The sequence below is a fragment of the Oryzias latipes genome, chromosome 4, assembly GCF_002234675.1.
Source record: "Oryzias latipes chromosome 4, ASM223467v1".
Classification (NCBI taxonomy): Eukaryota; Metazoa; Chordata; class Actinopteri; order Beloniformes; family Adrianichthyidae; genus Oryzias; species Oryzias latipes.
The window spans coordinates 28248656-28533416 of NC_019862.2; the positions used below are offsets into that span (position 1 = coordinate 28248656).

A 284761-nucleotide genomic window follows, 5' to 3' on the forward strand; every position below is an offset into this window, starting at 1 on the left:
GATTTAATCTGGAACAAACAATAAAGGGTCCATAAACCATTGAAATGTAAAATCTGTTGTTAATATAAAGGGCAGAAACGCTGGAGGGAGGAAGTGGTCACGTCACAAACCTGACAGCTGGTGGAGTTCATTTACTTTGGTATAAGTATAACCAAGTCTACTATAGATCATGTATGCGTAGTGTAGCAAGTAATAACTGAATACTACTGAGTACCGAATTTTACAATACAAAGAAAGAATAAAAAATTCAACTCGAGGTTTACCACATTAATTTGAGTATGCCTTACTTACTCTACACTCAATATTAGTTTTTGCAAAGGGATTTTCCTTTTGCATCACAGCAAGTCTTTGTTTTTTTTAAAGTCCACCGACATAAATAAAGCCTATCACCACCTGTCAATCATATTAAATAAACAAACCGCATCTCTTTTTTTGCATAGATTTGATGTCCAAACTAAAACGAAGTGATATGGTAGATACAAAAAAACCTCCTGTGATTGGAAATATGCCTCTTCCCTGCCTGTTCCCGTGTGGCGTTGGGGGAATTCCGGCTGCCGCTGCTGCTGTGGCGGGGGTCTGGGTGTGGGGGTGGCTGGGCGCTCCTCCTCCTTCTTTTCACATTCCATCATCCATTTTAGAAGAACATAAACACTCACCTGAGCACAGGTGTTAGCTCACCTTTGCACTAATAGTTTGCATGATTGAATGAATGAAAGATTTCACACTAGTTGGTTTAAAGGCATAGGTATGCGTTCGTGAACACTATCTGTTTTGTGTGCATGTTGACATGTGGACATTTTTGCGGCTAGCAGGTGTGTTGATAATATTTGAGTGTGTGTGAACAGGCCCCGCCCTTTCTGTACTACATTTGAACCGTACCATAATGATTAACAACCAGTAAACCTGTCTGCTCTATGCTGCTTCATGGTCTTACCCCCCTTCCCCTCCTGTTATCACCCTCCTACCCCCCCCCCCCTCTCTCTAACGTCCCTCTCTCTTCTTCCCCTCTTTCCTTTTCCGTCCGGTCCAACACCAAAGATTTTCAGACATGATTGAAATTAATAAAGTTTGGCCTCAATTAAAAAAGGGGTTTATTCAGACATACCTTTGGTTTGTCTGAAGATGAATAACCCCTCTTGTTAAAATAAAATATGTCCAACACAAGAGGCCCTCAGCTCTCATCTGTTTGCCTAGCTGTTGGACAGGACAAGTTAAAAAAAAAAAAAAAAAAGGAAATATGCCTCTTTTCAAGTAAAGATGAAGGGAAAATGAGTGATTTGCTTTCTGGCTCCAAATGTTCATAGAAAATAAACGTCAGTCTTGCTTTCAAACACGTGACGACTTGTGATTTGGTTGAAGATACAACCTGAAGAAATCCGGAAGGAAACTTGTCCACGTGAAGTGAGCTTTAGGTTGAAGTGGTTGGGTAACGTGACGCGCGTGACGTGTGAACCATGTCAGCCTGAGACTAACTTCATTCCAGAGTAAAAACTGGTTTTCTGGTTTTGTCCACACAGCAGCTATGATTCCAGTTCCTTCCAGGAAGGGAGAAGCGCGTTCGTGTGACGCTGAAACCGGCTCCTCCGATCCAGATGCGAGTGCGCCTCCGCGGACGGACGGACGGACATGGACCCCCGCTTCCAGGACTGGATGTCAGCTTTGCCCGAGCAGCTGTGGGACATCCCGCTGAACCAGCTGGCCATACCCGGTAGTCCTTCCTCCTCCTCCTCACTCACTTCCTCATTGAGAAAATGAAAAAATCATTCAAAAAAAGAATTTGATGAAACTGGCTTCTAATTAAAACTAAGTAAATTGACATACTAATGTATACAAATTGTCTATTGTTAATTAAATAAAAAAAACAATTTCTATCCTTGGCAAAAAAAAGTAGTCTTAGGTGTACTACAAGTATCCTAATTTATTCCAAAAAGTGAGTCAGTGTAGCTAATTGAAGTTCACTTTATTCTATTAGGGGTGCAGTGATTAATCGATTCTATGCTGACGATCCAACCAAATCCATGTGTGTGGAAAGTCATTGAATTGAATCAACCTCAACCATTTAAAAACTCGATAATCAATATTGGAAAATACCATTTGGATTGACGCACAGTAGGTTCATTTTACTATAACGTAAAAACGACAGAGTGCATCACAGCATTCAACACATATGTGATGACAGCAAAAAGTGATGAATCCATCATTCCAGACCATCGTCTGGAAAAACGTAGTTTCCTAAAATGTGAATGGATTTGACATTAATTTTTGTTTACTTGTTTGATTGTACACATATTTATTTTGCATTTGATTATCTTGAAAGAAATCCAAGGAATGGGGAAAACTTTACCTGACCTGTTCAGTACCAGTCATTTCTCTCTGACTGGTTCAAGTTTTGGCTAAAGATTTTCTGGACTGATTTTAGTTGAATATTTGTGAATGAACCAAGCAATCGTATCGTCAACCACAAATTATGATATGATTCAAATTGTTGTTAAAAATCAATCATCACACCCCTACTATCTATATACCGCAATCTTAAAATGTTACAATTTAGTCTACAGTATTCAGTTTGTATACTTTTTACACTACATGTACATTGTCAATAGCAGGCATGTCCAAAGTCCGGGCCGTGGGCCAACTGCAGCCTGTATTCAAATTTTCCTGACATAAAATCAATGTTATGCACCCCAGCACTTTCTAAAAACTGTGTGCATGATTTCTTGGTTGTGATTGGCTAAATTCTGTCATAAAGTCTTGTAGGCCCGAGGCAACACTGTTGTGGGAGCCTTCGGTGACACGTTGTAGCTCATTTCTAATACAGCGTCACCTATAAACGACATGAATACATTGGTTTCTGTAATATATTCTATCGCAAAAAAAATAAATAAAACAAATTCACAGAAGCTGTCCCTCTTTGCAAAACGTTTAGACAACCCTGGTCTACAGTATACATATATGTATATAGTATACTATAGTACACTATAGACTATATACAATAGTATATTGTAGTATATAGTTTATACTATAGTATACTCAAACTGAAGTATATTAAATGAAAAAAAAAACTTCTGGTGAAATGTTTTTTGCTAAGGGTAATAGAAAAACAATGGAAATTCTTTATAGTTTATTAAAGTTTTATCAATTTTAATATATTTTGATAAGATTGATTAAGTCTCAAGTTTGTCAAAAACAGCCCGTTACATAAATATACTTGAGTAAAAGTACAGCAAATAGATCATGTATGCGTTGTGAATGCAGTCACAGAATACTATAAGTTTAAATTGTAACATTTTAAGTTTACAACATAGACAGTATATAAAAAGTAAACTTAAAGTATATTACCTTACATTTTATATGGAGTAACTATAGAAGTGGTAATAGACTTCTTTTTGCTAAGGGAGACATTAAAGACACAGACCTTCAAGTAACGAGGAAGAAGCATTTCTGTCTGACTGGAATTACATGTCGATTTCCTGGATTTGAATGTTTTTCATTCACATGTTTCTTTATGGTTCTTCTTGAACTCAGGCAGCCATGATGCTATGAGTTACTGTCTGGACATAACCTCTCCACTGGTCAGATCTGAGTCCGACTGCTTCCGGTTACTGGACAGACTTTTCTACTGCTTCACCAGGCCTTTCATCTTCAAATGGGCAACCACTCAGGTGTGGATCAAGCAACAGCCAAGCTTATTTTTGCAGCATAACAACAAACAGGCGCAGATTTTTCTGAACACATTTAACCCCATAAAGACCCAAACTCTTGTTTGATATGCCCTTTTTCTCTTTGACAGAACCCCAATTAAGCACAATGATATACTGTGGAGGCCAGGTCTTAAGAGGAAAAATATCTAAAGAAATTTAAATGATTTTTTTTTTTTTACAGTACAATGATACAGAACCTCCCTAACTGTTGGTTTGTTACCAAGACCATCAGTTAAAGATGCGCCTGAACACATCTTGAGTTTCTTATGAGACTTATCAAATTAAGAATTTTGCACTGAATTCAAGCAGAATAGAGTTAAAGATCCGTCTGACATCAGTCTCTGTTTCAGAGATTTTTTTAATGTAATTAAAAGCACAAAAATTAAAGGAGGGAAATTACATTAAAAAAAATAGAAAAAAATAACTTCACATGAATTGTGGATGAATGATAAAAAGGAAATAGAGCATAAAAACTTATATCTATACTTGAAATTTGAAGTTGTGTTCTGTAATGAGAGGAAGTATATAAAGTACTTTAAAGTACTTTTAAACTTGACAAAACTTGCTCTGCTTTGTGGCAGAGCTAGACCATTTTATATGGGGGGCGAGAGAGGGGCAGAAGACTTTGGAAGGGTGGCAAATGAGAATTGTTTCTTTTGGCAATTGGATTTCAAAGATAAAATGTGTTTTTGTGAGGGGAAGCAGCAGAGGTTTCCCCATTTGTGTCACGATAAACAGACTAAGTTCTGAGCGATTCTGTACTCTGACATCGAGGTCTGCAGGATGCCACTTTGACTGTGAACATGTAGATAAAACAGGAGATTTATTAGTCATCAAAAAAAGGATTTATTGCTCATCTCGCAGACAACTTACCCAGGTTTGTTCATATGGCCATTTGCGGAGAAAGCTCCCTCTGGGTTTGTTTCTGAACCCAGAAATCATGTGACACTGGAGCCGGATCAGCCCTGAAAGGGTCCAAAGTTTGAAGCAGTAACAAGACCCGAGACCCTCTTTGTTTACCCGACACCGTCTCACATGTGGAAAACAGGGGTGATAAATGGGAAATGAACCCACCTCTGAGCCTGAGAACCAAAATGAGAAAAAGTCCCATCTTGATGAAGATTAGAGGAAGTGCAGAGGTACAGAACTGAAGTCATGTGATCCACTGTGCAACAACAAAACCTCATAATTATAGCTTATAACGGAATAAAACTAAATTAATCATGAACTTAAATTCTTTCTATAATAAGTCTATTTGTTAAACAGAAAGATGTGCAGAAAAGGAGAAGTCAGTGTATAAATATAAACACACACATATATCATTTAGCGGTTGAATGAAGGTTTACTGTAAAGCAGCCCAAAGTTCCTGGAAGTGAAGATCTTCCTTATTGACATTGCATCAAATCTTCACTTTAAGATTTGCTTCATTTGGGTTCAGATTGCTGTTGAGGAGAACCATTCGATCTTCATTTGTGCTGTCTTCCGTCTCAACCCGTCCACTTTTCTTGTCAGGACAAAACCATTGAGGAACAGCTGTCGATGGGGATTCGGTACTTTGATCTCCGCATCGCGCACAAACCCCAGGACTCATCCAGTGACCTTTACTTCACACATGTCATTTACACACATGTAACCGTTTTGGTGAGTTTGGGGTCTCTCTCTGCAGCCTTCACTTCATTCCCCTGAGCGTCTGCAGCTCCTAACTGTGCTCTACTACAGGAGACACTTCAGTCTGTTGCTGCTTGGCTGAAGCTGCACCCCAAGGAGGTCGTCATCCTGGCGTGCAGCCACTTTGAGGGGATCGATGACCGATTTCACGAGTCGTTCATCGTCTGCTTGAAGAATCTGTTCGGGTCAAAGCTGTGTCCACGGGAGGTCAGCTACGCCCTCGTACAGGTAAAGAACTGATTGAAAGATGGGTGTTGCTGACTGTACTCCACCCCGCCACAGGAATCGGATCTGAGCCTGCGGAGTTTGTGGAAGTCCGGTTACCAGGTCATCCTGTCCTATGAGTCCCAGCTCATAGCCAGGCATCCAGAGCTGTGGCCTGCCATCCCTTATTGGTGGGCCAATAGTAACACAGCCCAAGGAGTCATCAGCTACCTGGAGTGGCACAAAGATCAGGGACGTCCAGGTAACACCGTCACAGGACTGCAGACGTTTTCCCCATGAAAATATACTAAATTTTCCTTTATTTTCTTCTTCAGAGAGCTTCTTCGTGTCCGGCCTTAACCTCACAGCTGCCAGGTCGTACATCACCAAGAACCCGAAGGAGTCCCTGCGGACACTAACCTTTAGAAACTGGAGCTGCGAGAGGAAATGGGTGCAGGAGCAGGTACCTGGATCAGGATCCACCAGCCTCAACATCATAGCAGGAGACTTTGTTGGGCCACTTCCACTCTGTTCGCTGGTGATTGAACTGAACCACAAACTGCTGAGGAAGATCAGCGGCCAAACCGAGACTCAGAAATAAAGCTTTTACCATCAAATTAATCCAGAATGTGCTCAGAGAGCTTCCAAAAGGGATTCCATTGCATATTCGCTTGTACAAAGCACAATAAAAACATCTTTTTATCAAGCTTGCTATAGTCCAGTCTTTAGTTTGCTACCAAACTGTTTGTTGTAGCGCCCATAAGCAGCATTGCTGATGATGACCTTGACAACAGCAGAGCCTTCGTCGGCGTTCACCTGCACATCCTGAACGGTGGCCTCTCTGTACAGCCAGCTGTGAAAGAGGACACACACACACAGAGTTACAGCTTCTCTACAGCCTGGTTTACACCGGTCCGTCTGCGGTCCCTCTCCCTTCTGTTACGTAAGGAGTCCGTCTCACGGCTGCCAGTTAGTTTACATTGGTTGAGTCCCAATTCCCACCCTAACCCCTAACTACTAAAAAACTAGATAGTGTGGCACTATGTAGTGCCCTGAATTTAAAAAAGCCATTCGGACACCGTGTTAACTACTTTTTTTTTTTTTTAATGGTGGATATGTCGTCATCGATTTCACAATGTTAAAATCTAATTTGATATTTGATATTGATGGCGTTTTGTAACGATTATTTATTAATCCACTGTCTTCTGAAGATAAAAACATTGATGATTTATTAAAAAACAACATTTAAATACATTTTTTTAGCAAAAATTGTTCCGATGCAATGCAATGTGGTCTAAATTTGTGGATCTAGTGAGCATCGATGCACACTGGTTTTTCGCAGAGACTTCTGGGTGATTTCCAGGGCACCTGAATTGGGAATTGTAGATTCGGACAGCACTACAAAATGGCGAACGCACTTTATAGTGCACTATACAGTGCTCTATGTAGCGCACTTTATAGGGGGTTAGGATGGGAATTGGGACATAGCCATCGTATCTGTTGTGTCTACGGTCCATCCCCCCACCCCCCACCAGGCCTCCAAAGTAGTGTTTTGTCCTGCCACCCCTGTGTGGTTTGTCCCTCTCTCTTCGCTCATGACCGTCCTGACTGAGTCCTTATAAAATGTTGTGTTTTTGTACTTCCAAAATTAAACATATGCCTAAACGGAAATCTGCAGTGGCGATGTGCGTTATCGCGTGGGCACGTCACCTTAAAAATATAATATAAAATGTAATAAAGTTTTATTTTAGGTAGAGCAAAATCTTTTATTTTGAAAAACATTTCTCCTGCTTTTTGATGCAAAATTGACACATCAACAGACCGGAACTGGAACTCCTGCCTAAGGCTTTCATTGCGGAGAGACGGACGTCAGACACTGACATGACAAAGGCGATGTAAACATTACGATTGATTAATGAACGTTCTACTTTTTTGTCAACACAACGAAGACGCACAGCAGACGGACCAATGTAGATCAGGCGTAACAGATAAAATATCTAGACAAGAAAGACATTCATATCATCACCTTAACTGATGTGAGCTGAGGTCCACCCTGAGAGCTAAAACCTGCTTTCCTGTGGACTTTAAGATCTCCTCTTCCACTGCTTTCCTCAGCTTGTCCAGTCCTCGCCCCTCCAGGGCAGATATAGGTATGACGTCTGGATTCACACACTCATAACTGTCGGACACATTTGATTTCATCAACAAAAAGGTTTTTAGTCGAGCTTGCTCTGCAGAAATCAAAATGGTACTTACAACCCCAAGGAGCAATGCAAGTTTTTATGCATCTCTTCAGAAAAGGTACACAAAAACTCACAAGTCAAACTTCAACTATATGAAATTTATGTGTCAAAATTAATGTTTAAAAAAAAAAACACACACAAAAAACATCTACTTCCCATAGTATTGAGGAAAAAGTTTTCATAGATGTTTAAACAAATAAATACAACATTTCATAATTGAGGCAGAGCTGGTAATGTCAATGAGATCACAGGAGGGAAACAACAATAAAAGATCAGGTGCTGCACATGAAGAACCGTCACCATTCTGATTATCCTTGGAGCTATTTTAACCCAAAAGAACTCAGACCCATTTTTCCTTAAAGGGAAAAAAAAGTGGGATATTCCAGACCCAGAGGCCCACATTACTCATGTTTGCTATACAGTAAACCTTTGTTTTTCGCGGGGGTTACGCTCCAAAAAGAACCTGTGATAGGCAAAATCCGTGAAGTAGAAACCTTTTTTTTTTTTTACAATTATTATTCAATTAAATACTCTATTATACATTGAAAAGAAAGAACAGACCATTTCACAGGCTCAAGCATTTGTTTCACAAATGAAAGTACTTTAGAAACAAATAACTTCTGTACTGTACTGTCAAATAATAATTTTAATCATCAATATGAAGCCTTCAAATTGCGGAGATTAGCCCCGCCCACCGCGACCCGAGTAATTGGATTAAACGGGAGAAAATTTAAAATGATTATGAAACAAAAATACAAAGTACAGTCGAACAAATAGTGACTCAGGTGTATTTCACTGCTCTTCAGACTGAGTCGCTGCATCCTGACTCCCCTCTGCAGTGTTTTCTTCTTTTGAATCCCGCGGTGCAGCTGTGTTTGTTCGGTAGAAGAACATAGTGATAGGCAGTTGTTGTCGTTCTTTTTTCAACGGGTTTTAGAGAAACTCGAAATTGCAAGAGAATTTGCACGTACATAATGTAAATTTGGCAAGCTGATTTACGTACGTGTAACATATTAAACTGCAACGTTATTGACGCACAGGTAGAGAAGAAGCGGAGTGACTTTTTAGCCAATCAGAATGCAGAACACAATGCACGATGCAAATCCGTGAAGTAGCGAAACCGTGAAAAGTAAACCGCGTTATAGTGAGGGATCACTGTATTTCTAATACACTGATGTCAACATGGAACCTATGGCACACATGATGGGTGAAAAGTGTTCCCAGTGGTATTTAATGTATGATTGTGGAGTTTTTAGCCAAAATAACAAAGAACGTGTTGTCTAGGACATAGTTTCTGCAGAGCGGCATCAGAAATTCACTTGTTGTTGGCGGGACCACTGGGGTGGAGCGACCCCCCCCCCCCCTCCCTCTCCTCGTTGCAGAGTGGAGCAGGGAGCTTTTGGCCCGCCCAGCGTATTTTCTATTTCACAAAAAAGCTCTTTTTCAAACTGCATTTTGGCTCCTGATCCACAACCATGTGAATAAAGAAATGCTCAGAAATGCAATTTTAGGATAATTTTCTTTAGATCTGCCCTCCATCATGAAAAAATGCCACTGGATTAGAACATGTTAAAAAGAAACCACCATTTTAATCAGAGTGGGTCTTTAAAGGGTGAATACAGCTAAAGTAGTCCATGTTAGGCTTCTTCACACACACTTTCAAAATCAACATTAAACAGCCATTCAAATCTTTTTTTTTATTGTTCACAGCCAGAAATTGAGCAAAAGACCAATGGTTTTAGTCCACAAGGGGGCAACAATTACAAACATGGACAAATTAGATTATACACGTTTAGTCATCTCAGAAATCAAATGTTTGTGACCTCAACAAAATTGGTTCAAGTAGAAAATCTAAGAAAATATTGCTGCAGCTTTTAAAAAATAAAAAATAAATTAGAGATAAAGCTGCAAGGCTTACCTGTCAATGAGGTCAATTTTATTGTGGACTTCTATCATGGAGCTCATCAGCCTGTCTGGAATCTGAAGGTTCTTTAGGACACGGAAAACGTTGACCCTCTGGTTCTCCGTCTCTGGATGACTGATGTCTCTGACATGAACCAGGAGATCCTGGAAGAAGAGAACAACCCTTGATTAATCCATTACGAAAATGGAAGAACAGTATTTATTCAAAGTGAGTCAATTTTCTCGGTTTGGAGCGTTCCAGAGAAAGTCTGTGAAAAAAACATGACTTGGCATCACACCGAGTGCTTGATGTCTTCCAAAGTGGCGGAGAAGGAGTCGATGAGCTGATGGGGGAGCTGCGATAAGAAGCCGATGGTGTCCACGTACAGCACCGTCATGTGACTGGGCAGCTGACCGGCATGCACGGTCACATCCAAGGTGGCAAAAAGCTGGTTTCTGGGTTGAAGGCCGCTGTCACCAGTCAGAGCTTTGATCAACGTCGTTTTTCCTGCACACACGACACGAAGACGTGGATCAGCTAAAACTCTCAGAATTTGTGTTGTGCTAGCAGATGCTCACCACAGTTGGTGTATCCCAGCACCGATACGACGGGGAACTCCCTGTGCTTCCTCTGGGACCGGAGGAGGAGCCTCTTTCTACGAAGTTTTTCCAGTGCCGAGCGAATCTTTGCCTCCCGCTCCTTCAGCAGCCTCTGCTGGACCTCGTACAGCGTTTCTCCTGGAGGACAAAAGCGAGCCGAGTCCCTTCTTTGTGCAGCAGCAGCAAGCAGCCTTTCCTCTGTAGAGGTGCCTCACCTGAACCGCTGATGTACCTCGATCCTCCACCCTGCTGATCCAAGTTGGCCATTTCGTTTTTCAGGCGGGATCTGTTGTGCAGGTGAAGCAGAGTGTGCAACACTGTCAGGGACTTATTGAAACTGGAACACATGCTGATGCAGTTGCCTCGACAAGGGGATCTCTTACCTCAACAAGGGGATCTCTGCCAGTGAGATCTGCAGCTTGGCCTCCTTGGTCTTGGCGTTGCAGCGAAAAATATGGAGGACCACTGAATACCTGTCAAAGACTTTGACCCCCCAGGCTTCCTCAAACTCTCTCTAAACCCAAACAAAGACCTGTCAACATTTGTGGCAGAGCACCGATGGACTTCCGAGGAGCTCACCTCAGACAAAGCAGACAGGCGCTCCACGTTCACAAACACAGCAGTGATCCCTCCTGTTTGCCTGATCTTCTCTGCAAGGGAACACATGATCACACACATGCACGTGTGTGAAACTTTTTTTTTTTTTTTTTTTTTTTTTTTTTTTTTTTTGCACGTGTGTGAAACTGCTGCACGGAACTGTGGAGATGTGACGTCACCTGTCAGATACTGGAAGTTGCCTTTTCCAAATATACGCTTCTTCTCTGGCGTCTTGGTGGAGAGGATGAGCTGGTCCACCACTGTCCAGTTGTCCAAAGTATTCACCAGCCCCACAGCTTCCGCCATCATCAGCTCAGCTGCAAAGGTACCGGGTCACTTCTAAAGGAACGGGGCTTGAATGTCGTGATCATGCCGGGCTCGTTACCGGTGGTCAGGTGCTGCTTCCTGCTGCCCCATTTCACGTCAGGGTGCACGATGAAGATCCTCTGACCCTCTCCGACCCCCGCAGGGACCTGCTGCTGGAAGATCTCATCCACCTCACTGTCCCCCGGGACGTCCTGATCCTCACCTGCGGCTACGCTGTTGCAGCTGAAGTCATCGGGGTTCATGAGTACACACGCAGAGAGGGAAAACGGTCGGAGCTGCGGCGGGGATCCTCTGGAAGCAGCGTGCACGAGCCCGGAGGTCGCTGCTGTTTTCTGGGTAAAGCAGGGTCGGTGCAGCAGCAGAGGGAGCCACGACTTTATCCTCCTTAGGAATATCATGATGCTTGAAGCTCTCCCACTGCGGCCATGAAAGTTTCAGTCTATATTTTGTCACGGAATCACAAAACAGGTGAGCCCCGCGCGAGCCCGCAGATCCTATGTCGTCCTCTGAATAAACGAAGCTGCCCAGCCGTACCCTGAAACGAAACGTATTTGTTTTCTATACAAAATATAGAAATTAAACATTACGCTATTAAAATATATTTTATTTAACGCTTAAACAATATCATGGTGGATGAAAACATCCCACACGCGGCCCTGCGAAGAGTTCTGTGGGATTTATTTGTACCTGAACGATGTTTTGCAGGCATAGCTTTTCTATAGTCACGACGTTGTACTAAAAGTTACTGTACATCAATCTTTTTCGTTCATTAAAGTACTTAATTTGATAATCACACATCCCATACAAATTTCACCTCTAATTTCAAAAAGCACTTTATCGACAGCCTAAAGAGAAGGATCCTCTAAGACAATACCCAGGAAAATGTGTCAGACTGGATTTCCGGTTACGTAATTTCCGTTGCTTTCATGTTTTTGAATAAAACTAAAAATGGGCACAATTGAAACAGCAAACAAATAAAGGAATAAAAATCACCAACATTTTCCAAGTTTAACATATGTACAATAACACGGTAGGAGTCATTAAACTGTAGCTAGTTTCAACCCGTGTTGCATTATGGGTAATGCACTTTGTTTAATTGTGCTGCAGACTCAAGTCACGACCATTGACTTCTCATGCAGTCAGTGCTCATGAGAAAATGTACAATGAAAATATTTCTCTAGAAGTTTCCAACACAAACATTTACACACTTTTATTCACAATCTTATATATATATATATATATATATATATATATATATATATATATATATATATATATATATATATATATATATATATATATATATATATATATATATATATATATATATATATATATATATATATATAAAATATAAATATATATAAATAAATAAAAACTTGCCCCTTTCACCCTTTCGTGGGTGGTTTCTCACTCAAGCTCGGGTCCTCTACCAGAGGCTTGGGAACTTGAGGGTTCTGCGCAGTATCTTAGCTGTTCCTAGCACTGCGCTTTTCTGGATTGAGATGTCTGAGATCTTTCCAGGTATCTGTTGTAGCCACTCCTCCAGCTTGGGGGTTACTGCCCCGAGTGCTCCAATTACCACAGGCACCACTGTCACCTTCATTTTCCAGGCTTTCTCCAGTTCTTCTCTGAGTCCCTGGTATTTCTCCAGTTTCTCATGTTCCTTCTTCCTGATGTTCCCATCGCTTGGCACTGCCACATCCACCACAACGGCTTTCCTCTGTTCTTTATCCACCACTACAATGTCTGGTTGGTTCGCCATTACCATCCTATCAGTCTGGATCTGGAAGTCCCACAGGATTTTTGCCCTTTCATTCTCTACCACCTTTGGGGGTGTTTCCCATTTTGACCTTGGGGTTTCCAGTTCATATTCTGCACACATGTTCCTGTATATTATTCCAGCCACTTGATTGTGGCGCTCCATGTATGCTTTACCTGCCAGCATCTTACATCCTGCAGTTATGTGCTGGATTGTTTCAGGGGCCTCTTTGCACAGCCTACACCTTGGGTCTTGTCTGGTGTGGTAGATCTGAGCCTCTATTGCTCTGGTGCTCAGGGCTTGTTCCTGAGCTGCCAGGATGAGTGCCTCAGTGCTGTCCTGTAGGCCAGCCCTCTCTAGCCATTGGTAGGACTTCTTGATATCAGCCACTTCAGTTATGGTCCGGTGGTACATCCCATGCAGGGGTTTGTCCTCCCATGAGGATCTGTCCTCCAGCACTGTATCCTCTGCTCTCCATTGCCTGAGACATTCACTGAGCACACTGTCAGTTGGGGCCTTGAGCTTGATGTACTCATGCATCTTGGATGTTTCATCCTGGATAGTGGCTTCTACGCTCACTAGTCCTCGGCCTCCTTCCTTGGCCTCATTAAACTATATATATATATATATATATATATATATATATATATATATATATAAATAAACAAACATTATGAATGTATTAGGTGACACATGAGGTCCTGGAAAAAGCAGATTAAAAAAAGTACAACATTGTTTAGTATCCAATTTGATATTCATTTTATTTACAGTACAGACCAAAAGTTTGGACACATCTTCCCATTCATTTGAACAAGAAGGTGTGTCCAAACCTTTGGTCTGTACTGTATACATTTGTAAAACCAACAACAAAAATCACAAAATAGGGATGTAACGTCTTATTTTAACAATTTACTTCATATCATAATTTGTGGTTGCCGAAACGATTCATAGTCGAGATTCTTTCATTTTGAACGATCCGATTTGATCCGATTCACTGACATAAATCGATCCAGGACACCTTGAGCCAAGACTTCAACCAGTGTACCTGGTAATGAACAGTGCAGCTTAAGTTTTCCACGTTCCTTGTATTTCTTCAAGATAAACAAGTGTAAATGAAATACGTGTACACACTAACAAGTAAACACGAATTAATGACAAATCCATTCACATTTTAGTTTCCTAAAGTTCAGTCCACTGTTGTTTTTCCACATCAAAAGAATCCAAATGTCTGTATGGTCACATGTCTTTGCTGAATTCAAAGTGTCTGGACTGGAATGATGGACCGATCATTTTGTGCTGTGGTCACATGTTTTTGAAAAAAAATAAACATAAACATTGGTCATTTTTACGATACAGTAAAATAAACCTACCATAACTTAATACAAATGGTATTTTCCAAAAAACAGCTATATTCAATTTATATAATTTTGAAATTATTTTATAGGATAATGGTATAGGCGGATTCAATCAACAACTTCCCTCAAACAGATCGATCTGGTTGGATCATAGGAATATAAATTAGTTCATTGATTACTTTGATTAATTGTTACACCCTTACTAAACCAGTATATAATTTTTTCAGAAGTTTTAATCAAATCAAACAAATTAAGGACAAGGGTAAGAGACAACATATTTCACAAGTAAAATGTAGAGTTCAATAAGTCTTAAATATCGCAGTGACTATATGTGAAATATAAGGTAAGCTACTTTTAAAATCCTAATAAATAGAATAACTTTTGTCTTTAAAATTAGATGATGGAATAAAGTTTGTGTCCATGTATTATGTGTGTGTTTCAATCACCAGGTGCGGGTTCCCTGAAGAAGAGTCCCATTTAACCACTTAACTGCCCGCCTGCTCTGTCTTTGCGCTTCCTTGATCCGAGGTGGGTGTGCGTCACCTGGAAAGAAGTCAAACAGGTTGAGCAGATTTGCGCAAAATGACACCAAACCGGATATCTGCACATATTACCGGTGACCCCCGTCAGGTTTGATGTCGCTCAGCACGTGTTTCAGTTTGTTTTTTCAGTGGTGTATGAGTTTATTTCAGTCATAAAGGCTTTGATGAAGACAGCAGGTATGGATCTGAGCCATCGATCGAGCGTGACTGATCATGATCTCCTACAGTTGAAGTAACTGCGTGCGCGCTGCCTTTCGTGGACGAGGAAGTTGGAACTAGAGCGGAGTCTCATATGTGTGCCTAACATATGTGAACAATGGACGAGTATTGGTTCGATTCAACATAAAACACCATCAACGTGTCTTCCGGTTTTCAGTGCGCCAATGTGCCTCCACAAACGCGCGCTATTGCGCGTAGGACTGCTGCTCTTCCTGCTCCATTTGGGCACATGTCTGGGTGAGTTGTAGATGTCCGAGCATTAAGAATTTAGCCAAACAAACACCAAAACATGACAATGATTTTTTTAAAATCTCTTCTCTGCAGAGGGCTGTGTACTCTGCATTGTGGGACAACCGGTGGCGCTGCCCTGCCTTTACCCTGAGCTGAATCCATTTGGGAATTTTTCTATTGAGTGGAGGAAAAATGACCAAAAGTTGCTGAGCTCACAGTGGAGGGACGATGGAAATGTGGAGATATGTAGCCTGAACTATGCCAGAATTCCTGATGATGCTGCACAGAATGGAAATTTTTCTCTGGAACTTCCAAAAGTTCATCCCAAGCAGGACAAGATGAATTTTAGCCTGTTTTTCTCTGCAGGAGAAAATGAAAGCACAGAACTTTGCACCCTGTGCCTCAGGGTAGCAGGTCTGTTCTTACCACACAATATTGTAATGTCATTCTGGAGGGGGGAAAAAACTACACAGTTAACTGTCTTTTTTAGAAAATTTGGAACAGACACAAAAATACATTTCTTAGGGCAAACAGCTTTTTTTTATTGTTCAAGTCTTTTTTTCTTTACTGATCAAGAAAATATTTTCTCATGCAGCCATCTTTGTGTTTCATTGGTCATTCAACAACTTCACTTCCAAAATTATGATTGCTTTTGGGGCAAACTCTTTAAGACAAAATAATTGTCCAATCAATTTTTTTCTTTTCATTTGCTCATGTGTTATTTTAAACTATGATTAAAATATTTAATACCTTAGGGATCACATGACTATAATCTAAAATGAAGCTGTGAAATTGTGTTTTATTCTTTAGGATAAACTACTTCTTAAAAAAAAAAAAACTTTTCTACCAAGCCCACCCACTAAAATAGTAATTCCTTAAACAGAAACTTAAAAACTGAAGCGCAGATGAGAAAACAAAGTTAGCAGCGTGTTTTAGTCTGAAAGACATATCTGAACCTGTGCAACGTCACAAAACTTTAGGAGCCCATGTGTGAAGACTCGTTTGAATCCAGGAAGGTTGCATGGCAGAAAAGGATTTTAAAAGGGTCATCTGGACGTAGTTTTTTAAGTTGAAGATGATTTAATTCGGATGGCCCTTTTGAAAAGTTTTGGGTATTATCCACATTTGATGAAAACAGTTGAGATCTTTCCCAGGAGGGAACTACCAACCAAAATGACTCTATGAACAAGGACTCATAAAAAGAAGCAGGTAAAAATTTAAAATGGTGTAGGTCTTTTTTTTTTTAAATTAAAGTCAGACTTTATTATTGAATTGAAAGACTTCTATAATGTTCCAGATGTTGCAGTATTTCTTTCCTGTGCTCCCAGAATCTGGTCACAGCATACCGTTGCCCTTTCTGAGCTGGAGGTTTCATATTTTTCTTCCATTTTGATGGTTTTTCTAAAACTACAACTCAATAATTTTCCACTCACAGGTGTTTCAGTGTTTTTTTTTTAATCCAGCCATTATTTTTAAACATTTATCTTTGTAAATACATAAAAGAAAATCAGGGGCAGGAGCCATTAGTTTTGTGTCAAATTTAACCAAAATCAGAACATTGAAATAAGCATCCTCCAAGGGTTGGGCTTGCACATTTGCTCTTAGGGTTTGTACGTCCGTGAACTAACTCTCATCTGATGTTGCAGCCAGTTTCAGCCCCCCAGAGCTGCAGAGCGAAGAGACAGCAGAAGGAAATGAGACAACCTTCCTGTGTCTCTCCGGCGGCGGTTACCCTGAACCTGTAGTTACTTGGCTCATCAGTGACAGCTTGAAGCCCCCCGAAGGCTCGGTTAGAACTTTGGCAGAACCACACCCTGAGTCCCAGCTCTACAACGTCACAAGTTACCTGACTGTCAACATTTCCAAAGACAGCAGTGTGACGTGCATCATAGAGAATCCGTCCATGAATGAAAGCCTGAGAGTCACAAGATGTGAGTCCCTCCTGAAAGGGCGCGGTTTAACCTGGGACACCTCAGTGCGTCGCTGATCTTTGGTTCTTGCTGCTGCGCAGATGGAGCGAGCAGCACCGCAATGGTGGGTCGAGCATCAGAAGCCATGTGGATCTTCAGCACGGTTCTGTGTGTGGTGGTCGGGATCATGGTGATGGCAGGAGTGGCGTACCAGATTCATCTGGACAGACTCACCAAGAGAAGGAAAAAAGAGAACAGAGAAGAGCAGAGAGGTGAGCAGATGATAAAAACGTTTACAAGTATTCTTACCGAAGCAGAGTTTTTACTTTTAGTTTGTGAGCATAACAGGGAAATTGGTCTATTTTTATTACCATTTACTCTCAGGAAAAGTCTTCGTGTCTCCAAAATAATAAACAAAAAAAGTTACATTTTGTCCGGTTTGCATATTTATTATAGTTTTTTGTCAGTCGGATTTGAATGGTTGTAGACCAAAAATCAGACATACAGTAACTTAAGCAGTTCTTTTCACCAGAAATCTTTTTAAAATTTGCACCATTAATGAATTTTAAGGAAATCTACAAAGTTACAAGCTTTTCAGGGAAGTTCTGTAAGGATAAAATTACATTTTAGAGAAAAAGGTTCCTATAACCTTTTAGGTCTTAAAATAATTCAAGAGTTAAGTTCTTAAGGGACAAAGGAGAAAGATCATGTTGACCCAAGAACAAGTTGATTTCCATGAATCTCTGAACCTTTATATAATATTTAGAAAATTATTATTGTTAAATAAAGACTAAATAATTGAGCACATTTGGCAGTTTTATCATGCATTGGATCATATTGGAAACACAATTTGATTATTTAGGTCTGAGTGTCTTGCCTAAGTTTTGTTGGGAGGAGCCTGTTTAACCTATTAGTGCACTAGAGTGCATAATTTCTTTATGCAATCATTTAAATAATACGGTTCAGTTCAAAGGTTTTTCCAAAATCAATTTTTCCAAAATCGATAATACAACAGTTCAAAAGTGATTTGTTTTTATTTGATCAAATGTTTTTCCATGTAAAAATGTTTAGTATTGAACCCTTCTTATATAAAGTTGCCCTTAAAACCTCTGCAATCAGTTGGGGCTTGAAGTGACAGCCACAATGTTTTAGATTAAACAGAAGAGCTTTGGTTTTATGTTCTTAAGATTCATAAATCTTTTTGCAGTTACTTTTACTTTTTTAATCAAACAGAAAATGGCTCTCTTATCTATAAAGCGATTTTTATTTTACTAGTCTGTTTGTGTATTTAAAAAAAGAACAACTGCATTTCTGCCTTTAAATGTTTGTGTTTTTTCCCATCATCAGGATATAAAAGAAAATTCCAGTTCATGGAGGAAACTGAAGCCATGACGGTGGACAAAAAGGAGACTGATGTTTAAACACATTTTTGTTTTTTTAAATCAAAATAAGCTGTTTGTCAACTGTGTAGTGATAATTTTAATTTAAGTTTGTTTTTAGCATCTAAAGACTCAGATTAAATGCTGTTTGTTATGCAGATGTAAGCACAGCTTTGGATTTCTGAGGTTTTTTCATCATGCTTTTTTATGGTTTAATGCTGTGTTTCAGATTAAATAAAGATTCATCAACTCCCACTTGAAGCTGTTTTATTTGCCACAGAGATCCACGCTTGGTTTAGTTTCCTGTAGCAGCACAGAAAACATTTCAATTTGCAATTTGGATGATACTCAGCACAACACATCTATTAAACCAACAGATGCCTCTTAATCCACAAGATTTCAAACACGTATTCAAGATTTAAAGACAATAATAGCTTCTATACTTGAAAAAAACAGAAGCTGTGGCCCTTGGACCAAATCATCTCTATTGGGCCCTGATTTTAACAGTTGATATGCTTCACATTTGACTCTCTGTAAACATAAGGGGTTTAATTAGTTACAATATAATCCCTTTGGAGGGCATTCATTCAGTGTCCCGTCCTGCTGTGCAAACCAGGTTTAAGACCCCTGGATACTTAAGTCTGGGAGTCTCTTATTAGTCTTCTATTCACACTTTTGATTCTTGTTATGGAAATAAAATGAAATAATAATTCTGTGGTATGAAACTAAAAGTGGGAATAGGGAAAATTAAAAATGTAAGAAAAATAAAACCATACAAATCCACCAATCCCCGTAACCCTTGTGTTATCGTAGGCACTTTAACGTTGGGAGTTGGGTCACCTAGACCCACTAGACAGTGCGCTGAACCTTTTTTCTTCAATGTTTTGTGATCTTCACTGGTGTCCATAGATTACATGAAATCCTCTTCACCTTTATCCACCTTTGTCATGGTAGGGAGAACACGCCAATGTAAGGGCGGGGTCATCTGGACCCCACAAGACAGCACAAGGGTTAGAATGAGGAATTAGTCTGCCCTATGGTTTGTAAATTAAAAGATGCCATGAAGAACAGAGAATTAAGCCATGGGATTGAGAGCTGCTGTAATAAAGAAAAAAGGTTTGCATTTAGGCTGAAACCTCATCCGCACGAGATGTGCGTCGTTTTCTGTCACATAGACACTGGGGCGGGACGGTCTGGCTGTTGCAGCGAACATTCAGACAGCCGATCCAAATGCATCAGCGCTGGTGATGGTCGAAAATGTCCTCCCGGCCTCAGGAAGAGGTAGACGCGGGAGTGCAGCTGCATCAGAGCGCAAGCGCATGGAGCTGACCTCACTCCACTCTATTCACTATTTTCTTCCTTTGCGACAATTCATAACCAGCAAATGAAAGCTCTCCTTCTAAAAGGGTTTAAGCTCACATAAATAAATGTCAGCTCTGTGCGTTTGTCTTTAAACCAGTCACATTTTGACAAATCACAAACTCTATTCCAAAGATGTCTCTCCCTTGTTGTTTTTTCTTGCTTCAGAGTTGTGGACAATTATGAGAATTCCTTTGGAAAAGCTATTTCATGTCAATGTTTTTATCACGCTGAAATTAAGTCTTGCAGCTCACAGCAGGGATAAAAGAACCACAGCAAAACATTTGGAAAAGTCGTCCATAGCAACCGGATAAATCCCTCACGAGATACAAGATTTAAACCCAAAAAACCAATGTAAACTGTCATGAAACCACACACAACAAAGGTTTGTTGCTTGATATTCAAATCCTTGAGCTGATGCGTTTGTTAGGGTCAGTAGTTTGCTGGTTTGTTCCAAGCAGGGGCTGCTGTGTTGCCGGTCAGTGTGTTTGATGTGATGGTGTTTAAAATGGACTTGGATTATTTGATGGGAGAAGGGCTCAGGTCCAAACAAAATTACTTAACTAAAATTACATAACTAAATGTGCGCTCAGGCTTTGATTTGTTTGCATGAGAATAAAATTGGAACAGAAATCAGTTATTTAAGAAGATTAACCTTCTGCTTTTTATTGTAAATTACACATTTTAAAATCAGTTTTATAAACAGTTACTTTCAAAAAAAGGTTTCGGATTCTTCAGGAGCTTATGAAGCTTCTCATTAAAGTGGTAACACTTCTTGAATAATCAGTGAGAGCTGCTGAGCACAAAACAGAGTAACTTCACTCAGATCCGGCGTTAAACTGGATCAGCTCATCCCGTTTCCAGATCAGAATCAGCTTTGATTTAAACCCTGGTGAAGCTGAAGCACGCTTGAGCAGCAGGATCAGCCCGATGCCTCCTGCACAGATGTCACAGAGTAGAGGTCGTCCCGCCGCTGGGCCGTGATCGGGATCTGCCGCCGGATGTCACTCAAATACTGCAGATCTGCGACACAGAGAGGCGGCGTCAGAGCTGCACTTCCTGATCTCTTTATCTATCTCCCGCAGAACTCCTCTTTTTCTGTTTCTATCAGAGTCTTTCCAACAGTGGCGTTCGATAAAAAGCCTTTCACGGCAGAGTTGCCATCTATGGCAACTGGCATTTGAATCAGCACAAGGACACCGGGAAACAATGCTCTCTGGAGCAACGACGGCCTCAGCCTGCAGACACTCACCGATATCTGCATAGATGACAGTTTCCTCCGCTCCCGCTTTGGAGATGACCTCCCCCCTGCAGGAACAAACACAGCTCACATTTTCACATTAGTGGACCAAAATCATGCTGTTAATTTGACGCAGTAATAAAAAAAAAGAAAAACTGTCGTTATGATTCACTCAGCCAGCCCACAGAGCTGGTGCTCAGGAGTTAAAGAAAAAAAAAAGTTCCATGTAGACCTGGTTATCCTCACACACGTGGTTTGTTTGGTTGGGGCTGAAGCTTTTAGAGTAATAATGGCTCAAAGTCCGGCGCAGTGCCTCAAAATGGTTCCTTTTTAACAGGAAACTGTGCTTCCATGAGTGTTTGTTCTGTGAATTGAACATAATCGCTGCCTGGTGCTCAAAAAGCAGTCCGGCGTCATACAGGTAATATATTACAATTGTAAATACTCGTTCAGCCTTAGCCGCCACATATTTAATTAAACCTTAAAATATTTAGCTGACATCAGATTGTGCAGTCCCGTCTCTGCTGGTTTCACCGTCACAAAAGGTGTCCGTTCTCTTACCACGGGTTTACAACAGTGCTGTGACCCCAGGCCACATAAGACGCCGCTTCGTCTCTGGCGGGTGAAGCTGTCGCAACGTACACCTGGTTATCCACGGCCCTGCATGGTACAGGAAAGAACGGACTCATGTCTGCCACACAGCACAGAACCAGAGTTTGAACTTTTCCATATACACAAGAAAACAATCACAAGCTGCTGACAGAAACAACTGGAAAACATTTAGAGCATCAATCACAAGTCATTGTTGTGCCCTTATGAGCTTTAAGGTTGGGGATGTCTATTTCCACTAGGTTTCCTCTATCTGTTCATCTAAAATTGGTTCAATTTTTATTCTTAGAAAAAGAAAAAAATTCCAAACTAGCTAAGAAGACTACAAGAAAGTCTGCTTTGTGAAAGTAAAACAAAAAAAAAGAAGAGGTGCCCGAGTAGTACAGTTGATAAAAAAGACGAATCCAAGATTTAAAATGAAATTAAGAAACTGAAATGGTGACTTGGTTTCATTATAGAGTAACCTATATCCATATATATGATAATATATTACCTTTGGCACACTAAAGAATGATTTTTAAATGAAATATTAGTCATTTTGGCGAGTCATTCACCTATCCTGAAGTAAGACGACTAGGAGCCGGCTTTCACTCCGCCCATTTCATGACGTCATCCTAGAGCAGAGTGTCTGTGTTTTGCCCACAAAAACAAATAACATCTGAACTTTTGCAAGGATGGATGTGCGTATTTTGGAGCTGATCACCGCTAGCTCCGAGGAGAAAGTGGGTGTGTCTGTTAGCCTGGGGGCGGTGCTGGAAGCACAAAGGGGCCGTTCTTCACTTTGTGATGTTGCAATGTGAGAACCCACTCGTGATAATGGATTAGGAGGGGCTGGTGCTGAGAGAATAGGTTTTTTAAAGGAATAATCAGAGATGCGTGAACAGTTTGAAAAAAAAACTGCTTTTGGGATGTTGTTTTTAAGAGGAATGAACATCACAATTCACTTAAAAGCTCAAAAAAGTTCATTTTGTTTGATTATAGGCCCTTTAAATCTGAAGTTGTAAGAGCTATCAGGATTTTTCACGGATGAAATGCTGTCATTGTCTATTTCTGTAGAATTACATGTTATTTTGTTATGTAACTGGAATATCTGCAGTCGATTATTAGTCTGAAGCTGGGAACTCACTTGTATTCTCCCAGAAAAAGGGAGACGTTGCAAAAGATCAGGCTGTGGTGTAATAAACCACTGAATTTAGGATGAGGTTGATGCTTTTTTTGACATGAAACACTGAAACGCAGACTGCCGACTGCTTAGTTATGGGTAGCAGGTCGTAGTGTTTTACCATTTAGAAAGATTGAACATGAATGCAGCGTATTTTAAAATTTGTGTTTGGCTCCTTTTCCATTAAAAAATTGGACATTAAAAAAACCTTTTTAATTATTTATTTTTTGGGTATTAAGGCTTTTTTTATTTATTGAAGCAAGTATTTAATAAACAATCATGGCATATCTGTCAATGACATCAATATGAATGATGAGATAATGGTAGACAAAAACAAATATAACTTAAAAATAAATAAATATATAAAATTTAAAAAATTAAAAATAAGGGGCTACTACAAAAGTTTAAATAGATTATTTCTTCTAGGTTGGCGGAAAAGACCCACCTCCCCCTCTGCAGAAGTTCCCAGTGGGCCGGACCAGTCGTCATGTTGAAAGCTCCTGGATAAACCAGCAGCTGACAGCCTGTTGACAAAAAAACTAAATCCATCCAGTGTTTAAGCCGAGCTAAATCAACAGTCTCAGACGCTGACCTTCTCTGCTGTAGACCTGAGCGAGCTCTGCAAACCTCATGTCATAGCAGATCCCCACCCCCACTTTGCAAAAAGCTGCATGAGAAGGACAGACAGGAGTCAGAGCCGACGGACGCTCGTGCACACGGCTGGAAACAAGACGGCAGGCAGAAAGCGTCACTCAACGTGTGTCAAACGTGGACAAACTGTTGCCAGGGCTCAGAGTCTCAGACTCCTGAAAGCAGATTTTTCCCGGAACGTTGATGTCAAACAGGTGAATCTGGGAGGAAACGGGACCGGATTAAATACAGAGGTAGCCCTGGCAGTGAAAAACAAAATATCCACGCACCTTTCTGTGCTTCAGAATCATCTCTCCTCCTGGCCCAAACACGGCACAGGTGTTATACAGCTTCCCCCCGTCCTCTTCAGGGATGGACCCTGTTTAAAGTAGAAATACAAAGCACACAGAAAAGAAATGCAGACATAAAACTACATGAAACAAGACAAAGCAAATGCTTATGACCTCTTCCCAGAAGGTCGGACCTTGATATTTTTGTGTTCTGTTTTCTAACGCTTAATTTTTATTTCTTTAAGTTACTTTTGCTATCCCTCATTTTTGTTTTTTGTTTTTCTACATAGTGGTTTCTGGAATTTTTAAAAATGCATCGCTGTTTTTTAATATATATTTTGCTTTTTAATTGTGGTTGTACGACTGATTATTCGGACCAATTTACAAAAAAAAAAATGTATGTATATATATTTTTCAATTCCGACTTTAAAGTCTTATATTTACAAGAATAAAGTCGCATATTTATGCCTTTAACAGGTAATAGGCTAAATTTAGGACTTTTTTCTCGTAAGGTGACGTGTTTCAAAGTTGTAAATTCATGACCTAATTCCTAAATATTTAATTTAATGGTTTACGTTTAAGTTTTGATCAAAAAGCAATCCTAATTTGTGCACTCTTTTAACAACATTCTTATGGCGCTAAAAGCTGGAACCGTCTCCCTGAGGTTGTGAGACAGGCCTCTACTGTGTTAAGGTTCAAATCTGCAATCAAAACATTCCTGTTCAGCCATGTAGATAACCGAAGGGTCCTTATCAAAACCTCTTTTATTTTCTCTTTCCTTTCTTTTAAAGTCCATTTTATAATGATTATGTATGTTTTTAATCGTTGCACTGTTATGTATTGTGATTTTAATGCATTTTCTGCTTAGTGAAGCACTTTGAATTACTTTGTGTACAAATAACTTGCCTTGCCTTAACAGTAGTTTGTTTTTTCACAGTCAGTGGATGCATCCCTACCTCCAACTAAATACACCTGATTCTCTTTAGCTGCCTCCGACAGCATCTGGGTGGACTCTCCAGGGATCTTCTCTGCATAATCGGAGAAAAAGCTGGTTCCATATGGCGAGTTGAAGCATTCCTGACACAGAAACACAAAGAAAGATTTTCTCAATAAACTTCTTTTAAAAATCCAGATCTCAAGATACAATTTTTCATTTACAACTGGTGATATAAATATTTAATGCAGGATTTATTTTGGTTAAACTCTCTAAAAAAGAGATCTATGCTTTAAAGCTATGTATTTTATGAAAAAAAGTTATTTTGACCTATACGATGACTGATTTTATATATTCATGTCTCTCTTTGCCTTTTTCCTTATATTTTCTGACTAAAATTTTGATATTGGTGTATATGCCACTGACAGCAGCAGGGGATGGGGAACTGGGTTTTGAATTTGTTTGTTTAAAACTGAAAACTCAATATAAAACACTAAAAATGACAAATTCTCTTTATTCTAACAGAGGAGCAAATGATAGAAACCGAAAAGTGGGGTTTGCAAAGAGTTTCTGAATGACAATGGGTGCAGATGTTGCTTGATGATCCAGCTCACCGGCAGCAGCACCACCTTGCTGCCCTGCCCCGCAGCCTGCAGCACCAGCCTCCGGGCTCTGCTCAGGTTGTCTGCCTTGACGCTCGTCACCTGCAGCTGGACCACGGCCAGACGAAACTCTGCGAAACACACCGTCACCGTTTGTTTACAGCTGATCACTACCCAGCTGGACATGCAAGCAAACCTGCGACCAAACCCGGAAATGTATGGTTAAAAAACACAGAGAAAAGAAAAACAGCGTAGTCTTACTGGACATGATTCTAGCTGCAGCGGTCATATGGACGTGGAGTCAGTGTTTACCTCCTCTAAAAGACAGACTGTGGGCAAGCGCTTCCGGAGACCCGCTTGGCTTTCAAAATAAAAGTCAGATTCAAATGTTGATCCCGCTTTATGACGACTGCACGCTAGTTTACACATTCCTGAGAAATCAAACAGTGTGTTCCAGAGAGAGGTGATTGTTTGGTTAACATTAGAAGCTCCTTAGCTTTACTTTTGAAGCTCGTTCCTTTTATTGTGAAGTTTAGAGGCGGTGTATATTCAGCCAATCCGGTTTCAGTTCGAGTTAAAGCGCCATCTCCTAAAAAACTCCATTATAGTAATATCCATTCTAATAAATTTAAGTATAGATTGTACATCAAAAATGTACTGCAGATGGTCTTAAACTGGTAAATCAATTCACATTATTTGAACTGGTAACACCTGTCATTATTATTGCAAAAAAGGCAGCAATACAAGCATAACTGGAATTAATTAAAGACATTCTTACCAAACATTGTAGAGAGAATAAAAACGAGAAATTCCTTTATATTATGTATTTAAGCTTTTTGTAATTTAGTTATTTTCTTGAGAAGCAAAGGAGTTCACTGGTTTAAGAAAAAAAGTGTTTCATTGTCAAAACTTGGGGGTGGTGGTAAATAAATGTAAATTATTAAATATGCAGACAATTACCGGTACATGATAAAAAAGTTATCTAACTGAGCACAAAGACAGCCTACGGAGTTGCAATAAATCTGTTTGTGTATGTCGACAACATTTCAAAAACTTCACAGATGCAGTCCAATCATTTCCATTTATTACAAACAGAAACACTTAGAAAACAAAAGCGGTACAGTAAGGTGCAGATTAATCAGTTTGTAATTCTGACCAACAGTAATCCAGAGATGTTCCAAACGTTAGTCAGGAATAATCCAGTAAATAAGAATACTGAAAATTATCACAAAATTACAAATTACAATACGATGCAAGAATTACACAGGAATGCTTTGAGGGGCGTTTCTGACCACTTTTCGTCCATGTGCCTTTTGTTTTGGTTAGTGTGACGCGTTAAACAGTAGTGCTGGAGGAACGCTGGACTGCAGCAGACACACAGGACTCTGGAACAAGCAAAGTGGGGCGAAACAAAGCCTTAAACGTTTAGAGTCAAAGGAGAAAGGGCGACGGTCTGATATGTTGCCACTGCTGGGGCCCAAAACCCACAGCAGGCATGAGGCCAAAGGCAACGATGGCGAGCCAAGTGAGGCTGAGCCATCTGAGAAAAAACACATCATGAATGCATTTCAACCTTTCAAGCGTAGAGAAAAATAAGTGCAGAGCACCATCCTCATAATTACTTTCATTTTATTAGAGTTGACAGGATTCAGAGAAGTGCATTTCCTCTGGATTATGCAGGGAAATTATTAACACAGCAGACTGAATGGCATGGAGAGAACGCAGCGCCCTCAGGGCTTTTTAAATGGAACACACTGGTGTGACGGATGATCTCTGAGAGCTTTGTCAAACCAAACGAAAGGAGCTTAAATGATCAGGAACACTTGAAAAAGACGCGTCTCTCCAGAAACACTGAAGAGCTTTATTCTTACTGCAGGAACAAGGTCATCTTAAAGTGCTCTGCATATCTACTCTATACGTTCAGTTAGATATTGCAGAGGTCTGTGCTGATATAGAGCCGCTTACATACTATGTACATTAAATATCTATAAACATTGTCAAATTCCTATTTAAGGCTGCCTGCTGGAAAAGAAAAGTTATCAAAACTATAACTGCGGTTGGAAACCTGCCTCATGTGCCAGCACTGCGACAAAAATGCAACTCAGATAAAGATGAGGGTTAAACTGCGATGCTCACGCGAGAAGGAAAAGGTCCGGTCCGTCCGTCCGTCACTGGTCGACCAGTTTGCTACGTTAAGGCCAGGGGAGACCAAAGCTACGATGACATCCCGTGTTTTTTTTGATGAAAGAAGCCAACATCTCACACACAATATGACCAATGTTTGGATAACTGCTGAGCACCCGAGGGGTTTGGAGTCGTGCAGACTGGCCCACGGGTCTGCTGTTGGCAGCGGCGTCCAAAATGAGAGAGATGGAGCGTCACAGTAAATACAGCACCGGGATCTGTCCAGGAGGAACGACGCTCAAGGGAGAGCAGGAGGACACCGTTACAGCTTTGCGTTGTAGGCAGTCACTGTGATCGCCACCTTTATGAACTCTCCAGAGCATCGAGAACCTTCATGATCTGCTGCTTAATGACCTTGGTGGCGTCGCCTGCATTGGGTATCAAATATCTGAGGGGAGAGGAGGCGTTCACAGACCATTAGGTTAGTTTTTCTCATACAATAAGAGGGGACTTTTAACATTTATTATACCATGGTCCGGTTGAATACTCGACTCTGATTGGCTGCTGGGTGTGCATTAAAACCTGATAACCGCACGGTGAAAAAAGAAGTTCCGGTCACCTATCTTAAATGTCTTATATCACTGCGCCGGCTTCTTTAAAACAACCTTTTTCTTCATCATTTGGACAAAAACAAGCGGTAAGAGGTGAACTTTCTCTCTGAACTGATGCTTCATTCAACCCATCGGGACGATCAGCATATATATATCGCCGAATCTTTACTGCAGTGGTGGTGCTGCGCGACCCGCCGCATCATGTAACATATAGTCCACTTTTTGTGAGAAAAGCGATCCAAATCGGAAAAAAAAACAAGAAGTAAGGACTACAAACTGGTTAATATGTATTGATTTTGTAAGTGACCATGGTATAAGCGGGTTAATGGTAGACGAAGTGTGCGTTATTACTTTTTAACGCACTTCACCGTCCTCCGCAGTTCAGGCTTCCACGGCGTGCGTTAAAAAGTAATAACGCACATTTCGTCGGCCATTAACCCTTTCGTAACAATGAAAAATGAATGACAAGATTCAGACAGATGTTTGTCACTTAAAGCAGCGTTCTTCAGAGAATGAATCAAAAAAACATTCTGGTACAGCTGTAAGTTCCCAAAAGAGGTTTCCACTGTCCAAATATAGGAGGAACAAACTGAAAGTCACCTCTCCACTGCGGATATCTCCACATTGCCTGGATTGTTGATCCCAAACTTGAAGGTGATGAGCTCTGGGTGCTTCTTCTTGGATGTGATCTTCACCACAGAGCTCAGAGCTTGTCTGGACTGGATGTACGCAAAGCCCTTCCTGGCTGCGATCTCCCTCAAGCAGTACATGTGAGTGGCCGTGATCAGCAAGTGACTGGAAAGACAAAACGGCACCAAACGGCTAAAATGGAAATGTCCAGACTTGAGTTTTATCACAGGCACAAGTTTGGGATGTTTCCCGTTTTACGTTTGGGTGTATTTTGTGAGAGTAAAATCGAGCTCACGGGGCCTGCAGGCTGTGGGGTGGTAGGGGAAGTGCTTATAAGGTAAGAGCTCGTTTACAGACATGTTTGTGTTGCCCTTTTATGAACAACCCGTTTGAGCTCATTTTATGACGTGTAGCATCTCCGTTTTATTGTAATATTTTAGGAAGAAAACATATTTATGTTGCATTTCGTGTTGAATTAATTTTGGGAAATATATATATATTGCTTTTACACATATTTAAATTCCCTAAGATGTCATTGTTGGAGGTCGCTTTTCCTTGATACCTTGTTCCTTGTTTTCTAACTGATCTGCTTTCACAGTGTTATTGAATTTTATTTTTAAGGAAGTGGGAAAGAATCACATTTAAATCCAACTTCCTTCATTTCTCAACTAATCTGAACATCTACAGTCGTGACAGGAAGGCCAGGCACGTGTCAAGCAGATTTCTTTTTCATGGCTCTATGAACATTTTCAGCTTACCTAGGGAACATGTGACCGGTTTCCTTCACCTCGTTACACGGAATGTGATGTTTAACGTCTGGTTTATTCATCCACGTCTGAATGTTGACTATTTCCTTCCGGTCGTCGTCCGACATGGATGAGCTGTCAATCTCATCTGAGGAGACAACCTGATGTCAGTTTGTCGCCATTTTCCCGTCAAAACTGCGGTTTCATTTGGATAAGCTTTAACCTGTGTCGTATTCCTCTTCATCACCTATGCTGAAGACAGGTTTCACCCCCCGGTAGGGTTTGCCGACACGGTCGCTGCTGCTTACATGCCTGTTTACAGAAGACAAGGAACATTACTGGTCAAATCATCCTGACTGATGGCGGAGAAGCTTTGCTGTGACTTCTGCTGCAAGTCTGAAGACATAAAGCTCCGAGACAAACACCTCCAAAGCTGCACTGAAAACCACAAGTATAAAGGGTTTAAATGGAAAGCTTTCAGCCGCTACCAGAGGTTTCTCTTGTATGATAACTGGGGCTACGCATCTTTTTTGTTATTCATATTTTCCCACAGCCCTGGCTATCATGCGAGATGATGAAATGGAAAAGAGACAGTGTCCAGTGTTGCTCATCAGCAAACAGAGGTGAAGCTGTGGCTCCTCCTCAGACAAAACGACGGCCTACATGGATGTGAAGCAGCTACACGTGTTGTTAGTGACGGCATGAAAACAAATATCCTCACAGGAAGCACAGAGGAAACGAGCTGTCCATACTGCATGAGAGTGGGAGCTTGTTAATGAGTGAGGGGAGAGGGCAGAGATGCTGCTACCGAGCATGCGTTAATGTGCCGCAGGCCCGGCCGGGCCGGGGCGGGTCGACAGCTGGTTGGCATGCTCGTGGAGAGACACATCTAGCTTCAACAGCTCTTACCGATCAGGAATCACCTTCTCTGGCCAGGGCAGATTGAAAGATATTCTAGTGCGAAATAAGGCACAAGGGACTTTATTTCAAATGTAAAATACAACATAAGCAAAATAGTCTAGATCAGTTTTAAAAAAACAAACAAAAAAAAGCTCCTGATAAACTATCATTTGTTTGGGATCTAATATTAAAAATTTGTAAAAATTGTAAGGTTTTCGCAAGAAAATAAGAGTAACAATAAGAAAACCCTTTTACAGACCAGTGTGTACATTCTTTTAACTACCATTACTCTTCAACTATTGATGGAATAATTCCAGCAGATTCTGTCCTGGAGAAAAGTGGCTGTGCGTCGTCATACAACCCTTTACGTTTTTGATGTGTTGCATTTTGGTGCAAAACTCATGTGAAAAGGGGCTTTTCTCTGCGTCAGAATCAGCTGATCGTGTCAACAGCAGAGTTCTGGTGTGTCAAAGAATGTGTCATCTGGGTGTCACATCTTGGGTGTTAAAGGGTTAAGAGGATTAGCAGAGGATTTCAAGGGAAGAAGCCTTCTCTCACCTGTCTACAGGAGTCGAAGTGTTCTCAATGAAGCTGATCATCTTTTCTTTCACATTCACAGACTTTGACTTGAGAGCGAACGTCATTTTGTTGACCAGAGACTTGACGCTTTTGTCTCCGGGGCTCAAAGACTCGCCCTGCCACAGACGAAAACAAGAAAAGCTTCAGTCGTGGGATTCCAAATGAATTTGGGATTGTGCGGTTGTTTGCATTTCCAATGCGTACATCAGGAGAGCTCAAGCTGCTGTGAGATCCAGATGTGCTGACAATCCAGCTGACGTAGGAGGAGTCAATGCCCTCGATGTTCATGTCGACCAGATGTTTTTGGAGAGCTGAAAAGACAGTTTTATATGTGACTGGTGCTGAACAAGCATAAGAACCAGAACCATGAATCAAGCACACACGACAAATCTGCAGGATCCAAAAGAACTGATACACCAAATGTGTTATTCAGATTCTAATTTGACCAGAAACACACTGTATTACCTTTCAGTTTATGTTTATCTCAATTATGAAATGTGATTTGTTTAATCTGAACCACTGAGGAAGATCAGCTAAATAAAAGCAGTGCCATTTAATACCTCCCATTAGAAAAATGATCCATCAATTCCCTTTCTAGAGCTCCTAATGGTTTCTACAAGTTAAATGACCTTCTGAAGGCCCCTCAAAACAGAACTGAAGGTCTATTTCACCAGAAGTGAAGTAGGTCTGCATTTCAACAAAAGTACTGTTATAATGTTGAAATATCGATTCTCAATTTCTAGACTACCCGTAAAGTCATGAGTTCCAATAGAATTTATTTGGACACTCGTTTATCAGAAAAAGTTAGCCTCTCCCTTTCAGAGGTCGCCACATTAAATCATCCCACAGTTTAAAACCGTGATTCAGTTTTACAACGGATGCCCTTCTTGACCCAACCCTCTGCATTTGGGGTTGGGTCAGGTGGTTGCGGTTATGTACAGCAACTGGTAGTTCAAGGCAGTCTTCCATCCAGGGATTAGCCAGACCCAACCCTGCCCAGCTTCTAAGATCTGACAAGTTTTGGAACACTGGGACCACTAATGACTTTTATCTGTGTAGTCAATATGACCTCAGCAACCTTCTTCATTTTGGTTGTTATTGTGGTAGAAACATACACTCACATACCTAAAGTGATACTCAATTTTAAATAACTTTACATTTTTTGTTTTAAAACGGCCTGAATGTGTTATTTTTTATAAATTTAACACATTAAATACCACCCTACGTAAAGGTTTTTAGACATGAAGCCCCTTTGGCTTTAGTGTTATACTACATACAGAACTGGGTGTGTGGTGCGTTCAAGAATGCGCTGAACGTGGATTTTTGCTTTAAGCATATGGCGTTTCACAGGACGGCTGCTACCCGATACTAGCGTATGTACTCGCAGTTAAAAAAGGGTTCATGTGAAATGTCAAAAAATCTCAAATCTTGCTCCAGGCTTTTTCTTTTCAAGCTCCATTCCGATAAATGAAAGACAACGTGTCATAATTCCAGCCAGGGACAAACCACAATTATTCATTTCAGTTGGCACTTCTGTCTTTGAGAAGGACGCTGCTCATATGTTCCTACCAAATCAGAGTCCCTGATTGGTCAAAGTTCAGCCTGGTTTAACTTTTGACGAGTGTTCAACACTACACGTTTTGTACGTAGAGCCAGAAAACTGACATAAATGTGACCAACGACGTGTAAACATGAGAGTTTTGAACACGGAAGTCCTAAAGGTGTATATATCTGCGTTTACAAAGACGCGTTGGTCTTTGGCTTGTGTTTAAATCCCTTTTCCAAAGATCTTTTACTTCGGAAACATCCAGACTTTTCTTATTTGACCCTTGTTTAGATCAAAGTTGTCAGCTGTCTTTTTGTTTTCCAGGTTGTTTTTGTACACCTAATAGATTACAGTTTTTAGTTAGTCTGTATAATAATTTAGCTGTGTTTGATCATTTACATCCACTCACCCATAAACCCTCCTTTAGCGATGCTCACGTATTCTTTATTTTTCTGTAAAAGAAGAAAAGGAAATCTTATGAGGAGAAAAACAACAATGTTCTCCCTCAGTTTGACTCACTTTAGGTACCACAATTTGTTTATCCGTGAAAGGCAGTCATAGCTGAAGTCAGGAACCATGTGACTGATGGTTTAACTCCATCAATTCAAGTATGACGCTTTAAAGAACTACTCCAATGAAAAATATGTTTTTAACATGCTCTTTTACTCATGATAGAGGACATATATACAGATAATTAAAATGGCATTTCTGAATAATTATTTTTACACATTGATGTGAATCCGTAGCAGACAAAAATACATACGGTAGTTTAAAAAAGCTTGTAGTTGTTAAGTAAAACTACAGTCCATGAAACAGTTCAGTGGCCTTGTGGTAGAGTGTCTGCCCTGAGACTGGAAGGTTGTGAGTTCAAATCAACAGCTGAGTCATACCAAAGGGTCTAAAAATGGCACCCAATGCCCCCCAGCATTAAAGGGTAAAACCACCTAATGGTGCCCGAGTGCAGCTGTGTCAAATGTAACTTTAACAAACTGCTCCGCTCCATTCTGATGCATCCACTTGCAGACAAAAAGATCGATGTACTTCTTTGTTTTCTTCGTCTGAGCTGGAATCTGGATCATAACTGTAAGGTGGATAGCTCAAGTATTGCTAGCCATTTTCGTTGCACCTCTAATGTTAGCTTGAGGTTGTAAGGGGCTGTAATCTAGAGGGAGGAAGTGTGTTGCTTCTGTGCAGCTGCCATGCTTTTACTTCATGTTTCCACATCTCACCTGAAGAAAATGAGCCAGCACCATGTTCATGTACATGTCCTCCTCTTCTCTGCCACTACCCATAAAGCACAGGTGCTCCCCGCTGGCGATGGAACCGGACTCCAAAGACTGCTTCTGAGTCTCCAGCAGGGATTTTACAGAAAGGGCAAACTCAGAGGGGTTCTGGAGCATCTGTGGGAACAAACCGACACTGTTTTATGCTGCACATGTATTAAATAAACAACAATCAACATTGCCCATGTGTCTCACCAGATCAGAGTCCAGGTGAAAGGCCGTGGATAGATGTCCAGCATTGTACTGCTCTGCCGGCCGACAGTCCACCACAAAGAAACGTACCCCATCCTGAAACACAACATCAAGCTCCATCTTATTGTATCTCTCTCCATGATTCTGAGGATGGTAGGAAAATGAAGAGTTAAATGGAGGAGCGGGGCTGACCTGCTGCAGCTGGTTCGCCTGCAGGATTTCTGGCACTGACACAGGAAGGCACATTGCCTGACTCAGATCTGTGTCTTCCTCTTTCAGAGCCACCAAACTGCTACCAAACAGGTTCTGATTCATCTACCAGAACACAGACAGGAAACAGAATGAGCTCCACTGATGACAGCTCTTCGCTGGCGTGAAAGTCTCGCTTTACCTTCCTGAGCGACAGGGGGGTTTTGCTCTGATAATACTGAGCCAGTGAAAACAAATCTTCAATGTCCTCAGACTCCAAAAGAGAAGGAGATGCTTCCAGCATTTCTACAACACAGATAAACCTTTTGAATTACGTATTCACCATCTCAAAATTCAATTTCAGCAAATTGAACTCACTGATGATGTCCTCCTTGCTGGCTCCTTCTTGTGTTAGAATGGTTTCTCTGAGGAGGGATAAACAGATCTTTAGTACAGATAAACCTGGGAGGTGGAACAATGTAGACAGTTACATACTTGGCATTGACGAGGATGATGAGCATGAGGAAGAAGATAAGGAAGGGGTCAGCCTGCTGGAGGTAAGAGTCCCAAAGGGTTTGGGTAACTTCAGGAAGGCAGTGACTGGAAAACAGACTACCCATCTGAGAAAAAAAAGGTTCTGATTATATCTGAAGCATTTCTGTTTGGACTAGGAGCAACAGAAGTGGACTCGTTTGTAAAAGTTGGTATAAAACATACCCAGCTCATAGAATAAGAGTCCGGTGTGATCTTTTTGGTGTCCAAATAGGAGCAGAGCTCTGGCTCGTGATACTGCAGCAGCAGTCTGAAGAGGTGGAAGGGCCGGCCTTTCTGCACACAATCCCTGGAATGACCACAAACATCTGGGTTGAGGTATTCTCATCACAGTGAAGATAAAGAAAAAAGCACAAGACTCACCTCGGTACGTATTTGTTCATGATGGCGTAGAAACAGTTGTAGAGATCGCTGCGTGGCAGCTGCAGCCCCAGCAGCGGTTTGAGCAGATGCGGCCAGCTGAGCTCCGGGCTGAAGGTAATGTTGCGAGACTTGCAGTAGAAAGTGATGACCGACTCCACATCCGATACCATTTCCTTTCTTTCTTCCTCCGGGATTCCCAGCTGATCTGAATGAGAAGAACAAGAAGGGGGCTCGGTTAACTTTTATTAGTGAAGCATCAACTCGACAAGCTCAAAGGCAGAAAAGAGATTTAAACCTCAAAAAGATATATTTTAAGGGCTACTATATAGTTAAGAAGGAATTTATTTGTGTGGATGAACATACAAGAGTATGTTCTGACAAATTACTGCTTAAAAACAACAACAACAAAGAATCTGGGAAAATATGACCTTTTAAAAGTAATCCAGTCATTGGGGGATTAAAATAAAAATACTACTACATTGTGACCTGTACAGTATTTACAGTATAATTATGGAGATCACTGGAAGACGACCAAGTGTTTAAAAGGGTGTTTGGAGAAGCCAAACATTTTTATGGCATGGAGTTCTGGCTCTGAAGGAGCAGACTGGTGTCAGAGAACAGTGCGGTGGAAAGTGTGCGTCTCTGCTCGGAGGGGGTCACAATCCAGACCACAAACGGGTGTAAACTGGCTGACAGCATCATATACAGGTCTGTTTGCCCTGGACATCACATGGATCCTGATAGGAGTCCATACTTTTGTGAGGTGCTTGAATGACTCCAAGACCAGAAGTCAAAGGTCAAAGGTAAGGTACACCGAAACTGGATTCTCTCTTTTTGTTTGTTTGCGTGTGTGGAGACCCGATAATTCTCTGAAACGGCACAAACAAGCTAATCTGTCACGAAAATCTAAAAAAATGAAAAATTCTCCAACCAAGGAAAAACTAAATGAATCAGTTAACTCTTGAACATGATGAACAGGCAGATGAAGGGCTTTTGTTAGTGAATGACCTACCGATCAGCTGTTCACTGCGGTTGTGAATGAGGGTCTGTTCTGGCAAATCATGGACACCATCCCAAGGAGACAAGCTGTCTCCTTTTCCAGAAACATTTAATGCGATCTGGCAAAAAAAAACAAAAAAACATTCAATGCTGAGAAATAAAGCTTATATTTAAATAAAATACGTCTTCATAATTTAACAATAAAACTTAATGGGCTATCTCTCTGAAACAACATGTTTTAGACAATAACACTTTATGTTCCATTCAAAAACCTGCCCAGAGCTTTATTTACAAATAGAAGTACCAAAATAAATCATCAAGCACAAGGACTCAAAGTGAATTCAGATTTTAGAAAGCAAAGCTTTGGTTTAACTCTCATTACCTGTAGAGAACAATCCAAAAGCAAAAATTCAAACAATGACAGGAGTGTTGCTTACGTCAGAGTGGGAGAAGTGTCATTATTAGACAGCGAAACTTCCTTTTAAACATGAAAGGCTGGTATTTCCAGTACTACTCCAAAGTTAGAGACAGACTCACTTTTGCATTCCAGCATATTTAACCTCAATAGAACACTTTAAGTGTCTTAACCTCTGCCAAAGCACTGAATGTTTCATTTTAGTCTTTTTTTTAACTTTTTATGTAGTTACACGAAATTATTGATGATTTGAAGTTCTAGCTTCCTGTTTGACCTTTGCTTATTTTAATAAAAATCCAGCATAACTGTCATTTCTAACTGGAGCCCTCCCTGGTTCACTCTCTGTCCTAATGAACATCCTGTAATTTGAGTAGTACAGTATTTTAATATTCAACAGCTGGTAAGTAAGCTGTAAAGAAATCATTATTTCTAATTCAAAGACCCACTCAGATAATTTTTTGATTTTTTTGTCTAAGCATTCCCAGTGGTCTTTTAAATCACGATTACGCCGTTGTTAGCCAAAATCAAAAAACCCCTGTGTTGCTTTTTGACATCGTTTCTGCAGAGCGGCAGGAGTTCATCAGAAATTCACTTCTCAGTAGTGGGCAGGACAGTTGGTGTGGTGCAACCCCGCCCCCACTTCCCATTACCAATCTGTTACCCATCTACACCGCCAATCTAACATTAGCGGTGCAACAAAAATGGTGAGCAATATTGGAGCTATCCAGCTGTACAGTTTTGATCCAGATACCAGCTCGGACGAGGAAAACAAAGATGTACATGGATCTGTTTGTCTACAAGTGGAGGCATCAGAATGGAGCAGAGAGCTTATAGCCAACTCAGCTTATTCTCCTAGCAACAAATACAATTTCTTTTTAAAACTGCATTTCTTTCTCTGATCCTAATAAACAACAATTAAATACTCAGAAATTCATTTTTGCTTTTTTTTATACATCCCCCCCTCAGCATCAGAAAAATACTAAAAACATGTTAAAAACATCAAAAACGCAATTTTCATTTGAGTGGGGTTTTAAATCTTTCACCTTTAGTGTTTTTGTTTTAGTGAACAGTTGAATTTCCTTTTACCGTTATTTTTCTGCACTTCTTTTTTGCTCAGAGGATTTTACTGGTGAACTAATTTGTGATTCGTCAGTAATCTGTATGGGCAGGAATTTAAACAAAACAATCCAAGATTTCCCCCTGACTAATAACCATTTTTCACAAAAATATAAAGCTATTTTCCCATCTGTTAAGAAGGACCTAACAAGTTTCTCACCGTCCACATCTTGACTCTGTGTTGTGCTGGTTGCTCTTGGACCTGAGCGATCCCTCTGTCCATCTCCATGTCAGAGCTCCCAGAGTCCAGAGCCTCAGCTAGCTCCTGATCCCTGATTAACAGACACAGCAATCCATTAATTCTGAGGACTTTTATACATTATGCAGCATATTAATGCTTTTTTTCCCCCTGAATGCATTAAAAACGATGTGTGATTGAAATGCTATCAAACATGAGATCATCTTGTTGATTTTTAGTAATTTTAAAATTAAAAAAGATTAAGAAACCAATAATATAGACTTTTTTTAAATAGGTACAGAGTGGCTTTCACATCAATTTGTTTCCAAGCAAATGCCTAACTAATATGGACTATTATGGATTATGACAAACAGGACCTCTATGTTATCACCACTTCCATTAACCCTTGTGCTATCCTAGGCACTTTAACATTGGGAGTTGGGTCATCTAGACCCACTAGACAGTGCTCTGAACCTTTTTTCTTCAATGATTTGTGATCCTCACTGGTGTCCATGGATTACATGAAATCTTTCCACCTTTATCCACCTTTGTCATGGTAGGAAGAAATAAGGGTGGGGTCATCTAAGATAGCACAAGGGTTAAATCAGTCCTTAAGCAGTGAGTTAACTTCACCGGCACTGACTGACAGAATGGCGTGGAGATTTTTACACTATATGTAATTATATGTTAGAACAGGTAAAAAATAAATCAAAACAAAAATGCTGGTCAGAAAATGACTTAAAAGAGGCAGTTAACAGAGAAACCGGTAACTGTCAAGTTACGAGAGCCAAAAGGCTGACTTAAGTTTTCCGCTGACTTAAGCAAAAGTATTCCACATTGTGTAAATACTTATTGGGAAAAAATATCTATTGCTTTTATTTTAGCACGTGCACTGTCAACCAAAACAAGAAATTGGATAAACAAGTCGCCACTGATTACTCTTTATTATTAGCAGGCTAGCATTCGCTAGCTAAACTACTAGCTGGCTTTAAAATTGACCGTTAAGGAAGCAGCTCACCTGCGTCGATTATTTACGCGTCAAATCAGTCGATAACAATTTGTCAAGACATGTTGACGCTTAGAATAACACAGAAGGGAAAATGCTAGAAGGAAAATTCTTACCAGCTTCCCTGAAGAGCTTCCTCTACAGCGTCCGCCATTGTTGTGTTCCAAGAGAGACACGTCACGCGTCAGCCGTACGTCAATGTGTCGTAAACGCGTACGCTTTATTTTATTCTATGCAAATATTCAAAGTAAGAATTCTGATTAAATAAAAGTTTATGCTGAGGTTTTTCATTATGTATTGTTATATATAGATATAAATATATATATATATTGATATAAATATAAATACAAATATATTCCACGGTGTGCGTTAATAATTGAAAATGCATACTTCGTCAACCACTAACCATTACACACACACAGACACACACACACACACACACACACACACACACACACACACACACACACATATATATATATATATATATATATATATATATATATATATATATATATATATATATATATATATATATATATATATCTCTCGATCGATCGATCGATAGATACTTAGATACTTAGATATATATATAAAGGGACTCTGTGTTTTCTTTTCAGTTTAAATTGTATGATAATAGAACCTTTTTAATATGACAAAGTAAAGGTCTATACCAAAGCCCTAAACGCACATAGAAAAATAAAAATAAAAATTAGGCACCATAGTTCCAATTATCAAGAAAATAAAAAAAATATATATTTTCGTTAAAATTTGTAAATATTGTTTTTCTCGGTATTCTATGAATTATTGATATAAAAATAAATAAAATCAATATTCAGTTTTAAGAAGCTACCATTCTTTAACACAACTCCTTCCTTTCTATCCAGGCTTGGATCCGGTATATGGACACTGGATATATGGACACTGAAAAGTGCCCCTACTTGGTCGCAGAGACTCGCAGAAATGCTGTGTCTCACAATAAAACTATAATATTCACAAGAATGTTGAGTGAAAGTCTTAAAATCTGGAATGAAACAAGAGAATATTGATTTAAATTGTAAATACATTGAACTGTTAAAATGTACCCTGCCTTCACCCACAAGTGGCCAGGATAGGCTCCAGCAGCCCAGTGACTCCGAAAGGGATAAAACAGCAGCAGAAGATGAATGAATGAATAATTATAATAAATGTAAAAGGAAACAAAAGTAGACAGTTGTTTTTTACAGATTATACTTTTCGAAAGTAGAAATTTATGTGAAAGTTAAAAAATGTAAATAAATGAAAATGTAAGCTGAAAGGAGTCATTTTTAAATGTTTTTCAAGTGACAAACAGCTTTTTTTAAACCCATTTTAAAGTATTTTTCCTCTAGAGCGAAGGAACAAAAGTTTTTAAAATTTGTGTTTTTTTTTTAAGTTTTGTATTAGTGAGGAATTATGTTTTGTGCATTTTTATAAAAGTAGATATGAATTGTTTTTAGAGGTGTTTCCAAAATTTCTTAGGAAAGGGGCCAAAGGTGCTCTTTTAAAATAGGATGAAACTTTTTTAGCCAACGTTTCCATTACAGTTGGAAAATATTTAAATCTTTTTTTGTTAATATAAAGAAAAAACAAGTTGAAACTGTCACTCTCCATGTTTGCTGCTTCAACCAGAAAAGGATGGAGGTCCGAGCTTTAACCAAGAGCTGCTTCTGTCCAAACATGCCTTTTTCCAGAAGTGCTGCAGAGATTTCTAGCCTCAGCTGATCAGCACCATAAGGGCAGCTGGTAAGAATTTGGAAGGAAGCAGAAGAGGCAATCTCCAAAAAAAGAAACAAAGCAAAGAGAAAACACCACAGGACCCAGACAGATATGAATTGATGTAATTGAAAAAAAAATCCTGTAAATGTACCTCAACATATCTTAGTTTGCATCTATTTTTGAGAAATGTATTAACACTTCTTTATAAAAAATTAGTTTATAAAGCACAATATCTCCTGTATAAAGTGTGATTTTAAAATTAAACAAGAACATTAAAGCTATAACAGATTTCCTGATTCAAGTGAAATGCTAACATAAAAAATATATATATTTGCAGATCAAAGTCACTGCAATGGAGATTCTGACAGATTAAATTTATATTTTTACCTATTGAGTATCTTTTAAAAAAATGCAGTTTCTCTTCTCAGCATGAAAATTGTTTTGAATTTTATGTATAAAGTATATTATAATTAACTAATAGATATTTGTTCTTTAATTAACCTTGCATGATCCAAAGTACAAATCATGTTAACTATTATTATATTATGGACTATTTTCTATCCCTTTTAGGGATTTTGACAATTTTACTTGAATCGAACGACAATAATTTTTCTGGTTTTGTTCATTCAAATTCTCTGTGACTAATAGGTAAGTCCAATGAACCATGGGAAAAAAGTTATCCCTAAACAAACAGAAATAGATTAATAATTTGTTAAACTCTGTAAATAATTGAAAACACTAGAAATGCCACACATCTGACATCTCAACATGCAACTACAAAACAAAACTTCTTCCTTACATTTGTTGAGCTGAACTCATTCCAAGAATTAGAACTTTATTAGAATCCATTTTTTGTTTTGCTTTGGTCACCATTCTCACCACTGAAGGACATTCTTCTAACAAACAGCCAGAAACAGAAGTCAGTTCTTTAACTCTGAAAGTCATCTCCTCTTTTGAGTTTGAGAATTACTCGAGCGCCGCTAAGCAGCGGCAGCAGGGAGGCATGCTACGCTTCCTCTGTGATTGTTCAACCATTACTGCCGAGGGGAGCATTTTCAGAGCGCTAAAAGAGAACAGCAACGTTCAGCAGAACAGCTACATCTTTAATTTAAAGAAAAACAAAAAAAAAAACAGAAAAATATGACAGTCAGATGCTGCAAAAGATCCACATCATGCATTTTACAAGAGCCTGCCGGGGTTGCATGGAGGCTGTAAATGGTAAGGCTAGCGTTTGGAAATATTACATCAACAGGAGGGTAAAGATTTCAACCACTTACTCAAGAATGCCAACTACATACAAACTCATATAACTGACTTTAAAAAAAAAAAAGAACTTACCCCAAAATATAAACCCTTAATTATAAGTCTATTGGAAGTGAGTTGGGGGGGCAAAATAACCAGATCCTAAAACTTGTTAACGGCTGACCATAAAAATGTGTTAAAATTGACTGTATTTCTCAAACTCAAAAGGATTTTAGGTTTCAAACATTAGCTAGTGTTCATTACAGCATTGCCTTTACATTTATAAAGTGAACATGCCGCACAAAGTTTATTAAAAAAAAAAAAGAAATGGCAAAAACAATAAAAAAAATGAAAGTACATCTGAACAGGCCCACAATCAAGAGATCCATTCCAGCACTGTAAATACAGACATGAAAGAGTTTGACAGGACGTTTTAGCTCGCATTCAGCAGACATTATTGTATGTTACAAAATGAAAGGAACCGAAAAAACGTCAAATTGAAGGAACATTCCAGTGAAACGATGTAAAGTTCCCACAGTATTTTCTTTAGATTTATGTGTTTATTTGAATATATTTCAAGATGTTTCTTCTTCTAAACATAAACAACGCCAGACAGTCGCACTTTCCAAACAGCCGGTTCCACAACGCCACAAGCGGAGTTACAATGTTGGAGGTTTCAGGCCGTACTTGCGGGCCACTTCTGTCTGGGCGTACGCTGCATCACAAAGGGAGTACAAATGGGCCATCTCCATCTCCGACTTGGCTAGGTTGATTGCTTTGTTGAACATTTCTATGGCCCTGTCCAGATTGCCCCTGAGGAGAACAACAATATGGTTTACACAAGTCCCAACAAGAGTGTATTAAGACCAGGAAAACCGTTTGCTCCTGACCCCGATCGCTTCATTTGTTCTGGATCCAACCTTTCATTTGGTCTGTATTCAGACTTCCTTGAAGCAGACTTTCCTGATTTGAACGAAAGCTTGTAAACAAAATCACGCGAAAGAAAGATCTCTTCACTCATTGGTCAGGAATTACGATGTTGGAGCAAAGCAACTAGTGACAGAAATTATGGAAGTCCTGTGCTTTGCAGTCCTTCTCGGGGTAGTTCATTGAAGCTTTATATTTTGCTGATGATTTTAAACGCCTCTATCAACACTTTTTACTTCTGCTTTGGTCTGGTAGAGTCGTGCTGGGCGGTTACTGGCAAGTAGACGTCTATGATGGTTGTTTAAATGAGCCTGCATTTATCCAACCACATTTCAACGAGTTGCTGTGTCTCATCGTTGTTGTGTTATGGCGTTTTTTTAAGAGAACCGGGGACCGGCAGCAGGTGAATTGCGCAGGGATTGTAAAAACGTAAAGCCGCTGCCCGTCACTCACTGCAGCGTGTGAGTTTGGCTCCTTGTCCACATCTAAAGAACATTCAGACCTAAGATCCCGTTTAAAGTCTCAACGCCTGCATGAAGCAGAAACTCACCACGTATCAACCAGACTAGACAATCAGCAAAACCACCACGAGAAATACTCATCATTTATCAGCAACAGCATAACAATGTTATTAAAAAGAATCCACAGACTTATTGTACTTTAAAAGTGTTGAAATTACATCAAATGCACACATTCACTTGTATATTTAGTTTTAAACATATTTTCGCGGACTGAGTTTAACTTTGCTGTTGGGCCGCGTTAAAAGTTCTGGAGTTCATGGAACGCATCGATCAAGCAGAGATCTGATTGGCTCTCAGTTCTGTCGCTCAGCTTGTTGTTAGGTAGTTTGGACCAATGGGGTTCAGCTATGGGCCGAATAAGGGAAATGGGGGGGGGGGGGGGGGGGGGGCTGGAGCGGGAGGGGGGAATATGAAGTTGGGAGAAGCGCTCTCGTGTCGGCGGGAGAGAATAAGGAGTTGCTGAATTAATTGAACGGCGTTTGTCGCGGTCTACAGTAACCAGAATAAAGAACCTTAAATGAGGTTAAGTCTCCGTGCCTCAGTGTGAGAAAAGGACATAACATTATTGTATGGCTCTTTGGAAATCACATTTAAAAATATGTGGCGTTTATGGCTCTCTTGGCCAAAAAGGTTCCCGACCCCTGCTATAAGGCCTTACATGGAATGGCCCCGTCCTATATTAAGGACCTCATAGTCCCTTACCATCCAATGAGAACACTTCGCTCGCAAAATGCAGGACTGCTTGTGGTTCCTAGAATTAGTAAAAGTACGGTTGGAGGTAGAGCGTTTAGCCACCAAGCCCCTGTCTTATGGAATAAACTCCCAGCTCATGTAAGAGAGGCCGACTCAGTTTCTACATTCAAAGTTAGACTGAAAACATTCCTCTTTGGACAGGCTTATTGTCAGACTAGTTAGTATTCAGAGATTATTTAACTTAATGTTAATTTGTTTAAATTAAACTTAATAATAACTATTTCTTTTAAAAGGCTGCTAGAAGTTGAAGCTGGGGTAACTATGGTGCACTGGGGTTCTGTCCTCTATTCTTTTCTACTTCTACGCTTCCTCTCCTTTATTCTTGATCATAATTTATCATTTAGTTCTCCATGCCTCTGTTTGGTGCAGTGCGATTCATGTATTGTCCCTCTTTTCCTCTCCCCTCCTGGGGAGTGGGAGTGCTTCCAGACTCCAGTTGGTTCATCCGTGCTCCAGTTCCTGACCGTTTACCTCGCCTTTGCTCCTGCTCCTACACCTGGCTGTGGATCCTGCCTCTGGCTCATCTCTGGCTCGTCTCTGCTCTGTACCTGACCGAGTACCTCGTCTCTGCTCCTGCTCCTACACCTGGCTGTGGTTCCTGTCTCCGGCTCGACTCGCGCCTTTGACTGTCCCCACAACCACGGCTGGATGAAGCTCGTCTGCTGGACTTTTATATATGTAGTTGTAGATTTAGATAAGTTAATTCTTCTCTAAGATTTCTGGTAAATCGCCTGTCCGTCCTGGGGGAGGATCCCTCCTTCATGTGGGCACCCCTGAGGTTTCTTCGTTTTTTCCGGAATCCGGTTTTTTTGGGAGTTTTTCCTTACCGCGAAGGGGGGTCTAAGGGCAGGGATGCCAGTATAGCTTAGTCAGTTTGTTAGTTCATTTTAGTATTTTTCTATTGAACTCTTTGTATTCGTGATCCTTTTGATTTCATGTTTTACTTCGAAGCCCATCGAGACGACTGTTGTTGTGATTTTGGGCTATACAAATAAAATTGAATTGAATTGAATTGAATCTGAGAGCAATTCCTGGTCCCAAAACCAGGATCCGCTTGGTTGTATTCAGACTGAGTGAACTCTGGTTCACTTTAAGAGAACCAAATGTGTCCAGTCTGAATACACCCCGAATGCTTGCATTGTTCTCCATCCTGGACCTTGGCATCTACCATCTGAAAACAGCAGATTTTGTTTTACAGATGACAAAGATTCAATGACACAAAGTTGTTGATTTGTCGAAGTTGTTTCTGATTTGTAAATAATTCAATAAAAGCAACATTACATTTTTATAGAACACCATTATAACACGGAGAACTCAATCCAGTCTCAGATCATCTTTCAGGTCAAAAAGTTTGATCATATTTTGCTTTTACCTAAATTATGCTTAACTGTGTATTTTCTTTAACAGAGGAACATTTTCTGTGCTCAGATTTCTTAACAGATGCCTGCCTAATTCACCCTTGCGGTTGGAAAAATCAACAATGTTATTTGATTGAACATTGATTCTCTGTAAAATGTTTGCAGCTGGATTAAACTTAGACTTTGTGATGAAGATTTTCCCTTTAACGTCAAAGTGGATGCCAACAACCGGACGGTCACTATACCGTATATCTTCCAATAGTCTCTAATAGACACCGATCTCCAATAAACGCCAAGTCTAACAGCTGCTATGCACTTTAAAAACTGGTTGCCAATGATGGCCGTGCCCCTTTAAAAAACAAAAAACATTTTCCCTCTATGGGCCTACTGATAGGTCTACAAGACCTTGACATTTTGTGCACGCCACCTTAAGATATAAAACTTTACAAATTCTTATTTTTATAAAACAATGGAAGTTCCTCTTTTGAAAATCAGACACGTTTCTCGTTTCTATTCCACAGACCAGTGGAAATCAAGCTTTAGATGTTTCCCTGTTCCGACTGACTGAGCACATCTGATCCAGGTGATTAGCAGCACGAAGTGCAGAGACAGCTGGAAATCAGGCTGGCTGGTAGATGGAGGGTCAGGATTAAGCGACTCTGCCCTTAAACGCTTTGGCTCACCTTTGAACTTCGATGGTTCCCATGGTCTCATAGGCAAAGTCACATTTGTTATCAATCTCTATTGCTTTGCTGATGAGGTCCAGACCCAAGTCGAGGTCTTGTTTCCACTGAAGCTGCAACAAACTGGAGAGGCATTCAGAAATGACTTCAGCTGGGCTGGTAAAGTACCAAAGGCCAAAGGCCCCCGCAGGACGGAGAAAACAGGCTCACCCTTTGTGTACGTATGTGGTCGCGTTGTCTGGCTCCAGTTCGATACACTTGTCATACATCTCATCGGCTTTTCCAAACTGCTGCTGGTCAGTCAGAGCCTGAGGGGAACAGACAACGGTTCATGTTTCTGGAGCAACATTTGAGGACGATTTTACGTGAAAATTTGAATCACACAAACTGCTTCAGACTCAATTACAAAAACGGGCTTGGGGGGGGGGGGGGGGGGGGGGGCAAACAAGGGTTCTTAGTGAATCAGTGACTGGAGCCAACTGCTCCCCAAGGATCAAGTCTGCAGGACTAAGTAGACATTGAGATAGATGTGTGACAAATTGAGTGATTTTGACTAAAAGATGATGCTTTTGTAATGAAAGCAACATGTGATTTATCATCAACATTCAGCTTTCTGTGACCTTTATCACAGAATCCAATGAAAGCAAAACTGAGCTCTTCAGTGCAGAACAAGCAGGTAATGAAACAAAAGTCAGGTTTGGGTTTGAAAAAATAAAGTACAACTTTTCACTTTTAAAAGTTATTTGACTCAAGCTTGAAAGAGTTTCTGGATCTTGTTCAAATATGGAGGAAAAAAAACTTTTTTTCTAAATCAAATTCATTTTTTTTTCCTTTCATCATTTCTAGATTTTTCCCCCGTGATTCTGCTTCAAGATACTGTTTTATATACTGTAAATGTAAACCATAAGCAACAAGAAGTTTCTTGTTTTTAGAACTGCAAACATTCATTTATATATTTTTGTTGCTCAAGTCAACATTTGAGATTTTTTGTTGCCCTAAAATTAAAGTAAAACCAAACAGTTTTATGATTTTAAACAAAGGGCGATCTAAAACCTTCATCAAAAATAAAGGAGAGACATGAAAAACATCAATGAGTAAATGTAACGACCTCTTGGTCTCTTTTATAAAGGTCCACTTGCAGAACTGTCTCAGTTGCACATCTTTTTTGCTTTTATACAGTCAATATGGAAGTAATGATTTTGTACCTGAGCATAAAGAGCGTAACCTTCAGCACATTTGGGAAATCTTCGGATCACGTCCTCGAATCCGTCCATGGCTGTCTGTACGCGTGTTGGGTTGTTTCCGGTATACGCTTGTCTGTACTGAACAACAAACAGACCCATACTCTTAAAGTCTAACAAATGTATACGACACACGTGTTACAAATTAGGAGAGAGAAGAAATTGTAGGAAAGAAAAATAATAACGGTGCTCTTGGATTCTTGATTTCCTTACAAGGGCAAAGCACTTCTGTGCTTGAGCCAGAGCGGAATCAGGTCTGAGGAGGATGCACTCGTCAAAATCTGCCACTGCATCGTCCACCTGATCCAACAGGATCTTCAGCTGGGAGGAAAGAGAGTTCTGGTTAAAAGCAGGCAAGCAACAACCCCAAAAAATATAAATAATAATAATAATTTAAAAAAAACCACACCACATCCAGCCCCCTCTCACCTGGCCCCTGTGGTGATAAACATCTGGGTTGCGCTTGTCGATCTCAGCTGCTGTGTTGAAGTCTTGTGTGGAGAGCACCGGCTGCTGCTGCTGCATGTACATGCTCCCACGCTTGATCAGAGCATTGGCTTGGAGCTGACAGATTTCAGAGGATACACAGTAAGAAGTCAGCCATTTTTAACACTGAAAACATTGGATCACATGAATATACTTTCAAAAAAGTACAAATGAGTCACAGGAGATTACATGCTCTGAATAAAAGCCGTGTTAACCTTCACGTTGGCATCTGGCAGGTTGATGACCCGGTCCAAGTCCGGTTGGGCAGCAGTAGCGTTACCGATCAGCAGGTAGAAAGTGGCTCGCAGCAGCAGCGCCTCTGCTGTGTATCGACCTCCTGACTCGATCTCCTTGGTGCACTCGCTGATGATTTTGTCGTAGTTTTCCTCCTCCATGTACTGTTTAGCTTTCAAGTAACCAGAACTGCAGAAGTAGTGAAACAGTTAAAGAGCTGCACAAAGAAGAAAAGAATTCATCGATAGAGCTGGTGTTCGAGGTGAAACGCTGCATCTGTAACAGAGCCTCAAGGTTTATAAATGACTGGAAAAACTAAAGTTTGGAGAGTTGTTTGTAAAGCATGTCGAGTGCTTCTGCAAAAACTATGCAACCCAGTTGAAAGTTTCTCAAACAGGGTTATGTGCTCAGTAAAAAGTAACACCTCCACTGACTCCCACACAAAGATGTTAAACGAACAAACGGCAGAATAACATGGTTTTGAAAACAAGATAATATTGGAGCTTCTTCAAATTCCAATGGATTGTGTTAAATAAAAAAAAGCATATGTTTAAGCACAAAGTTTTTAAATCTTCTTTGACAGCTCAAGAAAGATCAAGATTAAAAAAAAACAACATGAATCTGACCTTTCGGTGACTTGAGCCGCTTCCCCCTCGTTGTCCTTGTCCTCGTCTTTCTTCTCGCCCTTCTGCAGGGGCTGTGAGATGATGTCATCAGTGAAGGAGCTGAAGTATGACTTAATGAACTGAGGGGAGGGCATCATCGGCTCGCGATTCTGCAAAAGCAGTGAGGGGGTTTAACGGGCAACAAAAGACGGCGATAAGGAGCTAAGAGGTGCAGAGCTACCTTGTATTTCTCTTTGGCCTTCTCCTTTCCCAGCTGTTTCAGCACCTTGTCTGCCAACAGCATACTCTGCTGGTTCTGGAAGGCCTCCAGGATGCACACAGCTGTCACATCTGGAGCACACAGAACCAAAAATAAATAAATAAACCTGTCCAATGGAGTCCTGGGGCCTGTTGCACAAAAGTAGGATAAGGGATTAAGCCAGGATATCTTGGTGATCCTGGCTCAATTGATCCCCAATCCGGTTGCACTAAAGCTGGATAGGGGGCAGGAGGATATGTTATGGTATAAATTACCATGGAGATTTATTCTGTGGAGCTAGCCTGCTCCAGACCAGGCTAAATTCCAGGATCTATTTAATCTCATCCCTAACGTCAGTCAGCAGTCGCCACAAATGGAAACCAATAGTTATTTCACTGCTCACTATACATTGTTATCACATATAACTAGACCCGCTGTCATTATTTAAACGTTTGTGATCATTAATTTCAATCATTTTGGATAAATAATGAGTTTTAGATGATGTTGCTATCATTAGATAATTTACAGTTTCCCATAGACTATAAGGCTATATGTAAAATGATAGAATATTAGGGCCACAGAGGGGAAAAAAAGACAAGTCATAATATTGTAACCAGTTGTTTTAAAGGAGGACAGTTGTTAAAATGACAGATGTGGGGCATTTCGTGAAATTGTACTTCAGTATGGTTTCATAAACGAAGACATGCTGATGTGCCAGAATATGAAGGATCACATTGTCATAACTATCAAAACTGTAGAAAGAATATGTTGCTTTTCTGCAGAAAGAACCAGCCTCATAAATTAATGACTTTATCCTTTTTTCCTTAGTGGGCCCTAGTACTCTGTCATATAAAATAATACACATTCCATTAAAATATGAAAATGTGTAACATTATGTTCCTTTATTGAATAAGGATAAAACAAAGCAGGTAAACTACACTCAAAAAACGTTCACTTTGAATGAACATAAAAAATGATGGAAATGATTTCCACATGATTAGATAGGGTTACTTGAACAAAAATGAATCATATTGGTCCTACTCAATGTACTTAGGTTCAAACTAATAAATTTAAGTTGATTCAATCTAAATACTGCAGTTGGACCCAACTTTAAATGAATATTGTTGCTCACTCTCAAAAGATAAAAGTTGATCCAACTTAATTGAATCACTCCAATTGGTCACACCTCATTAAATTAAGTTTATTCAACTTAAATTTTGTATGACTACCCAACACAATTTATGTTGATATTACTTAATTTTTTGCTTTAATTTTATTTATACATCTGACAATGATAAGGGTTTTCCAAAGTTTCAACCAATGGGTCTTTTAATTTTCACATCAAAGACATGAAATGCGCAGTAATGTCCCTCATGACAAGACAGGAGTTCAAATAACGCGAATTCTATTTTAAGTTACATAAACAATTTACCGCACAAAGGGTTTGGTCATCATCCTCTCCCACACTCTAACTCATGGTGCAGAAAAGAAATAAACATATCAGTTTAAATCACTAGTTAAAACAGCTAGACAATAAAACCCATGGACAAAAACTCACACTTAGACCCCAATCTGCCCAGATAGACAAAGAAAATGGAATCCCACAATTCCTTGCGATTACTAATGTATCCAATTCAACGGTATCATGTTGGATCAACATGATTGAAATTAGTAACTTTTAAATGGATTATTTTTATGTACGATCGACATGATTCATTCACGGAAGATTTACAAACATAACATTTTCTGGTTGAAATGACAACTTACATTTTCATAAAATTAATTGGCTGGTAATTTAATTCAAAAAAATCTCGAGTGTGCTTTATCACTGTGGCGGTGTTGCCTTTCTTCTTAATTATATCTTTTACCTCCTCGTATGCCTCCATGAGGATTTGTGCTTCCGACGGGGAAAGGTACGCGGCTCTAGTTGCCATGGTAAATCAGTTTATCTGTGATCTTCGGCGGGGTCTGTTTGAGTGAGCCGTGAGCGCGCACCTATCCAGGATTGGTTACACCTGGCTTGATGAATCCGTGTCTGCTCATCCTGGCTTGGTCTTTGTGCAACCGATTAAGCCTGGACGCACATGTTTTGGATTCATTGAGCTCAGCTCAGTCATTTATCCCGGATGTCTTAATTCTACTTTTGTGCAACAGGCCCCTGGTTCCAACTAAGGCAAACAGAAAAAAGGTCTCACCTTCCAGGCACTCCTTCTTGTTGTCGAGCTTTTCCAGAGCTTTGGCCCGTCTGAACAGAGCCTTGATGTAACGCGGGTTCAGCTCCACGGCCTGAGTGCAGTCCTGCACCACTTCAGCCCATTTCATCTGCAACAAGCACCGTCATTTAGGACTTCTCCAATGATCCACAGACAGATCTACCACCACGTTTATTTTTTATATTTGGATCTGAACGAATCAAAGCACATCTTTCTGTCAGAGTGGGAAGACGTTTCAGTAAAGCGTCACCCATAATGCCAACCTGTTGTTCGTACGCAGCCGCTCTGTTCTGGTAAAACGTCGATAGATCCGCCTTCTGCTCTTTGGGGCAGAGACTGATGGCCTCTGTGTAGCACTGGATGGCATTCTCATACTTGGTAGCTTTGAAGTACTTGTTGCCCTTATTCTTGGCTGCTTGGGCTCGATCCAAAGGGCTCTGCACAACAGAGAGAGGCATTTTGTTTTAGTTAGACAGGCCTTTCTGCGACTCCATCAAAAGCAGAGAGTTTGCGGAAATCCAACATCAATTTCTGTGATGAAACTGAAAAGTAGGTCAGCATTTCAATTCCACATTTGAAAACATGTCTGAGTAAAAAGTCTGTCATTTCTTTGTCTAAATCTGGCAAAAACAGACATATCAGGCAGGGGATAAAAAAAGGCTCGTGGGAGAAAGACACTTTCTGTTTCAGAGAACCTTTTATCACAGAGCTACACTGAAAATAAACTTCTCTATTCTGTGGTAACCAGCAGCCTTTTTCGCACTAGAGTAACACGCAGGATTAAAAACACTTTGTTACACTACTTAACTCCCATTTCAAATGTGCTTACATTTTTCCCCCTTTCTATTAACTTGTACTTTGCTTTGTTTTTTTAAAAGAGATGGGCAATATATATCGGTGCTGGTAACAGTATCGGTCGATATTTGCAAAATTTGAGTTTATCCGTTTTGGTCTGATATTGAAAAATCTACCAATATTCTTCAAACTATTTTCAGAAACACTATTTTTGAAATATATTCTTGTTCCTGATAGATTGGGAAGTTTATCTTGACAGTCATAGCCAGTATTTGACTGTTTTTAGGTAAATGTTATTTTTTGGTGGGATCCATGTTGTTCCTAATAGATCCCTGGCAATAAGGATCTTATGGTTTACAGTTTGGTCCAATATTCAGTAAATAGTCTGAATGCTTTCAGATATATTTATAGGATACCTGTTCCTATGAGATCCTTTGTTGTATGTTAAGAAAAAGAAACAGAAAATACATCTAAACTTTCTGTTACTGTAGACACTTCAGTATCGGTATCAGCAAATATCGGCCATCGGCTACAGTTCACATTCTGTTCAGGCCTTTTGTAACCACAGAGAAAAATGTTTCAAGTTAAAAGATGCAGTCTGACTTAGTAAACGCCATAAAACACACCATAGGAAGGACTTTCACAGTAAATGTGCGTAAAACGAGCAGAAAGGGCTGCAGGTCAGATCAGATGCTGCACATGTGCAGAGGTTTTCAAAATAATGCACTACAAAATTAAAGCCAAGATCTTCTCCCAATTATTGTCACTTTTGCTTTTAAGTAAATGCTTGACATTTTACTTTTGATAATTTCTACTTAAATGTAATTATAATATGCTGTTTTCCAGGTAAGAATTTGCTTTTGGGTAATTTTTTACGTCACAATTTGCTAACTCCTCTACAAAATAATGCTTTCATGCACTTTTCGAGGCGCTCAAGGCGCTTACAATGTGTATTCCATTATGGGGCCGGCTGACGGGGGCGTGGCTGCCAGTACGCCTCCTCTGACCATCACCTGGACATTCACGGATCGCAGGGGCCACACTGGGGGCGGGGAGGGTGGGGACACGGCGTCGGTTTACTGGCGGGAGCGGGGACTAAACCATTGACCCTTCGGTCAACCACCTAAGCTACTGCTGCCCCAAAATAAAACAGGAACTCGGTAAGAACTGCAGGTAGATGAAGGAACATTTTTCATTCTTAAATTCTGGATAAGTGAGGTCACCCATACAAAATGAATCACTGTTGGTGGGGAAACAGTAGAGTCCTACCTTTGTTCTCATCTGTGGGTGATGGACTAAAATGTACAATGTAGAAAAATAAAAAAGACTTGAGGCCATGCTGTCTTAATGTAAGTGTACAGTAGTTAAGACAGCAACCATTACCTAGAGATGGCTCTAAACTAGCGGTTTCTCCATTTCATTGGCTGTTTATAGAGCTTTGCAAACAGCAGCAGCTAAACATTGATCAACAGAGATATTGCACGTATTCAAAGCTAATACTGATGGCGATTCATGTGGTCACAAGTCTTCTTCGTGTGAGAATGCAAACAAATGTGCAAACTTTGGAAATACACTCCAGTTTTGAATTAAACCTCTGGTGACTATTGGAAAAATGAAGAAAACATAATTTTCTGATGTTGCTACTGATGTTATTTATGGGGGTACAAAACTCTGTGTTAATCTAAGCTAAATTATCTATTTTTCCCCCTACAAAATTGAAGGAAAATGTGATATGATCTGCACTAACTTTTAAAAGGAAAAAATAAAATGATAATAAACTGCACGGTGGAACAGTGGTTAGCGCTTTTGCCTCACAGCAAGAAGGCCCCCGGTTCAAGTCCTGGCTTGGGGACCTGAAACAGAACATCAGTGGGGGACCGTTCTGTGTGGAGTTTGCATGTTCTCCCCGTGCATGCGTGGGTTCTCTCCGGGGACTCCAGCTTCCTCCCACTGTCCGTAGGTTAATTCATAGGTTATTGGTCACTCCAAAATGTCCAGAGGTGTGAATGTGAGTGTGTATGGCTGTGTGATATGTGTGACCCTGTGACAGACTGGCGACCTGTCCAGGGAGTCCCCTGCCTTCGCCCATAAGTGGCTGGGATAGGCTCCAGCAGCCCTGTGACCCCGAAAGGAACAAACTAAAGGAAATTAATGAATGAATAATAAACTAAAGAAATAAAATAAAAAATTGCTTTACATCTGTAGAAAAAGAAGAAGTGTACCCAGATTCTCCCTTTCTAAGGCCAAATCTTATCCTAAACTCTCCACCGGCTGCTGTTGAGAACGTGTAACAGTTATGAGTTAATACTGATTGTTTTACACGCGTCTTCGAAAGTTCATGGAGTCCTGCGTCTATGAGCAAAGCACTGAACCACATGATGCATTCAGCTGTTTGTCTGGTCCATGGTGTGTACTTATTTGAGCTTTAATACCTTGCTTTAAGGCACAGAGTGCTTTACAGTAACAGGGTTCAGCGTCTTGCCTAAAGACACGACAACACATGGCTGGATCTGAACCTGTAATCTACAGATCAGGGGTCGACCGCTCTGCACCAAGACCACTTCAATTACTATTTCAACTGAATATTTATATTATTCCCACTCTGATCATCTTTTGATCTGTTTTCAAAGCTTTTCCAGGGGTCTTTTATTTATGATGATGCCGCTTTTAGCCTAAATTAAAATAAATAAAAATAAACAGTCGTTTTCAAGGACATAGTTTCTACAGAGCGGCAGGAGTTCATTAGAAATTTACATCTGAGTTGTGGGCCGGACTGTTAGCCTTCCTCCATTTCCCATCATCCCTTTATTTTCCCGCTAGCTTACAGCCTCTCATACCGCTGACATTACCGCTGCAACAAAAATGGCGGGTTTTGAGCCAGACGTCAGCTCAGATGAGGGAAACGAAGACGTACACGGATCTACGTCAACAAGTGGACGCATCAGAATGAGGCGGAGCAGGAAGCTTGTGACCCGCCCACCGACTGTCACATGACGAGCTTTTCCCAATGGCATTTTTTGTGTGCTCCTGATTAACAACAACTTAAGAGAATTAGTCAGACATACAATTTTAATCTTAATTTTCTTTACATATGTCCTCCATAATGAGAAGAAACACCACAACAACATGTTAAAAACTCCAAAAACACACATTTTAATAGGAGTGTGTCTTAACATTAAAAAAAAAAAGATTTATTTTTTTGATAATCAAAGGAAGTTGTTTCATCATTTTAAGTATCTATTTTTTATTAGAACATCTATTTCATAGTTAGACACTTTTGTGGAAAGTTTAAATGAGCCTTTCCATCTGAAAAAACACTGGAACCCTGACTAAACTCTGCATGTGGCTTGAACAGCTTTAAACTCACATCAACCATATATCAAGTATTTAAAAAAACAACAACAGTAAAGTTGGCTTTGTTGTAATCATCTGCCCACGTTTAGAACAAATTCCTCTCAAACTTTAGTATATAGAATTCAAACTACAGTAGCATTACATTGAGTTAACTTTGGCATAAATAAACTGAATGAGGTGTAGGAAAAACATGAATAAGTAAATGTGGTTTTCAGCTTGTGTCTCTACAGGTAGAGATTCATTTATACTGATTTTATTTTATTGCATTTTTAATGAGGCTGACTGCCATCATAACAGGCGTTCCAGGTGTTGTGGTGTGGGTGGGAAGCCCTGATCGGACCATCAAAGTGGACGGACTCTGGTGAAAAGCAGCTGCTGTGGTAGAGAACAGCCACAGATGACAGCCATGCCGCCCATGATGGTGATTTTAAAGACTCCATTAGCGAGCTAGCAAGTCCAGAAAAGGTTGCAGAGCTTCACCAGCGTCACTTTAAGAGGATTTCCACCTGATTCTCGCTACTTATTGATCTCAACGTGCCGATACAGTTGGTGTGAATGCGAAGGTTTCTTGTATTTCGGATTAAAAAGGTCAAATTTAGATACATTAGCATGATAAAGCTAACTAGCACGGGCTAAGAGCCATCACCCGACCGACCGACACACAGACAGCCTTCACCGGAGACTCCTCGTTCTGTCTGACAGCGCCAGAACAGCTCTTCGTGTCCTTGACCGACCACACTCGTGCGGCAATGACACACCGACGGGCGCGCGCGGACATTAATCATTGCTAGCATTTTGTGTAAGGAGTTTCAGGAGTCCGGGAAGACTGCAGTAACCCTACCATGTTCTCCTGGTCTCGGTTAGTCCGGGCCTCGCCGTCTTTGCCCTGCACGGGACTGGCACTGCCTTCTGGGGTTTTTCGCTCCCCTGTCCGCTTCCTCTCCTTTGCCCTGCGATTCCAGAGATAAACGGCGCCCACTCCGAGCACGATGGGAGTCCCGACCAACAGTGCCAGCTGCCAGCGGGGGAGTCCACTCCCGGACTGAGGTTCGACTGGCTTCGAAGCAGCCATGATCAACAACCGAACCTAGCAAAGCCTAGCCAGCCAGAACAGAACCACGGCACCAGCACACCTCCTGACAGCGTGAGCCAGACTCTTCTTCTGCGGTTTCTTTCACTTCTTCTTTGGCGTTTAACTGCAACGTGTTTGCTAGATGGTGCGATACTGCCCCCTGCTGGACAGAACACATTTTTCAGTTAGACTAACCAAATGAGTTCATAATGGCAACACAATAGAAGACCACTGATAAAAAATAAGTGGTTAAAAAATGTTTTAAGAGGGAAAGAATATACCATGATGCTACAGTTTGACTAATTTTTTTTCTATCCCAAAAGAATGAATAAAAAAAGAAAATAAAAATCACTGGATGCTAAAAATTAAAATAAATTGAAATGTTGTTAGGAATCATTACATTTATGTATTTATTAATCAACAAAATGTGTGTATTTGTTTTTCCTAATTAACTTGTTTTCATTTTCTTTTCCAGGTGTGTATTAAAACATTTTTAAAATTAATCAAAACTCTTTGCATTTGAAAATCTTCTTTCTCTTTCGGCTTTTCCCATCAGGGGTCGCCACAGCGAATCATCGTTTTCCACCTCACTCTATCATGGACATCTTCTACCCTAACAATCCCTAAAACACACACAAAATTACATGATATCTGAAAATCTGCAAACTTGATTGTAAATGACATGTTGAGCAACGGGTGGGATGATCTAAACTCAAAATAACAACAACAATTCTTAAAAAGTTTAAATCATTTAAATAAGTTGGTAAGTCTGTTTAATTTCCAGATACAACTGGCTTCAAGAGCTGTTAAAATCACAAAGGCAGCCTTAAAAAACTTCAATGGTTGTGTATTGTGTTAAACAATAAAAATACAATTAAAAAAAGGACTAAGATTTTACAAACACACAAAAAAATCAGATCGATTTGTGGGTGGATGCTCAATGTTGGACTCTCAGCTATTTCACTGGTATCAGCATCTCCGGGTAGTTCTGTTAGTGTCATGCTCGTGTTTACATCAGTGTTGCATTGCTACTTCTAATAATTCTAATTTATTCTATTAATATTATATAGAAATGTTTTTGCATCTTATTGTTCAGTTAGGGAAGGGCTGTGCGTAGAAAAAAATGCATTTACAAATAGTGACAACAAGAGGGCACTTGTGATGTTCTTTTTTCTTTTAAAGTCCAACAATGTCTCAGAAATATTAAGCTTAAATATTTGCAAGTTTGTGGTTAGTTTCAGGGGTTTCTGCAATAAGAATAACTAGGTATATGATTGATCTAACTTCCTTAATTTTTCAAATAAACGTTTGTTATACATCATTTAGTCATAACTCAATACAATTGTATTTCGCTAATCTATGGGATTCTTAAAACCAAGGTGGTTCCTCTATGACATTTTATTTAGAATACTTCATGTCATTATTAAAGTTCAAAATTTAGTGTCATCAATCTCTGCGTTTGATTTTTGATGATCAGAATGTGCCAGAAAACATTTAAAACATAAACATTTCACAATTAAAAAAAAAAATTAAAATATATTCAGTTTTATATGCCCCTTTCTATTTTCCAGTACTGTGAAATAGACCTTTTTAAAAAGTATTTTGTTTTCCATTAAAACAAAATTGTCATAAATTCTGGTCTGAATGTGTGCTTTTAGTCTGCGACCAGCAGGTGGCAGTGCTGCTCCCTTTCCAGCCGATCCTGCTGGGCTCAAATTGAGGACAAACATGGGGGTACTTCTAATTATTTTTTTTTTTTAGGGACAAAAATAAACAATGTTCTGCAGTCTCTGTTGAATTTTTTGAAAAAGTAAAGTTAAATGGTGTATACTTATATAGCGCCTTTCTTCCTACAAGGACAAAGCGCTTTACAGTCACAGACCCATTCACACGTGCACACACTGGTGGCAGCTCCACTGCCAAACACAGGCGCCCGCCTACCACCAAAGGCAAGGTGGGGTTCAGTGTCTTGCCCAAGGACACTTCAACTCATGGGCGTGCAAGGCGGGAATCGAACCTGCAATCTTACGATCATGGGTCGACCGCCCTACCGCTGCACCACGGCCACCCCAAGTTAAACTAATTTCGCAGATTTTTCGTTTATAAAAAGGGTTAGACTACAGGTTTCTGCATTTTTAAGGTCCTGGTGTGGAGAGCCAAATATGAATTAAAAATAAGTGTATTTATAGTGTGCAAAAAATAATTACTCACATTGAGTTATTAAATCTGATTTTGAAAAAAAGTAACATGTCACAGTTTTGTGCTAAAACACTAAATATGTTTTGGATAGCTTTCCAAATAGTGATAAGCTGGTCCTCTGTGTGATTTGTGCTGCTACCTTTACCAAGGTGCCAGGGTAGAGAATATTTAACATGTTTTATCATTTAAATAGTTGCCCTGTTCTTTCACTGCTTGCTTTACTGTCAGCTTCTGCAAAGGCATGTTTGCCGAGCATCTCTGTTTTCTGCAGAGGCTTTTCAAAAGAAGTTAATCACCACAGAGAAAAGTCTGCATGAAAACAGAGCATTTTTACGCACAGACCTCTTTGCCATTTTGTTAATGTGTTGCACATTTTTTATGTGCTATTTTTAAAAATTATGTTTATTTGTTTGTAATATGCGTCCACTTTGAATTGAAGAGTTTCTGAATTTCCTTATACTATGTATAATGAAAATGAAGGCATTCTATTCTGTTCTATTCTATTCTATTCTATTCTATTTTATTCTGTCGACTCTCATCTTTCACATGACAGCAGATTAGCGTAATCTTGGCGCTGGCTGGACGTTACATGACATCTTGCATGAACTGTTTGGCCAAAATACTTCCCTTCAACTGTCAGGACAGTCATCAGCATTTAGATCTTTGCAGTTTCACGACAAGTGGAGTTGTTTTATCCAAGTCCTTTCTCTTTGGAGTGTCATTTTTTTTCCATAACTTTGTCTTCTGTAGTCATCAGTGTTGAAACAAACTCCGTTTTGTGCAACAGCTGAACTGAACTCTGTCAGTATTTGAGACAAAAAAGCCGACCATTAAACCAACACATTTATTAAAGAAATGTCCTTTTTTTAATTATTTATCTATTTATTTATTTATGAGTTCTGGTTACAAAACGTTTGATTGGATGTTGTACTATGTATGTCTATGAATGTGACAAATGGAATTTGAAGTGGAAATACCATCAGAATTGACATGAAAAAACTTGAATGCAGCTTAATACTCTCTGTTTTCCCTCTATTATATAAAGCCAAGCTCCCCCCCCCCCCAGACTGTGGGGGACAGAGCTGCCTTCACTCCATAATTATTGACATGTCTGATGCAGCCCGAGAGTGGAAAGTATGGGAAAATTGGAGTTTCAGTTGTCTGCCCCCAGGCCCGCGACTGTAATGGAAAGATTAAAAGCTGCTGCCACATCAGCCTCTGACTGCCAAAACACCGGTGGTTCCTCCATGACTCCCACCCCCCTGCCTGTTCCCACCAACTTGGTATTTACTCTTTAACAGCAGCCCTAAAAGGATTACAGAGGATTTTCTTATTTCAAGAGCTGAGAAAAAGCTCTGCTGTATTATTTTTGGATCATCCAAGAATAACGTCTACAACTCTTCTGGAGGGACTAACTGAGGAGAGTTACCTCTCTGGTGTGGGGGCGTAGCGTCTGGTGGAGCAGCCACAGGGATACTGGGTCAGCCGAGAGCTGCCTTTACCTTCTGCACCAGTGAGCTGGAATCACATCTGAGTCTGTTCCGCTGGGACTTGCCGAACACAGAGGCAGCCTGCACGACCCCTCAGCATGTCTCTCAGACTCCTGCCTGCCATCGTGATGGACAACGACGAGGACGACGATGGCAACTTCACCAATTGGATGAGCAGTTACTGGGGCCACGGGGCAGAAGCCGCGCACTCCAGAGACAGGAAGCGCAGCTTCCGGAGGCCCTCCAAGACGCACGTTGACCGGCGAGCATCCCTCCCCACTGTGGTAAGGAGCATCTGCTGAGGGTTCTGAGCACCGTCTGTCACCGTCTGTGGCCATGCATTCACTATAACTATACACCGTGTCTCTGATATTAAACATTTAACAAAAGCTTTGATGTATCTGATGAAGCAGAGCGGCTGACACTGTTCATGTTAAAAGGCGGAAGTTGACGTGTGTTTATTTCCAGAATCACTGCGGAAAAGACAGGAATTATCTGGTGCTTTATAAACATTTTATGTCAACAAATGATGGAAGAAATTTCTGCAAAACAACTAAAACTGCTCAATTCATTTAAACTTTGCAGACCTTTCGGAAACAAGAACTAAATACAAAACAGGTTTGAGATAGTCCCAAAACTGACAAAAAATAGATCAGGACAATAATAGATTTATGCAAAAGCTTTTTTACTTTTTTCTAACTGCATGTTCTACCTACAGTTTTGTTTAGTGAGTTAATGTGTGCAGGAGAATGAAGCTTTCCTCTGTTCATCATCTGTCAGCTCATGTTTATCTCTTCAGCTGCAATGCTTAAAATGAAGCAAACAAGTTGGATTCAAGTAGAACTGTGTTCCAATTGGAAAACATTTGACTAGATACTCTAAAACGGAGAGGTCAAAGGTGACTTGGACCCCTGACACAGTTTGCTGAAAAATACAGACAGCGTGAGAGCTGCAAATGATCTGGAGGAGGGAAAGAAAAGCTCACCAGGAATCAACATCTCAACAGGAATATCTTAAAAAAAAAAAGGCTTTGGAGGTCAAGTATAGATTTTTGTGGCCGATTGAAATAGTCAGGAGTTTAAAAAGGTCACCAAAGCTGATTCCTTCACAGTACATCTACTCAAGAGTATTTCCTGTTTGGAGAATTTTCCAACCCTCTAATCGGAGGAATGTTTTGTTTCCGGCCTTTCCTCCAGAATAACACCACACAAGTCAGAAATTCCAATTCTGCCATCAGACCAACACAAATGAAAGGAAACCATGACATGAAATCAGCTCATAACGCTCTGATTGGAAGTCATTTTAAAACACAACTGTAAGATTACTACCAGTCAACAGGCTGGTTTAGGTCAAGAGCTAGCTATAATTAAGGGGGGGATTTTTCTAACAAGTTATCAGAGGATATTGTGATTCTGTGCAGTTCACAGAAAAAAGATCATCTTTTTTTCATGCAGATCTTCTTGTCCAACAAAAACTTTCATTCTCACCCATGGTCATGAGGTCTGAGTCATGACCGAAACAACGAGGTCCCGAATGAATACAAGCTGCTAAAAGGAGCTTTCTCTGCGGGGTGGCTGGGCCCTCCCTTAGAGATAAGGTGAGAAGCTCAATCACCCACAGAGAGCTCAGAACAGAGCCGCTGCTCCTCTACAGCGAGAGGAGACAGTTGAGTATGAGTTGCCGTGTAGGACATTATTCAGAATTAGCATTCACATACACATGTGAAATCTCTCACACACACTAGTGAAATGCTTGTATACATACAACTGAAAATGTATTCATTCACATACACATGTGAAATCTCTCACATACACATGTGAAATCTCTCACATACACATGTGAAATGCTCTCACACACACTACTGAAAATGCTCTCACATACACATGTGAAATGCTCTCACACACACTACTGAAAATGCTCTCACACACACTACTGAAATCCTCTCACACACACTACTGAAATCCTCTCACACACACTACTGAAATCCTCTCACACACACTACTGAAATCCTCTCACACACACTACTGAAATCCTCTCACACACACTACTGAAATCCTCTCACACACACTACTGAAATCCTCTCACACACACTACTGAAATCCTCTCACACACACTACTGAAATCCTCTCACACACACTACTGAAATCCTCTCACACACACTACTGAAATCCTCTCACACACACTACTGAAATCCTCTCACACACACTACTGAAATCCTCTCACACACACTACTGAAATCCTCTCACATACACATGTGAAAATCCTCTCACATACACATGTGAAAATCCTCTCACATACACATTTGAAAATGCTCTCACACACACTATCCAAAATCCTCTCACATACACATGTGAAAATTTCAATAAAAACGGAAGGCATTTCAGTAGAAACAACGTTTTTTTTTTTTACTTTATTTTTAGAAACGAAGTTGCTCGACTGAAGGCATTTCAGTGGAAATGAACCTGTGTCCGAATTCCTGCCCTGATCCCTAACTACTAAAACCCTATATAGTGCAGAACTATATAGTTCTATATAGTTCTCTGAATTTAAAAGCAATTCAGACACCCGTGCTCAGTACTTTTTTCTTTTGGGTGTTGTTCATAAAGCGCTTGACACGGAAACAAAGTGGCGCATTACCGCCACCACCTGGTCTGGAGGCGAACTACTCCTATTTAACGCGGAGAATGACACTTATTTGTCAGAGTAAAAACATAATAAATATGAACATTTTACAGAGACTATTTATGAATCTGCTGTGTTCTGATCATGGAAAACGTGACTGATTTATAAATAATTAAATTACAAACACTTTGGTGTTGATTTAATGTATTTGTTCATAAATAAACCCCCAAGTTATTTTTTCATGCCAATATTTATTTTGTTTTTGTGCCACTGAACGATTAACGGGCTCTTGCAAGGAGGCATTTTTTTCTGTAGTTTTCTTACACCTTACTGAAAATGGCTTTGAAAATGAATCTGTCCGTGTTCCTGGCAATAATTCAACCGTTTTTCGTGAGATCAAACTGAAAACGAGCAGATATGCAGCATCACAGGACGGCAAGGAGAAGCAAACATCTCAGAAGATTTCCTCTGGATGCCCTGACCAGACAGAATAACTTGTGAGTTAAACTTAAAGCTTTTTTTTTAGTTAAACCTAAACTTTAACTTAAACTTTGTTACTAATCATGCTCAAGGTTACACAGTCTGCTGGGTAAGAGTTTAACATTCTTTTTCAAGTGAGTTGTGTAGTCCAATTACATGAAACACTTGTGAGTTCAAAGTTTAGAATTTTTTATTAAGAGTCAAACCATATCACTTGTTTTAAACAAAAACAAAACAAAAACTTTCATTTTTAAAAGTTTAAATGAAAATCCAAAAACCCAGCCAAATAAAAACCACGAGATTTTCCAGAATTAATAAATACTTCATAATCTAAAATGTAAGACATCAAAATAAATAGAAACATTAAAAAAATGTGATTTAATTTCCTCAATGAAATAATTAATGTTGCATTTTCCAGGGTCTTCCACGTCTCTACTGCTTTACCAACACAAAGGTGTCTGTCCTGGCCCTTTACGCTGACGGTCAGTCCGACACAAGACTGGATTTTCGGTTGACCCGCAGGACCATCGAGCATCTGGGTCGATGGTCCTGAAGCATCAGCTTCGGGTTCCTCACACTCTGGGGGGTCACAGGAGACTGACGTCCTGGTGTTTCTTTTCTGGCTGGCATGTGGCACATCTTACAGTGTGGTAGCCAGAGTCTTTGACATGACACGGTCCACCGTGAGCGATGTTGTCCACAGGACGGCAGACCGCATCCTCCAGCTGATGAGCAGGGTCACCCAGCTTCCCAGTGGGAATGAACTACCATAAGTCGCCTCTGGATTTTAGCAGCTCGCTTGGTCTTTCTCCTTCCAAAGGGTCACAAGGAGCATTGATGGCTGCCACATAAGAATAAAGGCCCTAAAAGAAAATGCAGCTTGTTATTTTAACAGGAAGCTTTTTTATTCCATTAAAATGCATGCTGTATGTGACTCTAATGCCAAATTTATAGATATTTTTGTTGAGAATCCAGGATCAATCCATGATTCACAGGTTCTACGTAAAAGCCCAATTTATGTAAATCAAACAAACCCACCTGAAGGATCCTTTTGGGTGATGGTGGGTATCCCTGCATTGCACATCCCATCATGCTGCTGACACCCTACAGGGAACCCATGAGGAATGCCATTGAGGCAGTTACAACCAGAACCACTCCAGAACACGCTCTGTTGTGAAGAGAGCATTTGGCATGATAAAGATGAGGAAGAGAGCAATATTTCTGGGGGCACTGGAAGTAAAACCAACCTTTGCAATGAAAATCATTGCCTGCAGCTCAATTCTGCACATTCTGTGCATCAGCAAAGGCGACTGCTTAGCCACAGATGTTGAGCCACAGCAGGACAACACCAGGAACATGCAGGACGAGCAGAGTCACGTCTGTCTGCAAGGACAAATCTTTGCTTTCCTTTCAGCTCCAACTGTGACACACATGACTCTAGAAGACCAGGATTATTGTTAACATGTATAAAAATAAATATTAACATATAAAACGAAATTCTAAATATGTACATCTGATATTTATATGAAAATCCTTTTAAGATTGTTAAAAATAGCTCAGATTTAAATAATACATGTAAATTATTCATTTTTGTTCATACATTTATTAAACAAATTGGAAAAACAATGGCTGCATTACATTTTAGAACAATAATTTCAACTCAAGTAAACTTAACAGACTCTCCTGTCGCTGTTCCTCCCTTCTAGCCCTTTCCCCCTCTCTCTTCTGGGTCTTTAACATAAACCTTTAACCCAGTACGACAACGATTAACCGTTTATTAAAATGAAGTCAAATCTGATCATGTGTCTCTACCCATCTGGCACGAGCTAGCTTGAAAACAAACAGGCTATCTTTCTCCATCCGCAAATGGATCGGATTTTCCTCATCCTCGTCTGTCCTTACATATATGAACACATTTAAAACATGTGTTAATAACTTGTGACTACGGTTAGAAGTCACTGCTTTTTGATGTAATATCTAGCGTTTGTTTTTAGCCTTCGGCGCTAATTCGCGTTAGCGTTAGCTTTAGCATTACTGAAATTGATGAGCTTCAAAACAATCTAGGTTGTTGATTGAGGAATATAACATATTAAACACATCATCCTAAGTATTTACAAATATATTTTACAACAGATACTGGATATTTTTTAATATACTTACACGTTTCGGTGGTTTTCCTTGCGCAACCGGCTGCCATTTTCGAATGATTCAGACGAATGATTATCTCGCGATAATCAGCCAACTTCCGTTTCTACTGAAATGCCTTCCGTTTCTGTCGAAAATTTCAGTAGTGTGTGTGAGAGCATTTTCACATGTGTATGTGAGAGGATTTTCACATGTGTATGTGAGAGGATTTCAGTAGTGTGTGTGAGAGGATTTCAGTAGTGTGTGTGAGAGGATTTCAGTAGTGTGTGTGAGAGGATTTCAGTAGTGTGTGTGAGAGGATTTCAGTAGTGTGTGTGAGAGGATTTCAGTAGTGTGTGTGAGAGGATTTCAGTAGTGTGTGTGAGAGGATTTCAGTAATGTGTGTGAGAGCATTTTCAGTAGTGTGTGTGAGAGCATTTCACATGTGTATGTGAGAGCATTTTCAGTAGTGTGTGTGAGAGCATTTCACATGTGTATGTGAGAGATTTCACATGTGTATGTGAGAGATTTCACATGTGTATGTGAATGAATACATTTTCAGTTGTATGTATACAAGCATTTCACTAGTGTGTGTGAGAGATTTCACATGTGTATGTGAATGCTAATTCTGAATAATGTCCTACACGGCACCTCATAGTTGAGGTCGCTCGGGCATCGGATCCAGATGCCTCCTGGCCGATATTCTGGTTATATCCCACTAGGTGTAGGGCCCTGGGAAAGACCCAGGACACACTGGAAAGACTACGTCTCTTGGCTGGCCTAGGAATGCCTTAGGGTCCCCCCAGAGGAGACGGAGGAAGTGGCTGGGGGGAGGGAAGTCTGGGCGTCTTAGCTTAGACTGCTGCCCCGTGACCCAATCCTAGAAGAGCGGAAGAAGATAGATGGATAGTGTTGGGATTAGGGTTCCGTATTCCTTAGTTCTGCTTCATGTTTTATTGTGAAGGGTTCTCCCTGCCTGTCGTAGTTTGACTTTGACTTCCCTTGTCTCAGTGTCCCCTGATCGTTTGCACCTGTGTCTTCTTGTCAGTCCTGTCACTATATAAGTCTTGTCACTGCCTTCCTCTATGGCTGGTCCATACTGTCTGCCTGGTTACCACGATAGTTGGTTCTTTGGTTTCTCTGCTCGGCAGCACCTTCTGTTATCCTAATGAATCCCTTGTTCTTGGAACTGTCTGCCTCACGTCTCTGCATTAGGGTCCCCCAACACAACAGATAGATGGCAAATCACCTGGACAAAATTTGTACGTGGTCAGTAAGGAGCCAGTACTTGCACTTTACTGAAGTCTAGAGTGCAGCGTAAAGGGACCGTATGACAGATTCACCCGTACATCATAGGTGCGAGCAACTTACCTATCCATACAGATACTTGATGATACACTTACCCCATGCATGACAAGGGTGGGTTTATTGTCCTTAAAGTGGCCACATGAGCCTTGAGGGAACTGCAAGACACACCTGTGCTCCCCTTAAGATGCAGCTGCACCTCTACAGGCCCGGAAACCCCAAAAACCTGCTGCACCCACACAGGGCAAACCCCCCCCATGGAGGTTCATATGACTATGGTGTTAGCAAACAATCTGTAAAATTATTATTATTGTTTAAAACAAATGTTTTTAAATCCCTACCCCGGATTTATCATGTTAGAATTGAGCATATTAGCTAATTATTAATAATACTTTTAAGATTCCCCAATCAAACTCTGAAATCTTCTGAGTTTCCATTCATGTTTGATCAATTGCAGTGAGGAAAACAGCTGAGCAAGAGAACGGTCAACCATACAAATGTGAATTTCTGTTTAAAAACTGCAGAAATATCCAGATGATCCTTTTTAAGTGGTTAGTGCTTGGTAAAATATTATGGTTTATTCTTTTCTGCTATCATCTGTTTTTCAAAATTCATACTTGGTGACAAAAATTAGTCCAAGGGCTTTTCACAGATTTTTTTAAAATCACAAATTAACCATGAAATCGCAAAAGATTTTACATATTTCTTATAAATACAGAATTCTTTTCATGAAAACAATGAACATGAAATGAAATGATCAGGCAAACCTTCCTACAGTTCAATAGAGAGAGATTTTGAAAGTGTCATTGAAAGATCCAACAGAGAAAAAGGAATTTGTGCGGGAAACAGTCCGTAGTCTTTGGCGGTCTGCCTCTGGGCTGGAGACATCTTGCGTGTTCGGGATTACCTGGGACCAGGTGAAGAACCCCCAGAACCCAGACACTGATGGGGATTGAGACGGGCTGGAGGTTGGCTGACGAAATGTCTGGGATACACAAACTTCTATGAACTCAAAGGAAGGAATTTGATTGTGATTGGCTGTGAAGAAAGGGAGCACTTTAGCTATTGGCTCGGAGGAAGACTAATTGATGAGTGAGCTGATTCTGGCAACAGTGACTGCAATGCAAACTCCCAGATCACTACCCTTTCACCTCCATGCTTGAAAGTTGGCATGCTGTGTTTTTGTCCAGTTGATTTTTGTCATAAATTTGAAATTCGGAATTTCCCAGGGTGTGCAGGGAGCTTCGTCTACTGTGGGTTCTTGGTCAAGAACCCTTCACGCTGCTGCCAATCTATGTAATTCAATTCAATTCAATTTCAGTTTTATGGCCCAAATTCACAACAACACTCGACTCGATGGGCTTCGTATCGGTAATTGAAAAAGTTAAACATAAAATCAAAAGGATCATGAATGCATAGAATTTAATAGGAAAATACTAAATTGAACTAACAAACTGACTAGACTAAACTGGACATCCCTGCCCTTCGCGGAAAGGAAAAATTCCTAAAAAAATGGATTCAGGAAAAAACGAAAAAACCTCTTTGGTGCCCACATGAAGGAGGGATCCTCCCCCAGGACGGACAGGTGATTTACCAGAACTCTTAGAGAAGAATTAACTTATCCAACCCTACAACTACATATTTAAAGTCCAGCAGACGAGCTTCATCCAGATGGAGCTGGGGGGGACAGTCGGCGGCGCGAATTGAGCCAGAGACAGGAACCACAGCCAGGTGGAGAAGCGGGAGCCACAAGGGGGCCCAAGTCTGGGTTCCCCTGTGCCGGTCCCCAGCCCGGATAAACTTACAGGGAGGGGCATTCGGGCATAAAACTCTGCCAAACATAACGTGCAGATCAGTGAACGCTGATTCTAGGTGGCGACCCCTGGTGCTGAAAAGGTGAACAACAACATCTTAACTGACACAAATGTAAAGACAGATGCAGCCATATTTGTTTCTCTTTACGTTTGCTGCTTTTCAGCTGCATTGTTGACCACCAGCCTACAAGAAACCTCCTGGAATCCTGAATGCTGATCATGGAGAACATTTGCACTGAGCTGCATTTGGCTACAGCTCATTTGTTTTTTGGGGAGTGGGATCAATGTTTTTGCTGCTTTACAACCACCCTTTTTTGATGTATGCTCTGCTTCATGAGATAATTCTAAGCCTAATACCACATCAGGTGTTGTTTTTTTCAGAACCTTAAACTATAAAAATAGGTGGGTTACTTTTTTATTATATGTGTAATGAGTTGTTGCTCCTCTCTGTTTTTAATCCACAGTGCCATCATTCGTGGCTCAAAACTCAACATTTTTTTGCATTCTTTCAAGGATGGAAGTAAAAATTAGACGGGAGAAATTTAAATATTATAAATAATATCAAAAAGATTAAAATTACATTTGTCATTAAAATGACAAATGTAAAGTCATACATTTTCTTTTAGGAAAGTTAAAGAACAAAATTATTTAATGTTAAGAGTAAGTAAAAATGTGTGTATCATGTTGAATAAAATTATTATTCAGTTTTAGGGGCTGAGTTTAATTTTTTTTGCAATTATTTTAGAACTACTACTAAAAAGATGGAAAAATCCAATAATAATTGAAAACAAAAACAAACAAAAAATGTTTCAATAAAACTGAAAAGACCACATGTTTGGAAAATTAAAGCAAAAATAATTAGTATAGACGAATACTTCTGGAATATGCCACAATGACTTGAGTAAAATCCTTCATATTTAGAGTAAAGCTGATGAAAAAATGTATTTGGATATATTACGCATTATTGTTTTTAAGACATAGGAATGCCCTCGTGGCTTGAACTGCATAGATCAAAAATACTCTTTCCTTTTAATGACATTATGTCATGTATTATGACATAATGACCCATGCTGCTCTCCCCGTGTAACCCTCTCTGCAGTCACAATTAGATGCAATGAAGTTAAACAAGCTTCATGCGGCAACAATGGCCCCTGCTCCCAGAACAAGAGATGAGAAGGCCGAGGTCAGGCCTCACCCCAGAGCTTCTCGCCGTCAGTCGTTGGAAGACAACCGGCCGAGGACCGCCAATCCAGAGAACCGCATCACCACCATCCCAGAGATCACAGAGTCCTTTGAGAAAAGACTTCAGCTCAGTGACAAGAGGACCATGTCTCTGGTGAGCATCACTGCCAGAACCAAATTCACAGATTTTTACTGCCTTTCTTTAACAGGTTGCCTTTAAAAATGTTGGATAAGTCAGTCTGCCTAGTGTGTAAACAGGCGGTTGAAGATTAGGGAACTTAATAGCAGCAGAGTATTTAAGGGCATTAAAGGTGTGCCACCTTAACCTGATTAGGCTTTTGCATTGTAAGAGCAGGGCTATGCCAATGCACTGAGGACACCTCAGGGTTCAATAGATTAATGTGCTGATAGGATTACATTCAGGAATTACCCACATGACAGGTGACATGCTCATCTCTTACGGAACAGTTACATTAACTCACACGTCCCTCAGATCTACACGTGTGTTTTAAAGAAATACTGACTGTCTTCGACTGGAGTTTTCTCTTAGAGAAAGAATTGTATCTGCTTTTACACGACCGGGCCAGGGATGTGTCAGGAACCCCAAACCCATTTATACAAAAACTGAAACATGACAAAAATCATAGGAGCAACAAAAAGAGTGACAGAGCAGAACAGAACAGAACAGGAGACCTGATGAGGTAGAAGTGAAAACAAGCCACTTCGGCTGAGAGAAATTGACAGAAATGAAAACAGCTGTGGATGATCAACATGAACCCGGAGTGACTGATAGGGAACAACTCAAAACATGACCGAAATCAAGACCACTGAAAAACCAAACTAAAGCAAAGAATCTTTACAGTACCCCTCCCCAAAAGGGCAGATACCAGATGCCCAAAAAACCTGATGGAAGAGGAACAAAATTATTATGCAAATGTTAAAACATGAACAACAGTACATTTTTTAACTTTAAAAATAATGTTTGCTTGGATCAAACAAAGTAAATAATAGAGAGATTTTTCTTAAAATCAACATTTTAATAATAGTTTGAAAGGAAAAAATAACATATAAAATGATGAGTGAAATTTAAAAAATGTAATATAACAAGAATGTCAAAATGGCATATTGACATTTTTGTGGATAAGGTTTAAAAAATAGAGAACGAGTACAAAAGTAGAAAAATTACAAAACAATTTGAATGAAGTCGGTCATGTGGACCTATCTGAAGTTCAAAAGCTTTGAAAGAAAAAGTTGAAACTTAAACTTGAATTTAAAATGAAAGTTGACATAATTTCAGAAGTAAAGTAAAACTGTCAAGAATAAAGTTGAAGTGAATAAGTCAAAAGAAAATTGAAATGACACAATTACATAATTATTGCAAATGGTAATGTAAAGTGAACATATTCTGGATTACTATTAACTATTGTCCAATTGTAAATGTGCATCAATTATCAAACATTTTAAAGTCCTGTTGATTATTTAAAAAATGCAGTTATAAAATATTACAAAGGTAAATTACAAACAAAGAATAAAAAAGGAAAACTGGACAAAACGGAAAACAACCTTTAAAGCCAAACACAAAAGCAGTTAAAGATGGAATGACAAACTTTAAAAACACCAAATTGCAAATGTTTATTCTTTTAATTTTTTTAAAGTAACCCTCATAATCAATCCTATTGTGGATGTAACTTCTTACAGGCACTAAATGAATCTGCATGGAGATCACATCTCATCAAAACATACCTGCTGCAGCAATAAGTGAGGAATTGGATGGCTGAAAAGTATTTTCCATTTAGTGCTGTAGAAATGTTCTTGTCTATCCAAACATTGAAAAAGTGATGTAAACAGAGCAGATGATCGACAAGCACCTTCAAGATCTTTTCTGAGAACAAAGCCAGCTTTATCTCATTTCGGAGCCTCATTGATTTCTGGAACACTCCATTCAGTTTTTCAAAACAGACTAAAGAGACTCAATGATTGCCCTTGATTTGATGCTTCAAAAGCAAAATGACTGGAGATACTAGATTAGGGTCTTTCTGTTAAAGAAAATGAAAATGTTTTCTGTGCCTTTTGCAGAGTGACGATAACAAGGTGTGCCTGATCTGCCATGAAGACATGTGCAAAAGTGGAGGAGGAGGAGTTCAACAGCTTCAGTGTACGCACCGCTTCCACAAAGAGGTAAGTCTGTCAGATTATGCTGCTGCACGCCTCAGGTCCGATGTGAAGGCAGCATCACAGACATCAGATCTGCAGAGCATGGCAGCAGCGCGTTCCCAGACATCCATGATGCTATCTGGCAAAAAACGACAGTATCTGTGCAGAAGCATGGAGCAACTGGAAGCCCCTGTAATGGAGCAATACTGATGTTTAAATCTTCCCTCTGGTATGTGCTGAAGGTAGCTCGGAAGTTAGAGCAGAGTCTGCAGCGCAGAGGCAGCGAAACAGCTGCCTGTCAGGTCAGGAGGCCTTGGGGTGAGAGGAGAAGGTCTGCAGATGAAGAAATGCCCTCAGAGAAGGAGCAGCGCATCTGGCACCGTCAGCTCTCCCTGCGCAGACACCGCTGATGTACAGAGAGTTTTATCTTTGGAAAGTTTGAAGGATTCCCCACCTCAGGCAAACATCAGAGTTGTGTCTGGAGCGTCCATGATGTCATGTTGTGTGGTTCATGCAAGGCTAGAGATAATTCTAAAGTTTGACTCAGGTTCTTTTATTGAAAGCTGGATGATAAATGTAATATCTGGGAAGAACGAAGATTTATTTTTGTGTGATTGCCCTTACTTTTTCTTTTCATTTTTTGTATTTGAGTACAAATTTTTAAGGTTTCCTGCTAGTGTTAGCTTGTATTTATCAATAATATGTGCATCTGCATATTTCCATTTTAATAAAAGATGTATTTTAAGTTTATTGTTTTTGTGTACAGGCATATTAAGCGAGTTTCTTAATCCTGGTCCTCTGCTGTTTTATGCTCTAGTGCATGATTCAAATGGCAGAGACATGATAAAGACTCACTTGTTGGAGCAGAGAAATGATATCCCTGTGTTAAGTTATAGTCCCTGGGAAGTAACCAAAAAACTGTGTTTCTTTAACGTGTTTCAGTGTTTGAGTGACTGAACACTAGAATCCAAATGTGCAGGAGGATCTCCACTCCTGCATCACACAGTGATCAGCAGACATGACACTGTTGTCCTTGCAGCTGAGTGTTGGGGTCAGTATTGAGCGCATCGTGCACGTGCTTACTGTATAACACCATGTGGGCAAATGACATCCTGGTGTCAGTATAGATAATCCATATCCACCAGAAGTGATGGCCTGTCTGAAAAATGGATCCGGTGCGGGTAATAACAAGTTTCATGGTGTGTTTCAGTGCATGGAGCAGTGGCTGTGGAAGAAACAGACGTGTCCCACATGCCGCGTCCATGTATCCATGATAAAACCCCTCCACTGGTCTTCATCCCGCACCACTGTCCCGTGATGATCCTGCGCTTGCAGTGCCTGCATGTTCATGTGACCTATTTTCCCAAAGACCTCCACTCCTTCTGCATGCCCCCAGGGGAAGATGGTGTCCCATCAGGGTTTATAATATGCTATTATTTGTTTGTTTGTATTTTCTTTAATTTGTTTTAGTAAAACATGAGCTGTGAACCAACCTGCATGTGCATGAAATGTGCAGTGAAGATGTTCCTGAGCGATTATCAGCCAGACTTTACCCACAGCTTTAAAATGTAGCACACCAACAGGAACATTTGACATTAGGGACAAAATGGACTCAAATTTCCCGTTTAGACTTTGAGCTGCAGTGAACACATAAACACCTTTGACGATCTTCACATTTTGCTGCAAGTTCTTCACACTTTGAGGAAAAAACCTACCTTAAAAACACAATAAAGTCCTTTTGAATCTAACATTTAAGGATTTGTTTGAATTCAGCACATTGCATTTGGAATAAATGGAATTTCTGTTCTGTGAGTTAAACTGTGAGTTAGACTATTTGGAATGATTTAACGAGTATGCATGGACAAAATATAATTGTCACATGATTCAGATATTTTTTTAGGCCTTCAGAGAAAGCCTTGAAGGCCCCGACGGCCCACCACTGGTGAGTTTCCACCCAAAACAATACTTAAGAGCTGAGACAGTTTTGTATTGAAGTTAGCAAATATACATTTCTGATTTAAAATATTCCAACACATCCACTGGACAGTTGCTCTGTTCTCTAAACAGACCCGTTTTGGAATCATTTATCTTTGTCTACTTGCATAGACTCCTTCAAATTTGCCTGTGAATTTGGCTCCGCCCAAGTAGCAACACTTTGATTCAGCACCATGGCTCATCAACGTAGTACCCAGAAGTTGTGTGTATTTGTATGATTTGTTGCCATAAGTGAACATTTGACTTTTCTCATAAACATACAATCCAACATGATGCCTTTACAGACTCCTATAAATACACGTCAGAGAGAAGGCGTCGCCAGAGCACACACAGGGTTTTTGTGGGTTGGAGACTTTCGCTTGTAAACCTGTCTGTATATTGTAAAGTTTTTCAACTTCTCTTTTATGTGTTTTTGTTGCCAAAAGAAAAGTTTACTGTCCGTTTTAACAGTAAAAAGAGATGAACTGCTGAAAACACAGTTTGTTGGTCTTTGCAGATAAGGAATAAAGCTTATTATAGCAAGACAAATGTTCTTTTCTTCCTGTGTATAAATGTAAAACTTTGTATTCTTTCGTAAACAAATAGTCAATTAGACTCTCCTTGGATTTGAAAATCTTCAGTCTGTTTTTCATGTGCTTAGTAGTATTCGAATGCTGAAATGCCACACAGAAACATTCCATTTAGGAACTTTAAAGGTTGTAGTGTGCGTGTGTCTGGTGTTGCTGTGCATGCCAGAATAAATACTGCAAAAATAACCCACACTTATTAAAAGTGCTTTGGTTTGTCTGTGTTCCAACATATCATTTTCTATAGCAACATTACTATTAAGGTAATAACACTGTAGCCAATAGAAAAAAAAGCCCATGTTAAATATTCAAAGGAAAGTAAATCCCTTTAAAGTGCTGGCGCGGCGCTCCTTTCAGATTGTTAGAACTTGCAGTCATAACAAAGGATAAAAAAATTCCCTTTGTTCAGTTGGTCAACATGTAGAGGGGAAGGACTCAAATGTACATATTAGAGGTGTGAAGATGTTTGTAATCATAGCTGTTGGAAAGACTCCTCCTCAGACATTGCTTCAAACTTTGCATATAACTAACCATACTGCGGCCAGAAAAGTTGTCATAGTTCCCCATTAAATGGTTGCAAGGCTGCCAAAACAATATTGCTACAGTTATTATGATATAATTATTTTTTTCTTTTTGTTTGCAATGTTTTTTGTGTGTGAAATAGACTGTAAATGTCCACCAATCCACCAACAAATGATTTTCATCTGTTACCTGACAACAAAACAAGCAAACAGATAAACATTAATGCAAAGTGCAGACAAATATTGCAAACCATCAATCTGTTTTAAACAACAAAAAAATAATAAAACAAAACAATAAAATGCTGACACGAATGGGCGTTTTGAACCTGATTACTGATAAACCATAAATTTCACTGGGAAACAGTTAAAGTGGTGCAATCTCTTGCTTATTTCCAGTGTTTCTGTGAGACACTCCATACTTAAAATGTGTTTTGACTAAACACTGTCTAAAAGGTGCAACCAGGTCTGGATCCCAATGCTCCTTGCAGACATTCACACTGCTGTCATGAAGACTACCCAACACTGCAAAATGTAAAATTCCACACACATCTAGAATCTTCTAGGTTTTTCTGACTAGAACAATGATTGTCTGCTGTTCAACATCTTAATAAGCATTAAATCTCATGAACTTTTTTTTTTACAAGTGTTTTTGTTTATTTTATTTTCTGTTTGTTGCTGTATTTGTTTAATTATGGATCTTGATGTTGTGGGTTTTGATTGTTTCCTTCTGTGATGTATCATTTGTAAACTATCTGTTTCATGCAAGAATAAAAAACTCAAAGCATATTTTTTGGATCATATTTCTGCTTTATCTTATTTCCTCAAGAAAGCTGATGTTGCATAATTCAGATAGTTCAGAGCAGTCACCCCAAAATAAAACCACATGTTAACAATTTCACCCAAACACACATTTACAAATGTATTATAATGAAAAATGTTATCTAGAATCTAAAACAAATAACATTAGCTTTAAAAAAAGCATGTATTATTACTACAAATAAGTCATACCTGAATATATTACTTATAACACAATTAAGATAAAAAAAAGGTATAGTCATTTCCTGTGGCGACTCCTGACGGGATGTGCCGAAAGGTGAACAACAAGATAAAATAACCTAACTTATTGAAATTATAGCAGTAATACTTTTCTAAATTTTATTCTACACATCAGTGAAAGTCTCAATGTTGCCATAAATACTCTGAACTCGTACTCTAAGTATATTCCAATTTTTTAAAATATCTACAAATATTAAAGTCCCACTCCAGCCATATTTCGATAATTTTCAAATTGTTCACAGCCGTCTTTTAATTATAAGTATGCTACTTTTAACCAAAAGAAAAAAAAACTGTGTCGTTTCCTAGGACATAGTTTCTGCAGAGTGAGAGGAGTTTATTCGAAATTTACCTGAGTTGTGACCTTTAACCCCATTCCCACATCCCATCATCCACCTGTTTGCAGACTCTACCGCTACCTTACAGCCACTTATAACCTCAAGTTTTCAGCCAGTTTTAATTTTTTTTAAAAGTAGGTTTAACACTTCTGCTATCCTAGGCACTTTAACGTTGGGAGTTGGGTCATCTAGACCCACTAGACAGTGTGCTAAACCTTTTTTCTTCAATGAGTTGTGAACCTCACTGGTGTCTATGGATTACATGAAATCTTTCCAGCTTTGTCATGGTAGGGAGAACACATCAAAGTATGGGTGGGGTCATCTAAGATAGTACAAGGGTTAAAAGTTTTAAACATCAAACTCTGGATAACATGAGTAGTATTTTCTCATCGGCTGGTATTTATTAGAATTGGTACGTGCTTTTCTACTTAAGTACTTTTATTTTGAAGTGTCATAAACTTATTTTTTATTTTATTTTATTAGAACTTCAAAAGATGACACATATTCACATAAGTAGAACAGAAAGAAATAAAAAAAGAAGAACATATTAAAATACAATAAAGTATAATTAGAAATGTGGGCCACAATACTTGGGATTGTCATACAATCTGTGATCTTCAATGAAAATGGAAAGTTTTATGGCATTTTTGTTTTTTCATAGATTTCAGTGATTTAAAATATAAACAGATCTCTTATAAAATGTGTTAAATAATGGTTTGATTTTTAAATAATATGAATGACGTTTTCCAGACATTAATAGAGCATTAAATGCCTAAATTAAATAAATTAACACCAGAAACTATTCCAATTAATATGAAGTGTTTTTATAACTGAATAGAAATAGGAAAAGGAGTAAGTTGATAATCTAAGTTGATAAGGAACTTTTGGCCGCGCGTCCAGAAACGCTCGTTTCATTTCCTCCGTTCCTGCCTCCTCCTCCGTCTGTGAGGCTGCAGGGATGGACGGGCTTTCTTGAGGAGGAGGTGCTCCAGCTGCAGCCTACGTGCAGCAGCTCTTGTCCCGGGGCGGACCGCGGTCTGGGAGGACGTAAAAACTAACGGTTTCCTGTGCAGAGACGGAGCAAGCCGAGCCGCGCGGGCGGAGTGAGAGTGCACACGTGGACACACCGGACTGACGCTCCGCCCTGCCAATCGCGGCGCGACTTGGGGACGTCATCACGCACCCAACAACCAATAGGATCGCTTATGGAAAAGTGCAAGTCTGGACGGTGTGGAGTCGGGAAAATTTAGGTGGAAAATGGGTCTGTCTGGAAGGCTGCAGATGTTTACTCTGTGAAGAACAAGAAAAGAAAGAAACAGCCCTGCAGTTTGCTAGGGTTAACAGATTTCTATGATGGGGAAAACAAAACATTTTTATTATTCTTTTTGAAAACCTTTTTTTTCTATCTCAGGAGGAAAACACACTCAGGTAAGATTGTTTTTTCCCCCTTTAACAGAAAGTCTTATCCGTGTGCTCTATTTATAATTAGGCAACATAAAATAAAAGTAATTAAAAACAAGACAGAGATCATAAATCTAATGGATGTAAATATAGACAAAAAGTTTTTTCCCCCAATCTTTTTCTTATAAAACATTTTAGAAATGTGGGAACTTTTAGACAAACTATCCGAAAACCTTTACTGTTCAAGTTAGGTTTATTTATGTCCAACATATTGGAATCTTACAAATATTTTTCTATACAGAACAGTTCAGTCCATGAGGCCTAACAGACGGCTAAACCAATACTTAAGTACTTGGCTTTCATAAAATCTCACATGTTTATGGTCCAAAGAAAGCTCTAAAATACACTGAACTGCTGATGTTGTTGATTTTGTGAGTATACTGTCAGGATTGAGATTGTTGCATGATGATGGCCTCGGCTCCAAAGCTTTCTGGGCCTGAGGATGCTGCTCCGGCCGAGGAGGCGTCTAGCACACAGCTGAGCTCTGTTTAACATCTCAGTCCACTTCAGCCGAGGGTCCTCCTTCAAACCGGTTCTGTTGGGTAGGACGTTCGCTCTCATTTCCATCCAAAAACAAGGGCTCAGCAAAGGGGGGGGAGGGGAGGGGGTACACCTTGTTCTCTCTTGTGCTCGCTTTTCATCTCACTCCTGCTTTATGATCTCGTTGTCATGGGCATTAAAAACCCCATTTTACTGGCTTCTCTGAGCTTTCAGCACACGTGGTTGATGGCACAAAAAGGGTTGAGGACGATCAACGCCACTGCTGATGCTCACATTCCAGTTTGCATCTGGTTGCTTTCCTTTAGTGAAACTGTAAACATTGACAGCAGGCAAAGGTCTTTAGCACCAGCAGCCCTCACAGTTTAATTGTCCCGGGAATGTTGGCTAATCATTATGAGAAAGTATCCACTGATGCTGTAAGCCTTTGTTTAACGGGGTAATGCTCATTTGTGCCGGAACTATATGGAAAAAAAGGCTTTATTCTTCCTGACACCAACACTAAATCTCTGCTGAGGTGAACCATGGCGCCCAACACACAATAATTATGCTTGATTGTACTCTTTAACTAAATTGCAGGCAATCCTTCATTTTGATGGAGCATTTCTCCCTTTTTTTAACTCATGCTGTGTGATAAGCGGAGGACTGTTTTATAAGTCTGTCGGTCTGCAAACAAATGAAAAATAATTGTCTTCAACTGAATTTTGGCTTTGGGAAACGGTTTGTTTCAAGCAGTCAAAACAAAAGTAAAACTAAACTAAACAATCAGCAGAAATATCCATCTATGCACAGATATATAAAAGTTAGGATAATTAGTTATGACATGGATTGGAAAATACATATACACATACATCCACACTTGTAAATAATTCACTTGTTACTCTTAATAGACACATTAACTCGTATGGGATGTGACACAATGAAACTATTGAAAATAAAGTTTGTCAAACGGAGTTTAAATTATTTCTTGAATGGGGAGAAAGCAAATTTTTATAATATGATGAAATTGTGATAATTACTTTCCTAGTTTAAAGTACCGGTAATACAAAATAAAAAACAATGTCCTCCATTAAAAATAAATGTAAAAAAATTACAGGAATTTCTTGTATTTTCTTAAGCAATAAAACAATTATAGTTATATATTAACATAAACCTCTACCTTCTCTCAGTTTGTAGAGAAAGTGTTCTCCTTAACCAGTTCAGATTAGTTTTAGATTTTTTTTTTTTTTTTTATTAGGGTAGTGAAAACAGTCAATTTCAGAATTTTTTTTTTTCAGAATGTTTTTCTTGCTACAAACAGAAGAATTTCAATGAGTGTTTTTACCCAGCGCTGTCCACTTTAGTGCCAAGAACACACTGAAAGGTTGAGAGTTCCACACTAAATCCCAACAGTTTTGTCACTTCCTCTTTTATTTCAGTCCAGTATTTTTGTATCCAACTAAATTTCCTCAACATGTGTGCATATGTACCTATTTCCCTGTTACATTTGCAGCAGTAGGGAGAGTCTAAGCCCAGCTTGCTCCTCAGCAGTGAGTTTTAGATAAGTTTTAAACAGTAATTGATATTTAATTTAATTTTTTTTTACTTGTAAATTGAATCAAAGCCAAATTGATTCAGTGTTCTGGCAGTGATAATTCACCGTAATCATTAAAAGAAGTTAAGCCGAGCTTTCCAAATGTACTGTATTTTATATTTACATAGCTTTATGGTGCAGCATGACTGTAACTATACCTTTAAGGTATAACAGTAACAGCAAAATTAGAAACAATCCTAAATGAACAATAAACAGATTTTCTAGCAATATCTGCAAATATTTTGGATCTTACAATTTCCAACACAACAATTTTAATTCCACAACAAAATACAGTTTTATGTCTGCCTTTTCTTTTAATGCCATAGGGTCACAATGCAAAACTGTCATACACAAATTGCTTTGTGGACAGATTATGCGTTTGCAGCAAAAATAAAGTGAGAATGTCTGTCTTTACTGGAATTCTGCTGTGATTTTTTTTAGCTTAAGTGTTATCATTAACGGCATCAATTATCTTCTTTTTAAGCCTTTTATTTGGTTCCTCTTTCATTTTTCTTCTCAATGAGTGTGGTGGTCACATGACAGCACTAGGCATGTTTTTTATTCTCAGTTCTATGTCTCAGTGTTTGTAGTGCATTTGGTTTTGGAACAAAGTTGCCTTTGGTTTCTTCTTCTTCATGTTCTCGTCTGTAACTAATCTAAATTTGTCTTTCACACGACTTGGAGTCATAAATTCTCCACTCAGTGATGGACCACAAACAGGATGTGTTTTAGTGATGTTTCTTGGTTTTACTGTTGCTTCTTTTATATTTTATGTCTTTGACCAGTTACAGTTTGAGCAAAAAAATAAACAAAAAGACACTGAATAAAAATTGCATGTTTTTCTGTGTCACTCCAAAAAAAGCAAAGAATGACTCCCCACATTAAGAATTGAAAGCTGGTTCACGCTATGGTTTCTGTCCCCTTTCAGGCGCTGTGAGTCATGGGCAGCTTCAAGGGTCACGCTCTTCCTGGCAGCTTCTTCCTTGTAGCAGGAATTTGGTGGACAGGAAAGTACTCGCTCTGGCACGCCACCCGCAGGAACAAGAGCATAGGTTCTACTCGGCTGGCTGGCAGGTCCTTGCAGCGCCGCTTGGAGATCATTGAGAACAGTGTTGTCCTCTTCTTCTCTTTAGTGGGTGGGTCCTCCTCGTCTTTATCAAACTCATAAAGGTTAATGAAGCAGAAACCCGACCAGCTGTTTGCTTTAGGGAGTGTGTCCTCCTCTGTGCCCCACAGGTATGCTAGCAGAGCAGTTTCTGGCAGATGGACCAAAGCTGCAGTTGTACAACTTTGCTGAGAAACACTGGGAAGACCTGATGAACTGGCAGCACGCCACCATGTACCTGTTCTTCGGCCTGGCGGCAACCGTGTCTCTGGTTCTCCACAGCACAGAGGCAGCGCCGCTCGCGCTGGACCGTCTGATGCTGGCTGTCGCTTTCTTCAACGAAGGTACCCAGAAGGGTTTTGTTGGTTACACTGATCTTTCTAAAGACTAACGTAAGTGTAGCACATCACGTTCATCAGTTAGAAATAAGAGGTTTGACATTTTATACAGTTTGACTTAACGAAACTTAAACTCAAACTTAAAAATAAGGCAGTAAAGGAAGCTTGGAGGGTGAAAATGGAAGAAAGAGAGCTTGAAAGTGGTAAAAACGTAGAAAAGGTTCATGATTAAAATCACAGAACAGATCCATGAGGGAGTTCAAGGACAATAAAAGAAGGTTTCATCTCAAATTTCATCAAAACATCTCAAGTTTTATTCAAGATCTCAATTAAAGAAGTCTGTGGATGTATAGGATATCATTTAAAGGTTTTCTAAAATGTGTATCTTGTTGCATGTAAAGCACATCTATAACAAAGTCTTTCATGAATAAAACACATCACGGGAACAGTCAAACATGGAGGTAGTAGTGTAATCATGGGGTTTTGCTTCCTGTAAAAAGAGCTCTTGAACTTCTCTTGGCACTGTTGATTTCATGTGATTGTTTTTTCACTGCGATTCATGTAATTTATGTGCAGCTAAAAGTTCCTCGGAAAGCCTTTTTTTTCTTGATTTAATGAGCACAAATTGTATGTCCATAGTTATTGCTGATGTTAAATACACTCTAAATAGATCACTTGCCTCACGACATGGGCAAACTGCCATAATTGATGCAACTGTGACTTCCATCCTCTTGTTTTTGGGTGTTTTCCAAGATTCATCTGGTTACTTTAAAGATCTGAGTTGTTAAAGCGTGACAAAAAATAGATTTCTTTTATCATAACTAAGTTATATTGTGTTGACAAATGTCATGCATGCCACCCAAGGAAAGTCTTCTTTTTTGTTTCTCCAGGATTTCTTTTCCTCTACCACCTCCATGGTCGGAGCATGCTGGATGTCCATGTGCATCAGCTCCTCCTCTACGCTGTTTTCGGTCAGGCTATTGCTGCCTTCCTAGAGGTTTTCCATCGAGGGAACATCATTCTGGAGCTGCTGCGCTGCACCCTCACCATCCTTCAGGGAAGCTGGTTCTGGGAGGTAAATGTGAGCCTGCGGGAGCTGAAGTTGGCTTTAACACGTGAACTAACTCCTTCACTCGTGCTTTGTGTTAGATCGGCTTTGTGCTGTACCCTCCCAGTGGCCCAGAATGGGACCTGACAGACCACAGCAACATGATGTTTGTGACCATGTGTTACTCCTGGCACCTGGCCTTCGCCATGCTCGTCGTGGGCGTGTTGTACTGTACAGTCAGCTGGTCAGTACTTCCTTCTCCGCAGCAGAAACGTGATGGTTCCTCCTGGAGGCCTCACATTTCACAGTACACAGATAAGAGCAGCTTAAGTCTGTCTGATCACGTTGCTGCATGACGAGTTACGTGCTTGTTTGTTGTTCTTTTCTGAAGTGTGGTGCGCTCCAGACTGAAGAGGACTCCTCCGATGGAAATGGGACTTTTGAAGACAACGGAGCGGGATGCAGAATCGGAAGACGACGTTTTATGAAGGAGACCGAACCATATGATGCACGGACATCACAGAGGAATCAGGGATGTGATGCTAGCAATTTGACTAAAAACAAGAGACCCGGACTTTATGTGACATTATTCACTCCAGTCCTGCCTCATTTCATCAGCTTCAGAGCATCTTTAAACCTCTATTTCTATTTTGTTTTATTCTTTTTATGCTTTTTCATGTCTGCCACTCATTTGCACACAAGTTTGACAAGATCTTTGACCTACTAAACTTTCCTTTGTAGAGTTAAGTTGGTGTTCACTAGCGCCATCTTCTGGTGAAATCTATCTCAATCGTCAGTGTTACTTGAAAGCATTTCTTTGCATACGTAAGGCAGCCATCTTTTGTCTCATTACATCAGAAGGTCAGAGGTCAAACACAAAAATATGCTCGTTTTCCGTAAATGAGATGGATTTTGAAAAAAATTCTAACATTTTTGCTCAAAAGAGTTGAAAGTTATCATAGTGTACATTTTTTTTGCCTCTTGAATTTGCACAACAGAATAGGTTTTCTAGATTAAATCATGTTGATGTAAATTATACAATGAAAGTATTGACTCTGTGACCCTAATTACCTACATTTGAAGCAAAATAACAATATATTCTAAACAGTTTTTCATAAATTTAAAGGCAAAACCAGCACCCACTGTGGCTTCTGTACACTAAAGACTTCTTTAGCAGATTATTTATTGCTGCTAAAGTGGAAAAATAAATAAAGGAGATAAGTCAGTCATGTTGTCTTTCATCATTAAATTTATTATTAAATTTTAGTATCATTCATGCATTTTCTAATTTAATTCTTACTTTATGTGCTAAAGGCATTACTACATTATTAGGAGGTGTTGTAAAACTTTCCAATGTGTTGCATTTAGTGGCACTAAGGTTTGTTGATAAAATGTTTACAAAAAATATCTCTGAACTTTAAAGATGTAAGAAAAAAAATCAAGTTTTAAAAGAAAAAGAATAATATGGCCTGTATAACAGCCTGATCTATTGAAGCTGGTTCTTCAAAGTTTTAGAAACCTTAAAGTGGTTAAAGTAGTTTTGTTCATAGAAATGGACAATCATGTTCTTTCTGTCCAGCATACTTTTTCTGTTTTTTCCCCAAATATAATATTTTTGTCAGGCCCAGTTACAGAGCAGGTTAGGTGAAATGGAAATAATATGTCTTGTCTCTTTTGATTCAAGCCATCCAACTTTACTTATCTATAATATATTTATCAATCTCAATATTTGATGATTACGGAGCCCGTGTCCTGACATTAAGATATAAAAATATATCTTGTTCCCACAGATTAATATCTTGTTCCCACAGGTTATTATGTCGTTCGCACGAAATACTATTCCGTTCCCACAAGATACTATTCCGTTCCCACAAGATACTATTCCGTTCCCTCAAAATACTATTCCGTTCCCTCGAAATGATTAACTCGTGCGAACGCAATAATTATGTCGTTCGAACGCAATAATTAATCCGTTCGAACGCAATAATTATTCACGTCATAAGTCATTCACGCGGATATGCTCTTTGTACGCCGGCAAAAGCCGCTTTCAGCTGTAACTTCCGTGTCTCTGTGACCCATATTCGTTCAAAAAAGGAACATGAAAAACAAAATTGATCACTTTGTTACCGTCTCAATGAATATAAGAAAAATATCAAAAGATTTATGATAACTAGGCTGCTTTGTCAAACGATAGCTCCTGCTAGGCTAGCTCCGCCGCAGAGCTCCCTGTTTGATCATGTATGCCGGCATTTGGGCAATTGGCTGGTCTGTTGTCAGACAGCTGATATTGTAGTTTAGGGTCGAATAGGAATAATAATATTCAGGACTTGTCTTTTATTAACTTTAGCAGTCAGTATCTTTACATTCGAAGGCTATTAGGCTACATGCTAACTGACTAGCCGATCATTTCCTGTTATTAATTTACGTCATAGATTTACAGCAGATACCTTCACATTTCTGTCTGTGTGTGTCTCATTACATTGCATTGAAGACACGGAGGATGTTTAGAGAACAGATTTATTTATTTCAAAAAGCACAAAGCATCCATCGTATTCACGTTCATTCACATGATGATCTGGTACGCCCTCAGTCATCTTGCTGCAAAAGCCGCTTCCTGCCGCTACTTCCGTGTCTCTGTGAGCATTTAATAGGGGTAAAAATAAAAGCAAGAATGGTCGATCTGTTATTGTCTCGATGACAATCTGAAAAATATCATATTAAGCTGGCTGCTTCGCCGAAAGCACTTACCTTTAGCTTGTAGCATAACAACAATGGCAGTACGTCACGTTTCCCAGAATGCTTTGCGGCCAACCATTGGTCTTGTTGTTAGACCTTGGTCACAGGGACACGGTGATTGGCCAATGATTGGCAGGAAAGCATTCTGGGAAACGTGACGTACTGCCATTGTTGTTATGCTACAAGCTAAAGGTAAGTGCTTTCGGCGAAGCAGCCAGCTTAATATGATATTTTTCAGATTGTCATCGAGACAATAACAGATCGACCATTCTTGCTTTTATTTTTACCCCTATTAAATGCTCACAGAGACACGGAAGTAGCGGCAGGAAGCGGCTTTTGCAGCAAGATGACTGAGGGCGTACCAGATCATCATGTGAATGAACGTGAATACGATGGATGCTTTGTGCTTTTTGAAATAAATAAATCTGTTCTCTAAACATCCTCCGTGTCTTCAATGCAATGTAATGAGACACACACAGACAGAAATGTGAAGGTATCTGCTGTAAATCTATGACGTAAATTAATAACAGGATCAATGATCGGCTAGTCAGTTAGCATGTATCCTTATAGCCTTCGAATGTAAAGCGACTGACTGCTAAAGTTAATAAAAGACAAGTCCTGAATATTATTATTCCTGTTCGACCCTAAACTACAATATCAGCTGTCTGACAACAGACCAGCCAGTTGCCCAAATGCCGGCATACATCAAAGAGCTCTGCGGCGGCGCTAGTAGTAGCCTAGCAGGAGCTATCTTATGACAAAGCAGCCTAGTTATCATAAATCTATTGATATTTTTCTTATATTCATTGAGACGGTAATAAAGTGATCATTTTTGTTTTTCATGTTCCTTTTTTGAACGAATATGGGTCACAGAGACACGGAAGTTACCGCTGAAAGCGGCTTTTGCCGGCGTACAGAGAGCATATCCGCGTGTATGACTTATGACGTGAATAATTATTGCGTTCGAACGACATAATTATTGCGTTCGCACGAGTTAATCATTTCGAGGGAACGGAATAGTATTTTGAGGGAACGGAATAGTATCTTGTGGGAACGGAATAGTATTTCGTGCGAACGACATAATAACCTGTGGGAACAAGATATTAATCTGTGGGAACAAGATATATTTTTATATCTTAATGTCAGGACACGGGCTCAGTAGATGATAACTAAGATTAAGTATGACCTTTTTACACATTATAACAGGAAGAATACGTAGGAAGAGTTTGACTAAAATCTGAAGTAATTTTCATTTAAGATCATATCCTGTCTCTAATTCAACATATGACTTCTGTAGCTGGAGCTCTGACAAGTATGAAAAAGCATAACTCAGCCCTGAAGAAATTAATCATTAATGAGAAATGTCTCATTAAGCAGATTTTTTCAATGTATTAGTTTGAATTGTTCAGAGGTGTTTCTGTGCAAAATTCTGGATGATCTGAGAGAATCTTTAGATACCAGTTTCCTTTTTTGCTCTTTTTAAAATCTAGTTTATTTATTTTTTACAATAAATAACCAGTGGTGGACAGTTTGTGTCACCGTGAAGCCTTCTTAAGGAAACAGCGCCACCTGTCTATCAGATGAGATACTAATTCTGTGACGGCATGATGAGTTTAAGCTGCTCAAAATATGACAAGGTGGGGAGCCCTTTTAGTTTCTACGACATATTTTGTCAGCATTTCTTAAAATTAATATTTGTTTTACATTTATCTAAAGTACATTATTTTTTTTAATATGGTATTTAAAATTTGCATTTAAACGTTAAGAACCTTAGTGCTAGAAGATGCATTCGTTATGTGTTTTAAATTTAGAAACTTCAAAGCACTTTCTTTTTTCAAGCACACCGAGAAAAAAGATCTTCTAGAAGAAGAGCACACACTCCTTCATCTAAATCTAAGCAACCGTTTCAAACCGTCAAAAGTTTATTTTTTGAAAGAATCGATTTTATTTGACTGTTTTTAATGTTATACCGTTTTCATTTAAATGTTATACTATTAATAATAGTAAAAAAAAAAGAAGACGTCTATAAAAAAGATCGGAGTTAAACATCTGTTCCGCCGCTGGTATCGTGAGTGGCGCATTCCACACCTGATCAGGTAAGACAGCTTTCTGACGTCTCCTCCCGTCTCAGCGTGACTCCTCCATCTGTGGAGGTTTCAGGAGTTTCTCTGTCAAGGAAAAGGCAGCAGTCTGTCGACCTGAGAGGATCTTCGGCGATGGATAAACTCAAATCAGTGCTGAGTGGCGAAGAGGCGCGCAATGACAGAACTGTTATGCAGGTAAAAAAACAACAACAAGAAGATTATCTTTTAGGAGACACAACTCGAGCTTAGATCATGTCTTTGTTCTCCTGCAGACCGTGAATGAAGCCTCAACACTGAGTTGGGCCACAAGAATAAAGGGGTTCATCGCCTGCTTCGTGGTGGGGGGTGCCTGCACAATTTTGGTAAATAGATGTGGGGTTTGATTGATTTCCACAGTAATAAAGTTTCTCCTCTGGTCTTTGAGGAAGGGCTGAGCAGGGCAGGATGTTGCCTTACAGGTTCTTCTTGCTCAGAGGAATGCTGATGTTTTTTCTTACCAAGCCGCAAAAGCTTCTTTTTGAAGAAATGCTGCTGAAAAATGACTGTTTATGGTCCCTTTTAACCTGTTTTGCAGGGAGTGTGTGTGCTGTTCCTTCCTAAGATCGGAATCACTCTCTTTATCATTTTCTACACCTTTGGAAATATCTGTGCTCTTGGCAGGTGAGTTCACCTAAAGCATCTCCTGATGGTTCAAATATAGATTTGGAGAGAAAAGTCTGTTTTGATCCATGGAAGAAGCCCGTTTCATGTATGTTTTCTCTCCCAGCACCATGTTTCTGATGGGGCCGGTCAAACAGCTGAAGAGGATGTGTGACAAAACAAGAGCACTGGCCACCACCATCATGATTGTAAGGAATCCCGGGATTTTTACTTCCTCTTTACCAGATTACCAGATGATTTTTTTAATTTAAATTTAAATTCTTAAATTTAAGAATTTAACAGGTCAAGTAGAGTAGAAAAAAATTTCACTTAAGTAATAGTAGCATCACTATAAATAGTACTAGTAAAAAAATAGTTCCAAGTGGCTTAAAATGACAAAAGAAGTATTTAGTTACCGTTGTAAAGAAAATGGTATTTATTCTTAAGAATTTATCAAACAAATTCAGGTTAACTTTCTTCTTCATCCAAATGATAAACATATTTGTCAGCACTCTTCCTGGAATATTATAGCTTTTCCTGATTAGTAGATTTTACTCAAAAGAATGTGACCTAATGAAGCCGAGTAAGAGTTGAAAGTAAAAGATTACTTCTGCATACATTTTTAAAATACTTTTCTTTAGGAAACCGTAGCTGATGAACACCCATCTCTGTATGTAAATTGTGGGGAATATTCAGAAAATCCAGATCCCAAAAATGAATTAAAAACAAATTATGAGACACAATCTTTCTTGTCTTTTAGAAAGAGTCAGTCAGTATTTATTGTTTTCTGAAATGCACAGCTTGATAGCCTAACATTTGGTTTCCTAAATGTTAGTCTCCTCACATTAGGTTTTTGCTAACCTCAGTCATAAATCTGTTCTCCTTTTGGACAAAAAGACTTTCTCCTCCCTCACAATTTCAGCTCGTTTGAATTTCTTTCAACGCCCACTCTGTTAAAAAAATGTCTTTTGGGTGTTTTTAACATTTCCTTATGGCATTTTTCTCATGATGGAGGTCATGTATAAGTAAATGTAACTTAAATTTACAATTTGGAGTATTTCTTTATTCAAATTGTTGTAAATCAAGAGCAGACAAAAAAAATGTTGTTTGTAAAAGCTTGTAGTTGTGAAGTAAAATCTACAATCGGTGGTCCACAAGCTCCCTGCTCTGCTCCATTCTGATGCATCCACTGTCAGACAAATGGATCCATCACGTCTTTGTTTTCCTCGTCTGAGCTGGAATCTGGATCTAAACTGTACGGATGGATTGCTCTGATATTGATTACTATTTTTGTTGCTCCGCTAATGTTAGGTTGGGGTTGAAAGGGGCTGTAAGCTAGTGGGAGAGTCTGTAAACAAAGAGATGAAACTCAAACTCACCAAACTTGTCTTTAATGGAGGTCTGGTCGAGCATTTATTAATCAGTCTGGGTAGGGCTGGGTATCACCAGTGATTTCCAGTATCGATTAGATTCAGTTCAACAGAGCCTGGATTGATACAATTCACGGTTCTTTCCATTCTGTTGATCCACTCGATTTGATTCAAATTTGAATTTATATGGTTTACACATTTAGACATATTTGTACAGAAATCTATTAATAATCTATCTATCTTTGTGTCTGTATCAGATTAAAAGTTATTAGTGAAATAATAAACCAGGAAGATTTTTAACACCATACAGTTACAGGATTTTTCATTAGAAGAAGCTCCAACAAAACCGTACAGATCATTAACACTGTAAAGGCTCTAATTTGGATGATATTACATAAATAAATGTTCTGCCTCTCCTGGAGGTGTTCCAGTTTGGCCACTAGGTGGAGCTCGTCCCATAGCATTACGGTCAATTCCAGGAGACTTGAGCAAAAAAAAAAAAAAACAGCAAAAAAAAAAAACCGGTGCTTTAAACCACAAATGGTTATTTAAAAAAAATGTTTCCTTAAAACAGTTTGGAAAATTCATGCCTGTGAGTTTATAAATCTGTTCATTTAATCAGTAAATGGTGGACTTCAGGTTTACGGCTTTAATGTGTTTGGTTACCGGAAAAGGAAAGGCATAAAAGCGATTTTATCAACCCAGCCCTAAGTCTGAAGACTTGCTGTTGAAAACTTCTTAATTCTGTCCTTTTCAACGTTGGCTTTATCTTTATTAATGAACTAATAACACAATGTAGTTATATGCTTACACTAGTCTGCCATTGTAGATTTTAAAAAAACAATCTAAAGCCTTGTTTGAGCAAAATAGATTCATTCTGTTTTATACCTGCGCGTCCTAGAAATATCAGAGGCTGCTCTAACATTTTATAAAGTATTCATGAAAAAATAAATTTTAAAATGTTCAGGAAAAATAAAAACAATAATTTCAGCTCAAGTATGTGAAAAAAAGTGTTTGTTTTTCTTCTAAAAACCAAAGTTAAAAATGATTATTTCATAGCATATAAAATGTTCAACATAAATTAAAATGTCAATGTGAACAGAAAGTTGTGTATTTTCCAAACAGGCACTTGATCCATTTGGTAAAACAGATCCACCTGTTGAATCTGTAGATGCTTCAAATAGTACTTTGGGATCATGGTGGATGCTGGACCTCCACTTTTGGAAGGAAGCTATTGAAACACATTTAGAATGAAAGAAAATATAGATTTTTAACATACGTAATGCTTTTTATGAGGACCAGATTTCTTTGTTGCTAATTTGGTTTAATATCTTTTCAGACGTGCCTTGTTTTGACTCTTTGTGCAGCGTTCTGGGTGAGTGATCTTCGTCGCAGCAGTTATAATGCCTTCTTCCTCATAATAATAATTAAAGTTTGTGCGCTTAAGGATTTGATGTCTGCCTTTTATAGAGTTTCTTCCTTTTTCTTTCAGTGGAAGAACTTCGGACTTGCTTTGCTATTTTGCATATTGCAGGTCTTGTCGTTTGCCTGGTGAGTCCAACCTTAAAAAAAATTCCAAAGCTGGAAGATTGTGCTCCCCTGTGACTTCAAATGTGTTTTTCTGTCTTCAGGTACAGTCTGTCATACATTCCATGTGTGAGGTTAGTCTTTCCTGTCATCATGTGTTCATATTAAACATGTATGTTTGCTATCAGCAGATTGAAGTTGACCAGTCTCTGATTTATTTTCCAGGGAGGCGCTCTTGAAGCTGGTTTCTCTCTTCCTAAAGTGACCTTTCCTTTGACGTGAAGGCTTGTGCTGCTTGAAGTGTCTTTGAAAGAAAAGGACCAGTCATTTGTTGAAGTTGACAATCTTCCTTTAGAAGACAAAAGTTGTTCTTTTATACACTGCAGAGTTTGTCCATTATTATTTAATTATTTCCTTTTTGTTAAAATACATTTTAAAAACCCTTACTTTTTTGTGCCATATGTGTAAATACGTGTAATAAATGTACATATTAAAGATTTTATAAATCGCCAGATAATAGCCTTAGTTTGATGACTGAGGGGACTTTCTGCATTCACAAAACCTAACTGTAAAAATTACATTTTTATTTTTTTGTTTCCACATTTTCTGAATATGTATTAACCTTTAGTCAGCCACTCATAAAAAGATTAATTCTGCAGTTTTACAGAGTTATGGGGCTGTGAAATATGCCTCTGCTTTTTATTTTTATTTTCATAGTTTAGTCATAAGTACAAGACGGTAATCCTTTACACAGGTTATTTAATGATTTAAGGTTTATTTATTTTGTTTGTCTCTAAGACACACTTGTATCTTACATGCGAGAAAAAAAGATTAGTTTTGCACGTAAAATGTGAGGCATCAAAATTCAAAACCTTGTCACAGTAAAGCTCATCAGGGATTTACTAAAAACAAATTCTGCTTAGGCGATGTCATAAAAAGGTGTTCCTTATAATAAACACCTCTGGTACTAAAAGAGTGGCTTGCTAAAAAAAACACAACAAAATATGAAACAAGTTAATGCAGCTGTAAAGAGCATTTAATTACAGTGGTGCAGGGTCAGATTCATGGTGAAATAATTGATTATGCTGTTTAACAGTCTGCAGCCTTTTCTCTTCCTGCCAATAACAAAAACAAAAGCGATACTAACTGTACAGCCACAGGATTTTTCCCTTGGGAACTAAAAAGACACTTTAATATTATCCCACGGGGTAATTTAGCCTTTTTTTTAACCTTGATGAGGAAAAAAATAGCATTTATCATGTGGCAGGACAGCAAATTTTACGCTATTAATAAAACAGAACATTTCAAGTGGGATTTGTTAATTTGTTTCGCAAGATGACCTGATGAGACCAGCCTGTGTAAATTATAAAGTGAACACCTTTCAACAAAACAATTTCAGCTTTTCAGTTAATATCCCAGATCAAAATGAGATTTATTAAATATACCTTTTCTGACATACTGACTGGATACACAACAGCACAGGTGTGCACTGCAACATAAATTCAATTTTACTATGATCTTTATTAAAACACAAATGGAAATATATTTATTTAGCCTGTATGTTAGAAAGAAAACGAAATAAACAAAAAAAACAAATTTAGATTTCACATGTACTACTGACAAATTTAAATATGTCATGTGTAAACGTATAATAAAAATAACGAATTTAACGAAATATAAAATATGAATTTAAATACAAAGAACGTTATTTAATGTAGTAAACAAATTTAAATGTCATCATTAATCTCTACACAGCATTACTTTAAAAACAACATCTTGCGTACACGTATACGCTGTTTTTTTCCCCACATTCAAAACGTAAATAATCTACAGCTGTTTGTGTGAGATCTGATACTGCGCAGACTCGTGGTCACGTGACCAACACCAGGCCCGCCCCCGAACCGAGTCTAGGCGCTGCAGATGACGCAGTCCGGTGAAGATGGCTCCCTTTCCAGAAGAGGTGGATGTTTTTACCGGCCCACACTGGCGGATGAAGCAGCTAGTGGGACTGTACTGCGAGAAGGTGCGTTTAGAAAACAAAAAACAACAACAAAAGAAGTGTTTTACGGGGTATTTTGATGGTTTGTGGTCAAATTAGGAGGGAACGGCTGCTAGCTTGTTTGCTAGCTTTGTGTTACGTGACCCGTCGCACGATTGTGTCACGTCTGCCTCGATTCTGTTTATTGTTACGTGGTGCTTACACTTAGATAAGTTCATCCTGGATCCTTACGGGTTTCAAAGTGATTTCCAGCAGATCTTCTATCAGTTGTTTTGTTAGCCGGAATCGCAGCAGGATTTGTTGTGCAACGTGTTGTTACGGGGCGGCCTCACATGCTTTAATTATCGGACACACATATTTTCACCCTTAAGCGTTAGTGCCTGTATTATCTCGCATCCAATGATATATATATATAATCTTCTTTATGTGATGTCGGCTGCGCTTACGTTAGCTGGTGTGGCTACATCAGTGTGTTCCTCCTCCCTTGTGGTAAAATCATGTGAAAAAGTTTGGGCTCCACAGTTTTTATTATTTCATTCGAGTCTGTTGTTTTTTCTTCCACAGCTGTCAAAAACTAACTTCTCCAACAACAATGATTTCCGCTCCTTCCTCAAGTCTCTGTGCGCGACCTTCAAGGAGTTCAAGATGCACGAGCAGATTGAGAATGAGTACATCATTGGCCAGCTGCAACAACGTTGCTGCACAGTTTATAACGTGCACTCTGATGACAAACTGTCAGAGATGCTGTCCCTGTTTGAAAAGGGGCTGCACAATGTCAAGGTAAATATGCCAAAAACCTACATTTCTTTCATGCACTCGATGCAACTAAATAACCCCTTCAGCAAATGCATGCATGCACCCGCTGATCCACAGTGTGTAGTAATCTGTTATTAGAGTAACTGTCAGGCTAACCACTAACAAGATACTAGAGCAACATCAGAGCTGTCATTTTGTTGGGATAATTATAATTTATTGAACAGACACGAACTTTAGCCTTTGAAGAACAGTAGATAAAAAGTTATTGTTTTGGCTCAAGCCTCCAGCAAACTCCAATCTCAGCTGCTTTCTTGGATTCGTGAATTTGTGTAAATTGGAACATCCGCTCTGCCAAACTCTCTAATATCTCTTTATTTAGTTTGGAGTGAGATCCTGCTTCCTGTCTGAAAGTTTCTACAGATATTAATTTGCAGCAGAGACTTATTTGTAAATTGTTGAAATATCTGTTTAAAAAAAAAGCACAAAACATTGAGTGTGGGAAGATTTGACTCGTATTCACAATCTCTGATCATCTAAAAGTCTAGCTCCTGTGGCAAACCATTGGGGAGAATAAATTCCAATTAAACTTTTCTTGTTGCAGTACACCTCAAAGAAAAAATAAAACAATAAAAATAATTGTAAAAATAGTGCGATAATAATAATAAAAGCCCCCAACACACATTCGCAGGATACAGAAACCAGCAGAGATACAGTCCATGAATCTGTATTAAAACATGTGGAAATGTAAAACTTACTTGTAAAACTTAAAAGCTAAGCTGAAAAGATTACTTAAGGTTTATCTTAAAAACCTCCACAGAGGATGCAGCCCTTGCATCAGTAGGCAGGCTGCTTCACTGGTGAGGCCCACAGTGCTGAAAATGTGGGCTTGCCATGGCTTTTTGTTCTGACCCTGGGGATCACCAGCAGACCTGCACCTGAGGGCTCTAGGATGGTTATAAACTAACAGTTCAAATTCTATTAGAGACCCAGCCCGATTATCCTTGGTCTATTTTGAAAGTGTTCCCGGTGGTCTTTTAACTATAGTTATGCAGGTTTTTTCTTTACAATATTGGAGCTGACCGGCTGTACAGTCGTGAGCCGGAAGCCAGCTCAGACGAGGAAAACAAAGAAGTTAAATTTTCCTTGCGCAACTTTTAGAATCATGCAAAATACCTAAAGCGTGGTAAACGTCTGCTTATGACTGTCCAAGAGCAGCTGATCTAAGATCTGGGATTTCTGTCTGTTCTGTGGTTTTAGAATGAATGTGAGCAGCTTAACTATGCTCGTCAGCTGAAGGAGAGACTTGAGGCGTTCACGCAGGACTTCCTGCCCCACATGAAGGAAGAGGAGGAGGTACAAGATAATCATGCGGGATAAGCAATAATCAAAAATGTCACCTGTTCATCCTTTTCAGCGTCAAGCTGTGTTTTAACGGAAATGTGTTGCAGGTGTTTCAGCCGATGCTCATGGAGTACTTCACCTACGAGGAGCTGAAAGACATCAAGAAAAAGGTGATAGCCCAGCACCACAGCCAACAGCACGGGGACTGTGCTGCCGGTGTGCTGAAGGGATTCCGTCTGTGGTCGCAGGCTGAGGAGCTGCAGAAAGCCTTTAAATATTCGGATCATGAGAAGACAGACTACGGTGAGTGTTTGTCCAAATGACTAAACTTGTTACAGGTTTCCAGTTAAGTGCATGACAAAGATGAGTCAAGCGTCTGTTGAAGGCCACACACTTCTTTTTTTGTCTTATCTTCAGTCATGTTTTAAAAAGGCTTTTTATGTAATCCAGCAGAGAAACAGTTTTTTTTTTAAATGAACAGCAACAGATAGATATTATGACCCGTTACCAAAATATGAGACTAGTTAAGGCTTTATTTGGGGTTAGTTGTGTTCAGCCCTCTAATGAACTGATAAACTGTCCAGAGTGGAGCCCAACCATAGCTGGACAGGCTCCAGCATCCCTGTGACCTATGACAGGATTAAGCAGACATAGAAAATGAATGAATGGATGGAGTTGTGTTCGTCTGTGATAGGAAACACAATTAGCAGGATACTTGAAGCCTTTTTTTTTTTGCTGTAAAATACCAACAATATTTGTACAGAACATGGATTATTTTGAGATAATTTTATCATTGTGGTATTTAAAACATTCACATGCTCTTCTTTTTTTCCCCCCTCCATCCTCAGACCTGGAGAAGAAGCAGAATATGTCAACCAACATCTCACACCTTCCTGCAGAAATAATGCTGAGGTTGTTCCATTATTTGGGCCCTAAGGATCTGTGTCGCTGCAGTCAGGTGTGCAGTTTGTGGTGGCAGCTGGCCAAGACCGGCTCTTTGTGGAGGCACCTTTACCCTGTTCGCTGGGCCCGAGGTAAACCTCAATTCATGGTTTTCATCTTTTCTTTTTGAACCAAGTAGTTGTTTTTCCTGGTAAAGATGATCTTGTAGATGCTTAGGCATCCTTGTTTCTAAAGTTTTTTTTAAAACACAGGCGATCATTATAATGGCCCTCCTGGGGATCTGGATCAGGAGCCAGATGAAGAGTGGGTGAGGAGTCGAGAGAATGAGGGTCGAGCTTATCAGAAGTGGGACGAGGACGCTGATATTGACGAGTCAGGTGAGGGCCAATAATCACTTCAAACATGCATGAGCTGAACGTTACCAGGGTCATGTGTGTGTGCTGTGAATAGTTTCATCATGACTATTGTTTTTTCCCCGGGTTTGAGTGGGGAAAAAAAAGTTCCAATGTTGAAGGTGGATGGACCTGCAGTGTGTGGTAGTTTATTGTGTTCATGAGGTAGTGACTAGATAGTGTTCTTCTCGTCAGATGTTTCGGGTCACACAGAGGGCTCGCTTGCTATCAATATGGTGCAGAGAGAGAAGAAGCTCCTGAATGGGATCATCCAGAACCTCCTCCCTGCTGTGGGTCCGTCAGTCAAATCCATTATTCTGGCCTACAGTTCAACAGTCTCAAGCAAAATGGTATGCGGCGCTTGTCCAGTCAGAGTTGCATTGCTGCCATGAGATTTGATGGATGTTAAGCTGAGCCTGAAAGCTTAAATGTCTTTTCCAGGTCCGTCAGATGGTCAGCCTCTGCCCCAACATCACTCATCTGGATCTGACTCAAACTGATGTGACAGACTCTGTGTTTGACAGGTACAAAATACTTCCTTTAAATTAGAATCTGGTTCTGTGGATTGAATGGCGACAGAATTGACTTCATTTGGTTGGAGCTGGAAATAAATCATTTTCTACGGATGACATCACAGTCAGTCGGACCACTTCTTCAGGGGTCATCATTACATCGATTGCGATAAAGGACATGTGGGTAGATCACGCGCCATCATAGATAAAAAAATCCCCCAAATTTAAATGTATATAATTAAATTAGCGAATCAAAATCCTCTCCAAGAAGTATATGACTTGATTGACATGCAGAAAGGCCAATAGAACACCCTCTGATACATGCATCACTCCACACGTGTGTTTAAATACACTGAGAACATTGTTTCTGCCCCACGGCGCGTCAAGTCCCCGGCAGAGGACCACTCTCGCCCACAGGAGTGTTAGTTGAGGCCCGGGTCGCCCCGCGTGCCTCTTCGATGGCGAGCGAGACCGTCTGACTAGGCTGTCCTGCCCCTGCAGCTGCTGCCGGCTCCGTGGTTCCCGTATTATTATGTATTACTACACAAATAATATTACACACAACAAAGCTATCTCTTCATGAAGATGTAGTTTTTGAATTTTCAACGATATGTACTAATAGTTCACAATACTATGTCATTAGATAGATATTAGAAATATACCGTACATGTATGTGGATCTGTGTCTGCGTGGAACTCAGAACACTGAGCTTTGTTCTCATTTTTCTCCAGCTGGTCATTCCTGGGAGCTTGTCGTTCTCTGGAGCACCTGGATTTGTCGGGATGCGAGAAGATCACCGATCTCACCCTGAAGAAGCTGTCTACCGGGTTAGGGGAACTCCCCTCCTCCTCCTCCTCCTGCTCTGACAAAACCTCACAGTTGAAAAGTTTCACCGCGCACATCGATGAGCGAAACCTGCACGCGTTGGAGCGAAAGAAGCAGGCCATCGTTTTCAAGTACGGGACTCGGCGCTGGGGGGGGCCCTGCATCCCAACGCCGGTGTGGGTTGTGGAGACCTCCGACCTGGCCGATATTGAGGACGCTGCAGCGTGGAGCCGGCGGGGCGGGATGCCCCTCCCTGAAAGCTTCGTAGAGACGCAGCTGATGGGCGGCTCTTGCTGTTGCAGGACGAGCAGAAGGCAAGGCCACCGGATGGGGTCGGACGCCTCATATTTGCATCAGCAGTACGCCATGTCGGGGGAAATATTCTGCGGTCACTCCACCTGCTGCTCAGGTGACATCGCCCTCAGGACGTTTACAGTGCGCGAAAGCGTGTCGGGCTGCGGCAGGAACGCCACTGCAGGATCTCGGACTAAATGCCCTCCACTGGGAGGACTGCAGTGTCTGCAGCCTGAAAACAGGACTGACTGCTCACCCGCTAAACGGGCGCTGAAATTTCTCAGTCTCTCTGGATGTTACCAAATCACCGACCTGGGCTTGAGGTAGTTATCCTCTATTTCTTTACACAAAGACTCACTAACACAGTAAAAAACGCTTCTATTTCAACACCTGAGGTGTTAACTAAGGTGGAGAAACCAGCATTATTATGCAAAGATTTAATCCCCAATGAGGGATCAGTTATCAGAAATCAATGGCCTCATTGACCAATGAGAGCCGTTATACTCTCCATAGCAGTTGCTATGGGAAACAGCGTCCTGATAAGGCTAAGTCTGGAGTAGCACCACTCACCTCCCCCTCCATCTGTGTTTCAGGACTTTGTCCCAGCATGGAGGGCTTCCCGTCATGGAGCATCTCAACTTGTCTGGTTGTCTCTCCATCACTGAGGTGGGGCTGCAGGAGCTGGTCTCAGCCTGCCCATCCCTCAATGATGAGCACTTCTATTACTGCGACAACATTAACGGTAACACAAGCGAAGCTGCTAGCAGCTCATCTTCACCCTGACACAAAGTCATGCTTGTTGTTGATGTTTAGTTCTTGATGAAGCTGCTTATAGATTCAGTAAAGGAAATGGGTATTTGATCCCCTAGTAACCATTAAGAGTTCTGGTTCACACAGACCAGTTAGACTATCCTGATCAACCTGTCACCTGAATTGAAGGCACCTGTTTGAAATAATCACCTGTAGAAAAGACACCTGTCCATAGAATCAGTCAGACTCCAAACTCTCCAACATGGGAAAGATTAAAGAGCTTTCAGTTGATTTTAAGCAGACCAGAATGGACTACAAAACCATTGGCATGAAGCTGGAGGTTAAGGTGACATCCGTTTGTGTAATTGTGCCAAAACACAAGAACATGACCATCAATCCACCTGTAGGTTTGAGGCTCCAGACACAGTCTCACCTGGGGGGGTTTCCACAGTTATGACAACAGTAAGGAACGGCCTAAAACAACACGGCAGGAATTAGTTGATGATCTCAAAGCAGCTGGAACCATAGTCACCATGGAAACCACATGAAACCACCATGGTTTAACATCTTCCAGTGCTGGCAAAGTAGCCCTGCTTAAGAAGGCACATGTGCAGACCCACCACATGTTTACCAATGAACACCTTCATGGTTTTAGAGTAGAGAGGGATTGGGACAAGGTGCTGTGATCAGCTGTTTGGCATCAACTTAACCCGATGAGTCTGGAGGGAAAAAAGTTGTTCAGCATGGAGGTGGAAACATAATGCTTTGGGGGTGTTTCTGGATTGACGGAGCCATATTCTGTCAAATCCTGAGTGACAACCAGCTTCTCTCCACCAGGAGGCTTAAATGGTTCGTGGATGGGTTCTCCAACAGGGTCATGACCCAAAACATACAAGGAACGGCTAAAGAAGCATATAATGGTCATGGAGTGGCTTCAGCCAGTCTCCAGAAAGAGAGCTGAAGCTCAGAAGACAAACTTGAATAATTTAGAAGTCATTTGCAAAGAAAAGTGGACCAAAATTCCTCCTATGTGCAGAAACTCCAAGAAACATCTGACCTCTGTGCTACTAATCAGGGTTTTGCCACAAAAGGACTACGTTTTCCAGGCTAGAGGGATCAAATACTTGTTTACCTCGATGAAACCCAAATAAAAGTAAAATGTCTAAAGTTAATTCATTGATTTTCTATCTCTCAATGTTCAAATGAACCTACCAATAAGAGAAAAGACTTCTTTTTAAGTGAACAAACCTACAATATCACCATGGGATCAAATAGTTATTTCCTCCGCTGCAGGCAGTAGGCCTGTGACGGTGGCAGTTCAGCTTCAACTAACCCCACACGCTCAGATTGTGTTGTAGAGTACATAACCACTGCTGCTGTGATGAGGTAAGGATTTCTCCCAGGAGCCACTCTGGTTTTTCCCGTTTCAAAAACATAGTTGGTGTGATAGGCGAGTTTTTTATTTTCCTTTTTTTCCCTGGTGAAGATGACCAACGCCAACGTGTTTTCTCTCCAGGTCCTCACGCCGACACCGCCAGCGGCTGCCAGAACCTGCAGTGTGGTTTCAGAGCCTGCTGTCGCTCCGGAGAGTGACCCGTGCCAGCTGGTCTCCAAAAGAACGAAGAAGCAGAGAAAGTCACTTCTCCTTACTCTTGCACTTTATCCTGGGAATACCATTTGCTGTATTTTGTGTCACTTCAAAATGTTTCTTGATGAAACTGTAATGTTGCTCCTTCTGTTTGTCTACATGCTAAGTGGAAATAATCCCCAAAAGAGGGAGATTCTTACAGGGTGATGGTAGAAAAAGACATTCTAGTGTCTTTGGAAAAAAAAAAAAACCTGAACACAGCGAGTGTTTCCTGTAGTTGAACCACTGTTTGTGTCACAAAAACTAGCCTTTTACATGAACCTGCTTTACTTCTTTAATCAGCGTAGTTCCCCTGACTATAGGATCAGAGCGACGCCCCAAAATGCCTATTTGACTGATCGGGGTATTTAAGGTCAAGGTGATACTTTCAATAGATAATGTTCCCAAATAGTGCCGACGATGAGCTGATCTTTGTTCAGTGACTTGTCCTCCGTAAATTGCTTTATTTACAAAAGAGGAACTTTCCATTTTTCCAACTTTTGCTTTTCCGTGCACTCCAAAGGGGAATAAAACGCTCCGATGGAGGCCCAACCCTCTCGATGATGACATACAGGGGGAACTTTCATCTTACGGTGGATGAGCGCTTCTGCTTTATCGTTATGCAGCTGTCGTTTTTTTTCTTTTGTTCTGAAGTTTTGCATGAAACTTAAAATTAAAGATTTCCACTCCGCAGTTGTTCCGTTTTGATGATTTTTGTTCTTGTGCCGGCACGTTTGTCTGTAAATGGAGCTCACGCAACAGTACAATATAAAAAGCTATTGTACCTTAGTGTGTGCCAGCCTTTGTCTCTTATGTTTTTGTATCAAGGTCAAGTCTCAAAAAGATTATTTTCTCTCATTTTGCTTCCCTATTTTTTTGTTTTTTAAAGGGGATCAACTAAAGCTAAAATTAAAAACAGATCAAGTAAAAATAGATTTACATTGGGATTTATATATAAAACATACAGGTAAAAACAGGATTTGAACAATGTTCTGTTTAAATGAAAGAAAATCCTTGTGTCTTCAAAGGCGGATGAGATCCTCTTAGCTGTCATGTGCGCACGAGTGACGCCAAGTAGACCCACACGGACAGAACGTTGTTGGGATAAGGGTGCACGTACACGGCCAGGGCAAACTCAACGTTGGATCCTTGAATGTTGTGGACGCCGGTGCTGTGCACGGCCTCTATGAGGGGCCGGATGTCAGAGAAGGGCATGTGCAGAGGGAATCCTGAGATCTGGAAAGAAAACGCGCCTGTTAGTGCTCCATTTTAGTGGTAACCGCTCTGTTCTCTTGAGTTCTTGTCTGTGCAGCAGTGACTCAGACCCTGTACTCTCCCAGCAGCCTTTGCAGCTCGTGGCGGTGGCCCTCAGCCACATCCTGCCCTCTGCTCTGCTCCAGCTTGGGCAGGAACTGCTTCAAGGTGGTGTTGCAGTAGCGGTTCCAGCGTGTTGGGTGTCGAGGGCGCCACTCCATAATCTTCTCCTTCAAAATTTTCTCAATTCTAGCAGGTGGGTGGATAAACACTTCAGGTAGGCTGTAGTTGTGGACAGGGTGACGCAGAGCGAGCTGCTGTGACTCACCTGTCCTGAAGTTCGGCTGCAGCTGCTGCGTCTGTGTGGCTATACACCAGCTCCTCCGGCTGCGAGGCAAATGCAATCAAAATGAAACAAAAGAAGTTTGTTTCCAAAAAAAATTACTTGACACACACCTGTACGCTGGACAACCCGGGGTGAGGAAAGGACCCAGAGAAAAAGGGTTTCCAAAGCTTCCTTTTTGAGACATCGAAACTCATCCTCATAGGGGAAGCATATTCTTGAATATTGAACCAAACCTGAGCAGCAAACCACAGACGTTAAAACAGTTTGAGTGGATAAAAGGAACTGACACCCAGCGGCTCCTCCTTCACTCACGTTGTCAGCATCGACCAGGCAACCGACCGCTTGCAGCGGACAGAAGGTGTCGTATTGTCCATAGAACTGACCGCTGCTGGGATTCCAGATGAGGTAGCGGCTCTGTTCGTGGGTCAGGACGTACGCCGTGGGTCCCTGAGAACAATCAACACGTCAGGAAGGAACCTTCCACGCCCTCGTGTAATGAGTCACAAAGGATTTTGTCGTAATTGAGTAAATGTCAGAGACCTCTGGTATGGCTGTGCCTATTACTAGCCAGGCTTTCTTTCCCAAAGACAGGAAGTAGTTGCACAGCAACACAGCGTGTTCTTCCTCGTCTCCTGCTAGAAGAGTGAAGAATTGCTAAAAAATAAAAAGATGTGCTTAAAGACAGTTTTCCCTCAGCTTTCTTTCACCTGTAAATAAAGAGCTTTGCTCACATTGCAGGTGGTCCACAGGTCACAGACGCCAGAAAAAGAAACTTGGTCTGGCAGAGAAGGGATGAGGGACACAAACCGGGCCACCAGCGTCTGTGGAGACACCCCAACGCTCAGCAACATGCTGATATCACCCCACATGTGGTAAAGATCACACCCACTGTGGCTTCCTGGGGGTTATTCGGGAAAGCATCCAGGAACTCCTGCGGGGGGTTGAGCGGTCGAATGTAACGCGTGACGAAGACCGTCTTTCCATTCAGGTCGATGACCGTGGTGATGCAGGGGCGGTCCGGGTGACGCTCGGCTGCTTTCCTCTCAAACTTCTCGGCTGCCTGCAGTAAGCGCTCCTGCTCCTGACTGTCAAACTGCAGCAAAGGGAGGAACGTGACTGCAGAGCAGTGGAAGGACAGTGCTACCAGGAACTGAGTGATGTTACCTTCAGATCCTTTATCTAGTGTGTGCAGGAGAGCCAAACCCAAAGCAAAAACCAAGAAAACCACATGGATAAATTCCTCAACAAAAAAACAAACAAACAAACAAAAAAGACACCAGCATACTGTGATTGAACAGGGAGGCTGATGTAGACTGGGAACTCAAAACACAATCCGTTCTGGACTCCCGGGAATGACGTACCTTCTCCCTAATGGACTCTCCGGGCACCAGCTGAGGCTCGATGGTGATGAAGAGTGTGATGAACGCACCTTCGCTCACACTCCGCGAGAAATCGTAGCCACTGTTGGCGCTGTGACTGCGTTCCTTGCTGTAACCCAGCAGCACCGCTGGGGTGTTCACCTTAAACGTTCCGTCGATCTGCCACATATGGAGGGAAAAGGGAAAAGTCAGCCGCAGCTTGTTTTCACAGGAGGAAAAACAGAACCCGTTGGTGCAAAATCTCACCCTGGACTGAGAGTAAATAGTGCTGAAAGGAATCCTGACGGAGCCTAACCAGTGCTTCTCCACCTGAGTGTGAATCGACGGCCCCCTCTCTTTGTCGTTCTGCAGAAAAAATGCATTTCAAAGAACAGATTTGCACGAGAATTTAAGAAGGGAAACCTGACATTTCTACTCACCACCCCGGTTTCGTGCACCATTTCATCAAATATGTTAATGAAAACGTCATCTTTGACCGACTGCAAGGTGGATGTGCTGTAGTCACAGTTTGGAGCGCTGAGGAGTCAAACCACAGTGTTTACGGCATGCTCCCACTTTCTATTGCGTGCTTTCATTCCAAAAGCTGTTGTTGTGCTGACGCAGTGACGAAGGCCAGCACCTGAACGGAAGCTGCAGCTCTTCGTTCCAGCTGGGGTTGGGTCCGTCGGCTGTGGTTGTCTGCAGGACTGTGCGCTGGAAGGAAACCTCCACGAATGGCCTCACCTGAACCTGCAATTGACAGAAAGACGCGTGCGTTACGGATCATGCTGTCGGAGCAGTTTCAGCTGAGGTGGCTTTACCTGGTGGAGGTACCAGTCGCTGCCGTGGATGGCAGGCTGAGAGGACTGTCCAGCATTCCTAAAAGAAATCAAATCAGAGGAAACAAGCGTCAGGTTCTATTTATGCTTTTCTGCTCGTCTACTTTGGCAGCACTCACTCGCCCTGAGGTCTGCGGACGGGGATGTCGTAGGCTCGGATGATGTTGACAAGCAGTTTGACGTCTCCGTCGGACAAATTCTGTGCCGTCACCTTCTTTCTTTCCTTCCTTTGAGGCTTCAGCGGCCTCTTGGGTTCAGCCAGCCTGAACAGGTTGATTCCCAGAATCCTGGTTGAGGGCACAAACGGGTCATGAGGAGAACACACACAGCACATTTCTTACGTATTCCATAAATGCACATCACAATGTGGGGAAACACTAACAGTACTCACTATCTCCAGTTATTCGCGCTTTATCAGCCACAGAATAAACTGCATGAGCTAACCTTTATAAAAGTGCAGAACTGCTGTACAAAAAGCCTTTTATCTGCTCTCATTCACATATTACTGTTGTCTGCTGGCATAAATATTATTAAAATCAGTTCACTACAATCTCATAGATGTTTTAGGACAGATCATATGCTTAGTTGAAGTTTGGTTGCTGCATTTTAGTGGGGCTTGTTTTTGGGGTTGTTTATTTTTAGCTTTGAAGCTTTTTTCTAGCAGGGGACTGTTTAAAATCTCCTCTATGACTTCCTGGTTGGTTGTTTGAGCAGACAAATGAAACCCTTCCTGTAGATTTTGTACTAACAGTCCCACAGATCACTGAGAAAATGCCACTATTGGCACTACAGCACTGGGTGTTTATGCTAGAAACACAGAGGGATGGGGTGGTGGGGGACTAAAGACATACCCAGAACCTGCACCACTGTGGAACAGCAGAAGACATGAGAAAAAAATATTATTATTTTTGATAATTAAGAGGAAAAGAAATGCTGTTTTTATGGGTAACAAATCAGAAATAAATACCACAGTTCATTGATGTTTTTCTATACGTCTCTGTGTGGAGAAACCCACTCATAGACACATTGTTGTCTACTTTCAGAGGATGGAGTACTCGCTGTTGGAACGGACGTCATTCAATTAAAGCAACACCAAACTCAGCGACTTACTTACTTCAGCCTGTGATTCATGTCGGCCCTGAATTTCTCCCTGACGTGCTGACATGGATGCTCAAGGTTTTCCCAGCTATCTAACCTCTCTGTCTTAAGTTGAGCTGGAAGTTTAGGCTTTTTGCTTCTTTCCGACAAGAAAAATAAGTGAAGTTCATGCAGGGGTGATCACTCAGAACGAAGAAAACAGCAGCATTTTGTGACTGTCGTGTAACAAACAAACAAACAGGAAACACAGTCTGCTGTCACGGACAGATGTCTTTTTTTGAGCCTGAATATATTTACCCGATGCTCGGTATCTCGTCTTCAACCACTAAATCAGACAGGATGAAGCGATGTCTGGCAAGAAGCAACCGATTCGTGATGGATTCTTGGATCTGTGGGGAACGGACAACGTGAAGGTGCTGCCCTGGCATAAAAGGTATAAATGATACTGGGGACTGATGCTCACCTTCTGCAGGTATTTGGCCACCAAAGCTCGATGCGAATCCAAGTGTTCTCGGGTGTCGACTGTCTCTCCATCTTTTAATCGTCTTTCATATTCCTGAAAAAATATTCAACCAAATAAAAGACAGAGTTTGTTGCAAGCAAATGCATTCCGCAGTGATCTTAAGTACTGCACTTTTTTTGAGTCCTGACCTGGAACACCTTATCTGAGATCTCATTCTCGAGAGCAGGGATAAATTTGTAGTTACGAAACTCTTTGACCCCCTGGTTCCTCAGCCTGAGCAGGCGGAACCTTCTGGATTTGTCCAGCTCTTCATCAGTTACAAAATTAAACTCCTCCTGAAGATGTTCCAGGCGGAAGTACTCCGGAGCTGTTACTTCTCCACTGACGGCTACCTGAGAGAAAAAAAAGAAAACTATTTTAGTGATCGTTTTCTAAAACAACAGCAGCAAAAATGCTTTGAAACTCACTTTCAGGAGCTGCATGATGGAGGCGTTTTTTGGGTCGTTTGGGTCCAGCCGGGACTGTTTGGCCCACTCGCCTATTCTTTTCATGTCATACAGTCCCGATGCTCCGATGCTCGTCACAGCATCCACGTGACCCAAGCCGCTACAACACAGAGATGAGCCCCCCGTCAACACTGCTGTAGGTGAAGCTCCAACTACAGGCTTCCAGCATGCAAGTGAGAAGTGAGATGTGTTGGAAAAGAAATACCTGTGCCTAACTCCAGGGTGCTGCGAAGCAGAGGGAGCAAGTGGCACATCGTCGTCCCCGATCCCCCAAGACACGCAGCACGTCAGCTTCCCAGAGGTCAACAGCAACACTTTGTTGCTGCCGTCGGCCTCAAAGGAGAGCGGCACGTCTGAGAGAGCAAGCCAATGGGAAAAAAAGACAGGTGGACGTGACTTTCAATCAAAAATATTCACTAAAAAAAGAATCCCAGAGTGAGGACATTTACCACTTCCAACTCCTTCGTGGTCAAACATCACTCGTTGGTCGCTGCTGAACTCAAAGTCTTCCAAGGAAGCGCTGCCCGTCACGACTGAGGGCTCAGGCACCGGGACAAAGACCTGAGCTAGGAGGGAACAGGAAGATCCGGTGTCCTCAAAGACCTACTCAGCACAGAAGACCCCGACACAAACGCAGGCAGGGAACGTTAAACCTCACAAGACTGCAGCCCTGCCATCAAACAAACGTGCAGCAGCTCCCCCTACCTGTAGGTTAATGCTCTGGGGACAGTTCATTATCTTCAGGTTGAAAATTTGACCAAAGTGCACCCTGAAGTCGGTGCCGAGCGGACGGCCGTCTGTTCTGGAAACCTTTTTGCCGTTGCACAGAATCTTGACGAAGAGGGAGTGTCTGAGAACTTCTTGTCTCCGGGCGAGTTCGACCCTAAATGCACAAGATGAGATTTTTAGGGTCATAAGAGAAAAGAGTCAAAAACGCTAGCTGTGCAAGAAGTTCAGTCATTACACTGTTGTCCAAACACAGAACAGGTGATCCTAAAAAAGAATGAAAAAGTGCACCTGGGGCAGAGTTCACTGTCGGTGATGTTTCCGGATGCAGACAGCACGGGGATCAGAATGGCCTCTCCTGGTTTCCTCCGGATCTTCGCTGCTTTTTCTCTTACTTGCTGCTCGATTGCATCAAAGTCTGGTCTTTCTGGAGGCTGTGGTTTTGGAGGGCCGTCTTCAGAGGGACCTTCCAGTTCACTCCCTTCCTGCTCTTCATCCTCTTCCTCTGTGGTGTCGCCCTGCTTCTTTTTCTTCTTCTTCTTTTTTCTTTTTGCTTTCTGCAAACAGGGAATAAGAGAATGCACTGCAAGAACAACGCCTTGACTGCCTTAAGAACAGACGCTACGCATTTGTTTTTATGCTTGCTAATAGCAGTATGGCTGTGGACCTTCTTCCTCCTCCAGAGCTTCCACTCCTCCAGCTGTTTTCTGTACTCCGCCAGGCTCTTCTGATAGTCCTCCTCCTTCTCTGCCTCCAGTTCCATCACTTCTGCTAAGATCTCCTCTTCATATTCTTGCTGATCTGATGCTCGATCCCCATTCTCTCTAAAACACATCAGATTTATGAAATGGATATAAAATGTGAAGACTCTGTCAGTGTTCAGATCTCATCCAGTCCAGAGAAGGTTTGATACAAAAGTGTCTGTGATCCATCTTCACGATCAAGTTAAGATGGAAAATGAGATAAATGTTGACCTCCGTGGTAGGTTTCTCTGGATGTAGCTTCTACGTACTTTCTGAGGAGGAGTTTATAAGGCGTGTTGGTGAACTTCTGAAACTCTCTCAGGGCCTTGATCTCCTTCCACACTTTAATGAGGGCCTTCAGCAAAGTCCTGTCTTTCTCTTGCTCGGAGTCTCGCAGCTGCCGAGTGTTCCTGCAGTGTTCAGGCAGCAAACAGTTTGTGAGGCTGCCGACACAACGGCAGGTGTTTCTGGACGGAGTGCGGGGAGAACTCACCTGACTTCCAGACTGTACTCGGATATTCTCTGCTGGAGACTCTGGGTGAGGCTTTCCTCTCTGTGGATCTTCATCATATTTCCAAGGGCATTCCTTAAGCCATTCAACTAGAATGGAGAGCAAACAAAAACAAGAAAAATTCTTAGAACAGAGGAGCGGCGGCTGACTGACCTTGTGAGAATGTCACGAGCAGTTTACCTTGTCAGTAAGATGCCTGGTGAGATTATTCTGCTGCCTAGTGAGGTACTGTTGATACAGCTGACATAGTCGGGATGCTAGGACATGTTCTCGACTGAAGAGTGGGTGATGGGAGAAGATCAAGCCAAAAACTTCCACATCAAGCTGATAATCTCCCTCGGGGTCTGCAGCATACTTGGACTTCTGTGCCTGGTTGAAGGAATTTCAAAGTCTGTAACTGTGACCTCAAAACGAGGATTAGATACCGCATGCGCACAGGGGAGCGTGGCCCAGCTTCAGTCAGGCATGAAATAGTTGGCATCGTTCATCTTTTCCTCAGAGAGTGCCGTGAAGTCATGCATGCCAGAGATTTGACATGAACAAGCATCAGCACAAGAGCGAGGACTCTATATTCTTTAAGGAGCGCAGAGAACATCTGCTTCTGTCCTTCAAAAGAAAAGAACCATCCCAAACATTTCACTGCAGATTGGTCGTGGGATGAATGGGACCGTGGTTCCAAAGTACATCTCTGACATGTTAGTGCCATATGAACCATCTCGTACTCTGAGGACCTCAGGGGCCGGCCTCCTGTTGATTCCCAGAGTCAGAACTAAACAAGGGGAATCAGCGTTTCAATATTCTGCAGCTAAAATCTGGAACAGCCTCCCTGAAGTCGTAAGACAGGCCTCTTCTGTGTTCATGTTCAAATCTAGACTTAAAACATTTCTGTTTAGCCGTGTATATGACTGAAAGGTCCTATCTGCACTTTTCTTTCCTTTCCTTCCTTTATTTTTAAATCAGTTTTCAAATTTTTTTTTTTTCTTCTTTTCTTTTAAAGTAAATTTTATGTTGATTATTTCTATGATGTATTGTGATTTTATTGCATTTTTCTGTTTTGTGAAGCACCTTGAATTACTTTATGTATGAATTGTGCTATACAAATAAACTTGCCTTGCCTTGCCTTACATATCAAGCTATTTTCACAGATCTGTTTATCATTGCACACCCCCACATATAAAGACTTTTTTGTAATATTTTTTGGGGTTTTGCTTAGACCATGGATTGGCAACCTGAGGCTCCAGAGCCACATGTGGCTCTTTTACCCCTCCACTGTGAGTAAAATAAAATTATTGTAGTTTTTAAAAGTAAGGATCATTAAATGAGCATTGATATAATTTCGGTTGGTTAAGTTTATAAATGTCAGACTGAGGTGCTCCTAGACGTGGGATAAACTATGAAAAGTTGTTTGCGTCCCTGCTAGCATTAAGCCGCCTTATTGGCTCTACGTTTCCTCCAGAATGCACAGATTTCCAAAACTAACCTAACCTTCCGTAAAAACGTCAGATCATTTCGAAATGTTCGGTTTATTTTAGGAATTTAAAGAAAATATGATCTTATGCTGTACAATTGTTAGTAGCTATCCAGAGGGGAGTCGCTAATATATTTGCATATTTTTTAAAATACTTTTTCTACTGGATCATAAACCAATGAAATCATGTTTATGTTCAGGTTAACAGCAATAGTTAGTAAGAAAAAGGATGATGACACAACTGAGTAGACCTAAGAAATAAAAAGGGCAAAGGTCATTTTTTCCCTGCGTTTGTTGAAAACCTCACTTTTGCTGCACCAGGATGATCCTGTTTGGCACTGGGCGTCTTTTATTTTGAAAGGAAGTCACACAAGCTTCTGACAAAAGTCAAACAAAATTTCACATTTTGAGAAAATGCTACTTTCTCTTTAGATTTCTGTTTCTATTCACGCAAACAAATTAAAGAAATATAAATCATAATTCGTCTAAACATAATAATATAACGAATACAAAGCAGTATCGAATTTTTCTGAAGATTAAAATAAGAATTTATGGCTCACACTAACATTTTGATGAGTAAAAAACAGATTTAAAGGCTACTGGACGATCAGTCTGTAGTTCAAAGCAAAGTCTCTAGACAAAAAAATATGAATCTCTTATTCAAAAGCATCTGAATGTCTTTAGACTTGAAGTTCTCATTTCATCATCCATTGTTGGACTTTTGTGGGATGAATGACTACCTCACTGGATGGTGAAGGAACCAGGTCAGAGGTCATTCAGGGGTCTGTTTGTGCAGCAAGAAGCTCAGAGATTTTTGATCGGTTTATCTTGTCATGTTTGATTTCCTGAATGCTTTAGGAATGTCTTTTTCTTCATGTGTTAATGTTAGTTGTTTGCACATCTGTTGAATTAGAAGATCTGTAAATTATCAATAAACAACAAATGTATCTACATTTTATTACACTTTATCACTTTTAAGTAAGAAATACATTAAATTAGACAGAAGTGAATCACATACTGAACTTTATAGTTTATTCTTATGAACTGAATAAAAAAAAAGGAATTTGGGAAATTTATCTTAAAGCTTAGAGAACTTTTTAAAAAATGGGTCAACAATAGGTTTGTATCTTCATGCAGAGAGTTGATGCTGTTTGAAAGCATAAATGACATCTTAAATGCCAGCTTCTCTTAAATACCACTGTGTTTTTATAACCATTGCAGTGAGATGCTGTCATAGTGAAAACGCATCACAGATGTGCTGACCTCCCCTGTGCCGTCTGATGACTTCCAGCTCTTTAGTACCAAACACCAAACTGCTTATTTCCAAACAGGTTAAAGAAAACGTTACCTGGGTGTTGCCCCATGAGTGCATGAAGTGTTTAGTGAGTGCATCGCTGACCTTCCAAAACACCGTCTGTATGGCAGGGTGCAGGTCCCCCTCCATGCTGAAGACAGGAGGTCTTGTGGATGATTCCTTTATAGGGTCAGGCAAAGCCAAAATCCTGCCGTCGTCACCAAACCACTTCAGCCCCTTATCAGGATTAAACAGAAAACCTTCAAGCAGCAACGTGTCTGGGTAATCCCCAAATGAAGCGGATCATACCTCCTCCATTTTTAACAGACGGTTCTCGAGGATGGTCTCATTGGTGAGGGACACAGAGGGCCTTTTCCCCACATAGAGGCCCTCATCCTCAATATAGCGAGGCTTTACTTTCTCAGGAAGTTTCACAGAAGTTGGAGCTGTACCAAAAGGAAGCTGCTTAGATCAGAGGGACATTAAAGTCCTGGATGAGGATCAGATGATCTGATGCTGGGTTTTCGTACCTTTTCGAAGGCTCGGTGTAAACAGGAGCTCTCTGTTCTGCTCAGCTCGCTTTCGGATCCCAACATATTCCGCCTTCGCCGTCTCCAGGAAATCCCGTGGCGACTGATCAACGATGAATAAATCCTCTTCGTGAGGAACGAGCCGAGTTTCTTCACTCTGCGTCATTAAATCTGTGTTATCAAACACAAAACAATGGATCCACACTCACCAACCCTCCCTGGCTGAGTGTTACCTGACGTTCATTGTGATCCTGACTATCTTCTTTATCATCTTCCTCCAGTTCCTCCCCTTCATCCTTATCTCTGTGCTCATCAGTCGCTTCTTTCTGTTTACGGTTTTTCCAGCTAAGTTCCTCTGTCTCCTCCGCTGGTTCGGACTCAAAATCAAACGTAAAGAAATCATAAGCCTCCTGTGCAGTTGGGAGGCCCTGCCCTACCTGGAGACAAACACACAGTTGATGAAACGGTTAGAACAATAAAGGATTTTTTTGATCCCAAAGCATAAGACTTACTCTTTTTGCAGCCTCTTTGAACTTCACCCTGGTGCTCAAAGATGCAGGAACATCCTCTTCTTCTGCTTTGACAGAATCGGTCTGTAAAATATCAGTGGTTAACCTTTACCGTGGGAATATGTTCAGACATTTCAGGCTAAAGGAGTTGCTCACCTCTCGGTCAAAGCGTGTTAACCTGTCTTTGCCTCTGAGGCTCTGGAGACGGCTGGTTGGATCTGCAGAGACCTCCTCCTCCTGCTGAAGATTCTCTACCTTAAACTGAAATTGCAACATCCGTATATGTTGTTTCAACAACGCATCCTACAGGTAAACTCGTTCTGGACATAATTAAAAAATTTGCGTTTGTGTTTACCCTCGCTGCCCTGAGTTTCTCCTCCAAGTGTCGTGTCACAAAACTGTCTAACTTTTGAGAGCTGGAGACATGCAGAGGTTTCAAAGAGTGGCCTGAAATAGAAAAGACCATGTAAAACAATGTGTTTTTACACCTGACGTCCCATCATGCTATCCTTTTCATTAATTCATCTACTAAGCTGTTAACATCCCTTTTGGGGTCAAGGGGCTGCTGGAGCCTATCCCAGCCACTTGTGGGCGAAGGCAGGGGACAACCTGGACAAGTTTCCAGCAGGGGCACAATCACATACACATGCACTCTCACATTCACACCGAGGGACGATTTGGAGTGACCAGTTAACCTATGTAGCATGTTTTTGGATGGTGGGAGGAAGCCGGATTCCCCGCAGAAAACCCACGCATTCACGGGGAGAACATGCAAACTCCATGTTCTGTTTCAGGAAGCAACCGGGACTTGAACCAGGGGCCTTCTTGCTGTGAGGCACCGTGCAGCCACAGATCCTCCTTTTCTTTTCGGCTTTTCCCTTCATGGGTCGCCACAGTGAATCGCTTTCCTCCATCTAGCCCTGTTTTCTGAATCCTCTGCTTTAACAGCAGCCACCTTCATGTCTTACTGCATCCATAAACTTCCTCTTTGGTCTCCTAGACCTTTTGCCTGGCAGCTCTAGACTCAAAAACCACACTAATTTCTCACATGTACTCATATCAATGCAACAGGAATCTTTAGGATTAAAACAGTTGCTTTAACAATTGCTTTCATACGTCTTTGTATGAATGTATAATTGTTGAATGTATTTTTTGTGCATTATTTTTGCTTTGATTGCTTGAAATAAACCATTTCAAATCAAATCAAATAAAAAGCTAAGATGTTTAAACTGTTTTTAACATTTTTTTTGTCTGTTTAGATGGAGACAAAACCAAAAAGATTTTGTGATGATCCCACCCTACGTTGGCAAGAATGCTCTCTGAAAGGGGGCTATTAACCTCCTCTGCACCCTGAAATACAATCATAACAAAAACATTCAAGTGACTATTTATGATTCAGCAAATATGTGCGTAAATCCACTTCATCTCGTGCAAAGATAAATGTGCAACAACATGCACATCTTTTGTATTTGGTGCATTAGAGAAGGTGTCTCTAAACTTAAGTTGAAATGCAAGCCAAGACGCGTGTCAGCGTACATATAAGTACTCCGATCCTCCACAAAATGTTATTAAAGAAGTTGCTCGACTTAGAAAAAGCCACAAACCTCTGAGAGAACCAGATGGAGGCCTTGAAACCACCGTCCTCTCAGCTGGTTCCTCGCTTACACTTAGGTGCTGAACAGCAGAAACCTCCTCTGCACCTTCATCATCATGTTGAGACTCTTTGACTGAAGATTCCTCAATCAGCTAATAAAACAAACAAACAGAGGAGCCATTAATTTTGTATCAAACAGGAATGACTGATGGTCGACTGAAAAAAGCCACAAAGGATGCACTTTTCTCCTCCGCCTCTGCCTCTGAGCCCTCAGTGCGCGTTTCAGAGTCTCTCCTGAGTCTTCCTCGCTGTCTTCAGCGTCCTGAAGAAACACGAGAAGAAGAAGAGAGGAACTTCATCATCCATGCAGCTATTTCACACGAGAGCCGGGGAAAAGTCAGCATTACACACACAGGATAGCAATAAAGTCAGTGGGCTAATATCAACCTTCATCATCATGGCAGTGTGCTTCTTCTTCACGCCCGACACCAAAGCCTGCAGAGAACAGTTTAGATAAGACTTAAGGGAAGTTCTTGGTTGTGTCTTATAAAGAAGCCTGACTCCCCCACGTCATGTTAAGACTTGTTCAAGATTGCGGGATTGAGTTAAACCGGTTTACTTCCAGTCTTGATGTTAATGTTTTTGTGGAAATAATGAATATTATATAACTGTACCTGGAGGTCATCTTTTTTGTTTCGTCCCAGCGTTTCCTGCAAATTCCGCCTTTTCTTTCCCAGTTTTTCTCGGAGTTCGCTTACACAAAACAGAAAAGATGTATTAATTCTAGTACGACTTATTGCGAATAGTTTAGCTACATCTTCTTGTATTAGCGAAAACGGTCAATTTACCTTGAGGAAGCCAGGGCGGCAATTTATGTATTTATTTATGGACAACTTTTGATCAGTTTTTATTGTTTAAAAAGCCACAGATCTCTGCGTAAACCGGTAAAATATAAAATCGCTAGGCTCCGTTAGCGCTGCCTAGTAACGATATAAACTACTGCTCAACCTACCATGGACGCCAACGAACCAAATGCAGGGTTTTCATTCGTCAAGGAAACTGTCAATCAGACGTGACACGGAAATCATGGACTACGGTGTCCGGAAAGCTACAAAATACCATAGAACACTTTGTTTGTCTGTATTTTTCTCCCAATTTGTTTCTGTATTAGTCTTTCTTAATGTAATTTCTAAATTAACTAGTCTAAATTAAGGCTGAGAATATTTAATTAACCACCTTTCACTATCATCAACTCAATCTTTTAACTTTAGATGGCACTGGAATATCCAATCTCCCACACCCAGCATCTTCTTAATGGGTTCTACCATTATGTCTTAATGTTTGTGAGAACATACAATATAAAACTTAATTCAATTGGGAATCAGAATGGCAAATACAGCTTATCATAAAATCTGAACAGATTTTCTTTTGCCAGTCAATAGGCAGTGGCAGCACCACTTCCAATTCATTTTGAAATTTTATTTCACATCCTTTTTTTTTTTTTTTTTTTTACAAAGGATGACAAATCCAACTCTGTTACACAACAATGATGCTAATAATAGCTTTAGCCATGTAGAAAAGGTAATGTTTAAATTTTTTACAGCTAAACTCTTGCTTTTTTATATTTGTATCAGGAATGTGTTTATAAACAGATGTGATTCTTAGAATATGCTTTTAGAATTTGTTGTACAAGGTTTAGCACACCCACAGTTTTAGTAAGAGCCATCACTTTATGGGTTGCATTTGTCACATTTTTATGAAAATATTGTTCTTGTGTGTGTTTAAACTTTTGTGATGCTGAACTGCAAGCTGGTAATTAAGGCGCCAATTCACTGCAGACACATGACATCATTTTAGTTTGATGCAAACGCCTTTAGAACTACCTGGAAATATTCCAACTTGCATTTTTTTCCCAATTTTTTCTTAAATTCATAACATAAATAACTTCCTTTATGCTCCTTTTTGCAGTCCTTGTAAACATAGAGCTCCCATAACTTGGTTGTTTGAAGCTTTTTCTCTCCAATGTGGTGAAACAAAGGTGTCCACAAGACTCCTAAGAAGAATTTGATCACTCGGAAAGAAATTTACAAACAAACTAAAAAAAACAGCAGTGATATAGTTTTTTTTTTATTCACGAGAGTCATTGCATTTTACAGCTGTTTTTACAGTTTGAGAAAGCTTTTTTCTCTTTCAGCTCTCTCTGACAGTCTCAACATTTCAGAATATTGACTCTTTCTAAATAACTTCAAAATTGCTGTTGAAACATTTGTATAAAAATATAATTTTACTATATATGCATTTTTTTAGAGAAATCAGCAGTTTGGGCTTTCCCAGGCTCTATGCATAGTCCTCTGCCAGCGTGTCAAGGTAGATGGTGTCTGCATAGAGCAGGAAGCCAGAGAAAAGGCTGTCCGCCCAGCCAGGGTCTGCAAATAAGCCATTCTGGTCCTGGAAAAAGATCTCCATCCATACCTCGTCTTCAGGGTTCAGGTACATGAGAGTGGATCCAGACGCCACATCATGGTTTCCCGTGTTGGCATCAAAGGTTTTGATGCGATACTGACCATTTTGCACAAGACCAACGGCCAAATGTTTGTTGGCCAGAGTAAGGTCATAGGAGAAGTAGTAGATGCCTGGGTACGCACAGATGAACTTGCCTGTCTGCGTGTTGTAGTGGCCGCCCTCGTTAAAGAGGACCTTGTTGAACTTGATGGGGGTTTTCTCAGCAGGGTAGCTGCTGGTGATTCCTACAGAGAAGGCAGATTTTGGTTGCAAGCTGCCACATTTGCAGATTCCTGGAGTCCCGGGTGGTCCTCGTTTGCCGTTGTCCCCTTTTTCTCCGTCAGATCCCAGCTGACCAGGCAGACCCACTTCTCCATTTTCACCAGGAGGACCGCGTTTGCCAGCCGGCCCACGTTCACCTCTCTCTCCTCTCTGACCTGTGGGGCCAAACTTACCCTTCAGCCCTGAAACACAGACATCACATTTCAATTTTACGTTCTAATTACAGTTCATATGTAACAAACACGAATTGGAAGGTTCAAACAATGGAAACACAACTCAACACTATGATGTAAGGCAGCCTCAAAACTTTCAAAGTTGCCTCTATGGAAGAATAATAAAAAACAACAATGGTCAAAACATCGTCCTCTAATGTTTTTTCATAATTGACATCTAATACAGAGAATGAAATTGGTGCACTATCCGTTTGGATGAAGAGCTGGAGGAAGTGGCTGGTGAGAGGAAAGTCACGTTTGATTGGATTGTTACCCCCTTGACTCAGTCCAGGATGAGTGGGAGATGGATAGATGAACGGATAGATGGCACAAGGAAAAAAAAAACTGCTTAATGCTGTTTATGCTGTAACAATGTGACTATATTTGAACTTCTACAATAAACACAACTGTGTCCACCTTTTGGCATAACCCTTTAGGGGTTGCCACAGCAAATCAGCTTTCAGTGATTCACAGAGGTGGTTTGGCAGAGCTTTGGTTTGCCCTTTTTGAAACAACCCCATTTTTTCTTCGGGCTGTCTGCACTGAACACAATCTCCGCTCTAAAGTAACACTAAAAACTGTGGTGCCAAACAGTTTCTCCATATGTCTTCTTTTCTGAAGTCTGACTGGAGACAATGCAGTTTAAGTCAAATCTAACAAACTTGGTTCATTTGTTGTTAAGCAGTGAATGTTGGTAATCTATGGCATTTGTGTACTCGAAAGCAGTGCTGACATGGAATTATAATCTTGCAAAAAAATACATAAAACAGACAAGAATGAAAGAAAAAAAAATCACATTTCTTTGGTCCTTGCAGTCCTAAACCGTGGCCAAGAACATGAACATAGACCTCATTATTGTGGGAAAAGGTCTTAATTTTGTGTTTTTAGTTGTTTTTTTAGTAAATATGGGCAGGGATAAAAAAGTAAAAGCATAAACATGATCGCCTTCAGTTTTAGAATGTTTCTGACCTCATAGCTAATAATCTCCAGAAGAATAACAGTAGTCTAAACAGTGCAGAGAGCAATGAGATGGTTAAAGTGGCAGTTTAAAGTGACAACAGTGCTGAGAACAGTAAGTGGATGAGTTAGTGATGGCAGTCTTTGGTGAAAGTGGTGATCTGAATGTTGTGAAAGTTTTCAGTGTGGGCTTGTAGGACGGAGTGGAGGGGCCAGAGGGGGGAGGGCAGGGAGGGAGTTGAGTGTCCTTATCGCCTGATGGAAGAAAAAGTCTTTTAGTCTGCTGGTTCTGGCCTGCAGACTTTGCAGCCTCCTCCCTGATGGCAGCAGGTTGAAGTGTCTCTGGGATGGGTGTGAGGGGTCCCCTGCAATCCTGATGGCTTTGCGGGTGAGGCGGGAGCGGTAAATGTCCGAGAGGCCAGTAAGAGGGACACCAACGATCTTCTCAGCTGTTCTCACAATGTGCTGCAGAGTCTTCCGGCAGGACGCGTTGCAGGCTCCGTACCACACGGTGATGCAGCTGGTCAGGATGCTCTCGATGGCCCCCCTGTAGAAGGTCTGCATGATGGCCCTCTTCAGTTTGCGGAGGAAGTACAGGCGTTGTTGGGCTTTCTTGGCGAGTGATGCAGTGTTTTGGTTCCAAGACAGGTCGTCGGAGATGTGCACCCCCAGGAACTTGGTGCAGCTCACCCTTTCCACAGCAGCCCCATTGATGATCAGTGGAGCGTGCTGGGTGGGAGTTCTCCGGAAGTCCACAACCATCTCCTTTGTCTTCTCCACATTCAGGTGGAGATTATTTTCTTTGCACCACAGAGCCAGCCTGCTCACCTCCCTCCTGTAGGGGGTCTCATCGTTGTTGTTGATGAGACCCACCACTGTTGTGTCATCCGCAAACTTGATGAAGAGGTTGGAGCTTGATGTTGGGGTGCAGTCGTGGGTCAGCAGAGTGAAGAGGAGGGGGCTCAGCACACATCCTTGGGGGACCCCTGTGTTAATTGTAATGGTGCTGGAGGTGTTGTTGCCGACACGAACTGCCTGTGGTCTCCCTGTCAGAAAGTCCAGAAGCCAGTTACACAGGGAGGTGTTGAGTCCTAGCTGGTCTAGCTTGTGGATGAGCTGCTGGGGGATGACTGTATTGAAGGCGGAGCTGAAGTCAATGAATAGCATTCTGACATGAGAGTCTTTTGTTTCCAGGTGAGTGAGGGCTGAGTGGCTACAATGACTACCGCCCGATCGCTCTCACCCCCATTCTCATGAAGTGCTTTGAGCGGCTGGTCATGCAGCACATCAAGTACTGTAAACACCCTGAAAAAATACAACTGGGTTTGTTTGGGCATGCTCAGGGCATGTGAAGGTGCGTGCAGGAAATCATGTTCCAGACATAATGGAAAACACAGGTGTGTGATGCTAATTTCCCCTGACAGATTTATTGTCTTCCTGACTGGACAATGTAGCTTGGCACAGAACTTCCAAATATTTTATGAACGTTTGCAGCCTTTTTTTCTTCCAAGGAAATCTAAAGAAAAACAAATCTGGTAAGAATCAGTGTTTCTTTTCTCTGTTGGGATTTAAAAAAAGACTTGGTGACAACCGTACTTGGAAAGACAGCTGGGCCTTAAAGGACCTTTAAGGATTAACTCCTGCACAGTACTATGAGCAGGCAGAGACCTCCAACAACACAATTTAAACTATTTAAGAAAATGTTCTCAATAGGAGAAAAAGTCATCATTTACTCAGTGTAATTGTAGAGTATCATTTCCAAACAATTTGGAGCTCATCAGTCTGTAGTGGTACAGATTATTCAGAAGAGGAAAACATTCAGGAGCGCTGCCAACCATCCCAGGGAATGATGTCAGACTGTGTTCAGCTCAGGATCAGACTGTTAAACGCTCAGAGAAATTCCATGCACAGAGCTACTGACCTCTTCCACATCTTTGTGTCTATTAAAGGCATCGGCACGGTTTCCGTGGAGCTGAATGGGGTCTGCGTTCAACAATGGATGATTTTATGCAGACTTTTGTTAGTGTTGTTGAACTGCGCTGGAGGGGCATCAAATTAAAATGTGTTCTTAATTCTGCTTTCACATTGCTGGGGTGAAAATGTTTGTCTTTGTTCTTTTAATTTCCTTTTTCTTTTTGGAAGTTCTTTCACATATTTTACACTTACTCTTGTAAACTTGCTGGGCAAAATACAATAAACCCTAAAAAACCCTGCAGAGTTGCAGTAGTTCATGGCTACAACATTGAGTTGTGGGCAGAACCATTGGCGCAGAGCAACCCCACCTCCACTTCCCCTCCCTGTTGCTGAAAGCCCTCTGTGACACTCTCTCAACACTCTCCTGCTAGCTTACAGCCACTCACAACCCCAACGTAACATCATCAGTCAGTGTGCAATAAAAATGGCGAGCAATATCTGAGCTGTCCAGCCATAACCCTTTGATCCAGATGCCAGCTTGGTTGAGAAAAATAAAGACATACATGGATCTATTTGTCTGCAAGTGGATCCATTAGAATGGAGCGGAGCAGGGAGCTTGTAGCTCACCCAGTGTATTTTCTACATCACAAAAATGATCTTTTTCCCGCTGGAAGTTTTTCATCTGTTTCTGATTCACAACGTTTTGAATAAAGGACTCAAAAATGCGATTTTAATCTCAACTTTCTTCATCTGTACATATAAATAAATATCTTCCATCATCAGGGAAATCCAACAGGAACACAGAACACAGAAAACACGATTTTCATCCGAGCCGGTCTTCATAGCAAAGGGTCCGCGTTAGTGCTGAGGGTCCATCATGATCATATTTGTGTGGGAAAATCAAACCAACACATACCGATGAACTCAACATGCATGTTTTTGTGATGGGTGTGGGACGAAGAGGGTCTGGAGAACGAGAGAACAAGCAAACTCTAGACAGACAAGCTTTGGCCTGGATTCAAACAGATTCCTCAAGCTGTAGTGTTCAACCTCATCGTTGAACCTATGATGAATCACATGAGCTTCTCTCTGTAGTTCCAGCTGTCAGATAAGATCAAGTTTTATCTTTCAACACAGACAGGGTCACACGTTTCAGCCACTGCTGTGTGTAATTATGGTTTTCATAATACCTGTGTCTCCTTTTTCTCCCTTTTCCCCTTTCCTGCCATCTCTGCCATCTCTTCCTGGAATACCCACATTCCCCTGTGCTCCAGGAGGCCCACTGAGACCAGGTTTGCCCGGTGGGCCGGGTGACCCTGGGATGCTGCAGATCAGTCTTGGTCCTCCTTTGAGCTTGGCGTCCAGCAGCTGCCCAAAGACACAGTGGATTACTCCCACCAGCGCCCACATCTTCAAATCTGAAGAAGCAAAGAAAGCTCAGCAAATGTTCGACTCCCTCTTTAGAACACAGCAGCATGGAAAAAGAAAATGTCTGCAGAAAAAAAACAGTCATTCAAAATACAGCATGAGGCCAGATGGGATGCTGTAATATGAAGCGATCACTGTTTCACATCCATCATGTTCTCATCCAATCACACGATCACATGAGAAACCTCAAAACAAATGTTCTTCTCACAAAACATTCCAAAGTGGTGACACAACACCTGAAATGCTTTCCAACCAGGAAGACGCCTCATCCGTGTGCTAGAAACCCGAGTACGTATGAAATTTCAAAAAGTGAAGCTTTCCTCTTCATTCTGGGGAATTAAACAGTCTTCTCTAATGAATCATATGGAAGGAGGGAAGACTGCTGTCCTCTGTGAAATGTTCCATGAGCTTCGCTATGGGAATTACAGATGTGATTAAGACACAGGCTTTTTTCTCAGCAGATTCAACAAAGTAGGCGTGAGAACCTGAGTGCTGCATCTGCTGCTTGTCTTTGTGCAGTGTTGGAAAATTAGTGTCAGAGTTGAATAAAAATACTTTTTTGTTTTCTGTGCAGCCATGTCACACACAAAGTTTCCGCGCGATGTCCTGAACAAGCCTCGCTTGTTAGTTTGTCGTGTTTTTTTTGACAAGCTGGATGGGGTTTGCAGCTAGGACACCCAGAACATCTAACACGAATCAGGGGAAGTGATTAAACACGACCAAAATCTTGAAACTATGATAACAGTTTTTGTTAATAACAGTTAAAGGGAGAAAGGGTTTCTGTCAAGTGCAGATCTCATGCTTGCAAAGAAAATCTGCATCCATAGGAGAATGTTTTGATTGTTTTGTTCTGACTTTCACACACTGCAAACAGGCCCCATAGACAAAAAGCAAAATTCTTAAAATTTGTACATTTTACATTACATAAACCAAACAAAATAATGCCAACAGGGTATAAAAATGGTCTTGCCAAAGAAATCTTATTTTAAGAAAAAAAATTCTAGTCACTGAGAAATGTTTTGCTTTTGAAAACGTTCTTGATAAGATTATTTTTCCTGCAATAAGATATTTTTTCTTGAAACAAGGGTCTTTTTACTTTATCAAGATTCAGTTTTTGGAGTGTGTCTGACGTAGAAAGTTAAAAAAAGAATCCCTTTTTAAAAAATACAATTACATTCTCCACAGTATAATGCAACACATACACACATACACACAGGATAAACAAAGGTGTTCATGAACAAAATGTTTTTCTGCAGCTTTCTGCATAACAACAAACAGCTCGGACAGATGTGTATGTTTGTGAGGGTTTGTGTTCTTACCCCACATTTGACAGCTGTTCATTTCCAGCCCAGATGAAGATTGCAGTTGTGTGCGTCTCTGCCGTCCTCTCCGCTCAGACTCCAGGGCGGAAAACAGGCGAGGCCACTCTGAACATGTTCTCCTCTCATATTTGCGTGCAGAGCTCAGCTGTTTGGCTCCTCGCAGCCCTGCAGCACTAACAGTGGCTTCATCCTGCTCTCCTCCGCCCACCCCCTCTCCACTCCCTTCACTCCTAAACGTCCCATGGTCAGCATACGAGTATCATTAAGGGTGTGCAGAATCTCTTTCAATCATCTTACAGCCTCAGTAAAGAAGTGAGCAGATTGGATTTTCATAGTGTGGATAGTTCATATATGCCTGTAGTCAGATGTGTGAACGCTTCTTCTCAGAAAATACTAGGTTCTATGTGTTTCTTCTTCAAGAAGTAAAATTGAATTTATTCTGTTCCAGCGGAAGCCAACATTGCTCTGGTGAAGGCCCTTCCCATTCTCTTTCCCCAGTGGCTCCTCCATCAAAGAAAATTGGGTGTGCTAGTGATATAGTGCCTTTCGGTAAATTTGTGACACAAATCTCAATTTGTGAGTAAAAAAAAGAGATTTATTTTTTGAATTTTAGTAGACGATACATTTGAATCATACGGAGCCCCTAAAAAACTAGGTTGAAATGTAGCTTCCCAGACATTTTATGATGTGATTGTTATTACAAAAATTCATTTTAAAATATGCACATTATCCATAAAGTTCTGGACTAGGTTTTAAATTTAAAACACATTTACTGTTTAATGATACCTCAGGTGTGCAAATATGAGTAGACATAAGTGTTTATTTTCTTAACCTCTTGAACTATAGCTCTCATTAGATATGCCTTTTTTATATCATGGTCACAGTGCCCTACTTAATCTAAACTAACTGTGGTAAAATGTGATGGTTATGTATTCTCTTAAGTCTTAAGAGATTAAACTAAGTATCAAATATTCATAGTTCAGCATGTGTATGATTGTTGATCAACCTCTGCAGCAAACAAGTTCTGACTCATTTTTTTTTATTTATAACTGTATTATTTAAGACACAGATTGTCCAGCCAATTTGGCAGCTGTTCCAAGAATAATAGCTTGAGTTATCAAACCATAGTCCACCATGAGTGTGATAATTATAGGTTTGTTTTCTCACTGCTTTTTATAAAATTTTATGGCAAACCTTTGTTATTTTAAACCTAATGTGAACAAAGCATAAAAGAGCTATAATGTGTGTTTTCTTCTCCAGAGACCTAATCTAGGACTAGATTTTTGAATCTAATCAAATCAAATTTTATACATAAAAAAAACGTTTATCATACCTTGTGCACCTCGAAGCGCTTTAACATTTAAAACAAAAACAAAGAAAACACAATAGTACAAAAAAGAAAAAAAACAACCCACGCCCCTCTGTTAACACACATGACCACACACACAATGAATACTTCTAAAAGTAACTTCTGAAATAAATTTAAACTACAATCCTGGTCTTGAAATGGATTTTTTAGTCTTGAAAGTTTGGTTTAAGGTGGTCCAAGAGCTTTTTAAATCCAAAAATAAGCACTATCAAATCACAGTTTTAGCCACATAAACCTCAGTGCTGGAACAAGTTCAAAACCTTTTGAGAAAAGGTTTTATTTCATCCAGGACCAGATGTTTCCAACCAAGCTTGTTTCAAAGCACAGCAAGAGATGTCCCTGAAAACTAAAGACTGCTTTATTGGAGAAATCACAAACTGTTGTGATTTCTCTAATTAGCCTAACTGTCACAAAATACTTTAATTTTTTATCGTAAAATTGGTTTAAACAAGTGACCAATAAATAAAAACTAACTTTTAAATGTGCTTATGAGGAAGATATAGAGTATAGAGTATAGTATAGTATAGAGTAAGTATAGAGTAAGCAGGAGATCAGATAAAGAAAGAAAACTTTTGCAGCCCAGTTGTGTCCAAACAAAATGGGTCTTTATTCAGGAAGTGAAAGAAAGAAAAAGATTGTAATCAACACCCCATTTAATACAAAACCAACCAAAATAAAAAGAAACATGATGTTCGTATTGCATATCAAAGAACCATTCAGTAATAATTACAATCCAAACACCTCATAACCACTTTAGTGAATCTATACACAAACTCTGATTTAGAAATTAGCCACTTCAACAGTAAAATCACAAATATGCAGCTTTAGAAATAATCAACTCAAAATAATATCTTAGCAATTAGCATCTTAAATAATATTCTGTGTTTCCACATAAAAATACAAAATAATACCAATGACAATAAAATGTGAAAAATTATTCCAAGAATTTTGCTACTATCAAACAAAATAAAAATACAGGATAAAACAAGATGAAAGGAAATAGAAATATGCATGAAAAAGTCTTTCCTTTTGTTAGCAAAACACTATCCAAAATAACTACAATCATTTATATCAGTACAAAGATATCTGGATTTAAAAATACTCGCAATGAAAAAACGGGGTTTCTTTTTTTCTGACAGTAAAAAATGACACTGTGGATCAGAAATCTGCAAAATATGCAATGAAAAAAATAAATCTGCATTAAAAAGGTTTACACTGTAGTTCTTACTTTTATACAAACATTAGAAACAGTATTGCACATCACAACACAGATTCGAGGTTAGTCAGCCTTTCAAAATGTGTTTTATTCAAGTTTCAGAGCATCTAGGAGGACAGGCAACCGGGGCCTCGATGCCACAGGGGAGAATCTCAAGTGTCTTCCCAGAATAAAGTAAAACCTTCATGTTTCTTTCCTTCTAACGTAGCGTGTCATGTGCATCAAAACGAGAATCAACTGTGAATGACATGACTCTTAGTCTCTGAACAGAACTTTTGGACATAATTAGGGGGAATTAAACAGTAATAATAGTCCTATTTAAATAGAAAAATACAATCAAAATCAAATAGCTTTTTTTGTCTATAAAAATAGTGAAATAAATATGATTTTTTTTACCAAAAAAACAAAACAAAAAACGGACACACGCAGCAAAACAACAGTGTTTAACACAGAAAATAGAACCTCACAGAAAACAGCACGAGTCAAGTGTTACAGGTGACGATATTAAAACAGCAGGTGACACCAGGGGTTTCGGGGGGGTGGGAGACACAGATAGGGGACCCATGAAGCCATTGTGAATCCAGGTCCTCGCAACGAGCAGATTACATTAGAAATATATTAAAAATATCTGACTCTACTCACACACAACAGATAACTTAAGACCACGGCTTCACGCTACATCTTAAATAATTATGAAAAAATAAAATCTAATTAATCCTCTGTACACTTTTAAATAAGTGGAGCCCACATTTGCACCAGAATCACTAAAGATAATGGGGGAGAATAGAAAAGTAGTGCATAATATATATATATATACAATATATATATATATATATATATATATATATATATATATATATATATATATATATATATATATATATATATATCATCCAAACGTATTGAAGGGCAGGTGATGGGTAAGTAGTCGACACAAACAGTTTAAGTTATTCGACCCAGATAAGAAAATAAGCTTTAAGTTTCTGTTCCATTAAAGTTTTGTAACAGTACACATTTGACGCTGTAACACTGATACTGAGGAGCACACACAGCGGCCAGGGGACACCAAAAGCACGACAACACACTTGATCAGTACCAAACAGACGGCCGCGCTGCCATCCTCACAGAAAGATTGTCCCTCAATATTTTCTAAAGAGTCTCTCGGGGGTCGAGGTGGAAATCAAACAAACAGCATATTGAGAACAGAGCTCCTTCTGTCGCACGCCAAGAAACCCTCTTCCTCAGTGTCAAAGCAGGGCGAGTGGATGAGGAGAGGCTTATCGTCCCCCAAAGATGTTCCTTCTTGGATTTGCGGAGTCACGCAGCAAGAAGGTGTGACGCCTCCTTTAAGAAACAAGCGGCCTAAAGGTGGTTTTTCAGACACCCAGCTCGGTCCTCCAAACGGAAACATCCGTCGGCTCTGCTGGGGCCACACGCGTCTGAGAGGGCGAAGGCGTGCTTCCCCACTATGTTGCAACTAAGCTAGTCTACACTCACAGCAGTCGCACAACACACAGACAACATCAACACAAAACCACTGAACACTACTCTGCTTCTCAGCTGTTTTTATGGGTTTTGTTTTTTAAAGTTATACAAGCCACAAAATGATAGCGTCCACTACGTCTACAGAAGGACCAATATCACTTATTGTATTGATATTATGTGAACAGACAGAGAAACACCAATGCATGCAAGTATACATATGTTTTTCTTTTTAAACTTATTCTGACATAACTTCGGCCCTCCGCAGGGGATCGACAATCATGTCTCAGCTTTTTCTTAAAAGACTTCAGTGGTTTAAATCGTTTTTTCTCTGTGTTGACTCTTTTCTCCCAACGATCCTTCATGCTATCTGTGTAAGCCTATTGTCATCTCGTGCACTCTGACTATGGCGAGGTGACCATTAGTGGTTGAGCGTAAACTGCATTTCACTTTACAGGATTTGGGTACAAAAACAGCATTAAATATAATTCCTACACATCCATTCATATATATATATATATATATATATATATATATATATATATATATATATATGAATATATGTGTATATAGCAGCAATGCTTCCTAAAATAGCTTGTAAAGTATAAATGTGGAATTAGCAGAAACCAGATTTAACTTGAGGTATCACTCTACAGGCCAGAAAATAACCCTATTCCATTTATCTTTAATAAACTCTGTAAGAAGAAGAAGAATGAGCCCATGGCAACAATTAAAAAAACAGCGTTAGTTTCGCGGCAGACCATGTGTCAAATTTACGGTTCCTATCAATTTTGCTACCTTTGGTAAATGACCCGCGGCAGGCGCCAACGTCAGAGAATCAAGGATTTCCTGGAAACAAGTGTGCACTGATTGCACGCTGTGGTTGCTAGCAGCAGACAGACAGACAGGCAAGCTGCCCCCATGCAAAAAACATTCCCGTTTCTACTTTAAATCTCACATACAAAAATAATAAAAAAAGCTACAAAAATCTATCTCTGTTTTTTTTTTTTAAATCTCCTCTTAGAAAAGATGAAAGTACCACAAAAGAGTTGTAGAGTTGTCAGAGCCTGAGATGTGAGGGGGGATTTGGTGAAAAACTGAGGCTTGTGGTGTTTGGCTGCTACAAAAGATATAGAGCTATATATAGTATATACTGTTTAGTGTTACGCACTTGATTATACTGATAGCTTAGGTAAGCAGGAGAGGCAGAATGATGCTCTTTTTCCTGTTTCTTTTCCCTTTTCTTTCGCCGTGTCACCCCAGACAAGTTGCCGCTCTAGTTCCAGCGGAAGTGAATCTGCCGAGGGCGGTCGGCTCCCTCCTTCACCAGGGGCTTGTGAAACTCTCTTCCGGCGCGGGAGTGGATGTTGGCCCAGCAAAACTCGCAGTAGTACTGAAGACAGGTGACGTTAGCACAGAAAAAAGGAGCAAACTTGCCCCCGCAGCGTGCGCCCTGACACTCATCGCACAGCTGATCGTCCAGGACGTACGGCTTCACCTCCACCTTCAGGATGACAAACACACTTTCACTCAAACACAGTTAGTGCTGCATGCCTAACCAGGAGCTCCTTAAAATCCTTTACTCTTTCGTTGATGTGTTTCAACTAACATGTACAGTTGATGCAGGTTTTTTAGTTTTCCAGGCCTGTAGAAAGGCATGGAGAAGAGTGGCAAGTATGTCTTGCAGTTCCCTTTAGGTTCGTGCGGCCGCCACAAGGGACGTCATGAAATTGGAACCTACCATTGTCGTGCGTGTGGTAAGTGTACCGTCAAGTATTTGCAAGGACATTGGTAGGTCCATGCAATAAAGATGTACAGGTGATGCTGTGGTATAAGGTATACGCATTGACTCCTTACCAAAAGTGCGCAAATGCTGCACTCACGAGATGTGCATGTGATACGCAAGTGCCCGTGGGATACCCACACAGACTACGCTCTGATTGTCTGATTTCCAACAGTCAGACTGCATGTTTATACTAAGGTAAAAGCCCTTCACGCTGTATGTTGCAGCATACTCTGTAATCCGGTTGATTTAGCATTATTATGGAAGGAAAACATTCTGAAGAAGCCTTTTTACTTAATTGGAAATAGTAGTAATAGTTTTAACAATAAACAGAAATTGTAAATGCATATTTCATTTATTTTTTCATTTTGATTTATAAAAATGCCCAAAATAGCGGTTCATCGATGAACAACTGAAGTAGTTACAGTAGGCATAAATAAAAAGTTATGACTATAAACAGATTAATGTGTAACATATATACATTTAATGCTTTGATATTGTCGAGTATTGTAAATCTGTATAGAAGAAAATATTAAGCGATCATTTTTTTCTCTGTCGTCAAACTAAATTAATGAATTACAAATAAGAAATGCACTATGAAAGGAAGGTCAGCTCTATGCAGTCCTGCTGTGGATCAGTATTAGGTGATGAATTTTGATGTTTCTGTACAAGCTGCTTTCAGCATCACCGTGACAACAATCTCAGATATTTTGAGGGCTGCTGGAAAATTTGACGGGAATGTTACAGTAAACTCCTTCTCCTGGGTTTCATTTCAGAAAATCTACTTTAATTCTCCATCGTTTCTAGATATGACAGAGTTTTGCTTGTTGCCGAACTTTCAGATTTTTACGGCAAAGTGAGTGTTTTAGGGTTGATGGGGGCTTTTTTTTTTGTTCCAGATAAATTTAGTCCAGGTTGTAGCACACTAACAAATGTACAAATGTGAGGAAGAGGTCGTACCCGCTTATCAATGTCGCCGTGCTGTAGCTGGACGAATCTGGCGCTAATGGCGGCGATGTAACTCTGTTGATTGGAGAAGGCCACCCGGCCCGCCCCTTTGGGATACTTGAGCTCCGGATCTGTGTCGATGCCTGCGTAGCACACTCCACCATAGAGGCGGTCCATAATCATGGCCAGCTCAACTGATTAAGACAAAGTCAAAGAAAGCGGAACTTTAACATCTATTCTGGTGGAAACTCAGATTGTTCAGATTGTCTGAAGTCACCTAAAACAAAAACTTACTTGCTCTCAGAGGACGAGGGACTCCGCCCACAAAGATGGTCTTGCGAGGATCGAGGGGCTGAGAACCGTCCATTACAAAATCACTGTCACTCAGGTTCCATGGTCTTATTTGCACCTTCAGGGGAAAATAACATTGACCATCGTTCAGGAAAAGACTCAACTTCCCCGCTGCTCCTTCAGAGTTTGAACTCACGGGTTTGTCTTTGATAGTGGGGCTGGAAACACACAGGTAGAGCTTCCCGTCCTCCTCCATGCAGGCCTCAATCAGAGCCTGAACAGAGCTCTCTTCCTGGAAGAGCAGGAACGCGTATCCTACAGCAAACACACCCAAGGTTCAGCGATTGCAATAAACACCTGGAAAGCTTTAAAACACGCAAACAGTCCTCCATTCCAATTAACAAAATGCCAGCAAAAGGCCTCTTTAACATCTAACTACTTAATAGCTAAGCTGATTTCCAGCCACTCCTCTGCCACCTCTCTGCCAGGACCAGAGGAGGTCGGGGTTGCTGATAATCTGTTCATGCACACTGATCTCACTGCATTTGTCAATACCTTTAGGCGGAAAGTAGGATTTGCTCTCCGCTTTGTGCGGCCAATCCACAACCAGGTGACCAAAGCGGCGGAAACTTGATGTTATTTCGTCTAAGGGAACACAAAATAACAAGCAATTGAAGAGAAAGTACGCAAAACAGAAAGGAAATTTGGCAGGACAATATGCTCATCGTTACTTTATTTCCACCCTCCTCACCTTCATCTATGTCAGGAGGGAGGCCTCCAACGAAAACCTTACGAGAGAAGCGCTCAATACGCTCTCCGTTCTGATGAGGGTAACAGTTTGGGGAGCTGAGCACTCCTGGGACACCCTGGCTGCCAGGACCATCGTCAAGGAGATTGTCATCGATAGGAAAGAGGGAAGACCGACCTGGTAAAAGGATGAGAGCTCACTGTCAATAACAACACAAAAGATCTCAGTCAAATAAAAGTCAGAGTCTCTTCTTTTTGCAGTTATGAACGAATGTCTATCTTTTTGATGCCAAAAAGAGTTTAAAATGAGGATTACTGTGTGTGGAGTTCAGATTATGTAGAAGACAGGCAAAGTGGACAAAGCTGAAGACTAAATGTAAGAACCATGTGTTCCCTGATTATTATGTCCTATATACTGTAACTATATTTCTTTTACTTGTGACTCTCAGAACATCCAGCATAAAAATCTCTGCCAAACTACCTGTGCAATTCAGTGAAAGCTGATTCCCTGTGGCAACTTCTGAAGGGACATGCTGAAAGGGGAACATTAGCTTGTAAATAGGTTAGACTATCTAACCTTTTTATGTACCGGTAGGTCTAAATCCAGATATTAAAAGGCCCTTATAACAGTCATGCACCCACATTGTTTACTTTCACAACAAATGCTTACATAACGGGCAGTTATGTCTTTTTGTCTCACTTTGCTCGTTATTTCTTGCTGTTTTATGCCTTTTTCACAATTGTCAAAGTTCTAACTGAGCTTTTTTGGGGTATAAATCATCTATTTTTTAAACATTTCAAGTCATATTTAAAAAAAAAAACGTTTAGTTTGCTTTTACAAAAGGACCAGGAGAATCTCCAAAATAATGTCACCTTAAGGAAAAACGTAGCTCATTTGATCACAAATAATTATAAAAATGTCAAAGTAGCCAAAGAAAAAGTAGAAAGTATATTTCTAACTTGTATGCGACCAAAAATCAGATTTTCAACTCGTCATGTTTGAGGCTCAAGACTGATAAAGAAAATCGAGATGGATTTAAAGCTAAAAACAGCAGAGCAGCAGCAGTTCATCAGAAATTTGCCTCAGAGTTATTGGGAGGACTGATAGTGTAGAATAAGCCCACCCCCACTTCCTATCACCCATCTGTTAACATAATCTCCCTGCTACCTTACAGCTCCTCACATTACCAGTGCAACAAAAATTGTGATCAATATTAGGGCTATCCAGCAGTCCAATTTTAAGCCCGATTCCATCTCAGACCAGGAAAACAAAGACGTACGTGGATCTATTTGTCTGCCAGTGGATGCATCAGAATGGAGCAGAGAGCTTGTGCCTTGCTGTAGTTGGTTCTACATCACAGCTACAAGCTTTTTCCAGTGGCATTTTGTTTTGTCTGCTCCTGATTCATAACAATTTGAATAAATAAATACTCAGAAATACAGTTTAAGCTTAATTTTCTTTTTATATTTTCTCCATCCATAGAAAGAAATGCTACTAGAACATGTTAAAAACACCAAAAACACGATTTTTATTGAAGTGGGTCTTTATAGACAGCTCTTTTAAATAGAAAAAAGTGAACAGTTTTATTTTGCTTTTCAGTTACTTTTTCCGTTCTTGTTGTTTTTTTTTTTTTCATCATAGCTGATTTCCTTTAAAGAAGAGCCATAACAGTAAAAATAAGTTTGGTCTGTTTGTCGTTTTTTTTTTTTAAACATAAACTTAAAGCCAATTTTTCTACTTTTCTAGTCTAGGGAAACGCGGCATAGATTAATGTTGGTAAAATAGAAATTTCCACAAAGCAAAAAAGTCAAAAGGTTATTTCTTAATTTTTCTTCTTAATCATACAGGATACAAAACTGACATTTATGAAATATCTGCTCTTTTTGGTTTCAAGTGGTAAAATGTTTGTACAATCTGATGGAGCAGACCACACAGAAAGCTGCAGTTTTTTTGTAGACATACATTTTTTTGAGTTAGAAGAAGTATCTCAATAAAGATGGAGGGAATACATAAACAAAATTGAGCTTAAGATAGAATTTCTGAGTTTTTCTTTATTTATATTGATGTGAATCAGGAGCAGATGAAAAAATAATGTCTGGAAAAGAATGTCTTTGTGATGTAGAAAATACACTGGGCAAGACACAAACTCCCTTCTCCAAGCAGTCAGCAACAGGGATGGGAAGAGGGGCGGGGTTTCTCCACACCAACACTTTTAAAGTAGATTCAAAGGTGATTGCAGTGGGTCTAAGTCTGTCAATCACACATCTCTGAAAACAGCAACTATAAAACATTTCTAAAATTTATTTTTTCATCAGTCTTAACTTAATAAGGAGGGTTAACTTCAGTGTTTAAACAAATCGCTTAAAAATAAACAACAGAAAGCCACAGTAAGCACTGAAAGAGGTCATAAAGAAAAAACCCACGAGGAGAAAAAGACGTGCAGGAGAAAGCTGTATTTACCTCGACGCCTCCCGAAGCCCCTGGCTGCAGGTAAAAAGGCAGAAGAGAGCAGGTTTATAATTTTAAACTGTGGTCATAAAACTTTTAGATATTGCATTTTCATCAAGTCATAACTGAATTAAACCACGCTACATTTGAGAAGGATTCACTTAAGGAGGCTAAAACCAACCTTAAACAAACAAAAAAACATAAAATGTTCAAGATATTCTGCAAGAAAAAAAGTTAATTTACCTTTTGCTTACATGATAATCATATAATCATGTGCCTTTAAATAAATGTTGTTTAAAATTCAACTTTAATTTTCTTAAATCAAATAAAAAATTCTTTATTTGATAAAAGTTGATGAGGGGAAAAACGGCATTGCTCAAAAGCAGAGAATGTCCTCAGCGAACCCCGTTACACAAAGCACCATGTGTGGCCTCAAAGAACTGAGAAAACACTGACAAACAAAAACAAATGATGTTCCGAAAACAGCCTTTCAAGGGGAAACTGCAAAATTCACACAGAATTTCTAAAAAGCAAAACGATGCTCCCCGCCGTCAGAGCTCAACGCTGCTGACACCAGAGCTCATTTCTGACACCAACATGTGCTGAGTCCACGTGGGAGGCAAAAAGACTCTGCGGGGCAACCACAGGGGTAAGAAATAGAGTGACGCCAAGAAGTGCTGAAGGTGCATTCACTGTCCTCATGACTGAGCCGAACAAAGACAGCAGTCTTGTCACGAGTCTCCTTTGAAAGCATCACAAGGGAAGCTCCTCTGTTAGACTCCACAGAAGAAGGATGTTTTGAAAAAAACACCAAACCAAATGACCTCCATTCCAGAATTAACGACTTTAAAACAACGAACTATAGTACAACATTGTACAGTAAAGAGTCTTGTAGTAAAGCATCATGGGAGCTGGAGACACACAGACACACACAGAGAAGGTGCTGAGAGATAATTACCATTTAGCATGAGAAGGCCTTCAGCCCCGGGGTTAGGGCATCCCACACGGCCTGACATGAGAAACACACACATCCAGAATGTTACGAACGCACAGACACACACAAACACAAAAACAAGATGAGACACCCCGAGCAGATGGTGAGGACGGGGCGAGGCTGGCTTTCACGTGGGAAATGAAGGACTCACATCGTGGAATAAACAACTTGCCATTGCTCTTCATCAAATTGGTCTTGATTGACATTGAAAGTTAGTTAAATGTTGCTTTTAAGAAGAAGTTGGGAATAAAGTTATAGTCAAAGATTTTATCAATAAGCAAAGCTCAATGACAGTAGCAACTCTTCTAGATTTCTTTTCCAGATCAGCAACAACAAACGCTGCACATATTTCATTCACAAATGTTTATGTGCAGCGTTTGTTGTTGCTGCTCAAGAAAAGCACAGTTGAAGGAAAATTGGGTAAAAAATACATTTTCTCTCTTAAATTGTAAACATAATATTCAAGATGAGTAGAAGCAAATCTAAAAATGCAGAATTTGAGGGCAAAGATGCAGGTTTACCGTAATTTCCGGACTATAAGCCGCACCCATCACACTTTTAAAGGATAAACCTTTTTGTACATAGCATTTGTCCAGCCCGTGCGCCGGAAGTTTTCTTCCACAACAGTGATGCACCGTAACACAGCGCTAACAGGGCTGTTTTAAAAAACATAAACGTAAAAGTCACTGAGAGCTTTCTTCATCTTCCTCCTGTGCACTGAAACCATGGAAGTCTTCCTCCTCAGTGTGGGATTGGAATAGCGTCAGATATTCTTCTCTCAGTCTCTCCTTCGTTGTTGCAGTCAGTGTCATTCGGAGGTAAATTCTCTCCTGAACTTGCGCTGTTCTCTCCGTCACGCAGCAGACCAGCTTTTTTTTGCTTTTAACGGTTGCTTTTAAGTTGAAAGCTGTGTCATATGCATTCCTTCTTGCATTTTCCATGATGAGGGTCTGCTGGTGCTTTTCATTCACAAAGCAGGAATTTACATTAAACTTGCGTCTTCCACGACACATTTATCATATTCCCCCTGTCTCACTCTTACACTTTCTGCTCGAGCGCCCCCCAGCGGCCGTTAGAAAAAATGCATTAACAAAGGGAAAAAAAATGCATGAATTAGCTGCATCTTTGAATAAACCGCAGGGTTAAAAGCGTGTGACAGAAGTAGCGGTTTATAATCCGGAAATTACTGTAGCTGTAAATCAGTTTTTTGCTATCCATGGTGTCCATGTTTTGTTGAGTGCAGCTAAAGTCATTGTAAAAATCCCGAAGGACATTCTGTTAGCTTAGCATTGTCAAGTTGAGATAAAAGTCAACACTGAGATGGTCATGCATGCTCTAAATAACTTCAGGTCATTTACATTGTTGTGCTGTTATTTTTTTCCCCAAAAAATTCTTAATTGCTTCAGAATTATTGTGTACTGACAAGGAGAAAATATCCCTGCATTGGCTGTCCATGTTTTAGGGAGGATTTTAGATAAGACATCTTTCATATAGAGATGCATTTCCAAGAGCTTTGAAGGTTTAAAACTCTTTTTAGAGGTTTCATGGGACCTTCTCTTTCTAATTTGTCCGAGCTGGTTTTTACATTTTGTGATACCTTCCTTCTGTTTTTAAAAAAAAAAAAGGTTCTAAAAGGTAAATCAAAACCTGCAGAGAGACATATTTTTTTTATATTAGGCCCCAGGTCTGTGGAAAACCATTTTAATCTTACAATGTTTTTACCAACTTATTTATTTTTTTATGCAGTGCTTCAGTTTGTTTACATATGTATTTCTTTTAATATCAGTTTGTGAAGGGTTTCTTTATTGATTTGACTCTTTCCAGAGTCTTTGCACTCACGGCCTCTTGCATCAGAGGGGTTGGTGCTTACTGATACAGGCAGCTCTCTGTTGATGCCTTGCTTCATTTTATTCCTTTCCTAGCCTTTTTTCCCCCACTTTTATTGAAAATCTGAAGCAGCTGGAGGATTTGAGTGGGAGAACGAGTTGAACATGAACATGTCTAGATTTTATAACCATTTTTGTTTCACATAAAGTTCTTTATTTTTTCTGCTAACATTTAAAATACCCTTTTTAAATAGAGGTTTGATAAAACAAATAAAAAATCTAGTCAAACATAGCAGATGATCACCTTTAGACCCACAGACAGTTAAACAGTGATATAAGTTTATATATTTTTTATCAATTCAATAACTTAGTTCAAAGCTTCCCTGTCTTACGATTTAAAGCTGTTAGTGAGAACGCTGTATTGTGTTACCCATGGCAACGCTATAAATGGCAATTCAAGCCCTTGCACACCGTCTTTGCCTCTCATTTCCCTTCTTGGCTGTCATACGCACTTGTGTGTGATCACATCTAAAATTAGACACGCCCCCTTGTCTTTGCTGTGCACACTGGCTCATGTCATCTCCATCTGTTCCGACAGGAAAAACAAGAATCTCTGTTCTAGTGGGGATAAAGTGCTAATAAATGATGCTGCTTAGTGTCTGCCCGCATTCAGACCAATAAAAGCTGCTGGAACGTCAGATTTTTCCGGAGCGTTCCGTCTCTGCTGCGCTGTAAAGTGAGAGTGCGTCTGGCTTGTTGGCTGTAAATGAGCTAGAAGCATCCGTCAGTGGGAGAGGCCGGTAAGCAGTCATTTGACACTGTGGCTCTGAAGAGCAGCTGAGCACAGGAGGCCAGAACAGTGTCACACTACAGCACATTCTCTGATTGCCAAGCCATGAGAGAAAAAAAAAGAAACCCAGGCCTATTTATATCCCTTTAAGTTCAATAATCTAAAGTTAAAATCCACCAGAACTAATTATGTACTTGGGGTATGACTCCATGTTTCTACTTGTTCCTGTTTTCCACTTCTTAGCCAGATCTGTGTGCTGCCCAGGTTAAGCAGCAAAAGGATCAGAGCTTTAAAGTCCTGCAAATGTGCAGCTGGTGGAAGAAGTATTAAGGTCTCAGCAGGGAGAAAATAAGCAGGTTTGGAAAAACAACACAGCTCCAGGGGCAATGGGTCTGTTCCTCCCCGGCAACGAATCACACCGCACGAACATGACCCCCCCCCCAACCCAACGAACAAAGACAGAAAGGGAAAGGAAATCTTACCTTTCATCGGATCCTGCTCAGCTCGCATGATGTCAATCAGGGAGCTCTCCAGGGAGTGCATGTTCAGGCTATCGTACATTCTGGAGCGGTCCTGAAAAACACACGCAAGGGAAACTTCCTGTCAGCAAGCGCACAACATGATACAAATTCACAACCCTTCCGGGTTGAAAGTAATAAAGCCACAGCTATAAAGCTTATCATGGAGGAGATTTAGAAAAACCTCGTGTTCAGATTAACATTCTTTCTGAATTCGTTTAATTTTGAAACATGGAGGAATTTTTTCCAGGAAGCAATTTATTTCCCTGAATATCTGAACAGAGGAGATAATAGAAACTCAGAGTGGCAGAACTGTAAGCTCTAATTCATCAACATGCTGCACAGACAGTTCTCAACTTTCCATTGCATTAGATGCTTGAAAAGCCACGGAATACACACTAGCTGCAATTTGGCAACACACAACATCTTCCCATTCAAAATGAATGAGAAGGGGGACTATTGAATGGAAAATTTCATGAATAGCACACTAGAGAACACCTTATCAACACACAGAGTACTGTCAGAGTGGACCCTGGATTCCTTTCAAATTACACCTTAAACCGAAATGAACTCAAAAAGCATATGACATAAAGAATATGATATAAAGACTGTCATTGTCGTTAGCGACACGCGTTCAAATGATCACTTCAAATGAAAAATCTACGTAAACGTGCATACGTCTGCTTTCCGGGCTCTTGTGTTCAAACTGCTTTTAAGACAGTCTTTAGGCTCTACGTACAATTTGCACATCCATTGAATGTGCGTTGAAAGTTAAAATTAGGAGGAACTTTGACCAATCAGGAACTCAGACTTGGCAATGGAGTGCTCATGGCATGTCTTTCAATTCATGGAAGCGCCAACTGTTTGAAACCTGATCATGGAGGAGAAATTAATAATTGCGGTTTGTGTCTGGCCGGAGTTATATGACACCAAGTCTTTCATTTATTGGAATCAAGCTGTGTAAGAAAAAGCCTGGAGCAAGATTCACAAGATTTTCACCGCTTCAACATTTTACACCAAGTCTCCTCTAACTGTGAGGTAACTGTAAGTATCTGGTAGCAACGCTCCAGTGTGACCAATTTTCAATTTCAATTTTATTTGTATAGCCCAAATTCACAACACCAGTCGTCTCGATGGGCTTCGTATCGGTAATTGAAAAAGTAAAACATAAAATCAAAAGGATAATGAAAACATAGAATTCAAAAGGAAAATACTAAATTGAACTAACTAAACAGACTAAACTAAACTGGACATCCCTGCCCTTAGACCCTCCTTCGAACACCACAGGCTAAATGTGTCACATGCCCGTTGTGAACGTAGCTTAAGGAAAACCAACATGTCCAGATACAGATTTGATGTGTGTACTCACTGCGGGACCTCACCCAAAGATGGAATTACTGACGTATTTATAAGACCATTTTTAATACTTCAATACATTCAAAACTAACATTACAGTAACCAAATGAGGAAACCCCCAAACATAGATAACAAAAACATATGGAACTTTATATTTGCTGTGTTATTTTCTTGAAACAATTCTTCATAGCAGTAAATTTGATTGTATTAGACAACTTGTTGATTGTTTTCCTTTGAATGGAGCTACATTTGTATTGAACATGTATTTGTGTCATGAACCACGGAGCTGGATATGCTCATGAAGACTTTGCCAAATGCTTCCTGCTCAATGCTTTTTTACTCTGCCATTGATTCTTGTTTTGTGTCTGGTGGATTGGATTGAAAAACATTTGAGCAGTTTAACAGTTTTTTTTTAATTGAACAAACCTAATCTTCTGTATCATGTGAGAGAACCATAGGCAGGATACAGCGGCCTGGCCCCTCCTCCTCATGGTCGCACACTGCTGAGGAATCATCTCAGTCTTCAACCAACATTTACCACAAGTCAGCCATCACGGTTGTATTGGTTGCTGAACAGTACACCCAGACTAATCCCTCAAGTGTTCGGTGGATTGAGGTCAGAACTGCCGGCAGGTCATTCAACCTTCTCCACTTGGACAACAGTATTCAGACTATGGAGATATGGGGTTTGATGCTGGTCTTATCTCAATTATTATTCTTTTTGCTTTAATAATTGGCCCCAATACTGACAAGCCACGTTTTACTATTGAAGGAGATGCTGCCCCACACCATTATACTGCCTCCACCAAACAAAGTTTCTTGGTGGCATCAGTTAAAAAAGAAATAATAGACCTTCTTAAGTCTGTCTCTCTGTGGGTTATTCACATCAAATTTTAGACTCCAGACACTGTTTCGCTAAAGCATTGGTCACATGCATCCGTGCTAACTAAACTAAAGGTGATGCTGTCATATGGTGCCTTAATGCCACACTCTAGTTCTTAGTAAGGTGCGCGCACTGGCTCCTTACCTGTTAGTTCCTGGTTTGGGTTTCTTTGTATTGGTTTTTTGCTTTCCGTTTTGTTTTTTGTCATGTTTGAGTTCTGTTTCCTGTTTTATTTTGAAAGGTTCCCTGCATGTCATGTTTTTGAGGTTTACTTCCCTGGTTCCAATCTCTCCTGATCGTTGTCACCTGTGTCTTGTCAGTCCTGTCTGTATTTAAGTCTTGTCTCTGCCTTCCTCTTGTGCTGGTCCATTAACGTCTCTTCCCTGACTCCCTTCTGCCTTGTGTTCATGCTATGCCCACAGTAAGTTTAGTTATGTTTTCCTGCTCTGCAGCGCTTTTTGTTTGTTAGATCAATCCCTTGCCCTAGCACCGTGTGTCTCCCGTCTCTGCATTTTGAGTCCTTCACGCTCATCAGCCCTCCCAACCTGACAGTCTATATTAATATAGGAAAACAAAAAACATATTAGAAGGATCATGTTTAAGGGGGGGTAATCAATATCATGACTGTAGGAAAAAAAGACGTGAAGAGGTTAAAATGTTTTTGCATTTCTGCTTCAACTGTGATGGGAGAAACACAAGCAGAAGTAATGTATGTGTTGAGTGACAGCTTACTTATTTCCTGTAACAACAGTCTAGACCCAGAAGTCTACTCTTACTAAGCCTGTAGTAAACTGAAAGCTGACTCATCGTACCTTAGACCAGGCTGCCCAACCCGGTTCCTTGAGATCTACCACCCTTCCTGTTTTTCAGCTCTACTCCTTGCTGTAAAATACGTTGACTCAGGTGTGTGTGTGTCCACATTCCAAAGAACTGAGCACACCTAAGGTGATCAGCAACAAAAAATGTCAACTCTGTAGCCTGTATGACAATTGTTCTGCTGTCTAACCGCATGCCAACACACTGCATGATTCCCATACGATGATTGCCAATGAAAAATGTAGCTATGTATAAATAGAGCCATCTAAATTTTGGTACACAAATATCTTCTGACATCTTAGGTTCTTCTATTATCAGACACGGCTGTGAAGAACATAGCCGTGTCTGATAATAGAAGAACGTAAGATGTAAGTTATCAATACTATGAACTTTATTGAACAAACATCTTCTAATGAACACCTTGCTTTGTTTACTGTAAAGTCAACGTTTTGCCATTTATTATTCAAAGTCTTGGTTAGAAGTTTCTCACTACAAATCGAGTGTTGTCATCAAATTTGTAACTTTTCAAAACTGGATTTAGGTATTTGTTTATACTTGCATATCTGTGCCTGGGAATATTTAGTACATTGACTTTTGGTGGTATAGTAATTATATGTATGCATTTCTTACGGTTTATCCATCCAGGATTCAAATAAATCCCAAGACATTAGTGTGGAAACTCTACACACAGCGATGGACACGTTGACCTGGGTCCACTTCACCCACCTCAACAACAAGCTAAAAATGAGCAATTCAGTGGGAAAAAATGAAGTAAATGTTTGGTTGAGTCCATATTTGTGCCAACCCAGCTGACAACCAAAAAAACATTGCTACAATAATACACAAATTTGAGCTCTAATAAAATTGAAACACCGGATTAACAACCCACCCTTCTAACAATTACAATAGATAGAAAATAAAGCGATAATATTATTTTTTAAACTAGACTAAATTAGTTATTTTGTGACATTTCACTTTAAATGGCCTATATCATGAAAAATCAACTTTTTGAGGTTTTAAGTGTATTATAATGTTTATTTCTCACTACAAACGACCCCAAAGCGGTATTTTAGATAAATTCCCGTATTTCTGAGAATTCTTCTAAAAACCTGCTCTCTAAACACCAGACCCCTTCCAATCCACGGAAACTGGCGGATCCTCACATTGTGACGTAGACAAGTGGGAATAGGAAGAGTCTGCGCTGCAAGCCCCGCCCCCAGGCTAACGCACACACCCGCTTTCACTGCCGAACTAGCGATGATCGGCAAAAATGCCTTTATTTTATATGCACAATATGCACCTCCAGCTTCGCAAAAGTTTGGATGTGTTTTGTTTTTCGTGGGGAAGACACTACTGAGGCCAGCTCTAGGTTGACATCATTAAACGGGCAGCACCCAGTGCGAAAGTCTGTCTCCACGATCGAGTCGTCTTACTTCCGGGTAGCAAAATGAACTGTGAAATTAACTCATATTTCCTAAAGAAAATCCATTCTTTAGTGTGCCAAAGGTAATATATTATATATATGGATATAGTTTTCTCTGAAAGGTTTAAATAAAGCCTGATATAGGCCATTTAACAGGATTCGATGGAAACTGCTTTCCTCTGCAAACTGTGATAAAAATGTGATAAAAAATTCATTTTAACTCATTAACCATCAGCTAATTTACACTTTCTTTAAGGTTTGACTGTTGGGGGTGCACAAACTATTATGGCCTGGGGGTGTCCAACTTCTCCCTGAGGAGTCTCCCTCCTGCTCAGAGCTGATTTATCATCTGCAAAAGTCTAAAATCAATTTAACTGAATGGATTATTAAAGCAAGACAAATGTCCACAGAACTATCAGCAGGTTTCCCCGATAGCTCAATGTTTCGCCAGCGATACTTTAGAACAATAAAGCCACAGTTTGAATGAAAACATTCTTTTGGGACATCAGGCTCTTCACTCACTCTAAAAGAACAGACTCTCCTGTCTCTGATGTTGGAAACATGATGCAGCACAGAAACGGTCTGTCACCGACCGCCAGGCATCACAAGAAAAGAAAGAAAGGAAGGAAGGAAAAGACTTGGAATCTGAAAAATTTCTGCTCTGACACTGTTTATGGAAATTTACAATCCACTGCATGGAGCCTGTTTCCTGGAATAGGAAGCCCCTCACTTCTTGGCTCTGGTACCTGCAATAATTTGAGCTCGTAGCAACAGTCGGACAATTTGGTGACTGTTTTATTCCAATGAAATCATTAGTTACGTTTAGGTGGGTCGCGGTTAAAGCAAAATTATTCCTTCCCCTTATTGGTGTGGAGTTTATTCAGGCAATCATTTAGCAAAGAGAGAAATTCACCAGTTGGAGGATCTTTACAAAATATTGATTATGTGAGCAGTTTCTAAACAGATGTGATGAATTATATATGGTAGTATAACGCCCTTCTATCTAAAGGTAGTTTTGGAACAAGGTAAAACAAAAATATTTGGGATCTGTAAAATGTGCATCTGTGTGTGAAATTCAAAAATGTATGAACAAGTATCAAATAATGGTTTTTGAACAAGATGTTCTTGCACAACTGAATGGCTATTGAAATGTATAAGGAGAAAACAAAGATATAAAGATTGTAACAAACGTGAAATATAAACTGCTCAAATTAAATTTTGAATCAGTTGGTCTCCCACATAAGCCGTTATTATAACACAGTACGGCTAATTAGACTTCAATAGAAAGATCTGGAACAAACGGAAGTATTTGGAAATAACTTGATCACATCCGTCAGATCAGACTTTTTTGGCTTGGTTTGATGTTTCTTGCATACAACTTCACTATTGACTTGATGCTTTATAAATAAACTGAAATAAGGTCTAGCAACGGATCAATTATAAATGAATCATTGTATATTGATGTTTAGATCACTGGGGGAGATTGGAGGAGGAGGAAACTGGAGCTCTGTCATTCCAAGCCGATGATCTTTTTACATTTAATCAAAATGTTTGTTCTTTTCAATGTTTGTTTCTTTCAAACGGCTGTTTTTAACCCAGTAAAAACATTTGATTTAATCTGATTCCACCTTCCATTTTCTGGACAGTTTGTCAACCATTGCAAGACAACACGGACAAAGACAACCACACACACACTCTCACACCAAAGAGACAGTTTAGAATCATCAATGACCCTTTGAAGCATGTAATTGATCTGTGAAAAGAAGTCGGAATGCTCAGAGAAAACCCACACATGCATGAAGAGAACAAGCAAAGGTGGACCTCTATGGGATTTAAACCTTGTTAGGAGGTGGGAGTGCTAACCATCACACCACCAAGGAGCCTCATTTATTCAATAATATTCAAATTCAGTTTTAAGTTATTGAAACTAAACTTTCCCAATAGTCTGGGGAATGTTGTGCACTAATTATAAGATCTAACTAATTTGATGCAATTGCATTTGACCTCAAAGAATCTGTCAGGTCCAATTACTTCTAGTGAGAGTGAATCTACAATTTGGTTTCTCTGCCTGAGCTCCTTTCTTATTAAATAGTCAAGTTTGGGCATATATGGATGCAGCTGTTCCCGAGATCCACTCAAGGGAAAACAAAATCTAACAATTTCAGGAGATTTTTGTCATTCAAATTGAAAGCAAACACGTAAAAGGATGATGCCGTCTTTAAAGACCCACTCTGATGATTTGTGTGTTTGGCGTTTTTCACATGTTCTTGTTGCATTTTTTTCTGTGGATGGAGGACATGTATAAAGAGAAAAGGCTGTGGTCCACCCCAAAATTGTCAGTGAAACCACCAATCCTCAATCTCCAATACTTCACAAAGCTGGCAGTTTGTTCCAACTTCTACTTGCCACTTTAAAATTCAAGAACACACATGACCTTGACAGGCTTCCACTGACCCAGTTCTCCAAAACGTCTCTGTTAACAGTTTCTGTCCCACTTTTTAATGCATCGCTCATTTAAACCTTGTGTTACTCAAGCATGTACTCAAACACGCACACGCCAAACCAGTTATCCTCCGAACCACCAACACCAGCTGACGCAACAACGCTAAACACCTACCTGCAGGGGCAACAAGGTGTTGCTGTTGCTGTCTGTGCGAAACATGTTCTCCTCTATCCAGGACTTAGGCCCCAGTGATCCTGCAGAGCGTGGGAACTTGGGAGGAGCGATGACGTTGCTGGAGAAAGGCTTCTTCATGGGCGAGACATGACTGATCGAGCCGGGCACGCCCATGCCGCTCCCTCTGCGGTGGTCCCGGCCCCAGGACATCCCGCCGGAGCCCCAGCCGTTCCCATGATGACTCCCCCATGGAGATGGCTTCACCATGGGCTAAAAGAGAACAGCACAGATGTGGTTAGAGAAACGAAGAGTCTTATTTTTATATGCATACACTTCAAATGTATTTTCACGCTGTCTTATGCTGTAGTTTAGGTCTTTTATTCTTCAAAACAGCCTCTGCTGAACTTGATCTGCTCCCGCAGCGGGTGGGTAGATAAGAAGATTTAGAGCTTTAAGACTAACACTAAGTATCCTGTGCCCTGCAACACCACCACTGAAATGTACACACTCTCCCTCCACCTGTGTGTCCGCTTCACTTGAATAATTCTCATCATCATGTCAGGTGGAAATATGAGAGGGCAGAGTGTCCGCAGCCTCCCCCACACTACCTTTGTGAGTAATGTCTCTTTCAAAACTGCCGGCTAACAGATGCACATGCTGTGTTTGACCATTTCAATGCAAAATTATTTACATTTCACTGCAGATGCAGTCCTGGCACACCCAGTCCTGTGCACAGTGTGCAAATCACATAAGAAACCTGAACCTCGCATGTGCAACTGCATACAAGCAAGACTCCAGTGAGCTTCTGCTGTAGGCCCCCATGGCTCCCCAACTGTCCACCATCACGCCACCAACGTAGTGGATGTTTTCATTTTAAACAGATAAGCATTCATTTAGGACACAGAACCCTGTAAGCTTTTGTATTCCAACTGAGTGAGCCACAAGGCAGGGATGATCTGGTGCCATGTGACTGCATCCCAAGGCCAGCTTCCAGAAAAGAACAACAGCTAGATTCAGAGATGCTGCCTTGTTCCTGTCTTCTCCTCGCCCTTTGCCTGCATAGTATGGTGACTTGAGGCCTTGCATAATGCATCATGCCTCTTTTATCATTTTTTAGATCCTTTATCAAAAGAACTGCTTTCCTTTTCAGACTGTGCTGCAGATTACACACATGCACAACTTTAGATCTGCAGAGTCACAAGCTGCTGTCTAATAAGGGCATCCGAATGGTGGCCTTTACTAACACGTACTGCCCCCTCAAGGTGATGACTGATGGGCTCCACTGGACAGAGGCAGTCTTGGTCCACGAACCATTTTCAGGTGCACCGTTTCGGTGCAGTTTTACTTTCACTAAAGAACAGGATGAGAGATGTGATTTGCTCACCTGGTGCTGGTTGTAATTGTTCCTCTGCTGCAGGAAAGCGCCCTGCTGCGGGTGCATCTGCGGACTGACCGGGGACCTGCGACTTTGCGGCTGCTGGGGGACATTTATCTGAGGCGAGAAAGGACCGCTGTAGCCCTGCACATTAATCCCGGCGCACGGATTAGCTGACACCGGCGAAAAACTCTGGAAGAAGGCCGGGTTGATGGAGGAAGGGATACCTGGGTAGAAGCTGTTCTCCGAATCCGTGGTGGGCATCTGGTTAATAGCGTTGGCGTGGATGGGGTTGATGGAATTGGGCGCGGGTGGGGGAGAGGAGTTGGTCTGGACGGACCAAGGGGTACCGAACCCAGGGAGGGAGGGCGAAGACGAGCCCCCACTGGCGCTTTGCATCTCCTGGGTGGGGAGGTTCGGGAAAGCGGCACCGAGACCTCCGGACAACACACTGCCAGTGCTGCTGCTGTCATTGCCGTTGTTTAGGTGGTGGGCGATGGGGGAGTCCATTTGAATGTTGGTCAGATTAACGGAAGTGGACGATGGAGACGCAGCATCGGCTTCAGCCTCTCCCACAGGAGAGTCGCGGGGCTCAGCAGCGCACAGCTCGGCTCTGGAGACGGGCAGGTGGCTGAAATGTCCCAGCGGCGGAGGCGTGATCAGCTCTATGTGCTGGTGCGTGTTTCGGCTGTGCTGAAGGTCACAGATGGACTGCGTCGCGCAGAAATCGGGGAAAGCTCTCTTCTGACTGAGGCGGCTGTAATCCGAGCGCAGTTGCTTGTTGGCGCGGCTCGGCTGCTCTGCGGGTCTGCTGCTGCGCTCCGGCTCTTCCTCGGCTGACAGGGGTAACTGCGCGCTTGTCACCCCCACAGGCTCATCCTGCATGATGTGCTGATGCGCAGCAGCTGACGGGGAAAGCGCGTTTCTGAAGGGCGAATAAACCGGCTGGACCAGGCGCACTCCCCGCAGGCCGACTACTCCCGCAACGACGAACCAAACAGGAAAGGATATTCAACCGCCGTGGCGTGTCTGCGGGGGCTCGTTTTAGCTGAGAATATTAGAGAATAGGCACAGCGAGGAGGGGGTCTGGCCTGCGCGTAAACTCGCCGTGTTCTCTCGTCTTCCTTGCAGCCGACGCCGTAATGTTTCACCATCTATCTAAAGACCGAGCTATTTCGGCCTTGTGTGCCGGCCTAGCGAGAGCGGTCCATTCCTGTCCGACCCAGACACCCCCTCCTCCGGTAACCGGCTGTGCTGCTGCGGCAGAGGATTAAAGATCTCCGACTGAAACTACGTCACGGCCGCATCACGCCTCCGTGCGCCCGCCTCGCCTAGAGCCTAGAGCCGCAAAGAGGACCGCATTGTTTACGTCACTTTTTCATTATTCATAAAGTGCAGTAGGCCTCCACCCTAACTACGGCACCACTAAAGTGGGTGAGACACATTATAGCTCCATTACAGGCTGACTTTGCATCCACCTGCGCGCTTTTCTCCATGATTTTGCGCTTCGGTTGATGCCAAGCGCTGCTCTTTTCCAGCATAGGCTGCTCCCCTAAGATAATCAATCTGCATGTAATCTGATGAAAGCGCAGCCTTTATGGTCTGCTGTCCATCAGTATTCAGCTCACAACCATTATGTGTGCGCCTGCGCGTCACTTAAGGCACGGACGCCAAGTTCTAAATATAGTTGTCCATGTCAGCGTGTGTCAGTAGAGATGAATCTGTTTCTCCTGTTCTCTGCTCAAACCTGTCACGCAAGCTTCTGCCACGAGAGCTGCCTCTCACGGTGCGTCTCCCAACAGCATGGCTGCTGGCTCATTTCAGTGGATGCTGGGGAATATTGTGTCAGCGCAAAATCAGAGGTTTCAACCTCAGTCTGGCCTGAACAGATTTGCTGCACATCATCCTCCTGAAGACCAGCTGCATTCATTTGCTTGTTGTTCTGACCTTATGCCGGAGCTTATTTGTGTCAAATGATGCTCTTTCTAAGATTTAATCCCCAGTTCCTGAATGTGTTCTTCTTTAAAAATAAAAGATCTTGATCATGGGCAGGAGGAGTCTCGTGTATGAACCACACCCAGTGAATCTGAAAACAGATGAATGCAGTCTGCTATGGGTTGACTTGAATGGCCCATTGTTACCCTCTTTGGTTTTGTTTATTGGTTTTGCCCATATTGAGCACAACAGAGCAGCTTCTGATGTCTTATTTCCCCCGTCCTTACTCGCTATATGTTTAGCTGTGTAGTGAGAAGAAACCCCCACCAAGAGGTCCCAGATGGGGTGGTCCCACCAGTGAGAGAGGAGGAAAGGGGGGTCAGGTGTGGTGGTTGTGGTTGGTTGGGAGTACCAGTGATTAGCCGAGCCTGTAAGTGCTGGAGGGAGTTCAACGGGGGCAGGCTGGTGTCTGATGAGCTGGGGATGGGTGTGTGTGTGTGTTTGTGTGTGTCAGAGGCCTATAAGGAGGAGTTCTGCTAAATGGGTTGGGGGGGGGGGGGTCAATCTCTGACTCCCAGCTGCCATGCAGACCCACAGAATTTGACAAATAAATGAACTTTTATGGAGTGGTGCATATCTCACACCTTTATGGGACATGGTCAATTGTGTGGGGGACCATGCAAGCGTGAAGAAGTGTGCACACACGACCGTCACGCTTGTGGAGGCGCTGTGCCGAGTGACCTGATTCGTTTTAATCAGGTTACGATGCTCCTCGTGGTTATCGGGAAACACCTGGCCCCCTAAATGATCTCAAGTTTCAGCATGTTTGCAGATCTATTTAGGTCTCTGTCAGAACATGGCTGTTGTTAGATTACAGCTGCAGTCGTCATAGCAACAGGTAATCTGCCTTTCCTTTTGTATGCTTGATTACTCTCTCTGACTCAAGGCTCTGTCTGGGTCCGTGTGTCTTAAAAGGGTGGGGCTGATGATATTGATCGGCATTTCGACAGGCCACTCCATCAGGGCTGTTGACTCAGTTTTGGGGTGGACAGGGTGTGGCCCTTTTCTTTCAATCAAAAAATCAGGACAGAGCCTCCTCAGTGAAAGATTTAGATAGTTTCACCTTCCTTAAAAGCAGTTTCACCTTCCTTAGAAATATAAAATAAAAATTAAACATCTGAGAATGCATTAATCACATCCATGTGAACCAAACACTGGGTGGGTTTAAAAGACCTCAAAAATCTCATAACTGGGAGAAATCAGATTACTGCAATAATCTGATCTAATATGTCTTTGCTATTGTCTGTAATCTGATATAAATAAAGACGGTTGACAGCCTGATTCCAGAACTTGTTTTCAAGTACAAAAGGACTTGGACTTTTCTTAAGACATTGTTTTATCTTGTTGAATTTAGCCTAACTTCTTGTGTTTAAATTGTCTGACAGAGTTTCCATTCTACACGGTAAAAACACCCTTTATTCATTCAAGAGAAATTCACAGTTCAGAAAACACCATCTGCTTTTCACTTCAACTAAAACAAGATTTGTTTTACACATTATCAAATGAAAGGATACCAAAAAACAACAACCGAATGATAAATAAATAAAAGGTATTTGGAGTTTTTGATGCTTTCACATTCACCTGAAAAATCCCACTGGGCAGAAACATCTATTAGATATGCGTAATGCATCCAACACATTGGACATCACCGTTTAGATCTCCAGCAGACGACTTTCCCACAGCTGACGGCATCGCAGTCCCATCATGCGTGGTAAACAAGCCGACATTTTTCTTGAGGAGAATTAGTGTTGGCAAAATAAGGCAATTAAATAACATAAATAATATTTTAGAAGATGCATCAGTTGTGGTTTTGGATGGTTCAAAGTCAATCTTTCACGTTTTTGATGATGCAACGGAGGACAGTAGACTTGAAGACTCATGCAACAAGATCCGCACTGATAAAGCACAACCTGATGGTGTCTAGAAAGAGGATCACTCTGAGGAAAGTGACCGGCACACACGCTCCAGCCTGTCTGTGTTGCTATGTACATTATTATATGTATTTCAGGCCATATCTGTGTTTTCCAAATGTCTCCAGTTGGGTTTTGACTGGTCAAATTGTTGAGATAGGTAGGTAGATGCGCTTTTCTGCATAAATGTTCTGTTCACACATGAAGTTGGATATAAATGTTGGATTGTTGCTTTGATGCAAGTTTCTGAGACATTTTAACCCAAAGTAGATATTAGTAGAAACGTTTTCTGCCATCACTGAAGTTGCAAAATGGGAAACATCATCAACCAGATTAGGACTTTCCCTAAAGTGTTTTCTTTACCACTTAGAGGACATGTGGTGAACCAGTCCTTCATCTTCTGACCCTTCACCAAAGCTAAAGAGCAGCAGCTCTGACTCTCCTCTCCCTGTCACTATGGCCTGCAGCATTTTAGAGCAGGCTCGTGTTTTGAAGGCCTTTGTTCCTGTTTGCACCAAGCGTGGCCTGCAGCACGGAGGTGTCTTTGTTGCTCTAAATTGTCCCTTTGTTGCATCTCTGGGCGCTGAATTGCTCTTTGTGTTTGCTGACTGATAAAGCTTGCAAACAGTCACCACAGTCACACACATGTGTGCAAACACAGATACACAGCCAGAGGTGTGGATAACGACGTTACGTCCACATATTTCACACTCACAACCCCACCTGGAATACAGTAGAGCCAGAATAGTTCTTTCTCATGTCCCATCTGATCCTCGGGAGGTCGTGCTCGATTGGTAACTCTCAGGGAGCGTGGACTGTCTCGTATTTGCATTTTTATGGCCTGATGTAGAGAGCTTGTGAGGATGATTAAATTGTTGGTTTCTGCACATCGGGAGCACCTCTTCATACTTGACACACACATGTTCACTGGATTATTAGATTAATGTAGTTACGAAATCGAACCCGTTCATCTTGTTGCTCTGTTCATCCACCTCCTCTTGGTTTCTTTGCGCTTTCTTGACCTCTCGGCTTCTTGTCTCTAATCCCCGGAGTGCACTCTGGTTATTTTGTCCGCACACCACATCTGCCCGCTCTCCTGCTTTCAGCTTGTGTGTTTGTTTTTTTTTTCTTTTTGGGGAGGGGTAAATGTCAGAGTAAATGTCTCCTGGTTGTTGGGCAAAAGCAGGAGCCTCTGTTGCTAAAGCAAACACTCACCCGGACAGATAACAACCACAAGCCTTCTGTTTTCCGCAGGCAGTTTATTTGCACACAAATACATAGACGGCACGCCCACGGGCGCTAATGTCAGACATAAACAGAAGCCGGAAACATATGTGCATGAAGGAGAAACAAAGAGGCTCCACTGAATGGGTGTTTCCTGATCACACAGAAGATGCACCTGTTCATCACAGCAGGTAAGGACATGAGGAGTGGGTCTCTGAGTGCGTCCAGCGCATGAGGCAGTCTGTGTGTGTGCGCTGACATCACTGGAAAGCAGAGCTGCAGCTGGGGTCAGGGGTCAACAGTGTGTGTGGCCTCCAGACGCGGTGTGGAAAGCTGGCAGGTGTGGAGGATGTCGCTGAAAACACAGTGATGACGTATGCTTCCTGTGAGCCGCTGAAAGAAAAGCAGATAATGATGTTCAGCTCTTGTTTGTTCCGTGGGAGAAACGCAACAAACTAAATACATCAAAAAGCGCAATCTACCATTCTGAACAAAATTAATATACTGTACCTCTGGTTTCTGTTACTGAGAACAGCAGATATTCCTATAAAGAAAACCACATTTGACATATGAATAAATGTGAATGTCTCAGCTTGGTGTTACACTTGCCGTAAAAAGAATTAAGTAAAACCTTATTCCCTTCTTTAAACTTTATTTAAAATACAGGGTTGTGTCAAAAAGGGCATCTGACAAATAACTCTCTGCCAAACCACCTGTGCAAATCAGTGAAAGGATGATTCACCGTGGCGACCCTGGATAGGATGTGCCGAAAGGTGAGACATTTTTTTTGTTTTTGTGTAATAATCAAACAAAAAAAAAACGATTACAAGTCCCAACAATGAAATAAACAGCCTAAGTATTTTACTGTTTTAGGGAAAGATAAGATAATTACGGTGGCCGAGAGGTGCAAGACACGTTTACATTGAAGATACAATTTGTACTGGGATTTGTTGTCGGTTGTATCTTAAATGTAAACGTGTCTTGCACCTCTCGGCCACCGTAGATAACGCTTTTATGACGCCCTCAGTAGGGAAATTTATTGCATGACAGTTTTCAATAGGAGCAAAACAAAAACTAAAAATGTATATAATAAGTACAAATATGTAATGCATCACACATTCACACAATCGTGTGGGGAGAAGGCATTTGGTTATTACACCACGAGGCAGAAACAGCAGTATTCCACATTCTCAAAGCTTAAATCAAACATATTGGAACAATGCAAAACTGTTGAATAAGTTTATTATAAATCTTGAACACTGATCAGTTTCTATTTTTGTAAATTAATTAAATTCACGATTGTTCAAAAATTTAGAACTCCATTTGTTTGCCTTGTGGATAAAGTTATACAATTTTACCAAGACTGAAATACAGTAGTTCTCATGCTAATCATTGGAAAAAAGTGTATTTTTTTATCTTCCATCTGCTCCTTTTTGTTCATTCTATGCTCCTTGTGGAATTCAAATGCAGTTTTTTTATTTTATTTTCCACCTTTATGACTTGAACCACCTTCCCCCATGACTGAAAGGCAAGCTGACCCCCCCCTCCCCAAATATATTTCTTTATATTTTCTGGTTGATGTTTGAGTTGTGGAGCTTTTTAATATTGCCTAGTTATGTTCAATGTTTTGGAAAATGGCTTAAGAAATGCTCTCCTTTATCCCTCCTTATACATTCATGTCGTGCTGAAGTTTACTGAGGCTTTTTTTTTTTTTAAACGAGATCCTTTTCATTTCTCTAGACGGTAGATTTGCTGCACAAAAGGCCCAAACCACCATCCCTCCACCTCTGTGTTTTAAACTGGTTAGGTGTTCCTGCTGAAACTCTGAGCACATTTTAGTAAAACATCTCTCCTTTGGTCTCATCATGTCTTTTCTTTATTGGCAGCTTTGGGACTCTCTGCTGTGCATCTGGGACAAGTGTTCACCTTTCTGGAACTCTCCTGAACAAACCGTGCTTTTTCTGTCTTTTCTAGCCTTCGGGGTTTGAGGTGTGCTTTCTGGATCATTTTAATTACTTTTAGAAACATCATTTCCCAGAAGCATTGCAATTTTTTGGGGGGAAATGATTTCCATCAGTGAGGCAAAAATCAATGGCTGGATCTTTCAGCACAACAATGTCCCCAAACCCATTGCACGGGCAATGAAGGAGGTGCTGCATTAAAAGCATTTCAAGGTTCTGGAGTGGCCAAACCGGTCAACGGACCTCAATCCTACCTGGGGCGAGACGTAAAGCCGAGGTTGCCTGGTAACCGCCCCACTTTTGGCCCACTGTCCATGCCAAAAAGAACCTTTTAGCATAGGTCTCATGAGTATCTTTAGTAACCATGTGTTACTAATAAAGATTACACTTCAAAATTTTACAAATATGGCAGAAAATTACAAAAAGGTCAAGACATCTTGTTTCATTTTACCTTAGATAAACAGTGAAATTATAAAATAAAAATGTTTTGAAGGTGAAACTAAAAATCTTATCCATCAAGAAAGATGTTTGATTAGTGTGCAAATGTCAGGATCATCACTGCTAATATTATAAGCAGAGGCATTTTAAAAGTCATTTCAAAGTGATTGATCTGGATATTCAAACTGATGGTTCTGCCAGCCTTAAATTGAGAGTAACTGGAAATGATACATCTTTATCAAGATGTATTATAGTTTCCAACTTGACAAGAGCGATTCACAACCAGTTATGGTGGAGAGAATCCAGTAATTTTCCAAAATAAAACATATTTGGGAATCTGATTATGAACAAAACAGGCACAATGTTAGTTATGTATACTTTCAGTGGGGACTGGTACCAAGTCACCCACAGACCGGTGCCGGTCCACTGCCCAGGGTTGGGGACCGCTTGTTTTGATGACACTGTTCTTAACTTTTCCTGAAATATGTCTCTTGAAACAAATATTCGTATTTATAAATTATTACAGAAAAAGTGGTCATTTTGAATGTTTTTTCTTCTCTTGTTGCAGCAAAGAAGTACCGGTAATAAAAGTACACAATAACGTCTGACGTTCTGTTTGATAAGAGAAAAGTCACAAAAATAGCAGGACCTTAATTATTTTAATTATTTGCCCCTCAGAAAAGGTGCATTTATCAACTCAAAACTATGACTAAAGACAGAGCTTTCAAAGGATTTGATACCTAAGTAAATGGATGTTCACAAGAGCTTATGGTACTCTGATGAGTAAATGTAGTTAAACGTCGTGTCGGTCTGAACTGAGGTCTACTGAAGCCAAAACGATGATGAAGAGGGCAGTGTTTCATCACTGACATCATTTTCTGAGACTGATTCAGAACAGGCGAGGGATGTGCAGTTCCTGATCAGGCCTCTAGGTGGGGCTGCCGATGCAGGCATCCATAATAGAAAAATAATAATAATCAAAAATACAAAGAAAACCTATTTATTTATTCAGAAATTAAAAAAACAAATGCCATACAGATGTATTTACAATTTGGTAAAAAAAAGTCCACAATGTATGGATTATGGTTTGTATGTGTATTACAGATTTAGTGTTTACTTCAAGTCTTTTGTAAAATACTTTTAGATCTTGAAATCTTTGCTTGCTTGTTTACTCACAAAGTTCTACAGCAATAATAAAGCTGTTTACTGTAAGATAATTCTTTATTTTTAGTTTACTTAAAGGGCTTAAACTCTGCAAAAGAACCACTTTTCTTATAAAATATGAGTTATTTACGCAGCTAACTTTCCTACATGGAAGTAAGACGACTCGATCTCTGAGGCCTCGGCAGAGTGTCTGTGTTTTGCCCACAAAAAAAAAAAACATCTGAACTTTTTGCAAACACGGATTTGCATATTTTGGAGTCTCACAAGAACGTTGTGCTGATCACCACTAGCTCCATGTAGAATGTGGGTGTGTTTGTTCTTGCCTGGGGGCGGTGCAGGCAACACAAACTCCTCCTGGATGGGGCCGTCCCTCACTTGTCTACGTCATCAAGTGAGAACCACCTATTTCCGTTGATTGGGAGGTGCTGGTTCTCAGAGCACAGGGTTTTAGAGGAATAATCAGAGACGTTCATGGATCAAAATGCTGCTTTGGGATTGTTTTTTATGAGGAATTAATATCAATAAACACTTAAAAGCTCAAAAAAGGGACTTTGCATGATAAAGGCACTTTAAAAAAAATTTTTTTGTTTGTTCAGAACTAAATGTGTTGACATTTCAAGAGTGTGGGAAGAATTGTTGCTGTTCTTCATTTCTAGTTCACATGTAGAAAGTGTTTTTGTAATGTGTAAGTGTGTCTCCTTCTCTGGTCATACAGAGGGGAAGAATACAATACAGCAGAGAAGCTGGCCCACGTCCACAACCCGTCTCATTACCAGCTATCTGTGGTTCCGCCAAGACCGAAGGCTGGCCTAGGGGCCAGCACCGAACCTCCCTCCCCAGGTACCGGTGAGATGGTTAAGCCCCAGGGCTTCAGAAAAGGGAGTCCAAGCGATCGAGCACCACAACAACCAGTTTGGAGTGGGTCTCAAATGTAACTGGAATACCCCTTCTCTTCTTTACGCTTTATCATTTAGGAAAGCTCTACTTCATTAAAAAAAAACATTTTTAATGTTTAAAAAATATTCATTTCGTTTTTTAAAAATCTTTTTTTGACTATTAGGTGTTTCTGATATTTTGTTTATTTTTACATTTACATATTATTGTATCATTACTACCCCCCCCCCCCCCCCCCCCAAATGATAACTTTCATTCGATATATTTGTTTGAACTTTGAATCATATTTACTTTGTGCAATGTCATTCAAGGAGTGCACGGAGAGCTGGTGTGAGTGAATCTGTGCACACTGCAAGCTAGATTCCACTATTTATTTGCTTGTTGTTTGTTGTTATGTCTCATCTGCTTTTTATTATATTTTAAAGCCTGATACCCTCTAAAGACCCTCTTGGCTTGTCTTCACGTTAAAATGTTTAAATGAAATGTGTAGTGTTCCCCTATGGCCACAAGGGTGCAGTGTTTCCTTTCCTCTGACTTCAGTTTCCCATGTCTGCTGTCATTAGGCTCAGTGAAACATCTATCTGTTGATGCATTCGATTCGTGTGTTTGAATCATGGTTTTCATGTTCCTGGCTCTTCTTTAGGCTTTCAGCAGCAGTGTGTGTGTGTACAAAGTGCACGTGTGCCCAGAGGATTCATTCATTCTTGCAATTCATACCAGGGCAATAAAGCGGGCTTGCTCCAGTAGACTGTGATATTGTTTTTGGAATGTTCTCTGAGAGGATTTTTATGGTTTTCTTTTATTTTTCCCCCCAGTTAAGTCTCCTCTGGGACTGAAAACCTTCCTCAACAGGCAGTCAGGACATTCAGTCCCCCCCCCCCCCCCCCCCCCCCCCCCCCCACTGACAACAAATCTAATAAAGCCTGGACCCTTCACTGGGCCTTCTCATGTCTCTCTGACAGCTGAAGTATTTCTCCCTGCATGGCAGAAATTAAAAATTTAGACAGTTCTGCATTTAAAAAAAAGTGATCTTTATCAGCTTGGAATGTCTTGAAAGTGTTGGTAACTGAGCGGATTCACACGTGCTCACTCGTGAAAAAGTTACATGCAGCTAACATACGCAGTCTGAGATTATCAGAACTAAAGATCAGAAACTGCAGATCATTTAGTAATGAAAACTTTCAGCCAATTTACACGCAAATCTATGGAAAGAAGTGACATTATAATTGCAGAGTATAAATCTTGATGCAAGAACTATGTGCCTCGTACAGGTAATCCATTTGACATTTGATGCATAATTGTATCTATTCTTTCCCAAGGTGCGTCCTGTGCAAACATGAGGTGGACCTGCTGTGCACGGCATGAATCTTGACACAGACGGAGTTCAGCCTGCTCTTTGCTGAAATTAAGATCGCAAACGTGTTAATATTTACAGTTTTGATACAGGTTCTCTATGAAAGGTTGACATTCACATTCAGGGCACTTCAGGGTTTTGTAGTTAAACAAATAGTATAAAAGATGAAGTGAAGGTACAAGCCCTTTAAAAACAAACGTCACAAAAACACACTTCAGACAGAACGTTGCTGTGATGCCTGGTGGGCACTAAGATGAATCTGAACCTACAGAGAAATCTTTGTTTTAAGTCACTGCAATGTGATGTTTGGTTCAAAATGAGGCCAAAATAAAACCATAAAAATCTGAATTCTTTTCATTTGGAAGACTGAAAACTTGGATTTGTTTTTAAAATTGGTCAACTGTTTATCGGGAGCAATCCAGAATTGCTTCAGTCACTAAAAGTGCGTAAGGAATCTCTCATTAAAAATCTCTTCCCACAAGTCACCTGCAGGCGAGCCGAACTTCTGCTGTGGACCCAAAAAGGTTAGAGGCTAGACCAAAAGTCTTAAAGCCCCCATGCAAAGAAAATGTTTTGAGTTTTTGACATATACTTGTATTTTATTTTATGAACGACTACAAATGTGATTTAAAAAAAACATCACTTCTTTTTTGCATTTGTGAGTATTTCTCCTTTTAAATTGCTGTCAAACTGTTGCAAAGATGCTCGGTTTGAATTAATGAACACCCAGGAGTGCACGTTCATAGCACAAGCTCCTTGATCTGCCCCGTCCAGCGTGCACAAGCTCAGGTGTGAGAGAAGAGAAGATGGCACATTACTGCATTCCCTGCACCCGTTTTAAGTGCGTCCACGCAAGAAAACAATCCAGGAACTTTTTTATCATTGCCTTGATGAAATTAGACAAAGTTCAGGAGGACCAAGCAGGCTGGCTCCCCATCCTGCAGAGGACGAGAAATTAAAAATGACTGTTTGTGCCCACGGCCAGAATTAAATGACGAGTCTTTTATGTACTGGAATAAAGCTGTGAAAGAGAAACCCTGGAATAAGATTTACACCGCGTTTGCATTTCTCACCAAGCCTCTTCCAATTGAAGGTGGCTAACATGAACTAGTAAACAGTAGAAAAAGAGAAAGAAGCCACTCCCTGGTTGTCTGGTGCTGGTCCGGTGTGAACACCACGGGCTGAATGTGCGTTCATGAAACTGCGTTCTTCAACGTGCAACACATGCCTGGTGTGAACGTATCACACCAGGCATTAAGCTGCGTTAACACCAGCCTCGGTCAACCCGCGTTGAAGGGACCACTCCCAATGAAAAAGTCTATGTATGTGCGTTTTTCTGGGCTCCGTGTTCAAAACTCTTGTGTTCACAAGTTGCTACGCAAGTTTTTAAGTCTGTTTTTGGGCGCTATGTAAAAAATGCACAGCCATTGAACACGCAGTAAAAGTTACGTCTGTTGAACTTTGACCAATCGGTGACTTGGATTTGGTAGTGACGTATGGGCAGTGTCCTTTTCAAAACACTGAAGTGCCAACTGTTTGGAAATTGGTCACAGAGGAGAAATTAAGAATTGCAGTTTGTTCCTGGCTGGAATTCTACGACACCAAGTCTTTCATATGTCGGAATGGAGCTGTGGAAGAAAAAGCCTGGAGCAAGAGTCACAAGATTTGCACCACTTCGACGCTTCATACCAAGCCTCCTCCAACTAGTCCACGAGCTAGTATCGGGTAGCGACTGTCCAGTGTAAACGCCGTGCGTTCAAGAACCTGGAGCGTTCTTGAATGTGCATCACATGACCAATGTGTACGTAGTATTAAAGAAGATCAGGTATTCAGTAAAAGGATACGATTCAAACTTGTTCAGGTCTCTGCATCTCTGTGTCAGTTCTGCTGATGAGTCGTGAAATCAGAAGAACTTCAGGTGTTAGTTTCTCTGTGTAACCAGAAATAACCGTGTGCAGCTGCCACGTTTCCTTTAAGTTAATGATAAATGGTGTTTTCTGCCCATAACAGCTTGGACAGGCTCCCCACTGCAACCCTTCCAGACCCTTCTCAGAAAACAAACAGGGTTTGATCTTCACAACACATATTTGTGGAAGGCTGTAATGGTCTGAACTCTGCATGTTTTGAGCCCAAACATAAATCCTGCTTCAAAGAAACCTTCCCAAGGAATTTTGGTTCAGAATTTTACAACCAATTCCTTCAAACCTCTGTGAAATTGATCTTTGCTGTCCAGGAAACCCCATCCTCCTCAGTTGTGTCTTTCTTCAGGATGCATGAAGAGCGTGCATGTGACAGCTCCATCCCTTCCCGGGGAGCACAAAACGCCACAGCTTTGATGCAGACGACTGCTGGTAAATCAGGCAGTGTTGTCCACCGTGTTGTGCACCTCATGCAGAATTCTGGAAGAGCACTTTTTTTTAATTGAGAAGAATAAAAAATCTAACAGACTTTCAAATTGCACAAGAGAATATTTGATTCACAACAGAAAAAAACCATATATGCTTTGGGGCACAGAAAGGGAATATGTCCATATTAGATTATAAAGTTTTACACTTTCATCTTATGAATGGTACTGTATCCTGGTCACTAAATGTTGCAGCTGAACCAGTTGTGACCAAATAGCCAAAAAGCTATGCTTCAGATCTGTTGCAATCCTTTGTCAGTCCACAAAACTAGACCAAGTGAGCGAGGAGCCAAGTTCTTGGATTTTACCTGTTTAAACCAAGACACTCTTTCCCCTTTTACAGTCAATTTTGTGCTACAAACTCTTCCTCTTTTCTGGAAGTTCTCCTCCTCACCAGCTCCTCAACCTGGTCTGCAGAAGCACGATGGTCTCTCAGAAAATTCTAGTGTATCCAGTGACGTTAAGAAATTATTCTTTTTTCATCTCTGAGTGTTGTTCTTATTCATTCATCTTGTTCAAAACACACATTTTAAATGTAAAAAAAAAGTGTCTTAAACACCCAACTTTTGTGATTTTGGATTGCAACAGATAAGCAAATATTTATGGTCTGCTGTAAACTTGCAGACTATGGGGGGCAGCTGTGGTGCAGAAGTAAGAGGAGTCAACTCTTGATCAGAAAGTCCTGGGTTCCCGCTCTGCCTGTCTGTGTCAAAGCACCCTTGGTGGAGACACCAAACCCCACATTGCCTTTGGTGGGCATTTCCCTGCAAAGCCAGCCATCTGTGTGAATGTGTGTGCGGGAATGATTGGAACTGTGACTGTGTTTAGCACCTCAGGCCTTCACAAAGGTAGTACAAGTATAGACCATTCCTTTATGAAGGCACACTGCGTTTATTATGTTACCAGAGCAGCAAAGATCGTCGGGAAATACGAGGAGCTTTTAACAAGAGTTTGGAGGGAAAAGGCTCCAGGAAAAAGTTTAACATTCGCTATTGTATTTTAAATAACCACCCACATAGTATGTCAGTGATATAAAAATGTAAAAAGGGTTGAAAAACAGTATCATTACTCAACGGCTGTTTAAATGTAGAAAAAAAATGAGCTCATTTCAAATTTGCCACTGATATCAAAGCAGTTGGGACAGAGACAACAATGGCTGGCGATGAAAGAAATTATAAAAATGATTCAGATGTAACAATATTCAGCAACTACCTAAATAATTTAACATCAGATCTGTAACATGAATAGTTTTTAAGGGATGTCTTAGAGAGGCCAATACAAAGATGAGCAGAGATTTTCTAAAAACTAAGTGGTGGAATCATTTAAAAACAAATTTCCTCACCATCAAAATAAAAAAAAACCATAAAAAAACGATCCACGTGTGCTAATCACAGACAGAAGACACTGAAAAGGAGACCTTCCAGCATGTTCTATGTGTTCAGTTCAAAGCCAGCATCTCTAAACTTTTTTGGGGGGGGGGCAGTGCACTTGTGTAAACAGCTTGCCTAATGCTGAAAGGTCTAGAAAGGTTTTAGAGCAACATCTGCTTCCCTTCAGACAGAGTCTGTTGCAGAGGGCCTCAGCAGGAGCATGCACAACCAGACTGCAGCCACACAACAGCATGTCTTCATCCCAGAGGAGCCGCTGCTCTGCCAGCCCCGTGGTAGAGTGTCTGCCCTCAGGCTGGAAGAGAATGGTGGACACTTCACACTCTAAACCACCAAACTGTCCTTGAGTGCGATGGGGATTGCCCCATCAAGTCGGAGATCAGATGTGGAGAACCTTTTGACTCATTAGCACAGCTGGGCACAAACCGCAATTATTAAGTTCTCCTCCATGATCAGTTTTCAAATGGTTCCCTTTGGAATGGTTCCCTGTGCAATATAGGATGTGCCATCCATACGTCACCACCAAATCTGAATTCCTAACTGGTTCAAGTTTGACCTGGCATTAAATGGATGCGTGTTTTGCAGATAGAGCACGAACAGTCTTAAAAATAAGCGTAGCTACGTTTGAATGTGAGAGTTTTGAACGAGGAAGCCTGAAACATGCTTAAGCCCCATTTATATAGACTTGTTATTGAAATTTGTCGCTTGAACGCTCGCTGTCAAGGGCAGCGTGAACGTAGCTCCACACAGACGTCCATAAACTCCTAACTTCTACAAGAGGGAATATTTTCTCAGTCAAAACACTGTATCTCTCTCTTCTGCTTGAAAGAAAAGATTGGCTGGTGTGACATAAAAATCGTTGTTTTTTGAAAACAGGTCAAGGTCTTATAACCGCATTTATCATATTTGATGCACACATTTTTGAGCCCCCTGCTGCATGAGCACGATCCAAACTTTCCTTGAAAACCCCGTTGTATTTAACTCTGTTAGTTTGTCTTTTGGTGAGAAAAACTTATCGGTTGATATTCATTTTTTTTAAATGACTACTTGTTGTATTGAAAGAATGTAAAATTTGTTGACAATTAATTCTCTATAATACAGTTACACCATGTTAAAAAATTGAGACAGTAGGTAAATAAGGTGCTTTTTTCATGAACACTTAGATCAATAATTTTATGTCTTAAACTAACTTTGTTGTGAGCCAAATCGTAGCAAATCCCCCAATGTATCATAATTAGGGGTGTGAGGATTAATCCATTAATTGATTTCTGTTCCTACGATCCAACCAGATCAATCTATCTGAAGCAGAATCCAACCGAATTGACCAATACCATTAAAAAATTGTTTTAAAATGAGATAAATTGATTATCAAATCTTGGAAAAAACCCTTTGGATTGAGGTTTATAACGTTAAAAATGAGTAAAGAATCATTTAAGTTAAATAAATCATTTATATCCATATTGGAAAATACCATTTGGATTGAGGCATGGTAGAATATTCTACTAAAACATAAAAACTACCAAGTGCATCACAGGAGACAACACAAGTGATGTCAGTAAAAACTGATCAGTCCATCATTCCAGCCCAATGTGTGGAAACACTTTGAATTTAGCAAAGACATGGGACCATCCAGTGTGCTAGAATGTTCTAATCATGTTCCCTTTGGATTATTTGGATGCCATTAAATGTTATTTACTTGTTTGTTTGAACACATATTTAATTTTTCTTGTTTATCTTGCAAGAAATACAAGGAATGTGGAAAACTTCACCTGCCCTGTTCAGTATAAGTGTTTATCTCTGAGTCACGTCCTGGATCCATTTTAGGTCAGTGAATCGGATCGTTTGAAATAAACAAATTTCGAAAGTGAATCGAATCATCAACCACAAATATCGAATCAAATTAAATTAAAATCCACCCCAAATCATATAGAGATGAAATAAAATAAGACAAGATAATCCTTTTCTCGTCCCGCAGTGGGGAGATTCCCATGTTGCGACAAAAAAGATGAAAACAGAGCAGGACAAGTATGTACAAATAAAAAAAGAGTAAATGTGTCACATATTTACCAAAGCTTACAGTAAGAGTAAAATAAAAAGGAAATGCAACGAGGGTCATAATAATGTAGGTAAAAACTTGCTCCTGGTGGTTGTAGGTTGACGCCATGTGTTCGGCAGCGAAGCCGCCGTCAGTGTGTGACTGTGTGAAAGGGTCTGTGACTGTAAAGCACTTTGGGTCTTCTAAGAAGGAACTAAAGCACTATAAAAGTATATGCCATTTATCATCTGTATCTCATACAAAATTATATTGGATTTTTTTGTGTGGATTTCATTAAACATCCCAATTCCCCTAAAAATATCGGAATTTCTGTCAATTCTTTGATATAGTAGGCTTTGTAGGGTTAACTTAAGCCAAATAAACGGCCATAGAGGATGTTGGTTCACTGCTGCTTAGTCACACTCTAATCAAGTGAAAGGTGAGTGCATGAAGCTAAACTCCTGCAGGTCTGTCCTCCTTCCTCCTGCAGATGTGAAGCAGATCAGGGAGAGCAGAACCTCCTCCACTTGTTCCTGCCTCCTCACGCCTGTGTTTACAGTTGGCATACCGCGCCTGGAGCGGCAGCACTCTAGAGTTTCACTAAAAAGACTCGGGACAGACCTGTCTGTGTGCCGGGGTGCTCGTGGTGCAAAACCTTCCTCCTCTGTTTATCTGTCGACGTCCCCCGGGTATTTCAGGCTCCTCTGCCGGGTAACAGGATGAAGCTGAAACAGTCGCCACTCTTATTGGATAATGAGAGGAAGTCAGACACTGATGCCACATGCGCTCCTCACTTGTGTCCTCTTTCATCTGCTTTCAGTTGTGGCTTTTGGGGTTTCAATAGACCTTCTAAAGAAAGCAAATCAGGATGAATGATTTGGAGGGTGCCCTGAGGACTGATTTAAAAAAAAACAGAACCATTCATTAAAGCTGAATTCCCAGTGACTTAATCTGTTTACATCTCTGGAACGTCATTCTCTTTGCAGAACTTCACAGAGAAAACTTTGGGTCTGCCTCATCTCCCTTCTTTTGACGGCCAGGTAGGCACACCGCAGCGGCTTCCCATCAACGTCCTTCCCTCCCTCATTCTTTCCCTTGAACTGTAACCTCTTCACTCCTCCAATGTTTCTTCTGTTCTCATCTGGGATGACGCCTACAGTATCACTCAGAGTGAAGGACTGCATAACTGAACCAGTGCATCTATTAGAAGAGATGTTGAGATGTGTTCCATCATCAGCAGGGTCAGAGTCCAGACACTGTTTGTCCTCCTTTAAAGGAGCAAAGAGGGGGGAAATGACGGGGAAAAATGTTTACAGAGAAGTTGTTTGTCTGGAGGAGACTCAGCTCTGTAGAGTTAATGATGAACTCAGCCTGCTGTGGAAGGACGGCTGAAAGGCACGCAGCGCCCTGATTTTCTGCCTGACTTGCACATTTGTCAGACGGATAGACTTTCCAGTCTCAGTGTCCTGTGAACGCATTTTAGGTTAACAAATTTTCCTCGCTGCATAAATAGATGATCTGAGACTGTAGAAGTGCAAGACGGTAAATTGTAGGAAGAAAAAACACTTGAACACTGCGATTGTGTTTTTGTGTTTTTGACATTTTTCTCATGGAGGAGGACAAATAATAAGATTATTACACTTACAGTTTAATTTCTGTGTATTTCTACTTTCAAGTCGTTGTGAATCAGGAGCAGACGAAAAAAATGCTGTTTGAAAAAAGACCAAACAGCACATTCCAATTTATTGCATAATTTTCAAGTCACTAACCATTAAAGTGCATAATAAGTGTTAGTGAACAAACTTCCCTGAAGATAACAGTATATTTTATGGAAATAAAAACTTTCAAAGTCACAGTTCCACATTGTTACCCACAACAGAGTTCCACAAGATTTGATAGATTCTAAAAAACTGAGAGCGGTCATTTGTTGAATTTGGTGCAGTAGGAGTTCATATTTACTGAAATCAAAAACATCTGAATAGTGTCTGCACTCAAAGAAATGAAAAAGAGCTGTGGCATTATTTATGTAAAGTATTTATGTTGAAAATATTAAATGAATTCACTTTCAGTAAAAAATAAGAGGGTTACTTTACATTTAAATAACAATAACAATTTGGGTAATATTTAAAAATGGTTAGTAAAATTTAGCTAACAGTTTATTTAAAAAACAAGCTTTCCGTTCATCTGAAACATTACGCAATAAAATTCGGCAAGAATTCTACAATTACATTGTTTAGTATTGTTAACTTTAGGGGATTTTAGTACATGGAACAAAAAGGTGTTCCATAGTGTTCAACATGATTCATAAATTTAACATAACTAAAAAATCAACTGTTTTATTGACAGTTTCGTTCTGTTCAAAGGCACCATTTTCATCCAACTGTTCATTGGTTTCTTCCCAAATGAAAAACACAGCTGAGTCTTCCTCCACACAGGACTGGATGAGGTGGCATGCATTTGATGAACTGCTGTTTGGGTGTTTGTTGTGTTTGTGGCTCCTAAAAAAATCTCTCAGAGGAGAAAGAGAACAAACACAGTTCCTGTTTAATCAGCACATAAGGCAACTCCTGAAAATCAGCTCCAATGAAAACAGGCTGGATGTGGTGTAGAGTTCACAGCTGTGAAGGTGTGAAAGAGTGTGCCTGGAAAACTGGACTCACTGTGAAACAGCAAGAAATGCTCTGTTTATGCAGGGGTTCATTGTAGATCATCTACATGTTTCTGTCACTTTCAGTTTATTTCATATAGTTATTGTTGACAGAAGGATGTAAACCATCCCTTAAAATCAACATACTTATGAAAAGGAGGATGTAAACAAATAGTTCACATTTCAAAGGAACAAGAATCCACAACGTTTTCATTGAGATAACGCGAGGGGGCGCTGTTGTATTAAACCTTTGAAACATCCCTTATTTTGTGATGAATAATCAATGCATTTGTGGTGTTGCTTGAAAAAAATCAAAACTATGAAAACATTTTGTTTTCTTAATTTTATTGATTGTTTCTTTACTATTAAAATAATCTTCGCTGCTTGTTGTTACTGTGTGAAGACGCTGTTTTCGTTCCCTGTGCTCCTGCGTGGACCTGAATGCAGCCAGCTGCTGCTCACGCGTGAAAACCTGCGGATGCAACCACAGTCTTTTCTTTCAGGAAACAGCAGCATCCTCCAGACCTGCTCCCCAAACTCGGGAACATGCACTTTGTGGCACTTCAGTTCCTAGACAGTCAACCACTCTTATCTCGGATAAATAGCCCATTTGCATCGCTGTGTTTCAGTGCAGGAGCAGCCAGCAATTCATCCCAGGGAATTCCCACAGCTGATCAAAAAAGAAAGTTTGCTCCAGTTCAGAGTCTTTTGCGCGCACACCCAAACACCGGGGCCCCTGATATAACTTGCCTGCGCGCCTTAGCCCCAGGGCTTGCGTGACTCTGGCAGGGTACTGCAGCTCCAACTAATAATTTTCAAGGAGTATCAGGGTAAACATTGACGATATAAAAAGTTTGCGGGGGAATCCCGCTCTGTAAAGAGCACGAGTCTTCATTTGTCTCCCGCGCGCCGGCTCACATTCATCCAATGTTTCCATGCCCTATAGTCGTGTATGTTTTAATGCTCTCTTCTCCACTGTCCGTGGGGTCCCTTGGGGTCTGTCTGCTCTTCGAGCTGTGGGCTGGTTTTGTGACTTGAGGGTTTGGAGTACAAGAAGAAGAAGAAGTTCGCACCAGTTTGCCTCCAATCCAGTGGAGGTTTCATTGCCAGCGGAGCGGCAGGGGAGGGACGCACTCTTTGCACTCGGGATACCAGCTCATACACTCCACGCACTCTCTCACACACACTCTCCTGCCCACTAGAGACTTGTTAAATCCGCAAGAAAACTGCAAACATCAGAGCAGTCGCTTTTATCCGATTGATCGGCTCCAGCAACACGCGTGAACCGGAGGAACTGTACTGCGCACAGCGGATAGGACAGCCGGGAGTTTTCATGTCTGTGTAGACAAACTGATCGAGTTTTACGGTCATTTGAAGAAGACTTTTGAGATCAAGAGCCACCATCCGCCAGAGAACTTCCATATTCCGGGAGGTAAGAATGTCTATCTTCTGCCTGGCTGAGAGGATTGCATGTGTGCGCTGCACAGAGAAACGCGTCTAATTTGGGGGAGAATTCTTTTTTTTTAACTTGCAACTTCATAAAACATTTAATTGTATTAAATGGTTATTCAAAGAAAACTATTTTCCGATCAAATGACAGAGAACTTTCTTGCATTTTAAAAAGTTGGCTTTGAGAAACGGAGATACGTTTTGGCCGTTTACAACTTCGGGAAGTTAAAAACTTTTAAATATTTTGATCAAACCTAAACTTGCATGCCGTCTCCAGTTCTTGCTGAGCCGATGACACGATCAACTTTAGAAAAGCTCTGTTTCTCTGCCTCCCGACCGACGGACTATTCCCACGCACCCAGGAGCGCGACACGCACCCAGCGAAGAGCGATTCATCTCATCTGCCCTCGCGTTTTGCTGTTTTCCCGGGAGGTTTAAACTTTATCTGCAAAGTCAAAGTTTTGCCCAGTCTCGGCTCTTTTTATTGACAGCCACCTTGTCTATTTTTAATGCTTTTACGCACCTGCGTAAACCGGGTCTGACCGGCGTGAAGCGCGTCACGCGGATCTACTTTTAAATAAAAGCTCAAATATATTTTACGATTGTTTTTTTTTTAAATCTGATGCTTTTTTTCTTACCATTTCTTATATTCTGAGGGCCTCTCAATAATTAGAATTTAGCAGCTATAAGCGCACAGTCTCCCCTCTGTTTTCTCAGGAGAATGAATCATGAACAACAACAACAACAACAGGAAAAAAAAAGTCTTAAGAGAAAAAGGTCTGCGTTGCATAGCGTAACTAAACCGTCATTTGCATATGAAAACTCTCAGGCTGAAAGAATTCCCTGTGTTGCTGCAGAGGCTTGCGTCCGGAGAGGTGGCAGGCAGTCCGATACGCGCAGCCTGCGTCTTTTTTGTTCTAAAGTCAGAGGTGGGAGATTACTGCCGCAAGGTTCAATTATTCATCATAACCGCGCGCTCCTGTGACCCCCCCCCCCTCCCCAACAGCTCACTTTATCCAGTTCTGATTATGCCCCCCTCGGAGGAGGAGGCCGAGCATGGGCTCTCTGCTTTTCCTCTCTGGAGAACAACATCCCGGACCATGATGCTCTCATTTCCCACGACGCAGGCGGGAACCGCGCGCGTGCGCCCCTAGATAATGGGCAGTGGGTGGATGGCTTTCCCATGGGGTGGTATTTTCTCTTGTAATCTATAATCACCCCCCACCTCTACCCACCCACCTCACAATGCGCGCACATCCGTCAGAGCACCCCTCCACCCACCCAACTCCATTCCATCTGAATGGCTTTTTTAGGCAGAGCGCGACCCCGAGACCTCCTCAGAGGAGCATTCCAGGATATAAGCAGGGTTCGGGGATGCGCAAGTGAGAAGCTGGAGGAGGGAGCGGGCCAGGGTATGTGCGTGTGTGTAGGAAACTGGGCTCTCTCCTCCGCGGTCCGCTCTGCCAGCCGCTGCGGTTCCGATGATGTGGATCAGCGCGCAGACTCCATCTTTGAGCCTTGTTGTAGATGGCGAGGAGACAGGTTCTGAGTGAAGTTTGAGACCCACTAACAGGGTGAAAGTCAGGAATGCGATGGTTTGGACGCGCGCGCATGTGGACATGCACCAGATGAAAATCACCATTCTTGGATGCGGGCCCTCGCCACAGCCTCCACCAATTCATTAACGAGCGGTTCAGCTGTCCAAAAGATGCAGACCTGATGTGAACTGGCGTCCCGCAGGTTCAGATCCTGTGTGGTTAGAGCTCTAACTCCCAGTCTGCCTCTTCTGCAATCCCCACTTTGGCGCTGAAGTGACACCACTGATGGAGCTCTGCAGAGGGCCCACCATAAATCTGTCCCCGGACCTCCTTTAAGTAAGAAAACACTTGGGTCTTGTGAGACCATGTCAGGCCTCTTATTGGGTGGAATAAGAAAAAAATCTCTTTATTTGTTCTGAAATTAAGCTGTCTTGTATTCCTTCTGGCTCTGTGAATGCCCTCCATGTGGCAGCACTGGGAGGAGGCTGAAACGTCATGACAAAGGGCATGACGGGACAAAGAGAAGGAGACAGAAGCCGTTTTAACAGAGTGAGGGGTGAATGGAGCTGTGCTGGGGATGATGGATCTGGTTTACCTCACACTTAGGAGCAAATTGGGACTCTAACAATAATAACAATAATAACAATAATAATAATATTAATAATAATAATAATAATACATTTATATAAAAGTGCTTAAAAAAGCTTTGAGGAAACTGTACACCAATGCAAAAGTCGATAAAATCAGAAAAATATACAATAAAAGCAGAATACACAGCAGCTGCCAAACAAACAATGAAATCAAAGTGAAAATGCAGAATTAATCAGATGAGTTTGAGTTTAGATTTGAAGGTTTGATTTGATTTGAAATGGTTTATTTCAAGCAATCAAATAGAAATAATGCACAAAAACAATACAATCATCAGTTATACATTCATACAATAACTAATCAAACTTAGGATAATTAGAAATATTAATAAATATTGCTTGAAAAGGAGTGGAAGGAAGTGAACTTATATAGTCCCACCTCTGTTCTACCGTAATCATTTTATTACATGATTTATCATTATCCGGTTCCTAGCTTTTATCAGACAAGGTTGGGAGATAGTCTATGTTATGGAGGTCAGGAGGGAGAGAGCTCAACTCCCCATGGTAACGAGCTGGGAAGATAGATGAAGAGTTATGGATATGAAATTGAAATTGAAAAGATAATGAACTGTTCAGGATGACAACCGGACTCTAACCTGTGAGGAGGAGGAGACTAAGGATGACTCAATGGAAAAAGTAAACCATGTCACTTTGGAGAGGGTAGATTTGGAACCGACAAGAAGTAGTTCAGTTTTATCACTACTGAGTTTCAGGAAGCTCAAGGTGAACTAGTTTTTGATTTTAGACAGACAGGAGGAGAGGGAGGAAGGTGGAAGGGAGGTTTACTAAACAAATATAGCTGGGTGTCATCTGCAAAACAAGGAAAATTGCATAAAATATTGCCAAGGGGTAGGATGAAAGAGATGAAAAGAAGAGTACAGAGGACAGAACCTTGGGGTACACCAGAAGAGAGAGACGAGGGCTTATAGATTTAAAGGATATAAGTTGGGTGAATTGGGTGTGGCCTGAGAAGTAGTATTAAAACCAACAGAGGGGGGTGGAGGTGATGCCAAGGTGATCCTATGAGGGAGGATGGAGTGAGATACAAAGGCTGCACTCGGACTGCAATGATCACGCCTCCCACTGATGATCTGGTGAAAACTGTTACAGAGCTGCTGAATGGGAAAGATGAGTGGCAACTTGTTCTGCTTTTGGCTTCCTACATAATTTTGCCGTCATCATGACCCCAACCTGGAGGCAGTGGTGTTGTGGAAAACGGGTCAAAGCTCTGGATGCTGTTTGGTTTTCATTTTTGCTTTAAATCGTTCATTTTCAACAACAATTATGGGAAAGAACAGTTGGGCGAACTTAAATGCTGCATTTGACCTTAATACAGCTCTTCAGACTTCATGCAGTTTTTTTAAACAGGGAGGATGTTTTTCCACTCAAACCTTATCAACAAAATCCCACAAAAACCTATGAACATAACAATAATCACATCAAAAACAAGTGGACATGATTGTGGTCCACTTTCCCTTAAAATGAGTCTTTTTCCAAATTTAGAACATACTTCCTATCTTGAACTAATTAAAAATTTGACTTTTATTTGTTCCAGATGCTTTTGTATGTACTTTTCTGGTGCTGGAGTTGTGTGAGTGTGGTGCATTTAAGCAGTGGAGGGATTGATGCTGAGATGCTTCGTGGAGTGTCAGCAGTCCAGCTCAGCTGCTCTGATGTTTCTGTAGTTTCTGAAGAGGAGATTAACTCCTTGGTGTTTGCTGGAGCCAGTCCCAAATGGAAAGAGCAACGAATATGAATGTTAGTAACCTCATGGTGGCATGGGGTCTCCTGTTTGTGCGGTGTTACAATGAGAGACAGATCCGAGCAGGTTCGTACATACCACTTCAGCACCGTTTCCAGTATAAATAGACTCGCCTTTGTTCCCACTGACATGTTTTTGAAGTGGAATAAGACAAGATGAGGCGATAAGGATCTCAAATCTCTGTGTGAGTCAAACCTCAAAGTACCACTTAGGCGGCTTCTCCTTTGCTCCCTGATGTCTGGCGGTGCGGCGGGACGGCCTGGGTTGGACAGCGGCAGGGATGGAGACACTGACAGGAGCTGTCAGGGAACTTCCCCCCCCCACTTGCGTTTCTAGGAGACAAAAAGATCCCATGTTTTCTGCGTGAAGCCCAGTATTTTCATTAATCTGTCCAGGAAGAGAAGATGGACAGGAAGATGTGAGCGCAAGTGTGAAAGACATGCAGAAAAACTGATCAGCAGAGAGGCACAAAGGAGGGTGGGCAGCAAAAGGGAGAGGGAGAAGGGTCATTAAAAGGACACTGTTGCAGTAAATGGCAGTAAAGTATCTGGCTAATCTGCCATCATTACGCTGATTAAATCACAGGGGATTTAGCTTTCCCATCAACTGCAATCAATGGGGCAAAATCAATTGACAGGCGATACGGCGGAGGCTTTGAGCCGCAGCCAGCTGCACCTCATCCTGACTGCAGCTGTGACTGCGCACCAACAACCACGTTCACATCTGCTTCGCTAGAGCTTCAAACCACAAGGAACGAAGGATTTGGGGTTAAGAGTTTGTTGAAATACTGTTTTGTGGTCCCTGTGGCACCAAGCACTGTCCTTTCCTTCACACATTCCTTTTGAAATTTAATCCCTCTGTGCTTTTCTGTGGCGATGGGCACTAATTCAGGCTCTTTATATAATGTCTCATGCATTCTGATAAAAGGATGTTTTCAAGCCCCTGTTCGGATCTTAAGTGGGATACAACTAAAGAAAATCAAACTCTGATACGCATTTGGGGAAAAAAGTTTTCATGCTGCTGCTTGTGTTTTTGGTGTTTTGAACATGTTCATTAGCAGACGCGTGGGAGGAGCCAAATGTTTTTAGCCTGATCGCTATGGAGCAGTGTCTGTGTATATCTCCATGCATGGAAGACACAAAATATTTAGAGATCATACTTATTTATTAAAAAAGCTCTAGATAAACATCGTAATCCCGTCTCCACGTCTGGGTTCGTAAGATCATTCAGTCTCTCCCAGCATGTGGAGCTTCTCTCCTGCTGTGTCTGAATGACGGCCGCTTTCCACCGCCACCGGTACTTCCGCTTTCGCTGTGACGCAGTTTGAAGAGTTGCTGTCCCGCATTAGTCTGAGAAGGGAAAAATAAAAATAAAATTAGATGACCTTTTTTAAAAAAAAAAAAAATATTGCCTCAATTAAAAAAAATAAGAAAAAAATTCAGAAGGCCATAGTTGCCTCCCCACGCTACAACTGCTGCTGTCCCATTGCGGCGTGCCCCCCCCCACACTGGCCTTAAAAGGATTGTTAAAAAAAAATTAAAGTTTTTGATTATTCTTGATTTTCCATTTTTGTACAGGGAGACAGTTTGTGAAAGATAAATTAACAGCAATAAATGTTGGTTCATGGAGTTAAAAGAAAAAGTTATTATTCCACAGCAATTAATGAAATGATTGCAGTGATGATTGAAATTGTCTTTATTTATGATTCTGTTGCTAACCAAGGAATGTCTTCAGTGAACAAATTGAATAGAATGGGCTTTTTCATGTTTGAAAAGTGTAGGTTTATGATTGAAAAACTGTTAGATGTGCAGTGTGGAAGGAAGGGGGGCTGAAAAGAGTCTCTTCTCCAAAAGAAGAAATGTTGCACTGCAAAAAATGATTGATTGATTGATTGAAAAGTGGTATTGAGCCCACCTCTGTGTTTGGACATGTAAAAACGAATGAGCAACTCCCTATTGTCGCTTAGCAAACTCTGAGCCACTGCAGAGAGAAAAAGCCTGTTTCTCAGTAATGTTTGGTTGGGGGTGTGAGGGGCTGGAAGTTAGCGGGAGAGCATGTAAACTGGTGGACGATGGGAAGTGGGGAGTCTCACCCTGAACCAACAGTCCTGCCTACAACCCAGAGGTGAAAGTTTTATGAACTACTGCCTCTTTGCAGAAACAAACAAATGGACAGTAACTCTTATAAGATTTTCATAATCATGATTAAAAGACCACTGGTAACGCTTTGAAAATAGATCAAAAGATGATCAAAGTGGGATGTAAAACGAAGGCAAATAAGTGCAAAACTCAATGATATTTCTGTATCCCAAACCTGGTCAATTATAATACACAATATAAAAAGAAATGTCAAGAGGACTCAAACAAACAGGGAAGGAGAGCAGACTTGACAAAACCATAAATAATTAAATGAAGAAAGTCCAACTTGAACAAAAAATGCAGATCGAATTCAAGATGTGATGAAACAACAGGCCTGGACAATTGTGAAACAAAATGAGTTATAAGGCAAGACAATCTGGCCAAGAGAAATTTGAAGTCTGGACTTAGTTTGCTGGGGCTGATCACCTGAAACAGAAACATCTGGATTTAGCAAAACTCAAACCTGTTGTGCTTTTGGCATACGATGAGCGCGGTAACAGAAAATAAATGAAAACATGAGTAAACCAAACCAAGAAAATGGAATCACAGGGTACAGGTTTTCACTGGATCCACTTTCAATTCAGCAGTCAACAAAAATAAGATACTTTTTTTTTTATTAATAAAAATTGAGAAACTTTTATAAATGTTCTTTAGATTAAAGAAAAACTACAACCAGCAACCAGACGGTTCAATGGGATTTAAATAAAATAGAAAGTGAGGATTCACTGTTATTTCCAGCCTCTGTTAATATGTACATATTTTATCAATCTTTAATAGCGTGTGTGTAGTAAAATAATCTTTGTTTTGTTTCACTGATCTCAGCCTGTTGAGCTACTGGCTAAAGACAAGTAGAATTTCCTAGTAGAAGACAGTAGAATTACTTCAAAGTAACTTTGCTCAAGTAGAAATAAAAATAAATAATTCAAGGAATGTTTGAAGTACAAAATTAAAAGGTACATTTTCACCCAGGAAATTCTCCCTTCTGCACACATTCATACAGGAATTGTGCCTATATACCACTGACCAGGGCACAGAGAACGTTTTGGTGTTTTTTGTTTTAAGGACTCTCCCAGTGCACAGAGGGATTTGAACCTGATTTCTTATGATCCACACTCAACCACTCCCACCTACACTAGGCAAAAAAAGGGACTTGTCACTTTTCTAAACAATGTTAATTTTTTTATGGTGACAAACAATAAAACAATAGCCTTCATGTGAATAAAAGGTCAAATCAATGATTTTTCTGTATCCCAAAGTAGCTGAATAAGGGTACTGGTTCTCAAACAGGTAAAGGCAAAAAGGATGGTGCAGTTAAACTACTTTTAGTCACTACAGCAAATGTAAACTACCAATTTGAGTGTTTACTCAGTGAATTACTGCCCACCATTGGATTTGTTTGATTTGGTTTGAAATGGTTTATTTCAAGCAATCAAATAGGAATAATACACAAAAAAACAGAATCATCAGTTATACATTCATACAATGAAACAATCAAACTTAGGATAATTAGACGTAAAATTAAATATTGCTTGAAAGGGAGTGGAAGGAAGCAAATTTATATAATCCCACCCCTGTTCTACCGTAACCATTTTATAACATGATTTATCAGTATCTGGTTCCTAGCTCTTATTAGGTATCAATAAAGCACCAGACAAAGAATAATCACTTAATTATTATGTAAAAATAGACATAACTATTTTAGAAATCAACATGGCAAATGCAGATCAGTTACCTAAAATATATGCAGATTATGTTAATTAGAAAAACCAAGTATATGATTAAAAGTAATACTATATCAGTAAAACAGACATAACACTGTTTCAAAAATCTTCATAGCATAAATTGATCAAGTATCAAAAGTTAAAAACATGTGCAAATTATGTAACAATAGGAAAAATAATGAATCACTTTTTCCATTTTTGGAGCAAGTGAAGTAATATAATTAGAAATCAATCATTTTAACCATCTTCAATAATTGATTAAGCATTTTTTTTCTCATTTCATTTGTTCATTGCAAGCATTTGCAAAGATATCAAGAATCAATAACTGACGCTTAACATTTCTTTATGTTTGTGAAATCTATAATGTGTTAGAAAAAATTCAAACCAAAAATCTTTCTCTCAGAGTAGTCATTGTGGTCGTCTCAAACTACTGTCCACAAGAAAAGAGAAATAAAAGAAAACCCAGTTGGTGATCTGTTAAACTAGACTGGAACGGTTAAACGTCTGACTTATGGGCCACAAAGGGTTCTAAAATTGGACAGAAGGACTGGACCAGGAGCAAATGCTTGGAGTGTTTTGGTCCCCCCCTCTATAATAGAAAGAAATCACATGGAATCTGCATGAAAACATGCTTGATTTTTATTGAAAAGTACTATATATATGTTAAAACAGAAAACCAGTGTTTTAATTTCACACATGCGTTTATTCCCCCCCATCTTAACTCCAACAGCAACAACAGGTTGATGTCTCTCAGGGTAAAACTTGGAGAAACGCTGCGTTCATGTGGCATTAATAACTGTCTGCACCCAAACAAAGATCAATTTATTTGTAGAGCACCATCTATGGGGAGACACCAGAATTACAAAAAAAAAAAAAATTTAATAAGAGATATCAATATAATTTATTCCAGTTTGGCGGGCCAAACTCTTAACCCAAGAATCACGGTAATTTTGGAGCTTAAGAGGTTGGATTTCAGCTGCAATTTTGCCAAGAATTCATGTGCGTAACACAAATTTAGTGTTATTCCTAGGAAATTTTGAATTTTTGTTTTGTTGTTTTTATATTTTGTGTCTCAAAGTAAAATTCAACATGGACTTACACCAGTAGGCGGTCTTCTTCTGTGGGTGAAACAGGTCTTCTACTTCCAATGAATGCTAAAAGGATATTTAAGGAGTTGAAAAAAAAGTAAAGTAAAAATTTTGTGTTATTTAAGTTTTAATTGTTGAAGTGTTACTCCTCTGAACCCATGCCAGCTCCTTCTTTTAGATGGATTGCTTTGTTCATCCACATTACCTAGAGTTGTGTCTTCTCTGTTCAGGCACTGGTTTTCTCCCTCTTTTTTTCTATTTTTCCGTGCTGAACATTTACAATCTTGATTGAGTGAATTCTCTTTGTGTTCCAGGATGAGGCAGGGCAGAGGTTGGAGCTCAGCTCTGCTGCTGCTGCTGGGGCTGGGCTGTTTGGCCCAGAAGCTGCCTACAAGAGATGAAGGGCTCTTTCAGATGCAGATCAGAGACAAGTCTCTGTTCCACGACTCCTCAGTCGTACCAGACGGAGCTGAGATCAGTGGTTACATTTTCAGGGACACACCCAAAAGGTAAAAACTGTAGACAGTAAATGACCGTCTGAATGCTGTATGAGTGGCATAATCCTGCTGATTAATTACCACCTTTCACCATGACTGGAAAAATAAAGCCCGCATCCACCTTGTGCTGCTGACTAACTCAAAATAAACACAGAGGAACATGCTGAAGTGGCTGCCGGCCTCTTTTTGTAGCTCCGCAGAAAGATCAGATGTTCCTCTGTAACTGGATGCGTTAACGCTGACACAAGAACTAAATAATAGATGAGAAAGTCTGTCAGCTCTGGACAAGGTCAACGGTTTTTGCAATGTCCCTGCTCTGCTATCGCACCTTTGAGTATCAGCACACTGAATAAATGCAAGTTTTCATATCATGCTTTCTTTGGTTTACAGATACTATTTTGTGGTAGAAGAAGACAACACCCCCCTGTCTGTGACAGTCACCCCCTGCGATGCCCCTCTGGAGTGGAAACTCACCCTGCAGGATCTGCCTGAAGAGTCCAGTGGAGAGGCATCAGGTATAACTGACAGCAAGCAGGCAGCACTGAAAGAGGTTAATGACATGTTCTGTGGAAATATCACCTTCTTCCACTCACAATTAACCCACACAGTGGTGTTTTGGCTCTGTGTTTTGGTTGGTTTTAATTAAGTCACACAGCCGTAGTGTCTCGCCTGACCACTAATGAGGCCTGAGTCGGTCCAAGCTAACATCTGTAATTTCAGAAAAGGGCTGCATTGAATCAAAGCTTACGCATCCCTTTACTTAAGCTCTAAGACTTCTTAAGGTAAACACCGCTGTTCTCAGTCTGTCTCCTTTCCTTCCTCTTTAGTCTTTTTTTATGAGCCTCACATCAAAACTCCTCCATCTGGAGGCCGTCCTTTCAGCGCAGGAGATTCTGCCAGATGAATAAAACAGCATCTTAAAGGCTGTATCTGTGATGTGAGCATACATTTGAATGTCAATACACAAGCACCTGTGTGTGTGCTCTTGACGGAGGGGATGATTTATTGGTGTAGTTATACTGCAGAGCTTTGCCTCAAGAGAAAATAATTCATCCTGAACTCAAAGTGTAGGGAAAAAATTTGAACTCATCGCAAGAAGAAGTGCCAGCAGTTCATTCGAGTTTCTTCTGTCCGGTGGGAGTAGATCTTTGCACATTAATTTTTAGTACACCACTGAGCACACTCTTTGGTTGACAAACATAATATTATGGTTTCTTCCTCAAGCTGGGGCGCAAGCTCAAACTGTCTCGCTCACATGGAAGCTACAAGGCGCCTTTATGTGTAGCAGCTTCCCCGGGATGGCCGGGTCAATGCTGGCCTGTGATCTTGGGGAATGTTTGGAGAGAAAACACGACTGAGATTCAAGCCCCGGTAATCATGAGTGAGGCTTGCGGGAGCTTCTTTATGATCTCATGGCATTGGACGCCCTCTGTTTGTGTGGAATTCTCTTTTATCAAAGACAAAGCCAGGACTACAGATTTCTGTCAAAATTAGTCCTATCACTTTGGAATAAATCAAAGAAAGAAGCTCATGTTTGGTGTTTTTCCTTTCCTCTCCAGGGGAGCCTGAACCCTTGGACCAACAGAAGCAGCAGGTGACTGTAGACGAGGGCACAGATCTCTTCAGCTACAAGGGCAACGATGTAGAGTCCTACGTGTCAACCAGCACGCCGTCTGGTCTCTACCAGCTGGAGCTGCTGTCCACGGAGAAGGACAGCAATTTCAAGCTGTACGCCACCACAACTCCTGAGTCGGATCAGCCTTACCCACAGCTGCCCTACGACCCCCGTGTGGATGTTACAGCGCTGGGACGCACCACAGTCACGTTGGCCTGGAAGCCAACACCAACAGGGTCTCTCATGGGCCAGCCTGTTCAATACTGTGTGGTGATCAACAAGGAGCACAATTTCAAGAGCATGTGTGCTGCTGAGGCTAAAATGAGCAGCGATGATGCATTCATGTTGGCTCCAAAGCCTGGCAGGGACTTTAGCCCGTTTGACTTTGAGCGCTTTGGCTTTGTTCCCTCCTACAATGGTTTTGGCAAGGACAGAGGCCTCACAAGTAACAAGATCTCACGGGTGTACCCCCCCAAGCCCAAAGTATCAGACATTCAGAAGGTGTGCATTGGCAATAAAAACATTTTCACTGTGTCAAACCTTAAACCAGACACACAGTACTACTTTGATGTGTTTGCTGTGAATTCTGCAACCAACACCAGCACTGCGTATGTGGGAACTTTTGCGCGCACCAAAGAGGAGGCTCGCCAGAAGACCTTTGAGCTGAAGGATGGCAAAGTTTCCAATGTTTTCATCAAGAGAAAAGGAAGCAAATTTCTGCGCTTCGCTCCTGTTTCCTCCCACCAAAGGGTCACCTTATTTGTCCATTCGTGTCTGGACACAGTGCAGGTGCAGGTGAGGCGTGATGGCAAGCTAGTGCTCTCCCAGAATGCAGAGGGGGTCAGACAGTTCCAGCTTCGAGGAAAACCAAAAGCCAAATACCTGATCCGCTTGCGAGGAAGCCGCAAGGGGGCCTCCACTTTGAAGGTGCTCGCCACCACGCGACCAAGCAGCAAGCATCCCTTCCCCTCTCTCCCAGACGACACCCGCATCAAGGCCTTTGACAAGCTGCGCACATGCACCTCTGTCACAGTGGCCTGGCTAGGCACACAGGACCGCAACAAATACTGCATCTACCGTAAGGAAGTGGCGGACAATTACGGCGAGGAGCAGCGACGCAGAGAACAAAATCAGTGTGCCGGGCCGGAGAGCCGCAGGAAGTCAGAAAAGGTCCTATGCAAGTACTTCCACAGCCTGAACCTGCAGAAAGCTGTAACTACAGAGACCATCAAAGGTCTGGAACCTGGCAAGACCTACCTACTGGACGTTTATGTGGTGGGACACAGTGGGCACTCAGTGAAATACCAGAGCAAACTGGTGAAAACACGGAAATACTGCTAAAAGACTTTACAAATATATATATAAAGTTTATTTAACACTAAGTGATATTCTACTATACAGAAAGACTACTCACGCAGCTGATGGGCCCGTGGCAGTGACTGAACTGTTTGCAGAGAAAGATATCAACCTGTATATTTATGTTTACATTTCACTGTGGCGCGTCTGAGAGCGGCCCATAGCGTGAGTTGCTTCGTACCGGGCATGTCGTTTTGACTCCATCTTGCCACTGGGCAAGCAGAACTTCAAAGAAGGTCGTATTTCATCTTGCGTGTTTCCTTTGTTGCTGCATGACATTTGCTTTCGTCTGTCAAACGTGTCTCATTCTTCAGATCCAACCTACAGCGGCTGGAGGAGATCCAGTCGCTTGCCCGCTCTGTACAGACCTCTCACTGCATATTTACAACACGTTTTAGAAGGAATTTAAATTATTTTGTACTTCTCGTCTGTTTTAATTGAAGGCAGAAGGAGCTGTAGGAAGTGAACTGCAGTTTCATGGGGACTTAGTTCAAACATTCCTATGTGTATCTCAGCCAGTGTTGGCTCTAGAGCCCATCTTGTAAATGTGTTCTGTGCTAGAGATTCCTGTTATTATCACTGTATCGCTGTGTGTTTGTGCGTCACGTGTACAGAACTGTCCTGCCAATATTCATGCACATAAAGACTAAATATAGAACAAGTAAGCCCTGTGTCACCCTGGGTGTCATATTCTTGTGCGAAGCCGTTAACGTGGCTGCTGGAGCTCTGTGGATTGTGGAGGGGGTTGATTTGGGTCCCTCATATGTATGGACAAGGTAAAAAGAGTGTGCTGGCCTATTAAAAGTCCTTCTGTTTCTGTAGCATTTTTGAAATTTAAAAACATGAATTTACATAGAGAAAATATGGTCTTTAGTTTTGACTCAAATAATTGGAGAGTTTCATTAAAGTGTAGAAAAAGTAACACAAGATAAAAAAAAACATGAATTCAGACAATTTTCATTAAAGAAACAATAATATGATGTCAATGCATTAATATAAATAAGACGTTCAACTACTAAATTTGTTTTTTCAATAAAACAAAACATTTTTTGCACTCAAAACCTTCACTTTACTCTTTGAAATAGCTTTAATTTGACCATATTTTGACACAACAGTCACAACTTTCTTTTATAGGCAGTTCCCAAACGTGTGCTGCTTTCTTCACCTTCTGTATAGGTGACAGGTCTAAGACCGACCTGCCCCGCCTCTGAACCGTGTGCAGAACTTGCTTTGCAGGGTTAAATTTAATACTCAGACATCACTGTGAAATTTAGGATTCTGACAAAAACATGCTGCCGTCTAAGAAGGTAGACTTTTTTTATTTCTTTTTTTTTTTAAGGGCGCTGGCACCAAACCACACTTGTATGTACCCTGGTTTTAAGCAGAGACAAAACACCAGGCTGATCCGTGCTTATAAAAATGTTGCTCCACAGAGGACGGCTTTTACTGTGCATGAGCTGGATCACGTGATTCCAGGTTTAAATTACTGGACACACCTGAGCCAGGTGCAAACTCACGTCTTTTTGGGGTTGTTTCTCAAACACAACCATCGGACTTCCATCTGAACGGTTTTTGTACAAATGATTTCAACTTTGACTTACTTGAAGAACATTATTGTTTTCTGAACTTCTTATCCAAACAAATTCTGAACTTGTTAAGATTGATTTCAGCCCAGAGTTAAAGAATAATAAGAATAAAGTCAACAAAACGTAGAGATGTAGGAAAGGCTTAGACACAAGCAAAGTTTATAATTGCGGCAAACACTTTACAATTGAATGAAATTGAAGTTATGTTAAAGATGTCACTGATTCCACAAACATGAAAATATTTTTTTTTCCTGTAATAAATGTGATTTTAGAATGACATTTAAAAAAATTCCTGGAGTTATGAAGTGTTGCTTGATTCAGATGGTGTCCATTTTTTTCTCTCTATTGTAAAGGTTTGCAAATCCGATGACCTGTCTGAATGCTTAGATTTTAAACATTTCGGACTGTTTTCAGATTAGGTTCAGTCATAACCTGTGGGGATGGAAATGAGCTGGAAATGAATGGAACAAAAGCTTTGCTAGTATTAGTCTAAAAAGTCTATAAAAGTCGTGATAATGTGATTTTTTTAAACTTTGACAAGGCAATTATAAATAAAGAAATATTTTTCTTCATCGTACTTTAGTTCAGATAGAAATCATTTTATACCATTTCATATTTTAAACCCAAGACCCCCTTCCCATTCCCAAATGTGATGCAAACTAGTGAGTTCCAAATATGCTGTTACACCAAAAAACACTGGAAGTGGATAACAAAACAGAGACATTTTCTAATCATTTGCAGGTTGAAAGTCAAGCTCAAGTGTGTTTAAAAGCCAGTAACAATAAATATGTTTGAAGTGAGGATTTAAAACTCAAAAGTGTTACAGAAACTCAGATGTGGAGGGAAAGACCATTACATTCTGAAGGTGCTGCTACCGCATCCATGGGTTGTCTCATTTGAGGAACCTTCAGGAGAAGCTGAGTGGAAGATCTTAAACTTCTTCCTGGCGGTGGTGGCTGCAGCAGCAGCTCGGATAAGTGTGAATACATATAAATGATTTAGTTCTTCACTTGCTTGACCATTTTGTGTGTTGTGTGTGTGTGTGTGTAAAAAAATCAGCCTTATTGATTTTATTACAGCTTAAATCAGCAAATGTTTAATAATGCATCTTGTTAAGTAGCAGGTGGGTGGACTCATAGTTAAACCTTACAGACTTGCAGACTTTACTTTTTCCTGCCCCATTGCTGTTTTTCGAAAGTTGTTGAGGTGGGCAGAGTAAAAACCCTGGTCAATGTGCACGGCCCCCTGGACCCTTCATTTTTGTTGTTCAGAATTCAATGGGTGACATCAGAGATCATGTATCCAGTTGAATACATCTGTGGTTGAACCAGTCAGTGAAGTATCTTAGTGTTTTTTTAAATGGCTTTCACAAGTTACCCGATAGCCAAACCTATTTTCCCTGTTCCATTTTTCCAAATTTGTCTTCCCACTTCTGGTGGTATTGACTCCCATAAATCAACATTAAATGTCTATTTTGTGAATAAAAAATATAGGTTAAAAAGAAACAGGATACAATCAGATGGTTAATAATATGAGCGTTTGTTTTAAATGGATTCTGAGCTCTGAAGGACAAAATTATATATTTTATGATCTCTCCAAATGAGGGAAAACACGTTTAAAAGGTGGCCTCAATTATCAAAGTGAAATTTTGTTATTATTTTTCAATGATAAAAATAAAACACTAAAGTGTACCAGTAATTCTAAAGCAATCTTTCCTCTATTTTGATGTTTATGAAATGAAACCAGACCTGGTAGCCATCAGAGCTAACTGCTGATCAGTCTTAGAAAAATTACAATGATAAAAAGTCCAGCTTGTAGTCATGACTTTTCTTGTACTCCTTTTAATATTACAACATGCAGGACTCTTGAAAAAAAAAAAAAAACTGCGGCAACAAGAAGAGTCATGCCATTCTCTAACCTTTTTCTGCCTTTTAGTTCACAACTTTTCTGACTAAACAGCATCACTCATTTGTCCACTTTTCAAAAGTCTTTACATGTAGGTTCAGGTTGTATTGATCCACATCTTCCATGACTTCCTGTTAAAAATGTTGCTGCTGCAAAGTCTCTGCTTGTTTCTTCAATAAATTGACAGCATCATCTACTGTATCTCAGCCATCATCTCCCATGACAGTCCTTGTCATGAATTAATGAAACACTTCTATTCTGTCCTACAAAAAGCTGAATGCTCTGAATAAAATACAAAACACAACTATGTAATTCAGTTTAACCGGAAAGAGCTTTGGAGAATGAATTCCGTTTTCTGTCGCCATGATCTTTGAGAGTAAGGTGGATACGCTTTCTTTCACATTACACACTGGCATTAAGAAAGGCTACAGCAGGCTTAGATTTTAATTCTTTACCTGTTTGATCTAAAACACATAAAGCCTTTTTAACTACTAGCATACATCCTTCAAGCCCAGCTTTAGTCAGATGACACACTGGCCGACCACAGATTTGGCAACTTTGACCCAAGTTAAGTATGATAGCCTAGCATGCATTTGTTTCATTTCATGCACTGATCAGTCTAAATCTGATCTCATAACAAATAAAAGAACCACAGGAAACCAGAGTCAGCTCTTTCATGAAGTCCTGTGATTGCTGTGAGTATGCCACGGCTCGATTTGTCTGTCTCCACTTCTTGCCCTGCTCCAGCTGCACACATATACAAAGCTCCAACACCAAAGGCCTGCAGTCATTATGAGGCAGAAGGTAAACACGGCAAACGCTGCAGACAGTTTGCTCTCAGATAGAGGTTCTTTCTGTGTGTTCAGGTTTGCACCAGCGTTTATGAAAGGTACTCCTGGAAAAAAGAAAGTGTCTGTCTGCTTTTTCCACAGAGTCGAACTGAGCGGAGAGCTGGATGTGCTTTAAAAGCTCCACGTGTGTGGTTCAGCATGCGTGGAGGGCTGACCTGCTTTATTTGTGGCAGTTTACAAGGAGACCTATGTCACTCCTGCAGCTCTTTGGGAGCATCTCCAGGGCAGAGACAGGTTAATGGATACCAGGTGAAGCCCACTGACTTCTCTGCAAGCATAGGGGCTTGACTGGCGGCAAGTTTGGTGGTAAATCAGTCTAGCTCCACCAAATTTGGACACGTTGTGAAAAGCCGCTGCTTTTCTTGGCTTCAATAGACAGGGCATGTCCATTCACTTGAGAACAGCCAATGTGCATGAATATGTACATATATATGTCCAACCTTTCCTCAGTCTATACAAATTTTAATAGTTATACATTTCTAATGCAAGTAAAAAAAACACATTCTGAAGAGTTGAGGTAAAAAGAATGAAAAAACATTGATGGAGCTTTGTTTGTTGAGCGTCGCATTTTCTTTTCTGTGACTTTTGTCCCAATTTTTAATGCACACAGAGGATCAATTTGACATCCAGTTTACATACAGTTCCTTAGAAATGGTACACATTTTTATTATTACATGCTGGGTTGTAAAGTGAACTTTGGAAACAGTTTCCAAAACAGTTATACATATATCTTAAATGGTTTTCCAATAAAGTTGTTTTTAATTATAGTTTTAATGTACAATTAACAAACCCCAAATGATCAAATGAGCCCTTGAACTCCAAGGCTGGAAAAAACAAAGCATTTCATATACTTACAAATGTACAAAATAATTTTGAATATAGACATACAGGCAGCATGTGTGACAATTAAAAGGAAGCTCAGCTGTGTGCCTGTAAAAAACATTTCCATGTAAACAAAACACAACTCGGAGCATACAACAGGCATTCGGCTGTGGAGCTTCAATAATACAAGATTTTTGCAGATGAGAATTGGATTGTACTCATTTTGTTGTCACCAGGCTGTATTAAAAATAGGGTTGTGTATTGGCAAGAGTCCGGCGATACAGTACATACCATGATACGCATGTTAAAATTAACATATCCCAAGAAAGAAACAATATTTACACAATATTTTTAAGCATATATAAAAAGAATTAACTTAATTTAATTGGGTCTCAACCAATATAATTAAAATAAAGTGTGATCTATTTCCAACAATGCTTATGGAGTAGCCAATGGCTATATGCTATATGGCAAACTGTATATTAAGATAAAACTGAGTAGTATTTGTATCACTGAGGTATATAACAAACACCACGAGACTGCTGAGTGAACATCTACCATGGGATGGTTCTCTTGAGAGCTTGTTGTTTTGGTGAAAGAACCTCAAGGAGGTGGTTATCTTCCTTCCTTTTTCCCAGGCTGAGTTAGAATTTTGTATCAGGTAAAACCAATTCTAAGGGTTTATTCAGACCAGACAAGTTTAGTTTAGTTAAAGCGAACCAGGAAGTACCCGCTGGTTTCAAGGAGCCAAGATCCCATAGACAGTTATTACTCAGTCATTTTATTTGTCAGACTAACCATTCTTGCTCTGAAAACTTCTTTTTAACATCTTCTAATTTTTTTAAAGATGTTTTTTCTTCATTACAAGTTACTCAAGTTATTAATTGGCCAATCAGATGCTTCAGTAAAAGCATTTGGGTCTGACGTTGAACGTTTGAGGCGTTTGATTGACACGTCTGTGAAGGCCTTTTCCTGAACTTGATCAGGACCAACTGACTTTTCTAGTGTGAATACACCCTAATAATAATACAAATGATTTCGAAGCTGATTTGCTGTGGTGACCTCTGATGGGATTTGCTGAAAGGTGAACAACAACAGTATTTCTTCAAAGCACTAAAAAAAACAACAACAAATCGATAAAGATATCAATCCTGAAACAAGTCTATATTTTTTTAATGGGTTTCAAATTCAGACTTTAATGGGTTAGTGTGTATTACTGGTCCTGTTTTCTTTCTGTGAACTTTATTTAGCCACAGCATCAGCATCTACACAATTTTCTAGGTCCAAAGAACTCAAATGAATACAAGGACACAATCTTCAAACAAAGCAAGATTTATGGTGTGTTACCAGGATGAAACCCTACTGACACAGATGGTTACAGTCAAACACTCTGCTTCCTATTAGAAGAGTAATTTTTGTTACAGAAAATAGTGCTAAAGGAATTGGTTTCCAATTTTTAGGTACCTAAACTTAAGTGGTTTTACTCTGACCTCCGTCTTTATTCAGAGTGCTGCAACAGTGTGTTTTGTGTACATGTGTGCATGAATGCACTTGCTGCGGCCCTGAAAAACTGAGTGACAGTTTTGGACGGAAATAGTGAAAGGAGAGTCGCAGTTTGAGCAGAATCCAAACAGAGGCAGACAGCAAACAGATCCTCATGCTGGGAGGGCTTTTGAGCAAAACCCATGCAGGGGAGAAAAGAAGGGAAACAACATTGTGTGTAAAACCCTTAGCACTGAACAAAAGGCTGCTGCCATCTATTCTCACGGCACAAAGCTAAAGGGCGGGTAAATTGAACCCTTCAGCCACACATGTGGGCAAAACTTTCAGAGTAAACAGTGTGAAAAAGTCACAAAACTAAAAAATTTTGACAAGCTGGAGTGTGAAGACATCACGATTTATCTCACTCCAACATCAGTCCTTACTGGAGCTAAGAATAAACCGGTAAAAACAAGGGATTTACTAGTGGGCATGAAGTCTGGGGCTTCCTTCCAAATTCATCTGCCCATTCCCAGAAAGGGTGGAGAGGTCCCAGTCGCCCCTTGGTTTTGCTGGTGCTGATCTCTATTAGGATAACCCCAAGAGTTAAAAAACAACCCACACAAGATAATGCATGTAACTTTAAGTTGATTTCTCTGTATATTTGAGCATACACTATGATGTTATCAGACCTTCCAACATTTTCATGTGACATACAGTTGAGCAAAGCCCTTGTTGTGCTGTTGTTACATCCTTGTGTGTAGGTCATCAGATTGTGCACATGCAGAGCGGTGTGTGTTTGTGTGTCTGAGCAGCCTAGGGGTGGTCCCCCCTGCTCACTTGTGCTCATGAAATCTCATGTAAGGGCCTGTAATTTCCCACGCTTCATCAGTAAAGTAATTTCAAACGGCTTCCCTCTCAAGACCCTTCTTACAGTTGCGACCCGAGGTTGTCGGATAAAAACTTCATTTATCCAGTGGCCTCTGAGCGTCAGGAAATGATTTGCTGGCTTTTCCGCGACAGCCTTGAAATAGGGAGCTGTGGTGAAACATGAAACAAAGGTTGGTCTGGTCCTTCAATCTGCAGTATCAGGTTTGGATGTTTATGAAAAATGCACACATCTATTTGAGAAGTCTTGTATAAATTTGTACATTTGCCAGAGCTAGGTTTTTAGTCAGAGGAAATGCTTCAAAAAAAATCTGAAAGTGTTTATATCAATACATTCCTTGGTGTCTCAATGTCCTAAATGTGGTTTTTGGAGCTTTATGAGGCTCAGTGGTTCACTTCCAAGGCTAGGCCAAAATCTTGGTCCTGAGGATGATTCTCTAAACATCCCTGCTCTTATCCTCACATCATATAGGGCTTTCCCTTTACACACAGTCTGTGGTGACTGTCTGAATCTGAGTTTTTTAACTTGTCTTTCACATTTCCCTCATTAAAAATCCTCAGAGCCTGTTTACCGCGTCTCTGTGACTTCACTTTAGTGTTTCTCTGCCCCATCATTTGTCTAGTACTTTTGTAAACGTCTGCACTTCCTGTTTACACATTCCTGCTCTTTCCTCAGATCTTATTTCATAGATTGTCTGAAAAATCAATTAAGAATGATGCATCTAGAACATCCATTAAAAAAATCTTTTTTCCACCATTGGTTTTTTGGACATTGACAGAATCACAACAGTACTGAAATACAGGTGATATATGCAGACGACGCTATAATTTACTTTACTGAGCTGTCTTGTGTATTGTCTGTGACAGGATGTTAATGGACCCTAATCTGCTTTGAATGACTCTGCAACTGCGACTAATAAATAATTGATTGGTTCCTTTTTTTATAATAGCAAAGTGTATGATAATTTCTAGAATTTGTGTGACCAACATTAACTATTAACAGTAAGCATGGGCAACTACGGTGCAGAGGTAGAGTGGTTGACCTCTCGGAAGATTGCAGGTTTGGTTCCCGCCCTCCCCACCCATGTAATAAAATGTCCCTGGGCAAGACACCGAACCCCACATTGCTCCTGGTGGTTATAGGTTGGTGCCAGCAGAGCCACCATCAGTGTGTGAATGTGTGTGTGCATGAGCGATGCCCTCGGCAATGCACGTTCAAGCGGCCACTTTCAATAAAAAGTCCATGAAAACACTCAGTGTTTCGGGCTTCTGTGTTGAAAACTCTCTTGTTCACACGTCAATATGCAAGTTTCTACTACCGTTTTTGGTACAGTCAGGGACTTGGGTTGAGTCGCAGCAAAAAGATGGCGTCCCTTTACTTCACAGAAGTGCCGGCTGCTTGAAAATTGATCTTGGAGCAGAAATTAATAGTTGCGGTTTGTGTCATATATCAGGTTTTTTTTTCATATATCAGAATAGAGCTGTGAAAGGAAAACCCTGGAAGATACGAGATTTGCGATGCTATGACATTTCACACCAGGCTTCTTCCAAACAGGTGGCAAACATGAGCTAGTAAATAGTTGATTGAAAAAAAGATGAAACCCCTCTCTGCTTGTCCAGTGTGAACACCATGGGTTATATGGACAGAACCAGCGTTTAGCGTGTTCTTGAACATGCCTAGTGTGTCCGTAGTTTCCAGCACCATGGGCCTTTAGGGAAAGCAGTAAAGCGCTATATAAGTATTAATCATTTACCATTACCACAAAAAAACACTAATTTTTTTCAGTATCCAACTAAATGACAAACTAATTTGTGAAATGCGTGTCCCACCTGCTCTGCCAGGATTTTAAGACAAACATAAGTTACCCAAAACATAGTAATTGATGTATTTCATTACGTCATTGCAACTGAATATTATTAGTTTCAGGAAATTTTGAGAAAATCTTCCGCCATTTTGTCTTGACTCCTTTGTATAAAGTAAAGAAACATTATATTTTTTGTTTTATCATATCATATTCTGGATCAGCTGATCCTAGCAGTGCACTGATTGGGTGACAGTGTAAGACTGCGGATTGGTTGATTTGTTGAGAAGTGAAAGATTTGTAACTTGGGTTTGTCAAAGTAGATTAATGCTCGTGCTCGTATGCGCTTGATGTTTTTCACACATGGACAAAACAGTGTATCATGTCTGTAAATATATTTACAGATGGACTATTTCTTTTCTACAGATACAGAATCCTTTCTGCAGACACACATCTCTTATTACGGGTACAAAACCTTTTTGTGGACGGACAATACTCTTGCGACAAATCTAACTTCATAAAACAGTTTCTTCATATTTATCAGCCCTATTATCTTCAGTTTATCCTCTGTGCAGCCTCTGTTCATCCACAATCCACACAGATTCATCCTAATCCACACAGATTAGGCACAATATTCCTATTCTGTGAAGACTCTCACTCATCCAGGATGAATATATAGCAGACAAAATATCTAAAAGGCTCCTCTAGACTGTTCTTTTGAAGTTGAAGGTTCTCTCATTTTCTCAAACTTCTTGTATAAGAGGTGAAAAATTAAATCTATATTACCATGTAAAAGCTTTTCTGCTAATTTTCCTAAAATTTCTCCTTTGGTGATTCATGATCTTAAAACCACAATCCCAACTTTGTGAAGCTATTTTAATGAGTTAATTCAAGATTTTACCTTAGCATGAAGAAACAAATAAATCTTTATGAATGGAAACGGTAAATTGTTTAATTGTGGACATTTGCTGCACCTAATTTCTTTGTAGCTGATATTAATGTTGTTGCAACCATTAAACCACATTGACAGATTTCTCTTGAAAAGCATGTTTGAACTTAATGACATCCTGCTCAGGAAAAGATTCAAGACTGTCTGCTTGCCATGTTTTATCTGTATGTATACAACACTAAGTCGGTGGAACGTTTCTGACCCTGCAATCCAAACAAGACCACAGGAAGAACTAAGACATATTTGTTTAATCAGTTTCAGTCTCATCCTGGTGATCTTACCATTGGTACAAGAGAGAGGGGAAAGAACTGTAGTCATGTATTCTTAAAATTGCTGAAATGCTGAATATTTTTCATTTCAAACCACAAAACCTCTATGGAGTTTCTCAGTCATCCAAGTCAAATTATTACAGGGTTCTGCTCTTCAGAGCAACTTTAAAAGATCATCTAGGAAATGTTTCACTTCTCATCAGAAAAATGCATTTAGTTCCAGCTTCTGATGGTAAATTCTGGTTATTTCAGAGATGTGGCAACAATTTCAATAAGTAGATGTGAGCAAATACACATTTCAACAATTCCACGACAGTTTAAAGGGTTAATGTTCTGGGGGTGGAGGTCTTGGTGTGGTTTGTGGTTTATAACTTGGGTGTGACGGGTGTGAATGGGACGTTAGTCTGCTTGAGGAAGATGTCAAAACAGGAAATGTCTCTGACCTCCACCTCTGGAGAAAAGGTTTCTCCGTTTGGACAGAGACACTTCCTTTAAGGTTGCATGGTGGGAACAGTGGTTAGCACTCCCACCTCACAGCAAAGAGGCCCTATAGTTCGAAACCCGGCTGGGACCCTTTTGTTTGCATGATCTCCCGGTGCATATGTGGGTTTTCTCCAGGCACCCTGCCTTCCTCCCACAGTCCAAAAAGATGCTTTGCTTAATTGGTTACTCTAAGGGGTCCCTAGGTGTGAGTGTGTGTAGGAGTGATTGTGTGGCCCTGCAACAGACTGGGGACCTGTCCAGGGTGTACCCCACCTTTGCCCAACAGCAGCCGGGACAGGCTTCAGCGACCCCATGACCCTGAAAGGGATACAGCGGGTTAAGAAAATGGATGGATAGATGACACTTCCTTGACTCATCTTTCAAACCATCTGTCCTCTCTGTCCACAAAGCACCACTGTCCTTTCAGTGTTAGTGAAGAGCTGAACCTGATGTGCATGTCTACCGCATTGATGTAGTGAGTGAATTCTACCACTTCCTCAGTTTTGGTTTTAATCCATCACATCCATGTATCTGAACCAATGTTTAGTTGCATTTCCATGCAGGCAGGGCTCTGTTTTCCACTCTTCCCATTAACAGATTGCCCACTGTGGGGGACACTGGGGTCCCATGGCACAACCTGCAGCATTTTCCTTCTTGTTTCTAACAGAACCTCAGGAAAAAAAAAATCAAAACATAACTAAAAGCCCAATGGCATAATTTCCAAAGTCACATTTAATGGTTTTGGAAATCAATAATAAAACGTTTTTTCAATTGCTTTATTTAGTTTATGAAATTTCACATGTTAAGAGTCAAGTTACTTCCATGGAGTTTAGCTAAACCAAGATGGAAAATTAGGCAAAATCACAAAAAAGTAAAGGTGATTGTGTTATTTTGCTGTGAAATCCCTGCTCTCAGAAAAGACCTCAGAGTGTGTTTCAGTGTCTACTTGTGCAGGTGTCAGAGATCAGAGGTGATGTGGATCACCCGGGAGTCTCAGTGAAAGCTGAATGAGAGTTAATAGCTTGAAGAGTCCTCAGAGGGTACGGAGGAAAAAAAGGGGTCATGACATTTAATCTTCCTGCCCTGAGAAGCCAAGCCACTGACAGAGGGGTGAGATGGGGTGAGGGGACAGGAGAAGGACATGGGTGGGAAAAAGGGACACAAAGGGCAGCAATCAGGCTTGTCACACAAGTGATCCAGGGCCTCATCTAAAATAGATCATGGCTAAGACTCCGGAAAACTGGATAAAGCATCTCATAGCATGTCATGCTGTCTGAGAGGAAAAAATAATCTTTACTGAAGGAGATGTTTACTTCCATTTTGAAACATAAACTTCTTCAAGTTGGGACAGGGAAGCACATTGGCCCATTGATTCTGATGTAAACATGTAGATCATGATTCACCCTTTGCTGTAATTACCCACCAGTGCTCATTGGCTGGACCAATCACAAAGCCGTTAGGCAAAGAGCCACTGCACAACAGGAAGCCATTGGCATAAACACAAGCTATAAACAAAACCAACAGTACACAGATACATGCTGATTAAAGAGGGGCGAAGTTTGTTGAAGAGGTGTCTGAAAACAGAACAGACAATCAGTGAACACAGAGAATCTCTTCCTCCATGGTAAAAGTCAACAAAACATGGTGAGGGGAGACTGAAAGGAAATAATGGAGATCATGTGAGGCTTTTCTGTGGCCTCAGAGTTTCAGTTTGGTCACAGGATGTCGTGAGAAAATCTCATATGTTGCTGCATGTTTACACTCTTTATCATCTTAGGTTAGAAAATTCATTTGTCTTTACATGCATTTATTTTGACATTTTAGTTTGGGCCCCTTAATCTCTGGTCTTTTTACGCAAACACGATGAGAAAAAACCTCCTAAAAGACTTCTGTATTTGATAGAAATGGGTTTTTACCCAAGTCCAAAGGATCAGAACGTTCTGGTACTTTCTTGGTGCTTTGCAATTGAACACGGTAAAGCAGAGACAACGTTCTCTTTATCCACAAATGAGGTGGCTAATCAGACTAAACTGTTCAATTAGGTAGTCATAACTGATGGGATTGATATTTCTCATTTGGAGTTGGCGGCACAAAAATCACATGAGCCCAACCCCCCAAAAAATCATCAACATGTAAATGTACTGGAGAAAAGGTGAAGGAAAACATTTCCCTGGTCTGTAAAACCATCCTTCCACTCATTTTCTCTGATCTCTTCAGCCTGTGCAGGGTCTTGTGGGAGGCTGGTGCCAGCTTAGAGATTGCAAGGTGAAAAACAAACATTAGTCTTATCTTATCAGCAAACAGGCTGCAAGCATCCTTGATATTAATTGGTTTTGGTACAATTAAAGTCCCACTCCGATTCAATTTTGATATACTGCAAAAACGTTCCCAGTGGTCTTTTAGTTATGATTATTCTGTTTTTAGGCATAACCAAAAAGAATCTGTGTCATTTTCTTTGACATAGTTTCTGTAGAGCGGCAGGAGTTCACCTCTAAGTTGTGGGCAGGACTGTTGGCACAGAGTAAGCTCGACCATTTCCCATCATCCATCTGTTTACGCTAGCTTTCAGCCCCTCACAACCCCAACCTAACGACATGGTGCAACAAACATTTCAAGCAATATTGGGGTTTCGGTCCAGTCGTACAGTTCTGAACCAGACGAAGAAAACCAAGACATACATGGATCTATGTGTCTGCAAGTGGATGCATCAGAATGGAGCAGAGCAGGAAGCTGTAGTTTCTATGTCATTGCTACAAGCTTTTTCCAACAGAAGTATTCTTCTGTGCTCCATCTTCACAACAATCACAGTAAAGTATTACTCACAAATGCAGTTCTAAGCTTAATTATATTCATATATGTCCTTCTTTATGAGAAAAATGACACAAGAACATGTTTAAAACACAAAAAACATGGAGTGGGTCTTTAAAAACTTGTACCATGTGTCCTGTGAGCCAGATAAACTGCCAACCAGATGTTTTTTTAAGTTTAGCTCATTTCAGCAGAGAAATATAAAAACTCTTTTTGCTCATAAAGAGAATTGTTTTTTTAAAGGGGCCTGGAATGTACAATAGTCTGCATGCATTTTTTCAAGCCTTAAAATACTACTGTAAGATTATAAACCAAAAAAACAAACAAATGTCATATTGATCCTTGAAATAGAGAAAACCATTTGTCAAATCCAAGCACTCATAACCTGTTCCTGAACCTGAAGAGATCGCAAAAGGATCAAAGGCTGCAGTTCCTAAAATAACCACTAGAGGGTGGTTTCAAAGGGCAGGATGGATGTTTGAATTTTGTTAGAGCTCAAATGTTTGCATACCAAGAATCACAGGCTTTTTCTTTTTTACTAGAATGGGGGTGGACCTATGAGTGGACTCAAGAAAGTTCTCACTTAATTTTGTCAATCCCAACAGGCTGTTTTTGGAACACTTTAGAGGTAATAACTGAACCTTCTTTCCTAAAGCTCACCCACTTCAGGCTTCATTTTTTATTTTCAGAATCCACTGGGTGATGTCACATAATGCATAATGGGTTCAGGCAATATTCCTGAGTTATGAAAAGGGTTTTGCACATCTGTTTGCTGTGTGCCATGCTTCAAACCGGTGCCACGAGAAACCATCTTTCCCAGCAGCCTTAGCCTGTTAGTAAATTGTGGTTTCTGGTGTGCTGAGTGCTCTGTTTCCACGGGAAAAGGTTTGTCAGACCTTTGGTCTTAATGTCTCCTAAAAAAGCATACATGTAAGCCAAGACCCATAGAACGTCACATTATACTGAGAGACTAGTAGCCAATGCCTTATTTGCTTTTGGTGGTTTTTCTGAGCAATATGAAATGCATACATTTAATGTATGGTTCCTCACAGCAAGAAGGCCCCCGGTTCAAGTCCCGGCTGGGGAACCTGAAGCAGAACGCCAATGGGGGACCTTTCTGTGTGGAGTTTGCATGTTCTCCCTGTGCACGCGGGAGTTTTCTCCGGAGACTCCGGCTTCCTTCCACCGTCCAAATGCCTGCTTTATAGGTTAATTGCTGAATCTAAATTGTGCCTAGGCGCGAATATGAGTGTGCATGTGTGTGTGATTGTGGCCATGGGGACGGACTGGCGACCTGTCCAGGGTGTCCCCTGCCTCCACCCACGAGTGGCAGGGATAGGCACCGGCAGCCCCGTGACCCCAAAAGGGAAAAAACGGGTTTAGAAAATGAATGAACATAAAGTATTACCGGTAATAGACTTACATCTGCAATAATCATAACATTGAAAACACCATTTTCTTTACAGCTTCTTCACACAAACTGCATCTGAGATGCTTCCTGAGTTTAATTTTAATAATAAAACTTCAGTTCAAACAAATTTGATAACATTATTGTTGCTTTGCAAATACAAATATGTCAAGATATTTGCAACGCCACAAACTTTGACCATTTGTAAAAGAGTTTCCAGTGGTCTTTTAATTATGACTGTGCTGTTTTTAGCAACAAAACAAAAAAATTCATTTCCCAAAATATAGTTTCCACAGGGAGAAAGAAGTTCATTAGAAATTCACCTCTGGCATAGAGCAACCCCGCACCCCTTACCCTCCCCATTACTGAGAGCGCGAAGCAGGAGGCTTGTGACCTGCCCAGCATATTTTCTGTCTGTAAGCTCCTTTTCAAATGACATTTTTTTGCCTGCTCCTGATTCACAACAATTTTAATAAGAAATACGCAGAAATGCAATTCTAAGCTTAATTTTCTTTATATATGTCCACCAACATGAGAAAAAAATCCACACGAACACATTAAAAACAGTAAAAGGGAAAATTTTAGTTGGAGAAGGTCTTTATCATTGAGCGCAATTTCAATCCTAATTTGTTGCCACGCCATTGACTATTCAATGGTGGACATGAAACTGGAACTCTCACCAAGAGTCAATAGCAAATCCACATAATAAAATAGAAATGAACAGGTTTGCAAACTCCCCAAGAAACCTTGATCTAAAATGAAAAATTAAATATTTTTGTATGTAATGTCCATTCAGTCTGAATAACTATGAAAGCTTTGCTGCGGTAAAAGAAGAAGAAAAAATATGCTCTTTTGTTACCAGAATACCAAAATATTCCTTGAGAAATTGTAAAAATACCATAATTCAAATAATATATTTTCTTTTTTGTATGCTAGCCTGGTTACTAATGATCTGGACCAATTAAATGAACTATAGCAATACTGAATTAGTTTGAAAATAATTTGATTTAACAACTGTGAACAGTTTTTTAAAATTTAACGCCTTGTAGACAGCTCAATTGTAAAAAGTGGTTTTGAAAAACTGATATGAATTAAAACCTTTTAAAATTATATCTGTTCAAACTGTTTGGACTTCAGTCTATCCATCACTTTCTTTTTAACCTCATTTATTAGGGGTGGAATGATTAATCAATTTACCGGTTTCTGAGGCAAGTCGCTAATCAAATCGACCAAAACCATTATAAAATCCTTTCAAAATGAAATAAATCGATTACATCAATATTGGAAAATATTATTTTGATTGAGGTACAGTAGGTTTATTTTACTGTAACATAAAAAGTGCTTCACAGCGGACAACACACATGTAATTCAGCAAAAAAAAACTGATCAGTCCATCATTCCAGTCCAATGTGTGGAAACACTTTGAAGTTCTAACAATGTTCCCTTTGGATTAGTTTGATGTGGAAAAACAACAGTGGGCGGAACTTTAGAAAAGTCAAATGTGAATTGACATTCATTCTTGTATAATTGTTAGTTTGTACACATATTTAAATTACACTTGATTATCTTGAGGAAACAGAAGGAATGTGGAAAACTTCTCCTGCTCTGTTCAGTACCAGGTATTCACCTCTGAGTGTCACTGGTTGAAGTTTTGGGTAATGATGTTCTGGATCAATTTATGTCAGTGAATCAGATTAAATCAGATCTTTCAAAAAGAACCAACATCGACTATGAATCGGATCCTCGACCACAAATGATGGCATGAACTGAATGGCTAAAATGAATCATTACACCCCTAGTATTTGAATGAAAACAAACAAACAAAAAAAAAAAAATCTTGTACAACAGGTACCCAGGAGTATTGGCTATTCCATCAATACTTCAAAGCCATCACCTCCATACCGGATCAATATCATCCCTGCAATTATTTTATGGACAGTACTATTATTATTAAAAAATGATAAACAATTATTTGTGGTATCATCACTGTTCAGCAGAGATGTTATTGACAGCTTTGGTTTTAATAAATAACAGCCTTGATTGAATGTTGGATTAAATATGACTGCAGTCCAGCTGTTCTCTGTACTGTATGCAGCTGCTTGAAACACGCAGGCGGCAGACGGCTGCAGACAGCAAGGTAGCCTCTGGTTACAAACTTTGGACCAATCAGGACGCAGCTCCTCTTCCTGCTGCAGGAGCAGCTCAAGTCCAACCTGGAAGACAGAAAGATTCCGCTCCTTCCGCCTCCTGCCCTCCGATACTCCTCTAAATGTGTCTGAGGAGCACTTGTCCCGGTGAGGACAATGTTGGGGATGTACGTGCCGGACAGATTCTCTCTGAAATCGTCAAAGGTCCAGGATGGAATCGGTCTTTACACGGCGAGGCGAGTGAAAAAGGTTTGTCCGGTTTGAAAAGGTTTAGACCGACTTTTAAAGTTTTTTTTGGGGGGGGGGGGACTCGACAGTCTTTGAGGGGGTCGGGAACAGCCTCTTTTGGTCGGCTCGGTCCGAAAGCGGGGCTGTCAGAAAGCGGGGCTCGGTGACGTAAAAGTGCCACGTAGCTACAGTATCTGCAGCTGGTTTCACGCAAACGGAGGCGCAAACTTCACACAAAGTTGAAAGAAAGTTGGAACTTTCCCCCTTCAGCTCCTTCCCGGAAAAGCTGTCTTCCTCCCCCGGCTGTCATGCTTTGCATTGAAGCCTTTGATAATTCCAGCTGTGGATGAACATGAAGGACAGAGTTTGGCCACGCCCCTTCCAGAACCAGCGGCGGTAGTGATGTTCACGGCTGTCCCATTATCCACTACACTGATGCATTGTGGGTAATCCCGTTTAAGTTACTGTGGAGACATTTGGAGTAGTACTGTACTCCCAAACTGACTCTGCAGGAAAGAGCTGGATTTTGATTTTTTTTTCACTGTCAAAATGACTGACATTTCATGAGAAGTCAGTTACCACGGAAATGATTGTGAGGCTTAATCACAAAGTGCTCTCAAATTGTCACAATATTAGAGTTTTAGAACCAAAAATTACACTCAGCTTTTCAAGCAGCAGTGCTGGATATCACCAATGATTCCCAGAATGGATTCGATTTGATTCACCAGAGCCTGGATTGATGTGATTCAGGATTTTTTTTCAATTCTTCTCATGCACTCTATTTTGAATTTACAGTTTACAAATGTAAACACATTTGTATGGAAATACATTATTATTCTTTATGGCTGTGTCCGAATTCCCACCCTAATCCCTAACTACTAAAATACTATTGTGTGGGACTTGTAGTGCCCTAGATTTTAAAAGCAATTTGTACAGCATCCTCACCACCATGCTCACTACTTTTTTGTTTTGTTTTTAAACGGCGAATATGATGTCATTGATTTCACAAAGGGAAAATCTTATCGATATGCGACAATCATAAATGAATCCACTGTGTTTTTAAAGATGAAAACGTTGATATATGTTTTTAAAAATGCATTGAAATAAATTTTCTTTGCAAAAATTGTTCAAAGACAATGCATTGTGGTCTATATTTGCCAGAAAAGAGAGCGTTGTTGCAGACTGAGACTTCTGGGAAATTTTGAGGGTACTCGATTTTGGAATTGTAGATTCTGACAGCACTACAAAATGGCCAACGCAATATATAGTGTACTATGTAGTAAGTAGGGAAGTAATTCGGACACAACGTTTGACGATATCCATATTTAATCAGCAATATATGTTTAGGTCGACTAAGTGTTAACATTAGCCGTCCTATGGTTGTTTCCATTATAAGTTAGCATCAAGCTAGCAGACTTTGGCTTTACTGCTTTTATGTGTCAGGCCACAGGAAAAAGAAAGGCATACAAGATCAATTCAGATTGATTGATCAATTTTATTAACCCAGCACTATCGAGCGGTGCAGGAAAAGACAAACAAACGGGATTTTGAAGATTTGATTTCTTGTGGCATTTTTGGGAATATCGGGGACTTAAAAAAACTTTAACTTACAATAGCATTTCTGAGTTATTTTTAATGAAAAATTGTTGTGAATCAGGAAAAGACAAAATCTTTTATCTGGGACATAAAAGCTACAACTAGTAGGCCAAAGTCTCTTTGCTCTGCTCCACTTTTTTTCTCTCTAAATATTCTTTCTTGTTTTCCAAAACTTTTCAGCAAACATAAACATAACTCAGCACAACACGGATCAAAGGTCATAAAGATTCTTACGGCAATGCTAACCAAAACAAAGTTTCTCCTCACAAGGTTTAAAAAAATTATATGTAACATACCATTTGGAGAAAAAAAGTGCTCCATTCTGATGCATCCACTTGCAGACAAATAGATCCATGTACGTCGTCTGAGTTAGAACCTGGATCTAAACTGTACGGCTGGATTGCTGCAATATTGCTCACCATTTTTGTTGCACTGGTAATGTTAGGTTGGGGTTGTGAGGGGCTGTAAGCTAGCGGGGGTTTGTGTAGACAGATGGAAGATGGGAAAGGGCAGAGCTTACTCTGTGCCAACAGTCCTGCCTATAACTCAGAGCTGAACTCCTGCCGCTCTACAGAAACTAGGTCCTAGAATATAGTACAGGTCTTTTTTTTTATTTTGGCCAAAAACCGCACAATCATAATTAAAAGACCACTAGGTGGTCCTTAAACAACACACAGTTTAAGTTGAAGAGGGACTGAAAGTACAATTGATACAGTAAAAAATATAAACTGTACAGTGAAATAATAATAGAAAGGCTGTAGAACAGCAAATATTAAACAAAGTTTAATATTTAATCCTTAGTAGATCTTTAAGCAATATTAATTTTAAATCTTCTATGGCACACTGCTGGGGTTTCTTGTGTCTGCTTGTTATTCGTTTGTTGATTTTTTTTGAAAGTGTTGCTTTCTGTTTTGAAGGGAGAAAAGTTTGGTCCGTTCGCTGGTGAGAAGAAGCTGCCCGGAGAGCTGGATGAAAGCTCCGACACCAGACTCATGTGGGAGGTAAACGCACACATCTAAGTTCAAAACAGACATCTGAAAGCAGCAACACAATGAACTCAATGATAATCAGACATTTTAAGCTCACTTAAAAAAAACAGGTGTTGATAATATAAGATATTTGCCAGATGCAAGAATTTAGATTGAATCTGTTTTAGCCATGTGGGATCATTAGGATAAATTGAAAAGTCTTGGAAAAAAACATATTTTAGGAGAATATTAGTTTTGAAATATATTAATGTTGATTACTAGTCACTATGCAAACATCAAATCAACAAATAAAAACTTTAAAAAGTAATATTTATGATATTCATTATTGTACTGTTTGCACCTCTGCACTGCATTATAATTAGAGCTAAAAAAAGTCATTTAAAACGGATCAATTTTCAATAAAATTGACTATATTTTTGAAAAAAAAAATCATTTATTCTCTGTAAATATGTTGTTGTCTTAACATTTTTTAAGCACCTTTTTTAACATAAAGGTATTTATAGTACATATTTTTTTATGTATTTTATCTGTTTTTTTTTTACCCTCTTCTGATGTCGTTATAGCTAAAGTAAAACAGCGTGCTAGATTTTTTTTTTGCAACATTCCTTTTCTATAAAGCCTTTCATGATAGACAAAAATACTTATGTATTATTATTATTATTTTTATACATTTGTGGGATAAACACCAGAGATAAAATTATGAGTTTCTTTCCTTCTTGTTTCCATTAACCATTAGGAATGAATGTACAAGCAGTTAAAACAGCTGAGGGACTATTTCTTGATTTGAGGACTGCAGATTGAAGTTGCGGTCAAATAATTCTAGGTAAGCCTATCCCATGGTGAAAAAAAAGGTAAAATATGTTTATCTGTTTGGAAAACCAAAGACAACCTCCCGCCGAGGTGATGGCAGACCTGCCCGGACAAACACAGGTGCGTTAACTGCTTCTCTGTGATAAAAAGGACTTTGAATTACGTCGCAGATCAATAAACCAGCTGACTTTTATGTTATGTTGCTGAGAAGGCGGATGGAAGACAGCAGCGTGCGTTATCTGTAGCGGACAGACGGCGAGGCGCAGACATGCGCGTGCGCGTTGGCGTTCCCATGTGATGCTGGGATGCTTTGTTGTACAGAAGGCGGGGCCCTCAAGGTGGCGTTAGACCAGGATGAAGAAACACCCATCGCTCCACTTCTGAAAGGTTTTTTTTTCCGTTTTGTTTCAGGTCCGTGGCGGTAAAGGAGATGTTCTGTATATTCTGGATGCGAGTAACCCCCGCCACGCCAACTGGCTGCGGTTTGTCCATCAGGCGCCTTCACAGGAGCAGAAGAACTTGGCAGCCATTCAGGTAGTTTTCCACTCCGCCGCCGACAGACCTTTCATTCTTAGACCCTGAAAGTGGAAATGATAAACACAACAAGCTGTATACATCATTCACGCGAAAAACTCCTATTTGCCCTGGAAAACCCTCAAAGCCGGATCAAAGCCTTTGTCACGTTTTTTCTGTCTAGTTTGGATCAACAAAACAAAGTTTGTTCTTGTAGTTGTTTTCCAGAACCAATCAATGTCTGCTCAAGTTTGAAGGAGACTGAACAGCCCCACAAACTGAGCGATTCTGCTCGGCAGTTCTGATCCTTATTGTCATGGGAATAGATTGGATGTGAGAAGCGAAAATCTTTTTTAATTAAATTGAGCGATTCCTCTCGCTTAGTTGCTCAGTAAAAAAAAAAAAAATTCTCGTTTTGGCAGCAGGTTCCTCTCTATCCAGATGTTTAAACCATTATGAGGCATTTGCAATGATTGTAAGTTACAATTGGAGACATTTTTACCTGCTTTCAATGTGTTTTTTGTATCCTTATAAGTCTAAACATTTCTTTATTCATTGTACCAACAAATAAAGTTTTAACAACAGAAACAAAACCTCAGAGTTTGTGAAAACGAGATAATTTAAAAAAAAAACATGCCGATTCCTACGGTTGTGAATGCAGAGAGCTCACAGTCTGGAAAAGTTCACCGTTTTATTTCGGTGAAGGAAAAATAAAAGATGAACAGCTCAGGCGTAATAGCCAAGTTCCTGACATAAGGGGTTGAACACACAAAGTGATTGGCTGTTTAAAGGTCATACATGTGAGTTAAATCTCTGTGTTTCATCAACAATGACATTTATTGTTTAGCTTTCCTCTTCCTAATCATTATTTATGTACATTGAGAATCCCATAATGAAAACAAAACGATGCTTTGATTTTATTAGCCTGACCTTTAAGGACAGGAAAGTTAATGAAGACATTTTGAAGGCCTTTGATCTTTGGCCTTAATCAGGCTTTAACTGGCTGTTTTCTGAGTGTAATGAGTTCAACCCTCAGCGAGCGTCAGCGGACGCTCAAAGCTCCGTCCGTAGAGCTTGTAACTGCTTTAGCAGCGGGTGTTTTATCTCCATCAGGCTCCGCCTGCACTCCATCACACACTGATGTTGAGGGGCCGCGCGATGATTGTCCTGATTTGTTTTGCAGGACGGGGAGAACATTTTCTACTTGGCCGTTGACGACATTGAGACGGACACGGAACTTCTGGTTGGCTACCTGGATAGTGACATGGAAGAGGATGAGGATGAGGAGGAAGATGACATTAAAGATGAAGATGAGAACAGCAAAGAGTCCAGGCATCTTGTGGAAATGGGTACAGTAGGAGTTTTTGGATTTTCTAAATATTGGATAAAGATGACCACTTGAAGGGATAACAATGTTTTTTTGCTGTTTTATTTTATTTTTTTTAATCTCTGCAGAGCTTGTCATAAAGAAGGAAGATCACCCCTGCCTGCTGTGTGAGAGCAGTTTCCCCAGTGAGGAGATCCTGGCTGCTCACCTGCAGAGTCTGCACCAGAGGCCAAGCACTGAGGAAAAAGAGTTCAAATGCAGGAACTGTGGCAAGAAGTTCCCCATCAAACAAGCTCTGCAGCGTCAGTAGGTTCATTCCGCCATCACTGATCACCTGCGCTTAACTTAACCAAAATATGCTCCAAGTCTTTCTTGGGAACTCACAAGCCCTGTTGTTCTCATTTGGCTCCTTTGCCTATATTTTGATTCCCTCTTCAGTGTTTTGCATTGCTCTGAGTCGCTGGATCCATCAGGCGACTCTAAAGCTCACCAGTGTTCCTTTTGCCACAACTCTTTCAACTCAGAATCTAGGTAATATACACAGCCGTCTCTACCCAAACCATTGACTGTATATGAGAACTGGACTGAGTGACCTCTCCCCCCTGTGTTCCTAACAGGAAGTACCCACTGCCCCTAAGAAGCCAAAATCCCATAGACGTCTGTAGAGAAACAAACACCTATTACTCAGTCGTTCTATTTGTCAGCACAACCATTCTTGCTCTTATACCTTTTTTCACGTTCTTGATAATCCTCATTTTTCATTTCATGATATAATTTCAGTATACAAGCTATTCAAGTTATAAACTGACCAATCAGATGCCTCACTAAAGTTTGTGGTCTCACGTCAAACGTTCCAAGCGTTTGATTGACAGATTTTCCCGAGCTTGCTTTCAGTGGTAGGAGTGTGGCCTTCCAACAAGCTTACTCCTGATTGGCCAGGATGGTTGCCATAGAAATTTTGACTAGGACCACCTTGAACCAATCACTGCTTACTATTGATTTGGGGCCAGAAATCCATATTGCTAAAAAATTGTGACTAAATCGACTTCATTTTGTTGGAGCTGTAAGTAAGCCATTTTCTATGGGTGACGTCACGCTCAGTTGGTCCAGTTCTCAGACACAGTCAATGATTTAAACAGAACATGCAAAATGACACTTTGCTTTTGAGTTATCCAAGTAACGTGGCACCTTCTTTAAGCCTCATGAGCTCATTTGACTTTTTTCCTGCAGTTTCGAGCAGCATAAAGAAGCCTGTAAAGGGGATGCCAGGTTCATATGTAAAGCAGAGAGCTGTGGAAAAAGATTCAAGAGCAAGGACGCTCTCAAGAAACATAAAGGCAACGTTCACACAGGTCTGGATCTACTCTGCTCCACACAAATTACGGGATTTGTCTTTCCCGTGTCATGAATACAGTTGTTCTTCGGCAGCCTTTGCTCTCACAGAACGTCAGCGCAGCTGCTCGACGTTGATCTGTGAAAATGACTTGATTATTATTCATAATTGCTGACCTATGTGTTCTAGGGTGGCTCATTCCGCTAGATAATTGGCCGTTCAAAGCGATTCATGATGGGATGTAGGGCAATGGGAATCTGAGAGACTTCACGAGTATGTGAGGCGGAGAAAGCTGAGATCTGAACCTCAATTTCTCCCAAACGTGGTCAGGACTGTGTGTGTGTGTGTGTGTGTGTGTGGTTGTGAGGGAAGTGGATCAGACACTTCAGAATCTGCATAATTTAGATTAGGGATGTCACTGGTTCCATTACAATGAGATAACTGGCAGTGTGATTATTACAGCTAGTTTTCTTGACATGTTTGTTTGTCCTTTTGACTGATAGGAATTTAAAACCCTCTCTTGTTTAGGGAGTGGAAGGCGGAAGCTGATATGCACCATATGCAACAGAAAATGCTCGTCTTCCCTGAATCTTCAGGAACACAGAAAGGTGAGGCTTTCCAAACATCTGCTCTGGAGTTTGATTGGTCCCAACCAGAAACGTTACATTGAAAGGATTTATAGTTTTGCTTTCACAAGGATGTCTGTTTGGTACTATTTTTTGCTGCATGGTGGTGTCCATCCCTCTCTGCTGTTTCTGGAACCCCCATCTAACCACCTCATCTCAAATTCCCATCTTTTTTCTCAGGCTTCTGAGTTCACTTATTCCCCCTTTATGATCAGATTGTTGCAAATGTATTCTGGGTGACACAGAGCAGAGCGATGGTTTCTTTTTCACTAGTTCATCCCCCAAGTCTTGTGAAATTTAAGAGGCAGACCATAAGGCTTTAACCTTGGCGTCAGGATTCTCCCTGTTATTGATGGAGTGCAGATTATAACACGGCTGTTCTCAAGCATTTTCATGCTGATAAATATTAGTCTAGTAACTGTGCATATTTCCCTGTCTTTGGGCCTTGCGTTTGCTGTTTCAGTCACTTGTGTTTGTGCAGTGCTTTCCAGGCTGCATTCCTCTAGTGCACAGAGATGTAATTTCACTATAATTATCTGCTATTAAATAAATCACATTAAATAATTGGTGTTAGTGTAGCTGACATGTGAGTGGTATTGTAAAGACATGTTACAATTTGCTGCTTGTCTCTCCGGCTCCGATCACTCTGTAGTGAAAGTGAATAGCTAGATGCATTGGTCTAAAGGGTTTTGTCCATGTTTTCTATTGGAAAACTGTTGAATTGCTGGTACAAAAAGTCCTGTCCTTGAACTTTTAATTGAACAGCCACTAGCATTCACACAGCTGAGTGGGCAAAATACGTCCTTGGGATTGACCAAGTAGTAGTGACCCAGTAGTCATGGCTCTCTCTGGAACCGTTAGGTATTTAAACTGCCAGTGTTAAGGAGAAACATAATAGATTCTGTCGACTGTCGGTCAAAATATTGGACTTACCCTGTTGTCTTATGACACAACGGTTTGTATTGGACTTGTCTGAGGCCAGATTATGAGCCCTGTTTGGTCAGTGGTTTTGGTTTGATGATATTGAACTTTTAGATACTGGCATGAAGGTGGAAAATGTCTATTAGAACTAGAGCTGGGCGATATGGCCAAAAAAATAAAATCTCCAATTTTTTCATTCCAAATTCGATTTTTATCAACTTTTTCCCTCTGCTTTTACTTTCTTTAACAATATTTGTAAATGATGGAATATATGTAATAAAAACTGTTATTTAAACATCGCCTTTGGAAATTGGCTCTAACACAAAGTTCAACTACATACAAGCTGTTTGTAGAGCAATGCAGCAGCAGATGTTTAGTGAGCTACCGCTAGCTTGAGCATCTCATATAGAGAAATACTAGAATGCACTTGGCAGAACATTTTTGGATTTCGCTGCGTGTAGTTTGATGCTCTAAGTTTGAATTCACAACCCCAGAGACCAAAATCTTTTTTTTGACTCACCAGACAAGTTGGCTGTAAGATATAGAAATAGCGTTTTGCATCGTAGCATCAGTGTCTAAGGCTATGTTTGAATTCCTTATAGTGCACTATTATGTGCACTATATAGTACACTTAATAGTGCACTAATAGTGCACTATATAGTATATTTTAATGCTGTTCGAATTTACAACTCCAAAATCGAGTGCCCTAGATATTTCTCTGATGTACCGGATCTGTGAAAAACCAGTGTGGAACGATGCTCACTAGATTGGCGAATAAAGACCCCCATGCATTGCATTTGAGATAGGGCTGCACGATATGAAGAAAACTTGCAATATGCGATATTAGTAATTAATATTGCGATAACGATATAATTTGCGGTATATAAACAATTAGCAAAACAACCAAAAATATTATTCCCATTCCATTACAACAGCTTAAAAATTATACTACAAATGACCCTTGTTGACATAGGAGGCGAACATACAACATAATAGGGCGCCATCCGATTAGTTAACAACGTGAAGGGGTCCATCTGATTGGTCAAATGCAGAAAGGGGTTCTTTCAATCCATTAAACACTTCAAGCTGCCATAAGATTGTTTGGCCACATCTAGGGTTGTGCCGATGGACGATATCATCGTCCATCGTGATGGGTGACTGACATCCCGATGGAGAGACCACCATCGTGATGCCACGCCCCCGCCACGTTGCGCGTCGACACCATAAGCCGCGGTTAAATGTACAAAATATCTTGATGGGATCAATGGTCGGATTAGAATCCAACCGTGTAGATGGGCCCAGAAAAATGTTTTCAGAATATAAAAACGTTCACTAAGGTCACACTTTCGGTCGGAATAAATCATTCGCACATGCGCAGTAGGGTTTGAAAAACGGAAGGATATAAACTCCGCCGAGCGGCTTTTTTTCTTCAAACTTTATTGTATGTAACAATTCAATACAAAACATTGTTAAACAGCGCCGAGCGGCTATATACATTGACATGTCAGCTCGGTAAAATACGAGATGATCTTCTAAACGTGCTTTTAATAATGTTACGGTTATTATGAAACACCTGTTCGCTCATCATTTGAATTTTAATCCGTGTGGTCAGTGCTTTTTCTGAACGAAGCCAGGATTAGCAGTATGCTAACACGGGCTAACAACATTAGCTTTGGGTGGCGCTGCTTGCTGGCTGCACGTAAACATGTAAGAATAACATCAGCCTTTATTTAGTCGGGACACGACTGGAAACACAAATCCGCGTGATTGTTTGAATGTTTTCTAAGGACTGAGCGACATTTCTGCTTTGAAGCTCAAACCGCTGTGTGTGCTGACGATCCGAGCTGTGCTCAGACACACACTTTTAGACCCGGTTCTGAGTTCGGTTGCTTGTACCCCTAGAGCTGCGGGACGGATCGCAGTCTTAAATCTCCCGCACATAGCGGCTCATGTACCATCAAAGACAAAGCTGTAAGTCCGCACTCCCCCGGAAGTGCGGGAGCGGACTACTTCTTTTCTATTTTGTTTGTTACTTTTTTTGTTAAAGTCACTTCCCTCAGTTTATACTGGATCATCGCGGATTAGTCATTAGTTGGGAAATAAAATGAAAAAAGCAAAAAAACGAATAGCAGTTATATAAGAACGAAAAATGTAAAAATACCCCCCCCCCCACCCCCCGACGATGTCATCGTCCATCCCGATGGTTGACAGCAAACATCGTCAACGGCCAATTTAAGGGACATCGCCCAACCCTAGCCACATCTAAGGTAACCATTTATTGCAAATTTGCTGTCTTTTGCGATATGCATATTGCACAGCTTGATATTGCAATAACGATAAATTTGCGGTATATTGTGCAGGCCTATTTAGAGAGTTTGGTCCATATTGACATGATAGCAACAGGCAGTAGCTTCAGATTTGTTGGCTCCACATCCATGATGCCAATCCTCCGTTCCACCAAATTTATTTATTTATTTTATTTTACCAGGAAATTCCATTGAGACTACATCTCTTTTTCAAGGGAGACCTGGGCCAAAGGGCATCAAATCCCAAAGGTGATATATTGGGTTGTGATCTGGTGTCTGTGGAGGCCATTTGAGTCCAGTGAACTCATTGTCATGTTCAAGAAACCAGTCTGAGATGATTCCAACTTTAAGACTTGGTTCAATAATTATCTGGAAGTAGCCATTAGAAGATGGCTACTTTTACTCTGGCTACAGTGTGGTCATAAAGGGAGGAAGATGGTCAGCAACAATACTCAGGTAGGATGTGCCATTGGAACGAGGCTCAGTTAGTGGTAAGAGGCCCAAAGTGGGCCAAGAAAATATCCCCCACACATTACAACACCACCAGCAGCCTTAACCATTGAGACAAGGCAGGATGGATCCATGCTCATAGGATTTTGATGGCAAATTCTGACCCTACCATCCCAATGTGGCTGTAGAAATGGAGAATCATCAGACCAGGCAACGTTTTTTATAATTTTCTATTGTCCAGTTTTGGTGATCCTTTGTGAATTTGAATCAAATCAAATCAAATCAAATCAAATCAAAGTTACTTTATTTTTCTGGTGGGAACCTATATTCCCGGTGGGAACAGACAGACAATCATAAGTAGCATAAAGAGATTCTCAGACCTTCTGAAGCAACAAAATTAAAAATGTATTAAACGAAATATTATACATTTTTAATTTGGTCAACCTTTAGCAGGTCTGAATTGTAGCCCCCGTTTCCTGTTCTTAGCTGACAGGAGTGGCACCTGGTGTGGTCTTCTGCTGCTGTACTCCATCTGCCTCAAGGCTGGACGTGTTGTGTGGTTACTGTTGTTTGTCTATCAGCTGGAACCAGTCTAGTCATTTTCCTCTGACATCAGCAAGACATTTCTGTCTACAGAACTGCCGCTCACTGGATATTTTCTCTTTTTTGGACCATTATAGTAGCTTCAGCTTTCAAAAAACATCCAAGTCCTGAGGTGTCCTTTCCATCAACATGGCATCCCTCAAATCCTGGTCAGTGACAATGGATCACAGTTCTATTCAGAAGAGTTCTACAAGTTTCTGGGGTCTAACGGTTTCAAACACATTCGCTCGGCATCTTATCATCCTGCCACTGACGGCTTGGCAGAGCGTTTTGACCAGACATTTAAACATGCATTAAAATCGCTGAGAGGGACGGTTTCTGTTCAGGTTGGACACCTTTCTGTTGACACACTCTCCATGCAACAACTAAGGAGGCTCCAGCAATGCTGAGCTATCAGCTAGGGGTGTGGCGATAACCGCATCGGCGCACTTTATTTTTATTTAAAGTTTTTAAGTTCTGCATATGGTGTGTGATTGGAACTATAATAAACACATCAAACACAATCATCTTTGCTGATAATTTACCTTTTCTGTGAGTCATGTGTTCAGACTTGTTCTACTTCTCTCCCTGCACCGCATCTCTCTCCTCTTGGGCTGCGCGTGGCTGTCACTTCCTCTTGCGCTACATGAGGCTCCCTCTACTCACACACACACACACACACACACGCGCGCGGTTTCAGAAACACATCCTCATTCTACAACAGAAGTTTCCGTCTCGAGAGGAAATATGACAAATTTTCTGCGTTCTAATTATTCATTTCCATTGTATTCTTTTCTATTACAAGCTGTGTGCGTTCTTGAGTGCGCGAGACAGCTACCTGCCGTAGGATTTTGTGTTGGGGGGGGGGTTTATTTCTGTTCTCCTTCACTCTGTAACACCAAACATGAATGAGCACTGTTAGATTTCGATGAATATCACTACATGTTTTGTTTGGGAACTATTTTGTGCAGCGCAAAGTTACGTGTCTGTATAAACAAAGGCGGAACCTCCTGCCCCGCATTCTTCATGGGTGTCAGGCTTCACGGCTACCGGAAAGATGACAAAGAGTCTGTAGTCTCGTTTATTACTGGGCAATATATAATATTCTGAGAAGATGTCTGTACCAGACAGCACAGGTGAAGCCTCATGTATAGCTCGAGAGCAGTCCACTGCAAAAGAATCAACACGCACCCACAACACACTTGTGCGCTTCTTACTCCTACACACAAGCTGACACACACACACACACCCACACACACACACACACACCCACACACACACACACACACAGTCATTCTACAAGACCTATATAGTTAGTTGATTAGTTAGATAGGTAGTAGTTAGTTGTTACTGTTATTTGTTAATAAAAAATACTGCGTTGTAATTGTATTCATTTGCGACGCGGCCACCGGGGGATTTTGTGTTTGACAGGGGGGGGCTGCTGTTAACCGCGACACCGCACCCCCTGCTGGTTCATCACCGCAGTGATCAAAAATCATACACAATCACAGCTCTACCCTCAGCTTTATTTCATTTAGTGAAATCTCTCAAAGTGGGGAGGTTACATTTTACCACTGTAATTGTACTGGTGACCACAAGGGGGCGCCTGGTTATCAGAAACTGTTCTGTAAGACCGAAAAGTAGAAGAAGAAAAAGATGAATGTTACAGGAGCCTGAATAGACGCACCAAGCTTTCGAGTCCGCCTGATGTCTGCCCTGTTGCAGCACCAGAGGCCAAAAACACAACTTCATTCACATTATGGTGTCCTAGAGTTCAGCCCACTGTTGTTTTTCTACATCCAAATAATCCAAAGGGAACATTATTAGAACATTCTACCACACTGTGTGGTACACACGTCTTTGAAAAATTCAAAGTGTTTCCACACATCGGACTGGAATGATAGACTGATCTTTTTTTTACTGTCATCACATGCGTGTTATATGCTGTGATGCACTTGGTCGTTTTTATGTTTTAGTAGAATAAACATACCATGCCTGTCACCACCGCCCCCTGTTAAATTTGCGCTGGACAATTGCCCGTATTACCTGTGCCTAAAGCTGCTACTACTGCTAACCCGCTATTTGAGAAGCACTGCTTTAATGTGATAGACTGGCGACCTGTCCAGGGTGTCCCCTGCCTTCGCCCGTAAGTGGCAGGGATAGGCTTTTTTTAATAGTGTGGCGACCTGGGGGTTAGCCCGGCCTTCAGCTCCTAAGACTCATGGGAAGTGGGGAATCTTGGGTGTAAAGTTCCTCACCATGAGTGAGGGGCCTGTGAGCACGTGTTCAAATAAATGGGCATTGAGGCCGGAAAGGAGTTCATGCAATCTGCTTCTCTGTTTACGTCTCCCTCTCTGAGACTGTTCGGAGTCGCGCAGTGTTTGGGGCACGGACAGTTCTCCATTGCAGCCAGTTAATTAGCAGCTCGGCTCTCGTTTCCCCGCTACAGTGATGTACCAGCTGGTTCGTTGCAATAGTAAAGGTCGATTCGATTTGATATGAATAATAACGTGCCTCAGATGGATCGATCTGTTTAGATCATAGTAATAGAAATCGGTTAATTGATTCAGTGCACCGCTATAAAGACAACTGGTATTTTAAATCCTGAGAATGGAATTGGGTGATTAGTCGAGCCTGCCTGACTTTACTCTGAATGGAAAAGCAGGCATGTTGAAAACATGTAAATGTTGCACAGACTTGCCCCGGCTGGGATTTTAACTAGTTTTTCACCACATAGCATGCCATTACAATCCTCAGCACAGGGAAAAACACAAGCGCAACTGTCACCCAGAGGGACCGTCAGTGAAGAGATGGTATCGCATCAGCATGAAAAGTCTGTTGACAGTTACACCCAAATTTTATACTGTTGGAGGGGATGCAACTCATTAGACTTCAGTGATACAGAAACCATCTGCACTGTTTCTGCGTAAATAGTTATTCCACACATAAGAGATCTTCATTCAGAGTAATCCAGGTCTACTTATCTCTGTGAAGAACAAGGTCAAAACAAGGTCATTGTGAGTGATCATCTTTATCCTACAAGACGTGTTTATGTCCTGACGGGAGCGGTCTCCTCCTGGATAACAGTGCTTCCATTCATAGGGCGACGGCTCGCTAAATGGTTTGATACGTCTCAAAAATATGAAGCAGATGCTCCAGTGGTCACAGTCCCCAGATCTCATCCCACTTAAACACCAGTGGAAGATTTTGGAGCAACTTCTAAGACAGCAGCCCCCAGCAGCAGCATCAGACTCCAAATGTGGAGTTGAAAAAAGTGCAGTTCTTTCCCTCTAGTTGGGCCACAGACTTGACGCTAAACTTGGCTGAAGCTGTTAAGGTGGCACGTGCTGCTGGCTATAACGTCTTCCTGGAAGGGGTTAATATTAAAATTGACCCTGAATTGTGAACCATCTTTTGCAAGCTTCGTATGTGACGGGCAGAAAGCCTGATCAGAAGGAGCATCCGATCTTTAGGGGTACGTGCTCGAGTGTGAGTGGAATTCCAGCTTAATACTTTGGCTTGATGTGGTGGTGTTGGAGAACAGCTTTATCCTGTTTTAACTCTTCCGCCTGATGGCTCTTCATTGTTTTTCTACAGCCCCTCCATGCATTGGCACCCTCAGTGTATAGGCTCCTCTGAATGAATGAGAAAGCTGCCTTTTTTTTTTTTTTTACATCGAGCTCAAGTCTGTTGAATTAAAAGCCAAAACAGAAAATCGGTCTCCCTGCTGCCAGCATTTAAAGCTGCTTTTACACTTTGTTTAATCTTTTTTTGTCTCAATGCAAAGATTACAATGTATAGATTTATTACAGGAGTGGGTGTGAGCTACATAGTCGAAAAACTTTCATGAGATCCTGTCAATTTTCGTTGTTTTTTTATTCCTCGTTAATCACTTCACATTGAGCTGTGGATTTTTCTGCATGGTGTAATCTCTTTCCTGCTGTTCCCAGATCAGAAAAACACTTCAAATAAAGTAATGTTGAGCATTATATAAGCGTTTAGGCTTTTCTGACTAATATACTTACCATCTGCCAGTCATTACTATTCTCCGAAATGTTATCTTGTGCCGTTATTTCATCTTAGAGCGATCCAGGTCCTCTCAATCTATTACTTACATAAAATATCATGTATATTTCCAATTTGAAAGTCACCTATTGCTGCACAGTGAAACTGTTAAAGGGCCTGTACCAAGCAAAACCAACTTTTTGAGCTTTTAAGTGTATTATAATGTTAATTCCTCAAGAAAACCAACCCAAAACTGGTAATTTGATCCATTCATGCATTTCTGCATGAATATATGCATGTTCTGGGCTTCCACGTTCAAAACTCGCCACGTTTGTGTCAATGACTTTGTCTATGTTTTCGGGCCATGTGAACAAACCGTGGGGCTATTAAACATCAGTTGAAAGTTAAACCACGATGAACTTTGACCAGTAAGGGACTTGGATTTGTTAGTGGCATATGGGTGATGTCCCTTTTAACTCCCTGAAGTGCCAGACGTTTGAAAATATTGATCGCAGAGGAGAAATGAATAATTGTGGTTTGTGTCCAACCGGAATTCTATGACACCAAAGCCGTGTCCGAATTTCTTCACTACTCACTTACCCCAGGTGGAGGAGTTTAAATATCTGGGGGTCTTGTTCACGAGTGAGGGAATACCGGAGCGTGAGATTGACAGGCGGATCGGAGCGGCGTCCGTAGTTATGCGGTGGCTGTATCGGTCAGTTGTGGTGAAGTGAGAGCTGAGCCGAAAAGGAAAGCTCTCAATTTACCGGTCGATCTTCGTTCCAATACTCACCTATGGTCATGACCGAAAGAACGAGGTCCCAAATTCAAGCGGCTGAAATGAGCTTCCTCCGTAGGGTGGCGGGGCGCTCCCTTAGAGATAGGGGGAGAAGCTCGGCCACCCGCGGGGAGCTCGGAGTAGAACCGCTTCTCCTCCACATCGAAAGGAGCCAGTTGAGGTGGCTCGGGCATCTAGTTCGGATGCCTCCTGGACGCCTCCCTGGAGAGGTATTTCGGGCATGTCCCACTGGGCGGAGGCCCCGGGGAAGACCCAGGACACGCTGGAGAGACTACGTCTCTCGGCTGGCCTGGGAACCCCTCGGGGTTCCCCCAGAGGAGCTGGAGGAAGTGGCTGGGGCGAGGGAAGTCTGGGCATCTCTGCTTAGACTGCTGCCCCCGCGACCCGGTCCCGGATAAGCGGAGGAAGATTGATGGATGGATGGATATTTAGTGCGCTTGCCATTTTGTAGTGCCCCTTGAAATTTCCCAGACGTCTCTGTGAAAAACCAGTGTGCATCGATGCTGACTAGATTGGCAAATATAGACCACAATGCATTGCATTTGAACATTTTTTGTAAACAAAATATATATATATTTTTTTTAATAAACCATGAATGTTTTTATCTACAGAAGACAGTAGATTCATAAATTATCATTGCACAACGCTCGTATCAATCAGATTTATACTTTGTGAAATTGATGACGTCATATTCGCCATTCATAAAAAACAAGAAAAAGTTGTGAGCATGGTGCCTGAAATCCAGGGTACTACATAGGGTGGGAATTCGGACATATGCCATTCTATCAAGAACAGAGCTGTGAAAGAAAAAGCCCAGAGCAAGATTTGCAAGATTTGAACCGCTTTGACATTTCTCAGCAAGGCTCTTCCAACTGTAGGTGGGAGATGTGCTAGCAAACAGTCGAAAAAGAAAAAGAAGAAGATGCCCTTCCCTGCTCGTCCAGTGTGAACACCATGGGGTTTTGCGTTCATGGTGAACCCATGTTTGGTGCATTCTTTAATGTGCGTCACGTACCTGGAGTGAATGTAACTTTAAGCCTTACTGAATGTGTTTCAACTACCACAGACTCACTTGTTTTTCCTGTTTTCACATTTGGAGAAGTTCAGGAATTGTTGAGACACAGATGAACACAACGGTGAATAACAGGCTTCAAATAGGTCCAATGCAAACCAGTGGGTCATGTGACCACACTGTCGGCCTCTTATATGCAGTGAGCGGTTGGCTGTAGACGGTGTTTGACTGGTTAACCAAAAAAATGAGTAACTCTGGATAAACCACAAACTTATTGTTAGCCAATTTCTAATATGAAACAGATACGAGGGAGGATGTTCTTCTGTAATTAAGGTCGCATCAGATTTTGACAAATGACTTTCCTTCTCAAGAACACGAAGATGTCCCTAAAGTAAAACATGAAGTGTTATTATAACTATAACACAGTTATGATGGAAAAATGTTCCTTTAGATTCATTCAGAGTCATCGGAGCGTGATGTATTATACTGGCACGGAAGAAATCCGACTTTGCTTGATGACAATTTGCCTCAAAAACATCTTAAAACTTCCATTATCATCATTTAGCTGAACAAGCCTGTGCAGCAGCAGCTGTGACAGGAGGAGCTGTGTTACAGTAGCATATGGTATCGTAGCTGGGGAGCTGTTCAAGTGCAATTATTGAAAGTAAACTCTGAAGCAGAAATTTTTTTTTCATCACTTTGTCTTTTCATGCGTAGACATACGTCAAATAGACGAGATTCAGCTTCAGCTTCAGCTGTCATCTTTGAAGTCCTTCAGGCCCTGACTTTCATTTGCCTTTGCCTTCCAGATCCACGAAATCTTTGAATGCCACGCATGCGACAAGAAATTTATCTCCACCAATCAGCTGAAGCGTCATATGATCACGCACTCGGGTGAGAAAAAGCTGCATCTTAAAAGCGCGCTTTGTTTATTGCGCCTGTTTACATTAGTGTCTTGTTGTCTGACTTGTTAGAGAAGCGGCCGTTTACCTGTGAGATCTGCAGTCGATCGTTCAAGCGCCTGGACCAGGTGACGGCTCATAAGATCATCCACAGCGAGGACAAGCCGTACAAGTGTAAGCTGTGTGGAAAAGAGTTTGCCCACCGAAATGTCTACAAGAATCACAAAAAGGTGCGTAAAAGTAGATTTGTAGGGAGGGGGTAACGGCCGGGGATGATTTTCTTTGCTAACAAAACCCACCAGTGTTTTCTTTTTCACTTCAAAGCTACTCATTAGTCAGGCTGTAATCAATCAGGGTGTCGTTGGTGGATGTTATCTGTGGGGTCTGTGGCCCCTTCCATCCCAACTGTGATACCCGTGTTTACCTTTGGGATTGAGGTGTCAGTCAGATTAATAAAAGGGGTTCAGAAAAAAACAGCCGCGTTTTGAACTTAAATCCCTTCTAGCTCCTCGTCTTTATCAAGTTAGCAAACACAAACGGCCACGGAGCCCCGTGCACAGTCACATCAACGCTCAGTGTGCTGCTGGAGGCGGCTCACTTGCAGCGTATAAACACTCTGATCCCACCTAATCTCTCTGCAGACACACTCTGAGGAAAGGCCTTTTCAGTGTGAGGAGTGCAAAGCGTTGTTCCGCACCCCCTTCTCTCTACAGCGCCACCTTCTCATCCACAACAGTAAGTGCAAATGCAAAGTTAAAGGAGACAGTTTAGTTTGTTGCTATGTTAGTCTTTCATGCAGGCAAAACCTGCCTATTTGTTTAAAAATGGCCTAAAATATCTGTTCTGCAGTGTTGTTATCTGGAGCTAAAAAAAAGTCACACACTGCAAGCATATTTTTTATTTTTCAAGAAAAGTTGTAAAAGTAGTGAGCACAAAATGTCAGAGGTTTAACTAAAGCTTGATCAGTGGGAAGGTGGACCATCCAGAGTCTTTGTTCAATCATTCTTTGTGTTTCTTTTGAGGTTGTTGATATTTTTCTCCTTTTGTGTTCCTTGTTTTTTGCTTTTATTTTTTATTTTTTATTTCAGTATTTTTTATTTTTAGCATCCTTCTTGATTTGTTTTGATGTCATGGAAAGAAAGACATTTTTTTCATCCTTTTAATTTTCTAAAATGTTTAAAAGTTGCACAAAATTGACGGTTAAAGAAGGGTTTGACAGACACCTCTGGCCTAAAACATGAAGTTTAGCAAAACTAAGGCCTTTTTTTGTAGTCTATGGGACAAAGGCCAATAGAGTTGGCAGTCAGGGCGCGAGTCGAGCCGTAGACAGGATCCACAGCCAGGTGTAGGAGCAGGAGCAGAGGCGAGCCAGAGACGGGGTACACGGTCAGGAACAGGAGCACGGATAAGCCAACTAGAATCTGGAAGCACTCCCGCTCCCCAGTTGGGGAAAGAGGGACAGTACATGAATCACACTGCACGAAACAGAGGCATGGAGAACTAAATAATGAATAATGATCAAGAATAGAGAAGAGAGGAAGGGTAGAAGTAGATGAGAAAAGAGGACAGAACCCCAGTGCACCATAGCTACCCCAGCTTCAACTTCTAGCAGCATACTAAAAACAATATAGTAAGCCTTTTAGAATTATAGATTTGGACAGCACTATATTAGTCCACTAAGTAGTGAGTAATAAAGGAATTCGGACATTTCCATTTTTGAGCAACCAATGAACCCTCTAAAAAGCATGTTTTAAACTGTGGGAGGATGCCGGTACAGGAAGAACAAGCAAATCTCACACAGATACTAATCCAGCCCTCTTGCTGTGAGGCGAGAGTGCTTGCTTGTTGTTCACCTTCCGGTTTTTCCCTTCAGGGGGAATCAGCTTTCACTCATTTGCACAGGTGGCTTGGCAGAGTTGTTGCAACCGATGCCCTTCCTGACACAACCCTTTATTTTCACGGCACAGACCCAGATAAGTCTTGCCTAGGCCAGTGGAGTCTTCGTCATTGCATGCTCTGAGAAGCAAACTCAAGTTTACTGCGTTATAGTCGTTCACTCATCCAACTCAGCTATCCAGCCAACTTGCAGCCCCTAAATCAAATAATCAATTCAATTGAACAATTAGTGACCAAAGTGACGTAAGGAAACATCCTCATCGAATGACCAGCATGACATGGGGCTGGGGTTTATGCCAGATTTAAAAAAACTGGAAAACAATATGTGTGAGACGGTTTCATTTTAAAACGAAATAATAAAATCTTGCACTGGATCCTGAGATAAACAGGAAGCTGTTTATCTCTCAGCTTCCTTTAAGAAATGAAACAAGCAGAACACTGCTCATGTATGGTAGCAGGGACTGGATTTCTGTTTAACACACCTCAAATTAAGAATTAGCCCTTTAAAATTCACTCATTTTTCCACACACACACACACACAAAAAACCCTGTAGTATGTATATGTAAAATGAGTGCAATGAGGATAAATGAGATAAAAGGTGAATTTAGACAAACATATTTTAGATGCCCTATCACTAGAAAACAGCGTTCGCCACAATACACCCGTTTTACCACCTTTCAGTGTGCTTCTATGAAGTTATCGTGACTATAATTGACTCTGTGTGTCGTTGTTTTGGAAGAGGAAGAGTGTTGTGTTTTCTTTTAGAAGTGAATTTTTGTAGCAGTCCAGATCAAAGAAGAAGTCCTCTTCTTCTTTTAAGTTTTAAAGGCACAGAAATATCACAATGGTTCACTTTGTTTTCCTGCTCTTTGATTTGTATTGAATCCAGATTTTTGAAAGTTTGAAGCTAAAGCAAAGAATGCTTCAAGAAATCCGGTCATCCTGATCACTGTTAACTTCAAAGAGAATTCGATTCTGCTTTTTTACTCTGGAATTTGTCGAGCTGTTTAGGTTTATGGGTGGTGGTGCTTTGGTTTCTCAGCAGGTCTGTTTCTCTCTGTTTCTCAGTGTGTAGCCAGGCTGTTGGTCAGTCTTTGGAAGGATGCAGGACTGGACCGAACCTGATCATACAGGAGATTGTAAAGCTCAGTCACAGGCAGCAGGAAAGGACTAGGACTCGGGTTATGGATCTGGTGCTAGAAAATGTGTGAGGTCTGGGATTAAGCGTTTGAATTTAGTGCACAGTAGAGATAATCTAATGAAAGTGTTTGTAAATGATCCTGCCCTGAAATCCATTTTGTCTCTGGGAGTCAAAGGTGGTGCACAGTTTGAGCTCTTAAAATTTGAAGCAGTTTTAGGTGACTTCCTAAAGAAGCTACTGTTGTGCACCTTATTAGGACAATGTAGTTCAGTGATTCTCAATTATTTTTTGCAAGGCCCCCACTCCCCCCCTCACACACACACACACTCTCGCTGCGGTGACAATATATATTAGGTTAGTATCTATAACAATTGTGTAAGTATACCTAAAATTGTATCTTTTAACATTAACAAAAAAAAAGCAATATAAATCCACTTTCAACAAATATTAACTTTATTTTGCCACACAAACCGTTCTAGTCTAAAACAGAAAAGTAGCTTAAAGTGCCTGAAATAAAAAAAAATTTGTCAGTCTTTATTTAAACTAGAAACATTTTTGACCAACTGAACCATTTGATGCTGAGAAAAAATAATTCAATCAAAAAAATAATATTAAATGTAAATTGAACTGAAACATTAACACAGCAGCGCCAAAATATTTAAGGTTTTAATCTGAAGAAATAGGTAAAAACATTGTGCTGATGTTCTTCTAAATGATGGATTGTTTTTTTTTTGTTTTTTTTTAACTTGTCCTGTCCAACAGCTAGGCAGGCAGATGAGAGCTGAGGGCCTCTTGTGTTGGACATCTTTTACTTTAACAAGAGGGGTTATTAATCTTCAGACAAACCAAAGGTATGTCTGAATAAACCCCTTTTGTAATTGAGGCCAAACTTTATTCATTTCAACCATGATTGAAAATCTTTGGTGTTGGACCGGACGGAAAAGGAAAGAAGGGAAGAAGAGAGAGGGATGTCAGAGGGGGGGGGTGATAGTGAGAGGGGGGGGTAAGACCATGAAGCAGCATAAAGCAGACAGGTTTACTGGTTGTTTATCATTACGGTACAGTTCAAATGTAGTACAAAAAGGGCGGGGCCTGTTCACACACACTCAAATATTATCAACACACCTGCTAACTGCAAAAAAAGTTCACATGTCAACATGTACACAAAACAGATAGTGTTCACGAACGCATACCTATGCCTTTAAACCAACTAGTGTGAAATCTTTCATTCATTCAATCATGCAAACTATTAGTGCAAAGGTGAGCTAACACCTGTGCTCAGGTGAGTGTTTATGTTCTTCTAAAATGGATGGTGGAATGTGAAAAGAAGGAGGAGGAGCGCCCAGCCACCCCCACACCCAGACCCCCGCCACAGCAGCAGCGGCAGCCGGAATTCCCCCAACGCCACACGGGAACAGGCAGGGAACAACCGCCCCCCGGGCGACCAAGACCGCCACCCAGGCCAGGACCAGCAGGACCGCCGCGAGGCCCCCAGAGCCAGAGAGCAGGGAGGCGCGGAGGGAAAGAGAGCGCCGCCCCAGCCCAGCCAGGAAAGCAGCCCCCCCGCCGCGCCGGAAGAGCCCAACGCAGGGCCCCACCGGAGAAGGACGCCCACAGCCCCAGACGAGCACCCCACCACCACCCAGGAGTTCCGGGCATCCCCCCGCCCCAACCCCAGGTATGAGCCAGGACCCCCCAAGGGAGACCCGCTCCGCACTCCAGGCAGCCACCCACCCGGCCCACGGTTGGTCCAGGGAGGAGCAAGGCAGGGGCCCGCCGTCCCCGCCCAGGAGGGGGGAACTCCGGGGAAACAAGGGTGGCCCACAAGGGGTGTTATAAATATGGCCCGACCAGGCTCGGCCATGTTGGAAGTTTGGCGGGGCCCAGCGCTCAGGGGCAAGGACCAGGACCCACCCCCCAGGGACACGAACACCCCCGGCTCAGGTGTAATATGAACCCCCCCACCGTGCGGAGAGAGCACCGCCGGGCCCAGGGAGCCGGCACCCAAGGGACACGGCCACCATCGCCAAGGGGCCCGCACCCCCCACCAGGGAAGGGGTAGGGGACAGATGGACCCAGGTTGTTTATTTATGATCTCATAAAGTGCAGCTGTTTTACTGCATTACCTGCTGTCTGAATGTCAAATACTGACACTACCTAAGCCACAGGCAGACAAAGAATACATTTATGGAAAATAAAGACACGTCATCAAAATTTCTACAATAATTAATAAAGATTGAAATTATTAGCATGAGCTTAGTCATCTGAAGGCACGTGATGATCCTGGTGTTGCGCAATCCAGGCAGCGCTCCGTGTTCCACCTGCAGTCTGAGCTCACTACCCCTCCCCTCTCCTTCTAACACACGTGTGACAGGAGACGAGAGCAGGGACGGCGGTTCACAGTTTCAGGCTGTTACAAACTCTGTCATATAACAGATAAAAGGAAACCAATAGTGGTGCAGATTTTTTCCAAGCACTGAGCCGCTGTGACCACCGACCCCCGTTAAATTTACGCTCCGGGCAAATCGCCCGTATTACCTGTGCCTAAAACTGCTACTACTGCGCCCCCCCCCCGGCATCGCGTCGGGCGCGCTCCACTATTTCAGAAACCCTGATGTAGTTGAATGATTGTTGATGAAATGTTGAGGAAATGTGCAATTAAAGAGCCTATATCACGCTTTTCTAAAGCCTTTCAGAGTAACCTATATCCTTCCATGAATATTATAATATATTACCCTGGGCACAGTACAGAACGGATCTTGAATGAAATATGAGTTATTTTCACAGTTCATTTTGCTACCCCGAAGTAAGACGACTGGACTTTGGAATTGTTGCTGCTGACGTTGCTGCATCTCATTGTTGTGGTATTATGGCACTTTCTTGAGAGAATTCTGTGAAGGTAACTTTTAGGATGAGGTCACAGCAGCGCGTGCCGCCTAACGAGACACAGAAAAGCATGTAAGAAGCGTTTCAGCCGTGTTAAAATAAACGTTCTAAGAAGTAAGGAGTCGGACTCTTTTTTTCCTGTTGATAACGCGAAAACCGTTGCTTCACATTTGTTGCTTCACATTTGTTGCTTCATTCCTGCTCTGTTTATGTCGGCTACAGTGGCTCAATTGCTGCGCTCTGAGGACGGTCTGTATTCAGACTGAGTGATCTCAGAGTGAACCGAAGCTCAGTCTGATTGGATATGAACCGAGACCACCTCCAAATATGGGTCTGAGAGCAGTTCCTAGTCCCGGACCAGGGTCCGCCTGGGTGTATTCAGACTAATAAAATGTGCTCCAAACGATCGAGGAAACAAACTCTGGTTCACTTTAAGCGAACCAAAAGTGTCCAGTCTGAATACACCCTACACCCAAACTCTCCTTCTGGTTCTAAGGATGAGCAACTGAGGGTTTAGAGTTGTTGGTTCTGAAAATAATAAATGAATATTTCTGCAAAAACATAAAAGCCTAGCAAATAGCTTTTCAACCACCCAAATGGGATTTGTTTGCTGCCTTTCTTTTGAAAAAAGTTAACATTGAAAACGCTCAGAAGGGAGGAAGAGTGTCGTTTTTGCTGTGATGATGCTCATCACGATTTGTTCGGATGCTCTAAGTGTTCCTTCCTGCCTGGTTGAGAAATCCTGGTGAGCGAGGTTCATGGATTTGCTTGAGGACAGAAAAATAAATAACTTTTTAAAGTTTTTTCCTGCAGTGCTGAAGAGTCAGCAGGATGTTTGTGGAGACGTGTTTAAGACTTAAATCTCACCGGACCCATGTGAGCTGCTTCAGTCTGTTTGTAAACTAATGTTATAAGATCCTCAAACACAAAAATGGCCTGCCAGCACAAGTGGATGCAGAATAAATCTACTTGAAAGCAGTGGAGTGAACGACGTGATTCTCCAGCCTTAAAACAAGCCAAAGACCTTCACCGCACATCATCTTCTTCATGATGTCCAGGGCAGGAAAAAACACATTTACTTTTTCAGCTTCTTTTTCTTCTTGCTTCTCTTTAGAACTTAATTTGCACCACTCGGAGTGTTTCACTTGGCGAAAAAAAAGGGAAAATTAGATTCAGAAGCAAAAAGAAAAGTGCTTACATGACATTAGAAACGTTTTGTCTAAAATTGGATTTTCATTTTTACTTCATGGGAAGAAAATATTGAGGCTTTTATCATGTAATCCTGTTCTGCTAAAACATATTGCTGTTTGATTGTGGGCTCACTTCACCCAGCTGTGTAGAATAGTTTTTATTAGAGAAACATTTTAGGGTTATGACGATTTCTATTTATTGGTTGAATGTTATAACCCATAGTTTTCCTGTGTCTCTGTGTTTCTTTATTATAAAATCTTCTGCCATTTTTCCTGCTTAACGCCTTCTACAATTTTTCAGCTATTTTAACCATTCAACCATTTAAATGTTCAGCTCTTTCAGCTTTGTCAATCAATCAATCAAACTTTATTTATAAAGCACTTTTCATATAAAAGTACAACACAAAGTGCTTTACATTAAAACAAACAAAAATATATATATATATATATATAAACAAGCATGAAATTAAAATAAACAAGCACAAAAATAAATACATAAAAATAAAAATAGGGCCCCCCTCCCCGTATCTAAACAACCCCCCAGTTCTTTCACACCTCCCACCCCCTTAATTGATGGGGAAAGACAATGAGAAATGGGATGAGCACAAAACAAGATGTTGGAAACGCAAATGATTGGAACCTCCCTCTCTGTGAACAGCTGCATAACAAGCCAAATGCAGCTTCACAGGCGGGGACCGCTCCACCACAGCTAAGAAGTGATGCAGTTTCCCATCTAGAGCTGCAGTGGCTGAAAAGCAAGCTGACCCAGAGGGAGAGGATCCAACAAGCTATGACTTTTGGTCCTTCAAGTCCTTAGACTTTTCAAGATATTCCAGGATTTTTGCCTCCATTGAAGTACATGGGGAATCCTTGGTGTCGAAGCTCGCTGGTTTGATACCCAGCGCTGGCATTTTCCACAAAAATAGTTTTTTTTGTTATTGTGCTGTTTTCACTTTATTTATGGTCAACTTTGATCATTTCTTTCTTTATTTATTTTTTGCCAATTATTACCCTTTAAGTTTCATTTCCATTCCATTTCATATAGCATTCAACCCTGCATTTTCTTCTGGAAATGCAGCTCCTTCAAGTTTCTATTCATTTTTTATGCCTCTGTTTGGGATTTCATGAGATTGACAATATTCTTTTTAGGGTTTTTATTTCTTTCAAGAGAAAGAAAGTCACTTTTTATGTAGAAGCTATTCTGAAGCAGGTCTGCCCCAGAAATTTTCACACAAGTCATTTAAAATCCTTCTTCTTGTATAAAATAAGGCGGTTTTATAATTTCAACCTTTGAGAAAAGTTTTGTAACAAAGACCTTTTTGTTGATGACAGATTTAATCTGTAAATCCATCATCAATCACTGCCCTTTTTTTGTCAAACCTGCACCACTTGATTCCCAAAAGTGGGAGAAGGTGAAGCAACTCAGTGCTGTAACCCACATGTGGTTCTTGCATGAGGCACTGCACATTTGTGTCAGCTGTGTTTTGACCTCCACTCGAGAGTTCGAGACTAACCCTGCGAGCGTGCAAACAGCTAAAACTGTGCGTGTTTGTGCAGGAGGATGCGCGTGGCACAAGCTCAGACTGCATCCCTGCTCCGTGTATTAATGGAATCTGTCTGGGAGGGTGTCACTGACATTAATTATCATCAGGCGAACGTCTCGGGCTGATTGAAAACACAGTGAACCTCAGCTTCCTCTGGTGTTCTGTCTTTTTGAGCTGACCATCATCAGGCTTGGCAGTCGCGAAGCGAGCATAAGCATGCAAGCACTCGCTCTGTGGAAATTGAATGATCTCCATATAATGGAAACATGGGCTCTACAACAATAGAGGCTGTTGTATGGAGGCAGAGTGCAGAGGCGTGAAGGAAGCATCAGGCGTCGGTTTGTGAACAGCTGAGGTTGTGGCCCAGTAAAACTGTCTGCGGGCCGTCTGACAGGTGGAATAAAATGGGCCATGCTTTTTACATTTGGTTAAAAACATCAAAACAGAGCCAAGCCATTCTAAAGAGCATTGTGTTGGTCTGTATGCTGCAATGAAACACTCTGTTTTCAGCCCACACAATCACCTCTGTGAAATTGGGTGTTCTCTTGCTGTGCGTGATGACTGTGCTTCCAAGCACAAAGACACAAAAGAAGATGGCTCCCACAACTGAACAGCTCTTCTTTCCGCAGGTGAGAGGACATTCAAGTGTGACCAGTGCGACGCCACCTTCAAGAGAAAAGACACGCTCAATGTCCACATCCAGGTGGTGCACGACGGACACAAGAAGTACAAGTGCGACCTGTGCGAGAAGGCCTTTGTCACTCCGTCTGTCCTCAAGAGCCACAAGAAGGTGAATGAAAGACGGACCCAAGCGATTACACTTCTGCGGTTGCTTTGAAATTGAGTTCAAACAAATCTGTGGCTGAAAACGTCTTATGAAAGCCTGCAGAACAACAGCTTGATTTTCTGACCACTTTCAGGTAAAAGTTAGCTTGGGAGCGACTTCATTGTTAAACTTGAAAGCGTTTTCTTTTCAGCAGAGCAGGAAATGTCTGCTCCTTTTATTTATGTACCATTAATCTACAAGACATGCTATCATGCATTAAAAGTCTAAGATTTCTGAACCGGATCCCTTCAAAGGACTAGACTGCAGCAGTAGAGTGAATAAAGTACAAATAAAGAACTGAAAAGAAAGGAAAGGCAAGAGTCTAATGCTGCAAAAATGATACATTTGACTAAACATATTTATCCAGTATAAGTATATTCACTTATTACACTTGCTATAAGGTACAATGAGTTTAAAGGTAACATTTTACCAAATATAGATGAATGTTTTTGGTAAAAAAAAAAAATCTCGCATAAAAAGCACCAGGACACATGTAACAGGCAAATAAATCAAAAGGATAATGGATAATTTGCTCTTTTTAGGATTTTATATATAAACAACACATTTTGTGTCAGTGAAACCTGTAAAGTGTTTTAAATCAACTGTGCTTGTGTGTGCAAGCAGGTTGGAACAGTTTTAGGTGAGATGTGTGACAAAAGTGTGTCAGCAAGAATGAAAGGAAAGGGCTAGAAGACTGGTGAGAGCAACTATACAGGATATTAAGCTGGAGGTAGCAGAGATGAAGATGTAGAGGTTCTCTTTGAAAGTAATGATTATGGATAGAATCAGGAATGAATCCATCAGAGGAGCAGATCATGGTAGATGTTTTGGAGATAAATGCAGGGAAGCAGACTGAGATAGTTTGGACACGTTGAGAGCAGCAGTGATTATGTTGGTGAAAGAATGATGAGGTTGGGGAAACCAGGAAGGAGGCCTGATGTGGTGAAGGAGGACTTGAGGGTGGATGGTGTGAGTGAGGAAGATGCAGAAAAGGGAGTTAGATGGAGGTGGATGATCTGCGTTGAGGACCTCTAAAGAGAAGAAGTTACATTTTTCAGAAATTGCACAAAATTACTCACTTAGACAACGATTTTATCGTGAAAAAGATTTTGCAAAAAAGTAAAACCAGCTGACAAAACAAGCTACAAAATAGAAGAGGTCTAGAAAAAATGCTTATAATCAAAGGAAAGGAGATTTTGGGCCAAGTGAACCTCAGCTTCCTCCAGTGTTCTGTCTTTTGAGCGACGTGCTCAGCTAATCTACTATAACAAGCCAAACACTTGGAAACTGTGGCGCTGTGGGAACCAGTGGCATCTTTATGCATGAGGTGTACATTGTTTCTGTCACATGAACACCAAAGCAGGATTTACCCTCACCTGCCAACAACAGTTGCTGCAGATTTGTCGGCTGCACATCCATGATGCCAATCTCCCGTTCCACCACATCCCAAAGGTGATCTATTGGGTTGAGATCTGGTGACTGTGGTGACCATTTGAGCCCAGAGAACTCATTCTCATGTTCAAGAAACCAGTTTGAGATGATTCCAGCTTTATGACACGATGCCTTATCCAGCTGGAAGTAGCCATCAGAAGATGGTTCACTGTGGTCAGAAAGGGATGGACATGGAACCTTGCTCAATTAGTACTAAGGGGGCCCATGCTGTCATGTTGTTGATGCCATTTTCTGACCCTAGCATCGGAATCTGGCAGCAGAAATCCAGACTCATCGGACCAGACAACGTTTTCCAATTTTCTATTGTCCAGTTTTGGTGATCCTGTGTGAATTGTTGCCTCAGTTTCCTGTACTTAGCTGATGGTAGTGGCTCCCAGTGTGGTCTTCTGCTGCTGTACTGCATCTGCCTCAAGGCTAGACGTGTTGTGCGTTTAAGGCAAGGGCAAGGCAAGGCAAGGCAAGTTTATTTGTATAGCACAATTCGTACACAAAGTAATTCAAGGTGCTTCACAAAACAGAAAAATGCATTAAAATCACAATACATCATAGAAATAATGAAAAATTTACTTTAAAAGAAAAGAAAAAAAATTGAAAATTGATTTAAAAATAAAGGAAGGAAAGGAAAGAAAAGTGCAGATAGGACCTTTCAGTCATATACACGGCTAAACAGAAATGTTTTAAGCCTAGATTTGAACATGAACACAGAAGAGGCCTGTCTTACGACTTCAGGGAGGCTGTTCCAGATTTTAGCTGCAGAATATTGAAACGCTGATTCCCCTTGTTTAGTTCTGACTCTGGGCATCAACAGGAGGCCGGTCCCTGAGGTCCTCAGAGTACGAGATGGTTCATATGGCACCAACATGTCAGAGATGTACTTTGGTGCTTGGCCATGGAGAGACTTGTACACAAGCAGAGCTGCTTTGAAGTCTATTCTTTGAGGTACAGGGAGCCAGTGCAGAGACCTGAGCACAGGACTAATGTGATCATACTTCCTGGTTCTGGTCAGGACTCGAGCAGCAGCATTCTGGATGTACTGAAGCTGTTTTACGGCTCGTTTGGAGAGGCCGGTGAGCAGGCCGTTACAGTAGTCTAACCTACTGGAGACAAATGCATGAATAAGTATCTCCAGGTCTCGCTTTGACACTATGTTTTTGATTTTGGCAATGTTTTTCAGATGGTAAAATGCCGCTGATGTTACTGACTTGATATGGCTGTTAAAGTTCAGGTCAGAGTCCATGATTACCCCTAGATTTCTGACTTGATTTGAGGGTTTAAGAGACAGAGAATGAAGGTAGCTGCTGACACTTTCTCTTTGTTTCTGTGGGCCAAAAATAATAACTTCAGTCTTGTTTGAGTTTAGCTGGAGAAAGTTGTTCTGCATCCACGCACTGATCTGTTGGAGGCAGTGGCTGAGTGAATCCACCGGCCCATATTCACCTGTTGTCAGTGACACATAGATCTGAGTATCATCTGCATAGTTGTGATAAGATATGTTATTACTGCGTATTAACTGCCCTAGTGGCAGCATGTAGAGGTTGAACAGAAGGGGTCCCAGGATCGATCCCTGGGGCACACCACAAGTCAAGGCCATGTAGTCTGAGACACAACTCCCAATTTCAACAAAATATTTCCTGTCTTCCAGATAAGACTTGAGCCAACTTAGGGCAGATCCAGAGATGCCAACCCAGTCTTGGAGTCTGTGCAAAAGGATCCCATGATCAACAGTATCAAAGGCAGCACTCAGGTCTAGCAGGATTAAGACAGTGACTTTGCCATCATCAGTGTTCAGGCGGATGTCGTTGGTTACCTTGATAAGACCAGTTTCTGTGCTATGATGGGGTCTAAAACCTGACTGAAACACTTTAAATGAATTGTTTAATAAGAGAAAATCAGTGAGCTGTTGGTAGACAACTTTTTCAAGGACTTTTCCTAAAAATGGCAGATTAGAGATAGGTCTGTAATTGTTCAGTACAGTGGGATCAAGACCGCTTTTCTTCAGGAGAGGTTTAATGACTGCAGTTTTTAAGGCCTCTGGGAATATTCCAGATTGAAGAGACATGTTAACTATTTGAGTAATTGATGGCAAAACACTGTTCAGGACAGACTTTAGAAATCTAGTGGGCAACACATCAAGGCAGCATGTAGAAGAGCTCAGACGGGTGATGGTCTCTTGGACAGTTTGGTCAGTGACAGGTACAAAGTGAGTCAGTTTAGAGTGAGTAGGTGGCCGTTCGATAGTTATATGTGTTGTGGAGTTGATGGCTTTTTTAATGCCCTGAACCTTGTCATTAAAAAATACAGCAAACTCATTACATTTAGGTGTGCAAACCAGTTCTATTGGTAGCTGGGTTGGAGGGTTAGTTAATCTGTTTACTGTTGTGAACAGGACACGAGAGTTGCTGCTGCAACTTCCAATGATTTCAGAGAAGTACCTTTCCCTTGTTCTGCATAAGATCTGGTTGTAAGCGTACAACTCCCCCTTATACGTTTCATAATGAACCTGGAGTTTTGACTTGCGCCACTTTCGCTCAGCTCTGCGGCACTGTTGTTTCTGTGCCCTGACTAGATCATCGTTCCTCCAGGGAGCTTTCTGTCTATGTTTTCTCAATTTAACCCTTAATAGGGGCAATGGCATCCAGAACATTCAAGATGCCAGAAGTAACAGAATTCAGCATTTCATCAACATTGGCACCAGAGCCGTTTTCAGGGTCTATCATTTCTACAAACTGTGCCCTAGTGCTCTCATTTATATGTCTCCCTTGGACAACTGCAGGGCCAGGCGGTGGTTTGGGAGCAACAGACAGGTCAAAAAAGATGCTCTTCTGCAGACCTCCATTGTAACCAATGGTTATTTGAGTTACTGTTGTTTTTTCTATCAGCTGGAACCAGTGACAGTAATGATGACAATCCTGCAGCATCTGGTTGCTTAATGATTTTACCCCCCCCCCCCCCCCCCCAAACACACCACTTCTTTAATCCTCCTCCAGATTTTCTCTACTCCCCCTTTTTCCCTTTCTTCTGTGCCCTTGCCCCTCTGCCCCCAACATCCCTCCTTACTTTCCTCTTTTTTCCATCCAGATGAAAATATAGTCAATATAAATAAGGGTTTTGTAACAAATATACACCTTTTGCGTCTGAAGATCCACAACCCCCTGTTGTAACAGTAAAATATGTCCAACACAAGAGGCCTTCAGCTCCTATCTGTCTGCTCAGCTGACAGAAAGAATGCCATTTCCAGTGTTTTACTTCCAAAGCAACTGATGCACCAATTATGTTTTCTAGGCAAAATAAAAACAGGTGTGGAAAATCCTCTGGTTTCTGAAAGTAACAAAAAAAAAAGAAAAAAACAATTACCGTAAATTCCGGACTACAAAGCGCACCCGATTACAAGCCGCACCCACCCATTTTTACGTGTTTAACTACTTTTATACATACACAAGCCGCGTCAGAGTACAAGCCGCGCATATGTTAGGCGATATTGTCATCCTGACAGATCACGGCCAGCATCCCAGAGTGAGTGCAGTTCATTAGTACGTTGTGGGTGTAGCCAGCTTTGCCTCTGGCTCATGCATTTGAGTGTATCGACATCTGTCAAACAGCATGGACCTGTATTCTGTTCACAAGTTCCTCAGTTATGGTGTTTTTATTTCATTCTTTTTTTTTTTTTACTTATTGACAATCTAGGTATCATACATAAAATTACAAACAGTAACCATATAATCAACATTACATCCCTCAGTTATGATGAGGAAATTTACATCCGCGATTCCACATTTCCCATGAGTCTTAGGGGCTAAAGGCGGGGCCAACGCCCGGCTCGCCATACTGTTGTATGTGTTTAAGAATGAGCAAGTATCAGCAGTGCATGGAGGGGGGGAACGGGTAAAGCTCTCCTTCCGCTTGTGTCGCGGCAGCGTTATGGGAGTAACAGGACTGGTTAAAAAACACACCGGTAAAATAAAGCAGCGACGACTGAAAAGCGCGCGCCTCAGCGCGATACGCGCGCCTCAGTGCGGCGCGTGCGTCAGAATTCAGAAGCCTCTGCACTCCGCGGACGCCTCTGCGCTCCGCTCCCGCCCCGCGCGCTCCTTGTCTCCCCTTACTATCTACTCCGACACCTCTGGCCAGGGCAGCTTCAAGGAGGAGGACTTCGTCCCCATTGCGCCGGTGGACCGAGCAAATCGTGTCTGTGCAAAGCAATCGGACTTAATACTGTACGTTTTGTGTATGAGGGGCGGATGCGTTGTTACGTGTGGGAGCCATCAGACTGCCATCGGCCCCGCAGCTCTATAAGAGCAGCAGGAGGAGAAGATGTCTCCAACTCACACGGAGGCTGTGAGCTTTTCAAAGCAAAATTCCGCTTTTACGGTTTCCTTAGAAACCGTAAATGGAGTGTAAATTCACTCCATGCGCTGTTCTCTCCGTCACGCAGCAAACCGGCTTTTCCAAACCCGTTGGTGACGGTGGACTTTTTTACGCTGCTTTTAACGATTGCTTTTAACTTGAAAGCTTCATCATATTGTAGCGGCGATCACGTGCACGTTGGGTCTAATGGCCCCAAAGGATTCTGGGATACGGCCGGGCATGCGTGTTTCGTTTTGTTGAACCATGACTGAAGTGTCTAAGACCTAAAGTCAAGTCCATGCTGTTTGGCTGCCAAGAGGTGTGTTGAAAAGAAATGCCTTGTGCTTGGAGTTGGATAGAGAGTTCAAACTATTCACTGAGTTCGAAAGTACGTACACGGCGGCCGCCAATTAAATCCATAAATTAGCCGCGTCACTGAAAAAGCCGCAGGGCTGTAAGCGCAGGAAAAAAGTAGCGGCTTGTAGTCCGGAAATTACGGTACTTCTTTTTTAGGTAGCAGTTATCTTGATTGCTGTTTAAATCACATTTTCCATCATTACTTTTCCAGTGTTTGACACACAGTCTTGCTCCTTACCCCAATAAAGCGATGCAGCTAGCTTCCCTAGCATGCAAAACTATCATAGCCGCCAGAGTCATCCATCTTGACCCTTCCTGCTCATAAAATAGATTCCTATATTGATTAGAAATGGCAGTTAGTCCATTAGCTCCACAGGGTTTCCAAGCTCCAAACAGATCTCCCGGCAGATTATGAGCCTTAATCTGACAACGTCCGGCTTGGTTATGGATCAAGATTTAAACCAAGCAGGTTCTTGGCACACAGCAAAAGAAAAGCCTCACAACTGAAGACAGGCATGCTAAACTGTCTCACCACTGACGGTGTCTGGAGGCTGCTGAGAGATCTGGCCTTGATCAAAGACAGGTTGCCGAGGAGATGACAGACACTCCTGGCTGGGAGTGGATGCTTGGAGTTACCCGCCTTTTGGCCAAAATACTGTTGAAATCTGATTTGATGTATACTTTGATACTGTGCAACTGGTTGTCTGCAGAAACTTGCCTTCCCAAATAATCGTAACAAATAGTGCAGACATGTGGAATCAGACACGGAGCATCTGAGGAAACGCCCAATTAAACCGTGAAGGATCATATTTATGGCAATGATTCAGTGACATGATGATTTATTGGATTCAATTTTTAAAATATTTGTTTTTATTCAATACCTAAATCTTATACATGGTTTTCATTCCTAATCTGCTTTCCAGGGCTCGACATACTCACATTATTTATAAATGTCTTTATTTTGGGAATTTTTATTGTCTGAGTTTGGATCTCTTTGGAGCAATGCTGCACAAATCTGTGTTGCCACAAACAATGTGCTCAGTGAGCCTCGACTTGGAGAAAAAAAAATGACTCCAATAGAACAAACTGTAAAAATAAAAATTTTCAGGCATAAATCAAAGACGTAAAAATGTACCTGAGTTTGGGGGGGGGGTTTGTTTGACCCGTAAGGTTAGGGTTTTTTTGTGTCACACACACAGCACTCATCTGGGTTGGATGTGTTCCTAAAGGGGGTTTGTGTTACTGTGTGAGTGAGTTTGAATTTGTGTTTTTTTCTTGCGTTTGTGAGAATGTGAGTGGAGGCTTTGTAACGTAACACCCGAGGTGTCAGAGGGACGCAGTGGGGCGATGCAGAGGAGGATGGGGGCCCGGAGAGGAGGTGTTCCTGCATTGTTGTACTGTTGTTGAAACTGTCGCTCTGAGTTTGAGCTTCTCATACTCACGATTATTCTCGGGAATTTACAGCAGGCTGGGTTGCAGGGGGTTGGGGGGGGGGGGGTTGCAGTGTACTTTTCAGCAAAAAGAGTGAGGAGAAGCGGGGTTTCATGTGCACCCTCACGGGTCCACTAATCTCCACGCTGGTTTGTTTGGAAGTGAACGGAGAGGAGGAAGAGGGAGACGCGCCATTGGAGGATGGATGCAAACTTGCATTCTTGCTTTACGGCCTCTGAGAGGGTTTCTCCTGGCAAACGTCCACCGCCTGCTTGTCCTCTGTGATCCAGCAGAGCTGATGTCAGCACGTTCGTCTTCATTCGCCAACACTGCTGCAAGTTAGTGGTGCATCATGGGAGCTGAAATGCTGTTATTTTGAGCCAGCTGCATGGTCTCAAACAAGGTGGAATGTGGATTCTGGGATCTCTTTTACCACAGAATAGAAAGAATAAACTTAGACACTGTTTGCATGAGTGGCTGTTTTGAGGATACAGTTTGGAAAAGGAAGAATGCAGGCCTGAACATTTAAACATTTTTCTTTCTGTAGAAAAAAGGCTTTATTCTAAAAAAAACAACTGTATTTTTCCTGGAAACCAGGGCCTTTTGCAGCTTCTGAATGAACTGGAGTGAATAAAAGCAGGGGTCTGCAACCTGAAGCTCTTGAGCCACATGCGGCTCCTTTATCCCTCCATTGTTGCTCTTTGGCTTTCATAAAACATGCTAATCATTTGTATAAATAATGGCTTTTTTGCTTTGATTAAAGTGCCACTCCGATCATATTTGTAAATATTTATTATATATATTTATTGTATATATTTATTATATATACAAATATTTATAATATAGAATATATATAAATATTATATATATTTATATATATTTGTACATATTTCTTCTCCATATTTATATGGAGAAGAAAAAGAATTTCTCTGTTGCTGAAAAGCCTGAAATAGTTAAATGACTTGGACAAGGTATGAAAGCCTTGGATATTTCACAAAAACTTAAGCGTGATCATTGTACTATTAAGAAATTTGTTGCTGATTCACACACACACACACACACACACACACACACAGGGGTTGGTGCAGATAAAGGCAGAATGAGGAAGGTTTCTGCCAGACAAATACATCCAATTAAGAGAGCAGCTGATTAAATCAAAATGTAAAAGCAGGAAGCACATCTTAGAAGCTGCTGGCGTCTCTGGAGTCTCACCAACATTAAGGTGTAGGATCCTCCAGAGGCTTGCAGTTTGATGTAAACCTATTCAGGTCCCCCCATAGAACACTCACAAGCAGAAATGACTGCAGTGGGCCCAGACATACATGAAAACTCATTTGTGAACAGTCTTGTTCACTAATGAGTGTGTTGCAACCCTGAATGGTCCAGATGGATGTAGTAGTGGATGGTTGTCCCAACAAGGCTCCCACGTCAGTAAGAGGGTGGCGGAGTCATGCTTTTGGCCGGAATCATAGGGAGGGAGCTGGTCGGCCCCTCTAGGGTCCCTGAAGGTGTAAAATGACCTCTGAAAAGTAGGTGGAGTTTCTGATTGACCACTTTTCTCCATAGTACAAAAGGAAAAACTGGGCTTTCTGTAAAAAAAAAAAATCTTCATTCATGACAATGCACCATCTCGTGCTGCAAGGAATACCTCTGCATACTTGGCTGCTATAGGCATAAAAGGAGACCAACTGATGGTGTGGCCCCCGTCCTCCCCTGACCTCAACCCTATTGAGAACCTTTGGAGCATCCTCAAGCAAAATGTCTATGAGCGTGGGAGGCAGTTCCCATCCAAACAGCAGCTCTGGGATGCTATTCTGACATCCTGCAAAGAAATACGAGCAGAAACTCTCTAAAAACTCACAAGTTCAATGGATGCAAGAATTGTGAAGCTGCTACAAAATAAGGGGTCCTATGGTAAAGAAGAACATGACCAATAAAGATGTTTTAGATTGGAAAAGCTTTTGATTTCAGTGAAAATGACCTCCTGATGCAGCAAATTCTACAAATGACCATTTCAGTTCTTTAGAATTTTTCAAATGTTGTGGAATTCTGTTATGTGTATTAATGGGAAAAGTGACTTTAAAGGCTTTTATTTTGATAAAAATACAGTTATTTTTAGGACGTTGGTTTAATAACATTTAATGTATACTCTAATACAGGGGTCGGGAACCTTTTTGGCCAAGAGAGCCATAAACGCCACATATTTTGAAATGTAATTTCGAAAGAGCCATACAATAATGTAGTGTCCCTTTCCCACACTGAGGCACGGAGACTTAACCTCTTTTAAGGTTCTTTATTCGGGTTACTGCAGACCGCGACAAACGCCGAACAATTAATTCAGCAACTCCTGAATCTCTCCCGCCGAGACGAGAGCGCGTCTCCCAACTTTATATTCCCCTGCTCCCGCTGCAGCCCTCCCCTTTCCCTTATTCGGCCCATAGCTGAACCCCATTGGTCCAAACTACCTAACAACAGGCTGAGCGACAGAACTGAGAGCCAATCAGCTCTCTGCTTGATGCGGTCAATGAACTCCAGAACTTTTAACGCGGCCCAACAGCCATCCAACTCAGTCCGCGACAATATGTTTAAAACTAAAATACAAGTGAATGTGTGCATTTGATGTAATTTCAACCTTTTTAAAGTACAATAAGTCTGTGGATTCTTTTTAATAACATTGTTATGCTGTTTCTAATAAATGATGAGTATTTCTCGTGGTAGTTTTGCTGATGGTCTAGTCTGGTTTACGTGGTGAGTTTCTGCTTCATGCAGGCGTTGAGACTTTAAACGTGATCTTAGGTTGGTATGAATGTTTTGTAGATGTGAGACAGACTGATCACATGCGGACCTGGAGCCAAACACTCACTCACACGCTGCAGTGAGTGACAGGCAGTGGGTTTTACCTATTTACAATCCCTGCGCGATTCACCTGCTGCCTGTCCCCACAACACCTCAGCCCCACCCTCTGCTTTCTCCCTCACACATCCCGTCCCCGCAACTGCGCGCTCTTTCTCAGAGACGGGAGCGCGCAGTTTTAGGCACGGCAATTCACAGGTTTCCGGGTGGTACAAACTCTGTGAATTAATAGACAATTTTAAACTTATACTAGTGCTGGCGCAGATTTGTCTCTCTAAGCACCGCTACTACTGCGCGCCTCTGCCATCGCATCGCGCACGAGAAGGACTGGTCTAATGAAGAAAAAAAATTTGAATTAAAGATTTGTCTGCGAGCCACATGTGACCATCAAAAGAGCCATATATGGCTCGCGAGCCTTAGGTTCCCGACCCCTGCTCTAATAGTTTGTGACTTGAAAACTATGCAATTAAATTTTGGAATGTGCTGTACATATCCTTAAAGGACACTGTCAGAAGCATGACGGCTGACTTTTCTGTGGATGGTTAAGTCTTTCGTTGCCTTGGACCATGTACATTTTCTTCACCGTTCATAAAAAGGTTTTTAACTTATGACAAATGAACAGAATGTCTTTAAATCGTTTCATTTATTTGCTAGACTCACACAGGGGAGAAGGAGAAGATCTGTCCATACTGCGGACAAAAGTTCGCCAGCAACGGCACGCTGAGAGTCCACATCCGCAGTCATACAGGTCGGTAGCCCTCTACAGCTGAAAGTTTTCATAAAATTATATTTTTGTTTATTTAACTGCACTATGAAGCATGAGAGGAGAACAGATTTCATTAGAATTTGGTTCCAGTTTTTTTGTGCAATATGAATGGTAGACTGTTGATAACAGCTTATGTTTAGTTCCTCTTAACAGTGACATTGGTGACCAAACAGTGACTGATATTGGAACCACAATGCTCAATTTGTTTCTGCATGTCATCATCAACACAGCAGCTCTCATTGCCGGATGCAGTCAGAGTTTATAGGTTCTTTATTGGTCCAACCTCAAAAGTCTGAAATGTCCAGTTCAGTCTACTCCTTTTTTGAGAAAAGTGTGGGTAGAATTTATTAAGCAAGGGCTGCTCAGTGGTGCAGCGGTTAACACTCTCACCTAACAGTGAGAAGGCCTCTGTTTGAATCTCATTTGGGACCTTTCTGTGTGGAGTTTGCATGTTCCACTTGTGCCTGGGTGAGCTTTCTCTGGGCACCCCGATTTCCTCACATAGTCCAAAAACATGCTTGATAGGTTGGTTGGTGTCTCTAAATTGTCCCGTGTGTGAGTGTGTGTGTCATGCAGTAAACTGGCAACCTGTGCACGGTGTACCCTCCCTTCTCCTAGCAATAGCTGGGTTGGCTCCAGCAACCCTGTGACCCTGAAAAGGATCCAGCGGGTTCTGACGATGGTTGGATTTCTTATCCAAAGCTCAAAACTTCTGTCTTTTATTTTCAATTTTTCACCAGGTACTAACTGTGAGGCTCATTTGAAAATCTCAGTCAAGGTGTTTGGCAGTCTATTGATCTGTTTTTGGAAACGTATATTACCCATCCCTCCATTTTCTATCCATTTTCCAACGCTCCTCCGGGACCGGATGAACCCAGATTCCCGCATCCACATGCGCGTCTCCTCGTACGTCCCCAACTCTTACTTGACATCCATTGTAATTGACGCCCCTTATCCAGAGCACTACAGTGCACCTCTCCACCTTCACATACTTGAACTATATAAGAAAAGCATAAACGGGCCCACTGACATCTGACCATCCATTCATTCCAACGTACATTTCAGGCCTAAGTGCTGTGTTTGGTCATGTTGGCCAGCTTGCAGAGGCGGTCAAGAGCACACTTCAGTGAAGTCTGGCACACTTCACACCAGATGTGATCAGTAAATGCAATGGAGTGCAGTTCTCCAGCCATTATATATTGCATTTTGAGTGTTAACCAATCCCAACAGCTTAGTGTGAATCCTAATTGTAGATAAGATCCTGCTCTACAAACAACCAAAAATGGAAAATGTGAAAAACCCTTTTATTTCCGTAAGACTTCCTTTATGTTTTGGAGAGGGCTCCGGATCATTATGGAAGTGCTGACCTGGGATAAGTCCGACTAGAACAGCTGTGGTCCAGCACGGTTTGGTTGGAATTGCCTGGTGTGAAAAGGCCCTCATGTATATGGAGCATTTGAGAGTGATAGGAGGAGTCCAACGTGCCTTCACACTGCGTGCACCAGCCCTCGCACCAACACAGAGAGGGAGCTTTAGATGCTCATTAAAGCGTTCTAAAGTGGAAAGCTACACATTCCTGCGTGTTTCCTTACCAACAGACGGGTGCAGACCTTTGGCACAGACTCTCTCCTGGCTTCACTCCCTCTTTCCCTTTTGGCTTTGTGTCCCTTTGCCTTTTTTATTTCCCTGAAACATCATCTCCACTTTTGCACGTTTTCTGTGTTCAGCGCCTCTACGATGTGAGGCTACAGGCTCACCTGCTGTCCGCCTTTCTCCGTGTCATCTGTTGTAAATACCGCTTAAAGACGTCAGTCAGCCTCATTACGGCTCCATCTCTGCTCACAACAACAATAACAACAACAACAAAAATGTTTTCATCTGCAGCTGCTTGTAAGAATACTCTGTCATGTGTGTGTTGATGGCGTTCGGTTAACAAGCCCACCACCACGCTCTATCAACAACTCCCTTTGTGTCCGTGCACGTTGTGTTTGTGTACATGCGTATGTGTGAAGGACAAACCAACAGAGAGGAGAATGTATAGCAGTGTGGTCTGTGGGCCAGTTGGATTGTATTTATATGGAATAAACAAAAGAGAGGAATGCTGGGGGAGGGGTGGGAGCCGAAGAGACACCTTAAAGAAAGAAAGGCGCAAACTCTGGCTGGATGCTACAAGAAAGCATCCAGCCAGATGACCTCTGACCCTGGCTGGCTGTAAATCTGTCCTCTCGTTCTACAGAGTTTTTTTCTTATGTTGTTTATTTGTTGTTTTGTGTGTGTGTGTGTGTGTGTGTGTGTGTGTGTGTGGAATAATAGGCCCAGATGAAACATGGGAGTCATTTGCTGAGGAAAATAAACCGGAAATGTTGTTTTATCAGAACATAAGTAAAATTTATTATGTTTGCATTAATGTGTATTTGTAAAAAATATGCATTCCTTCTTTCTGTTGATTTTTTTCCTAGATTTAAAACATGTGTTGCTGCTCTTCAAAAGTTAAACCATTGAGGCTCTGAAGATGTATAAACTACACAACAACCCTCATGAAGTGATACAGATGCGAAAGTTTTTTTTTTTTTGAAAGACTTTTCTCTGATGAAAAGTCTAATTTATAGTATTTTTAACAAGTTCTTGTGGCATTTTTCTGTTGATGGAGAACATAGATTAACCTCTAAAATTGCATTTCTGAGTATTTCTTTATTCACATTTTTGTGAATCTGGAGCAGACGAGAGCATGGTGTTTTAAAAATGATTGTATTTGTTTCATAGAAAAAAAAACTGGGCAGTCCACAAGCTCCCTGCTCTGCTCCATTCTGATGCATCTGTTTGCAGACAAACAGATCCATGAACGTCTTTGTTTTCCTCGCCTGAGCTAGAATCTGGATCTAAACTGTACAGCTTGATAGCTCCAATGCTGCTCGCCATTTTTGTTGCACCGATGTTGGCTCGTGTGTGTGACGGGCTGTAAGCTAGTGGGAGAGACTGTAAACAGAGAGCTCTCAGCAATGGGAATGGTACAGGGTGGCTCTGTAGCAGCGTTCCTGTCCACAAGTTAGAGACAAATTTCTGATAAACTGCCTCTCTGCAGAAACTATGTCGCTAAAAAAAATGATACAGGTTTATTGATTTTGGCAAAAACTGCATAATCATAGTTAAAAGACCACTGGGAATGGTTTTAAGACAGACTGTCATTGAGTGTCTGAGAGACAGCTTATGTCTCTGATTTACCATGATCCCTTATCAAAGGTGCATTGATGTCTGTGCTTGTTGTTTGTTTGGGATTTGCAGAAGTTGATTTAAGGATGACTGCACACCTGAAAACAAGCGCAAACAGCAGGATTTACAGTAAATGAGGATTCAGTGCTGTGCATTTTGCATTGAGGAGTTTAGACGGATAGATTCCATATGCAACCCAGTGGAAATAAAGATAGTTGTAGAAAATCAGAGAATCGCCTCAAAAGAACAACTGCAACCATTGGTGCATCAAATTAGGCCAGTTTCCATTTGCCTTATGATGTGCTAACTAAGGATTCAAACCGATTCATGTTTGATAAATCGCAGTATAGATGCTATATTGTTCCACTCCTCCCAATTTTTTGCACCTTCACATGGTATGTTTTGTAAGTCAAATAAGCTAAATGGACTGTGTGCATTATCTTTTTTTCATCCTCACTGCGTACATCTAGTAACTCAAATATACAACACATTTTTGTGAGTGTGACCAAGTTTAGACAGGTTTTTACACAGGCCAAAATGATCTGTCCTGTTGATTACCCAGATCAGATGTGTTTTGCCTATCAGATCCTGGAATCACCTGATCCAGGATAACCAGGACGAGGACAAACAAGATGGTGGATCTCCAGGACCAGAGATAGGCAGCCGCACTCCTGACTCTAGCAGCATCACTAAAACACTAGACGTGTCTTTTGACTTTCCTTACACCTTTCACAACTATTTTTCAACATCTTCGAATGAAGGGATGTAAACTTGGTTTGTGAGTGATGGATCAACAATTACTATGAAAGCTGCACGTCAGATGGAAGGAACAGATTTATGCTCTTTATGTACAGAAACCAATTGAGGTAAAAGCTGGTAGGAGCAGAGAAGCTGGAATGATGTCAAGAAAGCTTGAAGCTTTACCTTATCTGTTATATCACAAATGCTTCCAAGACTACAGAAGTCATCTTTATGCATATAGATAATCCTTTAAATGTTAGAAGTTGTTAAAATTTTACTTTTAAATAAATAAAATGAAAAGATCCCCAAAGAAGGCCACCAACCGAGACAAAGCTCTTTAAGGCTGCAGCTTCTCAGGAAAGCTTGATCTTGTTTGTCTTCCTGCTTCACAGGAACAAGTCAGCTTTGATTATTTACCTGCTAAAAAGAGAAGACTTTGTAAAGATTCCCTGGAGATTCCCTTTCTTCGGGTCATTTTACCTCAAAAACTAGAGATCTTTATGAGCAAGTCGGCAGGTAATGAAGACAAAGCGTGAAAGAGATCACATTTGAGAGAAACTCAACAAGGCGGTGTGGAGCGTGAGGACATGCATGTCGTGTCTGTTTGGGTTTTATGTGGCTTGGGTTTCTCTGGGTTAGATCATCATGTTGAGAAACTTACTTCAGTGCCACCGTGCTGGTTAAGGTTTAGTCATAAAACAGCTTTTAAGAGATCACAGACAACACATAAAAAGGGGAGCTTTCAAGAAGCTGGACAAGGATGTGATGAAACTCAGCAGTCATGATGGATGTTTTTAACATTTTCTAGATGATTCTTTTTGGGCTGCATGATGGAGAAGGTACCTCTGTCTTCACGTCGCAGTACAGTGAAAGCAGATTTTCCCACTTTGTGTGCCACCCTGTGATTAACCATCATAGGGGCATGACAGGATTCTCGTCAAAGGAAATTTTGACAGAATCCAGTGACATCATACTGACATCATGGGACATGGCAGGTTGGCAGCATTGAGTTGGGTTTCCCCACGTGCTGTTACACCACACTGCCATTCCGATGCTTGGAAACATTAAGCCTCGTGGTGCTTTTTTTCCACCAGCAGTGATGCCAGCAGGTCTTTACTGTTGTGAAGTGTAAAAACTCCTGAAAAAACATAACTGTGAAAAAAAAATAGTAGACATTCTGGGTTATCCAGATTCCCAACCAGCTGTGTTCAATTTAAATAAAATTTCTTGATGTGCAGCATTGTCTCTTTAAAATTTCTGACAAATTTCTAGTCTTTTTTTTAATTTATCGTATAAGTAAATAAACATAATGGAATTCAATATCTCTCATGCAAATGCACCCTGGCTGAAATTTGGAAGAATGCACATCCATGCAAGTTCAAAGAATAGTTCAAAGACAATATAATCATGTAAAATATCCAATGTCAGGCTTACTTCTATAACACAATACATTAACCAAGTTATTCAAAGTACTTTAGAGAAAACAAGGTAAATTGCAAGTAAGGTGACAACAATTACATATAAAGTCACAGAGTTCTGATGACAGACTTTTACCTCTCACATACCGATATAATTTTTTGTTTTTGGAGTTGAACATAGTCAGAGTAACTAACTAACATCATCAGGAAAACTGATCCAGATTTAAGCTTGGAAGATATGGAAAAATCAAATGAACAGAACATGAAAGTTAACATTTTGAGGGCAACAGCTGCCACAGGATTTGCTGGGTTTCTCTATTTCTTTATGCATGTTGTGACACCTCACATGATTTTGAAATTGACAAAAATCCTTTAGAGAATAACACTTTTCATAAAATAGTCGGATACTTAACCGTCTCAGACTCATCTCAACTCCGTCTCAAATTGTTCTTGGTTTGGTTTCAGTGTGAAATGAGAGGAAATGTGAAGCTTTTTGAACAGAAACTGTGACAGACTGGAAACAAAAATCAGACATTAAGGCATGTGACCCGGGGGCGTGGTGCTGCCAGGGCCTAGATGCTTAATGTGGAGAACACTGTGGGCAGAACTGTCAGCTGAACTGATTATCAGTGATTAACTTTAACCATATAAAGTCCACTACATCAAAAATTTGACAGAAATAAAAAAATAGAATAAAAAGAAATAAGATGTTTTATAAACCCTCTGATGAAGTCCAAAAAAAACCTTGCAAAATAGTATTATTTTTTAAATATAGAAAGTATCAATTATAAAACATTTTGTGATTTGGTAAGTTTTTTGTTTTTTTGCTCACAACAATATTAGTTTAAGGAGCAAAAATATTAAATGAGTATTCAGGGGAAAAAAAGAAAACTATTTACCTACTGTCTCAAATTTGATACACAGCATTGTGAAATAATGTAATAATTAATTATCAGCAATTAGCATCAATTCAATACAGAAGGGAGTCATTTAAAAATGAATGAGAATAGTTTAGTTATTATCACTGATTTTATTTTAGCCTTTTTGTCCCCCACCAAAAGTGTTTTTGAGATTTCATGGACGCAGTCATTTTGAAATGAGGAGGAAAAGTCTGTCTACTGCCCCTAGTGGAGTGATGATGAACTACAGGGGAGAAAACATGGACACCTATTGTATGCAATAGGTTTTCAAGGAAAGTTTAGATCAAGCTAATGAGATAGGGGTCTCAGAAATCCGTGTGACAAATATGATACAGTTGTTTATTTAGGGCTAAAGCAAAGGCGTTGTGTTTGTTTAAAAAGAATAAAAATCCCATGCCCCCCCCTGCAAAGAAGAAAATATGACAGTATGAGTTGGCTGCTGCTATGTGCAGGCAGCAGATTTGTTCAAGTGAAAGATGTCTGTTTTTACTAAGGTTGGATTCCGTACAGTGTGAATCGCTCAAACACAGAGCAGCCAAAGTTTGAGCAGTCAATCAAGCGAAGAGTTGGTGGTTGGTTCCTGGCTCCCACAGTCACAAGTCAAAGACAGTGAACCCTTAAATGGGTCCCTACAGGTATGTGAGTATTGGTGTGAGCAGGTGGGGAGATTAGAAAAAGTCCTTTGAGCACCAGTTTAGGTAGAAAAGCTTTATGTGTAGTCCATCAACCATTAAAGCTCATATTTAATTAAAAAAATACTTTAATTGTTGTTTTATGCCCACCTGTTTCAGCGGTTAACTGAATTGGGATTCCGTTTCATAGTCTTAAAAGTCTTAAAAGGTGTGCGTGTGAAATGAGAAGCAGTTTGGTGTTTCCAAAAAGAATTGACTTTGATTTTTCAAATTTTCTTTCAATTTTGGTTTGACTTACTTCAAGTTGTCCTGACCTTTAGGAGACCAGCCCGAGGGGATCAGCTGGTGGAGTTCAGGGCTGCAGCTTTCTGTCCTCTCATCTGTCACGGGAGTTGCTGCTCAACAGCACTGTCTCTTTTTCATACTTTTTATGTTTGTGACCGGGGTCTGGACGTCATGCAGAAGAGTTTAGGAGCCAGATTCATGCTTTTGTAATATATACAGTGTGCAGCTTAGCATAGTCTTTCTGAAATGTGTATGGCCCCTCGTGAAAAACATGAATAGGAACATATGCAGCTTTAAAACCTTCCCATGCCTTTTAGCATTTATGTTTCACTTCCAGATGTGCAAAATGCGGATTCCATAGGTACTAATGTAACGCCCACACTGTCATGCAGGTGTTTATACTGAACACCCATAGCAAGTCCAACGGTTTCTCTCCTCTTTGGTTCTGAGCACATGGCATCCGTGGTTGGAAAAAAGAACCGTCGATTTTCATGCGACCACAAGGCCGTTTTTAACTTTGAGCCAATCCCTTTTAAATGAGCTTTGGCTCAGAGAAGACGGCAGCAATTTTGGATCCTGTTCACATGCAGCTTCTTCTTTGCATGATGAAATTTTAAGCTGCATTTGGATGCATGGGGATCTGTGGTCCTGAAATGGGATTTCTGGAAGTGTTCTTGAGTCCATGGACTCATTTACATTTGTTTGTCTTTCGTTTGCTGCATGAGAAGCTAAACCAAATCAGTTTAAACCAAAGCAGAAAAGCTAAAAGGCATTCTCACTCGTGCTGGCCAGCCGGTGATAATTATTATCTAACCAGAATTCTGTTATGCGTACAAGTTTATACAGACTGTCTGGATTTCCTCAGATGGGTGACATTGGTTCCCTGACATTTACTGCGATATGAGCACAATGAAGGCAGAGGTTTGAGCTGCTGTAGTGCTCTACATGTAGCTCTTTAACATGAGGAAATTATTGCCATGTGAGTTTTTTGACATTTTTGTATAATTACTGGAGTAGCTCTGCAGGAAAGCTACTATTCTGAGTGCCTTTCCTGCTGCCTGCTTTATGTTGGATTTTTGTGGGCGATTTTGTTCTGCAGCACAAGTGAAGAAAGCTTTGTCCTTCATCTACATGTTTGTTTTTCCAGTAAGACAACAAAGGATGCAATAAAAAAAAAAGGCATAATTTTTGTTCTCTTTGACCGGCAGGTACAGCACTCATCGCCGTCATTTGTTCCATATGAGATAAAAGTTGGACTTTGCTGAGTAGCTGACCTCAAACTGACTTCTGGCAGAACTCTGGAATCACTGAACCTATTTATGTACACATGACTTTGTTTGTCTTGACTGCGGTCATGGTTACAATCTTGTAAAGCAAAATCACCTTGTACTGGCTTGTTGCTCTTTTCTTTGAAGGAAACGATGCAGCCGTGACAAGTTCTGACATTTTGGGGGCAGAGATGCTGGATGGAGGATCAGTTGGTGTCTGTGGTTTGTGTGGCGGAGCTTGGTCATTGACCTGATGGCAGCTCTAAATCAGTTCCTTGTGGAAGGAACGGAAGGAAGGAATGGACAGGTCAAGTGTAAAACTTTTTGGGCGTTCCTTGAGCTCGTCAACGGTGGTTCCTTATCATCTTCAGCACACCCATATCACATTACTTGCGTGGCCCCTGTTGGCATGCAGCACAGGGTGGAGAAAAAGACGGTGTCTGGAGGAAGCCGGGAATTAATTTCTGACGGACAGCGCTAATGTTTTTCAGGCCGGAGCCCCCGAAGCTACAAAGAGCTCTCCGTAACACGAACGCTGGGCGGCAGGCAGAGCGGCGAAGCCAGCCATCTGCTAACCAGACACATGGCCGTATGCGCACACAAATACAACACACAAGGGGTGCCAAACGGATCGATTAGCAGTCTAGGAGTGTGAGGGCCGCAGCAGGGGGTGGGGGAGACGCCCAGGGTCAAAAAGACGGTGTACTGTTTCAGCACATGCTAAATCAGTTACCATCTCCACACACATAAAGCCCCGACTCAGTGCCGCAGCCATTCCTCGTAATCCCCAAACAATCTGGCTCAATCTAGAGTATAAGTGGGGGTTTCTGGTTACTGTGACACTCAGCAGAGCAGACACTCGACATGTCACACCGAAACCCATCTCGGAGGAATGTTGCCTTTTAATTTTCCAAACCAACATTTGTTTATTTCCTGTTTCACGAGTCCTTTTACTCCAAGTGGGAGGAAAAGTCTTAATTTTTGTGGCTTGGAAAACCTTGAATGCCATCCTTTTTCCTGCGTTTTCCAGATGAGACCCATGTGTTTCTGAACTCTAGAAGGTTAAGTGGGTGAATTGGTGGGTTGTGATCCTCTGTGTTACAGGGTGTGGTTGTCCACGCTCTGCATTGGGTGACGGTACCCAGCTCCATGAGAGCCAAATCCTCCCCAGCGTAGCGCCTCGCTGCTGTTAGCACACTAATGCCTTCCCCAGGACTCCTCAAGGCCGGAGTCCCAACCCGATACCACACGTGTTACATAAGACACAGGTTTGCTCTCGTGTTTCTCAAAACACATCTGGGATTTAAATTTTCTGATTTGTCAACAAAATCCCCCCAAGGGGCTGATATTTGTCAAACTACTTGGGGGTGTTGGAACACAGTGGTGAGTTAGGCTCATAGATGCATTCTGTGTGTTCAGGCCACATATATAACCTTTTCCACACACACATTTTATGACTCCTGAGTCTCCTCCAGGCTCATCTGAGGCCTCTTGTGCTGGGGGGGGGGGTTGTTTGGGCTTGGATTTGAAGATTTACGGGCCCTCCGTACATTGGCTGCTGTCGCTTTTTTTTTGACAGACATAAGCCACACTTCATGCAAATGCAAATATTTTAGAGCAACGGCCAAAGTAACCTTTGACTAAAAAGAAAATATCAAATAAACATTAATTGTTGACTTTGATTGAGCCTTTGGCTCTTTTAATTGATACAAGAAACAGATGAGAAATGATTGTTTATCACAACTGTGAGATAATATCACTCCCCCGGTGTATTCCCAGAATGCATTTTCTCAGTTAATGAGCATCTTTGCATTTTTAATCCCATCGAAACAGAGCTAATTAGCCATAGTACGTAAAGGAGCACATCTCCCCGATCAATAAAGTATCTTGCTTACCTGTTCATCATTACTCCACATTCGGGTGGAGATTATCACATGAAAGATTTCTGGTTTTGTCACCTAGAAGTAGGATTTCGCAAGAAAAACCTGAGGGTATAAACAAGATACAATTTTTCTTTACAACAGGTAAAGAGTTCCATGTTGGTGCTGGTGTGTTTGGCTTCCAGTCAGTCTTTTCACACTTTGTGTTTTCATTTGCACATTTTTATGCAGACACTGTCAAATCTCTGCTAATGTGTGACTACCCATCTTCTGTTCTTTCCCCGTTCATAGGAAATAACGCACTGTCTTCAAACTACCGTAACTCGTCGACCCTGTATGCAATTACTGTAAATGATTGTGTTATCGGTAAACTTGGTACTAAAGTGTTACATAATGGCACAAAGCTGGAAAAATGTAGGACATAGTGTCTGCAGAACTGCAGGAGTTCTCTACTAGTAGCTTACAGCCCCTTACAATCCCAACACACGATAAAGAGTTTCGGTACTTCAGAGAACATCAACACTAGAACTACAGCTTCAGTGATAAAGGGTTAAGCTTGTAGCTCTTTGTCACAATTGCTTGCCGCATCTACTGTTTTCAACCTTGTGTGTTTTTCTGCCATTTAGAGCAATGCGTAACGTTACTTTCCACTGTTTTTTTTTTTTTTTTTTTTTTTTTTTTTTTTTTTTTTTAACTTGTCCTGTCCAACAGCTAGGCAAACAGATGAGAGCTGAGGGCCTCTTTCCACTGTTTAGCCTCAGTGCTGCTGTGCGAGGCTGTAACGGAGGCAAAACAAGTGCAGTGAGAACGCCAAACTTCCTAATAAAGCAGCTGTCACTCAGCTGATCCTGTGATGCCAGCCTGCTGTGTGGACGTTCTCACCGATCTGCTGCTGTGCTCTTCATTGTTTCCTGCAGGAAACATTGAAAGGGAAGAGCAGCACACAAGGTCGTCTTTTTCTGACAGTAGAGCATAAGTGCGGAGAAAAGCGCTCTCACATTTCAGCTGAAGTAGACACTGCAAAGTTCTTTTTTGGCCTTTAGACTTTTTTTCCTACCTGGTCAGACTGAAATCTACCTGACTGTGGCAAATTTGAAAACAGCTGAGTGACATTTTGCGTCTCTATTTCATCTCTTCCTTCGTTGGCAAAGCTCAGCTTTCTTTTCATAAACTCTGGATCAGGGTCTTGTGAGTCATTGCAGATTCTGCCATGTTTAATCGTGTCATAAATAATGATTATACTCTCTCTAAAAAAAAGACATCAGTCTAAACCAGAGGCACTTAACACTATGGAGATGCTGCAGAGTGCAAATGATGCCCTGCGAGGCTTAAGAAACACTTTTATACAAGTTTTTACTAGAAACAATTCATCTTAAAGTACAAAGCTAACTTGGAGTGATTTTTGGGGGTTCAGTTTGGAATTGAGTCTTTAAAATTGCTCGGTTGTTTGGGTCGTTTCTTCACCTCCCTTTTGTGGGTTAGTAATCAACTCTGGGGTTCTTATCTGGCCCGTGGATCAGCACATGGTAAACGGGTCCATGTGTCAGTGCCGTTTGACTGACAGCTTGTCACTTCCTCTTTGTCGTCAGCAGTGTACTGTTAGATATGATCTCTAAGATTCGGGACGGACTGCTTTTGATCTAACCTGAAGTTGCCAGTTTACTGCTTATGTGGACTTAAAGCAGTTGAATACTGGACAGGATATAGTTTAGCTGTGCAGCGGAGCGCCACTGTGCCTCATATGAAAATATGTCCTGTTAAATATGTGCTACAATAATTCTAATAAAGCAAAAAACGATTCTAGCATTTTATTAAAGATACATGACCTGCTGGATGGTGTGCTTGTATATTCTTGTTATTTTAACAAGAACTAACTTGTCTGCAAAGAGTCATCCAGGTGATGTTATCACTGCATTTCTGCTCATCCCTGTAAGCTGAGGAACCTCCTGGGATGAGCAGCAAAACCTCCTTTGAGGTCTAGTTTCTCAGAAGAACCAAAATCCTGTCATCTGAATGTGATGCACTTTAACTCTTGCTGGTTTTTCATTTCCCAGGTGAGCGACCATACCAGTGCCCTTACTGCGACAAAGCATTCAGCAAGAATGATGGCTTGAAGATGCACATTCGGACTCACACTCGGGTACGTTTCCCTCTGTTTTGAATTAGTCGTGTTAGTGTTCCATTTCGATTGACACCAACGAAGTAAAGGCGCTAATCCTGTTCCTCACGTGAAAGACTATTGCATTAATTCAGTTCAATTGAGTTTTCATTTATATAGCCAATATTACAACTCAGTTGTCTCAACAGACTTTACTAATGATACAAAACATAAAATCAGTTGTAAAATGTAATAGCTTATTGCTAAACTAAACAAGTGAAATAAGAAATCCCTTCTCGGTAAGGAAAAACCCAGATTCCGGACAGGGGATGTACCAGAACAGTGAAAGAAGAATTAGCTTATCTAACTCTACAACTACATGTTTGAATAGTGTAGTCGATGGGCTTTGTCCGGGCTGAGTTGGGGGGGGCGAGACGGTCAAAGACGAGGTCCACGACCAAGGACAGGAGCAGGAGCATGAACGAGCCAACTGGAATCTTGAAATCACTCCCACGATTAGCCTGCAACTAATTGTTATTGTTATTGAAATTCAAACCTGTTAATAGTAAGTATTAATCCTGTAATTATTAAATTAATGAAATTACAAACTTGCTTTTGGTGATTTTTGTTTTCGGCACACAAAGAGGAGGTTCACCTAAACCACGTTTGATGTACCACATCAGCTGTTGCTTCCCCTTCACATAAAAGACTATTTGTTTATCTGTTGTTCAAATTGCTTCCAGTTTGCAAATGCAAATTTAGCGGAAGAAATATGTAAATAAAAACAAGAAAAATTAAAGGAGTTGTTTACAACTGTAGAAATCAGTTGCACAGAACAAACAGTAAATGAAAGGAACAGTTTTTAAGTAATGGACTTCAAGTGGTTTGTTTTGATGACAAATGTGTGTGGAAACTTCCCCCTCCTCCACATATCAGCTGGAAAACAAGAGTACTGTCAAAATTTATGGGACAAACCATCCCACACAGAAAAAAGGGAAAACAGAGAAATACATCAACTTCAAACAGGCTAGAAAAAAGTTCAAGAATTTCTTTTGAATGCATCTCAGTTTTGTTTCAACACCCTTTTCTGTTTTTTTTCTAATTCTTTATAATAATTATTTCACATCTCTGTAAATTTTCTGAAAAACTGTGGGAACAGCCTGCATCGCAAAATGTCATTCTCACTGCCTAATGTGAGGAGCAACTTCTACTAAAGGGCAAAGGGAAAGATTTAAACTGTGACTTGACTGGTTGCAGACAGACATGCAGGAGAAATGATTCCATTTGTCATATTAGAGTTTAAATATTTAGTCTCTGCTCTTGTGTAAATTCTGGCATTTTGCTCCGAGTTTATATTCCTGAGTGTGACTTCATGTTGAAGCCTTAATTGAAGAGCATTTGTGAACCGTGCATGGTAAATATTTAATCTTGTGCAGTTATTCATTTGAGACATTAATAAAAACGTCCGCCTCGGGGATTTCTATCGTGTAGTTTGATGTGTCAGTTGCTCATGGTTGAGCTGAAGTGGGTGCTTGTGGAAACATAAACTTGCTCTAATGTAATTTACGCGTCTGTTTCCAGCATGTGTAATGCTGCTAGGCCATTTCATTCTGAAGTCATTTCAACACTTAACAGGTAGACTGTAGGCTTCACACATTCCCGCTTTTAATTCTTACAGGCTATAAAGCCGAAAAACAGGGCGGTGTAAAGTAAAAGTGGAATGAGGTAGTGTTTAGGGTGGAGGGAAATAGGGGTTGAGCACTTGGGTTGGGACACTCCTGGTTGAACTGCGTCCCTTTTCAGCACTTGTGTCACCCTGGAAGAATGACACTCTCATCATAGATGTGGGTCGTCAGCTGTGGTAGTCCGGGCCCGTCAGCGTCCGTCGATTCTCTTTTAAAGCTGTGTTGGTGGTGGAGACATCCATCCCAGGTGAAGAAGTGTCTCTGAGGAAACAGACAGGTAGAACTTTCTGGTGCCGCTGATTTACTGATGTGTGGTTCCAGATCTGCCTTTGCGCATCGCCCTGTGAAATATGGGCTGAACAGTTACAAACAGCAGAGCAGATGAAGTCACCTTAGCAAGAAACTTATTTCATTTGGCTGAAAGGGCTGCAGCTCATTGCAAATGAAAAGATGATTTGTAATGGATGTGATTGGAGTTTGTGTGTTTATACCACAAACCACATCCCGGGCTAGCCGAGAGTAACACATTTGATGCAGATGTGAACTGCTGACATGCTGGACGATAAAGGGTTTGTACAGTTTTCGATGTAAATGGCTTTGCTTGCTCTGGATGCTTTGTGACCACTGAAACATTTGCCATCACTTGATGTTGGCAGATTGAGGTGGTTGGGATTTTTTTCAGCTCAAATCTGAGTCAGAAAAGATGTGGGCGAGTTTGACGTTCAGTTTTCAAAAAGAAAATGGTGTTTAAGCAAAGTTATGTCTTACAAATATCTTACATTGTTTATGAAAAAACAGATTTTTTGTTTTTAGATGTATATATTGCCAGTCTGGTTGATATATTGTTTGTGCACGTCTGCAACAAATGTTTTGTGTCTTTTATGTCTCTTTGATTTTTTTGCTTCATGATCATGTTGATTCGAATCCCAGCTAGACGACAACAGATTAAAGGTAAGTTAGTTAGTTTTGTACAAGACTTTGGTACAGTCATGCATTTTATAACATAATAAATAAATTGAACTCAAAAGTCAAGTCATAATCAAGTAAAAAAAAAAAAAGTAAAAGATACATTTTCATATATATTAAAAAAAACGCCCCTCTCACCCTCAGCGGGTGGGTTCTCCTCCAAGCTCGGGTCCTCTACCAGAAGCCTGGGAGCTTGAGGGTCCTGCAGTATCTTAGCTGTTCCTGTTCTTTTCTGGACTGAGAGGTCTGAGGTCTTTCCAGGTATCTGTTGTAGCCACTCCTCCAGCTTGGGGGTTACTGCCCCGAGTGCTCCAATTACCACAGGCACCACTGTCACCTTCACTTTCCAGGCTTTCTCCAGTTCTTCTCTGAGTCCCTGGTATTTCTCCAGTTTCTCATGTTCCTTCTTCCTGATGTTCCCATCGCTTGGCACTGCCACATCCACCACAACGGCTTTCCTCTGGTCTTTATCCACCACTACAATGTCTGGTTGGTTCTCCATTACCATTCTGTCAGTCCGGATCTGGAAGTCCCACAGTATCTTTGCCCTCTCATTCTCTACCACCTTCAGAGGTGTTTCCCATTTTGACTTTGGGGTTTCCAGTCCGTATTCTGCACACGTTCCTGTATATTATTCCAGCCACTTTGTTGTGGTGCTCCATGTATGCTTTCCCGTTTTGGGTAATTAATCCAAGTAATCTAGGTATAACCCCGTGATCAGTACTTCAAGTTAACAGATCTAAAATACACAATCCAGAAAAATGCAAACATACAAAGGCACAAACTGTTTCACTGTGATCCTGTGATTGAGATTCGCAGAGCTCAGGTTCAAGCCTGAGGAAGGCAAACTTCTGACACTTGTGGTTGAACGACCATCAGTGATGAGATAGAGCTGCAGAGCACGCAAACACAACCACTGCAGCATCCATGGTTAACAGTTACCATCTCAGTTTAGACACCAACTTGGAGAGATTTTGAACTTGTGTCACACTTAATTCACACGAGCGGAGACTTTGAACTTGATTATTACTGTAGATGGATTCTTAAAAGACTTCAGAGTGGACTTGGAGTTGATGTTCAAGACAAGTAAATAATGTTTATTGTTATTTCTCTAAGTTTGTAGCTGGAAAGCATTGTGGTGTATGGTGTCTTTCTGTGTTTTTGTTCCTCTCCGTTTGGATCTAAAAGCTTTTGTTGTGATCAGAATTAGCCGTAGTGAACAGAACAGATCTGTCAGTGTAACCGTGAGACTTAAAACCCTAGAAGTGACTCTGACTGGAATTGGACTTTAAACAATTGCTTGTGTGCATTTCTAGATGTTTCAGATCAATGTTGTCTGACTTTTCTTTTTCAAAAAACCAAAACTCACCCCTAGCCCCATCTACCTGGAACAGGCATTTTCCACCAAAAGGAAAAGACAAAGACAGAGAAAGATGGAAAAGAAGCAGGATACCCATCCTCGAGGACTGCCTTTAGACTCTCCTGCCTTTTTTTTTTTTTTACTAATCTTTTCACTCCAGTTCACTTTACTGAAACTGTCCAGCACAGACGCTCCAACAATTTTTGGGAACTGCTAAACAAGTCAGACACAATCGTCTGTGCTTTTCCCGGAGAACCTCTGGTACACATGTGAGGAAGTGGCTTGAGGTTGGTAGGAGTGCATTTGGTATTTGAAAGCATTTGCTCATAGACCAAAGCACTCGAAGAGGTTCTGTGTTGATCTTTGGAGCTGGAAAACTCTGAGAGCCATCAGGGGGGATGACTTGGAAGCCAGAAGCAATTTTTCTTGTTGTTCCTGAAGCATTTCACCTCAAATAACGCAATTTGACTGTTGCATGAGAGGAAAAGTCAGCAGATCACTCTGGAGACCATAAAATCCATTCACTGCACTCTTTCCAGTGGTTTCTGGGATATTCAGATCCAATCCAAAGGGGAAAATGAACCTCTCTGCAAGACTGAGACTTCCTGGAGTCAAGCTGCCAGCTTGTCTAAAGTCATTTTAACCTTCTGCGGTGCTTGTGCTTGATGTCAAGCTAACGTAGCAGAGACTTCCTGTTGCCATGCAGCTTTATAAATACCTGCATATTGAAGATGTCACATGAGAAGATTGCCTTCGCTGAAGTGGGTAAACAAGACCCCGCTTTCTGCATCTCTAGATCTGCTCTTTGCATATGGCGGCGAGATTCAAGAAAGGTCAGGTCACAGGTCAGGGGTTAAACAGCTGCTCGAGCCCCCAGCTACAGATGTTCAATGTTACTGAGGTCACAGGGACATTCTGGCTGCCTTTCACCATCAAAGTCCACCAAGTGGCTCTTTTTGGACCTTTAGACTTTAACCCCCTTGTTTTTTTTCTGATTGTAGGTGATCACTGTCAAAGTTGCTGATGGAGGTGGGAATTCAAACTGATTAGGACACAGTCAGTTTCTGTGTGTGCCTGCGTGTGTGTGTGTTTGGGGGGGGGGATCTCTCACACACAGAGGCCTTTATTTCTTTTGTTCGTCTCTCTTCTGTCACATGCCCACAGCCGCATCCTTAAATCCCCACACATGCGCTGAACCTGATCTTTACCTCCTTTTGTATCCTGTGTGACTGGGCACTCCTTGCCCAGCCCACATGATAGCGCCTTTCCCAGGACCCTTACTTCCTGCATTCACCCCGTTTCCATGACGACTAAGCCTAGAATGGGCAAAGCCTCCGTTATCAGGCAGACTTGTCAAAAACTGCTTCCTAAAGAGTGACGGCGAGAACCAAACCAGCTATCTCCTTCGTTTTTTTCTCAACGTCTTGTAAGGTGTTTGCCCTCAGACCGCGCCGCCTGTTTTCCGGACTCCTCATCACAGAGCCACATGCCCTTAGAAAGCTCTCTCCAAAAGACACAGAGGAAATGTTCTTGGGTAAACTGATGAGGTGTGGAAACACAGGATTGATACTACACAGCCACACAGTGCCAGCGCCCTGATATACGTTCAAAGGCAGTTTCTGCTCAGTGTTTTCCTTACTTTTTCTAGAAACCATGTGTTTTTGATGGCCCCTGTGTTGGCTGCCTTCTTCCTCCTGCAGGGGCTGTTCAGGCCTCTGTATCCAAATTGCGGCGCGAGCGCAGCTTTGTTTGCCACAAGAATACTTCCACATTTTCTTGCGTTTTTCTCCTTTCTGTGCCTGCCCGTTTGTTTGTCCTCCACGTGTGCACGCAGACGCGTGTCATTACTCGGTTTTCCCTGCAGGTTTTCTCCACATGTGATGGAGGGGATTATTTTTCATGTACTGTTGTGCTTCTTCTGTGTCAGTGAAAGCTGTGTGTATGTGTGTCTCTGCAGGAGAAGCCGTATAAATGCAGCGAATGCAACAAGGCCTTCAGCCAGAAAAGAGGACTGGATGAGCACATGAGGACGCACACGGGAGAGAAACCTTTCCAATGTGATGTGAGTGATCTGTTCTTTTTTTCTGTGCGTGGAAATGTGACGGAGCTCTGGCACAAGGCCACATGTGGAGCTCAGTTAGCGGCAGATAGAGATCGTACTTCTCTGGAGGGGCAGAGTGGGCTGATCTCACGTAAACACATTGAGAGGATCAGAGGGATAAATTACCCTCTGCTTATAATACGGCAGGAGCAATAATTACTCCCATAGACTGAGAAGGGAGCATTTGACAGAATTAGTTTGTAGTGTTTACAATTATCTTTGTCAGTGCTGAGTTTTATCATCATTTGTGTGAAGCAGCTCTCTGTTTTTTTTTATTCAGAGAGCCTCAATTATGTCTGGAAACGCTGTGAAAGTGATCTGAAATGTTCTCAAAGTCATACTTTAGTAACGCATTTTAAGAAAATAAAACCCAGAGGTCAGAGGTAGTTGTTGCAAATGACAAACAAGAACATGCCGGCATCTCTTGAACACCTTATTTAGGGTCAATATGAATTGTTTTAACCAGAATTTATGCATGAATGTTTCTGGTTTCCACCGAATCCATGTGTTTTATAATGTCAATCTTTGATTAACACCCAAGCTTGGGCCAATTTCTGACACCAGTGGGTCAATTTTTCACTAAATTTGGCGAATTTTACCTTAAGACAGTTTTTTTTCCATAGTAGAAGAAAAAGTAACTTTTAACTGCTTTGTCCATAAAGTTTTCATAAATCTGGCTTCCCTAGTTATTCCTCAAACTAATTGTTAAAATGGAAATGTGCGTTGCGTGAAAAAAACTATCCAACTATCCATTGGTTATGAATGTGTAGCAAATAGTTGATTACCGTTTCCATCATCTTTTGCTAGCATGTCGAAGTTTCTTGTGTTTGCCATGTGAAGTTAAAGTGTGGCACGCGGAAGGAAACAATCAGATAACAATCAGACATTTGTCTAAGTGTCACACTTTGAAAACTTTTAGTTGGCAGTCGCCCCAAACTAAAAACCATGCAACGACTGTCTGCTCTGAGTTGCAAAGGAAAGTGACGACACACAAACTCTCCATTACACAATGATTTTAGTATTTGTAATCCAAAACGAAGGTTTAATCGAAGCATCTCCTTCGGCTTTGAGTCAGACCCAAATTCAGTTTGCCTTTAGGGATCATCATCTTCTGTACTGCTGTAACAAACAAACAAATGGGGAAAAGCTCCATTCATTCATTCCTTTATTTATTTAATGCTGTGAGGACTTTCTAAAAGCGTTTTTAAGGAGCTAAGAAATGAACTAAACTAGGAATACGATTTGACTGTCCTTCTGCTTTCTGTTATAGTCTTCAGATGAAGCTGTTGGTGCACCCATGTGTGCAGGTTTTTGGAGTGTAAATCATAGATGGATTCGAGGAAGCCCCATGCTGGGATTCTCCAGGATTTATGTCAGAGTCCGACGCCAGCCAACCCTGGATTATCCTGACGGATAGAGGGGCAAAGAGCCGTTTGTACAGTAGAAAATGGCTCATTTAGAATGGATGTTAAAGTTGCGTGCGATCCCTCTCCCCACTATTGGGGGGGAGGGGGGAGGCTGTCAGTGAGTGTCTTAATTCAATATCAGTCTGTTCCCGTTTGAAGGGAAGCAGAAAATGAAGAAGTGGTGCTGAAGGTCAGTGGTGGAAAGGCCTGTCCTGACAGAGTGTCTCGTGTTCTTGAAGGTGTGTGACCTGTCGTTCAGCCTGAAGAAGATGCTCAGCAGGCACAAGCTGACGCACAACCCCAACCGGCCCATGGCGGAGTGCCAGCTGTGCCACAAGAAGTTCACCAGGAACGACTACCTCAAAGTGCACATGGAGAACGTCCACGGGGAGACGGAAAGCTGAACCATCTATGGGAGCACCAAGGAGATTCCAGGATGAAACTCGGCTTTATGTCCCAGTAAAGTGCTGTTTACAGAGACAGACAGACAGCAGAAATGTTGTTATTATTAATACATGCGATGGAAATATGGAAGACATTAAGGCAAGCATTTTAAGGCTAAAACACGGGCTGTGCATTCGTCTTTTTTTCCACAGTACACTTGTTTTTGATATTTGAACAGATTTCCTGATACGTTGCCTGCGGAGCCGGAGAGTCTGCTCCCAGTCTTCCATTTCACATGCAGTTTTTCTGATTTCTGACCGGAGCTGCTGCACAGACTCTCCCTGCCTGACCTCCTGCTTTCTTGTCTTCAGCCTTTACTGTTCTCTTGTGGCCAGTTGCCAAATGTTGAAGAAAGTCTGTGACAAAAAACATTTGTGGGGGCTTTTTTTTTTGCTTCTTTTTTTCCAACTTTCTATGTATGTGTTCCATATGTTCACACCTTTCCGTTTCAAGTGCCACCTGTTTGTAAGTCCAAACTCCTTTTGTTGTATTGAATGGCTTTGATTGTGTACTGTGCTGTAGCAGCACCACAGAAGATGGAGAGGCAGAGGTCTGAAAACAGTAACCAGCTCTGGGCGCTCAGCTGTTGTTTATATGATAGTCAGGCCTTATAAACATGCTGTCGTTTGCCTTTCGTGCAGCTTTTTCTGGCTGCACTTTGGGAAAAGGTAATTTAATTAGACCCAATATTTACAAGTTCCTTCTCTGCGTTTTGGCTGGATTTGTTGTAGCTCCTCATCATTAAGGCTTCTCCTTAAATGTGTTTTGTCATTATCGGCCATTCATTAAGCTTTTGCTTTGTTCTGCTTTAATAACTGTTTAATACACTTTCATGTATTTGGCTGGAAGTCCCTTTCTGTCTTCTTTTCCAATTCATTTAGCTGATGGGACCCCGTCTCCCTGATGCTTTTCTGACTTGTGCAAAACCTCATCACCTACCAAACCTCCATTTCCTCCTCCTGCTCTAATTATGTTTGTGAGCAGTGAAGAAAAAAAATGGCATTGAGGGTTGATTAAAAGCGTTCAGTTCTCCTTGTTCATCTATTCTTAGTCTGATGGGAGCGGAGGCTAATTAAGGCTTTTTTTTTTTCGGTCTCTGAGGCCACAGTCACCGCTCGCCGGATCTGTAGAGCCACACACCAAAGGGCGCCTCTGATGGTTTCTCTCTGTGGATGCTGCAAGTCTTTCTCACGTCCATCACTCATAGAGCGTCTCCTCTATCTCCTGATTTGAGCTCTGTGAGAATCTGGATTGAAGTGGGAGGCCTGCGCCTCGCTCTCATTACAGGGACTGTAGCTCAAACTCAACAAATGCTAACATGTGGTTCTGGCTTCCTGAAAACATCCCAGTATGTCACGTTTCAAACTGGGTGCTGTTGGTTCAACAATTAACGTATTTCTTGTGGTCGCATTGGATTACATCCCAGCTCACGATTCTGAAATAAAAAACTGATGAAGGTCTCTAAGGATCCTGTTGGGCGCTCGGAGGAGAACGGCAAGCCAACCCTCCCAGACTAATAGGGCTAATCAGGTTAAAGAACATAAAATGTTAACCCAGGATTGATATGTTATACAAGATAGAAACACAGGAGTAAAAGTTTGTTTTTAAGTGTTCGTTTCAAAGGCAGACTTGAGTAAACATTGATCATGTCATTGGCCTTTTCTGTGCTTTTCATTCTGCTGTTGTGTTTGTTGTCAAACTCAAGCATTTCTCTCCTTGCAGATAACAAAACCGATTTTTAGCATTTTTTTCAGTTTGACCCAAGAAAGAGTTTGGATTCTACCAACTAGATCAGGGGTGGGCAAACCATGGCCCGTGGGCCGAATGTTGCCTGCCAAGCTATTTAATTTGGCCGGCCAAACTGGAATAAATTATTTTGATAATCCTTATTAATGTTTTATTTTCCCTGTAGGATTGTTGTCTAGAAAATGTGCACCCATCCAGATAAACTGACCTTTGTCTGGGTGCAGAAAGATATTCTACATTGTGGTGTTGGAAGATCTGTTGTTTTTGTACGATCATGTGCGTTTTCCAAGTTGGAAAATAATTTTTCCGTTCATTTCAACACCAAAAGACTGCAGCATTTCTCTAAGTTTGCATTTTTTTTTTGAAAAAAAAAAAAAATCCAGAATGTTCTGATTTGACCCCTGATTTGGACTGAAAAGTCCAAATCAGGGGTCCCCAAATCCATGTTTTCCAACCAACCTGCCCTTGAAACTCCTTATTGGCTAAACACACCTGATCTTTAGACAAACCAAGGGTATGTCTGAATAAACCCCTTTTGTAATTGAGGCCATATTTGAAAATCTTTGGTGTTGGACCATATGGAAAAGGAAAGGAGGGAAGAAGAGAGAGGGATGTTAGAGAGAGGGGGGGGTAGGAGGGTGATAATATGAGGGGGGGGGGGGGGGGTAAGACCATAAAGCAGCATAAAGCAACAAGTTTACTGGATGTTTATCATAACGGTAAGGTTCAAATGTAGTACAAATCTCAAAGGGCGGGGCCTGTCCAAACACACACTCAAATGTTATCAACACACCTGCTAGCTGCAAAAATGTCCACATGTCAACATGTACACAAAACAGATAGTGTTCACACACACGTACTTATGCCTTCAAACCAACTAGTGTGAAATATTTCATTCATTCAATCATGCAAACTATTAGTGCAAAGGTGAGCTAACACCTGTGCTCAGGTGAGTGTTCTTCTAAAATGGATGGTGGAATGTGGAATGTGAAAAGAAGGAGGGAGAGTGCCCAGCCATCCCCACACCAAGACCCCCGCCGCAACAGCAACGGCAGCCAGAACCCCCCAACGCCACACGGCAGCAGGCAGAAAACAACCGCCCCCCGGGCGACCACATCCGCCACCCAGGCCAGGGCCAGCAGGACCGCCGAGAGGCCCCCAGAGCCAGAGAGTAAGTGGGCACGGGGGGAAAGAGAGCGCCGCCCCAGCCCCCCGCCGCGCCAGGAGGGCCCAACGCAGGGCCCCACCCGAGAAGGGTGCCCACAGCCCCAGACGGGCACCCCCTCACCACCCAGGAGTTCTGGGCATCCCCCTGCCCCAACCCCAGGTACGAGCCAGGACCCCCCAAGGGAGACCCGCTCTGCAATCCAGGCAGGCACCCACCCGGCCCACGGTTGGTCCAGGAAGGAGCAAGGCAGGGGCTAGCCGCCCCCGCCCAGGAGGAAAAGGGGGGCCCACAAGGGGTGTTGTAAATATGGCCCGACCAGGCTTGGCCACAGTTGGAAATTTGGCGGGGCCCAGCGCTCAGGGGCAAGGACCAGAACCCACCCCACAGGGATGCAGACACACCCGGCTCAGGTGTAATGTGAACCCCCTCCCCGCGCGGAGAGAGCACCGCCGGGCCCAGGAAACCGGCACCCAGGGGACACGGTGGCTGTTGCCAGGGGCCCAGTACCCCCCACCAGGGATGGGGTAGGGGACAGATGGTCCTAGGTCCCACCTTCCTTGCAAAATGTGTGTGCGTGAGGTACCCCCAGGTACCCCCCCTACCAAGGGCCCTACATGTCTAAGGTTTCTGAGGCCTATTGAAATGGACATGTTTCCCAAAACTTCAATGGAAACACATTTTTAGAATTAAATGAGTCACATGACCAGCAACCAGATGGTGATGTGCTTCTTAGTAGGAACTAGCTGCCTTGGGCGCTGCACAGCCTATCATGCAGAATTGTTGTATCCACAGCTCCTCTGTAAAATCACCGACCATGATTTCCCAAAATGGCTTCATCCGTAGCCGCTCCCACGTGTGAGGAGCTCGCCACTCTATGGCTTAAATAAGACGCCGACGGCTCCTTTGATAGATAATTAGCGCTAGTGTCGCAGCAGAAATTGGAATGTATTTGCCGTAAATCATTTTTCACATCCATCTCCATGTTTTTGAATGACTTATTGCGCAAGTTGGTTTGTGTTTATCACATAATAAGGATTTACTGGAAACCGTGTAATCGCGGAATAGTGTTTTTTCAACATTTCTACAATTTCAATAACATTTTGTGCATATTTGTAATGGAAACACAGCTAATGAGAAGTTGTTCTCTTCTGTTACCAGCTTCCAGTGCTCAATTTAGGAATTACAACATTTGGTAATTCTGGGTTTCCTAAACCCTTGTGCTATCCTATGACCCCACCCTTACATTGATTGACTCGTTATTCCTACCATGACAAAGGTGGATAAAGGTGGAAAGATTTCATGTAATCCATGGACACCAGTGAAGATCACAGATCATTGAAGAAAAAGGTTCAGAGCACAGTCTAGTGGGTCTAGATGACCCAACTCCCAATGTTAAAGTGCCTAGGATAGCACAAGTGTTACGATTGGGAAACAGAGGATGGGGGGTTGGAAAAATATACTTCATATCTATGGTGATTAATAGCTGTGTTTTTCTTATTATTATTTTTTTTATAATAATATTTTAAGTTGGGGTGTTGAAACCATAATCATGTGAGATTGCAATCTGGCTGTTATTGTCCCTAATAGAAATGCCGTGTTAACAGTTTATATCCAAACCATGTGTTTACACCATTAAACCAAATCGTAGGCAAAGTGAATTGTAGCATCCTTACAGCATATCAGTATGTTCAAAGTGTCAAATGTGTAATTGGAATGTATTATTTATTGTTTTATTCCATCACACCTGGCTTAGTATAGGCCAAGTGAAATATCTTTTCTTCATTGTTTGCTTGTAAACAACTTGTACCAAACAAATTACAAAAAAAGATTGCTGCAAATTTTAGGGTGTTGTTGCTGTTTGGTAAAAACACAAATCATATATCGAACTGAAACAAAACCATGACTCTGAAATTAAGGTTTATGCCAAATTGTGGGATAAGTGAATGGTTGCATCCCTAGTCAATGGCCATTTTTAATTTTTGGGGACTCTGCTCAACTAAAATAGCAGTGCATTTAACCCCTTTCAGCTGTAAGTTGCTAATTTGTAATGTACCATTAAATACAGGGCTCCACTTAATTTAAAACCCCCTTTGAATGGATGAAATGTTTTTATTTTATTTTGTCAATGACTTTTTTTTATAATTGGAAATAAAGTCAGTTTTAAAATTTACTATTATTGTTTCCAAGCTATCGGGTAACCAGTATCATTTTTTTAAACAGTTTTTTCTTCATTAGTTTCCCACTTATTCTCTTCTCACCACAATTCTGCCTCCCTCAGACGGCCAACATTCTTACTCATCTTTAAAAGCAAAGCCCTCACTAAAGTGCTGTTATGGGCCGTACCTGTAAAAGTTGTCCTGCATGTGTTTAAAACAAGTTTTGGAGCTCGGCTGCTCTTTGACCTGGATCTTGTTTCACTGTGTGGGGCGCTGAGAGGTTGAGCTCTTAAAAGTGAACTGTGCTAAAGCACTCTCCAACACAATGGCATTGGTATCGCCATTGTAAACAGTGGAAGCAGAGATTTGGAACAGTTGAATATTGTCGTGTAGTGACGGGCCTGTCAACATGGGTGCTTATGTGCCACCGCTTTGCTTTTTCAGCCAATGTGTGCAACAATGTGTATCGCCTGTCACCAACCGTGTCTGCCTGCTTTCCCCTTTTTTCCCCGCAAGGTTTGATTTTATCATGGGACTTTCCCAGTGACCCATTGTTAGTGCCCTGTACTCGAGTGGCCCCTTTCTTCAGCCCAGTGTGCATCCCTGCTTGCACATGTCTCCATTTCCAATGGGTGGATCGTGCCAGAGCTCCCAGTCAATGTGTTTCTAATTATATGTTTTTACTGGAAGCCCCGGTTTCCTGTGTTGCCTCCCCATTTGTGAGTGTGGGCCAGACTGGGCTCCGACCTGCGTCCACAGAGCCCAGCGCCAGCCCTGCCCACTGCCCAGGAGTATCATTACCACGCAAGCCCCAGTTTATGGCAAACCACTGTCGCGTTAGGAATGGAGTAGACACGTTGGTGTGACCTCTGTGTTTGGCAGGCGTTGCTACAGCAACAGGTAACCTTCCACTCCACTGACCGTGCGTCCCCAGCTCAGAGTGCCATGCTGAGGAATTTTAACACAACTGCACAGGGTGTGTTTGGGTTTTTCTGGTCCACCCTTTCAGTCATGATGGACAATCCCTTAAAGCTGCGTATCCATGGAAACTGTCAGAGGCTTTTGGGTACCAAAAAGCTGGGAGGCAGAGAAAGGTGAAGTGCTTTATGCAGCGCCAAAGGGCTTGGGTTAGAGTTTTCTACCATGAAGATAAACACATTCACACACACTCCATTCTCATGGTATGTTTGTCTTTTTAAGTCATTTACCAGACTGTTCTGATCCAATTCACTCACCCCAACATTTTAATCTACTCTTTCAACAGTCAAAGGAAAACAAAGGAACCAAGATTTTTAACAAAAGATACACAATATAACTGCAAGAATCATTGACCGTTTATGAGAACTGGATCGATTTAGATAATGGTTCACTTCAGGCTCCAAGCAAATAGTCAATTCAGTCGCCCTTTTTCCGGTGATATGGACGTCGCCATGTTGGAACCAGAAAATCGTCAGGAAGCAGTGATTGGTCCAAGTCGGTCTGAGTCAACGTTTCAGTGTCAACCCCTCTTACCAATCAGGAGTGAGGTTTTTGGAATGCCAAACCCCTACTATTTGAAAGCGGGCTGGGGGGGGGTCTGTGATTCAAGTGGCGTTCCCCAGTAAAGAATGGTGCAGACAGCAGCCCTATACAGGAGATTTATGGGGCACAGAAGCTGGTTGTGACAGACGAGATGGTGAAAGACATCAGTCAGCATTGCTACTCGGAATATTTGGTGTTGGTCAGCACATTGTCGCTGTGTGCCCTCACTCCTCGGCTTCATTAGAAACCGCACAGCTGTCCTCACCTCAGAAGCGCCCGGGGCTATCTCATGTCTGTGGCCCTGCACTTTTGGCACAGCCAGAGCAGATGCGAGAGGTCTGACAACTCGTGATTTCAAATAATGAACCAGCGCTGATGCACTGCTCAATCTCAGCTGCTGAATCAGAAATTCAGCTTGGCAGAAAACATGGAAGGAAATAGAAAACCTAATAAAACTCCAAGGTTTAACGTGTCCCACAAAATAGATGATGGATCTGTGATGGGCTGCCAAAAAGAAAATGCAATCCACTCTTTTCATTTAACTGGATCGGAAATTGCTGCAGTTAAAACAATGCCCCATCCTAAGTTTTACTCCTCCATCCTGGTTTGTTTCTCTCCCTCCAGTGAGCAGCTCTGGGATTTTTTGTCAGGTGATTGGCAATGACAGAGACAACTCAACAGGTCTAGCCAAAACATTTGTGGGAACGTGGTGAGAGATGTGACATAATTCCTCTCTTTTCCCTTTGGTCAGACAGTCGCTCATCCTCCCCTCCTCCCATTTGCTATTATTGTCTCATCCCCCATAATCTCTGGGAGACCTGTGCTTCCCGGCCCAACATAGATGACACCAAACCCCCGCTGGGCTGGAGGATCATGGGTAAAGAATGACGGCGAGCCCTGAGAGGAGGATTAAGTTATTAGACTCCTCTCAAAACTGTGATTTAAATAAAAATCAGAGGACTGAAAAAGCATAGTTTAATGCATATTTAAACCGGCAGCTTTGGTGGATTGGGAAGAGCAGCAGTGACATAACATTGGCCTCATTGTCCCAGCTCAGCCCACAGCTCTGTTTTGAGTTTTGTGGCGTGTTTGAAGGCGAGTCCTGTGTGTGAGCTCGGAGAAACCGTACACCGCAGCGCGGCTCTGTTTCCTGTCAGGGCAGCGGGAGAAGCAACACTGAGATGCACACCTTTCATGTGCTGATTTGAGTTTCGCTCCACTGAACAAACACACACACACACACACACACACACACACACACACACACTTGCAGGAGGAAGCAAACTTAATGGGAAAAAAAAGGCCTCCAGTGACTGTGACCCTGGTGAGAAATGCAAGGAGGGATCGGGGGGTTTCTGTCTGGGCCCTGTGAATTGGCCACCCAGACCACACACACACATATGTGAAAACACGCACACACACATATGAACTGACATGCACTGAATGATAATTTCCTCCTCATGCAGGGACATCGTGAGGGGATCGACATTCGTCAGCGACAAAGAACAGCTGCTGGAGCCAAAACACATCCATCTTCCACAGGAAGTTATTGTTCAAACAAATGCATCCAATCTATTGTTCCTGTCCTGTTGACTGTGACCATATCTGCCCCCCCCCCCTCCACACACACACAAACACACACATCCGCGCGTTCACAAACACAAGCCAAACAACTTGCAATCTCATTCACTCTGTCTCTATTATCCATCAACACAAAGGATCATCAAGGTCTTTTATGAAAAAGTCACTTCACTCACTTCCATGTGTTTGTTTTCTGTCAGTAACTGAAATAAAGTTGTGCACATTTTGAACAGACGATGCAGACGCACAGCGTTTGCCATTACCAAAGCTCAAACTGCAGCTTGTGCTTCCTGAATAAAGTTTGAATGTAGGATAGAAAATGTTTATTTGCACGTCCTTTGCTTGGGTCACATTATCCAGATGCAAAGAGTCCCCATGCGTGGGCAATTCAGAGCAAATGTTGTGCAAACAAGTCACAAAACTTGATCAATTAGTTAGAGCGTAAAAAAAACAGAGAAAGTAAATGGTTTAATCCGTGCAGTAGATTTTTTTATTCATTTATCTAGTGTCTGAATAATTTTTATCATAAAAAAAGTCAAAAGTATTACCTGTAATGAAAAAAATCAACCTATCTTATTGGTATAGTTCATGTTACGACTTTTCTTAACAGCAAAGTCAGTTCTGGGAACCTTTAGTGCTATGTTCACACTGGGCTTGGAATCTCGTGTTCAAGCGACCACCTCCAAGAAAAGTCTATGTAAACGAGCGTTTTAGGCTGCAACGTTCAAAATTCATGTGTTTGCGCGTTGCTACACTAGTTTTTAAGTCCATTTTATGCGTATTAAAAGTTAAAACCAGTTGAACTTTGATTGGGGACTTGGATTTGGTTGGTATGTATAGAGAGTGTCCTTTTTCAAAACAAGGAAGTGCCAACCGTTTGAAAACTGGTAATAGAAGAGAAATTAATAATTATGGTTTGTGCCCGGCTGGAATTTAATGACTAAAAGTCTTTCATAGATCAGAATATAGCTGTGAAAGAAAAAAGGCCTGGAGCAAGATTCAAGAGATTTGCACCGTTTCAACACGTACCATCGAGCCTCTTCCAGCCGTGGGTACATGCACTTGTATCGGGTTGCTTGAATGCGCATCACATGCCCGGTGCATCCCTAGGTTCAGGCTAAATTTGATTGTTTCGTTGTGGAGAACAGGAGAGCCTCAGTGTTGTCAAAAATAGTAAGACACATGCAAATCCTCTGAAAATCCACAATATAATCAGAAAGGAACTAGATTTGATTGACAAAAGGGGATCTGGTTTCTCTCATCTTTCTACTCCTGATAACTGTGGTTTGAGTCCCAAGCCGTGAATCATTTTGAAACTGACATACCCGACATCCTGAAGATCCTTTTCATGAATTTACCATGGAGGGAAAATACTATAACAGCTGAAAAGTTTGTGAAGGAAATTGGTTAATGTTGCCTCTAGGCTGCTGCATGAATCTGAGCACAATAAAAACAGTACTGGACAAAGATAAAAAATGCATCAGCTGTCATGAAAAACAAGCGATTGATAGAGCCTGCATTCATGTTCATTTGTTGGAAAGCTGATAAAATTAGGAAGTGCAGAAACCCGTTCCCGCTCAGCGGCTCTGTCAGGCTGCAGCCTTGATCTCATAACTCCAGGAGCACGGCCCTGTCACGCTGAAGAATGGATGAGTTCGACCTGGTTACAGTGTAGTCAGAGGCTTCAGATGCTCATAAATTACATGCTCGTCTCGAATAAAATCCTCTCTGCACAGTGACACGGGGAGAGGTGGTAAAAACGGGTAGCAATGAAAATCGAGGCAGTCCTTTTGTTGGCCATTGGAGTGAGGTGTCTTCTCATAACAATAGATGCACAAAGGGACAGAAAACCCTCCTGTCTCTAAAATGAACAAGAGCCAGATAGCAAATCTAGAAAGACTTCTTTTCCATTCTCTTTTTTCAGCTGAGGCGGTTCGCCTCCGACTCCTTGAGCGTCTTTGATGCTGCAGGCCTCTGTGCCTCACTGACACACAATGATGTTTGTGGAGGACTTTCCACTTCTTTCCTCTCTGTGAATGTGGGTAGCCCGTATTTTTAACCTCCTCGCCAAACCCTCTACAACACAATTCGAGCTGATACCATCGGAAGGTTACTCGTGCACACCAGAGGTGGAGGCTGCTTACACCGTGGAGCTGTCTGGCACCCATTGTGCTCAAAGTCATTTCACCCTATTTGTGACTGACTGAGGCCACTCTTAAGCCCCATTAACTTAAGGAGCAGTTATTTACTGTATTTGTTTAGTTCTCCTCCTGCCTGGATACAAGTGGCTGCAGGTGCAAGATAAGCAGGCGGAGCTTTGGTGCATAGGACCACCAAACACAAGTCTCTGAGGGGAAAGTGGCCTCACTGACTCAAACCCTCCATGGCCTTGTTCTGAACTGAAGTTCCTCCAACTGAGATGCTCTGGAATATTCAAAGGTATTTTTTTTATCACACTGATATTTCAGAGGCTTGTGGGCAGGATGTCAAACATCATCAAACAGTGTTGAGTAACAGTTTATGGATCCCCGTTTTGCATCCCATTCTGCCTCAGGACACAAGCATTCCTCTATGTTTCCTGCAGAAAGTCCCCTGCTGTGAAGCAGAGGTGTCAACAACTCTCAGGTATTTTTATGCCCACCTGGGCTGAGATCTCAATACAATGAAATTGCCCTTTTTAGCTGTTCACTCTGTTTGTTTTTTCTGTACCCTTTGCTAGAAAGTGTTACCAAAGGATGCAGTTGTGCATAAAACACAGGCTAGCTTAATACATTTTCTTTATAGAATTATATCTTGACATGATTTCAAAGTCAGATAGTTGGAGCCATGTTTTGTTACTGTTCATAATCTTAGATTTATATTTTGTGTCAAAAATCCTCGAAATGTTTTCATCAGATCAATTTAGTTTTATGTTCAGCTGGAAATCCTTTAAAAAAACTTTAATTTACAGACTTATAAGTTAAAAAAAACATACATTCCTTGATTAAATAAATATGTAGATACATATGTGCTAAAATGATACCAGCTAAAATATGAAGAAGGGAAAACGTTTTATTCTTCAGATAGTCCACTTAATCATAAGGTGTTAATAGCTGACAGAGGTTCATGCTTAAATAAAGCAAGTCTTTTGCACGATCCTGGTGTAAGAGCAACCGAACAGCTTCACCAAAATATAAAAATACACCTCAGACCTTGAATCATTGTTTAATTCAGTTGCAGCTGTCACAAGACTGCCAAGGACTCAAAACTCATCTAAACAATGTTAACCTTGACAGTTTGGGGACTTGGGATTAGCATGACATTTCTTTACATTTCTTTAACTTCTACACTATGACAAAAAAATTTAATCAAATTTATGGGTGAATCAAACGATCTCTTGGAATCTACAGCGACATGTATAAGTTGTTGAGATCCATGATTGGGTGAAGTGGGTGGGGTGGTGGGTTGCTTCATAGTTCTGCAATGACAGCTGGGTACTAGTGCAGGAAAAGCTGAAATGAAACCTTGACAGGTTTTAAATGATTGGGCGGGAAAAAGCTGTGCCTTCCTGCGATGGAGCAGAGGATGAGTGACGAAGAACCCATGATCAAGCATCTCTAAAGGGTATGTCCGAATTCCCACCCTAATCCCTATATAGTGCACTATATAGTGTGTTCAACATTTTGTAGTGCTGTCTGAATCTACAATTCTAAAATCGAGTGCCCTAGAAATTTCTCAGAAGTCTCTGCAAAAAACCAGTGTGCATCGATGCTCACTAGATTGGTGAATATAGACCACAATGCATTGCGTCGGAACATTTTTTACCCAAAAATGTATTTAAATGTATATTTTTGATAAACCATCAACGTTTTTATCTTCAGAAGACAGTGAACTCAATAATAATCATTTCAATTAGATTTTAACTTTGTGAAATCGATGACGTCATATCTGCCGTCACAGAAAAAAAAACCCAGTATTGAGCACGGTGTCCAAATTGCTTCTAAAATTCACAACACTACATAGTGCCGCACTATATAGTTTTTTAGTAGTTAGGGGTTAGGGTGGTCATTCGGACACAACCCAAGAAGTTGTAGTGCTGACTAAACTTTTAATTTCTATGAAAATATTAGAGCCCTTTTTCACAAGACCCCACATGACACAACTCAGTCTTTAGGGGATCAAAGGGGATCTGGTTGGAAAGCTCCTTTATTTTAGGATAGAGTCCATGTTGTCAGGTTCTGGGCCAGGGCGGTTGTTGGGTTTTGTTTTGACACTTCCGGTTTGTTTTTCTCTGCTCGTTTGTTCTGTCTTTACCTTATTGGTCTCAGCTGTTGCTGAATCACCTGGAGGGTATTTAGCCTGCACTGATCCTGTCCCTGTCACGGGATCGTTTTGGTTTGTTGTTACGAGTAATACGAGTAATATTAAAACCTACGATTTGACTACGAGTCCCTGCGTCTGCGCCTGTGTCCTCACCTACGAGTTCCTGACACATGTATGTTTTTCCACCTTTATCCACCTTTGTCATGGTAGGGAGAACACGTCAATGTAAGGGTGGGGTCATCTAAGAGAGAACAAGCGTTACACATAACAGATGCACTGCAGGAACACGATTACAGTAAAACCTTTCAAGTTTCAAAAGAGAACAGAAATAAAAGAGATCGCTTAGCTGTTTGATCAGTTCCATTTAAAAACAAAGCACTAATTTTACAAATAAATTCTAATTTTTTCATTTATCACAGAACATAAAATTGATAAACACTTTTGTCAACATCCTGTGAAGAAGCTAGGAACTAAAATCAGATTTTCAGAGTTTCTTCTTGAAGTTTAGACTGGTGCTGCTGTTGGGGTCTGACCTTTGTAGTTTTTGCTGGAGAATCATCGTTTATTTCATTTCAGTCTGAGATTGAACATGCTCGGTGGCTCTGCTTCAGGTTGCTGGGATTTCCACTTTTAGAAGGAACATGCCTTCTGCACAATTTCTAGTGCATGTTATTCAGATTTTTCTCAGATTTTAAATAACTGTTATACCTCCACACAGGGGCTGAAATTTAATTTTAGAGTCCCCGGCCAAACATATTTTTATAACACTATTTTACACAGAAATACCTTCTAGCTTCTGCTTTTTGTTTTAAATAAAATGATATTATACAATGGTCATTTTTAAATGGTATGACACGTCTTTATTGCCATCTAACTGTAAATGCAAATTCAAACATGCTGAGAAAACCAGGACAGATGTAGTTCTGCCCTAAGGTGATTACATTTTATATCAAATCACATAAAAAAACCAGTCTGGAAACAGTTGAATGTTCTGGATTATCGTCATTATATATCATTGGAGTTAAAGCTGCAGGGAAGCGGCGGGGCCTTCAGCACATCTGATACGTCACCGTTTTTGGTGTAACACCGGCTCTGTGACACAACAACGACGATGCTAAAACACAGTGGATTCAAATCATTTTGTTTATTTCTTTGCCACATCTTAATGCTCTTGTTTTGCCTGCGCGCAGACGATGGACGAGGAGAGGATAAAAGAAATTCACCAATAATGACACGACTAAGTTTACTCAAATGCAAACGTGCCATGTGGCAATTAGCCCTCTAACTTTTACTCACCAAAGAGGAGGAAATGCGAGGGTTAATTTTGGACCCTTCAAAATAAAAGTCTATCGTAATAGACCCATTTTTCGATCATGAAAAAAAAATATCCCAATTTATTGTTATGGTTTTAATGCCTAGCCCTTATTTTAGGTGGAGTGTGTAAAGCGAAACATAGAAAACACAAGTTCAGGGCTGTAACAACTAAATTGAGAAGAAACAATATTCAAAGATAATAAAAGCCTTTTAAATCCTAGTAAAGCAAAGTTTTCTTGACCCCTTTTTTTTTGGGTGTATCATTTTGCAAACACATTAACAAACAAAATGTAAAATAATCTTTCAACATATTCATGTCAAACAGACATTTACTGGTTCAGTCCCAGAGAGCTCAAACTACTGTTCAAATAAAACCATTTCTTTCACTCCTCTGGTCAATCATTTTCAGACTAGATTACAACAGCTTTACTTTAGGCCTTTCGTCGACTTATAAAGAGTTTCAAGCCATTCAAACGCTTTTGAGAAAGTTGCTCCTTTTCAAAGGGTCTCTGGGTTTCAGTAGTTCCAGCTCTTGGCCCCTTACAGCCCTGGAAGTCATAAGCAAACTAAATTGTAGTTTATCCATGTGTCACTGACTTTTCAAAACAATTGTAACTCTAGATACAAAAGGTATGAAGTCTGGTTACATTTGCCAGGCTGTTTTGCGGCGTTTTTTTGGAACAGGATGCTTAGATGGGGTCTTGTTTGGAGTTGGCCTTTTGTGAAGAGACAGTGTTTGGAGTTGCGAGCGGGTTGCGGCCCAGGTTACCCCTGCAACAGCGTTTGATTCCCCATCTTTGTTCGCCAATCAGAAACGTGTTTCAGTTTGAGTTTCATTAAAAGCATGTCCTGAAATCGGATCCTTCTCTTTGTACGCTTGCCGAACAGGAACAGTGTAGGACCTAACTGGAAACAGATCATCCAAACCTTCATCGGTCCGGCCTGCAGATGTGTGTGTCCTCAGAGATATGGTTTTGTTGTTTGCAGCATCTTTCATGCATTCTAGTGTGTTGCATAACTTTCATTTTTGTGAGCCAACGAGCTTCACAACAGCTCATATTTGCTGGTTGTGACATCATTTAGCCTTAAGACGTTTTAGTGATAATTTCGATCCCTCCTGCCAACAAAACGCCCTCATCTGCAGTACAGCATGCCGAAGAAAAACAGGCCTGAAGTAGTCGTGCAGCTGCACGTTGAGTCAACAAGATCCTGACAAACATGTCGGGGAGTTTATGTTTGTTTTCAGTGGATGCAAGCTCGCCGTCGCAGATGCCACAACGCCCCCACCTCCGCGCTCGTCAGGTTTCACTTTCCTGACCTTTGACAGAGAAGCCATCAGAGCAAACAAGACTGCAACAGTTTGCCACCATTTTTATCCTCTCTTGTCTGTCTCTTATTGAAGGAAAGTGATCCTGTAACAGCGTGGGAAGGAATGCGTTCACAGGTCTCCCTGAGTTGTTACCTAGAAATCCCGAGTCTCCTTTATTCACATCATTAAAGCGGCTTCACAATCACGGCTCCAGGGAAAAGGGAACGTGAGCAGAGAAATCTCCGTGCGGCACAAGAAGGGAAGAGCTTCCAGATGTGACATGTCAGCATCAACGATGATCAGTGATGAGGTGGGAACACAGAGATGTGGGGGTCAACCGAGTGAAGGGCTCATGGCACGGCTGAGAAGGTCGTTCCACAAAAGAGAAAACGACAATCCTCCTCTCATGAGATGTCAGCGGTCGTTTGCTCAGCAGAAGTTGTACTTTAGTCACTGCATTCAGCTGACACACCTGCTGCTACCAACAGAAATGGGAACTGGTGCACCGGTTTGTGGCAAAGGTCGATCTGGAAAGATTTTTTTTTTTAATTTAAACTTTACAACCCAAATGGAACATTAGAAAAGATCAGCGCCAAAAGTGGCATGCCAGTTTGAATATTTTCCCTTTTCCAAGGCAGAGCAAACAGTCCCCTCATCCAGACTGACAGCTTGATCAAGAATTTGGGATTTTCAAAGAGCATTCCCCTTAAATTCTGCAGAAAATCTGGGAGTCATCCTTGACAGCCAGCTTAACCCATTTCCACCTTCTACCTGTAGAGCAGAACTGTGTTTGGTGTGGACAGGAAGGTTATTGGGAGGCAGAGTTGAGTCAGGAGACGACTCTGAAGGAAAAGTTGGTTTTGGCTGGCTTTAGCCTTGGGGTTAAATCCACCAAAATTAAGAATTTAAATCAAATTCATTAAAAATATTATTTTATGACTCACGGCTAAGTCTTTTTAGTCAAGAGGAACATTATTTTCTGCTGCAAAACTCCCATTTGGTTGTTTAATTTCAGTTATCTTTGGTTTTTAAATGTTTCTTCTACGTTTTTGCATTTTTCTTTGATAATCATATACTTAAAATGAGAGTTTTAGAAAGCTTGTGTGTGTATGTCTGTGTGTCCATGTATCTGTGTGTGTGTGTCCATGTATCTGTGTGTCCATGTATCTGTGTGTGTGTGTCGGCAGGTTATGCATTAGTGCTGGTTTCTGGGTGGGCTCAGGGTCTTTACCCCTAAGTCAGTTTTGCCCGGGGCCCCAGAGGCCCTTTGAAATGTCGCTGCCTGTATGACAGATCAGCCTGAAACCATTTCAGGGCCACCAGCCTGATGAATGCACACAAGTTCACCTTCAATAGGAAGCTCTGAGGTCCAGCAGAACCCAAACAACAGTTAGAAGCATGTCTACAATCCTCTGAAGGGCTGCAATGCAGTGATTATAGGAGCTATTGATTATCTCACCAGATCACCATTTAAAGCATGAACGTTTCTGGCCCACCCATGTTGCAGAAATGAATTTCTCTTTGTTGCATCACATCAGTGGTTTACCAAACGACAAAACTCGTGCAGTATATCATTTTATGCTGTTAAGATTACACTGTTACCATTCCCTCCACCAAAAGCATTACTCAGCAAATCCAACATGTCCTGGAAAGTGATGAAAAATTCTAAACTTTTATCAAAAAAACTTGTAAATGATTAACTATCAGAGGAAATATTACTTTAGGAATGTTGGAAAAACAGGAAGCAGCCTGACTAATCCATCAGGACTTTAATCTTTAGTTTGTTGGCTACCTCCTTCTTCTTTTCCTTCTGGCGTTTTTCTTCAAGGGTTTCCACAGAGAATCAGCTTCTACCAAATTCAGGAAACATCTCTTTTCCTTTTTTATGATACCTGGATGTAAATTTGAATTCTATAAATAGAAATGTGGTTTGTGAGTTTGCTAGTGCTGCGATCAATCCAGATCAAAGTTTGAATGCAAACACGTCAATCACTGCTCGCGACCGTAGCCTGATAGGAGTTCTCCGTGTGAAGAACGCACTGAATGAGAATTAAATGCATGTGGAAAATGAAACCTTGTCAAGCTCGGTCAATGAGGTGGCGTCATTAGCTCTGAACCACAGCTTGGGCCAAAGCATCCTGCTTAAGGGAGTGATGGAGATCCGATCAGGCCCACAGCTTCCTGCTGGGCACAAAGTGGCTCTCACAAGCGTCGAGCCATATGTCAGCCAGATGCTGCTGGCCTCACTTCCCTTCAAAGAAACAATTAGGAACAATTATTGCAACATATAAATGAATTTCATCCATGATTAAAATGTTTGGGGTAAGGGGCAAGCAGGACGCCCTGCCAGGTGGTTGTAATCTGAATGGGAGTCGCACTGGGGCTTTGCTCAAAGGAGGCAAAAGCAAAAAAAAACCTGCAAGGCTGTTTATTCAGGCACTTGTGAGTCTGGACAAGTGCTCCTGGTCCCCCTTCTCAATGCATGTTCACTCCCCCAGTGAAAGCATCTGCCCCTAATACCACTTTAAAGAAGGTCATTCATTTTAATGAAACCTCATTTGAAACGGCAGCAATTAAAGCTGCTGGTGTGCTTGACTGGAAGATTGTTGGGACATTGTGAGCTCCAGCTTTTCAAATAAGCAGCCGGACTGCAGACTGGTGGGTGTTGCAGCTTCAGGATCCAAGTTCAGAGCGGAGGAAAGCGGAGAAGGCAGTTCACCTCAGAGGGGAGATCAAAACCACGTTTCATAGATGAAAACCACATTTGGTTAAGTGGCAGGAGAGACGACAGGTGTCTCTGGAATGCTCCTAGGATAGCCATCGATAATCTCCTTTGAAAAGCTGAAAACTCAAAAAGGAAGTGTAAAGTGGTCCAATGAGACTCTTATGCCATTTGTTTGTCCAACCGCAACTGGAAGCTGCTCGACAGTCTGAGGGATGGAGTTCGATACGAGTGTTGGTGAGCTGTCCAGTGTTTATGGCATCTGCAGAGAGGAATGGATGCACTCTGAGGAAAGGAAATATTGCGCGCAGGCCGAGGTGACAGATGAGGAGCTTTAAAGTCATCCCTCAGTGTCTCCTCTGCAAAAGTTGATCAAGGTCTCCTGAAAAATCACAGCAGTCCATCCTGGAGAGATGTGCACATGCAGCATGGAGGAAAGAAGTGACGATGATGCATTTTGATTCCCTGATGAAGGGTGTGATGGGGGATGAGGCTATATGTGGACCGCCTGGCTTTCATTCCCGGCATTAATGTGAGGTCACGGCATTTCACTCTGACGTAAACCCGCTGGGATAAACTCATCCAAGCTTAAATTAACTCACAATTTTTCCAACTTCTTGTTTTCCAACAGTTTATTTTTTCACTATAATCGAAGTGAAATTATAATTTTACCTAAATGGAAACCAACTTTCAAAAGAAGTTATGCACGGAAAATGTATGTTTACTCATACTAGAAGACAGATCCATCTTTTTGAGAACATCTTTTACCCAGCATGCTTTTCTGCGTCCTGGCGTCAGCTGGTATAACGCTGATGCATGATCTGTGAAGAGGAGCCTCGTTTTATCTCCTGCACGGTGAGGTAGGACATGCTCGGCCCTCTCCCTCTTACTGCCTGATCTCCTGCTGAGCTCCTGATGAAAGCACAGCGGCACCTTGTCCAGAAGGCAAACATCCATCAAGACAGCAGCATGTCAAATCATGAGGGCAGAGCAGAGTCAACCTCAGGGCGAGGCCGACGCTGGCCGGTCAGCTCGGGTTTAGGCTTAAAAAACATCTCAACAGTTCTTCTGTTACCAAAGCAGGGCTGACAGGAGGTTATTCAGCAAGTTCAATGATCATAGAGGCTTTCTTGAGGATGTGACACCAGCGGCTTTAATCTTGTTCAACAATATCATAAATTACTAAATATTATAGCTAAAAAGATTGAAAATTGTGTGTCATTTAAAATAATTTCCACCTGTCTGGTGAAGGAAAAATACAATTACGATCATGGCAAAAAGTGAGTGTGACACAAATACATTGACACAAATGTAAATAAAACAGTGGTTTTCATGTCCACCATGTCTCACTGACCAACACATTTCAAGGACTTGTTGACAGGATTCCTGAGCATGCTGGGAAAGTTATGCAACCATCTCAGCCAGTGTGCTGCATCATGAGGTTTGAAGACATTCTTTATGCAAATTAGTCTATATTACCATATTTTCCACTCTATAGGGCTCGCTGGATTAGTGGCCTTATGGAAGAGTTTCTGCCCTGAGACTGGAAAGTCACAAGTTCAGATCCACAGCGGAATCAGACCAGACTCTAAAAATGGGATCCAATGCCTCCATGCTTGACACTCAGCATTAAGGGGTTGGGTTAGGGGGTTAAACCGCCAAATGGTTCCCGAGAGCGGCTGCAGCTCCCCGCTCCCTCAGAGAACGGGTCAAATGCAGAGAGGACGAGCTAACGGGAGACTTTAACTGACTATACCTTCATGGGGGCAACATAAAAAAAATGGTCTAGTGTTTTAGAACTCATGTCAAAAATGAGGCACACTGAACCATAAAGCCCATTAAGCGAGACAAAAGAGTCAGAGTTAAGTCCTTTAGTCAGTAAGACTTCGTAACCCTTGTGCTCAAGTCTCTGCCACGGCACTAGCGCTCATCATCATCATCTATCAAAGGAGATGTCGGCATCTTATTCTGGCCATGAAGCGGCGAGCTCCTTACAAGTGGGAGCGGCTACGGATGAAACCATTTTGGGAAATGGTGGTTGGTGATTTTAACCCTTGTGCTCTCCTAGGCACTTTAACGTTGGGAGTTGGGTCATCTAGACCCACTAGACAGTGCGCTGAACCTTTTTTCTTCAATGATTTGTGATCTTCACTGGTGTCCATGGATTACATAAAATCTTTCCACCTTTATCCACCTTTGTCATGGTAGGGAGAAAACGTCAATGTAAGGGGGGGGTCATCTAAGATAGCACAAGGGTTAAACTGCGTTCACAGGAACTCTAGCACTAGACAGATACCGGTAAAAATCAACATTTCTGTGACTATGATAACTCCCAACCTTGTTTGAATCTTGTCTGATACCGCTACAAGTTAGCTATGTTAACATATTTACAATAAAACCCAACGCTCAAATTTGTTTCGACATCAGTTAGCACAATCAGAATTAATCCAAATATTAGGCACTCCAAATTATAAAACGCACTGTTGTTTTTTTGAAAAAAAACTTTTAAGTTTGCCGTATAGTGCTAACATTACGGTGAGTAAACCTAAAAGAACACAACTCGAGTTTTTGACAAAGTGCAGTTTAGTTTTATTTTGACTTGCAGCTGAGCAAATAGATAAGAGTGCTGCAGTTGTTGTTTTTTTTAAACTGGGTCATTCTCACAACCATAATAAAAAGAAAACATTTATTTTCCAGCAGAACATACACCAACATGGAAGCACAGTCCGATAATTTCAAACACATGCTTGTGCAACAGCATTTTACAGGCCGGATCAACAAAAAACAAAGACATTAAAGCAGTCTGGGCTTTCTTTTGTTTTTCTTCACACTTTGAAGTGGATTTGTGGGCTAGTGTTGCTATTTTTGTATATGGGTCCACCCCCTCTCCCTATGTTCAGAAAAGAAAGACGAAATGCAACATCCTTCTGCAGGCGACTGCTAGCGAGCCGGTCCTCTTGGTGTGACCCTGACGGATTTCTGCTCTCCGTCCTCCAGGCTCAGCAACCATCAAATCTGTGAACATAATTTCTCTCTCTTGCTCCCTCCTGATTGCTTCCACATACTCAAAGCCTGTCCAGCTGTGGACTGTAAAAATAAACGTCATGTTTAAAATGGGTAGATTAGCCTTTTTAAATTGGTTTCTTTTCATGTTTTTGCTTCCCGGAGTGTCCAGCCTGGCAGGAGACGGCGGGCTGAGTGCAAGCTGCACGAAAACATGCATGGAGGAGACTAATTGGATGCTGGCCAGATGTTTCTTTGAAAGCAGTTAGTGCAGGTCCACAGCGAGGTGTAGGAGTCCTGGACCCTCACCCTGCGGGACACCTGGCTGTCCGGGTGCCTGTACAACTATGAATGCAACACCTAATTCAGGCTGTCAGTTGCATAGACTCATATCGTCCTGGGAGATCTGATCTACATACTGACATGTCGATTAAAAGGTGGAAGGAAGTAATGCAGCTTTGCTTTAATCACTACATTCAAGCAGTGGTTCTAAAATAGCACTGCCTTGTATGTTCCTCACTGAACTTTTCAGCATCTTCCTTGAGCCGACATTAGAGGAAATCAGGACTAGGTTGATTGTATGTTTGATGTTCTTGATAGTTTTTCACGGCCACCTCTCATCTTTTAGTTTCCTGCGGTTCATCCTGAAGGCTCTTTACTCATCACTTTTGAGGAGACAGATGCCAAGCGAGGCTTTGCGCAAACCTCAGGCTAAACCCATTGGGGAGGCTTAATTACAAGTAAGCTCTCTTTAATAAGCAGTGGATCATGTATCCCTCTTCTGGATGTAGAACTGCAGAGAGGAACCTCTGTGGCGGGCCCAGTGGAGACTCGGGAATGTCGGCGCTTGTATGTGAACGCACATGATCGCATGCCAGCAGAGCTTCATTGAGGAGCTGCTTAGGGCTTGCATTGGGATCCACTTTGGTAGAGGAAATACCCATGACTAATTCGCTCCCCCTCCTGTGCATGCTGATGAGGTGCTCTTGAGCAAGGCACCCTTCAGCAGGCCAGCACAGCACACAGAGATGGAAAGATACCTAATGAGAAAGAAACGTTGGTTTCATGGAAATATAATTTAAAAAAAATCTTTGTAAAAACCACGTCAAACACGTGAGCCACGAGGCCTTTGTGGGAAAGATGGAACACAATCCAACCGGAATCAGCTGAGTGACATGAGCCCTGTGTCAGGAACTGGCGGTGTGGGACCCAGAAATGCAAGCTGGTGAAGGGAACTAAAGCACTTCAATAAATAAACTTAAACAGGGAGAAACTGTGAACCAAAAAGAGTGACAATAACAGATGACCTGACAAGCATATACTGAAAACCAGGCACTCAAATACACAGAGGAGGATTTATTTAAATGAAGACAGCTGTGGATAATTAGCAACATGAGCCTGATGTGACTGTGGCAGGAGAAAAACACAAAACCTAAAACCAGAAAAGGACAAGAACCAAGAAAACACGGCTGAAAAAAAACAAAAACAAACTAAAGGCCACGATGCTCACAATCCTCCGTTAGTCTCTTTTCACCTTTATTACTTAAACTTTATTATTTAAACTTTATTTCACCATAACAGCAAGAACCACTCTATAGCTACGTTTTCACTGACTTTGATGAAATTGCAGACATCGGGTTTGCGAAAATAAATTGGTCCAATGGAAAGACGACAATTTTGAATAAAACCTGCATTTAAAAAAGTTTTTGCGCTTGGAGGAGGTGGTTTTTGAGGGATATCGAAATTGACTTATTTCGCAAAACTGCAATGGAAACGCCTTTTTCGAATTAAATGGGTCACGTGACCATAGCTAGCCAGTTTGTAGACGTAGGGACTGGCTGCTTCACTGCACAGCGGGCGCCACAGGCCATCCCACAGCAACACACAGCTCAGCAAGAGTTGAGTGTGTCATGTGGAATTGTTGGCGCTCCTCTTTAACCCTTGTTCTCCCTACCATGACAAAGATGGATAAAGGTGGAAAGCTTTCATGTAATCCATGGACACCCGTGAAGATCACAAATCATTGAAGAAAAAAGGTTCAGAGCACTGTGTAGTGGGTCTAAATGACCCAACACCCAACGTTAAAGGGCCTAGGATAGCACAAGGGTTAAAATCACCAACCACCATTTCCCAAAATGGTTTCATCCGTAGCCGCTCCCACTTGTAAGGAGCTCGCCGCTTCATGGACGCCGACATCTCCTTTGATAGATGATGATGATGAGCTCTAGTGCCGCGGCAGAGACTTGAATGTATCTGCTACCAATATTTTATTTATGGAAAGGATTCCTTTACTTCCTTTGCCCACATTGATCATTACACATTCTAACTTACTTTTACAAACAGCTGAAAAGGTTGCCACCGTATGAATCAGAGTAGGACAGACTTTTTGGCCACATGGAGATAAACTAAAATCATCTGTTTTTTGTTTGTTTTTTTCTTCTAAGGCATCAATAAAACAATAGCAGTCACCTCTTTGATGCAAATATAAGTCATCTGTGTTTCTGCTTCTACTCAGGCTGTGGAGTTCGTTCACCTTCACACACTCTTACTGTGACAGATGAAGATGTCAAGGAAGAAATCGACAGCGAATCCTCATGTCGGAGAGTGAAAACCTGCGCGCAAAGAGGCTGCAGTCACTTGCAGACACAAAGGATTGATTTCCCTCACCAAAGATACATGCATGAACCGGCTGCAGGTTAACAGTTGAAAAAAGGATCTGTAAAACTCTGGCACGATAGAAATCACATGTGAGGCTGGAAGTCTTACTCTGTGAGCGGCTCTGACTGAAATTGTGTTTTTTCAAGGTTGACTTTTTTTGAAAAAAGAAAAACAAACAAAAAAACGTTCAGTTCTGTGGTTTGGTTGCTGTGGCGACACGACTCTCACTGCAGCCGCAGCCATGCGCTCCGACATTCGTGTTTGCTCCTCTAAACAAACATGACGGAGGTCACGCATGAAACCTGACGCTCACATCGCTCTCAGCAGTTGCCAGCACAATTTCACAACAACAGTAATTCCATCGAATCTGAAAGTTTAAACCACTGAAACAAAATAAGGGTTTCAACACAGCGTGGCAGTCACTGACAGGGATTACAAAGAAAAGTATGCAGGTTTTATAAATGCGAATATGATGTGTGACAAGATGACATCAGTGCAACCGCATTCATCTCAATAAATTCTAAAGTAAGCTCTCTTCATGTTTTGTTTGAAGACTGCTTGACTGAGAAAGATGACAAATCCAGGAGGACACAAATACAATCAGCAAACATCTAAGTTTTTGTTAGAAGGATGAAGAGATAAAGATATGAAAATCTGAATAACCTTTCCAAAAAAAAAAAAAAAATCAAATAAACATTTGTTTCCTAAACAAAGATCTCAACCTTTCTTTGGAAGTGCAGCAGCTATGGGATAAGGGTTCTGGAGTCATGGGCTCTTGCATGGGACCATCAGTCAGAGAGTTCAGCAAAAGGAAATTTAGAATAACACATTTTTGTAAGAACAGGAGTTTTGCCTCCCGATAAAAAAACTAATCACACAGTTTTACCAAAAGCTTTTTAGTACAATAGGTGTCTTTAGAAGCTTGCAAGAACCAAAAACTTTAGCTTTTAGTGTGACAGCTCCACCTGTTTATTGTTGAATCCTTCGTCTACTCATCTTGTATTTTATCTAGATCATTTCTTTTGCTCTGTGTCAGACGAATTCTGCTATTTAGTTAATTTTTTTAACTCTATTTTACATTTCTTTTTTAGTTTTGCATTCATCATTCACTTCCATTTGGCTCCTTCACACCACCCTCTTTGTGAATAACTAGACAGATAAAAGAAAACCATGTGCTTGAAAAGAGATGTGTAGATGAAAAATCTTGTATGCCCCCCCCCTTTTTTTTACAACCCCTTAAGTTGTGCATATTTCTATTCACAGATTTATTTTTTCCTTAAAACATTCAAATGTCCCTTCTGCATATAGCACCTATGCAGAAGTGACATTGTTTGTGTTTTTATTGATCTTTTTCAGCCTTGTAAAGTTCCATCAGCGACATCTTGATGGTTTATTTTGAATACATGTAAACCTTTGCTTTGTTTTAAACCTTCATCCAACCCATTCCATAAATCCACACCACAAATATATGAGCATATTTTCTTTTTTGTAGTGGAATGCACTGATTTTTGAAGTTCCGCTGATTTCTTAAATCGTAACCCCCATCTGTGTCCTGGAACAGTTGTTTTATGTTTACTGGTAGTAAGTTATTTCTGGCTTTAAACTTAATGAGTGCTGTTTTAAGTTTCACTAGTTCCCATACATAATTTCAATAAACCCGATTTTTAAAACAGTGCATTTGAATGTGTCGCATCATCCACATCATGAAATATTCAAAAAGCTTTTTTGTAAGATGTAAAAAGACTGTAAATTTGTTTTGTTAACCTCTACACTGTACTGTAAATGTGGTAGTATTATATTACTATATTAGTAAATGTGCTTTTTGTACGTGGGTAGTTGTTGTCGTACATTGATGTACATTTTTCATAAGCTGAGTGAACATTATTGCTTTCGTATAGGGGTTTCCAAGTTTAGTACAACTTTCAAATAAGAACACAAAAACATGTTTCCAACAAACAAGAGCACAGATTGTTTTACACATCTTTGTATCGTTTCGTAAATCAGCTGGACTAAAATGCAGCAACATGGTGTAAAAGAAATAATTGCCATGAGCTTCTAATCAAGTGCCGTGAAGAAAAACAAGTTTAAACCGCTTCATAAAAGAAGAGTTCCTAATGATTTGCTGCTCCGGGGGTAATTCTGCATGATTAGCTTTAGCTGTTAGCTCCTCAATATGGGAATGGTTAAAAAGCATTTTCACTAAATGTGCGCACCATTGCAAAACACACAAAACCATGACTTTAGTTTGTTTCACAGCAACAGGGCCTGGAGGTTCTGTATATCAAACTCATCTACTGGAATTTCTTTCAGAAAAAAGGTCAAAAGTTCACTTTAAAAAAATGTCTTTGCAACAGCAAAGTAAAAAACAACTAAAATGAATTCTTACTTTGAGAAATAGAAAGATATTTCTTCTTCAGAAAGACGGAACAAAGAAACTGAGGATTGTAGTTTGTTTTCGGCTAAGTAGGTATTGCAGGTACACAGAATGTGTCATTGGCCATAAAGTAATAGGCAGTATTTCTGTTATTAATGTTGAAATGCATTATTCCCATCTTTTTCAGTGTGTTTGCTCTTTTTTTACTGTCTTTTACACAGCATGAAAGACTAAGTGCCTTACTTTTATGGTGAAGTGTTTGTGTTACAGAGCATTTCATCTGCTTGTGGGACCATGGAAAGAAAAAGTTGCCCATTTTAGTCCAGCAGGTTTTACACTTCCCTGAAAGTGTGGAAGTGACCTCTGAAAAGTAGGCGGAGTTTCTGATCGACCACTTTCTTCCCTGATACAAAATGAAGAACCATGCTCAACTTAATGCACCTCACCTTTAGCCTACAGGTACTTGTAGTACACTTAAATAGACCAGTTTTTGCTAAGAGAAAATCTCAATCACAAAACTGGAATTTGGTTTGGCCAATGTGTCGGAATTTCATTTTTGTGGCTGCTTGATTAAAAAATGACAATGTGAGACAGCCGTGGGTGCTAGATGACGTCTTGCTTTTTGTTTAGAGTTAGTCAGAAGAAGAGAACAATTCCATCTGAGCAAATCTGACATCAAGTCAAAATGTAAAGTGTTTTGCAGAAAGGATTCTTACTGATTTGCTGCCGGACACTGAGTTTACTCCAAAGTCTTCTTGTTGGTTGATGTGATGAAGGAGAGGTGAAGGATATTTTACTTTACAAATAGCTTCAGTTCTAATCAGAGGTGTTGATTGACACTGTCTTCAGTCAGTGTGTTTATACAAGGTCCTGTCGTTAGCGTCTGTCATCCAGTCGCTCCCCACACATGTCAGAGAGCGCCTTGCATCCCCGCAGTCTGACCACGAGTCAGGGTAAGAAACACAAACTTAACTGTAGTCGTCACTGATCAAACTGTTTCATTCCCTCAGTAACAGTGTGGGTTCATTGGAATGCCATGTCAGGGATTGTTAGTTTTTGTAAACTTATATTTATACTATATATAAATATTATAAATGTTAATATTTCAGATTTATATTTGCCAAAAAATACAGAATACACAGAAATTTAGCATTTTATTGTAGTTTTTCTTTAGTCTAAGGGCAGGGATGTCCAGTTTAGTTTAGTCAGTTTAGTTTAGAATCTTTCTTTTGAATTGTGTGTGTTCATGATCCTTTTGATTTTATGTTCTACCCTACATTTATCCGCACAAAGCCCATCAAGATGACTGTTGTTGTGATTTTGGGCTATACAAATAAAATTGCATTGAATTGAATTGAAGAATAAGATTTGTCAAACCGAAATGCAGGAAACCAAGTGACCGGAACTAAAAGTTTAATTAGTTTAAAAAAAAAAAAAAAAAGTCAAACTCAAACACAGAAAAACAAACAAAAAAACAAACAAGAACAACAAAAAATAGAGGAAATAAAAAGTTGAGTCCCCACTTCCCCATCTCAGCAACCTGTCAAAAAATGTATGCTTGTGCAGGACAGAGTATTATTCCTGCCTTGATCCTAACATACTGCCAGTAAAAACGACACACCCCTTACGATGCAAACTTTTTGTCATGTGCCAAAAATAAAGCAAACATAATTCAAACAGACAGCAAATAAGTTTTAAAGGAACACAATCAGACTTTTAAATTGCTTCATTCTAAAACCAGCCTCCAGTGGTCATTAGAGGAAATGCAATATTTTTCATTGACAGGTTTGCATTGAATCTAAGAATGAATGTGATTGATTAAGTCAATCTGGCTGAGACAATGCTGCCACTGTAGAGAGAATGAAAGAAACAAAAACTTTAACACAAACTTTAGTGAAGCTGTGGATTCACAGACCTTAGCTTCAAACACTGAAACAAGGTTCAGTATTTGAAAACGAGGGATCAACCCGATTAAAGGTTTTCATTTTGTTGACTGAACAGAAACGATATAGAAAAGCTACATTTTGCTCAACAACCAGACCAGATTGCAAACTATTTGAACTCAAATGACTAATTACCAGATCTTTGTTTGCTTTTTTTATAGATTGCTACTGTTTTTTACTTGTAAATTAAATAGCTACACCAGAAAGTTATTTTCTTTAATTGTATCACTTTCGATTAGTGGTGAACCTGTCACGGTGCCCCCGGCCGGGTCCTCCTCATCAGCTCCACCTGATGCCTCCAGCTGCGCCTCCTCATCCTCATCAGCCAGCAGACTCTTAAGGAGACCACGGACCTGTAACCGACGCTAGTTCGTTGTACTCCTATGGTGCATCTCCTGGCCTCTCATAGATTCTGGCCCTTGCCTGTCTCTTGCTTACCACTAAACTGCTTTTGTCTCCACATTCATTCCAGGACCTCGCTTACCGGAGGAGCATACCTGATCACGGGTCACCTCTCGCCGTCTCGCTCGGACGTTCTCCAACCCCAGTCTCGGATCACGCGGTTGCTGCCAACAATACCCTCCAACCACTCCTTGGACAATCTGGAAGGATACTGGAGCTCAAGTCCATCCTGACCTTTTCTAATTAAAAACCTCATTATTCTCACCTCACTGCCTGCCGAGCCTCCTTCCGGGTTCCAGCACCTGAGTCGACCACGCTTGCTAATCATGACAGAACGAACTAGCCTTTCCTCCGACTCAGCTGACCCGGAGGGACTCCGCCTTGCCATCGCTCAACAAGGTATGTTGCTCAGTCGTCAGTCTGATGCCCTCTCACAAATGTCCGCTGCTCAACAGGAGTTATTCCGCCGCCTGGACAGCATCACGCACACCCTAGCCGGATTTTCGGCCCAAGCTTCTAGCCCCATCGCCGCTGCTACACCTCCCGCTTCGGATGACATCACCACCGTCACTTCCGTCTCCCCGGAGGAAAACATCCGGTCGCAGCCGGAACCTTTTCACGGTGACGTAGAAGCATGCGGTGGTTTCCTATTACAGTGCCGACTGCTCTTTCAACAAGCACCCCGGTATTATCATTCAGATCAGAGCAAGATTTCCTTAGTTGTCAATTCCCTCCGCAGCAAAGCTCTTCAGTGGGCCCAGGCCTTTTTGGCCACCCATCCACTCTCACATCTCCCCTTTGACCGCTTCATAGGTGAATTTCAACTAGTTTTTGACCAACCACGCAAACAGGAGGAAGCGACCCGGCGGTTACTCAGCCTTAAGCAGCGTAACCGTCCGGTGAGCGACCACATTATAGACTTCCGGATTTTGGCGGTTGAAGCGGGCTGGCCGGACATTGCCCTCAAGGGTGTTTTCTATCAATCCCTGAATGACAAAATCAAAGATCACTTATGTACCCAACCCGAAGCGGATACTTTTGAGGAACTTGTGACCGCCGCGCTCCGCTCTGACATACGGCTCCGTGAGCGCCAGGCAGAACGGAGTTTAACCACACGCCGACCTTCCTCTGACGTTCCTCACCGTTCCTTTCAGGTTCACCATCCTACGACCGCTGGCGCTGACGCCTCTAGCAGCTTCACTGACGAACCCATGCAGATAGGACATTCGAAACTCTCTCCTGCTGAAAGGCATAAACGCCGCAACGAGGGATTATGTTTTTATTGCGGAGATGCCAGCCACACTGTTTCACATTGTCCCATCCGTTTAAACTCCCGAACCCCTCGCTAAGCGACAGGTCGCGAGGGGACCTGTCGGAAAAGACCACAGAGCCTTTCCTGTTCATGCCTGTCAAGTTTTCATGTCTGAATCATGTCCATGAATGTAATGCCTTAATTGACTCTGGAGCTGAACACAGCCTCATAGACTCTAATCTCGTTCGTCAACTTCAACTACCGGTTGAAGCTCTAATCACTCCCGTTAAGGCTGCCGGTTTGGGGGGTAAATTACTCTCAAAAATCACTCAACGTACGGAACCTATTCAGCTGATTTCGTCCGGTAATCACCGCGAGTACCATCAGTTCTTTATTACCGACTCTCCTCAAACCCCGGTTATCTTAGGGTTTTCCTGGTTGCGCCAACATAAT

The 284761-nt window shown here is 41.1% G+C and overlaps 15 protein-coding genes and 2 long non-coding RNA genes across 28 annotated transcripts; 9 read left to right on the forward strand and 8 right to left on the reverse strand.

Annotated features, from left to right (window-relative positions):
* Positions 1-1262: 1262 nt before the first annotated feature.
* LOC101170419 (PI-PLC X domain-containing protein 1) lies at positions 1263-6279 on the forward strand. Its single transcript, XM_004068314.4, has 6 exons — positions 1263-1708; positions 3526-3662; positions 5214-5342; positions 5421-5576; positions 5652-5835; positions 5909-6279. Exons 1-6 carry the CDS (start codon positions 1627-1629, stop codon positions 6172-6174), a joined length of 954 nt encoding a protein of 317 aa, XP_004068362.1. The 5' UTR covers positions 1263-1626; the 3' UTR covers positions 6175-6279.
* On the reverse strand, positions 6164-11684 carry gtpbp6 (GTP binding protein 6 (putative)). The gene is made up of 10 exons (XM_023954504.1): positions 11301-11684; positions 11095-11232; positions 10898-10968; positions 10702-10832; positions 10534-10604; positions 10298-10456; positions 10018-10226; positions 9735-9883; positions 7600-7752; positions 6164-6426 (listed from the first exon to the last, which is right to left on the reverse strand). The coding sequence occupies exons 1-10, from the start codon at positions 11638-11640 to the stop codon at positions 6285-6287; spliced, it is 1563 nt and encodes a 520-aa protein (XP_023810272.1). The 5' UTR covers positions 11641-11684; the 3' UTR covers positions 6164-6284.
* Positions 11535-18895, forward strand: LOC101169102 (ICOS ligand-like). Its single transcript, XM_004068391.3, has 6 exons — positions 11535-11710; positions 14809-15357; positions 15445-15765; positions 16998-17282; positions 17363-17533; positions 18609-18895. Exons 2-6 carry the CDS (start codon positions 15285-15287, stop codon positions 18680-18682), a joined length of 924 nt encoding a protein of 307 aa, XP_004068439.1. The 5' UTR covers positions 11535-11710; positions 14809-15284; the 3' UTR covers positions 18683-18895.
* Positions 18896-20632: 1737 nt separating this feature from the next.
* Positions 20633-25965, reverse strand: nit2 (nitrilase family member 2). The gene is made up of 10 exons (XM_004068315.3): positions 25728-25965; positions 25479-25597; positions 24887-25007; positions 23931-24019; positions 23768-23861; positions 23603-23677; positions 23456-23534; positions 21801-21899; positions 21252-21307; positions 20633-21022 (listed from the first exon to the last, which is right to left on the reverse strand). Exons 1-10 carry the CDS (start codon positions 25753-25755, stop codon positions 20922-20924), a joined length of 861 nt encoding a protein of 286 aa, XP_004068363.1. The 5' UTR covers positions 25756-25965; the 3' UTR covers positions 20633-20921.
* Positions 25966-26528: 563 nt separating this feature from the next.
* Positions 26529-39113, reverse strand: tbc1d23 (TBC1 domain family member 23). 2 transcript variants are annotated; one of them, XM_004068317.4, is made up of 19 exons: positions 39012-39113; positions 37872-37983; positions 36194-36299; positions 35182-35386; positions 34984-35107; positions 34762-34886; positions 34645-34691; positions 34469-34572; positions 34270-34392; positions 34081-34173; positions 33832-34002; positions 33012-33054; positions 31261-31367; positions 31036-31172; positions 30487-30531; positions 29801-29889; positions 29590-29725; positions 28802-28996; positions 26529-28038 (listed from the first exon to the last, which is right to left on the reverse strand). In XM_004068317.4, exons 1-19 carry the CDS (start codon positions 39047-39049, stop codon positions 27954-27956), a joined length of 2085 nt encoding a protein of 694 aa, XP_004068365.1. In that variant the 5' UTR covers positions 39050-39113; the 3' UTR covers positions 26529-27953. The 2 variants fall into 2 exon arrangements, with proteins under 2 accessions (XP_004068365.1, XP_004068364.1); XM_004068316.4 differs by lacking the exon at positions 30487-30531.
* Positions 39114-41432: 2319 nt separating this feature from the next.
* On the reverse strand, positions 41433-56501 carry tomm70 (translocase of outer mitochondrial membrane 70). The gene is made up of 12 exons (XM_023954505.1): positions 56145-56501; positions 51418-51591; positions 51137-51263; positions 48924-49033; positions 48704-48852; positions 48059-48266; positions 47787-47921; positions 47571-47678; positions 47322-47438; positions 46327-46424; positions 46117-46239; positions 41433-42687 (listed from the first exon to the last, which is right to left on the reverse strand). The coding sequence occupies exons 1-12, from the start codon at positions 56373-56375 to the stop codon at positions 42534-42536; spliced, it is 1734 nt and encodes a 577-aa protein (XP_023810273.1). The 5' UTR covers positions 56376-56501; the 3' UTR covers positions 41433-42533.
* Positions 56502-59641: 3140 nt separating this feature from the next.
* lnp1 (leukemia NUP98 fusion partner 1) lies at positions 59642-75613 on the forward strand. 3 transcript variants are annotated; one of them, XM_004068318.4, is made up of 4 exons: positions 59669-60348; positions 69509-69745; positions 71668-71769; positions 71988-73072. In XM_004068318.4, the coding sequence occupies exons 1-4, from the start codon at positions 60163-60165 to the stop codon at positions 72153-72155; spliced, it is 693 nt and encodes a 230-aa protein (XP_004068366.1). In that variant the 5' UTR covers positions 59669-60162; the 3' UTR covers positions 72156-73072. The 3 variants fall into 3 exon arrangements, with proteins under 3 accessions (XP_020558316.1, XP_004068366.1, XP_011472747.1); XM_011474445.3 differs by having other exon boundaries at positions 59684-60348; positions 72956-75613; XM_020702657.2 differs by lacking the exon at positions 71988-73072 and having other exon boundaries at positions 59642-60348; positions 71668-71981.
* A 1796-nt stretch (positions 75614-77409) lies between these two features.
* tmem45a (transmembrane protein 45A) lies at positions 77410-83470 on the forward strand. Of its 2 annotated transcripts, none has more exons than XM_004068319.4 (6): positions 77410-77646; positions 80679-80886; positions 80987-81199; positions 82084-82268; positions 82343-82485; positions 82633-83470. In XM_004068319.4, the coding sequence occupies exons 2-6, from the start codon at positions 80691-80693 to the stop codon at positions 82727-82729; spliced, it is 834 nt and encodes a 277-aa protein (XP_004068367.1). In that variant the 5' UTR covers positions 77410-77646; positions 80679-80690; the 3' UTR covers positions 82730-83470. The 2 variants fall into 2 exon arrangements, with proteins under 2 accessions (XP_004068367.1, XP_011472749.1); XM_011474447.3 differs by lacking the exon at positions 77410-77646 and adding an exon at positions 77815-78221.
* Positions 83471-86128: 2658 nt separating this feature from the next.
* LOC101171820 (vesicle transport protein SFT2B-like) lies at positions 86129-91111 on the forward strand. Its single transcript, XM_011474448.3, has 8 exons — positions 86129-87256; positions 87334-87423; positions 87636-87721; positions 87828-87909; positions 90410-90445; positions 90563-90621; positions 90702-90731; positions 90823-91111. The coding sequence occupies exons 1-8, from the start codon at positions 87194-87196 to the stop codon at positions 90860-90862; spliced, it is 486 nt and encodes a 161-aa protein (XP_011472750.1). The 5' UTR covers positions 86129-87193; the 3' UTR covers positions 90863-91111.
* A 1374-nt stretch (positions 91112-92485) lies between these two features.
* fbxl5 (F-box and leucine rich repeat protein 5) lies at positions 92486-100689 on the forward strand. The gene is made up of 11 exons (XM_004068321.4): positions 92486-92620; positions 93161-93376; positions 94610-94705; positions 94801-94996; positions 95542-95727; positions 95848-95973; positions 96184-96338; positions 96430-96512; positions 97232-97942; positions 98213-98361; positions 99886-100689. The coding sequence occupies exons 1-11, from the start codon at positions 92537-92539 to the stop codon at positions 99960-99962; spliced, it is 2079 nt and encodes a 692-aa protein (XP_004068369.1). The 5' UTR covers positions 92486-92536; the 3' UTR covers positions 99963-100689.
* cc2d2a (coiled-coil and C2 domain containing 2A) lies at positions 100212-114233 on the reverse strand. 5 transcript variants are annotated; one of them, XM_023954506.1, is made up of 40 exons: positions 114084-114233; positions 113910-113988; positions 113683-113730; positions 113477-113557; positions 113246-113387; positions 111997-112088; positions 111798-111902; positions 111645-111725; positions 111366-111569; positions 111133-111289; positions 110912-111048; positions 110708-110839; positions 108021-108209; positions 107823-107929; positions 107599-107739; positions 107254-107410; positions 106878-107143; positions 106566-106743; positions 106310-106463; positions 106066-106213; positions 105822-105960; positions 105543-105746; positions 105355-105447; positions 105189-105280; positions 104908-105027; positions 103913-104080; positions 103776-103833; positions 103595-103704; positions 103395-103491; positions 103222-103320; positions 102958-103134; positions 102761-102775; positions 102486-102689; positions 102328-102417; positions 102137-102250; positions 101909-102043; positions 101707-101829; positions 101579-101637; positions 101322-101499; positions 100212-101232 (listed from the first exon to the last, which is right to left on the reverse strand). In XM_023954506.1, exons 3-40 carry the CDS (start codon positions 113692-113694, stop codon positions 101047-101049), a joined length of 4944 nt encoding a protein of 1647 aa, XP_023810274.1. In that variant the 5' UTR covers positions 113695-113730; positions 113910-113988; positions 114084-114233; the 3' UTR covers positions 100212-101046. The 5 variants fall into 5 exon arrangements, with proteins under 5 accessions (XP_023810274.1, XP_020558322.1, XP_023810275.1 ...); XM_020702663.2 differs by having other exon boundaries at positions 104908-105030; XM_023954507.1 differs by lacking the exon at positions 102761-102775 and having other exon boundaries at positions 104908-105030.
* Positions 114234-115345: 1112 nt separating this feature from the next.
* c1qtnf7 (C1q and TNF related 7) lies at positions 115346-122049 on the reverse strand. Its single transcript, XM_004068324.4, has 3 exons — positions 121850-122049; positions 120293-120520; positions 115346-116201 (listed from the first exon to the last, which is right to left on the reverse strand). The coding sequence occupies exons 1-3, from the start codon at positions 121869-121871 to the stop codon at positions 115573-115575; spliced, it is 879 nt and encodes a 292-aa protein (XP_004068372.1). The 5' UTR covers positions 121872-122049; the 3' UTR covers positions 115346-115572.
* Positions 122050-123804: 1755 nt separating this feature from the next.
* cpeb2 (cytoplasmic polyadenylation element binding protein 2) lies at positions 123805-146823 on the reverse strand. Of its 4 annotated transcripts, none has more exons than XM_011474452.2 (12): positions 144963-145328; positions 144745-144852; positions 143361-143630; positions 136230-136320; positions 133096-133146; positions 132150-132173; positions 129693-129866; positions 129497-129586; positions 129138-129256; positions 128945-129059; positions 128663-128844; positions 127196-127423 (listed from the first exon to the last, which is right to left on the reverse strand). In XM_011474452.2, the coding sequence occupies exons 1-12, from the start codon at positions 145206-145208 to the stop codon at positions 127196-127198; spliced, it is 1698 nt and encodes a 565-aa protein (XP_011472754.1). In that variant the 5' UTR covers positions 145209-145328. The 4 variants fall into 4 exon arrangements, with proteins under 4 accessions (XP_011472752.1, XP_011472754.1, XP_011472753.1 ...); XM_011474451.2 differs by having other exon boundaries at positions 144745-144879; XM_011474450.3 differs by having other exon boundaries at positions 123805-127423; positions 144745-146803.
* A 1862-nt stretch (positions 146824-148685) lies between these two features.
* Positions 148686-153631, forward strand: LOC105354006. Its single transcript, XR_002290034.2, has 4 exons — positions 148686-150055; positions 150531-150637; positions 151605-151666; positions 151751-153631. It is a non-coding gene; the product is annotated as an uncharacterized LOC105354006 (long non-coding RNA).
* Positions 153632-165068: 11437 nt separating this feature from the next.
* Positions 165069-178633, forward strand: ndnf (neuron derived neurotrophic factor). The gene is made up of 4 exons (XM_004068325.4): positions 165069-165581; positions 174807-175001; positions 175380-175504; positions 176549-178633. Exons 2-4 carry the CDS (start codon positions 174808-174810, stop codon positions 177943-177945), a joined length of 1716 nt encoding a protein of 571 aa, XP_004068373.1. The 5' UTR covers positions 165069-165581; position 174807; the 3' UTR covers positions 177946-178633.
* Positions 178634-194643: 16010 nt separating this feature from the next.
* On the forward strand, positions 194644-256981 carry prdm5 (PR/SET domain 5). Its single transcript, XM_004068394.4, has 16 exons — positions 194644-195606; positions 198099-198182; positions 199392-199514; positions 200677-200842; positions 200949-201126; positions 201259-201351; positions 202051-202172; positions 202682-202761; positions 213664-213748; positions 213829-213986; positions 214398-214491; positions 223044-223204; positions 234332-234425; positions 246852-246937; positions 252864-252968; positions 254653-256981. The coding sequence occupies exons 1-16, from the start codon at positions 195514-195516 to the stop codon at positions 254815-254817; spliced, it is 1887 nt and encodes a 628-aa protein (XP_004068442.1). The 5' UTR covers positions 194644-195513; the 3' UTR covers positions 254818-256981.
* Positions 256982-283146: 26165 nt separating this feature from the next.
* LOC110015034 lies at positions 283147-283401 on the reverse strand. The gene is made up of 2 exons (XR_002290089.2): positions 283322-283401; positions 283147-283256 (listed from the first exon to the last, which is right to left on the reverse strand). It is a non-coding gene; the product is annotated as an uncharacterized LOC110015034 (long non-coding RNA).
* Positions 283402-284761: the final 1360 nt, after the last annotated feature.

Bases quoted from the DNA above. Each gene is read 5' to 3' on its own strand.
- nit2 (XM_004068315.3), bottom strand. From the start codon at position 25,755: ATGACCGCTGCAGCTAGAATCATGTCCA. The intron at 25,008-25,478 runs GTGAGCTGGATC...TTTCTGTGTCAG, and splicing joins GCAAGGTGGTGCTGCTGCCG to GAATGCTTCAACTCGCCATA. The intron at 23,862-23,930 runs GTGCGTGGATAT...GTTTCCTCCCAG, and splicing joins TGATTCTGAAGCACAGAAAG to ATTCACCTGTTTGACATCAA.
- c1qtnf7 (XM_004068324.4), bottom strand. From the start codon at position 121,871: ATGAACAGCTGTCAAATGTGGG. The intron at 120,521-121,849 runs GTAAGAACACAA...TTGCTTCTTCAG, and splicing joins GAACAGCTGTCAAATGTGGG to ATTTGAAGATGTGGGCGCTG. The intron at 116,202-120,292 runs GTATTATGAAAA...TCTGTGTTTCAG, and splicing joins GGGAGAAAAAGGAGACACAG to GGCTGAAGGGTAAGTTTGGC.
- cpeb2 (XM_011474450.3), bottom strand. From the start codon at position 145,620: ATGCAGGATGAGCCTGTGGGGGTGACAAGCGCGCAGTTACCCCTGTCA. The intron at 133,147-136,229 runs GTAAGATTTCCT...TTCTCATGTCAG, and splicing joins TGAGCAGGATCCGATGAAAG to GCCGTGTGGGATGCCCTAAC. The intron at 127,424-128,662 runs GTACGACCTCTT...GTCATCCTGAAG, and splicing joins ACGGCGACATTGATAAGCGG to GTGGAGGTGAAGCCGTACGT.
- fbxl5 (XM_004068321.4), top strand. From the start codon at position 92,537: ATGGCTCCCTTTCCAGAAGAGGTGGATGTTTTTACCGGCCCACACTGG. The intron at 93,377-94,609 runs GTAAATATGCCA...CTGTGGTTTTAG, and splicing joins AGGGGCTGCACAATGTCAAG to AATGAATGTGAGCAGCTTAA. The intron at 96,513-97,231 runs GTACAAAATACT...ATTTTTCTCCAG, and splicing joins ACAGACTCTGTGTTTGACAG to CTGGTCATTCCTGGGAGCTT.
- lnp1 (XM_020702657.2), top strand. From the start codon at position 60,163: ATGTCTCTCAGACTCCTGCCTGCCATCGTGATGGACAACGACGAGGAC. The intron at 60,349-69,508 runs GTAAGGAGCATC...CCCTCTCTGCAG, and splicing joins GAGCATCCCTCCCCACTGTG to TCACAATTAGATGCAATGAA. The intron at 69,746-71,667 runs GTGAGCATCACT...TGCCTTTTGCAG, and splicing joins ACAAGAGGACCATGTCTCTG to AGTGACGATAACAAGGTGTG.
- ndnf (XM_004068325.4), top strand. From the start codon at position 174,808: ATGAGGCAGGGCAGAGGTTGGAGCTCAGCTCTGCTGCTGCTGCTGGGG. The intron at 175,002-175,379 runs GTAAAAACTGTA...TTTGGTTTACAG, and splicing joins TTCAGGGACACACCCAAAAG to ATACTATTTTGTGGTAGAAG. The intron at 175,505-176,548 runs GTATAACTGACA...TTTCCTCTCCAG, and splicing joins GTCCAGTGGAGAGGCATCAG to GGGAGCCTGAACCCTTGGAC.
- LOC101169102 (XM_004068391.3), top strand. From the start codon at position 15,285: ATGTGCCTCCACAAACGCGCGCTATTGCGCGTAGGACTGCTGCTCTTC. The intron at 15,766-16,997 runs GTCTGTTCTTAC...CTGATGTTGCAG, and splicing joins CCTGTGCCTCAGGGTAGCAG to CCAGTTTCAGCCCCCCAGAG. The intron at 17,283-17,362 runs GTGAGTCCCTCC...GCTGCTGCGCAG, and splicing joins AAGCCTGAGAGTCACAAGAT to ATGGAGCGAGCAGCACCGCA.
- LOC101170419 (XM_004068314.4), top strand. From the start codon at position 1,627: ATGGACCCCCGCTTCCAGGACTGGATGTCAGCTTTGCCCGAGCAGCTG. The intron at 1,709-3,525 runs GTAGTCCTTCCT...TCTTGAACTCAG, and splicing joins GAACCAGCTGGCCATACCCG to GCAGCCATGATGCTATGAGT. The intron at 5,836-5,908 runs GTAACACCGTCA...TTTCTTCTTCAG, and splicing joins CAAAGATCAGGGACGTCCAG to AGAGCTTCTTCGTGTCCGGC.
- gtpbp6 (XM_023954504.1), bottom strand. From the start codon at position 11,640: ATGATATTCCTAAGGAGGATAAAGTCGTGGCTCCCTCTGCTGCTGCAC. The intron at 9,884-10,017 runs GTGTGATGCCAA...CTCTTCTTCCAG, and splicing joins TGGAAGACATCAAGCACTCG to GATCTCCTGGTTCATGTCAG. The intron at 7,753-9,734 runs GTAAGCCTTGCA...TGTGTCCGACAG, and splicing joins AAAATTGACCTCATTGACAG to TTATGAGTGTGTGAATCCAG.
- tmem45a (XM_004068319.4), top strand. From the start codon at position 80,691: ATGGGCAGCTTCAAGGGTCACGCTCTTCCTGGCAGCTTCTTCCTTGTA. The intron at 80,887-80,986 runs GTGGGTCCTCCT...TGTGCCCCACAG, and splicing joins CCTCTTCTTCTCTTTAGTGG to GTATGCTAGCAGAGCAGTTT. The intron at 82,486-82,632 runs GTCAGTACTTCC...TCTTTTCTGAAG, and splicing joins TTGTACTGTACAGTCAGCTG to TGTGGTGCGCTCCAGACTGA.
- LOC101171820 (XM_011474448.3), top strand. From the start codon at position 87,194: ATGGATAAACTCAAATCAGTGCTGAGTGGCGAAGAGGCGCGCAATGAC. The intron at 87,257-87,333 runs GTAAAAAAACAA...GTTCTCCTGCAG, and splicing joins ATGACAGAACTGTTATGCAG to ACCGTGAATGAAGCCTCAAC. The intron at 87,910-90,409 runs GTAAGGAATCCC...ATATCTTTTCAG, and splicing joins TGGCCACCACCATCATGATT to ACGTGCCTTGTTTTGACTCT.
- tbc1d23 (XM_004068317.4), bottom strand. From the start codon at position 39,049: ATGGCGGACGCTGTAGAGGAAGCTCTTCAGGGAAGCTG. The intron at 34,393-34,468 runs GTAAAGCGAGAC...GTGTTCTGGTAG, and splicing joins CCCCCCTGTCGCTCAGGAAG to ATGAATCAGAACCTGTTTGG. The intron at 29,726-29,800 runs GTTAAAGCTTAT...TTGTCTCCTCAG, and splicing joins TGAAGAGGAATACGACACAG to ATGAGATTGACAGCTCATCC.
- prdm5 (XM_004068394.4), top strand. From the start codon at position 195,514: ATGTTGGGGATGTACGTGCCGGACAGATTCTCTCTGAAATCGTCAAAG. The intron at 202,173-202,681 runs GTCTGGATCTAC...TCTCTTGTTTAG, and splicing joins TAAAGGCAACGTTCACACAG to GGAGTGGAAGGCGGAAGCTG. The intron at 213,749-213,828 runs GTGAGAAAAAGC...CTGACTTGTTAG, and splicing joins TCATATGATCACGCACTCGG to AGAAGCGGCCGTTTACCTGT.
- tomm70 (XM_023954505.1), bottom strand. From the start codon at position 56,375: ATGGCTGCTTCGAAGCCAGTCGAACCTCAGTCCGGGAGTGGACTCCCC. The intron at 47,679-47,786 runs GTGAGAGGGGGC...CTTTCCTCCCAG, and splicing joins TTTATCACCACAGGGGCCAG to CTGAAGATCCTGTTGGATCA. The intron at 47,439-47,570 runs GTAAGGAAATCA...TTTGTTGTTCAG, and splicing joins CACAGAAGTGCTTTGCCCTT to TACAGACAAGCGTATACCGG.
- cc2d2a (XM_020702663.2), bottom strand. The intron at 107,144-107,253 runs GTCCACAGCCAT...CCCTGTTTGCAG, and splicing joins AGCTCTGGAGGAGGAAGAAG to AAAGCAAAAAGAAAAAAGAA. The intron at 103,705-103,775 runs GTAAAGCCACCT...TGTCAATTGCAG, and splicing joins GCGACTGGTACCTCCACCAG to GTTCAGGTGAGGCCATTCGT.